A 288,358-nucleotide genomic window follows, 5' to 3' on the forward strand; every position below is an offset into this window, starting at 1 on the left:
GGAAGGGAGAAGGGAAGGGAAGGGGGAAGGGAAGGGAAGAGGGAAAGGAAGGAAAGGGAAGAGGGAAGGGAAGGGAAGGGAAGGGGAAGTTGCTAGCAGAAGAAAGGAAAAGAAGAAAAAAAAAGATTGTTGAGCTCCTTTGTTTTTTTCTTAGGGATCATGAGGATGAGAAGGAAAGAACCTTTATGGAACACCTGATATGCACTTTATCCATCACTAACTAATTTAATCAATTATTCACAAAATCTAATATTATCTACAACTCCTGGAAACTGATTTCTGTAATGTCCCATATTTATCAGAATGTCAGAGGCCGTAACTCATTTTCTGAATGTCCTAAAGCATGCAAGTGTCAATGAAGACTGAAATTGGCAGCCACACAAGGAGTCATAAGCTGAGGACTGCAAAAGCTTTCTATGGAATTGCATCCAGAAGGAAGAATAGAATTTCTGTGGGGAAAAAAAAGTGAAGCCTTTAATACTTGGGTCAAAGGAGTAGAGCATGTAGCCCAAAGTTAAGCCAAGAGTGTGCTTATTCATTTCACAGATTGAGAACTCAGGGGCCTCAAGAATATGGAAGATAAGCAAAATACATGTTAAATATGTCATACATATTTTTAAAGTTTGTTAATTTTTCTTGATGATGCCAAAACACAGAGCCTCTTCTTGTAGAAACATTGGGGAAAATATGAAGAAGAAAACAAAAATTAATCATAATCCCACATCACACCAACCTAATATTTTGCTGTATTTCCTGACACTTTTTCTCCAAATATAAGTGTGTATGTATGTGTGTATTTAAGACACACATTCTTTCATGTTATGATTTGTTGGAAATTGCACTGAGCCTTAAAATTATTGGTTACATTTATTTTCTTTTCTCTCTCTCTCTCTCTCTCTTTTTTTGTTAACTAATTTGGAGTCTTGACACATTTAATTTCTTTCTTTTTTTTTGAGACAAAGTCTCGTTCTGTTGCCTAGGCTTACCATCTTGGCTCACTGCAACCTGTGCCTCCCTGATTCTCCTGCCTCAGCCTCCCAAGTAGCTGGGATTACAGGCATGTGCCACCATGCCTGGCTAATTTTTGTATTTTTAGTAGAGACAGGGTTTAATCATGTTGGCCAGGTGGGTCTCAAACTCCTGACCCCATGCGATCTGCCCACCTCAGCCTCCCAAAGTGCTGAGATTACAGGCGTGAGCCACTGCACCCGGCTGACACATTTAATTTCATATTTGTTTTTTCCCTGAAAAGAAAAAAAAAAGGCATTTTAGAATTGTGGAACTACAATGTATGATTTTCTAAAAATTAAAGTTCATGTCATTTTATTCAGAGGAAAGGCAATGTGTTTATATTAGGATAAAATATTATAAACTGGAATGAGGTTATTTAGAAGTATTTTATGCAGAGGTAGGAACTATAAGAAAGAGAAAGAGTGGCAGTGAGTAAAAGGTGACTTTCAAGAAAAGTTAAAGACCTCATCAGATAACATTAGCTGTCCAGGTATACTTATATACTACAAAATACCCTAACATCAGAGTCAGCCCTTTAATGTGTATCCTGGATATAAATACACACTCAACCCAAAGTAAACATTCTAATGCATTCCTTCCAGGAATTCAGTAAAGAACAATATTCATGAACAAAACTATACTAACACAACTTAATAAAGTAAGCTGATAAGATTCTTCTTTTTCATGGTTCCACCATTACCCAATATGACAATCCTATTTTTCACCACAAAAGAAAGCCTACTTCTTTTTCCAGAGTATATCTTTAATTGATTTAAGTGCTTACCCATTCCAGGGCTGTGCTAAGTTCTAGTGATATAACTAAGTGTGGAGATAAGGTTCCTGTCTTCATGGAGCTGAGAGCCCTGTGTGGGAATCAGGGCAGTGAAAGATAGTGCAGAGAAGTAACAGACAATGATAGGAAGCACAGGGTGCTTTGGAGGCATAGAAGAGGGTTTTTAAAACCCAGATTTTGGAGACTGAAGGGATTTCCAGGGGTTATGATATCTAAGTGAATTCAAGGATGAAAAGGAGTTAGCCAGGTAAAGATGGGGTAACAGACTGTTTCAGGAGCAAGAGAGGGCATGGTGAGTTCCAAGAATAGAAAAGCTGGAGCATAGAAGGGGAGGGTGGCAAGAGAAGATGAGGAGGCAGGAGCCACATCCTGAAAGACCTTGCAAGCTATAAAGGAGTCTAGGCTTCTCCCTAAGGACAATGAAGAGCCATCCAAAGGTTTTGAGTGGGAGATACATGATTAGATTGCTGGCCACAATGTGGAGAAAAAATTAAAGGGAAATAGGACTAAAGAGAGAGAGGTTATCATGGGGGCTGTGAAGGTAGCCAGGAGTGAGCATATAATATCCCAGGTCAAATTAGTAGTAGCAAATGGAGAAAATTAAACACATTTGAGAGGTGATCATTTAAAATGCTACTCGCCATTTCTACCTCAGAAATTTTCCTAGCAAGGTGCCACAATCACCAATAGCAAGGAAAAGAAGATACATCTGGTTTAAGATCTTGTCCTCAAACAACATAGTAGATCACTTGGCTATTTTGGTCAACGATGTTAAAAAAAGATCCAAATTACATAGAAAATGAGAGGGATTAAGACCAACAGTCAGATCAATGGAAAAAGGCAAAGAGTTTTTGAAACTTTGATATTGACCCAAATAAAAATACAAGATTAATGTTTTTATTAATTATATAGCTAATGCTGAAAAAGTAATACATATAATATAAAATCCCAAACAGTATCAAGAGGTCTGAAATGAAAATTCTCCCTCATACCCCATAGAAATCTGTTCTTGCACTGCTATAAAGAAATACCTGAGCCTGGGTATTTTATAAAGAAAAGACATTTAATTGGCTCATGGTTCTGCAGGCTGTACGGAAAACATAGTGGCTTCTGATTCTGGAGAGGCCTCAGGAAGCTTCAAATCATGGCTGAAGGCAAAGGGGGTGAGAGGCACATCATATGTCTGGAGCAGAAGGAAGACAGATCAGGAAGGTGCTATACACTTTTAAACAACCAGATCTTGTGAGAACTCACTATCACAGGAACAGCACCAAGTGAATGGTGCTAAACCATTCATGAGAAAACTGTCCCCATGATCAAATCATCCCCCGCTAGGCCCTATCTCCAACACTGGGAATTACAACTGAATATGAGATTTGGGTGTGAACATAGAACCAAATCCTCCTGCAGTTTAGGTCTCCTTCCTAGAGGCAATTACTACCAATTTCTTGCATGTTCTTCTAAAGATATATCATGAATACAGAATTATATGTTAAAGCATAGTATCTTGATACTTTATATCCTACTTTGATACTTTCTTTACAAATATCAGTTTATAACTATTGTCATAAACAGTAAATTACCCAAAGACATGCAATATTTTAATACCATATCAATTCATTTTTCTAAATAATGTAATAATTCTTTTCCAGATAAGCAGATCTCATTTTAAATTTAAGTAAACATTTAAGAGCTTATAGGAGTACATGACCTAACGTGTTTTGTAAATACCACAAGCCTGGACGAGACTCACTCATCAACGGTTCTGCCGTTGTCTCAAGTTTCTGATTCATTCTTCTGCACATTTCTTGTTCTAGTCTAGTTAAACTGAGAACCTCTTACTATGCCCATTATTTTCTTTTATCAATCCCTGCTGTATGGTATAGAACAATTTTTTATTGTTTTCCTGAAAATCATGTCCATTCTGTTCCTCAAAGTATTTTAAAAACCGACCTCTTCCAAGAGATTGATCTTAAAACTCTCCAGCCTTTGGAGATAACTTGGGATGACTCAAGAATGTTATGAATTCCTTATCCTTGCTGTATCTTACTTCATTTTCTCCTCAAATCTGAAGCCAATCATCCCTTTGAATTTTTCAGTTTCAAAAGACAATACATTCTCTTCAGTGTGTAAACTGGTTTGAATTGAGTTGCAACATGACTAATACAGATACCTTCTTATGGTTAGGTTTTCCCTCCCACCAGACCCAAAATGCCCCGCTAAAGCTTCCACTCATTCACATTTCCTACTTATAAAATGAGATTAAAACTATCCCCTCTTCTGCAGAACAGCTATTCATATACAGAATATAGTTGTACCAACTACACATCATTGCCTTTTGTTGTCCAGGTTAAACTCCTCCAGTTTCACTAGCCTTTCCTTGTAAAACATAGTCTTTCTCAGTCTTTTGGCTAAGATCAAATGTGTACATATGATATGGTTTCTAGGTATTTCATTCTCTTGGCTGCCCTTAGTTTATCAATGTCTGTCTCAATAAAACTCCCATACACAAATAAAATGTTCCATCATAGAGTTAACTAAGACTTGCCAAATCTCTTGCCAGATTACTGGGGCGGCCCAAGTTTGATTCAGACAGAATTTGTGGGTTGGTCATGGGAGTGGACATTGCTGGCACAAAGCAATGACAGTTGGTGGCCATTTTCTGAGTGTGATAGTTAATTTTAGGTATCAATTTGACTGAATTAAGGAATAACTAGAAACTTGGTAAAGCATTATTTTGGGGTGTGTCTGTGAGGGAGTTTCCAGAGAAGATCAGCATGTGAGTCTGAGTGGAGGAGGTGAGGAACATCTGCCTTCAATGAGGGTGGGTACCACCGAATCAGCTGGGGCCCCTGAGAGCACTGAAATCAGAGAAAATGTGAATGCGTTGATGTACCTGTGAGAGCTGGGATACACTCTTCCTCCCTTGCCCTTGGACATCAGAAATCCAGGCTTCCCAGCCTTTGGACTCCAAAACTCACACAAGCACCACCTTCCCCCAGCCCCCCAAGTTCTCAGAACTTGGCTTTCCTTGTTCCGAGGCTTTCAGACTAGGACTGAGCCATACTAGCAGCCTCCCATGGTCTCCAGTTTGCAGACGGCTTGCGGGACTTCTTAGCTTCTATAATTGTGTGAGCCATTACCCTAATAAATCCCATATCATCCATTTATCTATCTATCTATCTATCTATCTATCTATCTATCTATCCATCCATCCATCCTGTTTCTTCAGTCTTTCTGGAGAACCCTGACTAACACACCAAGTTAAGGATAGGCCAGAAGTAAGGGAAAATCCAAAATGCCAAACAAGGGTAACACAGGGCAAGAATCAGACCTGAAACAAAGAATTGGTAATCAAGAATGATTAAAATTGGAAATCTTGGCCAGGTGTGGCAGCCCACACATGTAATCCCAGAACTTTGGGAGGCCGAGGCAGGCAGATCATATGAGGCCGGGAGTTTGAGACCAGCCTGGCCAACATAGCAAAACCCTGTCTCTACTAAAAATATAAACATTAGCCAGGCATGCCAATGGACATCTGTAAACCCAGTTACTCAGGGGAAGCATGAGAATCTCTTGAACCCGGAAGGCGGAGGTTACAGTGAGCTGAGATTGGGCACTGCACTCCAGCCTGGGTGACAGAGCCAAGACTCTATCTCAAAAAAAAAAAAAAGGCCGGGCACAGTGGCTCACGCCTATAATCCCAGCTCTTTGGGAGGCCAAGGTGGTCGGCTCATGAGGTCAGGAGCTCGAGACCAGCCTGACCAACATGGTGAAACCCCATCCCTATTACAAATACAAAAATTAGCTGGGTATAGTGGCACATGCCTGTAATCCCAGCTACTGGGGAGGCTGAGGCAGGAGAATTGCTTGAACCTGGGAGGCAGAGGTTGCAGTTAGCCGAGATTGTGCCACTGCACTCCAGCCTGGGTGACAGAGCACGAGTCTGTAAAAAAAAAAAAAAAAAAAAAAAAGGGCAAAGTCTTAATCTGTTCTTGGTCACTTTTCTGTATGAAGTGAAGCCTACACATTTCCGGTGATAGTAAAACACAGGAACACAAAGACAAGGAACTGAATATTTTTACAACATCCTGTCCAAGACATTGGTCAAGGAGATAAAAGTAAAAGGTGCTGAGCTGGGTTAAACAGGGCTTTTACTGCTTTAATATGTTGATTAATGTAGCTTCAGACAGAATTAGCTTTTTTAGTGGTGTGTCACACTGCGGACTCAGCTGACATTGTGGTCAACCAAAGCCATGTGGTCTCTTTTATATGAGCAGTGACCATTAACAATACACAATTCTGCACTTGTGCAACTTATTTTTGCTTCTTCAGGGCAGGAATTTACATTTACCCTATTAGCATTTCTTTTCTGAGTATTCCACCTCGTTTAGAAGTTAAGTGCTTTGGAGTTAGTCTGGGCTTGTAACTAAGTTCATTCATCTTTTGGCTGTCTCAGTATGGGCAAACTCCTTTTTAACACTATTTGCTTAAACAACATTTCTAAAGAATTAATCATATTGATTTTGCCCCAACAGTCATTTTTCCATCCATCAACTCATTTACTCATTCGTTCAACAAATACATGCCTTTTAAGTGCCAGGCACCGTGTTAGATATGCAGTAAATGCCTTCTCTGGGGTCTTCATTAAGTTCACGAATAAAATTGTTTTACAAACGGAATTCAAGGATCAACCCCTGGACACATCTCTTAACTCTAGCTTTTTCTCTAAGTGGGTAAATAGATAGAAATCTATTAATAAAAATGCAGAGGTTAGGCATGTCTGTAATCCCAGCACTTTAGGAGGCCGAGGCAGGTGGATCACCATAGGTAAGGAGTTCAAGACCAGCCTGGCCAACATGGTGAAACCCTGTCTCTAATAAAAATACAAAAATTAGCTGGGCATGGTGACAGTCGCCTGTAATAGCAGCTACTCAGGAGGCTGAGACATGAGAATCACTTGAACCCGGGAGTCGAAGGTTGCAGTGAGCCAAGATAGTGCCACTACACTCCAGCCTGGGCGACAAGAGTGAAACTCTGTCTCCAAAAAAAAAATGCAGAGAGTATGATGATAGCTGAAACTGATATGAACACAACTGAGTAGGCCGGGCATGGTGGCTCATGCCTGTAATCCCAGCACTTTGGGAGGCCGAGGTGGGCGAATCAGTGGAGGTCAGGAGTTTGAGACCAGCCTGGTCAATGTGGTGAAACCCTGTCTCTACTTAAAAATACGAAAATTAGCCGGGCATGGTGGCACATGCCTGTAATTCCAGCTACTCAGGAGAATGAGGGAGGCTGAGGCAGGAGAATCGCTTGAAACCGGGAGGCAGAGGTCGTACGTAGTGAGCCGAGATCATGCCACTGCACTCCAGCCTGGCGAGGGAGTGAGACTATGTCTCCAAATAAATAAAAATAAATAAATAAATAATTACAAGTGAATAAACTATGTTCCAGTCCACGGGCATGTCTGTATACTTTTTTCGTTAAATGTCTCACATTGGGCAAACAAAAGAGCTCTGGACCCAGTCAGTATGATTAATAGAATAACAGAAATACGATCAACATACATGTTCTCCTAATGAATGTACCTTTTTAGCCTATATTTTTTTCAGAAAATAACTATTTTTAATATCTAAAACTGAAAACAACCCAACAGTAGAGAAATTAATCATGGTATATGAACTCATTGGAATAACAGCTAGCCATGAAAAAGAACACATTACAATCACAACAATCTGGATAGATCTCACAAAACAATGTCAAGTGAAAGAAGACATAACAATATACATAGTAATTCCACTTATATAAAGTACAAAAACAGGCAAAAGTTTATGCTGTTAGAAGTTGGTCTAATGGGGAAGGGCGAGGTAGTGACTGGAAGGGGGAATGAGATTTAGCCTGTATTTTGTAGTAGTGGTGTTCAGCGTACCAATTCATAAACCATCCTGTTGTCATAACTTAAGACTTCCTCATAAAAATAAGACTTTTGTCCATAAAATACATACAAATACATAAAGGGGGCTAAAACACATTTTGCCTAAATGTGGCAGAAACACCATCAAATTTATATTTGTTAGAAATGATTACTTTTTTCTTCTTAAAATCCTTAATCATCACCTCTGTATCTGCTCAGGCCCAATATGCATTTTGAGAATGGTTGCATGACCCAAGTGTCTGGCAGCCTTTCTGCTAGACCAGCTGTCAATGACTGAAAAACAAGCAAGCTCTCAATTGCACAATGTGTATCAAGTCATGCAGTTCTATAAAAGGAATACTTGATTTGATCTTCAGCAGCCAGAGACGGGCAGCCGGAAGGTGATTATAACTACGTCCGGTATTTATATCAACCTCAATCATTCACTGTCTACCAACTGACTCTAATAAGATGCTCTCAACCCTATATTTAATTCCCATGAATTACTTGTTGATTATCCACACTGCAGATTATCTGTAATAAATTTTCTTTGTCCTGGGCCAGCTTCATCTTGTTCTCTCCTAGATCACTTTCCCTATTGTCCAGCTGGTGTGTGCCCAGCAACTAATTTTTATATTGGTGTAAATCAGTCGTTTTCAACTGGGAGAAATTTTGGCTCCAAAGGGGACATTTGTCAATGTCTGTAAACATGGTTGGTTGTCACAAATAGGGGGTGCTTTTGGCATCTATTGGTAGAAGCTAGGGATGCCAGTAACATCCTACAATGCACAAAACAGCCCCGACAGCAAAGACTTGTCCAGTCTAAAATGTCAATAGTATTGAAGTTGAGAAGCCCTCACCTAAGTAAAGATAAAATAGGGAAGCACTTTACAATTAACAAATACACTTCAAATTGAAGTATGAGTGATTTGGAGTTAACCTTTTGGATCCTCCATTTCATAGCTTCCCTTATGAACAAGGGTAATAGACATTGAATATACATTTATTATTTCCTGTACATGCCTTTCAGTGGTTATTCAAGTTCGTAGCTTTCAAATTAGGGTGGTAAACATGCCTTCTTTTCACATGGGAATTTTTTTAAGAGACAGGGTCACATTCAGCTTGGAGTGCAGTGGCACCATCATAGCTCACTGTAGCCTCGAACTCTTGGTCTCAAGAAATCCTCCTGCCTTGGCCTCCCAAAAGTGATGAGATTACAGGTATGAGCGGCCTTGCCTGGGTCCAACTGAGAAAGTCTGTCATTTGTACAATGGCTGGGGCACATTTATGGGCAGTAGAAATTCATGTAAAGAACTTCTTACAGGGGCTTAATAAGGAGTGTGGAAGATACTTTCAATGTCAAATATGTTAGACTCTATGAGGGTCAAGCCTGTAGGGGGTGGTTGTTGTTGGTTTTTTGGTTTTTTTTATTTGTGGTTTCTGCATGTTTATCCAATTTTTATATATTCTTTGTATGTCTCAAAGGGCCTATTTCATTATCCTCCTTTGATTCTGATTGAGTCACTTGCATGCTCGGACTTCAGTTCTGCATGAGTGGACAAATTCTTGGCATGAACTTTACTTTTTCATCCTCATACTAAAAGCATGGTTAATATTGATAATTTTAATTGTGTTTCATACTTCTTTCAGTAGTGAGTTTGCAAAGCTCCCAAATTTTCATTTGTGTCGACAGCTCTCAAAATAGCATTCTTTATTTTGAATGAATTCATTATTATATTTTATTGGGGGAAATTAAGTCAATGCAGTGCAAAGTTATAAGCAGGCTTCCTGTACACTGTTTCATTTGATTGCTCATCTGCACTTCAAACCCTAGGTAACTTACAGCATCCCAAATCTGAGCCTTCAGTATCCAAAGGGTCAGTACAATGGGCTCAAAGAAACATGCTCCTGTTAATTGCTCATCTAAGAGTGGGTCACATGTCTGGTTCAAAATTGAAATTCATAATAGCATTTAAGGGAGTAGATTTGTTATAGGGTCCTTGCAGTAACTCTAAGCCATGCCAGCAGATCCTAGTGGGTATAAATTCTACCAACCCTTGACCAGCACTCACTCCTAAGAACTTTGGAGTATGAGGAAGAAGTAAGGGGCAGGTCTTAGAACTAACATGCTGCCCTTCCAGTATACTAGCAAAGGATAAAATTTAAGCTTCCAAATTGGAAAAAGAATGTGTGAGCCAACTGTGTTTCTTAAACTCAGGACCAAACCTTGGTCCTCTCCCCAGACCCTGTAGACTGAATTGATGAATTTAGAAAGATGATTCCATGATTCTTTTCTACATCATTTCCAGAAAGTTGCTAACCTTGCTTCAGAAAAATGTGTTCAAAATGCATCTTAAATTGCACCTTCTTGCTGACTAACCAAAATAAATGTACCATAATGATCATGTTTAGCATGATGATAAATAAGAATAAAGTTAATAAGAATAATAATCATGTGAATGATTTCCATGAACATTGTTAATCAGTTTTTTAAATATAATGGAAACACAAAAGTTTAAAAGTAAACATGGTGGACATTTAAAGTAAACACATAGCTGGAAAGTTAGGAAATAATTTTTTATAACCATGGGGATGCTGTGTAACAAGTTTCTCTATGGCAACACTATATAGAGCTGGTGTCATTAAATTGCCATAACAAGGAGGTGAAGAGCAGTGATTTGATGTCAAATAGACCTTGAATCAAACCCTGGTTTTGCTACTTACTAGCTGAGTGGCCTTTGACAAATTACTTAAACTTTCTTAGCCTCAGTTTCTTCATATTCAAAATGGAGATAATAATAGTGTTTATCTCATGTACTTTGGGGACCATTAAATGATTTATTGTGTGTAAAATGTACACACATTTTATGTTGAAAAACTCAGTCCCTCTATGTGAAAAAATACATATACATGAAAAAATAAATGAGGCCAGCCACAGTAGCACACACTTATAATTCCAGCACTTTGGGAGGCTGAGGCAGGAGGATCACTTGAGCCCAAGAGTAGGAGAGCAGCCTGGGCAACATGGTGAAACTCCATCTCTAGAAAAAATACAAAAATCAGCCGGGCCTGGTGGGGCTGCCAGTAGTCCTAGCTACTTAGGAGGCTGAGGCGGGAGAATCACTTGAACTCAGGAGGCAGAGGTTGCAGTGAGCAGAGGTCACACCACTGTACTCCTTCCGGAGACACAGAGTGATAACTTGTCTCAAAAAAGAAAGAAAGGAAAGGAAGAAAGAAAGAGAAAGAGAGAGAGAGAAAGAAGAAAGAAAGAAAGAAAGAGAAAGATAGAAAGAAAAAAATATCAACTTCGTAGGCTTGTGGGGAAAAAGAAAAACTCAGCCGCTCAATAAATATTAATTTATATTTTTTAACTCTTATACACCAAGCAAGTAATAATGTTTTGAATACAAGTCTAAAGAATGTAAGTGAAGGATGGGAAGACCTTGGTCCATAAGAAATTTCATTTAATTCTAGGGATCATCTGTAGTAATATTTTGAACTCCTTTATGTATTTTTTAAATTGTGGTATAATATTGCTTAACACATATTGTTATTTTAACCATTTTTAATTGTACAATTCAGTGACATTAAGTACATTGACAAGGTTGGGAAACAATCAATCACTATGCATTTCTAAAACTTTTTCATCATCCCAAACAGAAACTATACCCATGAAACAATAATTCCACATTTGAGTGGTCCTTTTAAAATAATTATTTTATCTTTTTATGAAAAGGAAAGGAAACTTTCTTTTTAACATTATTTGAGTGTATTATCACATAGAAAATGACAAAATATAGATAAAAGCAAATGAAAATGAAATCATTTTAAATCTCACTCTCCACAAATAAGTAGCCTCAATATTTTGTGATATGTGGGAGCTAAGCTATGAGGATGCAAAAGCATAAGAATAATACAATGGACATTGGGGACTCGGGAAAGAGTGAGAGGAAGGCAAGGGATAAAAGACTGCAAACAGGGGATGTATATACTGCTTGGGTGATGGGTGCACAAAATTCTCAGAAATTGCCACTAAAAAACTTATTCATGTAACCAAACACCACCTGTTCCCACAAAACCTATGGAAATAAAATTAAATAAATAAAGTCTTGGGGGGAAAAAAGAATGAGATTGGAAGTGTAGAGTTGCAACCAGAGATATCACACTAAATTTATTAAGCCTTAGTCAACTCAATGAAAGCTTGTCAACCTCACAAACCTAAATTGATATGAAATACTGACTTGAATAAATTACCCCAGTGCCCTGGGGGAAAAAATGTGATATAGTTGTCACTAGTTTTCCTCTTGCAAACACCTACATATGTAAAACAAAATCCTATTACGAATTCTACTTTCTAATCATTAAAAAAAATCTTTTAACTAGATGAGCACATTTTAGTAGATGCAGTAGGTAAATAACTATGTGGAAGACAGGCAGAGAACTACTTCTCCATTTAAAAAAGACTTTGATGAGGAAGCAGTGAGGGGATAAAAGCAAAATGACTTGTTTTTGTGAAGACCACTTCTTTGGAAGACTAATTCTTCCTCAATCTACCACTGTCATGATCCTAAAAATTACGGTAGCAACCCAGCCTAAAGCCTAATTGTCATCCCTCATGGTGTTTCAAAATGAACATAAATGAATGAAAATCTTTAAAAAAATAACACCAAACAAAACTAAGAGAAATGACTCCCTAAAGGGAGGTTACAAGATAGTGGAAGAAGGAATAAAATGAGACTTCTCTGATATAAGATATGAAACATATAAGATAGATATGATAAGATATATCTTATTATATACTTATATGTAATATATAGATACAGATAGATATCTTATTATATACTTATATATAATATAGATATAATATATCTTATTATATAGTTTGGCCCTGTAAATTACATGAATGTTTTATATGTAAAATAAAATTTTATTTATTTATTTATTTATTTAGAGACAGGATCTAGCTCTGTTGTCTAGGCTGGAGTGCAATGGTGTAATCATGGCTTACTGCAGCCTCCACTTCCTGGGCTCAATTGAGCCTCCTATCTCAGCCTCCTGAGTAACTGGAACTACAGACACAAACCACCACTCCCGGCTAAATATTTTTTTGTATTTTTCGTAAAGTTGGAGTTTCATCATGGTGCCCAGGCTAGTGTTGAACTCCTGGCCTCAAGTAATCTGCCCACCTTGGCCTTCCAAAGTGTTGGGATTATAGATGTAAGCCACCATGCCTGGCCTATACGAATTTTTTTTTTTTTTTTTTTTGAGACAGAGTCTCACTCTGTTGCCAGGCGCCAAGCTGGAGTGCAGTGGCACAATCTCGGCTTACTGCAACCTCTGCCTCCTGGGTTCAAGCAATTCTCCTGCCTCAGCCTCCCGAGTAGCTGGGACTACAGGCGCATGCCACCATGCCCAGCTAATTTTTGTATTTTTAGTACAAATTGGGTTTCACCATGTTGGCCAGGATGGTCTCGATCTCTTGACCTCGTGATCCGCCCACCTCGGCCTCCCAAAGTGCTGGGATTACAGGCTTGAGCCACGGTGCCTGGCCTTATAAAATATTTTAAAAAATCAATTTGTAACAATTTAAAACAAGCTGAAACAAATGAACCTAACTTGAGATAAGGTGAAAGAATCAAAAAAATGAACTTAATTATCAAGTTGATAACACAAAAAGACAACTAAAAAGACACAAAGAAAATAATTATTTTAAAGGTATATCCTAGTGGAACATATTCTAAGAACAAATGGAGAAATAAATCATAAACTGTATTCTGTAGCATAATTGTTAGAGATAATATTGCCATTATTATTTTAAAACCATTTAAAATATGCTTAGGTGGCTGGGTACAGTAGCTCATATGGTAATCCCAGCACTTTGGGAGCCTGAGGCAGGAGGATCACTTGAGGCCAGGAGTACGAGACCAGCCTGGGCAACATGACAAGACCCCATCTCTACAAAAATTGTTTTAAAATTAGCTGGGGTGTGGTGCAGTGGCTCATGCCACACTTTGGGTGTCTACGGCAGGCAGATCATTTGAACTCAGGAGTTCGAGAATAGCCTCGGCAACATAGTGAAACCCCATCTCTACCAAAAAAAAAAAAAAAAAAAAAAAAATTAGCCTGGAGTGGTGGTGCATGCCTATAGTTTCCACCTACTTGGGAGGCTGAGGTGGGAGGATTGCTTGAGCCAGGGAGGCAGAGGTTGCAGTGAGCCATGATGGCATCACTACACTCCCGTCTGGATGACAGAGCAAGACACTGTCTTAAAAAAAAGAAAAAAATCTGCATTCTTTGGCACCTTCCTATAGTCCCAGCTACTCCAGAGGCTGAGGTGTGAGGACACCTTGAGCCCAGGAGTTGGAGACTACAGTAAGCTATGACTGAGCTACTGCATTCCAGCCTGAGCAACAGAGTAAGACCCTGTCTCTAAAAAGATATACATATGTGGCCAGGTGCAGTGGCTTACGCCTGTAATCCCAGCACTTTGGGAGGCCGAGGCAGGCAGATCACGAGGTCAAGAGATCGAGACCATCCTGGTCAACATGGTGAAACCCCGTCTCTACTAAAAATACAAAAAATTAGCTGGGCATGGTGGTGTGTGCCTGTTATCCCAGCTACTCGGGAGGCTGAGGCAGGAGAATTGCCTGAACCCAGGAGGCGGAGGTTGCAGTGAGCTGAGGTCGCAGTATTGCACTCCAGCCTGGGTGACAAGAGCGAAACTCCTTCTCAAAAAAAAATACAAAAATTAGCTGGGCGTGGTGGCATGCGACTGTGGTCCCAGCTACTCGGGAGGCTGAGGCGGAAGAATCACTTTACCCCAGGAGGCAAAGTTTGCAGTGAGCCGAGATTGCGCTACTGCACTCCAGCCTGGCGACAGGGCAAGACTCCGTCTCAAAAAATAAAAAAGATATACATATGTATATATACACATGTGTGTGCGTGCACACACACACATACTGTGAGTATTTAAGTAACTAAGTAAGCAAATATTAAATAATATTTATAAATAAATTTAAAACAAGCTGAAACAAATGAACCTAATGAAATAAGGTGAAAGAATTTAAAATTTATATTTAATTAAATAAGTATAGAAGTAAGCAAATAAGTAACTATGTTGATATTAGAAACAAAGACTTTAAGCTTTAGAGAAACAAGTGGAAAGGGGAAGAATGTAAATTTTAAAATCCTACAGGATTACACTGTTATGATGTTAAATTTGAACAAGAAATATGACTATAATAATTTTTTTCCTTTTCAAATATACTACTTCCTAGCACTATTGACTGAAAAGGCCTAGAAGCAGTATCAACTCAGTAGCAATGATGAAATACTTGATTCAGGCAACGATCATGGTTGGATGAAACCTTAGTTGAAAGGCTGATGGGAACTTTACCATAAGGGTCAGGCTGTCAGCACAAGCTTGATCAATCTTCACACAACTAGATGTGTGCCTCCTGGTGTGATGCACTATGAAGCACACAGCACTTACCAAGCATCCTTTAAAAAAGAAAAGGTATTGACTTGAATCTAATCCATTCTTTAGAGCCAACTTTCATTTACAAAATTAAAGCGGATAAAGGAGCAAGTTAAAGGATACCAGGAGAAAGCAAACATTCCTGATGCAACTTATTTGGTTTCTGCAACTTGTTGATGGCAGGGGCAAGACAGAAGGAGAAGTGATTGTTTTAGACTAAAAGAGGCTAAGAGTTATAAGCAAGTGCTATGTGTGAACATTGTTAGGGGCCTAATTCTACAACCATAAGAACACATTGTTTAGACAATCAGGAAATTTTATCATGCCTGGATATTAGACAGCAAAGAATTACTGCTAATTTTGTTAAGTGGGAAAATGACATATTGGTTATGTCAGAAAATGTCTATATTTTTTAGATTTTCATAATAGGGTGTCGTATAATAACATAACACAGTATCTTGGATTCAGTTTCAAATATTTCAGCAAAGAAAAAAGGGGAGACAGATGAAGAAAGTGTAGCAAACATTTTTAATAAGTGCTGAATCTGGGTAATGTGCATGAGAGCTCACTGGTCTCTCTACTCTAGGATGTATCTGAAATTTTTCAATATAAAAGTATTTTTTAACTAAAATTTAATATTTGTTCTAGTTTCTATTGCTGAATAACAGATTGCCCCACACTTATCTATTTAAACTGCAATATCATTTTATCTGGGTCAGAAATTTGGAAGGAACTTGGCTGGGCAGTTTTGGATTTTGGTTTCTCCTGGGATGACTGGAGCTGAACAGTTGGGAGGAGAGGAGGGTAGGGCAGCTGGGGGGCTGGCCAGGCAGCTCTCCCTTTTTTCTCTCTAAATTCCTGTATGTAGTCACAGGGCCTCTCCAACTGGTTTTTCCCTGTGGGCTAGTTTGGCCTTTCCCATACATGGCACCCTCATGGCAGTCAGAATGCTCACTTAGCAGCTGATGTCTTCAAGTATTCCAGTGAGCAAGGTGAAGGCTGCATTGCCTTTTATGCCTTCACCTGGGAAGTCACACAATATTCTTTTTTCTTCTGTACTCTATTGGTTGAAACAGAATAAAAAAAAACAGCCCCTTTTCAAGGAGAGAGTTCATAGATTGCACCTCTCTCAGTGAGAGTAGTGTCAAAAAATTTGTGGACAGATTTTTTAACTGCCAGCTATAGCATCCTTAAAAACCTCACAACAGTACCCAACTCAAAAGGCCACAAAAGCATGGACAGTCTACATATCATAGTCACTCACAAGTAGTGACTTTTCTGATTCCCAGGCCCATGGAACAACCAATTCCACTTAGAATTGCATATACCTTATAGATTTATCTAAAACATCATAACTTGGTATCTTTTAAATTACTTTATGACTTACCACATGTGAAATGCCCAGCCTAGTACTGGGTCCATAATAGACACTCTGTAAATATCGATGATAGCTGACATTTGTTCGAATTCCTCAGAAGTGTTTACTGATTGAGCACACTATTAATACATAGTGGTTTGCGTGATCTCACAATTCTCTGAAAGACTTGGCAAGAGTTACAGTTTGAAAGAAGAATGGACCTCTAGAAAATTAAAATTCAATATAAAATGTTGCAGTTGGCTGATATTTAGTGATAAGAGAGAGGCTAGGCCAGAAAAGTGCCATTTCTCTCTCTCTCTCTCTCTTTTTTTTTTTTTCTGAGATGGGGTCTCACTCTGTCACTCAAATTGGAGTGCAGTAGTGCGATCATGACTTACTGCAACCTTGAACTTCTGGGCTAAAGCAATCCTCCCACCTCAGACTCCAGAGTAACTGGGACTACAGGTGCATGCTGCCAGACCTGGCTAATTTTAAAAAAATTTTTGTAGAGATAGGATCTCTCTATGTTGACTATGCTGGTGTTGAACTCCTGGCCTCAAGCGATCCTTCTGGCTCAGCCTCTACTTTTGCTTTCTATCAGCTTTCTTCTTCCACTGACTGCCTTTTGAAAAACTTTCCTGAGCAGCAGAAAAAAAGGAGCATCTCCCTTATGTGAAATATGAATGTATCATGCCAAAGCCTTTTTAAAGAATACTAATGATGGTTAGAATCCAATCTGTTTAAAAATATTTCTGAAGATGAAGCAAAACATACACCAGATTTTTGAATCTAGAGTATTTCTTTGGCTTATAAGAAACCTCAGATTTTCTTTTAAGTGAGAAATGTCAAAAATGACTTTAAATTATGGTGTTAGATACAGTAATTCATTTTGTAATGTAAATTGGTGTGTAATCTCCCAAACTGACAGAAATGTTAGCTAATACCTATAGCTACTCAAAGAAAGAAAATCTAATATTAGCCGGGCGCGGTGGCTCACACCTGTAATCCCAGCAGTTTGGGAGGCCAAGGCAGGCGGATCACGAGGTCAAGAGATCGAGACCATCCTGGCCAACATGGTGAAACCCCGTCTCTACTAAAAATACAAAAAAATTAGCTGGGCGTGGTGGCGTGCGCCTATAGTCCCAGCTACTTGGGAGGCTGAGGCAGGAGAATTGCTTGAACCCGGGAGGTGGAGGTTGCAGTGAGTCGAGGTCACGCCACTGCACTCTAGCCTGGTGCCTGGTGACTGAGTGAGACTCTGTCTCAGAAAAAAAAAAAGAAAAAGAAAATCCAATACTATACTAAAGTAGAAGTTCCCTTAAAATTACAAGTCACATAAACAATGGGTAATTATGAATTATGAGTGTTTATTTATTAAAATACTCATCAATTGTAATTGATGCTACTATATTACCTAATAAAATTACAACATAGTGTTCCAACTCTTTGCTAATATACATTGCCAACAATTACATAAATTTCAGTGTTTTTACTTTTCCTATTTAGCAACTTTTATTTACCTCAGAATATTTGTGGAATTGTTATCTAGCTCCACCTATCTTGATCTAAGAAGCTTAAGAACTCTGTGTACTCAGTCAGTCAATTACGATGTATCAAAGGGCACAAAATTTCAGAGGTTCAAAGCCTGTTGACTGAATTCAATTGTGCTTTTTATATCACAGACACACACCAAAAAATCTCAAAAATTGCAAACAGATGACTCTAGAACTATGTGAGTTTCTTCATATTCGCTGCAAAATGACTTACTTTCTAAATTATGTTCTCTAAGAAAAATGTTTTTTTGTAGATGGAATTTTATTAAAATTAATAATAGGCCTAAAAAAAAGAGAAGTACTACATATACTTTCTTTATTACATTCTTTGTGGAATATGTTCTGGAAAAATAGAAGGCATTACAGAAATCATTTAACTGAGGAAAAAGATCTACTCTGCACAAAACTCCCATTGATGTTAGTGGGAGTTCTGTGAATGGAACAAATGTTGAACTTGACCTTGCAATGTTTAAACTGCAATCCTCCCTGCTCTTGGCAGAGCCTGGCTTCCCACTGAAAGGCGTTGTGGTCCGTGCAGGGATTACACAGCAGGTTAATAGTCTGTTTTTTTTGCTTCTTCTGGAGCAACAGATGAAATACATAACTTCTTTTAGGGCTACGACATACTTTTAAACACAAAAGACTTTAAATGAGGTGGGGTGAGAAAGTAAAAGGTAGAATCTGTGAATGGAAACTTCTGTTGTGAATGATTTTTAACCTATCTTCTCCACTAGTGCCTGAGAAGCATCAATGAGTCCTATTTACATTAAAGGAAAAGGGAAGAATACCAAGATCTTAGAGACCACTTAGTATATCAGTATTGAAAACCAACATTGAGTGAGCCATGTTCAGTCTGTTTTTGTTATATTCCATTACACATGTATAAAGAATGGTTACCAGCAAGATTCCAATACAATTGTTTTTTGGTAAAATAAGACGGTATGATTATAAATGAAGTTAAGAAAAAAACACACTTTTTTTTTTTTTTATAAAGACGGGGTTTCACCATGTTGTTCAGGCTGGTCTTGAACTCCCAACCTCAGGTGATCTGCCCGCCTTGGCCTCCAAAGTGCTTGGATTACAGGCGTGAGCCATCATGCCCAGCCAAAAATACACATTTTTACCACAAGGTAAGCTACTGCAGAACCAAACTGGAGTGGTGCATTTTTCACTCAATCTCACAACAAAAGATGTGACTCTGGTTATGGATCTAGCATAATCATGTATTGCTGCTACCCAAAAATGGGTATTATGTTCCGGAACAAAGGCCTTGAAATCACCTAGTCTATATAGTTATACTTAGGCACTTGAATAACAACCTAATCAGGGTCTTATTTTTAGTTGTTGGTATTCAGTAGAATTTTTTTGTCCTCCTGTATACTTTGTAAATCCTTCATTTTCTATGACATATACATATTGCTCTTACAGAGAGAAAATAATAAAAGAAAGGGATCAGCTTTTGTTTTAAAGGAGCAGAAGAGGAACATGAAAAAACAGGAAGTATTTCAAGTTGAAATTAAAACTTTTTGTTTGTATTTGACAGAAGATTGTGGATTATTTAAAAAAAAAAAAAAAACCCAAGTGAAAATGTTGGCTTGTACATGGTGAGGGAAATCTGCTGCAGGCATTAAAAGTAGTTACAGGTTTACATATAGTTCATGCTTGGTGTTTATGCTCTGGTCTCTCAGGTTGCTGGGTTCATATTCCAGCTCTGTAACTTCTTAGCTACATAGTCTTGTACAGGCAGGTTATCTATTAACCAGCATCCTAATTTATTATTCTGATAAGAATGTATTGAAGAGGAGGAGGGAATGGAAGGCTTGGGAAAAGTTTACAGAGGCCGGGCTGTGTTGCTTGTATTAGCTATAGAAGCTTGGGCTCTCAGGCATCAGATGCTTGCTTGCAGAGGTAGCTGAGGATGCTTGGGAGCCATGAGCTTCACGGTCCCAGGGCATTTTCAGAGTGGTCTTCTGTTTCATTAATTCTCCACCCAGGAGGCTCCCTGGTGCTGCAGGATTCCCTTTCCAGGGGAAATCAGACTCACTCAGAAACTGAATGGCTTCTATCAGTTTTTTTCTTTTTAACTAATTCAGAGCTTGTTACTGTTTTAGTATTTTTATATTACAGATTTAAAAGTTTTAACTCCATATGTCTTTTAATGTTAGTGCCATTCATTTTTAAATATTTATCTTAAATTTTTCTTATGTATACATTATACTGAAATCCATTTCATGTTTTGGCTTTTATGAACATGAAATGGATTTCAATATAATGAAATCTACTTTTTTCCTCTACTTGTTCTTTTTTGCATTTTTAATTCTCACTTACCTCTCTCATTTCTTGTTTTCTACAAACATTTCAATCTTTTAAAAAGATTTTATTTCAATTCCTAGTTTTAGGTCTGTTTTAGTCTTTTATTTTTTATTTCTATTTATTTATTTTTTGAGACAGAGTCTTGTTCTGTTGCCCGGGCTGGAGTGCAGTAGCACAACCTTTGCTCACTGCAATCTCCACCTCCCAGGTTCAAGCAATTCTCCTGTCTTAGCCTCCCAAGTAGCTGAGATCACGGGTGCTTGCCACCACGCCGGGCTAATTTTTGTAGTTTTTCTAGAGACAGGGTTTCACCATGTTGATTAGGCTGGTCGTGAACTGCTGACCTTCAGTGATCCACCTATCTCGGCCTCCCAAAGTGCTGGGATTACAGGCCTGAGCCACTGTGCCTGGCCCGTTTTAGTCTTTCAAAAATTTATGTTAAGCCTAGTTTTTTCCCTTCTTCTACCTGAGCCCACATCCATATTTTTTCTCTATTACTTGTCTTTGTAATAGCTGACAGACAGTAAATTCAAGAAAGTATGAAGAGTGGAGAAAGTCCATATTATAAACAGAGGCAGAAAGACTTTATTCCTCTCTCTCTCTCCCCGACTCCTGTAGCTATTCCTGCACTAGCTTCCTTAGATCCTTCCACAGGATTCTTTAGCCCAAATAGAACCTTAATCCATTTAGCCTGGGAGAATTTGAGAGTTAATTCCCTTTAGGGTCTTAAACCCATTACACAAACAGCGCTTTTCATTTGCTAGAACAATTTGCTGCCATCTCACACTGTTCAGCCCTTATTTAAGGAACCTATTATCTTAAAATCCATGTTTTTCAAATTATATAATTATTAGAATTTGGGCAAACTATGGCAAATATACACTCAGAAGCCTGGTGGTCTGCCTAGAGGAATATGCCCAAGGAGGGATTCACTGGGATATGCCCAGGTCTGACCCTTTTCAGATGGTGCTTCCTCAAAAAAGTTCCATGAAGTTCCCTATCGACATTCATGGAGAGTGGCACCAGAAAGACTCTTGTCTAGTTTCAGGAACCATGTTTAAACCGGCTTAGTTCCAACCCACGATCATCAGATCGGTTCACTTCCCTTTTTGTTCAGGTCATGGGAGCACCCTTTAATTATAGTCCAGTGGAGTTCTTTTTGCTTGAGAGGACTGAAAAACAATCACCGCCCCAAATACAATAATAACAGCCGAAGCTGGCTAGAGTTTCATTATCCTGGTTTTCAAATGGGGTTATTCCTTACCTAGGTTTTTAAAGCCACTACGTGTTTTCAAATGTTGACTAGCTCTTTATATGTCTTTTTTTGTAAACTTTTAAAATATCTTTTGTCAATAGTTTAATTGGATTGTCTAGTTGGAGTTTGTAAATAGTTCAACTAGATTGTTATTTTCTTCTGGACTTAGAAGAGCTCTTTGTATATGTGGATATTAAATTGTTTCTTATTTGTTTCTAATCATTTAACTTTGTTTGGTGTCTTTCGCCAACAGGAATTTTAAACATTTAAGTAGTTCTGTCAAACTTTTGTTTGGTAGCTTCTGGGTTGCTCCGTGTTTGGATTGCTATGTGGTAGCAATGTGGCATCGTTGAACATATACTGAGGTAAGAGAGAACTGAGTTCTAATCATGGTTTTGCCAGTAACCAGTAGAGTGACTTTGGGCAAGTCTTCTCTTCACACCTGTGTTCGCTCAGCTATAAAATGTAGTTGAAGCAGAAACAGGATGACCTCTGAGGTTCCTTCCTGCTTATTTATCCACTACTGAACATTCTCAGACTCTAGAGTTTTAAAAGCTTATTTTAAGTAGGCCAGTCATTCTCCCTGAAACAAACACTTCTTATTTACCTAGTGACATTTTTATAGGGCAAAATCTAGCTTGTGTCAGAATTATCAAAATTTCTGAATTTTTGGTATTTGGATGAATAATACATTTTTATATAAGATTTGATGCATTTATGCTTGTTTTCTCTTATGGGCTATAGCATAGACTTTATAGAGAATAGATATTGCATTTAATATGTAATCTAAAATATGTGTATTATGGAACTACTAAGTCAATGGACATTTAATATGGCTTATTATATTTTATTGATAATGAATTGTACTCCTTCTGATAGAAGAAAAAAAAGGGTAGCTTTTATTTGTGTACTGTTGACAGTGTGCTTTCACATTCATCATCTTGTTTGGTGCCCACAATAACCCTGTGAGATAGATTAGATAGGACTTATTCTATTTTATAAATCATGAAGCATTAAACAAAGAGATTAAATGATTTATCCAAAGTCACTAGCTAGTAAATGCTAATGTCAGTGCCCATACTTTTCTTAAAGATGATAATATTGATGAAAAAGAATTTATTGGTTAGGTGTCATTACTACAGAAGACAAAGTAGAAATATCAGTTATCTACAAGGTAGGGTGGTCAGATATAGGTAAATGAAATAAAATAAAAAGAATAAAAAGTATTTCTATTAGTAGCTTGGTATGCTACGTACCAGGAAATTTATACTATATACAGTTTTGTGTAAGAAAATAAAAAGCCTCAGAAGGAATTTCAAGAAGTAGAAAGAACCATCCATCTTAGAGAGAAACTAGAAGAACAAGAGAATTGAAAATAAATTAGAATTGAAAAACCATCTATCTTAGAGAACCATCCATCTGAGACTAAAACTAGACGAACAAGAGACTTGAAAGTAACTAAAAACTAAGGAAACTAGAGCCAGGTATGGTGGCTCACACCTGTAATCCCAGCACTTTGGTAAGCTGAGGTGGGAGAATCACTTGAGCCCAGGAGTTTGAGACTACACTGAGCTATGATCATGACACTACACTCCAGGCTGGGAAAAAAAAGCTAAGAAAATGAAAATAATAGATCTCAAGCTAGAGAAAAACAGAAGAGAGAGGAAATATTTAAAAATATGTTATAATTTAGGTTATATAATTTCCTTCAGCATTTTTGAAGGAAATTGACAGCATTTATAGTCACTTCCCAGAAAATAAATTTCATCCCAAGGGAATAAAATATGTGTGCCAAAGTATATTCAAAATTATTTTATAAAATTTGATGAAAAAAATATCATTTTCCAAATACTGATTAAATCAGATGTAGGTGAGATTTGTCTAGTAGTCTGCTTATGATACAGTAGTTTTTGAAAATACAGAGAGAATTTACTCTGGCTTTAAAATAGGAATAATGTGATGCTTAATTAATAAATAAAGTTTTTACGTAACATAGTTGGCATTTTTGAACAGGGCATTTAGCTTCTTAACTACACCTGGAATTATGTTTAATGACCATTTATTGGCTATTTTCCTGGTATTTTTGATGCTAAACGGTTTTCTAAAATAAAATACCATAGAAAAATTTAAATTTATTAAGTATGGGAATACGTGAGGAAAAGAGCAATTTCATTACCCAAAGAAAGATAATATTAAGTGAAAACCTGCACTGAAGTGCAATAAGCAGCCTAACAGAAGCCTAAGCAGAAGTCTAAATAAATGTCTTTTTTTGATTTAATACTGCTCTGATTTGGAAAGAGGTAGGCATGTTGTAATATGATAGAAATAGATTACGATTCATACCAGGGAGTATTGGAGAGAAGAAGTAGATCAGAAGAAGGAAACAAGGTTGAAAATTGTTTGATCATTTGCCACAGTTGATCCAGGACAGTCCTGGTTTTACATTTGTTGTCCTTTGTAATTCAGAAAGTAACTCAGAAAGCTGAGGTGGGATGATCACTGGAGCCCAGGAGTTCTAGGCCACAGTATGCTATGACTGTGTCTTGAAGAGCCACTGTAGTTTAGCTTGGGGCAACATAGTGAGATCCTTGTCTCTAAAAAAAGAGTGCACTACTAGTAATAGCTAATACTTTTGAGTCTGCCAAGCACGGTGATACTGCATTAAGTACTTCATGAGCATTGTCCCATTTAGTCCTCCTAATAATTGGTAAGGCCATATTATAATCCCCTTTCTAGAGAAGAGGAAGCTCAAGTTTATGTTTATAGATGCTCAGGAACTTGCCCAAGGTCACTCAAGTAGCCAAGTTTCTAATTCAAGCAGTCTTGTTTCAGAAGCCACACAAATAATCACAATGCATTATTTATTTCTCTCCCCCTATTTAAAAAATTCATAGGACATCTGAAAGAAATTCAACTTTGATAGTTTACAAAATATATAACATAGAAAAAAAGATTATTAAGCATTTACTAGAGGAAAAAACTATGAAAAGTTTTCCAAAAGCTTTTCACAAATAGAGGCAGACTTTCCATGCTATTCATAAAATATTACAGAAAATATGCCTGAAATGTCAAAACATGTTATGGGAGAGGTGATTCCATTCTTAAAGAATTACAGAATCTCTAATATTGGTTCTTGCACGTACTGCCTCTTTTGAGCCAAAGAACTTCTTTCCTGCAGACTTGACACCCTAACCTCCTGGCCTCTCTATCAAGGGACTAAGATGGAAGTGAAAATAGGGAAGTCAAGTTTCTATTAAAAGTACATATTACAGTGCATTTTGACTTAACTGATTCAATGCTTCTAGACTTCATTTGAATCTAACCCTATTCTAGCCTGAAGATGCACTTTTCCCAAACACTTCTCTACTAAAAACTGGTTTTAGGTAATTAGTTCTTTACTAGGGGTCTGGTAAAGGAGAAAAGAAGAATTATCATCCCAAACTTGTCCTTGACCTTTATTTTGTCTCCTCAGTGCTCCTGTGCAGATGCTTGGCCGGTATGGGGAAGTGACAGGGGTACCCTTTTTATAACAGTGGATAGGCTCCTCTCTTAGAGCGCTTCCCCCTGTTGTATACATTCCCTGGAATGGTTAAGGCCTTAAGGCTTTCCTTCTGATAAAGTGGCTTATCTCTAGCCAACAGTAATTCCTTTCCTGAGCCCAGCCACTGGGAAGGGGAATCCCCAAGAAAAGATTTTCTGCTCTTCACAGAGAATCATTCAGAGAATCACAACAGAGAACTTGAAGCTATACTATCAATAAACATTAGTTAACTTACCCTCTAAGGTGGTCTTGGAATTCAGTTAATTGTTGCAGAATCACAGGCAGCCTTGTTTAAGGTGGTGTTTTAGTTCTCCTTTTAATCATAACTGAAAAGTTAAGTCCATCTTAGTGTAACATCCTGCGGGAGGATTTTCAAAGGAAATGAATCTGTAAAGCATGGAATGAAAGTACCCTGTAGAATGAATGGAAGATTTGGCCGTATCTGTGTGTGCTGCTCATATGAAACAAAACTAAATAGTCAGTGATTAATCACAAAGATGAAACGTTGTTTGTGGCTGCTGAATATTCTGATCATATACCTGCCATTTCACCCTTCTGTATGAGCACAGATGCAGAATTCCAGAAAAAATACTTTGTAGATTATTAAAGAAATATTTGACAAAATAGTTAACTACAGTTGATCTTTGAACAACACAGGGTTGAAATGCATGGGTCAATGCAAACTTTTTTCAATAAATATATTGAACTTTTTTTGAAGATTTGCAACAATTTGAAAAAACTTGCAAACTGTGTAGCCTAGAAACACTGAAATTTTTTTAAAAGTTACATAAGTCATGAATGCATAAAATATGTGTAGACACTAATCTATTTTTATCATTTACTACCATAAAATATAAACAAACCTGTCATAAAAAGTTAAAATTTATCAAAATGTACGCACACACTTGCAGCCCAAACATGGCACCATTTGTAGTGGGGAGAAATGTAAACAAACGTAAAGATACAGTATTAAATCATAACTGCATAAAACTGTCATACACACTGTACTGCTATAATAATTTCGTAGCCACCTCTTGGTGCTATTGCAGTGAGCCTAAGTGTTGCCAGTATCTGCTTTAAGCTGTGTAATGCTAATCATCTCTGAGTGAGCAGATCATCTCTCCAGTAAATTGTGTATTACAGTAAAAAGTTATCTTTCATGGTTCTCACATATTTTCCATCGTGTTTAGTGCAATACTGCAAAACTTTAATAACACTACGGCACCCATATGAAGTGTCACTGTTAATGCTGGAAGTGTTCCCATGAAGCAAAGTCACAACATTACAAGAAAAAGTTGAATTGCTTGATACATACCATAGATTGAGGTCTGTAGCTGAGATTGCCTGCTATTTCAGACAGACAATTCATCTTGTAAATAGGCAATGTAAACTTACGGTATTGATACAGTACAGTACTGTGGTTTCTCTTATGATGCGCTTAATAACATTTCTTTCTCTACTTATTGTAAGAAGACAGTACATAATATATATAAGATACAAGCAATGTATTAATCAACTTTATGTTATTGGTTAGGCTTCTGGTCAGTAGTAGGCTTATTAGTAGTTGTTCAGTTTTGGGAAAGTAAAATGTTATATGCTCACGTGATTGGTTGGTGCCTCTAAATTCCATACTATTCAAGGGTCAACTGTATTGACAAGTGTATCTTGAATTCCATCCTCTTTTTTTTTTTTTTTTATAGAGGCAAGATCTCACCACGTTGTCCAGGCTGATCTTGAAACTCGGCTCAAGCAATCCTCCTGCCTCAGCCTCCAAAGTGCTGGGATTACAGGTGTGAGTCACCGCAAATGGCCAGATTCCATCCTCTTAAGGCCAATGTATTAGGGGGCTCATTCTTACAGTATGAGTAAGCAGGACTTATTTAACCATCAAAAGAGTCCTTTTATGGCCTATAATCCTTTACTCTCTATATATTGCTCCAAGGAATGAGACTACATTTCTTTCTCCTATCAACTCAGCCTCAGCATATGTTATCTCTATTTTTCCCTTCCAGCAAAAGCTGCTTTAGGGAAACAATCTGATGAATTAGGTATAAATGACTAATAAGGCTTAAAATATTACTTTTCCCAGGATTATGGTTTTGTGCTAGAGAAAAAAAACTACTTAAGGGATAAAATTCTAATGGCAGAATTTCAGGTGAGTTGGAGAAAAGGTTTTTGGTTACAGGGACTTTTCTAGCCTGGATGGTAGTCTGCCAGATTGGTCCTGAGTATGAGTTTAAATTTTAAAAAGGCTAGGACCAGGACAGGTCTTAGCCTAAAGCAGTGGCCTAATCACTTGTTTAGGTTTTCGGGGGCGAGGGTTTAGGTTTACTCGAATCTATGGCGTCACATTTAAAGGGGTCTCGAATCAACCTGAGATTAGAGGCAACTCTGGAATCACAGAATCCAGCTGGTTTTCCACTGGTATGGGAGTTAGTCCATCCTGGGATGCTTTAGGAGAATGACCCTTTCAGTTCAGAGCCGTGCCACTGAGTTCTAATCAGACCCAAGCCGGTTTTTGAAAACGGAGAAAGAAATCTTCCTAGCCATGATTACAAATAGCTTGTACTTTAGCTTTGTATGTAATGGTTAAGATTCATTTTCACATAAAATAGATATCCAGCTTGGTATTACTGGTATAGCTGCTTGCCATTTCCTAGCTTCCAGCTAATACTCTTACCTCTAATTAAGCACTGAATATATCTGAACACTTCAGTACTACCTGTAAATCTTCAACTTCTGCTATTCTAGCAGTTCTGCAAGTAGTTAAAAATGCTCCCAACCTGAATAAAATAACTTGAATATCTTCGGGGTTATTTCAAGTGTTTGCCTCTAATGTACAACTCATTTTGGTAAATAATTACTTAGTGGAATTTATGAAATTTCCTTTGCAAGCCAAAAAAAAAAAAAAAGTCTGTAAGGTATATAGCTCTTTATTCAAAAAATCGTCTGTAGGGGATATACTTCTTTATTGAAACTCGGTAATAAATAATTATCTCCGGAATACAGACAGAACTGAACCAGGGACTTCAGGGACTCAGAGGCTAATTATCATCACTGTTAAGTACAGCAGAGAATGGGGGTGGCGGATGGTTTGCTCCACATTACGCTCCTTCTCTGGGTAAAACAAGGCCGTCTTTTCTGTGAACATATTTAAAGCAAGAACTGCAAAAACTGTGCAATGTTATGGTTGAGGCTTTCTATTTGCCATATGTGTTGACAGAATGCTTAATAGTCTCTCCGCAATAAACGCAGACCCTGCCAGGCTGAAATATTAGGGCCGGCGCAATTCAACGACTGCACCACCACTGAACCGCTGGGGTTGGAAGCCTGCGTTGCATCGGAGCGTACCCAATGTTTCCTCTAACAAAGGCATGATCTTGAGGCCATTTCGCGGGCCATTTTCCCCCTCCCAGCGCCAGCTTTGTCTCCCCGCCGGTGTGAGGCTGCGACTTGGAGGCTGAGCTGCGCGGCTGGGGAACAAGCTCCAAGGGCGGGCGTGGGAAGCTGTGCCGCGCTGCCGCTGTGGTTTCCTGCGACCTGAGCGTGCCATTAGAGGAAGTTGGAGCGCTGCAGCTGCAAGAGATACCTGCTGCCTTCAAACTGGGGCTGGACTCCAGCAACCCCTGTGCGCCGATTACTGTCGTACAAAGAAACTCCCTCTGCCGGGGCGGGGGGAGGCCTGGGGGTTATCTGTCTCCCTGGCTGGGCGTGGAGCCGAGAGTAGACAGCAGGGTCGGCGTCGCCAGCGTTCCCCACCTTGGGGGACTCGCGAGCAGGGGCGTGCGGGGTCGAGGAGCCGGCGGGGAGCAGCGGGCAGGCCTCGGGAACCCGGGCCGGAGCGGGCCTCACGCCGCGCCTCGCACGCGAACCCGCGGCCGCCGGCGGCCCCTCCCACGATCCCCAGCCCCCGGCCCGCCGCCCCCAGCCGCCGACATCGGGCTGCACCGCCCCCGCGCGCTGACTGGCCCGCGCCAGCCTACAGCCAGGCTGTTGGCGGTTGGGGCGAAGCCGGCGGGAGGGCGCCCCGCCCCGCCCCCGCCGCGGAGTCGCGGCGCGCAGCCTCTTTCCCCCCTCACGGTCGGGGCGGTGGCGCTGTAGCCGCCGCGGCCTGTGAGGCAGTAACTCCCCTCCGCCCCTGCCCCATTCCTCCTCCTTTCTCTCCGCTCCCTCCCACCTCCCTCCCCTCGCAGTCTCTCGCTCGAGTGAATGTGGCGCGGCGGCACGGGACGCAGTCTCGGCCCCTGCCGCGGCCCCGCGAGCTCGTGAAGAGACGAAGCTGCCCCCTGCTCCCGTCCCCTGCGCGTCTCGGGGAGCCACCACCGCTGGGGAAGGAGAACGAGGAGGGCAGCGGAGGGACGGCGGCGGGAAAACGGGAGAGGGAGGAGAAGAGGGTTCGAGGACTAGTGGGGAAGGCAGGGAGGGACGGACGGAAGGACGGACGGCCCGACGAGGGGGCCGCCATTGAGCCTGCCAGGCTCTTCGGCTTAGGCTCCGGGTGGCGGCGGCGGCGGCGCGGACGAAGGGCGCGGCAAGCACTGTCGAGACAATAACCCTGCCGTCCGGCTCTGGGGGCGGCGGAGAGGAAGCGGTGGCGGCCTAGCGCGGCCGAGGCTCGCCGAGCGCCCGGGCAGTGTCCTTGTCCCCGCCGGCCGGGTGCCGCCGCCGGCCGGTGTGCGGGGCGCGTCAGTCGCCCGGAGCCCTAGGCTCCCGGCGGCTGTCCCCTCCCCTCCCCCTCTCCGGTGCGCGCGGAGCTGGTTTTCCGGGTTCCCCTGGACGGAGCTGGATCCTGCTTCTCGCCAAGGCAGGAAGTGAGTTTCGCACTGCAATTCCGGGCGGTGTCACGAGTGAAAAGTTTTTTTTTTTTTTTTTTCGGCGGAGATCCTAGTTGGGGCTGGGAAACTCCTGCAAAACTCGAGACCAGGAAGCCAGCCCGCACCCCAACCCCCACCAAAGCCACCTACTCTTCTTCTGCGGGAGGCCAGTCCACATCCGCTCTCACCCGAGAGAGAAATTCAGCTGGATCCAAAGTGACTAATGAAGGAAAGGAAATCATGTCAAGCGAAGCCTTGAAAAATCTGCCCTGAGACGCTGTCCCACCGAAAGGTAATTTTCACGAAAAGTGTCTCTGAGTCACAAAGTTCATGGGACTTTGTGACTCGGAAAAGAGATGAACTTTACTGTTTTTCACTTTTCTCCAAGTTGTCCTAAATCTTCCTTTTCTCATATAGAAGCGGATAATAATTGAGGGGCCAATTGGTCGAACTGCAGCCCCTCCCCCCACCCCCCATCTGGACTTTGGATTTTTTGGAAGAGGTGGTAAGAATGCAGTGGGACGAAAAGTTTTCAGCAATCCGAAGAACGAGTGTCTTTGTTCAGTTACAGGGGCCATAAGTTTTGGCTTTCTGGAACGTATAGAGTGTATGTTAAGTTGCTCAGTCTGGCACCTTCTGTTTGGGAAGAAAGTTTGGTCGCTGCTGCGAGTGATTTGCTGTTATTGAGATGGCTGCCGCGTTTGTTTATACTCCTACCGATTATATTGGCGCTTGCTTTAATCGAATATAGAAGTTTTTATTTTTTTTCCCAACCCTGATCAGTATATTTCGTTGAATTTTAGAAACAAAAAAAAACTTGCCATTCTTAGTTGATTTACAGAGTGGGTAATATATTTCTTTAGTTGTGTAGTAATGTGTTTTTTTCAGACGTTTAGCGCCGTATAACTTGTTTAATTAATTGAAAGCAATTATCGACTAGACTTTTCTTGTAACTGATCCATTAGGAAAAAAGGAATGAGGACTAAGCATAAAGAGAGAGGTATAATTAAACAACAATAACAACCTGTAAGACGTTTGATTTCTTAGGATTTCTGTACAGTTCAGAACAGACTGGGAAGGGAAGTAAAACGCTTAAAACGATTTTCAAGGGAATCGCAGTGATTGTGATAAAAAGCTGTGCTTTTTGAGTAGTATGGTGTTTACATTTTTGTGTTGGCCCCAATGTTTTTGGTCGGTTCTGCATAAGTAGTGATAGGTTCTGCCTGAATCTGTGGGGGCAGAATTCATGAAGCATGGCAGACATTCCACCAGTCAGAGCTATGAACACTTCTGAACCAATGGGTCGTCTTCATAGATCAAACTAGTTTTGATAGCAGCAAACCCAAACTTTTTTTCAGTGGTGGTGTAGTCTTTTTCTGTTTAGTTTTTTCCCCCAGTACTTTTGTGGTGCAAGGAGGTGAAATACAATACTGTGCTTTTGAATATATATGAAATAAATTTGGTATCCTGGTGGTAGGTATATCTTAAATATATATTGATGTTTAGATTGCCTATGCTATTAAATGTAATGACCGGAAACAGGAGGAGAGTGTTGATTTTCTTTAGTTCGAAGAGGAAAAATTAGATTTTAAAGATCAGGATAAAATTATTTCACAATTTGTTCTTTGCTACTTCAGCTTCATTAAGTACATTTCCAAAGGCAGTCTTTTATTTATTACTGTAGTTTTAACTCCCCCCCCCGCATGGTCTCAGGAGATTTTTTTTTTTTCATTGTTGGTAAGATTTGTGAACCATCAAGTAATTCCTGTTAAGTCAAACTAGCTTTATCAAAGAATTTAAAATGCGTAACTGATCTACTTTATGATTTTGGAACACATCATTAGGCTGCAAAAGAGGTTATTCTTGGGCATCTGAAAAAGCTCAACAAAATAAATGACACTGAACTTCAGTTTCCTTATATGGCTTATACTTGGCTTCAAAGCAGGGTAACCTTAATAGAGCAAGTCCTTTACAGAGAATTATCGCTTTATGAAGATGCTTGTTTGTTAGCAAATTTTGTATAAAAAAAGGATTGCAGCACTTGAAAATGACTATTTGAACCTCTATTTTTAGATTTAGTTCTTGATTTTTTTTTCCAGGAGAAGAGTAGTATGTTTCAGTGCAGGCAACACATTTTATAAAGTGAGGTGTTTACCTTTGTGTTTCTTTTTTTCTTCTCAATAAGGCATAAATTACATCGTAGTTTACTTGGAATTCTGTTAATCACTGAATTAACTTAAATTTTAGTTTTTATACTATTGTCAAGCTATAAATATTTTTGAAGTCTTGTTTAAACCGTGACAGATTTGAAAAGAGGTTAAAAGAACACAGTCAGTTAAAATATTTTTAAATGGCTTCAAAATTTGGATATTTTTAGTACTGTGTGGATTTTCTTAGATTAAATTGGGAAATAGAGAGTACTTCCAAAGTGTATATTGCACAAAATGGATGCTTAAAGGCTGTATTTATTCAAGGTAATTATGAATTTTCAGGACTTCAACTGATTCAAGTAGTACTAAGGTATGAAGTCTCCTTGCTGTTTGAGATCAAACTATTGTAAACTTTATGTATAAAAAGCTTACAGTGGTACAAACATGGAATACAAATTTTTATTGTATGCTGTTTCATAATGAAGTGGTAGCTATAGATACAATTTAACATATATCATTGGTAAATCTCTAAAATAGATTATTTTAGACATTGTTGGTGTTGAACTATTAGTAGTAAATAATACCTTCTAATAAATACACTTAAAAGTTTCAGAAAATAGGTGTATATTTCAAAATTACTTATTTGAAATAAGTGCTTATAGATAATATGATTTAGACTTTAAGCTGCTTTTGTTTTGGAAATAGATTATGGCAGTATTTACAGAGTATTTTGGATTATGCAGAATTTTAGTGATGTTGGGTAGCAATTTTTTTTTTCTGTAATTGCTGCTTATCCAGATTCTCTTTAAATACCTTACTTGGCTGCTTGCATTTTGACTCTTTGCCTTGCTCATTCATTTCTTTAATCTGTTACATGCTTGCTTGAGTTTTCTTTTTCTGGGAATACATTTCTATTCTAAACTTCTAAAGATGTCTTTGTCTTTTATTTTCTTTTCCTGTTTTTTTTTTTTTTTTTTTAAGATGGAGTCTTGCTCTGTTGCCCAGGCTGGAGTGCAGTGGCGGCGATCTTGACTCACCACAACCTTTGCCTCTCAGGTTCCAGCGATTCTCCTGCCTCAGCCTCCCAAATAGTTGGGATTACAGGCGCATGCCACTGTGCCTGTCTAATTTTTGTAAATATTTAGTAGAGACAGATTTTGCCTTGTTGGCCAGGCTGGTCTTGAACTCCTGACCTCAGGTGATCGGCCCGCCTTGGCCTCCCAAAGTGCTGAGATTGCAGGCATGAGCCACTGTGCTCTATTTTCTTTTCCAACAGCATATATTTTACCTATGTTTAGCTGTTTACAGTGGATTGATTATTCAGTTTTTGAATGTACACTATTTGCTGCTATAGAATATGTATACATGAATTATGCTCTATAATATCTGCTTTTGAGTTTTGTAAGGAAATAAGTTCAGCATTTTTGCTTTTCACTTTTGTTTTTTCCTCTGCATTGTTATTTTTCTTTCTGGGTACCCAGGTACCCAACTTGCTAACTTTTTTTTTTAAGTTGGAATCGCTCTCTTTTGCTCAGGCTGGAGTGGAGTGACACTATCTCAGCTCATTGCAACCTCTGCCTCCCGGGTTCAAGCCTTCTGAGTAGCTGGGATTATAGGCCTGTGCCACCAAACACGGCTAATTTTTGTATTTTTAGTAGAGACGGGGGTTTCACCCTGTTGGCCAGGGTGGTCTTGAACTCCTGACCTCAGGTGATCTGCCTGCCTCGGCTTTTCAAAGTGCTGGGATTATAAGTGTGAGCCACCATGCCCTGCCTACTGCTAACTCTTGAACCATGCTACTCCCATTTTTCAGATTCACCATTTAGCGTCTCTTCTTAGGTTTCCTAATTGTAAAATAGAAATAAAGCTGCTATTCAGCTTTCTCTTCTGATTTTCCTATTTTTATAGTTAGTTTCGTTGACCTAGCCTGTTTTCTCTGCATTTAGCTGGTTCTTAATTGCCATTTTTCTCTTTTCCAAACTCTGTTAGTCTGTGTTTATCACCTCAAAAAACTGTTTAAAACATGCAGTAGAAAAAAATTTATCTGATCTTATTTTATCAGCTCATATAATTCTGAATTTCCACTTTGCATTTCAACTCAATGTACATGCCAGTATTTTAATAAATTCATCAGTATATTGTTTTGTTTTATACTTTGTTTCTTTAGTGTTCTCAAAATTGACTGTTAAGATAATACCAGGCAGTTATTTATTCTTTTGTATTAAGACTTTATAACCCCCTCTACCTTCTTGTTTTTATACTCTTGGCCTCTTAAAACATACAGAACTTATTTCTCTGTTCCTTTTTCTCTGTATCTTCCTCTTCTGTCCTACCTTCCAATTTAAATGTCTTCTCTGTCACAGAATCCCTAAAATTTTGGAATTATCTTCCTTTGAGTTCATCTATCACTCTATTTTTTTCATTTCAAATTTTGACACCATTGAATGAAGACCTTGCCAGGTTTTTTTTTTGTTTTTTGTTTTTTTTTTTGAGATGGAGTTTCGCTGTTGTTACCCAGGCTGGAGTGCAATGGTGCGATCTCGGCTCACTGCAACCTTCGCCTCTTGGGTTCAAGCAATTCTCCTGCCTCAGCCTCCCCCGTAGCTGGGATTACAGGCATGCACCACCATACCCAGCTAATTTTTTTATATTTTTAGTAGAGACGGGGTTTCACCTTGTTGACCAGGATGGTCTCGATCTCTTGACCTCGTGATCCACCCACCTCGGCCTCCCAAAGTGCTGGGATTACAGGCGTGAGCCACCGCGCCCGGCCCCTTAACTTGACAGGTTTTAAGTGACAGTATGGAAGACAATAGAAAAGAAGAATATCTAAAAATTTACTTCATAAGTCTTTAATTATTGGAGATTATTTATTACAGCTTTAAAAACATATAGAATGTAGTAGAAAAACTAGAAAATAAAAAATGACATCTCCTTAATCAAAGCAGGTATAACAGAATCTGGGGACTTCACTTTTAGGGCTAATATTCAGAACCGCTTTACTTATATGCATAATGAGCTGATTTTGGTTCTTTGGTGTCCTAGAAAGGGTGAGAAAGGCATGTTTACAGCATTGTGAAGTTAGGACCTGTGGCATTACAGTGAAGCAATAGAAAAATAGAAAGATGACTGAATAACTTAGAAAATATTCTGTGACAACTTACTTTGAGGAGAAGTGCCTTGTACATGTCATTTGTCTGTAGGAGGATTCATTGTTTTAACGTGGCATAATTACAAGAAATAGTAGTAGCCGTAAGGCAATTGTTCTCAAACTTTTTGGTTTGGCTCAAAACAAATTAAAAAAATTTATTTAAAAATAACAAACGATTGCATGTTAATGTAACATTGTTTTAATAAAAATATAATTGTTTTCTAAAATACTTAGCAGAATGAGTGGCAGTGTTTATATTTTTGCAGGTCTTTTATGTTTGGCTTAATAGAGAAAGCTCAATTCTCATATCTGCTTCTTCATTCCATCTGTTGCAATATATTCTTTTGGTTAAAGTGTGTGAAGAAAATCCAGCCTTATGCAGTTATTTGTTTGGAAAAGGGAGGAATATTTTCATATTCTTTGTAGATAATCGTAGATACTTTTTGATAACAAAATTTGACAAGTAGTTGATACGTTGAAATTTGGTAACTAGTAACTTTTTAAAAGGTTTGTGGCAATGTTGAATGTAAGACCACGTCAGTGAATTTTTTATTTCTTGTTGTTACCTTGATACTCCATTGGTTTATCTTGTACTTTGGATAAATCTTTTACCCATTCATGATTTTGTAACATCATGCATTTGATCATTTGGAAAATATTGGTTCATTGAGTTACACATATTTTCCAAATGTTGACACGTTTCACTATACAGTAGCATACTGAAACAAAGTATCTTTATGAAAGATACTCTTAAGTGGCATTTAAAAATAAACCTGGGACCATGTGGTGATGCTAGTGTAGCTTGAAGAAGGCATTGCTTTTGTTCTTGTAAAGGCGTTAGCTGTTTTGTTGCTTTTGAAAATCAGTGTGAAATGTAAATATAATGGAAAAGGGAAAAATGACATCTCAGTATTATTATAAACACAGTTTTGACTTGGAAGATTCCTTGAAAGTATCTCAGGGACTCTCAGGGACTTGGACTCTCAGGACCTATTGACTGCACTTCGAGAACTTAGGTGGATGTTGGGGTTTATGGAACTTGCATTAATTCATTTTTTATTTCTTGTCTGTGTTGCATTCTGGGAGAGTCTTGAAGCTTAATCTTTTAGCCCACTTACTTGATCTTCATTTTCATTTGTTTTATTTTGTTACTTGTTTTTGGAATAGAGTTTCTAAGAATTCTAGTTTTTCATAGTTGATTTTTATTTATTTATTTTTTGAGATAAGATCTCACTGTGTTGTTTAGGCTGGAGTGCAGCAGCATGATCATGGCTCACTGCAGCCTTGAACTCCTGGGCTCAAGTTATCCTCTCACCTCAGTTTCCTGAGTAGCTGAGACTACAGGCATGCACCACCATGCCTGGCTAATGTTTACATTTTTTTGTAGAGATGGGTTCTTGCTTTGTTACTCAGGCTGGTGTTGAACTCCTAGCCTCAAGCAGTCCTCCCACCTTGGTCTCCCAAAGTGCTGGGAGCCACTGCACCTGGCCCAATTCTGTTTTTTTTTTTTAGCTTTATTTTTGTTCTACACGTAACCTTTAATCTCTGAGATGTTCTTTTAACATTGTCTTTTGTTTCTTCTACTAACACTACAGAACATTTGATCTTACTGTGCTTTTGGTATATCTGTCATGCTTTTTCTTTTTTCTGCAAATAATTGGATTTTCATGGTAGTCAGAGTTTTATATGATGACCTAGTCTCTACTGTATTGGTCATTTAAATGTGTGTTCCCAGCCCAATGAATCCTTCTTCTGGCTTTGGTGATTGCTTAGAAGAGGAAAGAGAGGACTATTTAATGAGTTTCTCTTTGAAGATATGTAGGTAGCTTGACTTTTTGGTACAGGTGTTTACTGTTCCTCAGGAAGCAGTCTTCTTTTTTCATAGTCACACTGTCCAAGTGTCACATCTCCCACAGTACATAGAGCTGTACTAGAGGCTTTAACCACACAGTGTTCTGTTATGGCTTGACTATCTGGCTGACTGCTCAGGACATACTTCTCTTAATCCTTCTTGCTAAGAAAACATCTTTTTTGGAGATCCCACTTTCTGCTTGTTTTGGGTATCTGTTTCCTCAAGTAAATTTTGTTTTATTATCATACCCTCTGACCCCAATCTACTTTGTATTCTCTATAAATTCCTTTCTGTTCTTACCTGTAAGTATACCCCTCTCAGGTTTTCAGCACTGCTATAGATATTTTTAAGTTAAATTTTAATTTTAGAAACAATGACCAACATATGGAAAAGTTTGAACCTTTTTGTTCCTGAACCATTTGACTAAGTTGCTAACATGATGCCCTGTTGTCACTCCTAAATATTTTAATGTTCATTTCCTACCAACAAGGATTTCGTCTTGCATGCAATGACATCATTACGATCAAAATCAAAAAGTTAATACGAATATACTACTAACATCTGAACCTCATTAATTGTCCCAAAATGTCTTTTACAGCAAACTGATCCAGTTTAGAATCATGTGTTACATTTTGTTGTCATCTCTTTATTCTTCTTCAATCTGGAGTAATTTCTTTCTCTTTTTTTTCCCAAGGCCTTGACACTTCTGAAGATCTAAAGATGACAGGCCTAGTTATTCTGTAGAACACTCCTCAATTTTCATTTGTGTGATATTTTTCATGAATAGATTTTTGATTTGATTTTTATGATTAGATCTTTGGCAGGGTTATCATAAAAGTGATGGTGCATTCTTCTCATTACATCTTATCAGGTGGCAGGCAATTTCAGTTTGTGCTATTACTGGTATTCTCTTTATGTGATGAAAGTTGTGGCTGCCAGACTTGCCCTTTTTCGAAGTATTCATTCCCTGTTTGTAATTAATATTTTGTGGTAGGTGCTTTGAAACTATGTAAATATTTTGTTTGTCATCATATTTTAAATTCACTTATTTACATCTGCCTAGGTTTATCTTCACAGGGATATAATCCATTATTATTTATTTTGGTGCTCAAATTGTTCTTGTTTGGCCAATAAGAACCCCATCTTCTTTTCTTTTTTTGTTTTTGATGTCTCTTCCTTTTTTGAGCGCTCCTTGTTTTTTAGCACAATTAGATATTCTAAATATATCTTCTACTTTTCCTCATTTTAGTGGAAAGTGGTACTTAGAAGCCAAGATCTGGGCACTTGTGTTCATTGTTGTTCTTAGAGTATTGTTACTTTCAGGCCCTCTTAATATATAGAGCTAGGAAATATTTTTATGTACATATACATGTTTACATCTATTTTTATTTCTATATCTATAAATATATACAGTGGTCCTGATTTATACTTCTTTGACTTTACCAGGAGTTTTATTGGGGTACTAAGTGCATCTTCAACCTATGATATTTTTGATTTAAATGGTGAGTTTATTCAGATGTAAATTCATTGTAAATTGAGGAGCATCTGCATATTTCAACAATGCAATTGTAATCCAGCGCCAAAACTTCACTCTAGGTTTTTTTTTTCCTTCCTTTCCATACTTGTAACTTATCTCTAACAGTGAGAACTAGTTCTGTTTCCATATGTTACATGTGTGAGTAAGTTAAGGTAAACATTTGTTCCAGCATTTTAAGCCAGAAGTTTCTGAAGTATTCCTACAGGGATAAAATTCCAAACTGTAAAAAGGCAAGTTTTAATACTCTGATAAAGTACATTTATGTGAAATATTTCATTCCTTAGTAATTCTTGAGGTGACTGTGAAAGGGGGATGGAAGAAATCCAGTACTTTTATTGTCTACATCGGACAAGTTATTTGTGGAGATAATTGCTCAATTTCAGTATGAGTGCAGTGATTTTGATACAGTTGTGTTTTTCTCTTTCTTTTTTTTTTCTTTGAGAAGGGTCTCACTCTGACACCCAGGGTGTAATGCAGTGGCATGATCATTGCTCACTGCAGCGTTGAGCTCCTTGCTCAAGCAATCCTCTCACCTCAGCCTCCCGAGTACCTGAGATTACAGGCATGGGCCACCACGCCCAGCTAATTTTTCTGTTTTTTTGTGGAGATAGAGGTCTCACTGTCTTGCTAGGATTGGTCTCTTAACTCCTGGGCTCAAGTGATCCTTCCACCTCGACCTCCCAAAGTATTGGAATTACAGGTGTGAGCCACTATGCCCAGCTGTGGTTTTCATATATTGAGGTTATATTGTTTGCATGATCATGAAGTTTTAAAGCGTCTAATAATGGTGTTGTTGGAGTCTCAAACCTTAGGTCACTCTAGACTCTTTGTGGGAGTGTGGAGGGGGGCCGGGTTGGGGGTGGGAAGGGGAGGATATGTTTGTATTAGGACTAGTGCAAGAAACTAGTGATCTAAAAATGAATCTCCTTCTTGCCAAGGCTATCACCCAACCTAGAATAAGTTGGTTTGACTTTCCCCTTCCGTATAGATTTTGGAAGTGATTTAAGAGGCATATCCCTTGAGACTAGAATAAATCTCTCAGTCTTCTAGGAAAAGATAAGGATCCTGGCGGCATCAAATGGATTCTTTGGGTGCCCTGTTAATCCCTGGGGACTTCAGAAGATTTATTGTCTTGATGCTGATTGCAGAATAGCAGGGACTGTATACAGTAGATGCTTTTTGATTTGTCGTGGATACCTGGTATCGACAGTGTCCTGTCTGCTCTTTCTTTTGAAAGCCATTCCCAAGCCAGGGTCCCTAGGAGTCATCTTCTTTATCTTCCTGATCTTAGTAATTGAAATTTCTGTCAATTCTGGCTTGTAAGTGTCTACAGAGTGAGATAATTTAGGGTACGATAGGAAGGCTGGATAAGGTGAAGGGCTTTTGATAGGCAAAGGGTGAAAATTACTGTAATCTTCTCCCCTTATAAAATTAATCTTGCTGTAAAAATTCAAATATAGAAATATATAACATAGAAAATGAAAATTCTCCACAATTCTGTCTCTCAGATATACTTCCACATGTATAGTTAAAATTGATGGCTTGAATAAAATTCTCTCTGAAGTGTGTGTATCAATTTGTACTTCCACCAATAGTATATAAAATTACCCGTGTGCATTTTTTACCAAAATGGATATTGATTATCTTATAATACTTGTGCACATCTGAGAGAGGCAATATAGTATAGTATATAGGAACATAGGTTTTAGAGTCAGATTGCCTGGATTTAAATCTATGACTTACTGATTATGACATTGAGAAATTAAATGTCAGTTCTTTTAGGTGTAGTAAATATACAGTATGCCCTTTGTGTTTTACATGGTTTTTATTGATTTGTTGCTTATCCTTAGCATTGGCTATGGTGTTTGCCATATAGATGCTTAAATTTTAACGTAATCTAAAATTCATGTCAGTCTTTTTATGTCTTTTGATTTTAATGTTATTCTTGGAAAGTATTTGCACCAAGATTATAAAAGTAATAACCTAGTTTCTTAAATTTTGGCTTAAGGAGTGAAAAAAATCATCTAGCTTTATGCTTCCCAAATTTCTAACTACTTATAGCACCATTTGTTGAATAATCTTTACCTCTAAAAGTCTACCTTTTTTAATAGTAAATCCTCAATATATTTATACTAAGTCAAGATTTTCTTTTTTTGTTGTTGTTGCATTTTTTGATACTATGCTATTCTGACCTCCCTCCCCTTTATAGTCTATTTAATACCTGGACGTGTTGCTTTATCACTCTACTTGTAAAGGAATTTTTCAGGTGGCCATGAATCATTTTTTATCAACTTCTAAAATAATTCTTGTTGGTATGTTGATTGAGAGGGTGTGAATTTGTAGATTAATTTAGAAGATAATTGATAACTTTACAGTAGCATATCTCTAGGAAGATAGATTTCTCACTTATTTGATGTTTGATGCCCTTCAGTGGCATTTATGGTTTTCATCTTGTCTTATCTGTGTTTCCTGTTGATATGCATATTTGTTATTTTTAAGAAACATGTATTTTTGTTAAATTTTTTTCTAAAAACATTTTGGAAGGAGAGCAAGCGCTTCTGTTATGAGGGTATTTCATCAATTGTATTATTATCCAGCTATTTAAATAAAGGAAGCAATTGCGTTTCATATTATCTATTCTAGTGATGACGTTTGAAAAATTGCTTATAGTATTTTAGTTGATATGCTTGTATTTTCTAGGTATATAGTGATAGATTCATTAAGAGTAATACTTTTTTTTTTTTGAGAAATGGTCTCTCTCTCTCATTCAGGCTAGAGTCAGTGGTGCCATCACAGCTCACTACAGCCTTGACCTGGACTGAAGTGACCTGTTTTCCCACCTTCTCTTTGGTGGATACCAGTTTGTTATAGATGATTATTTTTTAGTTTAGAAATAACTGGATACAGCTTAATTTACAAAAAAAAGTTTGCATCCATATTTGAGCCAAGAGTTTGCTCTGTCACCCAGGCTAAAGTAGTGGTACAGTCTTGGCTCACTGCAACCTCCTCTTCCTCCCATGCTCAAGCAATCCTCCCACTTCAGCCTCCCTAGTAGCTGGGACTATAGGCATGTGTCACTGTGCCTGGCTAATGTTTGTATTTTTAGTAGAGATAGGGTTTCACCATGTTTGCCAGGCTGATCTCGAACTCCTGGGCTTATCTGATCCACCTTGGCCTCCCAAAGTGTTGGGATTACAGGTGTGAGCCACCACACCCGGCCTCATTATGGTTTTGGTGTTAGCATTTCCTTGATAATTAGTGATGTTGAGTATCTTTATACGTACTTGTTGGCTATTTGTATATCTTTGGAGAAATGACTATTCAGGTTCTTTGATTGTTTTTGAATTGGGTTGTGTTTTAGTTGTTGAATTGTATTAGTTCTCTGTATATTCTCAATACCAGTCTGTTATTAGACACATGATTTGCAAATATTTTCTCACATTCTGTGGGTTGTCTTTTTACTCTCTTGATAGTCTTTTTTTTTTAATCAAAACAAACATCAAATTAAAAAAAAATCAGAAATCGTAAGAACAATGGAGCAGATGAACTCCTGAAAGAGTTCTGTATCTTGATCACATTTATTGGAATGGAGAAAAAATAAAAATACCTCTTAGGTTAGGAAGTTGTGAGTTATCTGCAAGTCTCCTCAGTTCAGGAGTGGAAGAATCCTTGAGTCATTTATTTCAAAATGTATGCAGATTTCTCTTGAATGTTTTACAATTAAAGAGGCCATTGTACAAAGTCTTTTATTTTTTATACAGGATAAATTCCTTGTTTCAGCCAGCTGTCAGTGGAAGGCAGCTAGTATAACACCATTTCCATGGACAAAGAATGTTGGAATATTCCATTTCATTGATTTATGTATCTCTTTATGTGTTTCTTCATCAGTTTCTACAATAGTCACAGTTTCTTCCAGCATCTCCCAATGTCATTTAAATGTTGATCACATGACTGCAGTCTGCTTTTAAGTTCTTGGTCATTTCTCATTTTCACATAAATTTGTTCATCCAGGATGAGCCTGATGGAGATCCAGGACCTCTTTTATGGTGTTGGTAATTTGTTTTGGGTCCACGTTGCCTGCCATATTTCAAACACAGCACCGTTTTCTTTCTCTCTCGAATAGTATCTTTGGATTTATAACTTAAAAACTGCTTAGCCATTCAACTTAAAACTTAAATATATAAACTATTTTATATAGTTTTCTAATTGTTCTTGGATATTTTGGTTGCCTCAGCTAATTTTCTATAAAGATAGTTAAAATTCTAATCTCTCTACTACCAGTTTATAAATATGTTTCACTTCAGATTTCTCATTGAAATTAAGTTTTTATTTTGAGATAACTATAGATTCACATACAGTTTTAACAACTACTACAGTGAGGTCTTGTGTATCTTTTATCCAGTTACCCCTAGTGGTAATATCTTGCAGAATTACAGTATAAATTTCACAACCATCATATTGGAATTTTGATAGTCAAGATACAGAATAGTTCCATCATCCCAAGGATCCCCCCCCTTTTTTTTCTTTTATTGTGAACACACCCACCTCCCTCCTATATTCCCTTTACCCCCTGCATTTTGTCTTTTCAAAAGTGTTATATAAATGGAATCAGGCTGGGCATGGTAGCTCATGCCTGTAATCCCAGCACTTTGGGAGGCTGAGACGGGCAGATCACTTGAGCTCAGGAGTTCAAGACCAGCCTGGGCAACATGGTAAAACCTTGTCTCTACAAAAATACAAAAATCACCTGGGTGTAGTGATGCATGCCTATAGTCTAAGCTACTCAGGAGGCTAAGGCGGGGGGATTGCCTGAACCCAGGAAGTCGAGGCTGCAGTGAGCTGAGATTATACCACTGTACTCTAGCCTGGGTGACAGAGCAAGACCCGGTCTCATGAATGCATGAATGAATGAATGAATGGAATCATATAGTATGTGACTTTTGGGATTGGCTTTTTACTTGAAAGATTTCAGAGTCATTGCTTATAGCTATAATTTGTTCATTTTTATTGAGTAGTACTCTGTGGTATGCATGTACTACCAATTTGTTGAATCATTTCATGTTGAAGGTCATCTGGGTTGTTGTCAATTTTTGGTTATTAGGAATAAAGCTGCTATGAATATTCATATAGAAGTTTTTCTGTGAACATTCCAGTTTTCATGTCACTGGGATAAAAGTATAAGATTATGATTGCTTTGTTGTATTGGATACAGACTGCTAGAGTGTTTTCCATAGTGGCTGGCTATTCCCACCAGCAGTGTTTGAGAGGTTTAGTTTTGCCACATCCTAGCCAGCAATTGATTACTTTTTTTTTTTTTTTTTACTATTTTAAAAACTATTCTTATAGATAAGGAGTACATCTCATTATGGTATTTCATGGTAGGTAGCTTTTTCCTAATGGCTAATATGTTGAACATCTTTTCCTGTGCTATTCAACATCTGTATGTTCTCTTCATAGCTTTTGCCCATTTTCTAACTGGATTTTTTTTTTAACTGTTGCATCTTTATATGGGTCCTTTGTTGGATATAGTTTGCAGGCATTTTCTCCCATTCCATACCTTGTCTTTTCATTCTTTTAACAGAATCTTTTGCAGAACAAAAGTTTTAAACTTTGATGAAATACCATTTATTATTCTTTTATGGATCGTGCGTCTGTTGTTAAGTCTAGGACTTTTTGGCTATTCTTGTATCCTGAGAAGTTTATCTGATGCATTTTTTTTTTAGTTTTGCATTCCTATTTGTGATCCATTTTTTTTTGATACAGGGTCTCTCTCTCTCTCTCACCCAGGTTGGAGTGCAGTGGCGACATCTCAGCTCACTGCAACCTCCACCTTCTGGGTTCAAGCAATTCTCCTGCCTCAGTCTCCTGAGTAGTTGGGATGACAGGCACATGCCACCACATCTGGGTAATTTTTGTATTTTCAGTAGAATCATTTAAAATAGGATCCCTTTGTGTTCAACTTCATTGATTATTATTTTTAACATTTCTCCTTACAGAAGAGATTTGAGGTGACTTTTAATAGGATGTAAATATATAGTTAATAGAAGTAGAAAATCAGACCCAAGGAAAAAAATGAAGAAATATATTACTTTTAAGTAATTTAACATAGTTGCTGTGATAAAACATCAAATTTAGCTAAGCTTCCTGGGAGCCAGAATTTTCATTACCCTAAATGAAGAAATATATCACAAATTCTCCAGAAGAGACAAATATTTTTCTTGCATTAAATCTTAAATAAGCTGGGTGTGGTGGCTCACACTTGTAATCCCAGCACTTTGGGAGGCTGAGGCAGGCGGATTACCTGAGGTCAGGAATTTGAGACCAGCCTGGCCAACATGGTGAAACTCTGTCTCTACTAAAAATACAAAAATTAGCCAGGTGTGGTGGCAGGCCGCCTGTAATTCCAGCTACTCAGGAGAATAAGGCAGGAGAATCACCTGGACCTGGGAGGTGAGGTTGCAGTGAGCAGTGATCATGCCATTGTACTCCAGCCTGGGCAACAAGAGCGAAACTCTGTCTCAAAAGCAACAACAACAACAACAAAATAATTTCTAACGTGTGCATTCTCTATATAAGAACTATTGAGTAATGAATGGACAGTTTTGTTGACAGCGATTTCACAGCACATATTCTATAGCTGTCAAGCTCTTTTTCCGGAGGTTTTTTTGTTTTGTTTTTATATATTGAGATAGGACATTGCTCTGTTGCCCAGGCTGGAATGCAGTTGGTTGATTACTGCAGCCTGGGTCTCCCAGGCTCAAATAATCTTCCCGCCTCAGCCTCCCAAGTAGCTGGGACTACAAGTGCAGGCCACAATGCCTGGCTAATTTTTTTTAAGTAGAGACAAGGTCTCGCTGCATTGCTTAGTCTGGTCTCGAACTCCTGAGCTCAAGTGATTCTCTTGCCTTAGCCTCCCAAAGAGCTGAGCTTAAAAGGTGTGAGCGACTACTTCCAGCTGATTTTTTTTTTTTTTAATAAAAAGAGAAAGGTAAAAGTATGAAACACTCAGGGAAGATAAATTATATGTGAGGGTAGGCTAATGTATTTTTGCAAGTGTAGATTTTTTGTTTCTAACTTCACCTAAAAATAACATAGACATAGCCATTTATAGAAACAACATTTCTTACACCCCTCTAAACATCATTATTCTAATTTGGATTTTTGATAGCTGAGTAACAGTTTCAGGACTTTACTTCCTAATGAAAGGATGACATACTGGAATTCTGTTTTGCTTCTTTTTTTTTTTTTGAGATAGAGTCTTGCTATGTCACTTAGGCTGGAGTACAGTGGTGCGATTTTGGCTCAGTGCGACCTCTGCCTCCCAGGTTCAAGTGATTCTTACGCCTCAGCCTCCCAAGTAGCTGTGATTACAGGGATGCGCCACCATACCCAGGTAACTTTTGCATTTTTAATGGAGACAGGGTTTTGCCATGTTGGCCGGGCTGGTCTTGAACTCCTGACCTCAGGTCCATCTACCTTGGCCTCCCAGAGTTCTAGGATTATAGGCATGAGCCACTGCACATGGCCATGTTTTGCTTTTTGATGCAAAATCAGTTGAGGAAATGGTATGTTTAGTATCATATTAAGAAAGTTGAGAAGTATTTATGTCTGTGTAGAAGTCCCTTTCTTCTCGACAAGGGCTACTTGCTATTATTATAAAATTTATAGTTTATTCAGGAGTCAGGCTTAGATCTACTCCTGGCACTTAATGCAAGTGTTTTGAAGACCTCTGAAAATACCAAAAAATATGACACAGATGATTTTTGCTTAGGAGATTTTCAGGCTTTATAATAGTTACCAGTCACATCTACGCTATAAAAAAAATCCTCAGTCACAGTCCCAGGAAATATTTAATTTCAGTCAGGGTAGTATCTCATTTTGTTTGACTGTACTAGCTAAAAAACAAGCAAAAAACCCCACTTTCTGGTAATTGAAGGAGGTGATTTGAAGTGAAGTGTTATTTGACACTACTAAATGGTTGGGGCGTGAGTGCTGCTGACACACATTACAATTTTTCTAGTTAATGTTCAGCTATTCCTTTTTCACAATAAGTTAAATACCTGGATTAGTAGTCCTTTAGAAAAACTTTATTTTGAAATAATTTTATATTTCTGGAAGAACTGCTCAATAGTCCAGAAGATTCTTATATATCAACATGTTATATAGACATGGTACATTTATCAAAACTAAGAAATTAACCTTGAAAAAATACTATTAATTGAACTACAGAGTTTAATTGAATTTCATCAAGTTTTCCACAGATGTCCTCTTGCTATTTTGAGATCCATTGTAAGAGACCATGTTGTATTTAGTTTCATGTCTTCCATTTTTATTTTTATTTTTTTTTTGAGACGGAGTCTTGTACTGTTGCCCAGGCTGTAGTGCAGCGGTGCAATCTCAGCTCACTGCAGTCTTTGCCTCCTGGGTTCAAGCAATTCTCCTGCCTCAGCCTCCCGAGTAGCTGGGACTACAGGTGTGCGCCTCCCATGCCCAGCTAAGTTTTTTGTATTTTTAGTAGAGACAGGGTTTCACCATGTTGGCCAGGAAGGTCTCGATCTCCTGACTTAGTGATCTGCCTGCCTCAGCCTCCCAAAGTGCTGGGATTATAGGCGTGAGCCACCATGCCCGGCCCATCTTTTATTTTTTTAATTTTCATTTTTGTGGAGACAGGATTTTGCTGTGTTTCTCAGGCTGCTCTCAAACTCCTGGCCTCAAATGATCCTTCTGCCTAGGTCTCCCTAGCTGTTGGGATTACAGGCGTGAGCCACTGTGCCCAGCTCAGTTTTCAGGTCTTCTTTAGTTTCCTGCAATCTGTGATGGTTTCTCAGTCTTTCTTTGTTTTTCATGACTTTGATTTTTGAAGAGTACTGGTTGGATATTTTGTAGAATGTTTTTAAGTTTGGGTTTTTGTGATGTTATTCAAGATTATACTAGATTGTGGATTTTTAAGAAGACTATCACACAAGGGAAGTGCTCTTCTTACCATATCAAGAAGAGTATATGATATTGGCGTTATTTATTACCGGTGATTTGAACTTTGATCACTTGGTTAAGATGGTGTCTGCCAGATTTCTCCACTGTAAAGTTACTATTTTTACCTTTCCATAATGCATTTGTTAGAAGCCCAGCTCACCCTTAGGGTGAGGGGAACTAAGCTCTACCTTCTTGAGAGAAAAGTACCAAATAATTTGCAGGGATGTTTAAACCACCACATAGATATTTTCAGGAGATACTTTCATACTATTTCTCCTTAAAGGTTTGACTAGTAATTTTAGCATTCAGATGTAATTTTTTTTCCTGTAGTATCTGTTGTCTTTTAAGGAGTATGTCATTGGCATATGAAAGAGAATATTGCTTAGTAAGAGGGCTTATATCTAGTTCATGTAAAAACTTAAGCCAGTAAAGAATAGTAAAAAGGGCCAATCAAATACAGTCACTTTATACTTTTGAAATTCATTTGATCTATAAGATGGTTCTGGATCCTGATTTTGCTGTGCCATTACATTAGAATGTGGATTTTGTGAAGATACTGATAACCAATCAAGTGTGTGCTGGACTGTAGCTGGAGTTTATATAGAGACCAAACGATGGTGACAGGCCAGTGGAAGCTCTCAGTTTAATCCCATTAGTGAATTTTTTCAAGTGAACATAAAATTGATATATTATGGGGATGCTAATTCTAAAGACTGCTGGCCTCATAAGTATTTTTCACATCTTTTTCCCTCTCCAGCAGTTTACTTGTTTAGTATTTAGACTACTTAGGCTATTTTGTGTCTCCCTCTTGCATTAGAAATAAGTTTCTTGAGGGCAGGAATTTTAGTTTTGTTCTCTACCTCACTACCTTGAGCAATATCTGGCACATAATAAGTGCTCAATAAATATTTGTTATGTGAATGAAAAAAAAATTAAGATAAAGAATTTCAGTTGAATGAAAAATCTAGTATGAAGTCTTGATATGTTGAGTTAAATTAACTTCTGTAACTCTGAAGTTAGAAATGGTGTGCATTTTTAGGTCCTCTGCAGAGACCTTTGCAATAATTCAGTCGGCTTAGTCACCGTAACTATCTTAAAGTATTATTTCCTAAATTTTTATAATTTTTGTAAACCTTTGACCTCAATTAAATGAAAAACAAAAATCAAGGAATACTACCTCAGTGTTGAATTTTTAAAATAATGGCACTTAAGTATCTCCATTCTTAAAACTATGTATAAAATCCTTGTTTTTAGACTGTATACAATTATAACAGCACAAGTTAATTGTATATAAACTATAACATTTAAATTTTCATTAATATCAAGTTCACATAAATGATGTTTTGCTGAAATTTAATTGGAGGTTATATCATGACTGATTCATTTGTGTTTGACACGTGTATGCTGTTTAGTGCCTTATGTTAATTTTCCTGTCTTTCTCTTGGAACTGTTGCAAATTTTGGACAGCGTGTCATCATGAATTTACTTTGCAAGTTTGAATCCGCATTTATAGATTTTCTACTTGGGTGATTTTCCCAGTAGGATTTAAATACAATTCAGACATTAGTACTGATGTTTTGTGGGATGACTCCCAGACAGATGGCTCTAAGTATAGTTGTACGGTATACCTGAAAAGTCAGAAAACACAGGATATTCTTATTTTTATATGTTATATTTTCACATAAAGAATCATTAGCTTATTTTTTTCCCCCAACCAGACCCCTTCACTGGTGCTGAATTTAAAGCAGTATATTCTATTAATCTAGGGGGAAAAAGCATAATAGATATGCTACAGAGAGTCCACAAAGTCTGGAATAACAGGTTAAATACTGTATTGTACTTTTAAATTTTTATTTATTTAGTTAGCTAGTTAGTTTTGAGATGGAGTCTGGCTCTGTTACCAGGCGGGAATGCAGTGGCGTGATCTCGTCTCATTGCAGTCTCTGCCTCCCGGGTTCAAGCGAGTCTCTTGCCTCAGCCTCATGAGTAGCTGGGACTGCAGACGCGTGCTACCTCCTGCAGCTAATTTTTGTATTTTTAGTAGAGACGGGATTTCACCATGTTGGCCAGGATGGTCTCGATCTCTTGACCTCCCAAAGTACTGGGACTACAGGTGTGACCCACTGTCCCAGCCTTTATTTTTATTTTTTAAAGAGGTGGGATCTCATTATGTTTTCCAGGCATGAGTTCAGTGGCTATTAATAGGCATGATCATGGTGCATTGCAGGTTCAAACCCTTGGCCCCAAGTGATCTTCCCACCTCAGCCTGCCAAGTGGCTGGGACTATCATGAGACTACAGGTGGGCGCCACTGCTCCTGGCTTGTGTATCTATTAAACTTTTATTTATTTATTTATTTTTTCCAGAATAAATGATTGGACTTACTGCTTTAAACTTAGAGATACCCTTTCCCTGAAAGGGTATATGGAAATAGAAGGAAAACATAAGCATATTATAGGAATATGTAGCTAGCATACTTGAAAATTTTTTGTTTCTTGACTTTACAGATACCTTTTATATTAATTTGTCTTAATTTGAAACTCATAGAATTTGTGGTTTACAGTTTAGTGAGTACTGTTAGCTTAAAGTATCTTATCCAAGGGCTGTATTTAGATTGAGGTGATTCAGAGAAATAAGCCTTTCAGACATGCTTGCCCTTTTGTGGGTCTAGGAACAGGAGTACAAATGGAGTCTCACATACCACACGTCTGATTTAAAAGTTATAAATCAAGCCAAAAAAAAAACTTGCCAAAAAAAAAAGTTTCATTCTCTGTTCTTCGTTAAGTGTACCATAATAAGAAATTGGGAGGCCAGGTTAGAATTTGGTATTTTCATACTCATTGGAGTTTCTCATGTCAGACTGTGGTAGTAGAGTTACCATCGGGCTTCTGGTCTACAACCCCTCTCTGCTTCTCCTTTCTCCACTACTTCGTTACCACAATTGAGAGTATTTGGGCAGACCTGTATAAACATGCCAAGCAACGTGTCCAACTCTGTTCACACTCTTTGCATACAGTTGCCCTGGTACCCTTCAAGCCTAAGGATACACACTCGAGTTGGTATAGTTTTCTTTCTGGAGGACTGATCTGGGGAAAGAGGCTTTAGAAGCTTGTTGAGGGCTGTTTGGGCAGATATTTTAGGTTCCTGCATGCCCTTAGAATGATGTAGCATTAGCGGAGGAAACATGTGCTTCAGTTAGACAAGTCCTCTTGGTGCAGTAGACTCCTTGCTTCATGGGGAGGGTTGTACAGCCAGAGTGATACCCCCTAACTCAGGGAATCTAGGGCTGGAGACACCGTTGTTTAGGTCTAAGGGATCTATGTTGCTACATTTCTCTTTGCTGAAAACTACAATGATCATCCAAATCACATTACTCTACCCTTGGGAAAATTCGACTAGGATTTATTATGCTTTTGAAAAATATATAATACAGACATTGTGGGGAGATTTAATTTCAATTATTTCCTACGTTTTTCGTGATAGTTCTACTTTTCTCAACCCACCCTAGTGAATTTTTTCTTTCCAGTTGTTTTGAAACTAGAAGCTTACTGATATTAAGACAGGAGTTACTTTGGAATAGTTTTTGGTTGTCAGTCCTTTGATATAAAGCAGAAGCAGCACATTCAAAAGCCAATATGTCTTATATTGCATATAAGCTAGGAATGTTTAGTCTGTGGGGGATTGTAGAACGTTAATTCGACATTCTTTTGTGCCTATACATGCAATTAGACCCCCAGCCCCACTCTCAGACATTATAGACCTAGATTCTTTTTCAAAATGTAAAGCTTACTGATTTCAGAATGTTGGTTTCCCTACGCTCTTTACTCCCCTACTCCCTACCCTTTTAAAACTGGTAACTGGAACACATTAACCGCAAGTTGGGTTTGGTTTGCTGACTGACATTCGGCTAATAATGATGCATGGAGGGAATCAGCTTGTCTTTGATTGAGACAGTATATTAAAAGTGCATCTAATCTCCCCTCTCTCTGCTCACCCCCAGATTGTTCTCAAGAGTAGTAAATTTTGAAAATAATCTGTGAGGGAGAGAAGGAAAAAAGAACTGAGCTGCAATTCCTATCATAGAGGTTGTGTCCTGTGCTTGAAAAACATGTAGGAATTGGTAAAAATTAGTCTTTTTAGTCTATGCATTGACTCTTGGGAAAGCATGTTGTACAAGAGATGAGAGTAACAGATGAGAGTATTATACTATATTAGAAAGTGAGGGAGCCCTTTGTTACATGTCAGACTTAATCTTGCCAGTCGAGTTTTAGTTACATATGAACCTGAGTACATCAAATTTGAGGATTCAGTTTAATGAAAATGATAAACATTGTAACATTTTAGTTTGATTTTTTCATAGTGCTGCAAATACTGCTTCATACTGTTTATTTTTTGTGTTAATTTGCTTTTATAAATATGTAACACTTATCTTGATGTATTACAAATGTGATTTGTGTATTTATTGAGATTGGCATGTCCCAAGAGACAAAAGTTTAAAAATTGAATGTGAAACAGTTTTAGCAGGAATATCTTTGCTCAAAGAATGAGTTTTTTCAGAACTGAAAAAAAAAATGCACTGTAGGCCAGGCACAGTGTTCGGCGCCTATAATCTCAGCACTTTGAGAGGCCAAGGCGGGTGGCTCACTTGAGGTCAGGAGTTTGAGAGCAGCCTGGCCAACATTGTGAAACTCCGTCTCTACTAAAAATACAAAAATCAGTTGGGCATGGTGGCGGGTGCCTGTAATCACAGCTACTCTGGAGGCTGAGGCAGGAGAATCACTTGAACCCAAAAGGAAGAGGTTGCACTGAGCCAAAATTGCCTCACTGCACTCCAGCCTGGGTAACAGAGCGAGATTCTGTCTCATAAAAACAAAGCAAAACAAGAAAAACAAAACCAAAAGTGCACTTTAGATTCTTAGGACAGTTATGTTAAAACTGTTTTAAAATGGTTCGGATTTTTTAAAAATGCCAACCATTTTTTTCTAAAGAAAATTGTGCTAGCAAATATGGGAACCAATGAGAATATTTAGGAATTTTTGTGTCTACGAAGTATGTGCTGAATTAGAAACATTGAATGTTTTGGCTTTTGGCATTGCTTCTCAGTTGCTCTAATCTGCTTCTTGAAGATGAAAAGAAAATCATCTCTGGGTGAGGGGTGGGGGCCGCAGGGCAGGTGCTGTGGTTCATGCCTATAATCCTAGCACTTTGGGAGGCCAAGGTGGGTGAATTACCTGAGGTCAGGAGTTCAAGACCAGCCTGGCCAATATGGTGAAACCCCATCTTTACTAAAAACAGAAAAATTAGCCAGGCGTGGTGGTGGGTACCTGTAATCACAGCCACTTGGGAGGCTGAGGCAAGAGAATTGCTTGAACCTGGGAGGCGGAGGTTGTAGTGAGCTGAGATTGTGCTACTGCATTTCAGCCTCGACGAGAGTGAGACTCCATCTAAAAAGAAAAAAAATCATCAGAATATGGATTAACATATATGTTTCTTTGAGAAAATTTTCTCATATCCCACATGATTTTTGGCTATAGGACAAGAGATAACTTCAGGTCAGTAAGTTGTTAGAATTCAGTGACAACTACAATGGTTTCTCCTTACACGAGGCTTTTTGCCTTCTGCAATTTCAGTTACCCATTGTCAACTACAGTCCAAAAATATTAAATGGAAAATTCCAGAAATAATTCATAAGTTTGAAATTGCATGCTGTTCTGAGTAGAGTGATGAAACCTTGTGCCATCTTGCTCCATCCAGGGCAAGATGTGAATTATCCCTTTGTCTAGCATATCTATATATGATACCTGCCCATTAGTCACTTAGTGGTAGCTGTCTCAGTTATTAGAACAACAATACATAGTGTAAATGGAGTTTGATACTATCTGTGGTTTCAGGCATATTGAGAGATCTGGAAATGTATTCACCTCTAATAAGAGGGGGACCACTGTATAGCAAGAAGAGTTCACATTTGTTCAATGTTTTGTGTTAGAATGTGGCTGTTGTTAGGTATTAGGAATGCTCTCTCTGGTAGAGTGTCTACTGCATTATTGAATCCTGTGGTAGTTGGAGATCAGAAATTGAAGACCCTTTGGGGTGTGTGTGTGTGTGTGTGTGTGTGCATGTGTGTGTGTATATGTGTGTGATGGTGGTAGTGGTGATGTTTTTTAAATGTCCATATAATATGCATGCATACATTTATTTATCTTTTCACTGAACTAGGTTGATTAGTAACCACATAGCATTCTTTAAGGTGATTTTTCTTTTTTCTTTGAAACGGGAGTCTTGCTCTGTCACCCACGCTGGAGTGCAGTTGCACGATCTTGGCTCACTGCAATTTTTGCCTCCTAGGCTCAAGCAATTCTCCCACCTCAGCCTGGGACTACAGGCATGCGCCACCATGCCGAGCTAATTTTTGTACTTTTTTTTGGGTACAGATTGTGTTTTGCCATGTTGCCCAGGCTGGTTTCAAACTCCTGGGCTCAAGTGATCCATCTGCCTCAGCTTTCCAAAGTGCCGGGATTACAGGCCTGAGCCACTGCCCATAGCAGGAAAAAGTTTCTTAAAAAGAAATTTTCAACCTTCAAAACAAAAAGTATATAAACTGAACACAAGCTGTGCATTTGGAAGAATCTGCTCTAGTCTGCTGATATTTTTTCACCCTGAAGCTCACAACACAGCTGGAGTTGGATTTCTGGTGAAGACTTTAATAATTCTACTTGGAAATGACATTGTCATGTCACCAGAGATCTTCATAGTACACCTAAAATGGAGATTTTGAAAAGTGCTGGGATTACAGGTGTGAGCCACCACCCCTGGCCTTCTTTAAGGTAATATGACAGTGCTGCTATTTGTGTTTGGTGGTAATATTACAAGCAGCTTAGAATGTAGTTGTTTGGATGAGTCAGAATATACTTAACCAATCACTACTAAGATATATTTATTTAGCACCCTCTGCCATTAATTTTTGCTTTTATAATTTAACCCTTTTTGTAAAACTTTGGTGCTTATGTCTAGGTGTACTTTTTATTACAGATGGCCTCCAATTTAGGATGGTTAGGATTTTTTGACTTTATGATGGTGTGAAGCAATACATTTTGAGTAGAAATCATACTTTGAGTACCAGTACAACTGTTCAATTTTTCACTTTCAATAGAGTATTCAGTAGAATACATGATATATTCAACACTTTCTTATAAAATAGGCTCTGTGTTGGGTGATTCTGCCCAGCTGCAGGCTAATGTAAGTGTTCTGAGCATGTTTAAAGTAGGCTAGAGTAAGCTATAATGTTTGGTAGGTTACATGTATTAAGTCATTTTTGACTTAAACCCATCATAAGTTGAAAATGTTTCATCAGGATATAAACCCCATCATAAGCCAAGGAGCATCTGTACTTTCTAAGGATAAAATTTTAAAAGCAGAGTTATTGCATATACACATTAACTTTATTTATACATGTTGTCAAATTGTCATCAAGGATGTTTATACTATTGTGTGCTTCCACTAAGAGTGTGATAATAGATGTGTCTATATCATGTTAGCTAACACGTGGTGTTACTAGTTTTTTAAAAAAATTTGCCAATCTGATGGAAATAATGATAATTTGATCTCTTAAAAATTCATCTAATCAGGTGAGCATCTTAAATATTCTGGCTGGTTTTATTTCGTTTTAGGAGTAATTGCCCTTTGTTCATTTTTCTATAAAGACTATCTTTTTCTTATTGATTTGGAAGAAGTCTTAATATTTAGATTCTTTTTTTTTTTTTTGAGACAGAGTCTTGCTCTGTCTCCAGGCGCCAAGCTGGAGTGCAGTGGCGCAATCTCAGCTCACTGCAACCTCCGCCTCCCGGATTCAAGCAATTCTCCTGCCTCAGCCTCCTGGGTAGCTTAGACTACAGGTGCACGCCACCATGCCCAGCTTATTTTTGTATTTTTAGTAGAGACAGGGTTTCACCATGTTAGCCAGAATGGTTTTGATCTCTTGACCTCATGATCTGCCCGCCTCGGCCTACCAAAGTGCTGGGATTACAGGCGTGAGCCACCGTGCCTGGCCTAGATTCTTTAATTTCATACTTTTAAAAACATCATTGATAGTGTCCTTTGTCATATGTTTTAGTAGTTTAATATATTTTGTGATTTCTAGCTTTGGTCATTTACAAAAAATGAAGTCAGGACTCATAGAATTTAATGTAAATATTGTTATTATTAAGAGCAGGAGTTTTTAATTTGGGGTTGGTCCGTGGACTTGTAAGTATTCTAAGAATGGACTTCATAGTTCTCAAATACAAATTGAACACCACATTGGAATTATACATAAATTTTAATTTTTCTGGTGACAGATTCAGTCAAATTCATCTGGTTCTCAAATCATATGACTCTTATGATTGTGTACCCCCTTTTATACAGCATATATATTTAAATGCCCCCTTTTTCTGTTTCAAGTGAAATTCATAGGTAGTATAATCTTCCAACCCACACAGAAGATTTAAAAAAAGAAAAAGCAACATAATTTTTTATTGACTGGAACAAAGAACATGTGACAGACAAAAATGTTAGAACACTTTGCCATGACCTCATTAGAAAATATTGTTAAGGCTTTGCATTGGAGTTACCTGGAACCTTCAAAAAATCTTGATACCTGTTTCTTTTAAAATTAAACATATAGCTACATCAGTTCCAATCCTAGGTATTTGCCAGAGAGAGGTGAAAACATGTCCCCAAGATGTGTAGGGAGATTTATAACAGTTTTAATAGTCCCCAAATTAAAACAACTCAGCTGTCTGTCAACAGAAAGAATAGATAAACAAATTGCAGTATATTCATACACTGGAATACTACTCTGCAGTCAAAAAGAATGAACTATGTTTTTCATGATGAAATGAATATGACTGAATCTCTGGAACATTGTGTTTAGTCAAAGAAGTCAGATACAGAAGAGTATATACTGAATGATTGATTATGTTTATATGAAGTTCAAAAATTAGGCTTTACCATTAGAAATATGAGGAGTGATTGCTTATGGAAAGTAGGGGCATTGACTGGATGTGGGGCAGGAGGGTACTTTCTGAGTAGTGGAAATGTCCTGTATCTTGATTGGGGTGTTTGTTACTCCAATAGAGTTGTACACCTAAGAACTCTGCATTTCACTATACGTAAACTTTACCTCAAAAACAATGAAACAAAGCAAAAATACTGATGACTATGTCCTACTTCTGGAGATTCTAATTTAGGGTGTTGGCCTGACATAGATGATTGTCATGTACAGCCAGAGTTAAGAATCACTGATTAGATGCTTGCCTTTGGGTGTATGCTTATCATGAATGCAATTGCTACTCATGCAGATTGGCAACCAAATTATAATTAAGAGAGGTATTGCTATCCTTGACAAGATTTTTTGAAGTGGAGAGACAACACTTGGGAAAATTTCAAACAAAACAAGGTTAATTTTCCCTTAATTTACAGTCTATTAAAATAGTGTGTAAAAAAACCCCACCCCAGGGCCGGGCGGGGTGGCTCACGCCTGTAATCCCAGCACTTTGGGAGGCCGAGGCGGGTGGATCACGAGGTCAAGAGATCAAGACCATCCTGGTCAACATGGTGAAACCCCGTCTCTACTAAAAATACAAAAAATTAGCTGGGCATAGTGGCGCGTGCCTGTAATCCCAGCTACTCAGGAGGCTGAGGCAGGAGAATTGCCTGAACCCAGGAGGCGGAGGTTGTGGTGAGCCGAGATCGTGCCATTGCACTCCAGCCTGGGTAACAAGAGCGAAACTCCGTCTCAAAAAAAAAACAAAAAACCCCACCCCTTTGTGTTTATATGTGTACAGAGTTAGGTTCTAGGCTCAGATAATTGTAAAATTTTTTTCAGCTTCATGGCTGGAGGATATTTAAAAGTTGTTACAGGATATTAACCATCACTGGCCTTTGGCAAATCCATTCATTGTGACAATGAAAATGTTCTCATGTATTTTCAAAGTCTCTTTTTGACAACTACTGACAGTCTTAATTTTCCCTAAACCTTGCTATCTGTATGTGTTTAATTTCCATTAAAAGGGAAAAGTTTTAAACATTTGATAAAAACCTTAAAACATTTTAATTTTAGGTCCACAGTTCCTTGTGTGCAATTCTGAAACTCAGAAATCCCTGAAAATTGAATTTTTCTCTTTTCTTGCTATCTTCACTTTGCTCCCAGTTAAAAGGGCTGCCTGAAGAGGGCATGTGGCCTTAGTTACGTACAAGCAAGTGTTCTGGCGCTATAGCCTGACCCCTGGGCATGAACTTTTTTCCCTGATTCATTTGGTTGATAAAATCTGACTTACGCTGAACTGTGATGTGAGGCTAATATTGGTATTTATTTATATCATTTCTCCATGAGAGGTAATATTTGTGAATTATACTTCACTGCAGCAGTATGTTCCAAAATGAAAAATTCTAAATTCTGAAGCACATCTACTGGCCTAAAGTGTTTGGATAAGAGATTGTAGAACGTTATTGCCGATGTAAATGTATTAATTGTGTTTATTAAGAGCAGGAGTTTTTAATTTGGAGGTTGATCCATGGACTTGTAAGTTAACATTAGCTAGCAGTTAACGTTAGTGAAGATGGTGTTTTTGAGGGGTTTGAGGGGTCTAATAAAGAGTATCTAGACTTATTTCCATTAGGAAATTCCACCTTTGTTTTATAATATTAAGTATGACTTGATGACAGTTTTCCTCAGTTCTTTGTTTCTTATTCTGTAGTCTATTTCTTTTGCATTTGAGGTAGAGAATGGGTGATGATGAATTTTAAGTATCTTTGGTGGGGAGGGTACTTTTTGGTTTTGAGAGCAGGTGGTCAATTTGACTGACATGATTCCTATGCTGGTATCATGGTAGCATACAGATGCGTCACTCATGAGATTTCCTTGGATGTCTTACATAGTACTATATCTTTTAGTGCTGCAGAAAGCTAATTGTCTGACATTTTAACAGAGAGTTGTTGTAAAACCAAGTAAGGTTTCTTATAAGTTGTATGTATTTTAATATCTGAAAGAAATGCCTGTTAGGGTAATTACTAAAGTGATTGACTATGTTACATGTTTTAAAGCTATGCGGATGGAAGAGCAGTTCTTACTTGTAAATGTATAATGTGTATTAAACATGATATCTTAATAAAGACAATCAAGAGTGAGTAATTTTACATTTGAATGCAAAAGTTCTATAGGTCAGTGATTTCCTTCCTGACCTGTGTTCCAAAATGTAAATAAAATGTGTTTGATTACAACATTTCTTGTTTTCTTCATTAATTGCCACTATGAACATTTTATTGGGAAATTGGAGAAATTGGCTGTTAAGCTACTAGAAAAATGTCAGAATCCATCCGTAAGGCTTCAGAGTTTAAAACACAGGTTTACAGGGTGTGTTGTGTGTAATTTGGATGTGGAATAACTAAAACCAAATATTAGGACTTATGTAATGTGAGAGAAGAAACAATGAATTTGTACACTATGATTCTGCTTAAACCTCCATAACTTTTTATAATGTAGTGTGTTAAATTATGGTATATTTATATTTAGACATTTCATAAATGAATGTTTCATATTGCTGCTTTTATATTTAATGCTGAGGAGTTGAGTATCTTAAATTATTTTCTCCCTGTTTTAGTAATTTTCATCAGGGCCCACAATTTTCTTCAAACATATGGTTCATCCTGAGAAAGGTTAGAAAGGTAAAGAAGTAACACTTGAACTGGCAATATTATTTTTCCATGACTGCAATATTCTCTGGGTAATTATGCATTTCTAACTGAAGCCTTTAAATCTTGATGTTTTTCATCAGTGAACAGTTTGGTTTGGTAGTACTAATTAGAGATGGTTTTAAAATTTAGAACTTCAAAATTAGGATTGTTTCATTTAGTCTAATGCTTCTGACTTGTAATTCTTACAGTGATTGTTCATAGGATATTAGCTTTTCCACTTAAAGGTTTTTGTTTTCCAGATGATCTGTCTGTCTTATGATTAATTTTTTAAAACCACAAAAAATACGTTTGTCTCATTTTAGTATCAAGTCACTATTCCATTATTCATACAAGTCCCATCATGTGATTTATTACTTTTTAAAAGATAAATTTTTGATAGAATGAATTAACTATTTTAGAATAGCTTTTTATTGCATAACGATAATTCTCATAGATCCATCCAAATACATTACTTTTTTATTCTTTTTGTTCTTTTCTAAAGTAGTTTCCTATATGCATTGGTTGTTATTATTTGGAAATTATTAACTGAATAATGTTAAATAGGCAACTTTGAGGTAGAATACAACCAAACAAATGGAATTCTCAAGTTATCATTCTGTCAACTATTTCTAGAGTTTAGTTTTGAGCTTTAAAAACTGTACATGAAATTCTTAGGGAAAATAAACGAGAATGTACTGTTACTCTACAAATGAGGATACCACTGCTAAAAGTTGTATTTGGTAGTGCAATTTTAATATAGACAAATTTTATCTTTTTATAAGTGATTTGGATTTTTGGTGTGACTGTTTTCTTTAAAGATGAAAGTCAGGTTCCATGAAACTCTAATATTAGATGGATTTAGGTGAAGGTTAATACCTCTGGTTGTTTGAGGCCTGAAATATAAATAAGCAGTAGTGAACCTCTTACTACATTTCCTTCAAAGCAGCTACTTCGTAATGTAATATATGTGTCATTAATTCTAGAAATCTGTTAAACATTGATTTTGTGTTGTATCAGAGGAAGGTACAGAAGAGGAATGGCACTGATTAGTGGTTTCAGGGCACAGTATTGGAATCACCTGGGGAGCTCATAACATGCACATGCCTGGACTGCATCCCAGGCCTTTTGAGATAGAGTCCTGCTGGTTGGAGGACAGGCAATGTAGTTTGGTAAAATTCTCAGATAATTCTGATATACTCATTTGCATAAAATTACTGAAATTAATTTTATACTGAAGGAATACATAGTTTATCAGAGGAAGGAAAACTATATACTTGCAACAACATGGACTATGTGTAATGATAGCAATAATAATGATAGCCAACATTTGTAGGGCACTTACCTTGTGCAAAAGCATTGATTTTCAGGTACTGTAGACATTTGCACTAATCTTACTTCTCTATAGCCCTTTCTCAATACAACAGCCAGAACAATGTTTTTTTTTTTGAAATGGAGCCTCACTCTGTCACCAGGCTAGAGTACAGTGGTGCTATCTCAGCTTACTGCAACCTCTGCCTCCTGGGTTCAAGCCATTCTGCCTCAGCCTCCCAAGTAGCTATGACCATAGACGTGCACCAGCACACCTGGCTAGTGTGTGTGTGTATATATTTTTTTATAATAGAGATGGGGTTTCACTATGTTGGCCAGGCTGGTCTGGAACTCCTGACCTCAAGTGATCCTCCCACCTTGGCCTACCAAAGTTCCGGGATTACAGGTCTGAGCCATCCTGCCCGGCCAGAGCAATCTTTTAAAAACTTAAGTTAGATATTAGTCTTCTTGTTTAAAACCCTCTAATAAATTCTCATTGTGATTAGAATAAAATGTAAATTCCTTATTATGATTTGTAAGGTGGGTACTTGGTCTGGTTGGGCTCTGTGATGTCATCTTACATGATTCTTCCTGTGTTCATTATGTGTTTATTCCCACCTCTAGACATTCATACCTTCTCTTTTGGCTGGATTGCTTTTCTCCAGATCTGTGACAGGCTATTCTTACCAGATTTTTTTTTTTTTTGAGATGGAATTTTACTCTGTTGCCCGAGCTGGAGTACAGTGGGCGATCTTGGCTCACTGCACCCTCCACCTCCTGGGTTTAGGTGATTCTCCTGCCTCAGCCTCTCGAGTAGCTGGAACTACAGGCATGTGCCACCATGCCTGGCTAATTTTTGTATTTTTTGTAGAGGTGGGTTTTACCGTGTTGGCCAGGCTAGTCTTGAACTTCTGAGTTCAAGTGATTTGCCCACTTCAGCCTCTGTAAGTGCTGGGATTACTGGTGTGAACCACCGCACCTGGCCCTATTCTTACCATATTTAACCATCAGTGAGATTGCTGTTGTTTACTCTGTCTGAAGTTGCTCTTCCTCTGATTCCTCTCCCCTTAATATGTTTTTGGTTTATGGCACATATCACAATCTGAATTTTCCTTATCATTTACCTTATCATTTACTATTGTTTTTTCCTTCTTGGAATGTAAGCTCATTAAGCCCAGACATCTTGTATATTATATTCACGCCTATATCCTCTTTGATAAATCTGTGGGATCAAATAGTGTCCCTTGAAGCATCATCATACACAAATAAAATGATGATTCAGTTAACCTCTACTATAACAAGGTATGTTAGGCTTTTTCTTTATGTTTTCTCATGTGAAAGTATGTTAGAGTTGAACATTTTCTGTAAAATTGTTTAATATACAGTCATTGCCCCATAATGACCTTTTGGTCAATAATAGACTGCGTCAACAATGGTGGTTTCGTAACATTATAATGGAGCTGAAAAATATCTAATCCCTAGTGATTTAGCTGCTATAATTTTATAGTTTATTACATGACTCATGGGTTTGTGTTGATGTTGGTGTAAACAAACTTTCTGCACTGCCAGTTACATAAAAATATAGTACAATTTTGTCCAGTACACAGTACTGGACAATGAAAATAAACTGTTAATGGTTTATCTATTTACTATATGATAACTTTTATTATTTTTGAGTGTGCTCCTACTTATAAAAAGATAAATAGGCCAGGCATGGTGGCTCACACCTGTAATCCCAGCACCTTGCAAGGCTGAGGCAGGTGGCAGATCACCTGAGGTTGGGAGTTTGAGATCAGCCTGACCAACATGGAAAAACCGCATCTCTACTAAAAATACAAAATTAGCCAGGCGTGGTAGTCCATGCCTGTAATCCTAACTACTCAGGAAGTTGAGGCAGGAGAATCGTTTGAATCCGGGAGGCAGAGGTTGCGGTGAGCCAAGATTGTGCCATTACACTCCAGCCTGGGCAAGAAGAGTGAAACTCTGTCTATTAAAAAAAAAAAAAAAAAGTAACTATAAATCATCCCATGACAGGTCCTTCAGGAAATATTCCAGAAGAAGGCATTATTATTATAGGAGATAACAGCTCCAGTTATGTTGTTGCCCCTGAAGACCTTCCAGTGGGACAGGATATGGAGGTGGAACACAGGGATAGTGTAATGATCCTGACCCTATGTAGGCCTAGGCTAATTTGTGTGTGTTTTCATTTTTAACAAAAAAGTTAAAAAATAATTTAAAAATAGGAAGAAAAAAAGCTTATAAAATAAGAATATAGGAGCTGGACATGATAGCGTATGCCTGGTAGTCCCAACTACTTAGGAGGCTGAGGTGGGAGGATCCCTTGAGCCAAGGGATACCATCTCTAAGAAAAAGAAAAAATATTCCGGTTAGTTGTACAGTGTGTTTGTGTTTTATACTGTGTTACTACAAAAGTTATAATTTTTCTTAAACGTTTATGAAGTTACAGTAGGCTAAGGTTTATTATTAAAGAAATTTTAAAAATAAATTTACTGTAGCCTAAGTGTTTATAAAGTCTGCAGTAGTGTACAGTAATGTCCTACACCTTCACATTCACTCACTCACTGACCCAGAGCAGTTTCCAGCCCTGCAAGCTCCATTTATTATAGTTATACTGGGTATTTTTAATCTTTTATACCATATTTTTGCTATATTTCTTCTATGTTTAGATATATTTAAATACACAAATACTTACCATTGTGTCACAGTTGCGTGCTGTATTCAGTACATCAGCATGTGGTATGTGTTCTTAGTCTAGTAGCAAATAGGCCACACCATATAGCCTAGATGTGTAGTAGGCTATACCATCTAGGTTTCGATAAATAGACTCTGTGATGTTTATACAATGATGAAATTGCCAAGCAGTGCATTTCTTAGAACATATCTTGTCAAGCAGTGTATGATTGTTTCTTCTAACAAAGATGTCAGACCTTATACCAGTTATCTGTTGTGAAATAAACCATCTCAAACTTAGTGATATTATAAACTAACAAGAGTCATCATTATTACCTATCATGGGTCTAGGGCTTGTCTTGGCTCAGCTAGTTGGTTCTTGCTCCAGTTTTTATGTGGTTGCAGTTAGATGATTGCTGGGAGCCATGTACCAGAGCACCTGTGTGTAGCTTCTCAGTAAGACTTGAGTTTCCTTATAGCAAGTGGCTGATTTCAGAGGGCAAGTGGATGAAAGGAAAAGGGCAAAAGCCTAAGTGGCAACTGTATTAGCTTTTTTATCCTAGCCTTGGATGTCACGTAGCATCACTTCTATTTTTTTTTTTTTTTTTTGGTTGTTGTTGTTTTTTTTGAGAAGGGGTCTCTCTCTGTTGCCCACGCTGGAGTCCGGTGGCATGATCTTGGCTCACTGCAGCCTCTGCCTCCTGGATTCAAGCAATTCTCTTGCCTCAGCCTCCCGAGTAGCTGGGATTACAGGTGTCTGCTACCACGCCAGGCTAATTTTTATATTTTTAGTAGAGACAGGGTTTCATCATGTTGGCTAGTGTGGTCTCAAACTCCTAACCTCGTGATTCGCCTGCTTTGGCCTCCCAAAGTGCTGGGATTTACAGGCGTGAGCCACCACTCCTGGCCTGTATTTTGTTTTTAAGAAGCATGTCACTAAGACCAGCTCTTATTCCAGTGACAGGGAAGAGGATTTCACCTCTTGAGGGGAGAAGTGTAAAATATTTTGTGGAAAATGTAATACTTACCACAGACCTCATTCTACAAAATAGTGGCCTCTTGTTAGGGATTACATTCTAAAGTCAGTGTAAATAGAAGATATCATGATGGGAGACCATTATACAGTTTCTGTCCAGCACAATGAGGATTTTTCTCTTGGTTCAAGAAAAAGCCACTGTTTCTTCCACTGAATATCAAATAAGATATATTTGGCTTGTATTCACTGCCTCTGATGGAAAATAAGTACTAGAGAAGCATTCAGCAAGGTGCGATTATCAGATTTTGAGAGGCTCTGTGGAAAAGAAAATTGACATCGCTGTCAAACTTATTTCAAGACCTACATTTACTGAGTAAAGAAGGAAGGTAGGTAGAATTACTTGCATTATTACTTTTATTTTTAAATTAATTTAGAGAAATTATATAGCTCAATTCATATAAATAAATACATGAACGATGCAACTACTTTCTTTTCCCAAATCTTTGTTTCAAATAAGAAGGGAAATAACATGATTGAGAGTTCTCTTCCCTTTTTATAGTAAAAATAATGCAATACAGTGTTTAAGGGCATATAAGTGAATGAGAGATAGTGTTGACTTTAAGCTGCTGTGATATATGTCAGTTTAAAAATGCTAATGTGTCACCTTCAAGAGGATAAAGCAAAAAGAAAAAAATGCTAATGTGAGAACAAGCGTGCCAGCAAGCCATGATCACCCCACACCTAATAAAACAGGTAAACAGGAAAACATAAAAAGTACCTGTGAGGATGAATAGTATATATAAAATATTTTCAAAGAAACAATTTACTCTTATGTATCTTCAGTAGAAAGGAAAAACTATTATTTATTCAACTTAGGTATAATTGTCATGTTTTCTGTTGCTTATTCAATTTCTTTTGGGAAAGATAACACAGGTAAAGCCGCTCAATATGGCTTTGTGTTGGGCAGTTATGTTTCTTAGAAGAGCTAACAAAAATGTAGCTTTTATGCCCCCCCCTTTTTTTTTTAAACACAGAGAATCTAGGATTGAAGAGGTAACGTGTTTAGGATTACAGAATGGGAAATGGTGGAATCTAGACTCAAATGTAAAGCAGTATTATTTCCAAAGCAAGCTTCTTTTGTGTTCAGCTGTATTGTTTCTTGAATTTTCAGTGATTTATTGGTAGGCTTTTTGTTATCTTCTATTGAAATTATATTGTCAAGTGTTGAAATATGCAGGTTTTAACTAGTTGAATTGACACAGCTTGATTTTGTGCCACTTTTAAACTCACCCCTCCTCCCCTAGGGAGCAAAAACAAATAAAAACCACATATAAACGGCTTTCTAGGAACAGTAGTTTCAGATACTGCTTCCTAAATTGTTCAGATATCTTAGCTTTTCAGTTCTGTTTGTTCCAAGGTGGTCATATATTGTTATTTTTCAATAATCAGATTTAGTCGTTTGACATTTTTGTTTAGGGAATTACTATTAATTTTTTTAGACTATTAAGCATGGTAAACTTCAGATGTTCCTCTTTTTAAAGACCTCGTTCTTGTATATTCAGTGGTTTCACTTTTGTTACCTTGACCCAATGATGTTGAATCAGCAAATGGAAGAAAATATGACATTTTAATTATTTGCATCAAATTACATAATCTGGTGATGTATGAAGACTAAACTGTTAAATTACATTATTAATGACTTTCGTTTATTAAACCAAGCAGTGAGAGAGATGGTATCCGGACATTCCCCTCATTTTATAAGTCGTATTATTGGCTAAATAGTATCGAGACTGTTTTTAGCTCTGCCTTGCTAACTGAGTGATCTGTCTACAACTTAAATTAGACTATGTCACTTCTTTGCTTTTAAGTCTTAGAAACTGCTGCTTACGAAAGTCTGTATTACTTAGCATGGTATTTAAAACTTTTAAGTTCTGGCTCCCTGCTGACTACTCTAATGTAATTCCTATGTATCTCAAAAGTCTATCCTACCTAACAAAGTTCGTCAGCCAGCAACACCAGTTACTTTTTTTCTGTATGTAGAGATATTCTACACTTTGGTTTATATTCTATTCTGCCCTATTAGACTGACTGTCCTTTACCACTAGACAATTTGGTCTCCTTTTTTCCTCAGATTTGTAACTTTCTATATTCTTTTTAAGATGTGCTCTTGCTCTTTTGCTCAGAGTTGAGTGCAATAGTGCAATCATAGCTCACTATGACCTTGAACTCTTGGGCTCAAGCTGTCCTCTTGTCTCAGCCTCCCAAGTAGCTGGGCTACAGACATATACCACCATTGCTAATTTTATTTTTATTTTTAGAGACAGGGAGTTGTTATGTTGCCCAGGCTGGTCTTGAACTCCTGGCCTCAACTCCTGCCTCAGCTGGGATTAGAGGTGTGAGCCACCAGGCTGGGTGACTATCATGTTTTACCTAAAATTAGAAACTGCTTGAGGCAAGGACCATTGCCTTATTTATCTTCGTATCTTCAATGCTCAGCACCTAGTAGCAACTCAGAAAATGTTTGTTATCTTTCTGACGTATTTGTCATGTTTATATTTGTTGTATTTAGCATCAGAAAGCCAAATGTTGTCACTCAACATTAATTTGGCTGATTCCATTTATTTTAGTCCAGAACTGCTACTTAAGAGTTTAGGTTTGACCTTTTTGTGCCCGTGAAATCTACTTGTTTTGATAATAGATCTGAATTGGTTGAAGTGTAATGAAAAAGGCAGTCAGGTGTCTAGAAGTGACTGTGACAATTGCAGATTTATCTTGTTAGTGTATGACTGTTTTTTTCAGTGTTTAAAGTCTGTGTCACATTAGGTTTTCAGGTTTAGATTTCCTAACTTTGAAACACAAATTTTCCTCTTTAGAATAATAGGCATTGAGCCCTTGAGCATGGGTAGAAAGATGGAGACAGAGTGATTTGCACAATAATTAAGGATTATATTTATATTTGAATTTTCACTTATTTGAACTTTCAGATTTCAGCTCAAAAGCCTTGGTATAAGTATATTATAAAACTCCTTGGATGAAAGTAACTGAAACCAGTAAAAATAAGGTAATAAGAATGTAATAGTGTCTTATGGACGCTCAAGGACTAGAATGCAGTTAGTCTCAGAAAAGATGTAGAACAAATAACTGGAAGGCCATCAGGAATCCAGAACCATCACTCTTTTATATTTTTTTCTGTTCAAATGATCATTCTGTTTCTGTGTCCATATGGTAGAAGATGGCAGCTCCATAGATTATAGCTTTAGATGTTACAGTTCCGCTAAATGCAGAGACAGAATTGCTGTCTTTCAGTCCCATAGAGGATCACCCCTGTTCTGAGGGCTGTTCTCCCGTTTGAAAGGGGTGGCCCTCTGTGGTACCAGGTAACACTGCTCTTCTAGATGGAGCACATTGGAAAGAGGAAGGGCACCTGACTCAACCCAGTCAATCATTTTCTCTTTCCCTAGGATATGTAAGTGGGACTGAAAGATAGCAAGTCTGTGCAGGTTGCTTATTGTACATGCTGCTTGGCAAGCTGTATACCTGTAAGGGCTGCAGTTTTAAAATTTGTGCAAAGGTGCTTTATGGATTTGTGGTAACTTTTTCTCAGAGGAAGGAGGAGTCATTGTGAATTGGGCTATTCCAAGGGCGTCTGCTATGTCATTCTTTTGGGTATTTATTGTCCATCTTAGTATAGCCAGACTCTTGGCATTGAAATATTAGGTGGTATTATAAAGCTTTACTTATAAGTGGTAATAAGTAACCTTTGAAAATCCTTCTGTAATATAATGCTGAGAGTGATCTAGCTTTCTTTGGAAGGTTTTTGATGTTCCTAATCATTCCCAGCCTAAACTAACCTCGAGGAAAATGAGAACTTCAACCTGACCTCTCATTGTTTTGCCAATTCCTACCATTTTTTCTGTTTCCTTTTGTTCTATTATTTCTGTTCCTTCTGTTCAGATTAGGGAAAATAATAAACTTATAAAGAAATTCACCTTAGTAAATTTAGGGCCCTGTCTCTTCCAGATTAATTTGCATTTTAATAGAGGATGTACAAAGAGGGACCAGAAGAAATAACTAATGGTGGAATTTTATGCACTGTGGCACTCACGTCTAGAATTCTCAAATCAGGTCATGCTTTTCAGCAGGTTCGGTTTCTAGGGCAGTAGACACACTGCATAAAAACATTTTATTTACAGTCAGTTTCATTTAAAATACCACTTAAAGAACCAAAGAAGTAATTAGTATATTGAATTGAGTAGGCGGAGTTGAGGAGTCAGTAAGTAGTAAGGCAAAGGGCCTCACCTGAACAAAGGATTTGATTCAGTAGTAAATTGTATAAAGGCAAATTGGGAATTACTAAGGAGGTTTGGGGATTAAGTAATGTATTTTAGGTTTTTAAATGGGAAAGGGAGATAGTAAAATAAATGATTTTAAGGAAAAAAATTAGGTGCTGACTAAATAGAATTAGGGAATCAGTTTGGAATCTGTTGTGCTAATACATAAAACTGGGCTGAGGCCAGGCTGAGTGACTCATGCCTATAATTCCAGCACTTTGGGAGGCTGAGGCTGGGGCATTGCTTCAGGCCAGGAGTTCAAGACCAGCCTGGGCAACATAGTGAAACTCTTCTCTACAAAATGAAAACTAAAACAATTAGCCAGATGTGGTGGTGCACACATGTAGTCCCAGCTACTTGAGAGGCTGAGGTGGGAGGATCGCTTTGAGCCTAGGAGATTGATTATGCCATTGCCCTCCTGCTTAGGTGACAGAGGAGTCAGTGCCTCAAAAAAAAAAAAAAAGACATTTTGGGAGGCCGAGGCAGGCGGATCACAAGGTCAAGAGATCGAGACCATCCTGCTCAACATGGTGAAACCCCGTCTCTACTAAAAATACAAAAAATTAGCTGGGCATGGTGGCGCGTGCCTGTAATCCCAGCTACTCAGGAGGCTGAGGCAGGAGAATTGCCTGAACCCGGGAGGCGGAGGTTGCGGTGAGCCGAGATCGCACCATTGCACTCCAGCCTGGGTAACAAGAGCAAAACTCCGTCTCAAAAAAAAAAAAAAAAAAAGACATAAAAGTGGCATTAACTGATGTCCTATAATTTTTCTCTTAAATATGTTTTAATTGATGTATAATTCACTTATAATTTACCCTTTTAAAGTATACAATTCAGTAGTTTTTAGTATTTTTTACACTTTGTATACCCATTATCACTATTTAATTCTGAAACATTTCATCAGGGCTTCAAAAAAAACCAAAAACCCATACTCATTGACACTCACTCCCCATTCTTGTCTGTCCCCAGATCATGGCAACCTCTAATCTACTTTGTTGATTTGACTATTCCTGACATTTGATAAAAATCAAATCATACAATATGTGGCCTTTTGTGTCTGATTTAACATAGCTAATGTTTCCAAAGTTCATCCATGTTGTATCACGTATCAGTACCTCATCCTTTTTGTAGCTGAATAATATTCCATTATAGGGATAGATGACATTTTGTTTATTCATTGGCTAATGGACATTAAAAAAAAGTTGTTTTTACTTTTTGGTCACTGAATAAGGCTGCCATGAACATTAGTTACAAATTTTTCTAAGAACATGTGTTTTCAATCCTTTTGGATACCTGGGAGTGAAATTGTATCATATGGTAATTGTGTTTCACTTTTTGGAGGAACTGCCAACCTATTTTTCAAAGTGACCATACCATTTTGCATTCCCATCAGCTGTTTTTGAAGTTCCAATTTCTCCACATCCTCCCAGTTTGTTGTTGCCTATCTTGATTATAGCCATCCTAGTGTGTGTAAAATGGCATATCATTGTAATTTTGACTTGTATTGCCCAAATGACTAATGATATTAGCAACTTTATGGGCTTTTTGTGGCATCTGTTTTATCTTTGGAGAAATGCCTATTCAGACCCTTTGCCCATTTTTAAGTTTTTGTTTTTGTTTTTTGTTTAGTTGTAAGAGTTCTTTATTCTGGCTAACAGTTCATTATCAAATACACGATTTATAGATATTTTCTCCCATTCTGTGGTTTGTCTTTTTACTTTATTGGTAGTGCTAATATTTTTTATTTTAATAGGAATATCTCTAGTGTTTGTTTTATTCTGGACACTGATGGTTAGTTTTTTAATGAGGAAATACACTGTTTCTAATATACTAAGAATTTTGTCAAGAACAGATGTTGACTTTTATTTAGATGCCCTTTTGGTATTCCCCCTTTTGTCTTATTGTATGATGATGTATTGTCAGTAGATTTTTCTCATGTATATTCACCTTGGCATTCCTAGAATCAATTCTCCTTAGTCATGTTTTACTATTACTGTTGCATTTGAGTTGCTTCTGTATAATTTAGGATTTTTTGAAATATTCTTTAAATGTAACATTTTTGTTCTTGAGTCTAAATGTTAAATTTAGATTTCACGTTAGATTTAACATTAAATTTAGATTTAAATGTTAAATTTAGATTCAAGAATACTTCAAAAAATCCTAACTTACATAGACGCAACTAAATGGTTGCTTCATACTAACTTTGAGAGGTGTTGGTATCAGAGTTATATTGAATGTGAAATCTTCCTTCTTTCTTGTGAACCCGGAACCTTGTGATCAAATTTCACCCCCCTGAAAGTTTGCAAGCACTGGGTTCATGTTGTCTTTTACAGAAGTAACTTTGGCAGATTTCACCCATGATTTCATCTATGATTTTCCGTTTCTTCAGAAAATTTTTATAATTTATATAAAGTCATTTAATGTAAAGCACATTGCTATTTGAGCTTAGTAATTTTTTATTTTTTAAAAATACTTTTTGTTGGTTTGTTTTTGAGGCAGGGCCTCGCCCAGTCACCCAGTCTGGAGTGCAGTGGCATAATCATAGCTTACTGTAGCCTGATAGCCTCAAAATCTTGGACTCATGTGATCCTCCTGAGCAGCTGGGACAATAGGCACATTGTCACCATGCCCAGCTAATTTTGTAATTTTTTTGTAGAGATGAGGTGTCAGTATGTTGTGCAGGCTGGTCTCTAACTCCTGGCCTCAAGTGATCCTCCCACCTCAGCCTCCCAAAATGCTGGGATTATAGATGTGACCCACTGCACCTGGCCTAAAAATACTTTTTATCTGTGTTGTTAAATTACCATTCTAATTACTACTCGTATGTTTTATTTCTTTCAATCTGCTGGGAAATTGTCTGTTCTTTATGTTTTTCTACTTCCACCAAAAACAGAACAGAATGATGGATTTAATCATCATTTTTACTGTTTTTCTTTTCTAAATAATTAATTCCTGCTTTTTTCTTTAAATCCCTTCATTGAATGGAGATACTAAATGGGCAGTTGGATGTACAAGTTTGAGGTTTAGGAGAGTGGTCCAGGCTTCAGTGTAGCAGGCATTTCTAGTGTCCTGCATCACGGTTCTCTTGGCTCACCTCTGATTTTTAACCCCTCCTGCAGGAAATAGTACCATGAAGCTTAGACTCATCTCAGGCTGAGCTTCCTGCTGCAAACACACTCTTCATTTTTTGGCCCCAGTGATTTCTTTTCTGTGGGAGACCAACAAGATTAGAAAGCAAGCATAGATTGGTAGTGAGGCAGAGGTAATGCCTATAGAGGCAGTGCTGCTCCTGTATCTTACTGAATAGATAAAAAGCTCACCTCTCATCCTATCTGGAGATAATTTTGGGATACCATCTGTATGCTTCTTGAGAGATTTAAGTAGATTGATCCCCTGTTGTCTTTAGGGATGAAACTGTATATTGGCTTTTCTTCCATTCCTGTCTTATTCTTCCTGCTCCCTTAGGTCTTTCTCTAGACAAACTGCTTTTACTCAGGTTCTTACCTCAGCCCTTGCTTTTGGGAGAACCCAAACTAAGACAGCAGTCATTAGAGTACTTAGTATTTAAAAGGTAGATAAGAGTTTAGGAATTGAAACAGGATGATCACCAAAGATGTGAGTATATATAGAAAAGAAAGCCAAGATCTGTCTTCTTTGTATCATTAGGAATGTGTTAAGAGGTTGGCATAAAAAGGAGCAACTAGCAAAGGAAACTGACGTTTGACCAGTGATGTAGGAACAAAACTAGGAGAATGTGTGGTGTCTTGGAAGTGAAATGAAGAAAACTTGTAAAGTAAGGGGAGGTGATGCTGCTAAGAAAGCAAAGGGGAGATGTGAATCTAGGTTGTCTGTTGAATTAATTAATTAATTAATTAATTAATTAATTTTGAGACAGAGTCTTGCTCTGTCGCCCAGGCTGGAGTGCAGTGGTGCGATCTTGGCTCACTGCAACCTTTGCCTCCTGGGTTCAAGTGATTCTGCTGCCTCAGCCTCTTGAGTAGCTGGGATTACAGGCACGTGCTACGATGCTCAGCTGATTTTTGTATTATTAGTAGACATAGAATTTCACCATGTTGGCCAGGCTGGTCTTAAACTCCTGACCTCAAGTGATCTGCCTGCCTCAGCCTCCCAAAGTGCTGGGATTACAGGCATGAGCCACCACACCCAGCCATGTTTTTTTATTTTATTGTTATTTTTTTATTTTTCACGATGGAGTCTCACTTTGACACCTAGGCTGTAGTGCAGTGGCGCAATCTCAGCTCACTGCAGCCTTTACCTCCCAGGTTCAAGTGATTCTCTTGCCTCAGTCTCCCGAATTGCTGGAATTACAGGTGCCCGCCACCAACGCCTGGCTAATTTTTACATTTTTAGTAGAAATGGGATTTCACCATGTTGGCCAGGCTAGTCTTGAACTCCTGGCCTCAAGTGATCTGCCCACCTCAGCCTCCCAAAGTGCTGGGATTACAGGTGTGAGCCACTGTGCATGGCCAGATTATATATTGAATTTAGACATTTTAAGAACAGTTGGCCAGGCGCAGTGGCTCACGCCTGTAATCCCAGTTCTTTGGGAGGCCAAAGAGGGTGGATCATGAGGTCAGGAGATCGAGACCATCCTGGCCAACACGGTGAAACCCCGTCTCTACTAAAAATACAAAAATTAGCTGCGCACGGTGACGCATGCCTGTAATCCCAGCTACTCGGGAGGCTGAGGCAGGAGAATTGCTTGAACCCAGGAGGCAGAGGTCTCAGTGAGCCAAGCCACTGCACTCCAGCCTGGTGATAGAGGGAGACTCTGTCTCAAAAAAAAAAAAAAAAAAAAAAGAACAGTTTTTCTTGAAATGGTGGGGACAAAAGTGTGATTGGAGTGGATTTAGGAACACTTGATAGAATAATTTAAGACAGTGCATATGGACAACTTGTTTGAGGAATTTTTCTGTAAAAGGCAGCAGAGTAATGGGTTGGTAGCTATAGAGAGAGATGTAATTTCAGGAGAGGTTCTTTTTAAGATGAGAGAAAAAATATAGCTGCTTGATATAACATATTACTGTGTGTGGTCAAAATCAGTTTAGAATATTTTAGACTGTTTCTCTTTATAAGGATAAACTTAATATTCCCCATCATAATTAGGGTTCTTTCTGGTTAGTTTGACTGTCTTTTTCTGTTTCCATTTAGGGCTCCCTAAGTCATGCATAATGAATTAATGGAGGAAAAGAAGTTGTTAAAAGTTGCTAGGAGAAACAAAGGTGATTGGGAGTTACTCTGACATAGACATAAGCATTAGGAAATGAAGATAAGTGATGGAATATATGTAGGTAAATTAATCCTGCTACAGGATTTCGTTTTATGGGGAAAGAGTTTAGAATCCAGTCAAGACTGTGGAAGAGTCTGGGCGCAGTGGCTCACACCTGTAATCCCAGCACTTTGGGAAGCTGAGGTGCTTGGATCACTTGAGGCCAGGAGTTTGAGACCATCCTGGCCAACATGGTGAAATGCCATCTCTACTAAAAATACAAGAATTAGCTGCATGCAGTGGCACACATTTGTAATCCCGAGATCATGCCACTGTACTCCAGCCTGGTTGACAGAATGAGACTGTCTCACACACACAAAAAGATTATATGAGAAAGCTATTTCTAGGTTTGAAACAATGCCATGATTTAATTTCCCTGTCATATTAAGCAACAGCATTGTGATTATACGTATTTGTGATCCATATTGTCACAAATGTCTTTTTGCACAGCTTTTATTGACCTATTTGTTGAAAATAGCCACGTCAACTCTATGCTAGGAACAGGTGAAATTTACCCACATACTTCCATTCTTTATTTTCTGCAGTTTCACCTTTTCCAAGTATTGTTATAAGTCACATTGAGCTGTTTTTTTTTTTCCCTCATTCTCTTCCACCTCTTCCTTCAGATTATAGAATGGTCTAATTAATTAGACCATTCTATAATGGTCTTTCAGAATTAATTCTTTCAGAATTAATTCTGTCTGAGATGTTTGCATTTGTAGTCATATTTCTAATTGTGGAATGAACAAGTTTTTCTGTTCAAAAAAATTTGAGGCCCTCTTTCCTAAATTATGTCAGTCCTCCTACACTGAGATGGAAGAGAATTCCACAGATTCTTCTTCTACCTTGACCTATACTTTTAAAAATAGGGCTAGCAAAAATTGGTTGACTCAAGGAAGCCTTAATGATCTGAATTTCAGAGATAACAAGAGTTCTGTATAGGTGAATATGGCAGTTTTCCTGCCTCGGGACACGTGCCTAGTGTCAGTATAGGCAGATAATATGGGAAGACATTGAAGGGATAGGATAAAGGCATTCAAGAATTAGGATCCTTGAATGACATTATGGGCTTTAGGGAAGATGTGGGACTCTTGACGGACTCTCAAAGGCAAAAATCAAATAATTAAGCATGATACTTTGACCTATCTTCTCCTTTTACATTTTGCCAAGAAGTCGAAGGAGAGGAGAGGATTGTAAAGCATAGAGAAATCATGTAATCCTGCAAATTCAAGGAGTGCTTGAAATTTGGGACCCTGTTGGACTTGAATCTGAAGGTAAACTGAACCAAAAGTATTTGGAACTGCAACCCAAGCTTCTATTACCTCAGATTTGACAAGGTTGAAAAGGTGGCTGTGGGTAGTGATAGGGGTTGTGGGTTGGGCTGATTGCATATGAATTCAGTGTGATTAAAGCTACTGCCAGTCCCAGCTCAAATGGACTCTACTAGAAATATGAATTATGAACCATTTATCCTGGGAGAAGTAGAAGGAACTTACACTCCCTGGGAAATAACACTTAAAACAATATTATAGTTGGACGTGGTGGTTTTTGTCTATAATTCTAGCACTTTGAGAGGTGGAAGCAGGAGAATTGCTTTATCCAGGAGTTCAAGACTAGCCTGGGGAGCATAGTGGGACTGTCTTCATACAAAATAAAAAAATTGCTTAGTGTGGTGGTACAAGCCTATAGTCCCAGCTATTTGGGAGACTGAGGTTGGGGATTGCTTAAGCCTGGGAGGTTGAGGCTGCAGTGAGCTGAGATTGTGCCACTGTACTCCAGCCTGGGTAACTGAGACCCTGTCTAAAAAAAAAAAAAAAAGAAAACCCAAAACCAAGTGAACCAAAAAATCATACTGAATTTTTGACTGTTACTTTATAGTGTCTAGAATATTATAAAAACCATGAAACATACAAAGACAGGGAAAAGGCTGAATGTATAGGCTTGTAGATGACCCAGTTATTGGAATGAGGAGACAAGAACATTAAGGCAATTGGCAGGATAATATGTGGGGGATTGAGTATTTCAGGAGAATAATGGAAATTTAAAAAACCAAATGCATATCCTGGAACTGAAAAATAGAGTATCTTAAATTAAAAAATTGATCAAATAGCCTTAACGGCACAGATCTATGATAAGAAACAAAGATGGAAGGAAATGGTAAATGTGTGAATAAATATGAAAGTTTAGTTTCCAGTTTTTAAATTTATATACATGACAGTGGATAGCACAAAGCAAACAATAACAACGTATTATAGAATTTGTAGTATGAGAGCACAAAAGATGGAAGTAAATATACACATACTCTTTTACAGTACTTAGATTATATATGAAGTAGTATAATATTTGAAAATGGGCTATGATGAATGAAGAATGCATATTGTAAATTCTAGAGCAACCAAAAAAAGTAGGATAGCTAAAAGTCTATAAAAGGAGATAAAGTGGAATTTTCGAAAGGAAAACTTTATTAGAAGGTAAGAAAAGGGGGACAAAGAACAAATAGAAAATAATGATGAGGCTGGGCACGATGGCTCACATCTGTCATCCCAGCGCTTTGGGAGGCCGAGGCAGGGGGATCACTTGAGGTCAGGAGTTCGAGACCAGCCTGGCCAACGTGGGAAAACCCTGTCTCTACCAAAAATACAAAACTTAGCCAGGCATGGTGTTGGGCGCCTGTAGTCTCAGCTACTCAGAAGGCTGAGGCAGGAGAATCACTTGAACCCAAGAGGTGGAGGTTGCAGTGAGCCGAGATTGTGCCACTGCACTCCAGCCTGGTGACAGAGCAAGACTCCATCTTAAAAAAAAAAAAGAAAAGACGGGGTATGGTGGCTCATGCCTGTAATCACACAACATCGGAGGCTGAGGCGGGCGGATTACTAGGTCAGGAGATTGAGACCATCCTGGCTAACATAGTGAAACCCTGTCTCTACTAAAATAACAAAAAATTAGCTGGGCATGGTGGCACATGCCTGTAATCCCAGCTACTTGAGAGGCTAAGGCAGGGGAATTGCTTGAATTTGGGAGGCAGAGGTTGCAGTGAGCTGAGATCACACCACTGCACTCCAGCCTTGCTACAAAGCAAGACTCTCTCTCAAAAAAAAAAAGGAAATTAATGTATAGTTTCAAGTTCTGTCATAGCAATAATTACATAAAATATGAAAGATCTAAGCCCATCATTAAAACATAGAAATTATCACATTTGATTTCTAAAAAGATCCAGTATTATGCTTTCTACAAATGGTTACTTGAAATGTAAAGACATTTGGTTAAAAGTAATAGATGGAAATATATATCATATTAACACTAATCAAAAGAAAGCTCCTATGGCTATAGTGACATCTGACAAAATATTAAAAGACAGGGATTACTAGCAGGAAAAAAAGCCCTTATAATGTTAAAAGGATCTATTCACCAAGAAGATATGACCCCTAAATATCGATTCACTTTGTAGTGGACCTCCAACATACATGAAATAAAAATAGACAAAAGAATAGACAAATTTACAACTATAGTTAAGAGATGCTTATACTTTTTGGTAACTTACAGAAAAAGCCATAAATTGGTTAGAATATAGAAGATTTGAACACAACTGTCAACCAATTTTATCTAATTGACATTTATAGATGTCACTCTCAAATCCCCTTCACTCCACACCCACCAGGCTGCGTGCTCAGCCAGACCTCCAACACTCTCAGTGCAGCCCATGATTGGAAACTCACCATCATCAGGGTCGGTTTAAGAGATGGTTGCAGAGGGAGCTGGGTCTGGACGTGGACTCGATTGCTCTGTGGGTATCAGTTCTGCTGACACTTTGACCCAAAATAGATAAAATGCTGAGCAAGCAGTGTACGCTGGAGCCTCAGTGAGTCCATCTGCACAGTGGGGAGCATGAAGAGATGGTTTTGGCCAATACTTCTGCTTGTTCAGTTCTTCAGCTCACAACAAGGATGCTAATCTGTGAAGGTGACATTGTAGTACTGGTTAATTATACTTTATTGCTCACTGAAAAATATATAGCCAGGTATATCTTGTGATCTCTTTAGGTAAATAGAAAGTGTTCTGTATTAAAAAAACAAAACATTTATAGTGATTTTACTTTTCAATTTTTATAGTAATTCTCAAACTGAGACTTTTGTCAAAATAATCTCCAGTAGAGGATGGGGAGAGCTAAATGATAGTGGCTATAGTATGGATGAAATAAGATTGACCATGCATTGATTATTATTGAAACTGTGTTGGAAAAAGGAATCACATGACATTTTGTTTAAGACAAAGACTTTTGAGTTTTATACTGTACCTAATTTACTAAATCGGAATTTCTAGGGAAAGGATAATAGTGTCTATATTTTTCAAAAATAATGAGTGAATATTAACTACAATTACAGCCAAGTTTTGTTTTATTTTCTTCCTTATGAGCAGCTTTTTAAGTTGATGGCAGGATTTACTAGGGCAGTCTATGAATGGTCGCCCAGATCCTACTTATGAAAATATGAGCTCTTCTTTTTCTCTACTAAATTATTTCTATCTGCCTACAAATCCACTGTTGTATCTCTTCATTCATATTTGGCGCTAGCAACTACTTTAGTTTTCTAATGTTTTATGTAGCAAAACTACCTGAGTTGTCTATTCTAGTTCTTCTGTTCTTTCTTGAATTTCCTCCAAAGAGTGTTTTGCCCCACCAGCTAGAGGTGATCTTGTCAAGATAACCAGTCACTTTTATATTCATACACAGTGGCCATTCTAAGTCCTTATTAACAGAGTTTGTAACTTCTTCCTCCTTAAAACAGTTTTTTTTCCACTTGGCTTTTAGAATAGCACACTTTTTTTTTTTATCAGGGGAGAGGTGTTTCTTTTGCTTCACTTGACTGCTTCTTTTCAGTGTCCTTTGCTGGTCCTCTCTCTTCTTTCTAACCCTTAATTTTATAATGTTCTGGGGCTCAACCATTGAACCTATTCTCTTTTTTGTCTGCCCTCATGCCCCTGATGATCTCATCTAATTTCATTGCTTTAAATATCATCTATAAGCAGATGACTTTCAAATTTATATCCTCAGCTTGGATCTCTTACCACATCTCTGAATGCGTATATCCAGCTGCTTACACAGTGTCCTACTCACATACTTTTCAAGCATTTCAAACTAAAGGTTTTGAATACAAGCATCTCTTTTTCTCTCTGCCCTGCTTCTACCATGGTCTTCTTCCATTTCAGTTTACTGGCAGCTCCGTTCTATCAGGCTGTCATATCTGGGAGTGTATAGAGTGACAGAAGATTTGGTGGCCAACTTTGCTTGCTGTACACACAGGTTTTTTTGTGGCATGCAGAATATGTAGAATTCTTAGAGAATGTTAAACAACTTAGTCCTATACCATTTGGCATAGCGGCAAAGGATTTGATGTATTTAGGGTAGTTCTGTAATTTTGAAACACATAAATGAGTATCACTTGGAGTTTTTAAGAAAAAGATTATTTATTATGCATACACTTTATTAAGACTATTGTTTCGTGTTTTAGGCTGTCTCACTTTGGAATGTGTTGGCTGCAAGTACAGAAAACAGCAATAGTTTAAGCAAATAAGGGAATTAGTTTTCCCACATACCTAGAAATCCAGAAGTAGGGAATAGTTAGCATTAATTCAGCTGCAGCAGTGTTATTTGAAACCCCAGCTTGTTTTGTCTTTTTCTTCTGTTAGTCTTATTTATTGGCTGATTATTAATCCTCATGCTTGTTGACTTACAGTAATAGGTTGGTTGTTGCAGCGTTAGACACTGTGTACAGATGCAAGGCTAGAAAAATGAGCGAGTGGTGGTGTTAGATATATTTGCTCCAATTTATCAGGAAAGCAAATGTTTTCCCAGGATTAATCCTCATTTCACCCCCAAAGCAGACTTCAGAATATAAGTCTTTGATATTCACTGTGTTATCCATTTCTTATTTATCCCTCCAGGCATGGAAAGCTCAAAAGTAGTAATTGAGCTGGGCCCCTTACTGCCCTGAATAATCCAGAGTCTTGAAAGGAAAGCTAGGTCACACCTGTAAACGCAGCACTTTGGGAGGCTGAGGTGGATGGGAGAATTATTGAGCTCAGGCATTTGAGACCAGCTTGGGCAACATGGTGAGACTCTGTCTCTAAAAAAAAAAGGTAGCTGAGTGTGGTTAGCTGGGTGCACGCTTATAGTCCCAGCCCCTCAGAAGGCTAAGGCAGGAGGATCGTTTGAGCCCAGGAGGTCGAGGCTGAAGTGAGCCATGATTTTGACACTGCATTCCAGCCTGGGCAACAGACCAAGACCCTGTCTCCCCCCCACACAAAAAAAAGGCATAGTGGCTCACACCTGTAATCCCAGCACTTTGGGAGGCCAAGGCAGGTAGATCACTTGAGCTCAGTTTGAGACCAGCCCAGCCAACATGACAAAACCCCGTCTCTACTAAAAATACAAAAAAAAACTAGCCAGGTGTTGTGGCGTACACCTGTAATCCCAGCTACTCAGGAGGCTGAGGCAGGAGAATCGCTTGAACCCAGGAAGCAGAGGTTGCGGTGAGCTGAGATTGCACTACTGCACTCCAGTCTGGGCAACAGAGTGATAAGTCTCAAAAAAATAAAAAAAAGTCTTAGAAGGGAAAATAAATTCCATAAGCATCATTAACAGTGCCTGTCACATAGAACTATGAAAAATTACCAAAATATAATTGGCCATTCAAGTTTATTTGCATGGAAAATTATTTATTTCTCAGTAAGTTCAAATTAATGGCATTTTAATGGTATGTGAAAGAGTGTTTATATAATGAGGGCTCTCAATAGTTTATAAATGTATGAAGACTATTCACTATAAAGATAGCCATTTGGCTGGGTGCAGTGGCTCACATTTGTAATCCCAGCACTTTGGGAGACTGAGGTGGGAGAATTGCTTAAGCGCAGGAGTTCGAGACCAGCATAGCCAACATAGTGAGACCCTGTCTCTACAAAAAGTTTTAAAATTAGCAGGGTAGGGTGGTGTTATAAGTAAAATTTTGATGCCATAAAAGAAACAGCACTCGGAAGGCTGAGTGTGGTGGCTCACGCCTGTAATCTTAACACTTTGGGAGGCCGAGTTGGGTGGATCGCCTGAGGTCGGGAGTTCAAGACCAGCCTGATCAACATGGAGAAACTGTCTATACTAAAAAATACAAAAAAAATGTAGCCAGGTGTGGTGGCACATGCCTATAATCCCAGCTACTTGGGAAGATGCTTGAACCTGGGAGGCGGAGGTTGTGGTGAGCCCAGATCGCACCATTGCACTCCAGCCTGGGCAACAAGAGTGAAACTCCATCTAAAAAAAAAAAAAAAAGAAATAGCACTTGAAGATAAATCCTCTTAGCAAGGCAGTTTACTTCTATAGAAGGGTGCGGCGTATGGATGGAGCAATGGTAGCCACACGCTTGGACAAGGAGGGAAAGGGTACTTATGCCTGATGGGGGGGGGGCGGGGGCTGCGGGGGTTGGGAGGTAGGGAGGTGGGGGAAGTGTTTTCCCCTACTGCTGTGTTGTTCCCATATTGGCTAGGGTTAGACCGCACAAGCTAGACTAATTCCAACTGGCTGTTCTAAAAAGAGCAGAGATCCAAGCTGGAGTGGCAGGGTGGGTGTGTTGGCGAAGGTTGGTTATGGACGAATCAGAGCAAGTAGCCAGGGGTGACCTAGGTCAAAGAAAGTGACTGGAGCAGATGACCGGGATGAGTCAGGATGGAGCCTCAGGCAAGGGGAACAGATGTGAACTACTGATTAGAACCAGTGGAGAAGGTTGTTTACTGGAATTACAAGGAAGTGAAACTTTAAAATAGAGAATTAAAGAATAAGAGAGCTGAACACACATACTAATTCTTTGAAGAGAAACTTGGGGTTCACTGTTATAGTGGTATGCACCTGTACTACTTAGGAGGCTACTTAGGAGGCTGAGGTGGGAGGATTGATTGAGTCTGGGAGTTTGAGGCTGCAGTGAGCCATGTTTGTGCCACTGGACTCCAGCCTAGGTGACAGAGTGAGAACCAGTCTCTTAAAAAAAAAAATGCTAATCATTTATTTAGAAACTAGTGAATTTGTGTCTGTGTGTGTTTTAAGAGGCTACTATTTTGGTTTGACTATTTGGTCTTAACTGTTTTCAGTTTACAAATTTAAATTTTTGAGAAGTTTAACTTTTTTATAAATTAGAAATTAAAAGATGTTTCTTAAAGTCATAAAGATCCATTTTTATTGTTAATTTTGGTTCTCTTTTTGCTTTCCATAGAATGTTGGCTCAATTAAGAAACATCAGGGAGATAAATTCAACCCAGTGGTAAGTAACTTTGATTTCTTTTGGTAGAAAGTTTTCAGCAGCCAGTTGCAGGGACACATGCCTGTAATCCCAGCACTTTGGGAGACCAGTGTGAGAGGATCACTTGAGTCCAGGAGTTCAAGACCAACCTGGGCAAAATGGTGAAATTCCCATCTCTGCAGAAATTACAAAAAGTAGCTGGGCATGGTGGATGGTGGCATAATGGTAGCCTTGGGAGGCTGAAGTGGGAAGATCCCTTGAGCCTGGAGGAGTCTCTTTCTGTCGCCCAGGCTGGAGTGCAGTGGTGAAATCTTGGCTCACTGCAACCTCCGCCTCCTGGGTTCAAGTGATTCTCCTGCCTCAGCCTCCCGAGTAGCTGGGACTACAGACACATGCCACCATGCCTGGCTAATTTTTTGTATTTTTAGTAGAGACGGTGTTTAACCATGTTAACCAGGATGGTCTCGATCTCCTGACCTTGTGATCCGTCCACCTTGGCCTCCCAAAGTGCTGGAATTACAGGTGTGAGTCACTGCACCCAGCCTCATGCCCTACATCTTTATATGTTATTTTTATATGTTTGGACCCCCTATTGTCCAGTGGCTATTAAGCATTTAAAATGTGTGACTGATAAGGAGTTTTTAATTTTATTTGATTTGGCTTTTAATATTAAGTTTAAATAGCCGAATGTGTCTAATAGCTACCATATTGGACATAGCAGATAGAATTCTTTCCCATTCTTAAGTGTCCTCCTAACTCAATATCAGTGTATTCTTAAAATGTCTAGAACAAGAAATTTTGTGTTCATTTTTGGAATTTTAAAAATGATCTTATAAGCACACAAGTAAAATCTAAATTCTCTTTTGGCAATTAAAATCTTATTAGGTGAACTGTTGATTCTTACTGGCAAAACATGCCTTAAAAACATAAATTGTTAGTAATAAACTTTTCTGAATGTTTATTTGTTGACAAAGATTTTAGATGGGAACATTTAATGTTTGACATCTTAGTTTCTTTTTGTAAATTCTGAAGGAGAAGCATGTAGTGAAGATTTACTGATACTTGAATTGTTTTAAGCAACTTCCTTCAAGTGTATATTATTACATATTGAGAAGCAGTATAGAAGAGCACAGACTCAGTTTCTTCATGGAAAAATGCAGATAACAGTACATATCTTAGAAAGTTGTGATGATGAAGTGAGAGTCTGCCTATAGTTTATCTAGAGAACTTTTCACAGTGCCTGGTATAGAGTGATTGAGTAAGTATAGTCAAAAAACTTTTTTTTTTTAGACAGAGTCTGGCTGTGTCGCCCAGGCTGGAGTGCAGTGGCACAATCTCAGTTCACTGCAACCTCTCCCTCCCAGGTTCAAGCAATTATCCTGCTCAGCCTCCCAAGTAGCTGAGATTACAGGCATGCACCACCACACCCAGCCAATTTCTTTGTATTTTTAGTAGAGTTGGGGTTTCACCATGTTGGCCAGGCTGGTTTTGAACTCTTGACCTCAAGTGATCCACCTGCCTCAGCCTCCCACAGTGTTAGGATAACAGGCATGAGCCACTGTGCCAGGCCTAGAATAGTCAAATTTTTAAAAAGATTGCAAGGGAAATACATATCTTACTCATTGTCACTTTTAAAATATCTTATAATATGAAGTAGAAGAGTTAGAAGCAGTGCCTTGCCAGATCCCTGTTAATAGCCTGAGGCAAAAGGAAAAATCACTAATATCAGATCCTGTCTTTATTTTAACATTGGATATTTTGTTTATACATGGATTCTTTTTCAGTAATCTGTATTTTTAAAGCATTATATTGAGATATTGTACTTATCTTGATTACTGAAGTTTTTGATACCTCCTTATATTTTGTGCCTGAGGCCTGACTGCTCTTAACCTAGTCTTGGTCCTGGTTAGAGGTAATCTAATACTCTAATAGCATCTTCTGTCAACAGCAAGAATGGATCGTTTTACATAGAAAGAACTGATAACACTAATTATCATTTTTATTTATTTCTAATATTGCTATAAATTTGCCAGTATATTTGTGTGAATTTTTTGGTTTAATTTTATCTTAGAGTATGCTGCACAATTCAGATTTTTAAAAGTCGATTTTTTTTTTTTTTGAGACGGAGTTTCGCTCTTGTAACCTAGGCTGGAGTGCAATGGCGCGATTTCGGCTCACCACAACCTCCGCCTCCTGGGTTCAGGCAATTCTCCTGCCTCAGCCTCCCGAGTAGCTGGGATTACAGGCACGCACCACCATGCCCAGCTAATTTTTTGTATTTTTAGTAGAGACGGGGTTTCACCATGTTGACCAGGATGGTCTCGATCTCTTGACCTCGTGATCCACCCGCCTCGGCCTCCCAAAGTGCTGGGATTACAGGCGTGAGCCACCGCACCCGGCCTAAAAGTCGATTTTTAAACTTATATTTCTTCAAGTGAATTGCTTTAATACTTGTGCAAATATAATCTTACTTTGCTAATATAATCTTAGCCTACTTGCTAATATAATCTTAGCCTACTTAGAATTAACCTATGTTCACTAATTCAAAATTGGCCTTTTCCCTCAATTAATTTGAAATCTTTATTTAAGCAAGTTTATGCACCAGTGTGTTACCATAAACACATTTGAGACATAGAAGTTCTTTAGAAAAACAATATGACCAATATTTAATTGAAACAAAATATACTTGGGGTAGGCGAGAATTTTCATGTGGAAACTTTGACTTTTCATAGGAAAGTTATAGGATGATTGATTCCTGATGGCTGGTTAGGAAGACCTGAAAATATCTTTACATTCCCACTTCCTACTCAAAACTGCACCTGATCAAGTCCTTAATGAAGACATGTAGAACTTTTAGAGCCAGAAATTAAGTAAAATTAAGTAAAAGTCTTGTCGTATTAAGAGTTTTTCTTATTGAGAGCTAAGAAGCAGGCGCAAAGCATGGTTTTTGAAGAAGCATATAAATGATCACTTCATGGATTGTTTTGTGAAGTACTAAAGAGCTTGAGTTTAATTTGAAATCCAGTAGCTGTGAATGTGGATATTAAAGCAATGTTAAATGGATTCCGTTGTGCTTGTATAGTGGCGGGATAAGTATTCACCTGTGACATATGAACTGTGATAGATTGGAATGATTTGTGAAAAACCATTGTGATATGTATGTTTAAAATTTCTTTTTATTTGAATATTACAGTGTCTAAAAATGACTACAAAACGAAGTTTGTTTGTGCGGTTGGTGCCATGTCGCTGTCTACGAGGGGAAGAGGAGACTGTCACTACTCTTGATTATTCTCATTGCAGCTTGGAACAAGTTCCCAAAGAGATTTTTAATTTTGAAAAAACCTTGGAGGAGCTCTATTTAGATGCTAATCAGATTGAAGAGCTTCCAAAGGTATGCTAATACTTCCTTTCAAGAATTACCTTTGGATATTTTTATACCTAGAAATAGGATATTCCTAATATTGCTATAAAGTTGCCAATATATTAGTGTGGTGTCTGAATTTTTTGGTTTAATTTTGTCTTAAAGTATGCCGCACAATTCAAATTTTTTAAAGTTGATTTTTAAATGTATTTCTTCAAGTTAATTGCTTTAGTACTTGCGCAAATAACTTAAAATCTTAAAATTCGTATTTAATCTTAGTTGTATCCATTAAGGTAAATAATGAGACTAAATAATTTCTGGAGTCAGTAGTTTTAACTAGACCAATAATTGAAATTAATGCTGTCTTTTTCTAGTTTTCATAAGACATTAATGTGCATTGTTATAATTGAGGATAATTGCCCTTTTAGTTACCATATTATAATTTTATCGTTAAATAGCTTTTTTGAATTCATACAGATAATGTTTCTCTCCATTTGCAATTTGTTTGGAACGATTCTAGAGGACTTAGATTTCTGAAGTCTAGTAACATAACAACTGTAAGGAGAAAGTTGGTTTGTTGCCCTAAAACACCTTCTCAAGTTACCACCTTGTTTATTTTTTAACTAAACTTTTTTCAGCGTACTTTTTCGTCTTAAATCCCAGTCTCTCATTATCCTATAACAATTTCCCCTCTCATTATCCTATACCAAGTAAATTGCTTTAATTGTTAAGATCTTTTGCCATTGAAACAGCAGTGTTTTTGAAACTATGGGTGGAGACCCATTGGTAGCTCAAATTAATTTAGTATGTGTGGGCAGCATTTTGGAAAAAAGGACTATAAATTTGGATTATGAGAATTAGGAACTATAGGACACTTAGGTAAGTTAGAATTTTCACATAAACAAGGAATAATTTGTTAGTGTCAGTATGTCCCATATGATTTAAGTGTGTCCCTATAATTGTGGGATATACTTGTACTAAAAAATTATTTGTTGTTTATCTGAAATTCAAATTTAATGGGTATCTTATATCTACTCTTACAACCTTAATTATAAAAAATAGGAAATAGAGTGTGTTAAATATAGCCATTGTTTCATGAAAATATTTTAGATATGTGTGTGTATACATACTGTGTGCAACAGGCTTTTTTCTGGTGGTCAGTAGTAAGCACATTTTGAAAGCCACTGCTATCCTAGGGGTTATCTTTTAGAGAAATTTTTATATGGCTTTGGATAAAAATTAAAGGTTGTCGGTCATATGTTTATGAACTAGAAACCTAGGTTGTGGTAGGGTAATTTACTGTTCTTCCTTATATGTTGTTTTTCAGCAGGCAATTTATCTTCCTTAGCCAGTTCTAGAGAATATGGAAGACCAAAATTGGTCTCCTTCTCTAATCACCACCAGTAGAGTCTTGGTTTAGGAGTTTTGTTGAAAAGGGAAAGTCTTGCTGTAACAGTGCAAATAACTGAATCATTTATGTCTTATCATTGCTAATACTTTAACATTTTTAGAAGAATACTCTTCTTAAATAAATAGGGCTTTCATTTCAGAATAAGGTTGCTTGAAAGCCAACTCCAGAGTTTATCACATTTAATAGCCACTTTTTTTGTTACTAACTCAACAGAGTATATAGCCATATACTTATTCTCACTAAGTGCATTTTACTTAAGGTAGAAGTATGAAGATATAAATTAATCTGAATGGTTCAGTTGTATTCATATCCATAATAGCATAATCAGAACAATGAGACATCTTTCCTGGTATTAGTGTAGATGTTATAACTCACTCAGTTTTAATATGGCTAATTTTATTTATGTGTATAAAAGTTAGTATATCAAATATTTAAGGATATATATATATATAATTGTCATTCTTTCTTCCCTTTTTTCAATAGCAACTTTTTAACTGTCAGTCTTTACACAAACTGAGTTTGCCAGACAATGATTTGACAACATTACCAGCATCCATTGCGAACCTTATTAATCTCAGGGAACTGGATGTCAGCAAGAATGGTAAGGCTTTTTTGCCCATAATTTTTTGTACTTGGGAACATGTTTCATTACTAAGATTTCTATTGCATTTTCCAAAAGTAAAAATGTAAAAATAAGTTAAATCTAATGTATTAATACTAAATTCATCTAAGAATACGTTTGTTTTATTTAAAGACATTTGCTCCACTTTAAAGGTTTTGCAACCTGATTTGTATCAAATACAGTAAAATTAAATGTTACGGCCTTGGCTTGGAATTCGTTTATGTACATATAAAATTCATGATAGCTTAAAGCATGTGGAGAGTAAATGTAAGGGCTTTTCATTTCCATTTTTAATTGTGGTCATCATGTTGCAGGATAGATCTCTTGTACTCACTTCTCCTGTCAAACTGAAATTTTATATCCTTTGAACAACATATTCCAATCCTGCATCCCTGCTTCCCCATCCCCAGCCCCTGGTAACCACCATGATACTCTGCCTCTGCAAAATTCCATTTGTAAGTGAGCTTATGTGGTATTTTTTTTTTCTGTCCCTAGCCTGTTTTACTTAACATAATATCCTCCAGGTTTCCCTATGTTATTGCAAATTAACAGAGTTTTCTTCTTTCTAAACGCTGAATAGTACTCCATCGTGTAACATATTTTCTTTATTCATTCATCCGTTAATGGACACTTAGGTTGATTTCTTATCTTGGCTATTGTGAATAGCACTAAAATTAACATGGGAGTGTAAATATTTCTTCAACATACTTATTTTATTCCCTTTGATACATATTCATTAATGGGATTGCTGGATCTTGTGGTAGTTCTCATTTTTTTGAGGAACCCCCAAACTGTTTTCCATAATGGCTATACTAATTTACACCCCCAGCAACAGTGTGCAAGCATTCTCTTTTCTCCACATTCTCATCAGCACTTATGTTTTGTCTTCTTTACTCATTTTAACAGATGTGAGGTCCTATCTCACTGTAGATTTAATTTGCATTTCCCTGGTGATTAATGATGTTGAACATTTTTCATATATCTGTTGGTCATTTGTGTCTTTTGTTGAGAACTACCTATTCAGGTCATTTGCCAATTTTTAAGTCAGGCTACTTGTTTTTTTGTTATTGAGATTTTTGAGTTCCTTATATTTTGAATACTAACCCCTTATCAGATGTATAGCTTGCAAACATTTTCTCCCACTCCATAGGCTGTTTCTTCTTCGGCTGTACAGGAGCTGTTTTGTGTGATGTGATCCCATTTGTCTGTTTTTGGTTTTTTTGCCCGTGTTTTTGGGGTCATATTAAAAAAAAAAAAAAACATTGTTCAAGCCATTGCCAAGCTTTAGAATGTCATGGAGCTTTTCTCCTATATTTTCTTCTAGTAGTTTTATAGTTTCAGCTGTTATAGTTAAGTCTTTATCTGTTTTGAGTTGATTTTTTATATGATGTAAGATAAGGGTTTACTTTCATTCTTCTGCATGTGGGTGTCCAGTTGTCCCAACACACTTTATTGAGGAGACTGTCCTTTACCCATTGTGTATTCCTGGCACCTTTGTCAAAAATTGACAAAATTCATGGATTTTTTTTGGGCTTTCTATTCTTTTCCATTGGTCTATGTCTGTATTCCTGTCCTTACTATGTTGCTTTGATTATGATTGCTTCATAGCATATTTTGAAGTCAGGTGTGATGCCTGCAATTTAGTTCTTTTTGTTCACCATTGCTTTGGGTATTCAGTCTTTTGTGGCTCCATATGAATTGTAGGATCTTTTTTTTCTTTTTCTATGAAAAATATCATTGGAATTTTGATAGAGATTGGGTTGAATCTGTAGACCACTTTGGGTAGTATGGATATTTTACAATATTGATTTTCAAGTCCATGAACAAAGGATATATTTCCATTTATTGTGCTGCTTCAATCTTTTTTCATCAAATGTTCTGTAGTTTCTAGTGTATATGTATTTTACCTCTTTTGTTAAATTTCTTTCTAAGTATTTTATTTTTTTGATAGCTATTATAAATGGGATTGTTTTCTTAATATCCTTTTCATATAGTTTGTTGTTAGTATATAAAAATGCTACCGATTTTTGTATGTTGATTTTGTATTTTGCAACTTTACTGAATTTATTCTAACAGTTTGTTTGTTGGAGTCTTTAGGGTTTTCTATATATAACATTCTGTTGTCTGCAAATAGGGACAATTCAGTTTCTCCTATTCAAATTTGGAATCCTTTTATTTCTTTCTCTGGGTAGGACTTAAGTACAACATTGAAAAGAAGTGGCAGGAATAGGCATCCTTGCCTTATCCCAGATCTTAGAGGAAAAGCTTTCAACTTTTTTTTTTTTTTAATGGAGACGGGGTTTCACCACGTTCGCCAGGATGGTCTCGATCTCTTGACTTCATGATTCGCCCACCTCGGCCTCCCAAAGTGCTGGGATTACAGGCGTGAGCCACAGCACCTGGCCAGCTTTCAACTTTTCATTGTTAAGTATGATGTGAGCTGTGGGTTTGTCACATATGGCCTTTATGGTGTTGAGGTGCTTTCCGTCTATACCTGATTTGTTGAGAGTTTATTATGAAAGGACGTAGAATTTTGTCAAATGCTTTCTCTGCATTCATTGAGAGATTTTTTTTCCTTCATTTTGTTAATGTGGTATATCACATTTATATATATGTTGAAATTATTAACAAGGCTAAGTAGTCTTCTTTAGTGTGTTTAATTTGATATTCATTGAGAAAAGTATGAGAGATATATTTTAAAATGTTAAGTCCTTAGAAGGAGAAAAATCAGCCCTTGAAATTTTAGAATGAGCATATCTTTCTTTTATAATTACAAAAGAGAATCACATGAGGATAAATTTTAAATGGTCTGACCAAATATAGGACTTTCAGTAAACACTAAATACTGTCATATTCAAATAATACTTCTCATAAGAATTGGGGAAAAAAACTTTATGAATAAGTCCCACCAAGTTAGTGCAGCAGTGCCAGCAAATATGTAGTAATCATATTCCACAGCCCTTAGCTCCAAAGTCATTCTTTGTCCTAGTGATGTGAGTATCCAGAAGTAATCCTCCCTAAATTTTAGGACTTACTATGAACCATTTTAGGGCTTATTAGAAGTCATCTTGTTTTCACAATTAACAGTTAACTTTGGCAAGTTAATTAACCAGGTGTCTGTCTACACACACACACACACACACACACACACACACACACACACACACACACAAGTTATGTTGGCTCATGCCTGCTATCTAAGCACTTTGGGAGGTTGAGGCAGGCAGATCAGTTGAGGTCAGCCATTCAAGACCAGCGTGGCAATGTGGTGAAACCCCATCTGTACTAAAAGAGAGTAGTTAATTTTTAATACAAAAATTAACCAGGTGTGGTGGCTCATGCCTGTAATCCCAGCTACTCGGGAGGCTGAGGCATGAGAATCACTTGAACCCCCGGAGGTGGAGGTTGCAGTGAGCCGATATTGCAACACTGCGCTCCAGCCTGGGTGACATAGCAAGACTCTGTCTCAAAATAAATAAATAAATAAATATATATATATATATATATAATCCACTTACTAAATTATTTTAGTTTCAGGTCGTTGAAATGTATGTTTTGTAGGATTCAGATCAAATTAACATTTCTGTTTTAAGGAATAAAATCTGTTTTAAGGATTTATGATTTACTTATATCCATCCTAGGTTAAGGTGAAGTTTTTAGTGGTTATTTGACTTTCAGTTCACAATAGCTAATAAATTTTAGCTTTAAAGGTAGTACTGTATTTTATTTTATCTTTTGCTATTGAGCTGTTTAACTTTAGGGCTATTTGTATTTTTAATAAATTTATTATTTAATTAGTATTTAGATTGGATTTATTCATAGTGATGTCTTGCTTTTTGTCTAGCTATCTTAAAAATTTTGGGCTGGGCACAGTGGCTGACACCTGTAATCCCAGCACTTTGGGAGGTCATAGTGGAAGGATCTCTTGAGCTCAAGAGTTTGAGACCACCCTGGGCAACATAGCAAGACCTTGTTTCTACTAAAAATCATAAACTTAGCTGGGCATGTGGCATGTGCCTGTGACTCCGACTACTTGAGCCTGTTGTGGGAGGACTGCTTGAGCCTGGGAAGTGAAGGCTGCAGTAAGCTGTGATCGTGCCATGGCACTCCAGCCTGGTAAATAGAGCAAGACCCTGTCTCCCCCCAAAAAAAAAAAACCCCAAATAAGAAACCTACGTAAAAGGTGAAAGAATACCCATGGCTTCACCAGTTTTAGCATTTTGTTACATTTGTCTTATTTCTCTTTTTCATGTACGTGAATTTAAATATGTTCAAGAAAAAGATATATGCATATAATTGCTTATATAAAATGTCTTTTTGGCTGGGTGCGGTGGCTCACGCCTGTATCCCAGCACTTTGGGAGGCTGAGGCAGGTGGATCACCTGAGGTCAGTAGTTCACAACCAGCCTGACCAACGTGGTGAAAACCCATCTTTATTAAAAATGCAAAAAATTAGCCGAGCATGGTGGCAGGCGCCTGTAATTTCACCTACTTGGGAGGCTGAGGCAGGAGAATTGCTTGAGCCTGGGGGGCGGAGGTGGCAGTGAGTCGAGATCACAACACTGCACTCCAGCCTGGGTGACAAGAGTGAGAATCCATCTCAAAAAAAAGAAACAAACAACTTTTTGCTAAGTTGTAGGCATCATGTCTTCACTCCTAAATGTAGGAATATGCATCCCCTAAGAACAGGGAAATCGCAATAACCACAACATCATTATCACTCTCGAGAAATTTAATATCACATTTTTCCTGTTGCGTAATCATGCCCTTTGAACTCTGTTGGCCCCTTCTCCATATCTCTCCTTTCAAGTTAAAGATCATGTAAAGCATTTAGTTGTGTTACTGGTCCCTTTAAATCAGGAACAGTTTGCTTATGTTCTTCATGACAGTTTCCATTTTTGAAGAGTTTAGATCAGTTGCCTTTTGATTTGTGTGACTTCTCCCTTCATGATTTTATTCAGGCTAAATGTCTGCCATTTCAAGCTTTTCCTTGAGGGCAGTGTGAAATTTGTGTTTCCATCCCTAGTACTTAATATAGTGCCTGGTGGTGCCTGATAAATTCCAAGGTAAATGAAATTGATTACCATCCTGTCTCTACCTATGTTGACAGATAAATTAATCCAGAGTATTATAGAATTGTAGAATTATCATTTTAGAAGTCATCATATCTACCTTTTCATCCTAAAGGAGTATCTCTACATATGTTAACAGATAAATCAATCCAAAGTATTAAAGAATTCTAGAATTATTTTCACTTTAGAAGTCATCACATCTCACTTTTCATCCTAAAGGAGTATCTTTCTGGTCTTTTTAAATGGGGGTTGTTAAGTCTAATATTCAAGTTTATCATAATATGCTAGATACAGTTTTCAGATTCATTAGCTGTTGTGTCCTGTTTAGAAGGAGTCAGGAAACTTGCAACATACTTTGTTATTCATCATATTATCAAGCTGTATTTCTTTAAAAGCATTTGCTTTTAGGATTTTTGCTTTAAGGCTGTCATAGTTTCTGATTTTTAGGTAGTTCTTTCAGTGTTTTTCAATTGGTAAGGTAGCATGGTTTAGGAATAAAAAGAAATGGCCTCTATTCTTTATTTATTGGTCTGGTTCTTACATTGGGGACTTAATCTAAATTTGTTAGTTCGTCTGTGTGACTTTTGTGTGTGTGTGTGTGTGTGTGTGTGTGTGTGTGTAAAATAGAAACTGACATTTATTTTTGTTTTAGCTTGAGACCAGTTGCATACTGAGAGATTTGTTAGAGGAAGATGTGGCTTGAAAAAGACAAATGTGAATAGAAAATACCAGCTAATGTCTCAGTAATTGAGGTTTAAGAGGAAGACACTGAGGGAATCTGCCTCTCCTACTTGCTCCCACAATTCCCAGGGCGGAATCTGGTGCCACAGAAATGGGCTCCTGCCCTTCAGGCAGAGAGGTGGTCCCAGGGCTTGTGGTCTGTGGAAGCCTGTCGACATAATGGCCGGAGTCCACCCCACAGACCACGTCCTTTTCCTAGTCCCTCTCATACAAGCGCCCATAGAGAGCTGCCATCACCAGGCCGGAGGACAGCCCACTCTTCCTCAGGAAATAGTGGTCATTCTCCCAGCCAAGCTGGTCAGGGACATCCAGAGTCATCCCTGAGGTCAGAAACAAAGGAAAGATATAGGAAGTACTGAAGTTCCCCCACAGGTGAAACTCAAAGATCCCTGTGGCCTCTGTGATCTCCTGTCCACAGGTGTCGAAGCCAAGACCCCCATACCTCACCAGGGCACACACTTGGATGTAGTAAGTGCCATGTACTGTGTGAAGCCCATCAAAGACCCCCAGGGCATACAGCTCTTTGGATAAGGTAGGCCTCTCGTAAAGTAAATAACAGCAGAGGCCATTTGAACAGACATGGAGATAGCCTTCCTTTCCCCAGATGGAGACCAGGGTGAAATTGTCATACATCATCTCAGAGTGAAATATGGGAAGAGCATTCCTGTTCCACTTGGTGGCTTCATTACAATGGACTTCCTGAGCATCCTTCTCACAGTATGGATGGCCTGACAAGATTTTTAAAAACTTACTATGAGATGGGTCCATTTCACCTGTTGCGTTCTCTGCATCAATGATACCCACTGGATTTTTGGCCACCTGGGCAATTATAAGGCGACCGTTGGGGTTTTCCATGTCATGGTACCAAAAGGACTTCAGAGGGGTGTGTATGCCACTCCCTGTCATCCCCAGAACTGGGTGGTGGACATTAGCTGCCAGAACGTTGACACCAAAGGCAACAGCAAAGGCTTTCTGAATCTCAGTAGCTGCCAAGAGTGGGAGCTGGTTCATCCAGGCAGTCGGGTGCACAACGTGCTTCACCTTGTAGTCTCTAAGGAGTCTGACAGCAGGGTTGAAGAACAATATATCAAAGCATGTGAAGACACCAAACCTGTCAGCAAAGAGGGTATCAAAGGTGGTGTGATCCACTTTAAGAGGAACATCAAATGCTGCCTCAAAGTAGAGGTTGTGTTTGCGGTAGCGGTCCACCAGGGTTCCATTATTGCTGAACACCACATCTGGGTTGAACTGGTATCTCCCATCATTTGGGCACCCTGGGTCGCTGATATGACAAGGCTGCTTTGTCCCAAGATTGGCCACCAAGAACATATCTCCCTTGATGGCCATACAACTCAGGCGCTGGAGCACCTCCGTGTCATTGAAATGGTGAGGCTCTAGGCATGGGTTCCACCTGACCACCTGGGGAGACGGCATGAAATCCAAAAATGGATAAATGGATGTTCTTGTGAAGTTTAATCCATGAATGCCATCTTCTGGAAACACTATAATCTGTACACCCTTTTGGGCTACAGTCATCACTTGCTGTTCATAGATGTCAAGGTTCTGGTTCATGAGCTCAAAGGCCTGCTGGCGGCTGGTGAGAACCAGAGGGTTGGGACTCAAGATGGATGGATGCTCGTACACGGCAGCCACGTAAGATTCAGCCTCGTGATGTTTGGCCATGCACTCCTCCCCGGTGTGATCTCCCAGGGCAACCATGTAACAGCCACAGAGGAAAAGAGCAAGCTTACTTCTGGCTCCAGACATAATACAGACCATAAATCTGCTCGGCATAGGCCGCAGTCTCCTGCTACTCCTGCCTCCCTCTGGCACTCCGGCCACGCAAATGGAGGAGCCGGGAAGAGAGTAAGGTTCTTTTTTTTTTTTTTTTTGGAAGAAAGAAAGAAAGTAAAAGAATGAAGAAGAGGAAGAAAAAGGAAGAGAAAGAGAGAGAGAGAGAGAGAAAATGGGAGTATTGCTTTCTGGCCCAGGCTAGAATGCAGTTTAGTAATGGGTATTGAAAACCTACCAATAATTATACTTAATGATGTAGACAGGAAGGAATAAGGGAAGAAAATAACAAACAAGCAGCCAACCAATATTTCATTTAAACCTATGAAATGCTATGCGATTACTGAGGAGTGATTTACTTCCAATTATGTAGTCACTTTTGGAATAGGTGTGAGGTGGTAATGTATGTTTTGTGTATTTGAAGTGGAGAGTTCTATAAATGTTTATTAAGTTTACTTATTCCGGGTCTGAGTTCAAGTCCTGGATGTCCTTGTTAATTTTCTGTCTCGTTGATCTATAGAATCGTTAGCTCTTCTTGTTACATTGATCCTTTTGCCATTATGTAATGTCCTTCTTTGCCTCTTTTGATCTTTGTTGCTTTAAAGTCTACTTTATCAGAGGCGAGAATTGCATCTCCTGCTTTTTGTTTATTTGTTTATTTTTACTCTCTGTTTGGTTGGTAAATCTTCCTCCTTCTCTTTGTTTTGAGTCTTTGTGTATCGTTGCATGTGAGATGGGTCTGGATGCAGCATACCGATGGGTTTTGGCTTTTTATCCAATTAGAATATATATAAGTTTAATACTGGCATTTGATGCTAGCTGGCTGTTTTGCCCATTAGTTGGTGTAAATTTTTTATTGTGTTAATGCTCTTTGCTTTTTGATATATTTTTGGAAAGGCTGAGATTGGTTGTTCCTTTATATGTATAGTGCTTCTTTCAGAAGCTCTTGTAAAGCAGGCCTGGTGGTGGTGAACTCTCTAAGTACTTGTTTGTTCACAAAGGATTTAATTTTTCCTTCGATTATAAAGCTTAGTTTGGCTGGATATGAAATTCTGGATTGAAAGTTCTTTTCTTTAAGGATGTTAAATATTGGTCCCCACTCTTTTCTGGCTTGTAGGGTTTCTGCTGAGAGATCTGCTATAAGTCTGATAGGTTTCCTTTTATGGGTAACCTGACCTTTCTCTCTGGCTGCCCTTAGTATTTTCTCCTTCATTTCAACCCTAATAAATCTGGCAATTATGTGTCTTGGGGTTGGTCTTCTTGAAGAATATCTTTGTGGTGTTCTCTGTATTACCTGGAGTTGAATATTACCCTGCCTTGCTAGGTTGGGAAAGTTTTCCTGAATGATATCCTGAAGAGTATTTTCCAACTTGGATTCATTCTCTTCGTCACATTCAGGTACACCTATCAAATGTAAATTAGGTCTTTTCACATAGTCCTATATTTCCTGGAGACTTTGCTCATTCCTATTTATCCTTTTTTCTCCAATTTTGTCTTCTCGTTTCATTTCACTGAGCTGGTCCTCGACATCTGATATCCTTTCTTCTGCTTGATCAATTTGACTGTTTAAACTTGTACATACTTCACGAAGTTCTCGTGTTGTGTTTTTCAGCTCCCATCAATTCACTTACAATCCTCTCTAAATTGTCTATTCTCGTTAACATTTCGTCAAACCTTTTTTCAAGGTTCTTAGTTTCTTTGCATTGGGTTGGAACAGGTTCTTTTAATTCACAGAAGTTTCTTATCACCCACCTTTTGAAACCTGCTTCTGTTATTGGAACACACTCGTTCTCCATTAAGCCTTGTTCCGTTACTGATGAGGAATTGCGATCCCCTGTAGAGGGAGAGGCATTCTGATTTTGAGTATTCTCTGCCTTTTTAGGCTGGTTTCTTCCCTTCATTATATATTTATCCCTCTGTCATCTTTGTAATTACCGACTTTCTAAGTAGGTCTCTGAGGAGACGTCCAACTTGTTGATTCCCAGCGCCGAAATCTGAGCAATCCACTGTGCTGGCCAAAACAGCGGTGTTAAGATTGATGGTGCTTTTCTGCCCGGAAATCTCTGGACTCTACACCAAGAATTGCTGCGCTAAGGCGCCAGCAAAACTGCCGCGCCGGCCACAAGAGTCGCTCTGGCGACCCGTGGGCCTCCTCCGCTGGGAATCTCTTGTTCCGTGAGCAACAAATATTCGTCTGAAAGTGTGGCGTCCTCTCGTTCTCTGCGCTTTCACTGGGAGCTACAAGCCCAAGCTGCTAGTGATCAGCCATCTTGGATCTCTCTCTCGAGAGTACGGTTCTGATTGGAGAACCTGCGTATTTACATTCCCACTTCTCCCGGGGAATGGACGAATTTAGCCTGCCTCTTCTTTCCCGTTGTTTAAGGCAGTTGGTTGCCCTCCTGTCCATCAGAGGTGTGGACCCACAGATAGCGTGACGCCGTCTTCGCATTTGCTTTGCTGGGTGACTCTGCTTGGTTGTGGGCTGCGAGAGTGCCTTGAACTTTTCGGTGGAAGATGCCGGACAGTAACTTTGCAGAGCGCAGCGAGGAGCAGATGTCTGGTGCTCTGTGTGACTGTTAAACACATGAAATGGATCAGTCTAGGAAGTACATAATTTTAAGAGTTTTAGTATTTGTATTAAGAAATTCAGTTTTTTCTTTTACAGTCTGTGATAAAACTGGAACGTTAATTCGTTCTGAGTCTTAATTTGCTCTTTTCTTTCTTTTACAAATTTTTAGTTTATGTCTTTATTTTATTTTACTTAAAGTTTGGGGGGATACATGTGCTGAACATGCAGGTTTATTACATAGGTATACATAGGCCATGGTGGTTTGCTGCACATATCAACCCATCATCTAGGTTTTAAGTTTCACATGCATTAGGTATTCGTCCTAATGCTTTCTCGCTCCTTTCCCCTCACTCCCTGTCAGGCCCCAGTGTGTGATTTTCCCCTCCCTGTGTCCATGTGTTCTCATTGTTCAACTCCCACTTAGAAGTGAGAACATGCGGTGTTTGGTTTTCTGTTCATGTGTTAGTTTGCTGAGGATGATGGTTTCCAGCTTCAACCATGTTCCTGCAAAGGACATGAACTCATTCTTTTTTATGGCTGTATAGTATTCCATGGTGTATATGTGCCACATTTTCTTTATCCAGTCTATCATTTATGGGCATTTGGGTTGGTTCCAAGTTTTTGCTATTGTAAATAGTGCTGCAGTAAACATACGTGTGCATGTACACTTTTTAAAGTTACGAAAAGTTCTCCAAGCTGTTATCCCAAGGCGTTGCAAATAGCACCCAGTATTAGAGAAATGATCTGTTGTTGCATTCAAATGGCTTTTATTGTAGAGAAGATTGAGATGACGATTAAGACAGTCTGTCAAAGTGGTTGATGGGGAAAGCTGGTAGGGAGGGGAGAGAAAATAAAAACTGTGTAAGCTATTAATTCTCTTATATGAACATACTGAATAAAATGCCAAAGATTACAAGACAGAGAAACCAGAAAAAGTAGCTCAGATCTTTCTGTCTAATATGGGAATACTAGCGAGGTTAACCAAAGTCTTTCTTTTTAGTTGAGTCAAAAAGCCCAGGAAGAGTGAATTGAAAGTTTGTGGTCAAAACACAAAGCAGTTCTTTGAACCTGAGAAAATCTGATGATTGGGGAGAAACTAGTGGAAAAGGCTTTTCACATTAAGCTAAAAGAAGTTCAATTGAGGCCGGGCGCAGTGGCTTATGCCTGTAATCCTAGCACTTTGGGAGACTCAGGTGGATGGATCACTAGGTAGGGAGTTTGAGACCAGACTGGCCAACATGGTGAAACCCCATCTCTACTAAAAAATACAAAAATTAGCTGGGTGTGGTAGCTCATGTCCGTAATCCCAGCTACTTGGGAGGCTGAGGTAGGAGAATTGCTTGAACTGGGACCCAGGAGGCGGAGGTTGCAGTGAGCGGAGATCATGCCACTGCACTCCAGCCTGGGCTACAGAGCGAGACTCCATCTCAAAAAAAAAAAAAAAAAAAAATACGAAGTTAAGTTGATTGAGAAGATATTACAGATTGATGGAGAAGTCATGGATTTTTACTCTTGTGTTTTAAATTTCTAAAATTACCATTTTGCTTTGTAGTTAATGATGTTTGAGCTTAGCTCTTTTAATAAATCACTTTATTTAAGATAATGAAAGAAGAAAAACCAGGTTTTACACTGTCCTAAAGCTTAATGTTTATACTGATGATTTCTGGCCACTGCCTAGTGTTTATATAAATGTAGACTGTTAACTAGAGTGTGCACTCATTTGTGCCCTATCATAGCATAGGCCTTATTACTCATTGTGTTATATCTGGTCTAAATCATAACATCTAGTATCCTCTGAAAGCTGTCGTCATTTGAGTTTGCAATTTGCGGTTAGTTTTGACCAGAACTCAGTGTTTTATTCTGTAGTATGGTAATCATTGCCTTTGGAGTGCAGGAGCAGTAAGGGACTCCTGTTGACTTAATTCAACAACTGGGGCAGTGGGATGTTGACACCTGGCAAAGACCGCCAGTTTAACAGTTTGGATTTACTACTTTTATAGTGAGCAAAAACTCATATTATTGGGATTCTTGAGGGTCACAGAAGATGTAAAAAAGAAAAAAGACATAGAGGATTTGGGTTTTTTGTGGTGATACTCGGAAAGTTTCAGATAGTAAAGGTTGCCATGGATGGGATGCCGTCAAGAAGTGGAGTAATTCTATGATCAGGTATCTTAATGTTATCTATGGAGAAGTTGCTTAGAGTACAACTAAAGCTGTAATCAGTAAACAATACATCAGTCACTTATTATCTAGGAAAAGGGTCTGTTTAGTATTTTTTGGCTTGGACAATAAGCGTGTTTTGTCTTTTTTCAGACATGATTATAAATTTGTTTTTGTCTTGATATGTCATCGTTACAGAATGGCGTGGTGTGATATTGATGTTCTGTGAAATAGTTTTGTTTAATAGGAAAATCTGAATGCCAGGGCTTGTTTGTAGTAAGACCAAGGACTAGCTGTTAGTGTCAGCCCAGGCCAGCTCCTAGGTGTCAGGAGGAGTTTTTCTTTCTCAGAAGTTAAGAGAGAGAGTTCTTCTGTAACTAAATGAGAGTGATTTGAAGAAGACAGCTCTATTTTATGATATCTAATCTAGTGCTTCATTTTACATTTGAATGGCAGTCTTTTTCTTTTCTTTTTTTTTTTTTTAAGAGGCAGCATGTCGCTCTTTTGCTCAGGCTGGAATACAGTGGCACGATCGTAGCTCACTGCATCCCAAACTCCTGGACCCGAGGGATCCTTCCACCTCAGCCTCCTGAGTAGCTGGGACTACAGCTGTGCACCACCATGCTTGGCTAATTATTTTTTAATTTTTTTTTTTAGAGATAGGGTTTTGCCCTGTTGCCCAGGCTGGTCTTGAATTCCTTGGCCTCAAGCAATACTCCTAATACTTCTGCCTTGACCTCCCAAAGTGGTGGGACTATAGGTGTGAGCCACCATGCCTGGCCAGCAGAATTTTCTTACTAAAAAAGTATATGTCAAAGAAGCAGCACTATTTATTGAAGTTGTGATACTGAGAAAAGAACAGATAGTTGACACTGTTAGAGAATTAAGAAGTAAATTGTGATGAAATTCAGTCATATGTATGTGTGTGTGTGTGAGAGAGAAAGACAGTTGAGACAGAATCTTGCTTCATCACCCAGGCTGGAGTACAATGGTATGATCTCAGCACACTGCAGTCTCCACCACTCGGTTCAAGTGATTCTTGTGCCTTAGCCTCCCACCTGTAACTGTGACTACAGGTGCGGGCCACCACATCTGGCTAATTTTTTTGTTTTTTTTTTTAGTATACATGGGTTTTTGCCATGTTGGCCAGGCCGTTCTCGAACTCCTGCCCTCATATGATCTGCCTGCCTCAGCCTCCCAAAGTGCTGGTATTACACATGAGAGCCACCATGCCCTGCCTGTGTATTTTATATATAAGGATAAAATGAGCCATCTTTAGAGAGTAGGTAACACAATTGTTGAGGGTAGGCCTTGAGCAAGAACTTGAAAAAGCCATGTGGATAACTAAGGTAAGGATGTACCAGAAGCTATTTTGTAAGGTGCAGGTGTCTATAGCATGTGTGAGGACTGTTGTTCCCAGGGTAACTAAAACATTTAGGGTAAGCAAGATGGGAGTGCAATAGGAATAGAAGCCAGGGAGATAGGAATTTGGAGAAGCAGCTAATGAAGGGCCTTGGAGGCACTTTGACATTTACTGTCAGTAAAATAGAGTTACTTGGAAAGTTTTGAATAGATCGTTCAGAGCATGATGTGATTTGTGTTTAAGTTTAATCTAGCTATATATATAGACAGGGTCTGTAGGCTTATGGGTGAAAAACAACCATTTCAAATGCTGTTTCAGTCATCTGAGGTGATAGTGATGGAAATAATGAGATGAGGACATTCCTTGGATATGATTGAAGGTGGAATTGACAGCAGTTCATGATGGATTGGATGTGGGATGTGAGAGAAGAGTCAAGGATGCCCTCAGTGATTTTGGTCTTGCCCTTGGAAGGACAGAGTTGCCATCAGCTGAGATGTGGAAATCTGTGAGAGTTATAATTTTTAATGGAACAAATCAGGAGCTCAGTTTTTTTTAGATCTAATTGTTCATAGGGATCTGGAGTTTAGTAAAGAGAAAAGCTGCGCTAGAGACACATATTTGGGAGTTGTCACCATATGGATATTTAAAGCTTGAGATTAGATGCATTTGCCAAGGACATGAAAATGAATCAAAAGAAGGCTAAAGAATGAACCCTTGTTGGACCCCAACATTTAACAGGTCTGGAACAAGAGAAGAAAGTACAAAAGCTACCAAGAAAGAACACTGCTGATGTACGTGGGAGAAGCTAGTCAAGTAGAAATGTTTGTTTTCCTTACTACCTTTTAGCCTTAGTATCTGAGTTACATAGCAGTTTCTAATACTAACACATTTGCTGAATACCTTTGAAGACAGGTAATTTCAGCTTGGGATAGGTCGAGTTTGAGGCACCTGAACAAAATATAATGGGCATTTGAAAATTCTCAGTAGCAGCTAAAGAAGAAGGTGGGAACTGGAGATAACAGATTTAGAACCTAGAAATGTATATGGTAGGAATTAAAGTCAGACTAAACACATTGCTAGCAATTTTCAAAAGTAGAAAACCAGTGTTTCAAAACTATTTGCTTAGGGCAAAATATTACTGTGTATCTGAAAAACAATAATTATTTAGCATTTATAATTTCACAGGCATTTGTGGAGTACTTTTTATTGATGACATGCTATGGAATAAAGTACTTTAAAATATAAAAATATGAAGTATTCATTTGTATTTGTGGGAGATGATGCAAGCATTAATTTCCATTAAATAATATTAAACTAATGAATATATTTTTATGTGAATTAAATACAGTATTTATAACTTAAAACTCTTGAAATTATTCTCCATATGGTATTTTAGATCAGTAGAACATATTATATGGTCTTAGGTCTTTTTCTCTTTAGATAGACTTTATCATATACTAAAAATACTACAACTCTAGAAATAATATCTTTACTTGGCTATTTCAAAAATACTTTATAGATTTTAATAAAAACCAATAAAGATGAGATATTTAGCAAAATTTTAAAATGAATTGGGATGCCAGTGAGAATAGTATAGAATATTTTCCTGCCCCACCCAAACGTGGAATGTTTCACTTTTTAAAAAGTATATATTAAGAATTATACACCACAACCGAATCCATTCCATGTATTCAAGGTTGAATCATTATTTGAAAATCAGTGTAATCCACCACATCAGTAAACATATAATTAACTCAGCAATTCCAGTCTTAGGTATTTACCCAAGGGAAATGCAAACATTTTCACAGAATGACTTTAAAAAAAACACAAAAATGTTCAGTGCGACTTTTTCATAGTAATTCAAAACTCCCTCTGCTTACCTCTGTAACTCTACAACTCTACATTGACCCCGGAGCACCACACATACTGTAGAATTCTAGCCCCACTGCTACCAGTTACCACTACATGCTCTCCGTAGTTTCATTTAAAAAATATTTATTCAGTTCAGCAAAGGGGTGCTCTTGTAATATATTAGGAGCACCATTTTAATGCATTCACAATGGAATGATCACTTAAAGACAATTGTTCGTCAAAGAACTAATAAAGACTTCACTCCTAAGGAAGTGTTCAATAACTGAAAGTATTTTGTATGTAAATGAATGAGAAAAGAAGATGGTAGGTAACTGAAATTCAGCAAACATTTATTGTACAAAGATGCAATGTACTAAATAGTTACATGTACTTAAAGTGGAGAATTGAGTCAATCTAAATAAAACCTACTAGTAATAATACAAAGAGTACATAAGTACTACAAAATAATTCATTGTATAAATGCCCTAAAATGTATAATCGAAGTTTTTGGAGAGTTAGATTTTGTTGAGTTTAGAAATCAGGATAGGTTTTCAGAAGATTCTTCTGGTTTTGCTGGGAGGAAGAGCATTCTAGGTAAAAAGAATGTCTTGTAGATCAGTGTTAATTTGCGGGCTTAGAATAGGATTGGCAAGTTTGTTTTACCAGTAAGAAAATTCCCATCTCCCGTCTACAAAAGAAACATCTCCCATATTCCTATTTTGTCATCTTTTTATTAAAAATGACTTTTTTCCACTTAAAAGGGGAAGAATGAATGATACAAATCTACTAAATTTTGAAAGAGATTAAATGAAAAATAAATTACCAAAATCAATGCAAAAAGTGGAAAACTGAAAAGACCAGGGAATGCAACATTAAATTGAAGTAGTAGTAGTTAAAAAAAAAAAAAAAAGTTCCAGTTAAAAATTCTATGTTTAACATTTTGAACAACTACCAAACTATTTTCCATAGTGCGTATATCAGTTTGCATTCTTTTTTTTTTTTTTTAATTGCATTTTAGGTTTTGGGGTACATGTGAAAAACATGCAAGGTTGTTGGCATAGGTGCATACGTGGCAGTGTGATTTGCTGCCTTCCTCCCCTTCACATATATCTGGCATTTCTCCACATGCTATCCCTGCCCAACTCCCCACCCCGCCGCTGTCCCCCCCCCAACAGACCCCTGTGTATAGTGCTCCCCTCCCTGTGTCCATGTGTTCTCCTTGTTCAACACCCGCCTATGAGTGAGAACATGTGGTGTTTGATTTTGTGTTCTTGTGTCAGTTTGCTGAGAATGATGGTTTCCAGGTTCATCCATGTCCCTACAAAGGACGTGAACTCCTCGTTTTTAATGGCTGCATAATATTCCATGGTGTATATGTGCCACATTTTTCCTGTCCAGTCTATCATCGATGGGCATTTGGGTTGGTTCCAGGTCTTTGCTATTGTAAACTGTGCTGCAATGAACATTCGTGTGCATGTGTCCTTATAGTAGAACGATTTATAATCCTTTGGATATATGCCCAGTAATGGGATTGCTGGGTCAAATGGAATTTCTATTTCTAGGTCCTTGAGGAATCACCACACTGTTTTCCACAGTGGTTGAACTAACACTCCCACCAACAGTGTAAAAGTGTTCGTATTTCTCCACATCCTCTCCAGCATCTGTTTTCTCCAGATTTTTTAATGATCGCCATTCTAACTGGCGTGAGATGTTATCTTAACAGCAATGTGTGTAGTTCCCACTTTCTCAACATCCTCACAAACACTTGTTACTTTCACATATTCCATTTATTTGTTAGGTCTTATGGATCCTTAGTCTTCCTTTAGTTACTTCCTCAGTCTTCCTTTGTCTTTTCTTTTTTTTTTTTTTTTTGACCTTGATAGATTTGAAAATTATTGGCCATTTAATTGAATTTTTACTTTATTTGGATTCGTTTGATGCTTGCTCATGATTAAATTCAGATTCTATGTTTTTGGCAAGTATATATCCAAAGTGATATGTTATTGTTTCCCAGTACATCTCAGATTAGTTTCCAAATGATGATGATGTTAACTGATAATGCCAACTTTGAAGCAATTTTTAAGGTTAAGGTGGTGCTTGTCAGAATTCTTTACTGTAAAGTGAATTTTTCCTTTTTAATTGCTAAGTGTTTTGTGGAAAGAATGTTTTTGAGTCTCTGTTAATACCCTGTTGATCATCATACTTTTACCCACTAGTTTCAGCATCCATTGATGAGTTTTGACTGAAACAGTTACTACTGTGTCATTTCCTATTTGGTGGTTTTGCGTCATTCATTTTTCATCACCTGACATTCTATATATGATACTGTGGTAGACTTAGTGATGAAATTGAAAGGGTCTGAAATGGTTCTCTAATGACAATTCTGTTAATCATATCATGTTAATGGAGCAATAGGCTTTACAAACACAGGCTATATAAAATTCATTTTTGGAATGTTTTAAATGTTATTAATTAGCATTCCTTTAGTCTAGAGTAGAACAGTGCTTCTTAAAGTTGATCTGTGGATCAGTGATCGTCCACAAATTATTTGTTACTTTATTTTGGCTGTCATAATTTCAGGGAATGAGTAAATGTTCAGAATCTTTCACTGCAGTTGGACATTATTATAGTCGTATAGTATTTTGTAAATGTATTGGTCCACAACAGATTGGAAAATTTAAAAACTATAATCCTTTACCTCATTTGTCTTGAAAAGCACTGATCTAGAATACACAAAAGCTGAAATATCTAATAGAGCTATTGAATATCATCCATCATTGTATTCAGAAATCACTGCATTTTAAAGCAGTTATCATATTTTGAGCATGACACTGGCTTATGTGAAGGGAAAAGGTTGAGAAAAGGGGAATATAAATATAGTTAGGAAAAATAGGATAGGTGCAGGAAAGAGAAAATAATTCATTATCTTAGGGATAGACAATGCTGCCTTCAGGCATATCCACTGGCATATCTGATGTAGATTGTCTTCCTCTTCCTGATGCAGCTTTATTTTCAACTTTGCTTACGAATATTAGGAACCAGCTCAATCAAGAGCCCAGCATTTAATAAAAACAATCCTTGGCCTGCGTGGTGGCTCTTAGTAATCTGAGCATTTTGGGAGGCTGAGGTGGGTAGATCACCTGAGGTCAGGGGTTTGAGACCAGTCTGACCAACATGGTGAAACCCCATCTCTACTAAAATACAAAAATTAGCTGGGTGTGATGGTGGGTGCCTGTAATTTCAGCTACTCAGGAGGCTGAGGCAGGAGAATCGCTTGAACCCAAGTGGCAGAGTTTGCAGTGTGCCTAGTTTGCGCCACTGCACTCCAGCCTGGGCAACAGAGCAAGACTCCCTCAAAGAAAAAAAAGTCCTTTTTTAAAGTGAGACAAACAGAAAGAACGTTAAATGTTATACAATTTATGGCCTTAACATCACATGGAGAAGGCACTAATTTTCAGAAGAGGTAATAGAAGGAAAGAAAGCTAAAAACCAATCAAAGTAATCAGCAGTTATAAAGAGGCAAATAAAAAAAAGAGGAAAGAAAAAGAAATAGTTGCGGAGGTCGTTGTTTAGTTCACAGTGGTGGTGTCGGTTCATCTAGTTCCTTGTTAATTGGTAAATTACTTTAGAATCTGGAAGGTGTATATTATTGTTACTGTTATTATTTAGGCCTTTGTAATAGATCTTTTAATTTGATCATTATTTGTTTTCTAGGAATACAGGAGTTTCCAGAAAATATAAAAAATTGTAAAGTTTTGACTGTTGTGGAGGCCAGTGTAAACCCTATTTCTAAGTAAGTTCTGAGGTGAATTATAAATTACTTTTGTGAATAAAACAATTATGAAACAGTAGTAGATATTATTGTACCTATTTTAACAAAAATTTTATCTCAATCTTAAGTCTGTATGAAATATCAATTTTAGAGTTAAAAAGGAATCTTTTAAGTAATCTTTCTAACCCCATATACTACTAACATGAAATTGTGATCCAAAAGAGATACTGAGAGTCTTTTGCTCCAAGTTTCACAGTTAAATGTCAGAAGTGAGATTAGAATCCTCATTGCCTCATTCTTTGTTATTTACCTGCTAGAAGAGTGTCTTTGCCTTCAAATCAGGTGTGTGGTGCCTTCAAACTTTTGAAAACAATAAAGGAAACCAAAAGTTTCTTCACAGTTTTAATAGAAGGCAGAACAACAAGAAACAAAAACAACAAAACAATAACAAAAAACAGAAAGACTATGCGATTTGTTGCAGTGTATCAGATTGTGAATGTCCTTTTGTGATGGTGATGAGTGTAAACAAAGTTTTCCTGGCACTAAGACTGTTAAATTTTGCGAAAATGGAATGGTGAAGCAAAAGATGGGTAGAAAGAAGCATACCAATCCAGAACAAACATGTAAAGATTATGTATAGTCTCATATGAAAATACTGCTCTAGCATCGAATTCCAGATCTGTACTCATTTCATAATCAACAAAAAATAGAAGTAAAGCTAATACATGTAGATTCTTACATGGCCCTAACATGTCACTTAGCTTTAAATGTTACTTGTTTTCATTTGCTTATTATGAAATTGTTTAATCTTTAAATTTAGGAGCCAAATGTTGAAATTGAAAATAATCTAAACCAGTGGTTCTTAACTGGGGGCTGTTGTGCCTCAGGAGACTTTTGGCAATTTCTGGAGACATTTTTTGGTTTTCATAATGGAGTGTATGTGTGCATGCATGCACACTATTGGCATCTAATTTGTAGAGGTCAGTGTTACAGCTAAACATTCTACAGTGCACAAGAGAGCTCATGAACAACAAAGAATTATTCAGCCCAAAATTTCTGTGCCAAGGTTTAGAAATTCTTATCTAGTCCTTTTAATTGAGAATATATAAGGTAGATTTCAAGAGTGCCTGCTGATTTCAGAGTTACATCCTAAATATATCTTTATGTATTGTGGCTCATTCATAGTTGACTGTTTTGTTCAGATTTTACATTATTAAAACAAATATTACCTCATTTTCTGTTTACAAAGTGATGAAGATACATTGAAACAAGTAAGTTATTATAGAAGGCAAATCTTTGAAGGGGCTCTCATAAGAGTAAAGAAGTGATTGTTATCTGTTGGAAAAATATCTTATGGGAGCCTTAGATTTTAATAAGAGACTGGATTTCTTATATGAACTTAATTTAAATTTTGATGTTTTATATAGGCTCCCTGATGGATTTTCTCAGCTGTTAAACCTAACCCAGTTGTACCTGAATGATGCTTTCCTTGAGTTCTTGCCAGCTAATTTTGGCAGGTAAATTATGGTTTCTTCTAAAACCTTTTATTATTAGCTCTTATAAAGTTTACAAAACTGTAAGCTGCTTTGGTAGTACTACTAATTACCGTTTCATAGGCTCTTTTTAAATTATTCCCAAGCATTGTGACTTTTATAGTTTCTTTGGTGACTTTGAATTAATTTTTCCAAGTAAACAATAATCAGTGAGAGTTTAAAAGAAAAAAAAAGAAAAACGTTTTTTAAGGTGGCCAAAACAGGAAGTTTCAATGAGAGTAATTTCTGTATGCTTGAGATACTGAATGTTACATTCTTAGCATTACATTCTAAAATGATTTAATAATTGGGTGATCTATCTTCCCCCATAGAATCAAAATTCTTGAGAAAAGGGAATCTGTTTCTGGGGGCGACCTCATTGTCTCCCTGCCACCCTCAAGTCTCTGTCAATTTTTTTAAACAGATGAATGTATAATGGATATGAAGTTATTACTGAATTTAAATTAACTACTAGAGAAAATGGTAGCCAACTAAATGTTAATTTTTTAGCCATTTTTATCTAAAAATCATTGATGTACTTGTCAGGTTCCTCTTCAGTATCTGGCATTTGCATCACTTAATCTGTTCATTTTCCCTCCAGTTTTAGTAGAACTTGCATCAATGAAGTGCCAGAGCATTTCTCCTCCTTCTTTTGTTTCTTTATTTCTTCTCAGAGCTGCACTTTAGAGTTGCATTATTGCTCTTGAATCTACCAAGAGTTAACAATTTTTGTGGGAATCTATCAAGAGTTAACAATTTTTGGTAAAAGGTATGAAATGTTGGAGGATTGATACTTTGGAATAATCACTTTATCACTTTGAATATGTGTGGAAGTGCTAACCCTTTTCCTCTGACCGTAATTCTGATGAGCAGAAATAGTCTTTTCTTCCTTTGTGTTTTATGTTGTATTCTGTAATTTTTAATATATTACTTTGCATATAGTAATTATACAATTACATTGCTTCCTTTAAAATATTAGAATATGACATTAATTTATTAAATTCATTGTCTTTGTCCTAGATACATGATTTGTTCTTTGTATTGCAGATTAACTAAACTCCAAATATTAGAACTTAGAGAAAACCAGTTAAAAATGTTGCCTAAGTAAGTAAAGGTGCTATTCTTTAAAAATTTAATTTATAATTTTTAATGCTTGTCTTTAAAAATGTAAATTTTTATTACCTAAAATGTGATGCAAGTCTTTAAAAATGTAAATTTTTATTACCTAAAATGTGATGCAAGTTATTTGTAAATCTTGTGTGATCATCAGTGTTTAATTAGTGGTGTTAAAATATTAAAATATATGCATCTGTTGTTGGTGTTTAATGTGGTACTGTATTGGTAACAATTTATAGCTGTCTGAAATGCAGTCTTAGGTGTGACATAAAAGTCAAAATAATTAAGTATGTGAAGCCCACCTCAGTCCTGAATAGAAATCCCAGGTTCATCTACTAGAGTTCATACACATATTGCTCATTAGAAAGATCCATTGGGTCTTCATGTGAAGCTTGATAATGATAGAACTTGATTGTCTGGCTTTCTGGTGTATTGTAAATTAGAAATGGGATGATTGGTTCCCTAATGGTAAGCTATCATCAATAAGATATGGCAATCCAAGAGCAAATAAAAAGATTTAACTATAAAAGAAAGAAATCTATAAACTCAAAAGGTACTGTAGTCTGTGGCCATTTATTGAACAAATATCTTAAAACACTATGCATTGCTATAGTATTACAGTTTAAGGGTTGGCAAATTACAGTCTATGATAAAATCTGGCTCACTGTCAATTTTTATAAATGAACATTTGATTGGAACATAGCCACATGCATTCATGTACATATTTTCTGTGACTGTTTTGCTCTACAGTGATAAAGTAGTTGTCACTACTGTATGCATCTGTTGTTGGTGTTAGAGTGGTTGTCACTACTCTATCACTGTAGACCCTAAAATTTTTTAGGTCTGCAGGACCTAAAATATTTACTGTCTGGCCCTTTACAGAAAAAATTTGCCAACTCACATTGAAATTACATTGTCAAGATTTGTTACCACCCAACCTGGGCAACAAAGCAAGACCCCCATCTCTATAGAAAATTAAAACATTAGTTGCAATGGCATCTACTATTGCCTATCTTTAGTCCCAGCTACTCGGGCGGCGGAGGAGGGAGGATCGCTTGACCCCAGGAATTTGCACTTGTAGTGTGCAACGATTGTGCCATTGCATTCCAGCATAAGAACAGAGTGAGACCCTATCTCAAAACAAAGAAACAAACAAACTTCTCACCTCTTCAGAAGGAAAACATCTCCAGTTACCCCAGGAGTTATTCTGTTTACTCAGCTTCTGTGACATATTTATGTCTGTTACAGTATTTGCTGGATAATGTTAATGTATCTGTTTTTATTGTATGTCACTCTCTTCTTCCCTGACCAGCATATAACATGCATGTATGTGCATGTATCTTCCCCTCAATTTCCCGTGATTATCTGTGAGGACAGAGACTGTATCTATTTTTTTATTCCAAAAGACAGTATGTTTAATTGAGTAATTGACTGCTGAATGCATAGATGAATGTTTATAGTGATGATGTGAGTATAAGTCAAATCATAATCCATATTAAAATTCAAAAAGATATGTATATATTACAGATTTGATACTTTCAGTGATAATTCCTTAGCTAAAAACGTGACTAGTTTCTAAGAAATTTGAATAACCAAGATGTAAATTGTTTACTGTAATAGCTAAGCCTACAATTACTTTGTGATATCATAGGCAATTAACTGATTTTAACACCTTTTAGAGATTCAAATTAGACTCTCAGTGAATCTCCAAGTATTCTTTTCTCCTTTTAAGATAATGGTTTTTAATTGAGGTTTTTAATATGTTTTTATTGAGGTAAAATATATGTGTAAAATTTGCTGTCTACCATTTTTAGGTGTACATACATTTATATTTATATTCTTTTCCCTTCATTTCTTCCTCCACTACCATTCTCAGGCTCTGGTAATCACCATTCTACTCTTTATCTTTATGAGATCTACTTTTTTTTTTTGAGACATAGTCTCACACTGTCGCCTAGGCTGGAGTACAGTGGAATGATCTCAGTTCACTGCATCCTCCGCTTCCCAAGTTCAAGCAGTTCTTGCTCCTTAGCCTCTGGAGTGGCTGGGACTACAGGCATGCACCACCATGTCTGGCTAATTTTTTATATTTTTAGTAGAGACAGGGTTTTGCTATGTTGGTCAGACTGGTCTCAAACTTCTGGCCTCAAATGACCTACCTGCCTCGACCTCCCAAAGTGCTGGGATTACAGGCCTGAGCCACTGCACCTGACCTGGGATCTACATTTTTTAGCTTACACGTATGAGTGAGTACATGCAATATTTGTCTCTCTATGCTTGGCTTATTTCATTTAATGTAATGGCCTCCTGATCAACCCATGTTACTGCAGGTAGCCTCTTTTATGGCTGAATAATATTCCATTCTGTATATGTATTTTCTTTATCCATTTATCTGTTGATGGTTAAATGGATTCCATATTTCAGCTGTTGTGAATGATGCCGCCATAGACATGGGAGTTCAGATAACCCTTCAATATACTGATTTCTTATCTTTTGTATATATACCCAGTAGTGGAACTGCTGGATTGTATGATAGTTTTATTTTCAGTTGTTTTTATTTTTTAAACTTCTATACTGTTCTCCATAGTGGCTCTACTAATTTACATTCCCACCAATTGTTCAGAGATTCCTTTTTGTTCACATCCTTGCCAGCATCTACTATTGCCTATCTTTTTGATATGCTATCTTATTGTAGTTTTCTCTGATTAGTGATGAACATTTTTTCATATACCTGTTTGCCATTTCTGTGTGTTCTTTTGAGAAATGTCTATTCAGATCTTTGGCGCATTTTATAATAGAATTTTTTTGCTATTGATTTGTTGAAGCTTCTTATATATTCTGATTATTAATCCCTTGTCAGATTGATATTTTGCAGATATTTCTCCCATTCTTTGGGTTGTTCATTTTGTTGATTGTTTCCATTGCTGGGCAGTTTTTTAGCTTGCCGTAATATCTCTTTTGTCTAATTTTGTTGCTTTGGTTGCCTGTGCTTTTGAGGTCTTACATAAAAAATCTTTGCCCAAACCAGTATTCTTGATATTGATATTGGGAATTAACATTCTCCAATGTTTTCTTCTGGTAGTTTCATAGTTTTAGGTTTTAGTTTTAAGTCTTTGATCCATTTTAATTAATTTGTATATATGGTGACAGATAGAGATCTAGTTTCATTTTTCTGCATATAGTTATCCAGTTTCCCAGCATCAGTTATTGAAGAAACTATCTTTTCCCCATTTTATCTTCTTGGCACCTTTTCTAGGATGAGTTGGCTGTAAATGAATGGATTTATTTCTGGACAAATGATCCATTGGTCTCTATGCCTGTGTACTGTGCTGTTTTGGTGACTGTGGATTTGTAGTACATTTTGAAGTCTAGTAGTGTGATGCCTTCAACTTTGTTCTTTTTGCTCAGTGTCACTTTGGTTATTTGGAGTCTTTTGTGGTTCTGTATACATTTTAGGATTTTAAAAATATTTCGAATGTCATTAGTGTTTGATAGGGATGACACTGAATCTGTATGTTGCTTTGGGTAATATTGTTTTAATTCTTAATAATCCATGAGCATGGAGTAGCTTTCCACTTTCTGTATCTTCTTTAATTTCTTTCATCAGTTTTAGTTTTCCTTATATAGATCTTTCACACCTTTAGATTGATTCTTAGGTATTTTATATTTTTTTGTAACTATTATAAATGAGAATGCTTTCTTGATTTCTTTTTCAGATTGTGTGCTGTTGGCATGTGTAAATCCTCCTGATTTTCATATGTTGATTTTGTATCCTGCAACTTTACTTAATTTATCAGTTCTAACAGTTTTTTTGATGGAGTCCTTAGATTTTTCTAGCTATAAGATCATGTTGGCTGGGTGTGTTGGCTCATGCCTGTAATTCCAGCACTTTGGGAGACCGAGGCGGGCGAATCACAAGGTCAGGAGTTCGAGACCAGACTGGCCAATATGGTGAAACCCTGTCTCTACTAAAAATACAAAAAAATTAGCTGGTGGTGGTGCATGCCTGTAATCCCAGCTACTTGGGAGACTGAGGCCTGAGGCAGGAGAATCGCTGGAGGCTGGGAGGTAGAGGTTGCAGCGAGCCAAGATCGCACCACTGCACTCCAATGTGGGTGACAGAACAAGGCTTCATCTCAAAAAAAAAAAAAAAAAAAAAAAGTTGCCTGTGAACAAGGCTAATTTTGGCTGCTTCTTTAACAATTTGGATGCTCTTTATTTCTTTCAGTTTCCTAATTGCTTTTGCCTGATTATAACTTTGGAGACCTCACAAACAAGAGGATACAGTTTTAAATATTACAAAGTCATGTGCATTTAGGTTATGTGACTATATCAAAGACTAGAGCCATGGAAAGAGCTGTTGTTTTAGATACATAGTTAAGTGAAATTTAATGCTGCCTAAAGAATACTGGAGGGCACAGTACCAAGTACACAAAAGATTACTTTGCCTTTGAGGAGAGGAGAAAGTAAAATGAGTTAAATACAAATGAATTTTAGAAACTGATGGGAGAAAATTTGAGGGATATTGTTTATGTTTTCTCCTTGAGATAGTCAGGTAGATCTTATTCTAGGATGCAGTTTTATTTCTGAGATTTCTAAGTGTATGAGTACAGCCAAAGTTGTCAGTATTGACTTTAAAGAGTTGAGGTGGAGACACTTCTTTGGCATGACAGTATATTTTCTTTTTTATTACATATCTGTGTCACTCACATTTTTCTAAAATTGTTTTAAAATTTAACTTTACCAGGTCATCATCTGTAATTGAATTTTTCCAGTGCACTACTTTTCATTTTTGTACCCTATTCTAAAAGTGTTATGCTTTATTTTTCACAAGTTACCTCCATTGATATGTGCTCAATAGTTGCATGTAAATTTTCTGTTACCTTGTCATTATAACAATATTGAAGCAAGAAGTGTAACGATCTGTTTTGTTATTTCAGTCTTCCCTTCCTCCTCACACTCCTCTTTACTTTTTGCAAATCTCTACCTGGTATAGTTATTTGAATATAAGAAATTACTAACATAGCATGTGATTTAATACATCTGGAGAAAGATCCTGGAAACACCTTTTGCTTGTTATGAAGGAAGCTAGAACTTAACAGGTTTTCTGGGCAAAGATGTGAGTAAGGAAGTAGAATTATAGTACCTAAGAATAGGCGCTTAGTAAGTCGCAGTGAAAGCAGTTTTATAAAAATTGGCATTATAAGATGAATTGAAGGGGTGATGACAGAATGGCATATTTAAAATGTAAAGGGAACATTCTCTTCTAATGTAGACCAATAACAGTGTCATTACAATGATGGTGTTTGTTATATTTTTTGACTAAAAAACTGGAGAAATGTTGCAACTTTTATTTTACTTATTACTAATTTTCGTTAAAATTCCAGAGAAGTTAGAAATAGTCTGTGTTGTTTGTGCCATAAATCAAAAGTACCTGTGGATTTTAAATGATGCTCATTTTCAAAGTGTTAACATATTAATGTAATATACTGATATTGTGATTATAACTATACTTTGCTCTCATTTTGTCATATTCTACAAAATCCATAATACAGAATTTCTTATCTGGGTAACTGGTATCATCTCAATGTATTAAATAATAGGGGTTATACAAAAATAGCAACTTAAGAGCATAAATGTTAGCTTGAATTAGTTTCAAAAGTACCTTTGTTAAAGGAGAGATTAAAAGATAAAAGTGCAACATAGTTTATTTCATTACAAAACTGGTTTCTATATCTTTCAAGTTTCTGTAGTTTCCCAGAAGTGTTGATGTTAAGTTGGAAGTTAAGAATGGTATATTATTGCTTTTATTTAAAATAAGTGTCAACTACTAATTTTGATTCATATAAAACTTTATTTTGAATTGTACTGGCTTTAATTTGAACATGTAGGGGGTAATATACCATGTACTGTTCTTAGCATTTTGAAAATTTTCAGAGTTACAGTTATCTTAAAGTCTTACAAATATATGAGCAGTTTTGAAAAAGGATTTTTGTAATTATGGTAGTAAGTACTATGCATCTGCCAAAATTTATTAGCTGACTTGTACTATATGAAAGTTTATTATGTGAAGAAGTGGAAACTCATTATTCATATTCTGGCCCGTGGGTTTAAATTTATTGCAGTTGCTTCTTAAAAATATAAATGGAAAGAGCGATGAAAAGACAAAATAAGATAATAGTGGATAATTCATTTTATCTGGAAATCTTTCAAAATTTTTTAGAAAATATATTTTTATGTCTGGGCATGGTGGCTCATGCCTGTAATCCCAGCACTTTGGGAGGCCGAGGCAGGTGGATTACCTGAGGTCAGGAGTTCGAAACCAGCCTGACCAACAGGGAAAAACCTGGTCTCTATTAAAAATACAAAAAAATTAGCCGGGTTTGGTGGCACATTCCCGTAATCCCAGCTACTTGAGAGGCTGAGGCAGAATCGCTTGAACCTGGGGGGTGGAGGTTGCAGTGAGCTGAGATTGCGCCATTGCACTCCAGCCTGGGCAACAAGAGCGAAACTCTGTCTCCAAAAAATATATATATATATATATATATATAAAATTTCATATATTATATATATGAAATATATACATTATTTTGTCAACATGAGAAAGCCCATAACTACATAGTCCATAAGAACGTTTTAAACTATGTTTTGAAAGCTTCCATGTAATTGATATTTTTGTAGTTAATTTTTTATTATTCCATTATGAATAGAACCATGAATAGACTGACCCAGCTGGAAAGACTGGATTTGGGAAGTAACGAATTCACGGAAGTGGTAAGTTCTCATCAGTCTCACTTTCCCTAAATTCTTATATTTGATCAAGAACAAAATGTGAAAATTAATATATTTCTCTTAAAAAATTAGATAAAGGTTTACTTTTTTTTTCTTTAGTTACAAGATATGAAAGTTCTTAGCCAGAAATTTCCAGACAGATAGAAAAATTAACCAGACAGATAAAATTCTGACCAAAAGTGATGATAAAATGTAAAATCAATGAGAGGTCCATGGAAGAGATACCTAAACAGTTTTTAGCATAGGAAGCAGAAAATTTGAGTGATTATAATGTGAGAAACATCAGTCTGGAATACAGCAGGTAAAAGTAGTTCTGAATCAGAGATAGCTCCATGGGGTATTGCTTTTGAATTTATTCAGTAATAAGATACTTCTCTATAATGTTACTTAATAGCAAAATCATTGAGTGAAACAACTGTTATTTTTGAAGTGGTAATGAGAACCTTTTTATTTGTGCTTTGTATACCAAGTGCACTATGAGGCTGAATCTAAAAGGAAAGGAGCAGTATGTAAGTAGTTTTTTGTCTTTAGTGAGTTTTCCAAGATTTTTTTTTTTTTGAAGCTAGTTTTTTTTTGAAGAGGAATTCGTCAAGCTGAGTATCATTATTATGAAACTTTTAATTAGTTTGCAAATTTGTTGTTTAAAATTGTGGTAGCTCACAAATGATGGTTTTAAGGATAGGAATTTCTCAGAACTGTTTGCTGTACTATTGCTCTATGGGTATTGTATTAATAGTATAAATTTCAGCTGAGACTTGAGGAGGAACATGGTGGTTTGGAGTAGTACCTCATTCTCTAAAATACATGCTGTGCTTCTGAAATTACTTATCTATTATGTCCTTTCTCAATATTTGTTCTATAATCTGTTTCTGTATTAACTATTTCAGAAATCTCATTTGTTCATTTTAAGAATCCAACAAGCTTTGAAAATCATCATTCGTTTTTGCACTGTTTTGGTCTTCCAACATTGTACACTTTTAAAAACTTACAATAGAATTATAACAATAATGCACAAAAGGAAATTTCTTTTAAGTTACATTTGGAATTCGTATCTATATTTATATGTTAACAGTAAATCTGATTGGCATTCCTTTTATGTAGGACTGTTAACTGTGGTCATTAGATATGATGGTACTCTGGGTCATCACATGATCATTGATTGCATGTGGGTTTGTGAGGTGATAGAAATAACTTTGAAGAGGGTAGCCTTGAAGGGACAATGCCCAGGAGCAAATTTTGCCAGGATATGAAGGTCTGCCACAACACTTGGATTAATTTTTATGTCCTCAACACCATCCTAAAAACAATTTTCTACCATGTAATTAGAAGTTTTTACTAGAAGTTTAAATTATAGTATATTTGTATCCTGTGGTTATGACTTTGTCTGTTTACCTTTCCCTGATTATGAACATTTAGGATGTATATTGTCTTTTATCTCCCTCTTGATGAATGTCACCAGGGAACATTTGTAATTTTTCTGTTTTCTAAAAGACTGTATCTTCTTATTGATAATGAATGAGTGTATGTTTTTATTGTATACTTTTAAGCAGTGGGTCCTATTTTTTATTTCTTTACTAATTATATAAATACTTGACCCTATTGTGTAATCCAAAGCTTAAATGATTTTTTTTTTTGTAATCTACTTCTATGGACTGTCTCTTTGATTTCTCCATTAATAATTTTACTATAGTGATTATAATGCAATGGAAAGGCTCACATCCTGGCTCTACTTTTTTATTTTTCTTCCCCCTACTCCTTTTATTTAATGATTTGAAACTAAAGGTTATTAGAAATTCCCAGGGCTGCTTTTGCCAGATAAAGACATTCATGTAAATTAATTGAATTACTGCTATCCTCTACCCCAATCCCAACAGCCTGAAGTACTTGAGCAACTAAGTGGATTGAAAGAGTTTTGGATGGATGCTAATAGACTGACTTTTATTCCAGGGGTATGTATATGAAATTTTAAATGGCATCACTTATTTCTGGCTCTCCTTTGCAGTTTTGTGCATTGCACCTTTTATAATTACTTTTAATTAATAAAAATAAATTTGATTATTCTTTATTAAACAGAAGCAAATTATATTTTTGCCATGAGCACATTCTTGATTATAATCTAAGAATTCTCGTAATAAACATTTGTAAATCTCCTTTTAATACTGTTGAGTGTGTCCTTTCCAGTGGTATCAATTGAACTTATCCCAATTTGGTTTTCCCAAGAAATTGGTAAACTAGTATATTTTCCATGAACTTTCTGTTTTAACAACTGACAAATTGTTTACTTCCATAAAGAACCACAAGAATCCCCATATATGTGGTCTCCATAGGAGGAAATGGACAGCTGAATTCCCAAAGTATATGTCCTTTGTCACTTCTGCTAGGCTACAGTTAGTAGGAGATCTTAGGTTTATTACTGAATACATTTCTAATGGCATTTAAAAAGCTGTCTGGGAGTCTTCTTTCTTGTATTAGCATTTAATTTTGAATTAAAACTTGGTATCAGATTTATTGCCTAAACTTTTTACAAATTACTAATGTTAAAGTCATTAGATTTATTTATTTATTTTTTACTTATAGTTTATTGGTAGTTTGAAACAGCTCACATATTTGGATGTTTCTAAAAATAATATTGAAATGGTTGAAGAAGGAATTTCAGCATGTGAAAACCTTCAAGACCTCCTATTATCAAGCAATTCACTTCAGCAGCTTCCTGAGACTATTGGTTTGTATTGCTTTCAAATTCATGTAATTTTTATTAAAGTAAATTCAAGGCTTCCACATAATCTCAAATTTCACTTGTTATGAGGTAGGTGTATTGCATTACCACAGGAACAGATTTTATTTGAATTTTTCCCTGCTGTGATCAGTTGTACAAGTTACTTCTTTGTTGACATTACTGTTTTTCATTTACTGTAAGAAAATCTCATTTTTATTACTAATATATTTAAATCTTTAAAATAAATTTATCCGAATTGGTTTAACTGTTAGCTTTTATTGTTATAGCTTTTATTTTGGTAAATTTTTTCAGTTCTATTTCATTATAGACACTCAGGTAAGAAAACAGATCAGTTGAAAAAATCATGAGAGATCTATAATTGAGTCTGTATTTGTGTAGTTGCTTATTCAGTTATATGTCAGTGAAATCGAATTATTTTGATGAAAGGACCCAAAACTTCAATCTTGACATCTTTTTGATATTTTAGTATAAAAACTAAAAATATTTTTACATATTTCTCAGTTAAATCACATGGTTGTTTTAGCTAAAACTACATTTTTACAAGTTTGTTACGATTCTCCTCTCATCAACACTTTTTAAACTTAAAAGATATTTTACTGTTTTGGTATTGAGTATATATGGAATAGTTTGTTATATACCTGTTATGAATTACCTTCATAGTACCATTAGATGGAGTATTGTTCTGTCGCCCAGGCTGGAGTGCAGTGGCTCCATCTCAGCTCACTGCAACCTCCGTCCCCCAGGTGCAAGCAATGCCCCTGCCTCAGCCTTCCGAGTAGCTGCAACTACAGGCGCGCATCACCACGCCCAGCCATTTCTTTAGTCTATTAATTCAAAAAGTTTATATTGTCCGTCTTTTCTGTGCCATGCTGTTGTTTTTAGGAGTAGAGCTACAGCAGTGAGCAATGAAGACTCAAAGTTCCTACTATCAGTAAAGCTTATGTTTTAGTCGGAGTTAATAAACAAATGTACACTATGTTAAATGGTGATGTGAATGAAGATTGAAAGTATAGGATGAGGGAATAGAATGTTGAGATTGGGAGTGGTATCTCTTTTAGATAAGTTTGTTAGGAAATTTCTTTCTAATTTTTTTCAGATGTAATATGTCTCACATTGACTGTTGGTGGACTTGCTTATATTTTAAGCTGAAAAATTGTATGTCGTTTCTTCTCTCAATAGGTTTGTTGAAGAATATAACGACTCTTAAAATAGATGAAAACCAGTTAATGTATCTACCAGACTCTATAGGAGGGTAAGTTTTTTGTGAATTATACACCCTTGAAGATTTTTCTTTCAGTTCACTATGTCATATATATTTTCAGATATTTGCATAAATGACCTAACTTTTTTTTTTTTTTTGAGACGGAGTCTCACTTTTATTGCTGGGCTTGGAGTGCAGTGGCTGTGATGCCAGGTCACTTGCAACTTCTGTTTTCTGGTTTCAGGCAGTTCTCCTGCCTCAGCCTCCTGTGTAGCTGGACTACAGGCATGCACCACCGCCTGGCTAATTTTTTGTAGTTTTAGTGGAGATGGGGTTTCACCATGTTGGCGAGGATGGTCTCAATCTCTTGACCTTGTGATCCACCCGCCTCGGACTCCCAAAGTGCTGGGATTACAGGCATGAGCCACTTTGCTCGGCCGATCTAAAGATTTTGAAAACATTTAAGTAATTAGTATACAGGTTGGGTATGTTTGTAATAGTCAGACCTACTTATTATTGGTGAAGTTTAGCTATGTGAAATGGTTTCACTAGATTTTCAAAGTCAAGTTCAAATGTTTATATGTTCTGAAATTTTGGATTGTATGTAGGAAACCTTTAAAAAATAATATGTATTTCCTTTTTAAATTAAAGGTTAATATCAGTAGAAGAACTGGATTGTAGTTTTAATGAAGTTGAAGCTTTGCCTTCATCTATTGGGCAGCTTACTAACTTAAGAACTTTTGCTGCTGATCATAATTACTTACAACAGTTGCCCCCCGAGGTAATGTATTTTAAATTAGTTTGGATTTTTGTCTTTTCATATTTTGTTGATTATTTTAGCTATCCATTGTGACTACATTTATTTCTTTCTAAAAAGAATTAAGTTATTATATAGTTTATTATATAATTTATTGTTATATAAACTATATACTATATAATTATATAGTTTATTATTTTCTGAAAAAGAGTTATGTAAGTTTAGAAGAGGTTCTTAAATGCTTTCCTATGTACATGAAAATTAATAATTAAAAAGGGAAAGTCTAATGATTTATTCTATAAATGTGGAGTATTTTTCATAACTTTCAAAAATGTTGTTTTTTATATGTTGATCAACCTGTAGGCCAAATTTTTTTATCTTCACTTTATATTTATCTTTCAGATTGGAAGCTGGAAAAATATAACTGTGCTGTTTCTCCATTCCAATAAACTTGAGACACTTCCAGAGGAAATGGGTGATATGCAAAAATTAAAAGTCATTAATTTAAGTGACAATAGGTTTGTAATACTATATTCATCAGTTGGTTTATAGGAGACATTGGTTAGATGAAATTAAGTTTCATATGATATGTGATAGAATAGCTAGCGCTTGTTTCTCTTTAAATATACATAGTAAGTCTTCAATGTTATTGATAGGCTCTTGGAAAGTGTGACTTTGAGTGAAACAACACATAATAAAACCCAATTTCTTTCGTTCATCAGTGTTATAAGAAAATGACATTATTTGAGGACCTGCCATACACAGTTTCGATAAAAGTTATGGTTTCCAAGAACCTAGCAATAATGTTAAATGAGTACTTGCTGTATATTTTTATTTTATTTTTTCTTTTAATAGAAAGAGTAGTCTAATTGTATCTGATTTTAATTTATCATACAGTGGTTGTTACTGTTCATTTTGAGTTAACTTAGCTAGACAGCCTTTATTCTCTCCTTATAGTTGCCTTTTATTCCTAAAGTCATGTCTTCATCTTAAAACTTTAGAATGTATCTAGTATGTTGCTAATATTTTCCTGGGCAGAAGTTTGGTTTCAACAAAGCCAAGGTGCAGAGCAAATTGATCATATATTAAGTTATTTTCTGAATAATATTTAGTTAGGTTAATTTAGAAGAGGTTCTTAAATGGCTTTCCTATGTACGTGAAAATTAATAATTAAAAAGGGAAAATCTAATTATTTCTTTTATAAATGTGGAGTATTTTTCATAACTTTTTTTCCAATATATAGAGCATTTTTCAGAAAACCATTAGATTGAGTTCCTGTTGTAAACTGGAACAATGTTTAAGTTAAAAACAGTCCATACTTTTTCCTGAGGTAAAGATATTAATAATGATTAAATAGCATTTGTAGAGTGTTTTTACTTTTTGCTTTTGTAGTGTCTTATGAAGTCTTCAAAACATCTCTATGAAATAGTATTATAGTATTCCCATTTTATGTAGGAGGGATTTAAGACTCAGATTTAAGGTGACTCACATAGCTTGTAAGGTAAAGCTTTAATTTAAACTCAATTTTCTGATGAGTTATGATATCCTAACCTCTGTTTTATTTAAAAGAACCACTGCTTTCTTAAGTCACTGTTTCACCCTTTAATTCCTACTCCCAAACTAGAGCAGTAGGTTGTGCAAATTACCTTGAAAGATAGGCATGGAAGACTAGTTAGGCATAAGATAGCAAGGCTGAAATAGATGACTCTCTGTTAAATAGGATATTTTCATTTAATATTCTAATGAGTATATTATAGTTGACCCTCTGTATTTGTGGGTTCTGCAACTGTGGATTCAAACAACTTCAGATCAAAAATACTTGGAAAAAAAATGTGTTGGTACTGAACGTGTACCAACTTTCGCGTTGTTATACCCTAAACAATACAGTATACCAGCTATTTACGTAGCATTTATATTCTAATAGGTATTATAAGTACCCTATAAATGATTTAAAATATACAGGGGTGGGGGGAGGTGTGCATAGGTTTTACGCAGATATTATACAATTTTATTTAAGCGATTTGAGCATCTGCAGATTTTGGTATCTGAGGGAGATCCTGGAACCAATCTCTCATGGATACTGAGGAACAACTGTACTTTGTTTTTACTCATTATCATCTTATGATAGTCTTCTAGATTATGTAGCTGCTGGCTCACAAATAGAGAATAGAGCAGTTTTTATAACAAACTATCACTAAGAGTGCTTCCTATAACAGTTTGTTCTCTCTAAATACAAATAAACCAAAGCAATTTTATGAGACATTCCTTAATGTGTCCTTCTTTTCTAAGGCAGGGACAGTTAACTTATTTTTTAACAGATTTTTAAGGTTATTATTTACCCATTTTCTTGCCAGGTGAATTGAGTCAATTGAAGAATTGTATTTTTTAAACTAATTCTTATAAAACTAGATATTTTGTCTTAGGTCCTATACAAAGATGTATATTGGACTGTTCTCTTTTTTTTCTCCTATTTTCATATGCAATTATATAGCATTTTTCAGAAAACCATTAGATTGAGCCCTCATTCATTTTAAATTTTCTCATTTTGAAGTTTAATTTTTGTTTGTATTTTTTCCTACAGATTAAAAAATTTGCCCTTTAGCTTTACAAAGCTACAGCAATTGACAGCTATGTGGCTCTCAGATAATCAGGTGGGCATTCTGATTTTATAAGTTAATGGAGTTCCTATTTGTGTTATATAATTTTGTACTCTTGATTTACATAGGGTCATTTAAGAGCAACTATACAGTGGTACACATGTAAATATGTATTTTATATAAGAAAATCTCTAAATATTTAGAAGCAGATACTTTTTATAAAATAGTTATATATTTATAAGTAATACATTCCATTCTATTTGCCTAAGTTCTCCTAAATCTATGAAAATATTGATTAGGAAGTCAGACTCAAACTCGCTGACTTTACTAGCATTATCTCATACACTTGTCATATTTTATAGTGAGAACACTTAAAAATCTACTCAGCAATTTGAAGACTGTAACATAGTGTTATTAACTATAGTCACCCTGTTGTACATTAGAGCTCTTGAACTTACTCCTCCTGTCTAACTAAAATTTTGTACCCCTTGACCAATATATCCTAGTCCATACTGTAGCCCACCCCTGCCAGCCCCAGAACCCACCATTTTACTCTGTTTCTATGAGTTTGTTTTTTAGATTGCACATATAAGTGAAAACATGTGACATTTATTTTCTTGTTCTTGCTAATTTCACTTAACATAATGTCCTCTAGGTTCATCCATGTTGTTGCAAGTGACAGGATTTCCTTCTTTTTTAAGGCTGAATAGTATTCCATTGTGATTGTATATGTATGGGTGTATACACACTACATTTTCTTTATCTATTCATCCATTGATGGACAGTTAGGGTGATTCCATGCCTTGCTATTGTGAATTCTACTACAGTGAACATGGGAATGCAGACATCTCTTCAACATACTGATTTTATTTCCTTTGGATATATATCTAGTAGTGAGATTACTGGATCATATGATAGTTCCATTTTTAATATTTTGAGGAACCTCCATACTATTTCCATAATGGCTGTACTAATTTACATTCCCACCAACAGTAAGGGTTCCTTGTAAATTTTTTTAACAAAATATAATATACAATTTGCTAATCTTTTTAATTAAAAAATTAATACTTATTATTTGATGTTGAGCAGTACTTTATAATAATTTATTTAAAGCTCTGTTTTCCCAGTGTTGAATACATTGGTTTCATATGATACTCATGAATTTCACAGCCAAATTTTTTTTTGAAACTGTATTACATCATAATTCTGGATTAAACAGCCCTAAGGTATTTATAAAGTAAAGAAATCCATGAGAATTCTTCATATTTTTTAACTGGGGACCTCATTCCCCCTTCCTCTCCCCCTTCCCCTTCCCCTTCCCTTCCGCTTTCCTGGTCTCACTTTGTTGCCCAGGCTGGAGTGCAGTCTTGCAATCTTGGCTCACTGCAACCTCTACCTCCTGGGTTCAAGTGATTCTCCTGCCTCAGCCTCCCTAGTAGCTGGGACTACAGGTGTGTGCCACCATGCCCGGCTAATTTTTGTATTTTTAGTAGAGATGAAGTTTTGCCATGTTGGCCAGACTGGTCTCGACCTCCTAACCTTAGGTGATCCACCCACCTTGGTCTCCCAGAAGTGCTGGGATTACAGGATGAGCCACTACACCTGGCCTTGGGGACCCCTTTCTTATTTAATCCTTACTAATATCCCAAAAGCCTTAAATTTATGTTAATCCATGGTTATGAATAAGATTGAATTAGTTACCCACTTTGCAAATTTAGAGAAAATATTAAAATGATGAACATTTGCCTTTATTAGAGCTTTTTAAAGAGGCAGTTGCTGTATCTATTATATGTGGAACTGATTTATCTTAATTGAATAGCATATATTTAAACTTGATTTGAAATTTTGCAACTAGATTCAGAAAACATTTGCTGGACCCCATCTTATTCATGTACTAACCTCACAATGAATGAGATGTATCTTCTGATCTTGAAGAACTCTTAGACTAATTCTAATTCTGCTAGTACAGTAGCACTTTTTTATTTTTGAGGCAGGGTCTTACTCTGTCATCTGGACTGGAGTGCAGTGGTGTAATTAAGACTCACTGGAATCTTGAACTCCTGGCCTCAAGCAATCATCCCAACTCAGCCTCCCAAGTAGCTGAGACCACAGGCACATGTCACCACACCCAGCTAGATTTTTTTTTTTTTATGTTTTTTGTAGAGACAGGGTCTCATGATATTGCCCAGGCTGGTCTTGAACTCCTGGTCTCAAGCCACCCCCCCCCCCCCACTTCAGCCTCCCACAGTGCTAGGATTATAGGTGTTCACCACCACGCCTAGCCTGCAGTAGCACTTTTGTGGATAAATCAATGCCAGGAAATCATACCAGATGGTTTAATTAAATTAACCAAGTATCTGCTACACTTTCTTCATATTTACAGTATTCTCATTCTGTTCACAATCTCCACTTGGTTTAAAACAAACACTGTTTGGTTCTTCAGAGTTTGACAGAATATTGAGTAAAACATATCAGATATACCTAGAAAATTTCCCTTACTGTATGAAGCAGTAATTTTGCTGTGAAAGAATGACATGTAGAGGAGAAGGTGTACAGAGGTTTGATTGTGAATTAGGAAAATAAATTATTCTACTATTTAACATTTATGAAAGTAAATTGCTCTGCTTTGTAGAACAGTATATGCAGTAATATAATTTTCATGAGTTGCTGAAGGCATGAGCAGAACAATTATTTATTAATTTATTCCCTCATCCATTTTGTGATTCTCAAGAACTCTTTATTGAACAGCTGCTTCGTGTCAGGCAGTTTAAGGTGGGAAGAACAGTATTTAGAAAGTAACTTAATACAATGTGGTTAAAAGACTTAATAGGACTATGGCTGGGCATGGTGGCTCATGCCTGTAATCCTAGCACTTTGGGAGGCCGAGGCGGGCAGATCACGAGGTCAAGAGATTGAGACCATCCTGGCCAGCATGGTAAAACCCCGTCTCTACTAAAAAAATACAAAAATTAGCTGGGCACGGTGATGCGCACCTGTAGTCCCAGTTACTCGGGAGGCTGAGGCAGGAGAATTGCTTGAACCCGGGAGGCGGAGGTTGCAGTGAGCCGAGATCGCGCCACTGTACTCCAGCCTGGCGCCTGGCGACAGAGGAAGACTCTGTCTCAAAAAAAAAAAAAAAAGACAATAGGACTAAGCTTTAAGATCCAAGATGAGGAAGATAACCAACGGATGTAAAGGCAGATTTATCAGAGGAGGAAATGCCTGCAATGCCTGAATTCTCTCTCAAAAGAGGAATGGGAGTAGACCTGGTGGTTCATACCTCTAATCCCAGAGCTTTGAGAGGCTGAGGTGGGAGGATCTTTTGAGGTCAGGAGTTTGATCCCAACCTGGGCAACATAACAAGATCCTGTCTCTGCAAAAGAATTAAAAAATTAGCCAGGTTGGGTAGCACATGCTTGTAGTCCAAGCTACTCAGGAGGCTGAGGCTGGAGAATCCTTTGGGCCCCGGTGTTCAAGTTTACAGTGAGCTATGACCATGCCACTGTACTCCAGCATGGGCAACAGAGCAAGATCCTATCTCTTAAGATAGAGTTTTTTTTTTTTTTTTTTTAATAAAAAAGAGGAATAAGGGTTTTGGTCTGTTTTTTTCCTTCCTTAAGATGGGGTTTTCCTGTGTTACCCATTCTGATCTCGACCTTCCAGGCTCAAGTGATCTTCCCACCCCAGCCCCTTGAGTAGCTGGGGTTATAGGCCTGAACCACCGTGATCAGGTAGGCATAGGATTTAAACAACAACAAAAAGAGAACAGTGTTCTGCTTTGGAAAAATATTGTGAGCATACACATTTAGGTGCAAAGCAGCCTTGTATATTCCTCGAGCAGGTTATTTTGACTAGAGTATAACAATGAGAAGGAAAAGGTAGAAAACGAGGCTACAAAGTCTGATAGAGATCAGTTGGTGGAAGGAGGATCTTGTATGCCATGCAAAGGAAGTTGTATTATATCTCAAGGATGGCAAATAAGATTTTTTAAAATCTTGTACTCTTATCAGTTATGGGTGGCTTCCTGAAAAATTGTGTTGCAGATTCTGACTCGTAATCAAATTCAAGCTAGTGGAAAATTGCTGTGATTTGGGTGGCTGTGTAATTTATTGTGCATAATAGGATACTTTTGGGGAGGGAAACGGGCTCCATTGATAATTGCATGAGAACAACATGTGTAAATTGTGCCTGTCTCAGGCAAAATGAACATTCAATCATTCTAGTCATAATCAATTATTCACATCTGCCATGAATGTAAGAGGAAGAAGTGATTTTTGTGATACATATAAGATAATATGGGAACCAGTGTAACATTGAACAGGCAAATAGTTTCATTTCATTGATATTTTAGAAAGGTCTTTTTGGCTGCATGGTGGAAGATGGATTCATCAGGGGTTAGAGCCAAGCATGAAAGCAGGGGAGACTGAATTGGAGAATATTGCTATACTCTAGGCAACAGAACATGTTGCTTTGAACTAAAGTGATGATAACAGGGCCAGGGAAAGAGCAGGTATTTTTGAGGAATATTGAAAAAGTTGCATCAGTAGAACATGTGAAGGATGCATGTATGTGAGAAAAGAGTAAAAGCAAAGATGAGTGTCAGAGATTTGACTTCAGTGACTAGGTGGATAATGCTGCCACACCAAGAAAAGGAACCACAAATGAAAGAAATATGTTTATGGGAAGATGTTAAGTTCTAATTAAACATGTTGAATTAGAAGTACCTTGGAATATCCAAGTAGCCGTGTATAGAACACGCTGGTGACTGTGAACCTCCTGACTTCATTTTCTTCTATATGGTTTCTGTGCTCTTGGTTTCTCTATTTTTAAATTTCTAACCTTGAGAAATTTCTCAAAATTGCTCCTGAAGACTTCATTTTCTTTTTTCAGTACTATTATAGGTTTATTCTTTGTGCTTATTTGTAAAAACATATTCACTTCATTTTAAAAGATTTGTGGCACAAGAAGAAATACACATTTTTGTTTAGCCCGTGATTTTAATTAACTTTTTTAAGGGAATGGTTTCATAGCTTTTGTTGTTTCTCAAAAGGAATTATATAATTTTTTAAATGTTAGCGATGGTGAATCCCGAGGATTCATTTAAATGGCAGTAGATTAAGAGGTGTAAAGAGAGTAGCCATAGAAGTAGGAAGAGTACTGGATAATGATGGTCTCAAGAGTGAAGAAACTGGCCTGAAGGAAGAAGTTGTTAATGGAATAAATGCTGTTGAGAAGTCAATCTGAAAAATATTCATTTTATTTGGCAACTTATACTTGCCAATTTAAATTGACTAGCTAAAGTAATTATAGAGGTATATGTCAAAACCCAGGTTGAAGGAGTTTAAGGAATAAATTGATGATAAAATGGAATGTTGATTATTCTTTAAGAAGGTTGGATGAGAAGGAAATGAAATGGAACATAAAGAAATTGATAGCAGGAAAAGCTCAGGGATCCTTTAATACTGGAGAGCATGTTTATAGGTTGTTGGAAGGAAGCTGTGTGATAAGTAAGATTAAGAATATGAGGAATATGAGGGCTGGGTGCGGTGACTCACACCTGTAATCCAGCACTATGGGAGGCCAAGGCGGGTGGATCACCTGAGGTCCGCAGTTCAAGACCAGCCTGACCAATATGGAGAAACCCCATCTCTACTAAAAATACAAAAATTAGCCGGGCATGGTGGCATGCACCTGTAGTCCCAGATACTTAGGAGGCTGAGACAGGAGAATTGCTGGAACCCAGAATCCTGAGGTGGCAGTGAGCCAAGATCACACCACTGCAGTCCAGCCTGGATGACAGAGCGAGACTCTGTTTCAACAGCAGCAACAAAGAATATGAGAAGCAGTTGGATAATCGGTGGAAATTGATGGAAAAGCTGTGACAGGAATTCTTAACCTGTTGGAGGGAGCTTGGGTCTGAAGTTTGTGAAAGGGAGAACAAATAGTATACATTTGATACTCTTAGAATATAGCATTTTCTATACTCATAGCTGTTTTTCTTTTCTTTTCTTTTCTTTTCTTTTCTTTTTTTTTTTTTTTAAGGTAGAGTCTCACTCTGTCGCCCAGGCTGGAGTGCAGTGGTGCCATATTGGATTTTCACATAACATGTAGAGCCCAGATGAAGTATTATTAGTACACAAATATGAGTACAAATTAATAATCACTGCACAAGTTTGTAGTGATACTAATTTGCTCAGCTGTATAATACAGAGAAACCACATAATTGGAAGGATTCTGGGCTGTAGTTTTGCCAAGCCAGGTGCAAGAAAAGAATAATGCAGCAAGGAGGTCTTGGTTTATGGCAAGAAAGTGGTTTAATAAGATATAGTGTGGTACAAAAGGGGAATCAAAGACAGGAGCAAATGGTGGGAAGAATGTCAAAAGGTCAAAGGAATAGTAGTCTTGGTGAGGGTGATCAGCAAGTACTGTGAGAGCAGTAGAGTGGGAGGGCTGCATGTTATCTGGGTTACCATACTCTGCTGGTTATCCTTTTGCCTGACTGCTCCTCAGTCTCCTTCTCAGACATATTTCTTCTGCCTTTGCCTTATGTGATTTTTTGCTCCTCATGGTATCCTAGGCTCTGCTTTAATTTCTTCCTACTTTCTCCTGAAATTGCTATCTGTATCCTCATTATTCCTAGCAGTGTCTTCAGCCCAGTTCTTGTGCAGAACCTCACATTCATATAGCTCAATTCCTACTTAACATTGCCACCTAAATGTCTCAAATCTAATGAGCCCAAAATTGAGTATACCATCTTCTGCCCCACATGTATTTCTCTCACATTCCCCAGTTACTTTAGCTTGGTAAATAATACTTGATGGAGGCAGAGACCTTGAAATGCAATCCTTAACTACTGTTTTTTCCTGTACTTCATAGACAAGCACTATTGAATCTTAAACATCCTCAGGTATTTGTATATTCTGTTTTATCCCTGCTGCTACTTCTCTTAAATACTGTTCACCATAATCTTTCACTTAGACCTAGCCACTAGTCCAAATTGAGATTTGGTGTGAATGTAAGATATACACTGGTATCTGTAACCTTAGAATGAACAGAGAACATATATGATCATATTCATATTTTTTTATTGCATGTTAAAATGATATTTTGAATATGTAAAGTTAAATGCATTATCAAAATTTCATCTTTTTTGCCATTTAAAAATATGTGGCTACTGAAAAATTATAAGTAATCAGGCGGGGCGTGGTGGCTCACACCTGTAATCCTAGCACTTTGGGAAACCAAGGCAGGAGGCTTGCTTGAGGCCAGGAGTTTGAGACCTGCTTGGGTAATGTAACAAGGCATTGTAATTTGAGTGATACTTTAATCTGATCCCAGCTCTAACCTACTTAAAACCTTTTCATTGTTTCTTTTTTCTTTATATCATATGCCTGAAGAGCCTCTTCATTCTGTGGCTTCATCTCTACCCCATACACCTTCATTCTCATTTCTTCAAATCAGTTCTTTCTTGGGGCATTCTCCCTTCTCTTTCTTACCTGGCTTCTTACCTTAGACTTTTTCTCACCGTAGACTTTCTTCCAGGAATGCTTTGCTAATCATTCAATATTGTGGTAAGTTAATTTCTCCTCCTAATGTTCTCTTAGCACTCTTTACCCTGTCTACCCTGTAATTACAATTGCAATTGCTTATTTTGTTACCTGTATTCTTCCTCTCATATACTCTCATAAACTCTACAAAGTCAATATGTACACAGGGCCTTTCTTAGTGCTTTGCAATATAAAAGGCTCTTAGTAAATATTCGTTGAGTGAGTGATTTTTATATTTCAGACAAGAATATTTACAGGTGATATTTTAGAAATTATGGCAAAGGAATAGAATATCTGAAATGAAATAGGATTAGAAATTGCTGAAATTAGATGTTCAGGGAACTGAGAGGCCAGATATACTGTTCTCAATTCCTTTTTCTGTCTTTGTGCCGCATAAATAACAAGTGACTAGTTTTCTTATTATACCTTTGTTGACATGTAATTCACACACCATACAATGAACCCTTTTTAAAGGATACAATTCAGTGGTTTTTAGTATAGTCACAGAGTTGTGCAACAATTGTAACAGTTTTAGAAGATTTTCAGGGCAATGAGCTTTTAAAAGCCTCCCAGATAATTTTTATACACTCATCTAAGGGAACTTTTTTTTTTCTGACACATTCTTTCATCTACTAAGAAGTCAAAGGTATGGAGATGTCATCTATGTTTTCTAACATGACTTTGGAAAGATTTGGTGTAAAAGAGCCAGGAATAGATGAATACCACCAGGAGGCTAGTGGATAATATTAAAGGAGATTGACTGTGGAAGGTACTGGTTATATTCCTCAAAGGAACAGGAGTTTAAATTTGAGGATGGGGCAGAATGATGTCACAGCATTGTAAGTGCTACTCTCACCTCCTGACGGGGTGGATGAGGTAGGAGAGAATAAAACACCTATATTTGAGGCTTAAGGGAAGCACTGTCTTTGGGAAGGGAATAGAGCTACCGTTTCCATTATCAGAGGAAGTCAAGGAAAACGTCAGGAATTTGAAATGTAGGGCAGTTTTTGTTTGTTGAGGAACAGAGGGGAATGTTTGAATGGGAGTAAGATTACAGGATGGAATTAAGTAGATGGAAGGTTTTCACAAAAGTCAGTGCAAAGATTTAAGTAATAGGGTGGCATGTGAGAGGAGAATTGGGTAGTTCTCTGCCTGTCTGGAGTCAGCCAAGGCTTTTATTGGTAGGATTTAGGTGAATACCAAAAGGAAATAGTTATATTAAAAAATAGGTGCATAACATTTGCTAAGTAGTTAGGGAAAGAAATCCTAAGAAAAAAGAAGGTCTATACTTTGGGAGGCCAAGGTGGGCGGATCAGGAGGTGAGGAGTTCGAGACCAGCCTGGCCAACATAGTGAAACCCTGTCTCTACTAAAAATACAAAAATTAGCCAGGCATGGTGACATGCACCTGTAGTCCCAGCTACTCAGGAGACTGAGGCAGGAGAATCACCTGAACCTGGGAGGCAGAGGTTGTGGTGAGCCAAGATCGTGCCACTGCACTCCAGCCTGGGCAACAGAACAAGACTCCATCTCAAAAAAGAAAAAAGAAGGTCCAAATTTCCTGTAGGCTCTACCACTGAGTAACTTACTGGTATCACTACTGTAGACAGGAGACACAAGAGGAAGAAAGAGAAGCAGTTTATGGTTTTCATCATTCTCTTTTCAGCTGCTGGCTAGAATAGACATTTAGATAACCAGGCTAACCCTGCCAAATAATTTTTTCCAAAAGCATCTTAGTGATGGGGAATACTAGATAGGGCAAACAATGGAAAGGCTTCTTTTACAGCTTAATTAAATACATCACTACGATAATAAGTAATTATTGGACAATGAATAAATTTGTTATATGAAATCTTTTAAAACGTGATATTTCAATAATAATTGCTGTATGGTATGAACTTTTTTTATACTAAAAACTAAATTTTATTTTTTGAATTTTAATAAGGTTTCAAATCAATACCTAAAGTGTTATTGTGTGTAGTTAAATTTGTTTGTAACCTGCACATTGATACTTTATAGAAAAAGTGATGTGTACTTAGGCAGAGGAATTGCTGAATATGTGTTTGCTTTAGGGTTAATGAAAATTAAATATTTATTTTCTTTCTCTAGTCCAAACCCCTGATACCTCTTCAAAAAGAAACTGATTCAGAGACCCAGAAAATGGTGCTTACTAACTACATGTTCCCTCAACAGCCAAGGACTGAGGATGGTAGGAATTTCAGAATCTGTTTATTTTTTAAAAACAAATACTAATTTAAAAGGTGTGAAGTGAATTTTAAGTCTCAAAGACTTTTACTAGTTTAATGGGACTTTAGAGAATTGATCAAAAAAGTTTATTTCAAAGTAATGGAAAAATAGGGCACTATTTCAGGGGTATAGACAGTTGAATTTAGAGGTATAAGTGTAGCATATGCTTCCTTAAATGATTCCTTTAAATTAAATCACAGTGTTAAAATTGATAACTTAAAAACATTTAGCTAAATGCTAGGAATACATAAGTATTATGTGATTAGAATTCTTAAAGCAGGAAATATTTTCTTCACTTGTGAACTTAATACTACACTTGGATCCACACACTGAATCAGGATAATCTGTAGAACTCTGAGTAGAAATGCTGTTCCTAAATTATTTTCTTTATTTTGCCTGATAAAGTGGAATATACTTTTTTCTACTGGGCATAGATGTTTTTTATAGATTATGATGACCTTTTAGACTAAGGAACAAATAGTTTCTAATATATGTTGTACTGTGTGTGTGTGTGTGTGTGTGTGTGTGTTTATTGTGTTATAGTTAAAGTAACTAGTTTTTATATATCTTCTTTCTGACAGTGAAAATTTCTGTGATTTGAAATTATTTATAAATTAATTCTTAGCACATGGAAACACTGAAGAAAAAATGTAAATCAATTATCAGTCTTAATTTATAAACAATACCATGGGCAAGTCAAATAAGTTTTTGAACTTCAGTTTGCTTATCTTGAAATGATGATAATAGTTCCTTTGGAGCACAGCCACATTCATTCACTGCAAAATACTCTGGTCCCAAGCATTTCAGATAAGGGATACTTATGCTACTATTCTGTCCTTTTATGTAAAAAGAACAATTATCTGAGTATATTGCATAGCTGACTATAACATTATTTAGAGGATGCCTACCTTTACTTCCTATTTTCCAGAAATCATCTTCAGAGACAAAGAAAGTAGGAAATTGAGATCTAAGTTAGGGAATAAGACAAAAAAACTTAGCTATTGATGCATTCAAGTATTTGCTGTAATGCCCCACATGGTACTGCTTACTTTTCTAACAGAAAAGTTTGAAATACAGTATCAACATAAGCAGAGTTTGCACCTCTAATTTTAACTTCTTAATTTCTAATTCATGAAATTATTGTTCACATAAAACAGTAATCATATTGACAGCTTAATATTAAGTATACTATATTTTGTTATGGAAACATACTTTTGTATTTTATCATACTGCTAAATTTGGAGGTTATGGGTGAATTTAAATACATGGAAGAGAGGTTATTTGTAAACCTATTCTCAAAACTTTAACTATAGAACCTCCCGTATATGAAGCTTTTTACATTTGATATCTCACAAATCCTCTTATTTGATTAGGAAGCTGAATAGGTTTTGGTACATCTAAATAAAAGGCATTAGGTATACCCAAGAAATAATAACTTATCAAAGCAAATCTTTTATTTCTTCTAGCAGAGAACAAGAAATAGTTATCCTATAGAAGGTAAAGAGTTTTCTAATAGTTTAGAACTAGTTCTGAAATACAAGTTAGATGTGTTTTTATTCCATTTCAGTATTTTAAAGCTAAACCTGCTATAGCAATGTAAGAATAATAGCCAACTTGAGTCAGACACAGTGCTAAGCACTTTAGATATCCGTAACTTCTCATCTTTACAATAATCCTTCAAGATAGATGCTACTGTGATTGTTTTGTCTCTCACAAAGCTTAAAATATTTATCTGACCCTTTATAGAAAATGTTTACTCATTCTGCCTCTAAACTGTCTTGAATCATAGGTATATTCATGCCTTGATCTCTTCTCATACTGTTTTCTACTTTAATGATTGAAATCTACCTTGCCACCTTTTTCTATTCTATCATTGTAATTTATTCCCTTCCTGTTTAATTTAAAAAGAGATCACAATTCAGATAAAACATTTAGTTTTGATAAGAAGAATAGAAGTAGCAAAATCTTGCCACTACTAAGTTTTGATTTTGAGATTTGTTTTAGAATGGAAGAATTTCTAATAGAAAACTTTGAAATACAGTATCAATTATGATATTCTGGGTCCTCTTAGAGTTCATGTGTCACTTAAAGTATTTCATGGATACTATAAGCAGAGCACTAAACAAGGTGAATGAATTTTCTTTCAACTATAAGAAAGGGTTTTTTGTTTATCCCAATGCCTCTAAGAAATAGATGAATCAAAAAATATTATCTTACTGGGTTTGAGTTTTATAACAGTTTGAAAGAAGTAGACACTGTTCACACTTATTTTTCATCCCACCTTTGTGACAGGTATTGTGCTAGAGCTAAGTAAAGACAAATATTCTTACTTTCAAGATTCTACTAAAGGTGGGAAGATTAAAAAAACAAGAAGGAAAAGAAAGATTCTAAAGGTAGATAGTGATGAATAAATGTGCAAGAGTAGGGATGAGATCTTGGGCCTAGATAGAGGAATCAGTCTTAATCAGAGAGAAAGGGAAGTATGTTTTCATATAACAATACATTCATATCTAAGAAAGCAGGATATTAGTGGAAATATGAGTCTGAGGGTTTTTATTGCATTTCTTTTACAGTGAAGTGAAAGAAATTTGCCTCTGGAAGTTGGGGTAAGGGCATTTCAGGGAAGTGGTAGTGATTAATTTATCATAAAATCTAAACTTAATAGAGAAGGAATTAAAACCTAGAGTGATTTTACAAGGAGCAAAAGAAAGGTAGTTAAGGAACTGAAAGTTTACCAGCAACAATAAGGAATTGAGTGATTTGGAAGAACAGGTGTAATGGTCAAACAAGTGGAAAAGTTTTATGGAAGCCAAGGTCCTGAGTATGACTATGGTTGTGAATCATTTGACCGATGTGCATATGGACATTGGGATTGAGGACATCAAGGAATTACAAAGTTAGGGTCTTGGGGTGGCACGTTTATCATCCCACATTGTCATCATTCAGGAGATTAGCATGTGTAGCCAAATACTAGACTCCTCAGTCTATACCTGGGTAATCAGTTTGAATAGCCTCTAGAATGGCTATAAAGTGATATTACCTGATGTCCTGAATCTTCAAAGATGTGAGATTTATACTAAAGAGTAGAAAGTTATAAGTGACCAGAAGTTGACATGAATGAGAGGCATGGTAAAAGTTACTTACTTTAGGGTTCTGAATAAATTCTGGTGTAAAATTGCTTTAGACATAAACTAACAGTCATTGGAATCTCTGGGCCAAGCTGGTGATTGAAATTACTACCTGAAATAAGTGAGAGAGTAGAGGGAATTACATGAATTCAAAAATAGACTTTGTTGGAAACTGCTGAGCTGTCCTTGCCTTTCCAATGATACCACAAAAATATGTCAATAGGAATTTGAATCACATTCCACATTTGTTTTGAAAATAAATACACTACTTCATTGAGTACATGTTAAGCAATTATAAGGAAAAAAAAATCTTGGAGTAATGAAAACAAAAGGCTAAATTAAAAAATTTCATTCCCTTTGCTAAGATTTGGTTTTTGTGGCATCCTTAGTATAGATATGAAATTTTAAAGTTAAGCCCTAAACAAAGGCTTAATAAAAATGATAACTAGAAGTTTTTGTATTTTGTTATTTTTGCAGAAATAATTCAAATTGACCATATTTGGATACTCCAGGAGTTTCTAGGGTTTTTTAAAGCTTATTGTGGTTACTTGAAATCTCTGTTTTGAGTAGGGGATATTAATTTTCTTTTAATGGGCAAAAAAGTTGTGATTTTATTTTATATTGTATGACTTCTATGGAGTGATATATAATAGTTGAATGAATTAATTTTTAAGCCTTATGTATTTTTTTAGTTGCCTAACAATAACAAAAAACTGAGAGTTGTTAAATCTTTACTTTTAATATTACAGGTTGAATATCTCTTATCCAAAATGCTTGAGACCAGAAATGTTTCAGGTTTTGAGTTTTTTTGGATTTGGGAATATTTGCAGAATTCATATTAGTTGAGTATCCCTAATCCCAAAACCCCAAATTCAAAGCAAAATTCAGACCTTTTAGAATGCTGACACAATGCTCAAAGGAAGTGCTTATTAGAGTTTTTTACATTTTTATTTTTGATTTAGGGATGTTCACCTTATATATCTGATAGAATATATAAGTGTTGAGTTTACCTTAAAATTTCCATTTTCTTTACATTTTGATATAGAAAATATATTGTAAGAACTTTACTTAGTATATAATCCACATAATGTTTAATGCAATGATGAAATTGCATTTCAACCATAGCACCTTTTAGGGCACTGCACAAAACCATATGTCTATGGTGTTTTAATGGGTAGATTCCCTTCAGGAACGCTTCTGGTAAGAAAACAAGATGAATCAGCTTCAGGGAAGAAAGGATATGTGGTTGACACTGTAAAAAAATCTTACATTAACATTATAAAAAATCACAGCCTACTCATTAGGATTTTGAATTTCTTGCATTGACTGCTCTTAACTAAGGAACATAACTCATACAGAAATTATGAGCAAGTGATAGATTTCCACAATTACAGTAAAATATAGAGGTTTTTGTTTGTTCCTTACTTTTCTCTAGTTATGTTTATATCAGATAATGAAAGTTTTAACCCTTCGTTGTGGGAGGAACAGAGGAAACAGCGGGCTCAAGTTGCATTTGAATGTGATGAAGACAAAGATGAAAGGGAGGCACCTCCCAGGGTGAGTCTGTTTTTTATTCTTTCAAATTTGAAACAAGTCTGCTGATATTTAAGTTGGTACTATATATACTATGATGTTTGGGGATATAAAAAACTATTGGATTTATTCCTTGTCCTCAAGGCACTTGAAGTGTTATTGCTTTCAAATATTTCACACATCAAAGAATTTGGGAAAAATATAAAACTATGTGATTTAAAGCTAAATTTCATAGTATATATAAATATAAGAGGAAAACATTATTATAGGCTAGAGAAATTAACCAAGACTTTATTTCAAATTAGTGCCCCTTATGTTTAACTTCAGTTTTGTTGACTCCCCCTCCATCATATTTGTAATGATTATTTTCTCCCCTTGCCCTTTCTTTAGTGAATTACTTACATAAATCCTAGAGATAAAGAACTCTTTGTTATGAACATTTTGTTTCTTTATGGAATTGAAAACATGTCAGAGTGATATGAATAGTAAATACATATTTTTAAGTTGCTTAACAAATGTAATTATTTGCCCCTTATACAAACCAGCTGAATCTCAGAAAACGACAGGTTAACCTTGGAAGAATATGGCTCTTGGCATGTGAGACATAAATATATGAATCTCTCAATTTTATCTGTGCATAGATTAATATCTAGCTGAAAAATATGTATCTGTTTCAAAGCTAAGTGACACAATTTTTGGCAATATTCATACTATATATCTCTAAATGGAAATATTTGAGTCTGATGAAACTTTTAAAACATTAAAATTTACTGTGAAGTCTTATTATTTTGTTATAAAACCATATTTTTATCAAGCCTAAAATGGCCTCAAAGCCTAACATTTGTCTTCACAGTTACCCCTATGAGCTTGATGTCTAATGTAATTTAGATGGATTATAGATTAAATTTTGTTTGAGATTGACACTAGAAATATTCGTACTTCATATTTCACTTATTTTGTTTCTCTAGGAGGGAAATTTAAAAAGATATCCAACACCATACCCAGATGAGCTTAAGAATATGGTCAAAACTGTTCAAACCATTGTACATAGATTAAAAGATGAAGAGACCAGTGAAGACTCCGGAAAAGATGTGAAACCATATGAAGATCAACAAGATATAAATAAAGATGGAGATGTGAAGGTTAGAAAATTTAAACATTAACTAAAGTTTATTTCAAGTTATTTTAAAATGACAGTTGATATAGTGACCCTTTTCATTACTCTAAATGTGGAGTCGTGCACCACAGAGTGATATTTCAGTTGACACACTCACATACATGTGATGGTGGTCCCATAAGAGTATAAGGGGCTGGGCGCAATTGCTCACGCCTGTAATCCCAGCACTTTGGGAGACCGAGGTGGGCAGATCACTTGAGGTCAGGAGTTTGAGACCAGCCTGGCCAACATGGTGAAACCCCATCTCGACTAGAGAATATAAGGGAGATGGCTGGCCATGCTGACTTACAACTGTAATCTCAGCACTTTGGGAGGCCGATGTGGGACTGTCAGTTATACCCAGGAGTTTGAGACCAGCCTGGGGAACATGACGAGACTGTTTCTACAAAAAGGTAAAAAAAAAAAATTAGCTGAGCTTGGTGGTGTGTGCCTCTTGTCCTAGCTACCTGGGAGGCTTAGGCAGGAGAGTCACTGGAGGCCAGGAGTTCAAGACCAGGCTGGGCAACATAGCAGGACAACCTATCTCTACAAAAAATTTAAACATTTGGCTAGGCGCGGTGGCTCACGCCTATAATCCCAGCACTTTGGGAGGCCGAGGAGGGTGGATCATGAGGTTGAGAGATCGAGACCATCCTGGTTAACATGGTGAACCCCATCTCTACTAAAAATACAAAAATTAGCTGGGCATGGTGGCGCAGCCTGTAGTCCCAGCTACTCGGGAGGCTGAGGCAGGAGAATTGCTTGAACCCAGGAGGTGGAGGTTGCGGTGAGCTGATATTGTGCCATTGCACTCCAGCCTGGGTAACAAGAGCGAAACTCCATCTTAAAAAAAAAAATTAGCTGGGCATGGGCTTGTAGTCCTAGCTTCTTGGAAGACTTGAGGTGGGAGGCTCCCTTGACCTAGGAGTTCAAGACTGCAGTGACCTATGATCATGTCACACCGCTCCAGCATGGGTGACAGAGTGAGACCCTGTTTCAAAAAAAGAAGAAAAATATAATGGAGCTGAAAAAATCCTATAGTCTAATGACATCATAACACAACGTTTCTATATTCAGATACGTTTGCATACATAAATAACTTTTTATTATGTTAGAATTGCCTGCAGTGTTTGGTATAGTAACATGTTATACAGGTTTGTAGCCTAGAGGCCATAGGCTATATCATGTAGGCTATATATGTAGTAAGCTATAACGTGGGTTTATGTAAGTAAACTCCATATTCACAGAATGAAAAAAATTACCCAACAAATTTCTCAGAACATGTCACTGTTAAGTGCCACATGACTGCACTTACAAATTTATGATTTGTTCTCAGCTACCTGAACTGGGAAACTATAATAAGCGGTGAACTCTCTGATTACTGTCATGACCACTCTCTGGCTATAGAGTGTCCAGTTGGCAGGGTAATGTCAGCGTAGCCTTTAGAAAAATTTTCTGAACAAAGAAGATAATGAATGTCAGAAAAATCATTATTATGAATTTTTTCCCCCTGGTAATATTTGTCCATTTTATCCCATTCTCTTTTTAAATGTAATTGCAATAATAGACATTTGGCATTTCTTTGGGATATTTCAGAAACATTCACAAATCCCTGAATGGTATATACCTTTAGGACTTTGCCACACACACACATACTGTATCACAGAAACTAAAGTTTTACCATGTCATTAGAGTTACTACACAGTCCACAATGAGCAGAAAACAACTTTAACCATCTGGAGTTAAGTGTGCTGAGCTAAGTAACTCAGTTGTCCACACTTAGAAGCCTTGCAGCTTCTAAAAGGAAAGTAACCTTGGCTGAGTTTTACATTTTAATGTGGCTCATGGATCTTTGGGGACCCTGTGCTCCCAAAATGAGCATTTTATCTGTTAGTGCCGCAGGTTTCTATGTTTAAAGTTTTCTTGTTGGAGATTTGTCCGGAATTGGAAGTTGGCAAATTGCTTACAAATTTTTATCTGAACTTTAAAAATATAAAAATTAAAGAATATGAACTCTTTATCTTTTACTTAGACCTCAGAAAGTACAACTACAGTAAAAAGCAAAGTTGATGAAAGAGACAAGTGTACGATAGGGAACTCTATACAGAAGATCAGTGAACCTGAAGCTGAGATTAGTCCTGGGAGTTTACCAGTGACTATAAATATGAAAGCCTCTGAGAACTTGAAGCATATTGTTAACCATGATGATGTTTTTGAGGTATGATATTATAATTATTCTGGAGTAATCATAAGAACTTTCAATTTATATTTTATTGTTGTTAAAATCCTGATATTGATTATAGAAAATATGTTAATGCATTCATCATTGAGAAATTTTATTTCTACAAAAATATCACTCATTTATCACTTTAAACTTACAATTATTATGCCCTTTGTATTCAGATGTTTATGCAAATTATATATGGATAGTCTAGTTTACTGTAAAATACATAATTGCTTTTATTTCTGTAACTTGAAAAGACTAATATCCAATTATTTGACTTACATATGCATTTATCATTGAATGTGAAGGGTTTTTTGGTTGAATGAGACTTTTTTCGATGTGGAATTTCTCTAGTGGATCAATAAAAGCACGAACTTTTTTTAAAAAACAGCTTTATCGAAATATAACTCACGTACCATACAAATTACTCATTTAAAGTATTCAATTCAGTGTCTTTCAGTATATTTAGTAAATTGTGCAGCCATTACTACAATCACTTTTACAACATGTTTCTCACCCCAGAAAGAAATCCTGTACTCCTTAACTGTTAACTCCTCATTCTTTATCCCTTTCATCCTTAGGCAACCAAAAATCTACTTTATATGACTCTATAAATTTGCCTGTTCTTGACATTTCATTTAAGTGGAATCATACAATATGTGGTCTTATGTGCCTGGTTTGTTTCACTTAGCATAATGTGTTCAAGTTTATCTGTGTTATAGCTTATATCAATATTGTGTCCATTTTTATGACCAAATAATATTACATTGTATGTATCCATACTTTGTTTATGCATTCTTCAATTAATACACATTTGCATTACTTCCACTTTTTGGCTATAATGAGTAAGGCTGCAATGAATATATATGTACAGGTTTTTGTGTGGATGTATATTTTCATAAATGAAAAATGATTGCACCATTTTATATTCCTTTCATATACTGCTGGTGGTAATGTAAAATGGTGAAGCTGTAACTTTTTAATATGAATATCTGAAGTGGTTCTGATTTATATCTGTGTTGTTCACTGTAGTATATACTAGCTCCAATTGGCTATTTAAGTTAATACATTTTTATCCCTAAAAATTCAAAATGCATTCAAAACACACCAACTATAACTGTTCCTGGTTATCCTGTGAGTTGTCATTTACAACAGGAATAATTTTTTTTTTAAATGATGGTTAATGTCACTCAGTACACTATGGTATGCACTGAAGCTAATGTAACATAAGCTGTGAAAAAATTATTAGGTTTATCACAGTGAACTTATGCCACATTTAGTGTAATTTCTATGTGTAAGGCACTGTGTTTGAAGGTATAGTGACAGAATGAGTAAGTGAATGTAGGGATTTAAATGAATGCAAATAAATATAATTAAGGATAAACTGTGCTGAGTGTGTAAGAAAAGTACTAAGTGTTACAGAAATTTAGAAGATTTATGGCTGCTTTAAGGAGAAGGGGGCGTTTGAACCGTGTTTTGAAAGATTTTAATTCACAGATACAGGAGAATGGAATGAAATGGAGATGGAATGATGAGAGCCAAAGAATGGCATGTGGAACATATGGAAAATAGCGTTTTATCTTACTGAATAAGTCAGAGGCAATATTATGAAATAAGATCAGTAGAGTAGATTGGGCCCTGATTACGAAGGCTCTTGAAAGCCAAGCTAAGAAGTTTGGACTTAATGTTCTGTAGGCATCACGTGAATATCTCAGTATAAAGAAGGCAATAGAGAAAACAATATCCTAATGCTTGATTAGGATAATGATGCCATTAACAGGATAGAGGTGCCAAGAGTACAAACAGGCTTGGAAGGACTGGTTGTGTTTTATTACCATATCTTGAAAAGATTTAATATGTGTTTGTAATATTTGTTATCCCTTTAAAGTCTTATGACTTAATATTTATTTGAAGAAACAAAAATTTAATTTTTAATCCCCTTCCCTCCCCTTTTGACTAGGAATCTGAAGAACTTTCTTCTGATGAAGAGATGAAAATGGCAGAGATGCGACCACCATTAATTGAAACTTCTATTAACCAGCCAAAAGTCGTAGCACTTAGTAATAACAAAAAAGGTTAGATGTTGAAGGAGAGTACTAAGAAGAGAAATTGCCTGAATAAATTTATAATTTTTTTGGAATAAATTTCATTTAATATTATGTTATTTGAAACATTTTAGAAACAAATTTTTAGTGAAATTGGCTTTTTGAAAAGTTGTTTCCTTCCCTCACATTTTTAGAGAAAGGCTTTGATAGTCTTTTCTTTTCCCTCATGCATATTTACTTATAAAGGCATGGATTTCACAGACAGATAAGCCTAGATTGTAACTTCATTTCTGCCACTTACCTGCTGTGTGATCCTTGAGTTACTCAATTTCATCCATGTGTACATATCTGATTTGACATACAATGAGGCTAATGAAGGAGTTTGCATCAAATGGGCTAGATAATGTATCTTTCAGCACAGTACCTGATGTAGGTGCTCGTTATTTTCATTCTGTTGCAAAACAATTTTTTTACACTCTGTCCAACCTCTGACAGCCATTTTTCATATAAGAGAATCTCAGACTCTTAGAGATGAAATGGATCTTGAAGAATATTTGTCCATTCCTTCACCCCTCCCCTCTAGCACCTGAGTATCTTTATATCATCTTCCTCAAATGTTTAGCCTTTTGTGTTTATGACATCAGTGATACTTATTATCAAGGTGGTGCTTAGATAGCTCGGGTTCATAATACTTGTAGTAATGATACCTAGAATTGGTTGAGCACTAATTGCTTAGGTACTATGCTGAATATTTTACGTGTTATTATCTAATTGTCACAGTAGCCCCCATGATAAGGAAGAGGAAAAGGAGTGTATCTAAGAAAGAACTTAAGTATCTATATTAATGATATTTTAAAAGTTAAGAACCCAAAACCTGAATACCTTGAGATCAATACAGAGTCCCATTTGCTACTGTTAACTGTAAATACAATCCAAACTACTTGATCTGTGCTCCTAAGATCTCAGAACATCAAAGATATCCTTAATTCATATAATCTTCTATGGATATATCTGTGTACACTGTTTCCATGATTTGGCTAGAATTGAGTTAGTTAAAAACAACCTTTTTAGCACTACTTTGAAAAAATACTACTTTTTATACTACCTGTCTATTACAGAATATGAACACTTGTCTATTTCTGTTCATATAATTGCTATACACACAACCACCTCACATATTGAGAGTTTACCATTCATAACAAGTCTATGAAATGTTTTAAAAACATTAAGAAATGAAAGAGCTTGATTTGAAAATCCCTTGATTGTTTGGTGATTGTGTGTTTATGGATTAACGGCTTATTATCAGAGTAGATGGCAAAAAATTCCTTATATATAAAATAATTTCTTGCCCAGATAAGTTTACAAAGGTTATAATCTATGTTTTTATTATCAGTTTTTAATATTGTAAATGAATGAAAAGTATACTTACTGAAATTAACTGACCTTAGAAAACAGTACATAATATCACCTTGTCAGTAACTAAATCGAATTCTTAGTAACTCCAACATTGGTTACTTTTAAAAAATAATATCGCCATTTAAAAATTCTTTAATCTTTGTATTAGGACTGACTTTTCAGGGTGCCTCTGATTATCTTATCAATATAATTTATTACCTCATATAGAACCAGGACAGTATAATTGCCATTTGTCATCACTGAAAAGCATTTCACAAAATTCTTGGCTAATTTATCATTGATCTTAAATTTGTTTTGTTTCAGATGATACAAAGGAAACAGATTCTTTATCCGATGAAGTTACACACAATAGCAATCAGAATAATAGCAATTGTTCTTCTCCATCTCGGATGTCTGATTCAGTTTCTCTTAATACTGATAGTAGTCAAGACACCTCACTCTGCTCTCCAGTGAAACAAACTCATATTGATATGAATTCCAAAATCAGGTATGTGAGCATCTTTTATGATTTTTCATTTGTACAATAAATAGAAGTGGTAAGGCAGGTAACAAATACATAAACATAAAGGATTTCATAAATAAATATTATAGAAGTGGTTCCAGTAATATGTTTTCTTTCCCCATTTTTATTGCTGATTTTCTATTTAGTTTTTATATATTTCCATTCTAAATTAGATTTTTAAATGGGAAGGATAGACTAGATTCTCAGTCTCTTGATTAAAAAATTGAATATTTATATAATTTTTAGATATGGCAACATAAACAGCATAGTTGAGGTAATTTGAAAGGAGTATTTTTATAGTTAGAAATGCAGAATCATTTTGGAGGGCTGTCATTAGAAGGTTCAAATACTCAGCCGGGCGCGGTGGCTCACGCCTATAATCCCAGCACTTTGGGAGGCCGAGGCGGGTGGATCACGAGGTCAAGAGATCGAGACCATCCTGGTCAACATGGTGAAACCCCATCTTTACTAAATATACAAAAATTAGCTGGGCATGGTGGTGCCTGTAGTCCCAGCTACTCAGGAGGCTGAGGCAGGAGAATTGCTTAAACCCAGGAGGCGGAGGTTGCAGTGAGCCGAGATCACGCCATTGCACTCCAGCCTGGGTAACAAGAGCAAAACTCCATCTCAGAAAGAAAAAAAAAAAAGAAGGTTCAAATAGTCTTGACTGGTGTTGTATATTTGACTTAGGCTTAATTTTGTAGGACACACTCACTGAGAGAGAGATAAATGTTAATTTGTGTAGCCTGGAATTTAGCTGAAGTCTAAAACACGTTTTATTGTTTAGGCTCTTGAGAAAGTTGGTTGTCTGTAATGTTGGCTATGGGTTTGAAAAGAAAAAAAAAAGAAGAAATTTGGTTATCAGAGTAAGGCCCTGCCATTCTACCATAGTGTTATCCTATCAGCTAAACTCTGCTTGTTAGAAAGATGGGAGTTGGCTGGGCTGAACGTAGTGGCTCAAACCTGTAATCCCAGCACTTTGGGAGACCGAAACAGGAGGATGGCTTGAGCCCAGGAGTTTGAGACCAGCCTGGGCAACATGGTGAAACCCTGTCTCTACCAAAAAAAATACAAAAGTTAGCCATGTGTTGTGGCACATGCCTGTAGAACCAGTTACCTGGGAGGCTGAGGTGGGAGGTGGAAGTTGCCGTGAGCCCTGATCATATCACCACACTCCAGCCTGGGTGACAGAATTAGACCTTGTCTCAAAAAAAAAAAAAATTGGGGATTGGCTTGATGTGGTGGAACACCTGTAATCCCAGCACTTTGGGAGGCTAAGGTGGGTAGATTGCTTGAGTTCAGGAGTTCAAGACCAGCTTAGGCAAATGGTGAAACTATGAATCTATAAAAAAATTAACCAGATATGTTGGCATGTGCCTGTAGTCCCAGCTACTCAGGAAGCCGAGGTGGGAGGATAATTTGGGCCTGGGATGTTTAGGCTGCAGCGAGCCATGATCAGGCCACTGCACTCCAGCCTGGGTGACAGAATGAGACCCTGTCTCAAAAAAAAGATTGGCGTTACTACTAAACCAAAAGTTTGATGTATGGAAAATTTTAACAATTATTTATAGTTGTTCTTAAACTTGTTCTTAAATTTCAGACATATTTAAGTAAAATTTGTTTATTAATGTGTGTTTTTGGAAAAGGGAGATGAATTTTATGCCCAAAAATGCGTTCAGGTATTGTAAAGTTATAATCACAATCAGTCATTTTTTTTCTATCCTTTAATTTGAGGCTATGAGCTACTGTTTAAAATACTAATTTTTATAACCTCCTAGATATTATATTAATTTGTTGAATAATAAAATTTGATTTATTTATTGTTGGGAAAGTGGTATGGTATTTTCTAAATTCTGCTTTTAATATAATGAAATAAAGCCTAAACAAGAAGTACAGCAACATCTTTTTGTGCTGTATTTCTAGTAATGAAAGTTATCTTTTTTGTAATGGGAAAACCAGTATTAGGGAATTTTTGTGGAAACATAACTTGAATATGTATACAAGAGGACACAAATATGTTCAATACCACCAGGTAAAAGTAAAATATTTTCTATAATTTTGGAATGACATATTTAAAAGTATTTGCCAAATACAGCTAGCTACTTAGAAGAGTATTAGACTTCATTTATCTTTTTATGCCTTTTACATATTTTATGTAAAACTTTGGACAATTATTCGCTTCTTTGCTTTGTACAATTTTCTTACCTATATATTTGAATGTGATAACAACTATGTACTTAGTTAACTATGGTTAATTTGGTTAATAATGTAAAGCTTCAAAATTAACTGTAAAATTGTCCTATGCTCATGACTCCACTATTCATGTTACTAGTTTTCTCTCCATATATCTGCCCTCCATCAAGCATTTCGTTTTTTGCACATTCAAGAAAAGATATAGCAAAGACTAATAATTCCACTTTTGTTCATAGTTAAGTCCTTTAAATTATTTTGTGACAGACTGAGTGTATTGATGAAAATTAATTTTGGTATTATCTATGAATTCTAATTGTATTACTTGTCTCCAACTGAATATAAAGCTATATTAACTATTAAGATAATATTTTTAAATTACATGATATAAATGCCTTTTATCAACTTGTCTACCTATACAATTTAACTATTAATGTTCCCTGTTACTAAGAAAACTTTGCTTTATTATGTTTTTCATAAAATTATCTTTATTTTAGGCAAGAAGATGAAAATTTTAACAGCCTTTTACAAAATGGAGATATTTTAAACAATTCAACAGAGGAAAAGTTCAAACCTCATGATAAAAAAGATTTTAACTTACCTGAATATGATTTGAATATTGAAGAGCAATTAGTTCTAATTGAGAAAAGTGTTGATTCAACAGCCACAGCTGATGACACTCATAAATTAGATCACATCAATATGAATCTTAATAAGCTTATAACTAATGATACATTTCAACCAGAGATGATGGAAAGATCAAAAACACAGGATATCATGCTTGGAACAGACTTTTTAAGCATTAATTCTAAAGAGGAAACTCAGCACTTGGAAAATGGAAATAAGTATCCTAATCTGGAATCCGTAAATAAGGTAAATGGACACTCTGAGGAAACTTCACAGTCTCCTAATAGGACTGAACCACATGACACTGATTGTTCTGTTGACTTAGGTATTTCCAAAAGCACTGAAGATCTCTCCCCTCAGAAAAGTGGTCCAGTTGGATCTGTTGTGAAATCTCATAGCATAACTAATATGGAAATTGGAGGGCTAAAAATCTATGACATTCTTAGTGATAATGGACCTCAGCAGCCAAATGCAACAGTTAAAATCACATCTGCCGCCGATGGAAAAAATATAGTCAGGAGCAAGTCTGCCACATTGTTGTATGATCAACCATTGCAGGTATTTACCGGTTCTTCTTCATCTTCTGATTTAATATCAGGAACAAAAGCAATTTTCAAGTTTGATTCAAATCATAATCCCGAAGAGCCAAATATAATAAGAGGCCCCACAATTGGCCCACCATCTACACCTCAAATATATGGTCCTCCACAGTATAATATCCAATACAGTAGCAGTGCTACAGTCAAAGACACTTTGTGGCACTCCAAACAAAATCCCCAAATAGATCATGCCAGTTTTCCGCCTCAGCGCCTTCCTAGATCAGAGAGCACAGAAAATCAAAGTTATGCTAAACATTCTGCCAATATGAATTTCTCTAATCATAACAATGTGCGAGCTAATACTGCATACCATTTACATCAGAGACTTGGCTCAGCAAGACATGGGGAAATGTGGGCCATCTCACCAAATGACCGACTTATTCCTGCAGTAACTCGAAGTACAATTCAGCGACAAAGTAGTGTGTCCTCCACAGCCTCTGTAAATCTTGGCGATCCAGGTCCTACAAGGCGGGCCCAGATTCCTGAAGGAGATTATTTATCATACAGAGAGTTCCACTCAGTGGGAAGAACTCCTCCATTGATGCCAGGATCACAGAGACCTCTTTCTGCACGAACATACAGCATTGATGGTCCGAATGCATCAAGGCCTCAGAGTGCTCGACCCTCTGTTAATGAAATACCAGAGAGAACTATGTCAGTTAGTGATTTCAATTATTCACGGACTAGTCCTTCAAAAAGACCAAATGCAAGGGTTGGTTCTGAGCATTCTTTATTAGATCCTCCAGGAAAAAGTAAAGTTCCTCATGATTGGAGAGAACAGGTACTTCGACATATTGAGGCCAAAAAGTTAGAAAAGGTAATTGAACATGAATTTTTCACTCTTTTCTTTATGAACTTAATTATTTTCCTTAAAAGTAATTGGCATTCTTTGTTTTCTAAACAAGATGAAGCAAGGTACTTATCTCTTTATATTCTAGGTTTTTTTTTTTTCTGGTACTGGGAATAGAGTTCCGAATTTAAACTCAGCCAGGACAATTGGGATAATAATGTGTGTTTCTATCCTCTCCTTTACGCCCCACTGTTTCTAACAGAAATGTATTTATTTTATACGCTTATATGTGTATCTCTTTTAGATTGTGCACACATACTAAATATACATTTGCCTCTGTTTAGCATTGACCTTTTTTATTAATAATTGTTGATTATTTAAATATTATAGGAAAATAGTTTATAGTTAACAGAATAACAAAAAATGTATTGCAAATGTAATTATTTCATTTAATATTTTTTTCCCCAGTCCACAGTATATGAACTAACATTGTCACTGACACAGATGGCTTCTGGCATGGCGTTTATTCTTAACTTTTCTGAATTTCTACATTTCTGACCTACTTAAATTCAGTTAAGTGTTTCTGTGGCTCTAGAGTGGCTTAGCAATAGTTGGTTAAATAACTAATGCTCCTGTTCAGTTTATAATTTTATGTGTAGGTACTCATCTGTTGAAAGGAGTTAAAAATGTAAATACAAACACACACAGACACACACACATTTATAAATATATATATCCTTGTAAAACGAATGTGAATGCCATAGTCATGTGGCCCGAGTGTACAAGGCATGATCTTTCTTTACGATTTAACTTTATATTTACTCACTAGATTTTACCCAAGCATTATCTTTCTTTACTTATTAAATATAAAATGTGTTCTTCTTCTTTTTTTTTTTTTTTCTTAAAGACAGAGTCTCGCTCTGTTGCCCAGGCTGGACAGAGGCGTGATCTTGGCTCACAACAACCTCTGCCTCCCAGGTTCAAGCGATTCTCCTGCCTCAGCCTCCCAAATAGCTGGGTCTACAGGTGTACGTCACCACATCTGGCTATTTTTGTATTTCTAGTAGAGAGAGGATTTCAGTCTGTTGGCCAGGCTGGTCTCGAACTCCGTACCTCGTGATCCGCCTGCCTCAGCCTCCCAGAGTGCTGGGATTACAGGCATGAGCAACCATGCCTGGCCTAACATGTGTTCTGCAACTTCAATTAGCCATTTAAAAAAATGTCTTAAGTAAAATTTTCAGAAATAAATGCCTAAAATATATGATTTGTATTTCATATAAGTTAGCATGAAGTGTCAGCCTATAATTGTTCTTTTTAGTGCAGTCCTCACAACTTTAAATAAACTTTAAATTGGTAAACATCCATAAGCATTAGGCTACTTCATTCTCATCTATCCATTTTATTTCAGCTAGTAATTCTGTACACACTGTTGAGGCTATCTGAACTTGTGTGCTTTTTCTAAAGCACTTGGAAATTTCTTAAGCAGGTGTGTTTTATAAATAAATTTCTGGTGATGGTGTGAAACTAGATTTTAGAGGCTGTAGTCAAAGAGATTGAGTTATGATGCCATTTAATGATCTAGATAAAAATGAAATTTGAACTGTTACCAGTGGAGTTAAGACAAATGAGTTCAAGAGAGAGTTCTGAAATAGACTTTACAAGAATTTACAACAAGAATTTACTTCTGATTGAATATTCCTATAATCAGAAAGGAAAAGGGATAAAGCTTGAGATTATTGTGCCTTGAATGACTGGTTGTTGGGAATGTCTTTAGCTGTTACTGGGCATAGAGAGAGGAGTAGGAGATTTGGAAGAAGGGATGAGTTCGGTTTTTATGTTCTGTGTAGTTTACATCTTATATGGCTGTTCTCCTACTTCTTTCATGTCTGACAGAGATATACCTGGGTAAATAAGAAGCAAGTAGTAACTATCTCATTGTTCAGTGTGCCACTCAGCTTTTTTTTAATTGCCTAAAATATTTACGTATTTTGAAATTCGTGGTACACTTTCTTGAAGAGTATGTGGCAATAGTTTCTCAGTTGTGTCCACTGGTAATTTAGAGGTGTGAATTAGTTGATTGAAACTAAAGAGAAACCTTGTGAGAAAAGAAACAGGTCAAACTGTGCCTGAACACAAATCTGCAGCTGATAACTCCCATTTCCAAGGATATCACACTTTGAAATTATGAGGGGTGCTTCTCTCATCATATGCGTGCCCAGACTCCCACCTTCCAGACTACTAGTTGACTACGCTATAGTGTATTCTAGATCATCTGTTGGGAAGCACTTCTAGCAAATACCAAAGTATATATCCTGCCGTTACTGTAGCTCTACTATATTCCTTCTAGGGTATTTTATTCTCCATGTCTTTCTTAAATGTATGCTATGTGTGCCTCTCAGTTCTTAAAAAGTATTCATATGTGAGACTGCTTTTACTTAACGTATGTGAAAGTTTTATTTTAAATGGATTCATATGTTTTATAAACCACATTTTTAAAAGAATTTAAATTTTTAAAGAATTTTTTACTTTTTAAATTTTTTTCAAAAAAGCACTTAGAGAGACATTGTAGTCTAACATTTCAGAATCCTAGCTCTGCTGCTCAGTTAGCTACTTGGACAAGTAACTTTGACTTTCCTTATGTTGGTTACTTCATGTGTATATTAGGTGCAATGAAAGAAGCTACTAGGATTGTTTAAAAACTAAATGGGTTAATACATGCAAAGCACTTAGAATGGTACCTGGCATATATAACTAATTGCTAAATAAGTGTTTATGGCTATTATCTTCATCCTCATCATCACCATCTTTTAAATATAAAAAAAAATTATCAGCTGATTAAATTTGTTTTAAACAATCAAATCCTTTATTGTGCAGTAGGTTATTTTATGACAGTAAAATAATTGTGTTTTTCTTAAAATTTTAAATATAGTTCCTAATTTTAAAATATAAACAGACTTCTTATGTCAAAGATTAGGGTCTTTTTAGAAAGTGAAGATAGTCTCTGTATGTTTAGATTGTAAAAATTTGTTTTAAATACCTATTTATCAAGGATGATGATCTTGAATAATATTTCTTTTATATATATTTATCTGTCAAAACAATACCAATAAAGTGTCAATAGAGACATTCGTATTTATACATACATACACACACACAATAACAAAAATAGAAATTTCAAAAGAAATTTCATACTTCATGATTTCATTATCAGTCATTATCTCTTGTTCAGAAAGTTATTTCATAATTTAGGAAATAACTGTGGTTCAAAAGATGAAATTTTAATTATATGCGATGAGATTTGGGGACTTTTTGATAAATTTCTGAAATGTTTTCATTTTGAAAGATAAAATGGTATGACAAATGCAAGAGTAGTCACAGAAGATGGGCTTATTCAAGAAACAGTGCTTTTTGAAAAACAAAATTTTGATAAATAGGATTAAGATTAATAGGTAAAGATAAAAGTTATATCAAGAAGGAGTTCTGAGAGCAGAGAGAGGCAAAAAGTTCTACCTGGTTGAATTAGGGATTTATTTTGAGAACATTTGATTGTAATAAAGTTTGGGCCACATTATGGATATTAGAAAGTCATAACATGTAAAGTTCAGTCTAGTCTTAGTATTTACAAAGTGCCAGAACTAGTGCCAGAACTATCACTGTAAAATTACCTTGCTATACCAATGTTTTTCAATTCACATGAGTCCTGTGTGGTATTTTTATTATCTCATTTTACCATAAGCAAAGTAATTTTCCCAGGATGATGTGTGTTATGTAGTGGAGAGGAAACAACTTTAAAGCCTATCAGAAGAATTTCAAGTTGACACAATAAACAATAGAAAGCCACTATTATTTCTTGAGCAGACAGAGTATTTTAGGATCTCTTTGGGAAAAGGGTTCAGGATGAATTGATAAGAAGTAGTTTAGGTAACAGTTTCAATAATAAAACAGCCAAATAACGGATACTTAAGCTAGGGTTTCAGCTCTAGTGGTGTTGAGTCTGAAAAACACTTGGGTTAAAAGTATTTAGTTTTAGGGAATTGAATAAGAAAAAATATTCAAGAGGTAGCCAAGGTTTCTGATTTGGGATATTTGGTCATCAACCTTATTTATTTTATTTTATTTATTTTTTAATAGAGACAGGGTCTTGCTATGTTGCCCAGGCTAGTCTCAAACTCCTGGCCTCAAGCAGTCTTCTCGCCTCAGCCTCCCAAAGTTCTGGGATTACAGATGTGAGCTACCATGCCCTGCCAAATGTTTTTTTAAAAAGATCCGGTAGTTAGGGAAATGAAGTCTTAAAAGCATTGTGGTATAGTATAAAAGTTTGGCAAAAAATTAACTTAGTTGGTTTTGAAGATACTGAATTTGATGTGATGATCGTGTGTGCAAGTAACATGGAACACAATCTGATACTACAGTTAGTGATGCAAATTTGAGATACAAACCATGTGATGAGTGAATTTTTCTAGGCAGTAATTATGTGGGATAAGAAAAAAGTGTGTTGTTAAGAGATACTGGAAAGATATATTGTTTTAGGTTAGATAATGTTAAATTGCTAAGATTGCTAGACATGCTTATTATCCCAAAGAACAGTCCATTCCAATTCAGTGATACGTACATACTTAAGATTTCGGTATCTTTCCCCATCCTGCCTATCATTAACTGCTAGAAATTTATTATTTTAAGGCAGGATGGTTTGAATAACTAACTTGTACCTAGATTTTACCTTTGTTCTTCCTTTAACCTAGGTCAGTGGTTTTCAAACTTTACTATATGGGGTCTATAAATAAAACTGTATATTCTAAGTGGTTTCAGAGATTTTCAAAGATTCATTTTGACCTGTGTGTCTGTGTGTGTGTATTTTACTTTGTATGTGAACCAGCATCATTTATTTATTATCCCATTTTGCAATAAGGAAATTTAGGCACAGAATAATTAAGTAATTTTCCCAGGATGATATATATGCTATGTGAAGGAGAGGGAACAGCTCTAAAAGCTGGTCGGAAAAATTTCAAGTTGACCAAATAAAGTGAAGCCACTGTTACTTCCTGCGTAGATATAGTACTTTAGGTTATATAATGTTAGATATGGTTCGTTTGAGTTGTCTGAGAGTGGTTTAACATGATTCTACCCTATTCACCTAAAAATAATTTTATTCAACAAAAATAATCCTTAATGAAGCATAATTTGAGTAATTTGCCAGTGAAAATTAGCTCTTTGTGTAAGTCTGTTGTGGGGGGATACTTTCTTTTCATATGTTCAAAAAATTCTAGTATCATGTAATGTGGTTCTGAAAATTGTCCCTGTTTTATTTATAGAAGCTACTTTGTACTACATTCATGCTCTTAGGCATTAGATATAGTCAAAATGTATGGGCATTATAAGCATATTGTAAGTGCTACATACATATATTTACTAATTAACTAGTTTAATAGCAGCAGGATTTAGACTCCAAACTTCAAAGCATTGGTTCAAAGTGGTAGAAGATGATGGAGAATCTCTATTCACTCCTTTACACCCACCATCTTAATTCTGATGGCTAAGTAGACAATTACAGATTTTCCCTGGGGACTTTAACAATGCCTGCCCTACCTCATGAGATAAGTCCCCAAATTAAAAGCTACTTTGCTCAGCTGAGAGTAATAATAATCTGTTGAAGCTTAAGTAGTTTTTAGACCTTTTAATAGTCACCCCTCTTACCTCCCACTGCCAAACAAACAAACAAAACAAAAAAAAGCAAAACTGTATCTGGAACTCAAAAATAGAAAGTAGCTGTCACCTTGAAAATCTCAAAATTAATTTAATTCAACTAATAAGCAAAATTTGAGAAGGAATAAGAACTTTTTATTTCAAAGTTGAATGGTTACTATCAGCATTTACTAATATTCTTTATGAGAACTCAGATAATATGATTAACACAACATGGTAAGTGTTACATTCACTTTTTATTATGCAACTATCAGTATGTAATGAACAACGTTGCTCAGGACATTATGCCTAGCATTTAATTGAGCTCTGCACAATGTGTTATGACAGGGAGCAGTTTTATGTGGATGTCTGTGCACAAACCTGAATTTAAAACCAGACCTCTTTTGAGCTTCAGCCTTATTTGTCAGTGAAATATTTATAGTAAGCTCATATGTTTGGAGATGACAGAGAAAGCTTTTCTGCAAATATGTATATCATTAAAAGGATTAATCAGGCCACTTGAGTCAATAACACATTAAAGCTCTCTGGATAACAAATATGTGTGTCTGTTATGTATGTATGCATGAATGATTTTCTTTTTTATTCCAATCAAATGTTTATGAAACCTCCAAATTGCCTCTACTAAATCATTATCTTTGTTGAAGTGATTTGGGAAAATGCAGATCTGGGCTATAAGTTCAGCTTTTTATTTAGTCATTACTTAATATTCACAGAATAACTGGAAAGATATGTGGTAATTTTATAGATCCTTTCCTTTCTGGAATCCTGTAATGTTTCTTGGTATTAGATGTCAACTTCAAAATTTTGAGAAGGAATATATTTGCTAAGAGTAATACAGAAATGCTTGTTACGATATTTCTGTATTTCTTAATAACAAGTCATGCCCAAAATGTGGTTTCTCCAGTTTGACCATTAAGCCCTCAGTACTCAGGGACATGACTAAAAGCACTCACATGAAAGAACAGCAGTTCAGGAAACTGGGAATAAACAAGTGGAACAGTGGGAATCAGGCAGTGCATTTCAGGCAGTTCTGGGATTAGCAATTAGGTATTCATATGAACTCAGTTTGTGAGAGGATTCCATCAATGGCTCTTCAAATTTAAGCAGCCAAGGCCACCAACTCCTAAAATACAAGATCTTTAATACCAGTTTATTTGAATGGGGAAAATTTGCTTCTCATTTTCTTCTTCTTGTAATTGTAGAGCAGCAGGAGCATTTTAAAAGTTACATCCACCAGCCTGGGCAGTGTGGTGAGATCTTGTCTCCATGAAAAATAAAATTATCCAGGCATGGTGGTGCACACCCATGGTTCCAGCTACTCAGGAGGCTGAGGCAGGAGGATGGCTTGAGCCCAGAAATTTGAGGCCAGCTTGGGCAGCATAGCAAGACGCTTGTCTCTTTAAAAAATAAAATAAAAGAGGGTGTATCCTAAATTTGTGTATGTTAAAACTATTTTCTATTGTAAGATATTTTTCTAAATATGGAAGATAATTTTTAGAAATTGAAATGTGGTCAGGCACAGTGGCTCACACCTATAATCCTAGCAATTTAGGAGACTGAGGCAAAAGGATTGCTTAAAGGCAGGAGTTTGAGACCACCCTGGACAAGTGTGGTGACACCTCGTCTCTACAAAAATAATGATAATTAGCCAGGTGTGGTGATGAGGACCTATAGTCCTGCCTACTCGGGAGGCTGAGGCAAGATCATTTGATCCCAGGAGTTTGAGGCTGCAGTGAGCCAGGAGCATGCTGTTGTACTCCAGACTGGGAGTCTACCTCTTAAAAAAGAAATTGAAATGGTATTTTTACAAATACATTTTGTGCTGTGGTATGTATATTTAAATGCTCAGTTTAATATGTTAGAATTTTCATCAAGTGAAATAGAATCTCTAAAAATTCATTTGACTTAGAATTACTGGTTGTTGGTAAAATTTATCTTTAGATAGAGAAATTAGTTTATGTTCTGTGTATGACTTTAGATACACATACACTGCATATGGTGTCAATTCCTATTTTTTTTGGCATATGTAAGATGTGTTAGGAGTAAAGGAAATAGCATTCTAAAAGCAGTTATATGTCTGTACTTTCTTCCTTTGCTTAAACATGTGAATGGTTCTATTTACACGTAATTTGTGTATATGTGTATGTTGTCATGTAAATACATGGTAAATGGTTCCAATTTCTTTCAGTGGCTCTGAAAATTTAGTGTTGCATGATACTTCTCTGGTTTTGGGGTTACTTGTGAATAAGTCTACGTATATAACATGTCTTGTGGATTTTGCATGCTACACTAATCTCTGTTAACTCTGTCCCTCTTTATTCAGAGCATGCTGTCAAGGTCCTTTAATTCCAATTTTACTGCTGTAAGCAGTTTTCACTATGGCAGCTCTAGGGATCTGCATGGCAGCCAGGGCAGTCTTGCCTTGAGTGTTGCAGACGGAAGAGGTTCTGGTGGGCACATTTTTCGAGTGAGTACCTATGTTAGACCAATACTTTTAGCTTGTAGAAGAGAAAACCCAAAATTTTAAGTGTTTTAATGTTTCCGGGAAACACTTCTAAGTGTTTTAATGTTTCTGGGTTAGAGTAGAAACCTTGATTTCCTCTGAGTTCTTCCATGGCTTCGTTCTAAATCATTCTTCAAAGCTGATATAGTCATTATCTCTTGAGTTTCTTTGGTCATAAAATAATGATATAGTTAGCTCTTGTTTATGCAAAAAGCAGTGAACAATAGGAATAACTGAGAAATTTTTTTTTTTTTTTTTTTTTTTTTTTTTTTTTGAGACGGAGTTTCGCTCTTGATACCCAGGCTGGAGTGCAATGGCGCGATCTCAGTTCACCACAACCTCCGCCTCCTGGGTTCAGGCAATTCTCCTGCCTCAGCCTCCTGAGTAGCTGGGATTACAGGCACGCGCCACCATGCCCAGCTAATTTTTTTGTATTAGTAGAGACGGGGTTTCACCATGTTGACCAGGATGGTCTCGATCTCTTGACCTCGTGATCCACCCGCCTCGGCCTCCCAAAGTGCTGGGATTACAGGCTTGAGCCACCGCGCCCGGCCGAGAAATTTTTAAAAACTATTGTTTGTAGTATTTTTCCTTTTAATATTAAAATTTTCTATTCCTAACTAAAGATTTTAAGGCTATGCTATACAGAGAGCTGTTAATAGGGAGGAAAAATTTTAATTCTAGCGATTGAGAATTGACTGAGAAAAAGCACTACCCTGAACTAAGGTTAATCATAATTCACTGAGCATGATTAACTGTGAAGCTGTAGAAATTGTAATAAGTATCAATGAAAAGACAAAACGCCAGTCCTTTCTTACTCACTTTTTACCATATTTCCTTAGTAGTGAAGAAGAAAGATTTATTATTTTAACCAAAATTAAGTGTGGGGATGATAAAAAGGCAGAGAAAGAGAAAGAACAACTCTGGCATGGCCCTGTTTTAACATTTTTTTCCCATAACAACTTGAAGTGGTAGCATGGTCTCTAAAATATTTTCTTCTACCCCTCTCCTTCAATCATGAAAAGACCTTTTTCTCTGTAATAACCCTATTTTGTCCCTTCCTTATAGTTTCCATCTGAATTCTTTGCTTACTTCTGGGTCCTTCACTTCTACCTGAGCTATGGTACCTCCCATTTTAATATATCCCTGGCTTTGCTCTGTGGTGTTCTGGACTAGGACCAATCTCCTGGATTATCTTTGCTCTGGCTGTACATGACCTAGACCCTGTCCTTTGTCACTTGCCACCATGTGATTCCTATGCTATTAGAGTGGCAGCAGTCATGTTGAAATCTCCCAGTTTATTTTATGTTATTTGTTTATTTAGAGATGGAGTTTCGTTCTTGTTGCCCAGGCTGGAGTGCAGTGGCACGATCACCACTCTCTGCAACGTCCACTTCCCGAGTTCAAGCGATTCTCCTTCCTCATCCTCCCGAGTAATTGGGATTACTGGCACCTGCCACCACACCTGGATAATTTTTGTATTTTTAGTAGAGTTGGGGTTTCACCACCATTGGCCAGGCTGGTCTCAAACTCCTGACCTCAGATGATCTGCCTGCCTCAGCTTCGCAAAGTGCTGGGATTAAAGGCGTGAGCCACTGTGCCCAGCCAGGAACCACCCAATTTAAAATATGTGAGAGAAGGGTGATAATTATCAGTCCCTCATTCCAGGAGTCCATGGGGGTAAAGATCGGTGGCTTTTATTAACTCAAGGGTAATCTTTGCCATTTATCTCACCTGGAATAATTGTATTTTCCAGATACTTTTATAGTAACATTTGTGCGTGTTTTTTTGTTTTTTTTTGTTTTTTAATTCAGAGCCTTTTGAGTTCATTGAATTTTACTTTTTCCTTCATGGTATGCTTGTTCTTTAAAAAAGTAGATAAACATACATTCACACTTGAGTTTAAATTTCAAGCTAGAGCTAAATTCATTATTATGTATTCTAAAAGCACATCTCAAAAAGGGAGAAGGAAAATAAAGTATCCATTGCATAAATACACAAAATTAGATCAAACCACATTAAAAATTCTAAGCCATGGTTTGAACTAACTGCATATGATAGATCTGTTGCAGATATAATTTCTATGATTAAATTAGAAATCCTTTATATGTATGCTGTAATATAACAAAGTAGATTTTAGATTAGTTTTTCAATATAATGTAGTTTGCATTTCTTTGTTGCTAGCTGTAAATTGTTTTGAAAGTAACAGTAGTGCTATTTATCACAATCTGTTTTGTTTTCTAAAATACATCTGGGATGTTTAGAACTAAAATTGAAGTGAAAAACATATGTGTCTTGCTTCCTGGCGTATTTATAATAAGAAATGTTCAGAGGCTCTGTGCAGTGGCACACACCTGTAATCCCAGCACTTTGGGAGGCCAAGGCAAGGAGGATCACTTGAGCCCAGGAATGTGAGATCAGCCTGGGCAATGTTGGGAGACACCCTGTCTGTGACCCCTCCAAAAAATGAGAAAATTAGCCAGGCATGGTAACACCACACCTATGATCCCAGCTACTCAGGAGACTGAGGTGGAAGGATTGCTTGAATCCAGGAGGTCAGGGCTGCAGTGAGCCGTGATCACACCACTGCACTGCAGCCTGGGTGACAGAGTGAGACTCTGTTTCCAAAAAAAGAAAGAAAGATTGATTCAGGGAAAGTGAGATTGAGTCTGTTTTTCCCCTAGTTTGGTAAAGTATAATACAAGGATATTATTTGGCCTATAAAGATATTAATCAGTTAATTGGTTTTAATAGCATTTCTCCAAATCAGTACTTTGGAACTATTGAACTAATATCAGTGTGGCAGAATTAAGCTAAAGCAAATTTTATATTAATTTCACACCCTAATCTTATCCCAATAAAGCAAATTTTATAAGACTGTAAGTGTATTGGTTCTGCTCATCATTAGAATTTAGGGGGGAAAAATATCCCATGTTTTACTGTTCTGTTAGAAGAACAGCAGTTAAATTTTTTTTTTTTTTTGCCAAAAATCTTTTTATAATGCTCAACACAAGTGTGTTTTAGTTGGTCTTAACATTCAAGACTCTAAACTTTGATTAATTAATAACTACATTTATTGCTCAAAGGTGGCAAAAGCTAGGTTTTACTGTAAATAAAACCCTAAAAGGAAAAAAGAGCAAGCAGAAGAATTTGTTTTCTACATGTGTGTATTGTACATAAATAGATTAACAATATATTTTCATATAAGCTTTTCATACATACAAAAACAAACATCTTGCTGTGTACCTTTGGAAGAAGTGAAAGATACTAATTGATGGCAGTGATGATTGCAATGTTTGATTTGGGTTTTCATCTTTGCACTATTTGGCAATATTTTGTCCTAATCTTCTCTCAAGTGTCATCATTTTGGTTTCATATCTTAAAGAACATTATTTGTTTACTTTTTATTTCCTGCTCATTTGAAGCATCCCCAGACATCCAGTCCAACAGATCCTTGTCAAGATGGTATATTCATTTCAGGACAGCAGAACTACTCATCAGCCACAGTTAGTCACAAAGATGTTCCTCCAGACAGCTTGATGAAAGTAGGTGCTCAGAGAAAAAAATTTAGTGTCTGTGAGCTTTCTATATTTTGCAACTTTTGGAGTAGAAATATGTGCTTTAGCTGAAAGTACTTTTTTGAGGGCTTTCCTCCCTTGATTAGTAAGGATTTTTAAAATATCAGAAATACAAAATAGAATTTGACCCTGTCAACTTTATTTCCCAGTTTATTCCATAATTTTTCCATGCTGGAGAATTATTTTATTTTTGCATTGAAATTTCTATTATATTGTACCACCTATTTATTTGATCATTTGAATCAAGGCCTTTTTGGTATTCCTGATAGTAAAACTATTTGGAGAATTGAAGATGAAGTTGTGTTAAATTCTTCATTCTAAGATCTTTTATTATTACTTAAGTCAAATGTAATTGCTTCAAATATACTTAGAAATCATCTTGAAAGACTTTTGTATATGGTAGAATAGATGGTGGTTGTGTTGTATGGCCAGTGCCAGAGAGAGAATTTTTTACTATGCTTCCTCAACTATTCTTTCTTATTTTCCTGATTCCATGCCTCTAGTATAACCAGATATAATTAGGAAGCATAGTTATCTATTACATAAAACTTTTCTGTTGCTCTTCAGAATAGCCACCTGATCATCTAATATATAAGTTCATAAGGTTCTATTATTTTACCCTTTTATCTTTTAATTGAGCTTTGTCATCCAGTTTTTTTTTTAAATTACATTTTAAAATACATTTAGTGGTTTAGGGTTACTGAGTTTAATACTTTTAAATTTCCTGAGCCATCTGCTAATTGTAGCTTAATATATTCCATGTGTATGTTTAAGAATGACGTAGGCAATACCAAATATCTGGTGTCACAGAGTCTTAAGGCCAGTAGTAATTATTACCTGGATTTTTCCCAGGAGAAAGATACTGAATTTGCATGCAGGAATAAATGGTGTAAACATAGACAAAATCATGGGCTATTTGCAGAATTGTGTGTAAGTAATAAAGCAACAGCACAACCAGTTAATTACTCATGGGCAAACGAGATGCATTAAATCTACAGTGATCAAGTAATAAACAGGTTTTTTTCCCCCAAAATGTAGGGCTGATATAGCACTTCATTTTTCTTCTCTCTAACCAATATAAGATTTATCATAGAGTAATATCCTTCTGTCCTATCACAAAATAAGCATTTGTGTTCCCAGACTTCAGAATTTAAGTTCTCAACAATAACACAGGTTAACAGTGAAATAGAATGCCTTGTTTAAAAAGTACAAATCTTCACCAAAGCTAAGCTACTTTGTATCTTTCAGCAAGGTTCACCAAGAAAAGCATGCAGTTCTGAAACTGTTGCCATATCTTTCTCCAAACTTTTCTACTTTTGGGTAATTTAGGGAAATGAACCTCAACTGTTTCCCTCATAGTTTTCCCATAATTTCCTTGTCGATGAGATTTTCTTTTTCTTAATAACCAACAAGAAAATTATATATTTTTTTCTACACAAAAATCTTTTTATATGCAAATATTTGTAGTATGACTGTAACCTCTTTTTTTTTGTTTGTTTGTTTGGAGATTGAGTCTCACTCTGTCACCCAGGCTAGAGTGCAGTGGCATGCTCACAGCTCACTGCAGCCTCAAACTATTGGGCTCAAGCAATCCTCCTACTTGAGCCTCCCAAGTAGCTGGGACTACCGGTCTGTACCACCATGCCTAGCTAATTTTTTTTTTTTAAGAGATGAGGTCTTGCTGTTTTGCCCAGGTTGATCTTGAACTCCTGGCCTGAAGCAATCCTCCTGTGTAGGCCTCCCAAAGTGCTGGGATTATAGGCATGAACTACTGCACCCCACCTCTTAATTTTAAAGATAGATTCCTCATGGTACCGAAATAAGCTATTCGCCACATTTCTACAAAGCTGATTTTAAGTCAGGTTTATTTTCTAAAAAAACGGGAGACATTAAAACAAAGATAGTTCTTTAACAACAACAAACCAATAATTTCAAGTTTTTTGTTTTTTGCTTTGTGAAGAATAGGGTAGAATGTCAACATTTAATTTTCGTGGCTATTAGTCTATGGAATTATTTAGAGATTGTAAAAGTTTCTAACATACACACAAGAAATAAGTCAGTTTTCTACTACATAGATAGCTGAATTGACTTGTTAATTTTGGAAAGGAGGGAATAAAAGTAGAAAAGTATATTCAAATTTGCAAAGAATTTTACCACAAAATTAGTTTCTTTCTAAAGAAAAACATCAGCAAATGTACCTTTTGTGTATGTGTGTTTGATTTAGTATGAGAAAAGATACACATCTCATAGATTGGCTTAAATTTTAAAATTTTGACATACTATGTGCCATTTTAACATATGGTTACTGTAAGATCTAAGAAAATACAAATATTGCTCACAGAAAAGAAGTAATTTAAAATGTAGATATGATGTACTTCCGTTTGAAAGCTTAAAAAGTGAATTTAACAACAAGCACTCAGGAAACTTTAGAATTAAGATATTAATAGCTTATTTCTTTTAAGGTTTAAAATTATAGAAAAATAGTAAGTGGCATGGTATTCTTTGACTTCTTAGAATGTGAAAACTCTAGTGCTTTTGTGATGCTCCAAGAAGAAATCCAAATATTTGAAATAAGACATTATTATTGGTCATTTTAAGATACTTCATGTTTTTCTTAGATGCCTTTGAGTAATGGACAGATGGGCCAGCCTCTCAGGCCTCAGGCAAATTATAGTCAAATACATCATCCCCCTCAGGCATCTGTGGCAAGGCATCCCTCTAGAGAACAACTAATTGATTACTTGATGCTGAAAGTGGCCCACCAGCCTCCATATACACAGCCCCATTGTTCTCCTAGACAAGGTCATGAACTGGCAAAACAAGAGGTAAGAATAATCAAGACTATTTGAAATATGGGACTAAGCTTTTTATGTATTTTTATAGGTTACTTAATTATTAGCAATAAATCCATATAGAATTTTAACATAGTTATTACCGTTTTGTTTAAAGTTTTACTTTTATGTTACATTTATAAGGTGTTAAACTTGGTAATTTTTATTTGACTTTGTGATCATATAGGATTTAGTATTTTGGGCCTGATTTTTTTAGTACAGTTGCTTTTCCACAACTGGTTGATACTCCAGTAGTCAGACATTTCTTACGAATATATAGGAGACCATTAAGCTGAACTCGTTCTGTGACACTTAAAATCTTAATTCCTTAGATTTTGAAATTTGACTACAGACTTCAAACTACTTTGAGTATTTAATATTAAAAGTAATTAAAAAGCGAGCCACACATTCATATGTCTTGATAGTTATTAATAACATGATCAATAATATTAGAAAGGTAGAGATCAAATGGTTTATTCATTTTGGTTGTCTCTGGTGAAAGGGAATGTTTCATTCTTGCATCTTTTTTTATAGCGTGGTTATAAAAACTATCAATTGTTCATATTTTAAAATCCCAGCTCCTTTGAAGCCTTTAAACAGATTCAATAAATGAAGAGTTGATATCACAAAACCACCAATGGATCTTTTAGATATCTTATGAAACAAGCCAGTAAACAGAGATACTGTGTAATTTAGATGTCCCACAAGTGTAAACTGATATATATGTTTTGTTTTTATGTACTATGTCATTAAAAATCTCTGATGTCTAAAAAGTAAAACGGTCAATATTAATTGATTCCTTATCCTCATAGACAAGCAATAAAATTAGGAGCTACCTATGCAACAATCTTGCATGTTCTTCACATGTACGCCAAAACCTAAAATGCAATAAAAAAAAAAAAAATAAGTAAAAATTAGGAGCTATGCTTTATATAATCCCAGCTCTGCCTTTAACTCACTAACTCATTAACATAATATTCTATGTTGTATTTCACTTCATCTGACCAAATGTTTATTTTTGATGAATTCTTATTTATGTTTGTGTGGACATAATCCATCAATATTTAAATATGGATGTTGTTGCATTATAACTTTTTCTGAAATAGTAATGGTTTCCTTTATTTTCATATTAATTCAGATTCGAGTGAGGGTTGAAAAAGATCCAGAACTTGGATTTAGCATATCAGGTGGTGTCGGGGGTAGAGGAAATCCATTCAGACCTGATGATGATGTAAGTTTTCTTTGTATATTCTCAAAACATCTATAAAGTTTTATTTACTAATTCAATATTTCTTATATGTAAGTGAAAATCTAATAGATGTTTATGTAAGTCTAGGTAAACATCACCTTGATTCCCCTTGTTATTGCTTAGCTTTCTGTTTTGTAATTTGGTAAGTTCAAGTTAATTGAAGAAAAGCAATTTAACCAAAAACTTTGAATGTTTATGATATTATCAAGTGATTTTTAATTTTCTTAATGCTTTTTCATGCATCTATTGAAGTAATTTTATTACTTTAACAAATATCACTAAAGGCAGAATTACTAGGGGTAAAAATAACTAGTTTGTCACAGTATTATTCAGAGAAGTCGGAGAAAACTCGTACCATGATTCAAATATTTGCATGATGTGGTGGAAAAATTGCTCCTTGTTACTCTGTTATTTATACATACTGTTTTTAGTTAAATAATTATTATTTTTTGTTATTAAAGGGTATATTTGTAACAAGGGTACAAGCTGAAGGACCAGCATCAAAATTACTGCAGCCAGGTGATAAAATTATTCAGGTAATTAAAATAAATATTTATTTATTTATTTTTTGTTTTATAACACTATTGTTTTCAGAGTTTAAAATGTATTCACTTTAAAAATTGTGATTAAAAGTGTGATACATCATAGAATTTTGTTTAAGTTCATGAATGCTAATTTTTACTAATTTGAGGGGGATTAGAGTACCACTTCTTGGATGTGGGCTGTTATCTTTTCAGAAATGGAGAAGAAAAATCTTAAATCTGAGAAACTCTTCTTATTTTTCTCTGTCCCCTCCTTTTCTTTGTTCTTTCAGCTACTCATTTTACCTAAACACTTGTAGTCTTAGGAGGAAGACAAGCCTAGGACACAAGTGTAGCTCTCATTTTCTACTCTTACGGTCACTGTTCTTAGTTGAGAACTAAAAACTAACCCTCAAACAAAACAAAACAGAAAAACCAGACAGATATTTAAGTCTAGTAGCTGCAGATTCTGAAAGCCAGACTGAGTTTAAATTCTGGTTCCAACACTTTTTTGAAAATAAAATTAATTTTAAAAAAATTTTTTTAATAATTTAAAGCTTAGAGAAAAGCCACAATAATTTGCTACATTGTCTTTAGCATTTATTCTCCTTTCTTCTCCTTTTCTCCCTCCTTATCTCTATACACACACACACACACACACACACACACACACTCTCTCTCTCACACACACACACACACTTATACAGTTATACACATTTATTTTTGTGAACCATTTGGGAATCTGTGGTTTTAGTTTTGTAACTGAACAAATTACTTTCTCCATGCCTGGGCTTTCTCTTCTGTAAAATAAGATGGTGAAAGAATCTTTTTTGAGCGTTATGAGAATCAAAGGATCTAATTCATGTTACACACTTAGAATTGTGTGTTTGATACACAGTAGAACCTCAGTAAATACTAACCTTAATTGTGAGAAATACGGTGGATTTGATGTGATGGCTCAAGACAATGGGAAGACTAGGCCTTGCCCTCTGCTACCCCACAGTTTGGTCACCTCAGATGCACATTAACATTATGTAACACCATGTCTGACATTATTTCTTACATAAGTGATTCCTAACATTGGGCTGCTACATAAGAATTCTCTGAAAAATTGGACAAAATACACATTTCTAGACTCCATCTTCAGAGACTATTCCTTGGTTTGGGTAGGGCCTGTGAATCTGTACGTTATTTTAAGTTGTCAGAGTGATTCTTATTTTCTTCCAGGTTTGTGAATTACTTGGCAGAAATGCAAATAAATTACTAGAAAATGTTTTTCCTAAAAGCATTTTTCCTCTTTCTTCTAGGCTAATGGCTACAGTTTTATAAATATTGAACATGGACAAGCAGTGTCCTTGCTAAAAACTTTCCAGAATACAGTTGAACTCATCATTGTACGAGAAGTTTCCTCATAAGCACTGTGGACAAAAAAAAAAGGGGGGGAAGACAGCAAGATTTTTGGAAGATACTTGCAGGGGAAATTAATATTTTGACTATTTTTATATATAAAGAAGAACTCAAAAAATTATGTTCAAATTTGTACATTAATGAAGTAATGGAACTTGTGGTTAGAGGGAAAAAACCACTGTACAGAATATAAAGAAGACTGTTGAATTCATACCATATAAAACTTGTTAGGTTTTTAAACATAGCAATCAAGGTTACAAAAACAAACCTGTGTTGTTTTTGTATAGATTGTAGGTTTATTTTTGGATTTCATACGTGACTGAACTGTGTGCAAGGCAATAGTTAGCCTTGATTTTAGCCCAGAGACAGATGGCAGAGCTATCTATCTCATAGCTTTTATGCCCTTATTTTTATTCAACTGGTATTAATGTTTTTCTCCTGAAACTACTTTTTTTGATGTGGGCAAGATATTTGAAGTGTTGGCTTTTGCTATGTGCATATTGAATTGAAGAGTGAGTAGGTGAAGTTGGTGCTGGTGAGTTCACTTTCCAAGGCCAGATTAAAACAGTTATTTTCTATAAAAATCCGGAAGCAAAGATTGGGGATGAGGGGAGCTATGTGGTAGTATGTTTTTATTAAGAGAACAATGCAATAAAATGTGTAATGTCTTTTTTAAAAAGCAAAAAAGACAATAATTGCATTTTATGAGCTCTACAGGATCTGTTCTTGTCATAGCCATTGACTATACATTTGCTACTGGTGATTCAGTTTTTAATTTTTTAGTCACAGGAAAATTTTAACTCTACTGTAGATGCATGTCCATGCATTTTCTGTGTTATGGAAATCCCCTGATTTTTTTTTTTTTTTTGCAAATGGTGGTACTTGCAATCTGTTTTATAATTAGTGCTCCATTTAAATCTAATTTATAATTTTTATTTTAAGCAGCAAATGAAACAAAAATGGCCAGTTTTAAGACTGTGTTGCCTGTAACACAAAATGTAAGAAAGTTTAGTAGGAAAGCTTCTTTTTTCTGTTCGGCCTTGCATTGCCTTGGTAAAGTAAAAAAGGAAACAGTACGCATGGAGCTAGGAAACCAAAGTAAGTTTGTGAAACTGGCACAGTGATAGAGAATTGCTGTGGAGAGTTGTAGAGCAAAGGGATGGGTCCTTGAGGCCTACCAGTGTGTAAAGGTGTTCAAATAAAGGGCTGTTTTTACAGGTAACATTAAATGTGAACTCAACACTTCAGAGTCTTTAAAGGGTTTCTACGTGTATCAGTGTAATAGTGTTTTACCACCAACTGCCTTTGTTCCTAGTTACTGTAACAAATATTTGATTATAATAGAGGTTTATTAATTTTGTTATCCAGACCATTAATTTTATTTGTTTTTGTTTTGTGTAATCAATAAAATTTGAGTAACATGCAATGGTAAGGATTAATGCATGGTTATTTGGACCAGAAAAAAGTGCCATAGAAGACCAATAACTGTTTAGTTGAGGCTAGTCTGGAACCTTTCATTAGAGCAGTATTTGGTTATTGCACTTCATTTTATTTACTAAAATGCAATTTGGGAATTTTTAATCTGTTATGCTTTATCAACCTTGATTTTAATTAAGACTTTTATAAGACTAGCTTAAAACACCAACCCACATTATTTTTGCAAAAGCGAGTTGGACTCATGTTCCACTCTTGCTAGTCAGAGTGAATAGGCAGCACTTTTAAAAATATGTGAACTCAAATATTGCACTTCTTACAAGATGTTATCAATTGGTTATTGTACTGTATAGTTTTAATAATTTTGATTGAAACCCTTTAACAACTCTTTGTAAATTTTAACTCGTTTTAGTTGATTTTCAGTACTATTTACATAGGAATTGATTTTTATGGATATAGTAGAAGAAATGTGCTGTATTTTGATAAAATTCACTTATTGTATGTGTGTTGTAATCTCTAAAAAAAAAAAAAGAATGACAGCTTCTTTAAGACAAGTCTCGGTGTTCCCTTTATTCTTAGTTTGCTTTTAAATATTAATTTTTGCATTCTAAAATATTTAACATTCCTTTTATTTCATATTTTCATAGTCATATTCTACTTTTAATCAGAAATACATTTAATAAGTATAATTGTGAAGTTTTCAAATACTTTACCTTGAACACATACATAGATTATAATTTTGGAAAAGGAATTAAGCCTCTCAGAACAATGGACTTCAGTTCCATTAACCTTAACTTCATTGTCTGCACATTACATTGAAGTATTCTAAGTGCAACAGATGTTATATCACTGGTATTTTGTCCTACTGTAGTTAATTAAAATTTTATAATATTCTTGCAACACAAAGTTGAGTAAGAAACTTTACCAAGAGAAGTAGTATAGCCAAGTTTTCTTTGAAACTATTGGAAAATTAAAATTAAATGACAGGACTTTTAATTAGAAGTTTGTTGTAATTTTCAAAATTTGAATAAAAGAATAATTAAGTTTTTTGAGGAAGTGAAGAAGACATTTTTAGTTTATATATTGTTGAGGAAAATTGTAGTTAAGGCCTATACCCATAACTAACTTTATTTTAATGAGTATTATGTAGCAGTTCCTCAAAACCACAACTATCTTTTAGTGGTTAAAATTTCTTACTCTAGCCAGTGAAAAATTTTAGCAGTAAAAATGATATGATCCATGTATGTAGTATACAATTGTTGACATAATCTAAAGTTTTATGCTGATTAAGGAATCATTAGTTCATCTAAATAAGTGAAATTCTAAAATTCCCTACATATTTATTTTGTAAATATTCTTCTGACTTCTTTGGACTGGATGTGAAGATGTACATATACTTAATACTTTTAAACACAAAACTTGCCATAAGCAGAACTAAGCTTTTAATTTGCTGTACTTTAAAAATCCCTATTAGCAGCTATGTAACATTTTATCAACCAACATTTATTCAGCATTCCAAATTTTTGTATATATCTAGATGAAACAACACATAGAGGACAGATAACAAACTAATGATGCTTTAAACTGTGGTTTATTTACAAAATTCAGGGCTAGAGAAATTCTCATGAAAAATACACAATTTTTTTGAGCATTAAAATCATGTATATCTGGGTGTGGAAAAAGTGTAGTTTATCTCAAGTTATTATTCTAAAGGAAACTATTAAAATGGGAAATGTTTCTCGGAGACTGACAAGTGAAATCTATTTGGAAGGTCTTTTTTTTCACTGAGTCTGTTACATTCTTATGTAGCCTTTTAATATTCAGTGAATTGATTTCTTATAAAATAGACATTGATATAATTGTGATTCATCAAGAGCTTTAATTGTTGAACAAGTGAACAAGATGCCTCTTTAAAAAAAATAATCTAGACAGGCAGCCAACTCAGACCTTCAGGTATGCATTTGTTTCTAAATAAGAACCTTTAGAAAAAGTGACAAAATTCTTCTATCTAAAGCTGCTAATTCTTTGTTTTTCTATACCAATTAGATAATATATTTTATTTAAAAATATATTCACAACCACAAGAACTGTAAGATAAGGAATAAACATCGTAAAATATTTGCCAAGAAAAATATGGAGAAAATTATAAAACTTTATTAAGAGGACTGCTAATTCTATACAGAATTCATAAGTCCAGAGAACAGTAAGTAGTCATTTAATTTTGGAAAATTCTTAAGAGAATGCTATCTTCTACAGTCTCTTCAGGAAGCAGTTTTTCAAGGTTAGAATTTGTGGTCAGCTATAATGTACAGTCCTAATATCCAACCACCTGAAAATCTCATGCTAAGCTGAGAAAGCCTGTGTCAGAGAAAACACCTAAATTTGTTGTTGTTGTTGTTGTTGTTTTTTAAAGAGAACAACCTGGGTTTTATTGTAGAGAACAATCAAAATACTCCTGAACTTTTCTATAGAATCTTTAGGAAAGAGACAGACACAAAGAATCCTGTTACAACTTTCCTTTCTAATGTAACAACCAGGGACAATGGTGATCTGCCTGGAGTCTGCCCATTTAGCTTAATCGGCCCACAATTTCATTTCAGGATAAAATCTGAGAAACTTGCATCACTGGGAAAGGAAGACATCTAAGCTGTAAAAATATGCTTTTCCCCTCAAGGGATCCAATAAAGCTTATTTTTAATGAAAACAAGCCTATAAATATTGGTTTTCCTTAAATCTAATCAAATTAAACTTTTTTGTGTTCCTCCAACATAGAACGAGAAGGATCTTTTTTCAGATGCTCTTCTTTCAAACTTTTCCTTGTCAGAAAACTAAAGGAAAACTAATTGTTAAAAAATGAAAGCATGAGCAGAGAGCATGGATTTTAGGATTGATGATTTTAAGTTTGGTCATCTTCATGAAAGGAAGAACCTAATACTCAGAACTAATGTTGGTCCAGAATGCATACTTAACATCTCATATTTGGATCATCCTTCACTGCAGCATCCCTCAAAGGAACATTCATTCTCCCAAGAACAGGAAGAATTGTTTGCAGACTTAACTGTCAGAAATATCAAGGTAGCAAAAATGGAGCATGCTTTAATCTCCTCATCCTGTCCACATACCTATAAAGGATGGAAAAGATTATTAATACTCCGATAGGCAAAGGTGTTATGTAATAGTCTTACCAGTTTTGTAAAACAAGAAGGGAGTACACTGAATCCATAATTTTAGAGAAATTCTTTGAAGGGCTAGAACCAGAGAATTCTACCATGAAAGGCAGATTTTGCTTCAGATGAAAGATATAAAGGACCAAGAACGGTGGTGATACTGCATTATAAGGAATTGGTTTAGTGTAACCACCTTTTATATGCCAGGCTGTGTGCAGAAAGGACTTCTGGTTCAAAGCAGGAGTAATTAGTGTGGGTACTAGATTAAGAAAGAAAGAAAACCAGTATAGCCCTTTTGAGCTAGCATGGTCTGACCATTGGCATGTTCTTCCTTTTGTCCACCATTAGTGCAGATAGTTTGCAATAAGCAAGTAACAGGCTCACAGTAAGGTGAAAACAACAAAAGTAATTGAAACTATGAAAAGGAACACCACGAGAGTTACCAAACAGAAGCACCGGTATCTAAAGAAATCAATTTGTAAAATGATACCTTCTAAGGGATAAAGAAGGATATTAAGTTTAGAAAACAAGCTATGTGAAAGGATTTAGATGTCTTTATAATGTAAAATAGAATGGTCAAACAGCTGGGCTGGAGAGTGGAAAGATACCTAAAGGGCAAATTAAAAAGATTTAGGTTTAGATTCCAAAGTAATGCAAATGAACTAAGACATAACGTGAAATGAGATATGGAAGAGAAGTTCTCATGTTCCAACAGGAGTCTTCAAAGGAAACAAGGGAGAAAAATAAAATTTCCTAGAGCTGAAGCACAACACACGTTTTCAGACTGAATGAGGCCATTTAGTACCAAGCAAAACTATAAACATACACTTCTAGATACATCTTCATGTTTAGAGTAGGTGTAAAGAACATCCTTGGCTAGGAGTGGTGGCTCACACCTATAATCCTAGCATTTTGGGAGCCTGAAGTGGGCTGATTGCTTGAGTCCAGGAGTTCGAGACCAGCCAGGGCAACAGAATGAAACCCCGTCTCTAGAAAAAGTCAGGTGTGGTGGTGTGCACCTGTATTCACAGCTACTCTGAGGCTAAGGTGGGAGGATCACTTGGGCCCAGGAGATGGAGGTTGCAGTGAGCTGAGATTGTGCCACTGCAATTCAGCCTAGGCGACAAAGTGAGGCTGTGCCTCAAAAACATCTTAAAAATAAAAAGAACATCTTAAAAGTTTCCAAAATGTAGAGGAAATGTTTACAAAGTGAATAGGATTAGTTTGACATTGGAACTGTCACCAGCAATTTGGATACAAGAAGACTCAAGTTATTCAAGTTGGAGGGCAAAATAATGACATTTTCAGGAATTCAGGGACTCAGAATTTACCTCTGTAAGAAGTACTAGGGCATACTCCAACGAAATGGAAAATCTTAAAAGTAGATTTGGGATCCAAGAAATAATATTAACCAAAACCACATGTAGTGGAGCAGAAATAAGTGTAACTAGTCGTGATAGTAAAATAAGAATGGAAGTAAAATACCAAATGATTTCTATAAGTGAGACAAGAATCCGACTTAAAAAAGTTTTTATTTTTATAGAGAATCACTATATTGCCCAGGTTGGTCTCGAAGTCCTAGCCTCAAGCAGTTCTCTTACTTTACTCCCAAAGTGCTGGGATTACAGGTGTGAGCCACTGTACCAGCCAAATAAATGGCTTTTTCTAAAAGAAACAACAGATTGGCTAATTTTAAGCGCTTATAGAAAAATCTAAGTTGGAATTCTTGGGTGAATAATACCTACAGAAAGAATAGTGTTATGTATGTTCATATAAATAAATACAGTTTGACTCCACTGCATCTTATCTATTTTTCTAGTGATGAACACCTGTGATGCTGCCAATTTCTCTACTTCCCCGCTGCTGTAGACAGTGCAGTGGTGAGTATCCTAATTCACGTCATGTTATGGACCTGTGCGAAAATTTCTCTAGTATATATTTGCTAGAGAAAATACAATTGGTAAGTCACAGGACTATTTAATTTTAGTAAATTCTGCTAAATTACTTTCTAAAAAATCTGTAATAGTTTATATTCTCAGTAGCTAGACGTGAAGATTCTCAGTTCTTCACATATTTTCAAATGATATGTGACTTTCTAACTTTGGCATGTTTGGTGGATATAACATTGTATTTTGGTATTAGTTTAGATTCCATTTTTCTGATTCCTGAGGTGTTTGACAACTATCCAGCTATTAAGGTTTAAATTCTGTAAATTTCCTATTCTTTTTGCCCATTTGTATTTTTTTTCTCATTTTTCTGTAAAGACTAATTGGTAGCAGTTTTTTTTGTCTATTTTCTTTTTTTCTTTTTGAGACAGAGTCTCACTCTGTCACCCAGGCTGGAGTAGTGGTACGACCTTGGATCACTGTAACCTCTACCTCCTAGGTTCAAGCAATTCTCCTGCCTCAACCTCCCAAGTAGCTAGGCTTACAGGCACTCACCACCACTCCCAACTAATTTTTGTATTTTTAGTAGAGACGGGGTTTCACCATGTTGTCCAGGCTGGTCTTGAAATCCTGACCTCAGGTGATCCACCCACCTTGGCCTCCCAAAGTGCTGGGATTACACGGCATGAGCCGTGCCTAGCCAGTTTTTTGTCTATTTCAGTTATTGCATGCGTCATTTGAAACATTCAAAATATCTTCTCCCAGCCCATAGCCTGTTTCTCTTTGTTTATGGTATCTTGTTTGTTTGTTTACAAAAAAGATTAACATGGATAAGGACAAATCCATCATTTATACGTCATCATTATTAAGGTTTTCTTCATTCCTGAAGAAAGGTTTTCTTACATATTTACTTCTATTAATTACTTAGATTTACTTAACAATTAGATATTTTCATCTTGAGTCTACCACTGAATATGGTGTAAGGTAGTGATCCAGCTCCAAGTTTTCTCTGCTCAGGGTTACTTTTTCCTATTAATCCTATGCAAACTTTATTGTATATCAATACAGTTGCATGCCTGTGTACACACAGGACTCACTGAGCTCCCTATTATGTTCTTTGGTCGGCTTTTCTGTCTATGCCTCTGCATCATATTTTCTTTTTCAGCAAAGTTTTATAATGACCACTTATCATCTACATTTTTTATTAACATTTTTCTGTATTTGCTTTATTGTAGCATGTTATTTTTATAACTAAAACTTTGCATCTATCTTAATATCTTATTAGCAGTGAACCTCAATCTTCAGTGTATATCAGAGTCAATTAGAGGGCTTGTGGGGCCTCACCCACATGGCTTTTAATTAAGTAAGTTTGAGTTAGAACCCAAGTTATCAGCTAGAAACCCAGTTTCTAGCAAGTTATCAGGTAATGCTGATGCTTATGGTTTGAGAACAGAGAATCACCGTCTTATAGGAGAAGTCTTCCTTTTTTGCTCCTGCTTCTTCCATATACATTTAAGAGTAAGTTTTTTGGCATTGATTTTCTGGCCATGATGGATTTACCATAACTCCTGAAATGAATAAAAACAGACAAAATATTTGAAACAATGATTTTCAAAATACTGGACATCAAGCAATGAAGGACAGTGGTCCCTGAAGGATGGAGAAAAAAAGAGGTGAGCACTATGATTACCCTCAGATTACTACCTTGATAGAATTTCCAGGCCATGGATCAAGAAGGGAGAACCCTGTAGAGCCTGACACACTTTCTATGTTGAGGAAGTGGAGCTAAGAGTTTACAGAAACCAACCAAGGTACAGTTGACAAGGTAGAATAATGGAGAGGACAAGGCTGCACACAGAGAACTCCAAAGAACTGCATAGGGTTGTCTTTGTGAATTCACCCAAGTACTGCAGCACATGTGTGTGAGGAGAATGCCCAAGGCTGGGGAAAGAACTACCTGAAAGGATTAGAGGTAACAGTAACCTGCACTTGCAGTTAACAGTCCTTACACAAAATGGGTAATACCTATTCCTATCAGCAAGACTGGAAAACTTCATGATTCACAAGCATAGGTTAGGGTATACAAAAGGATCTTGCATCAGTGGTGGGTAATAATTAACCCTAGATTAATATCTGCTTCAGTCCCACCTAATACATCTTAAAAGCAAGACCTGGAAGGATTACACTGTTTCCAAGTAATGTGACTGTAAACCAGAATGAATCTCAAGAATATTTATAGGCATTCAGTAATATCTGGCACCCACAACATAAAATTCACAACATCTGCCATCCAACAAAAAAGTACCAAACATGCAAAGAAACAGAAAAATGTGACCCATAATGAGGTAAATAAAACTGACCTCAAAGCTGACACACATGTTAGAATTCAGATAATGGCATTAATATGGTTATGACTATATTCTACATAATCATAAAGTTAAGAGACATTAAAGATTTTTAAATGCAAATTGAATTTTTAGAAATGAAAACTACACTTGTAGAAGTGAATCGCACACTAGAAATGAGTGAGGTATATAACACAGTGAGTACAGTGCAGAACAAAATATTACTAAATTTGAAGACAAAATAATAGGAACTCCAAAATGAAGCTTAGAGATTTTAGAGAGTTTTTAAAAATGAACAATAACTATAAATTATGGGTCAATTTCACTAATACATGTGTAATTAGAGTTTTTGAAGGGGAGAAGAGGGGCCAGAAAGAAAAAAATAATAACTGAATATTTTCCAAATTTGATAAAAATTAAAAACCCATAGGCCCAAGAAACTCAACAACAAACTCTGAACACAAGAAACATGTAGGAAACTATACCAGGGAGCATTATAATCAAATTACTCAAAACCAATGATAAGGTGAAAACCTTAAAAGCAGCCAGAGGAAAAAAGACATGGGCAGAAAAATAAAGACAAAGGTAATGGCAGATTTTTTGCCTGAAAGAATGCAAGTGAGAAGACAATAGAATAACACCTTTAAACTAATTAAAGAAGAAAATTTTCAACCTAGAATTCTATATGTACCAAACAGTATCTTTGAAAAAATAAAGAGAAAAAAAGCTTTTATGACATAAAAACTTACACCATTCAAGCTCACACTATAAGAAATATTATAGGCCGGGCACGGTGGCTCACGCCTGTAATCCCAGCACTTTGGGAGGCCGAGGCGGGTGGATCACGAGGTCAAGAGATCGAGACCATCCTGGTCAACATGGTGAAACCCCGTCTCTACTAAACATACAAAAAAAAAAATTAGACGAGCATGGTGGCGCGCGCCTGTAATCCCAGCTACTCGGGAGGCTGAGGCAGGAGAATTGCCTGAACCCAGGAGGCGGAGGTCGTGGTGAGCTGAGATCTCGCCATTGCACTCCAGCCTGGGTAACAAGAGCGAAACTCTGTCTCAAAAAAAAAAAAAGAAATATCATAGGAAGTACTTTAGGCAGAAAGAAAATTATACTAAATTGAAATCTGAATTCACACAGAGGAATGAAGAACACCAGAATTGGTAATACATGGGTATTTTTAAAAATTTTTATTATTTAAATGTCTTCAATATTTTACAAAAGTAATATCAGATTTCTTGCCTGAAAGAATACAAGTGAGAAGACAATAGAATAACACCTTTAATCTAATGAAAGAAAAAATTGTCAACCTAGAATTCTATATGTACCAAAGAGTTTCTTTGAAAAAGAGAAAAAAAAACTTTTTATGACTTTTATCAACATCAAGCTCACATTATAAGAAATATCAAAGGAAGTGCTTTAGGCAGAAAGAAAATAATACTAGATTGAAATCTGGATTTATACAAAGGAAAGAAGAGCAGTGGAATTGGTAGTTACATGGGTAAATATTTTTTAAATGTTTCATTATTTAAATATCTTCAAATCTTACCTGTTTGAACAAAAGTAACAATCGATGTATGGTGGGATCTGTAACATATATAAATGTAAAATGACAACAATAACACAAAGGTTAGGAGGGGAGAGATGTAAGTATATTATAAGGTTCCTGCATGTGAAGTAGTATATCACTCAAAGGTAAACCATGGTAAGTTAAACATGCATACTGTATACCGTAGAAAAACACTAAAATAACAAAATACAAAGAGTTATAGCTAATAATGTAACAAAGGAGATAAAATGAAATAATAAAAATAATCCAAAAGAAGGCATATAAAGGAAAAAGTGAAGACAGGGACAATAGGGACAAAGGGATAACATATAGCAAGAAGGTAGATTTAAGCTTAACCATACCAAAAGTTGTATTAGATGTAAATGGTCTAAATATTTCAATTAAAAGGCAGTGGTATCAGACTTTTAACAAAGCAAGAGGCCAGGTGCAGTGGCTCATGCCTGTAATACCAGCTCTGTGGGAGGCCAAGGCAGGTGAATCACTTGAAGCTCAGAGTTTGAGACCAGCCTGGCCAACAGGGAAAAACCTCATCTCTACTAAAAATACAAAAATTAGCCAGGTGTGGTAGTGCACAGCTATAATCCTGGCTACTTAGGAGGGTGAGGCATGAGAATCGCTTGAACCTGGGAGGCAGTAAGCCAAAACTGTGTCACTGAACTCCAGCCTGAGCAACAGAGTAAGACTCTGTCTACGAAAAAAAAAAGCTAATTGAATCTAGCTCGAAGCCCCCCTTATTATAAATTTTAGTGTACTTGACTTTGATATATAGAATGAGACATAGGTTGATATTCATTTTTTGGTTCCAGTACTGTTTATTGAAAACATTGTTCTTTCCCTGTTGAATTGTCATAGTGTTTTGTCAAATAAATTGACCATATATGTACAGGCACATATATGAATTATTTTTGCTGTTTCATAGGCACTGTACATGCCTATCTTTATGCCAGTACCACACTGTCCTGATTATTGATATTTACAGTAAGTCTTGAAATTATGCAGAGTAATTCTTCTCAAATTTTCCTATTTTTTTCAAAATTGTTTTGGTGATTCCAAGTCCTTGGCATTTCTGAATAAATTTTAGAATGAATTTATTAATTAAAACACAAAAGGCTTACTTGGATTTTAGTTGGATTACATTGAATCTGTAGATCAATTTGGGGAGTATTACCTTCCTAATGATACTGGTTTTCCAATCCATGAGCATGATATTACTTAAGGTCTTCTTTCATTTCTCTCAGTAATATTTTGCAGATTTTGGTGTACAGATCTCATACATTTTAATAAATGTGTCCCTAAGTAGTTCATATTTTGATGCTATTACAAATGATATGGTTTCTTAAATTTTAATTTCTGATTGTTCATTGCTAACTGTAGAAATACAATTGATTTTATATGCAGATGCATCTTGACTTACAATGGGGGTTACATCTCAACAGACCCATCATAAGTGGAAAATGCCTTCGTATACCTAACTTTCTGAACATAGCTTAGCCTAGCCTACCTTAAATGTACTCAGAATGCTTACATTAGCCTACAATTGGGTAAAATTATCTAACACAAAGCCTATTTTGTAGTGTTAAATATTTCATGTAGTTTATTTAATACTCTTAGGTACAGTTTTTACTGAATATGTATTACTTTCATACCATTGTAAAGTCAGAAAATCATTAAGTGGAACCATCAAGTTGGAGACTCTGTATTGACCTTGTATCTTGCAGCTTAACTAAATGTACCAGTTCTAGTTTTTACATAGACTATCATATTTCTGCCATTTTTCATCCAATTATATATGCCTTTATGTTTCTTGCCTTACTGCATTGTCTGGACTATTTAGGCCAGTGTTGAATAGAAGTTATGAGAACATACTTGCCTTTTTTCTGATTATTTTTTTTTTGAGACAGAGTGTCACTCTTGTTGACCAGGCTGGAGTGCAATGGCACGATCTCAGCTTACCACAACCTCTGCCTCCTGGGTTCAAGAGATTCTCCTGCCTCAGCCTCCCGAGTTGCTGGGATTACAGGCATGTGCCTGGGATTACAGGCATCTTCGTTAATTTGTTAATATGTTAAATTCCACTGATTAATTTTCGAAGGATAATCTTGCATTATTGGGTTAATCCCTATAAGGTAATGGTATTGCCCATTTAATATGTTGCTAGATTTATTTTGATAATACTTTGGTAAAGAATTTTGTGTTTATGTTCATGGAAGTTATTGTTGGAAGATGACTCTATGAGTGTCTTTTTCTGCACATCTTATGAGGTGAGGCATTGGTTATCTTTGAGATGAACCATCTTTTCCAAAATCTTTGTATAGTGAACATTCTTTTAAGATAGAGATAGTGTCTTTCTCTGAAGCAGAGGGCAGGTTTGTTTACCATTTAATATAATAAAGATAATGTTTTGCTATGGGGCAAAAGTTAGCTTGGTTTAGTTGTAGCCCATTATACAAGTTTCAGATTTCCTAAACTCTGAGTTCTTCAGCTTTGATGCAAATTCATTGCATATGCACCGTCAACCTGGGCTGCTCTGTGTCACTCCCATGGGTCCTGGGTTGGGGAAGAGGAACCAACATATATATGAAACACATGATACTTGTTATACTGTCAATAATACAATCTTTTGTCTCTGACTAAAGAGTCTCGTGTCTTTTACTAGCATTCATGAAATTATGGCAGTCTAAACTATTGGTTTGCAAATGAGGTAAACTCTCAGACCCTTCACAGTTTTTGACAGTTTTTGGTGATAAAAATGGGATGCTGACAGCGACCTGACTTTCTGGAAAAGAAAGGAAAGGGTTCCAGTGGTACAGGTAAGAGGAAATGAGAAAATTTTCTAGCACATGATCTTGCCCTGTTGGTTGGAAGAAGGTAGTAGAAGGATCCCCTATCTTCTTACCTGTTACTGTTTAGAGGCTAAGCAGCAAAGGTAGGATTGAAACAAGTCACCTGAATGGTGACTTAATGGTTGCTTGCTTTCTTCCAGGCAGGCTTTCATTGTATAGAAAATATCCTGTTGGTTGGAAAGTCAGATGCCTTGGTCTCAATGGCCCTGAAGGCAGAATTATAGCACCTCCATCAGAAGGAATGGGCTGATAAACCCTGAAAAAATTCAGGAGCCTGCCTGCTAAGTGTTTTGGGACTATATGGCACATTAACAATGCTCAGTCTTCCTGAAGTGAAGGAAGAGCTGTTCTCTCTTTAGCATCCCACCACAGAAAACAACTCTAGCACCTTAATAGTCTCTGGAGTCTAATATTAGAGACAGTATGTGCGTCGCTTGAGCATTACACTTTGTCCTTTATATAGACTATCCCGCAAACCAGTACATTTTGGTTTTGGTGAGACCCAAACCAAAATACTGCATTGTAAGTGGTTCTGTGATTGCTGTAAGCCATCTGTGGCAACCTCTCTAGTTAAAGACCCCCAAATCCTAATGACTTTTTTGAACAGTAAGTCTCAGTGACTGAAGATTTTGCCAGTTGGAGTTTCTTGCCATGGGAGGCTGCCCCTGAGATTTTGAACTTGTCATCTCCTGTTTGCAGGAAACACCTCTTTTGAAAAGCAGCGATTAACTTGCTGCTGGGGAATGACTGACCTATGGAAGGCTTGTGACTCTTTTGCCTGTATCAAGTCATTCCTATTTAGGGACTCAGTGACGTAACAAGGTAGGAAGGTTCCAACATGCTCATTTGTCAAGTAGTAATGGTATATTTCAGATGTACTTCTCACCCCCGTTTTCACAATGGTCATTCAGTCATTCTGTGGGGTGAATGGATATCATCCATTTGAAGGCTTACAAAAACAGGATAAATTGGATTGAGTACCCTTAGGCAGCTCTTCCAAAATAAGGAGTAGACTTACTTACCTCAACTAATCTGGGACTGTTTAATTGCATAAGCCAGCCAGGAAGCCACATTGGAGGCATTGTTAATCTGTGTCCCTCAACTGATATAAGTGGCACTTGGACCATTAACTTGCCTTCTTCTTGAAAACAATGTGACTTGTACTTTAGGGGTGGTAATGAAAGACTTCTAAATGTTTATGGAAACATCACCAGTAGATCATGTATCCCTCAAGTGATTGCAATTATCTCTTCAAAGTGAGAATATTGGATATTCAAGAGAACTTCCTGATGGGATGACTGACTCATTACATATGTGCAGCAGATGTAGGCAGTTATCCCCAATTAGAGTTATTCAATTAGAAAAGGTAATATTTCTTCTGGAATTTAGCTGACATTTTCAATGACATCATCTTGAGCCTGGAGATTCAGGTCAGCTTCAGCTCAACGGCCAGGGTTATTATGGGTGATAGAATTGTCCTAGACTTCCACTGCCAGAGCAGTGTGGGCAATTGCTTAACATAGCTTGCGCTACCTGTATTAATGTTTCAAGACAAGTGAAAAGGTCAACAGAATCTTAAGAGGAAAACCACCTGGCTTTCAAAGGTAAATCCTAACCGTTTATGGGATTTGTTTAGCTGGTTGGGTCTAGGACCTTAGGGGGCAGGGTTGAGTTTACTATTATGTATTATGTCATCCTACTGTTGGGAATCTTCATTATCTTTTTTATCAAGTGTTATTTTTAAGATATCTGCTAAGAATCCGATTTAGATTCTCTGTTCCTTTATATGTAACAGACATTTCTGTAAGCTTTTATTTACATTTACATTATTTATTTACATTTCATGTAATTAAAAATTAATTACTTTATATTATTTATGTATATTTCATGTAATTAAAAATTTTTATTCGATTGAATTCAGTCTTTCTATAATTTGACTAGGAATCGGGATTTTCTTTTTTATCTTGAGCTTTTAAAAATCTGTGCATTTTCGATCTGAACTCCTTTTTTTTTGTAAACTGGGCCACCCTTTGTTGCCCAGAGAGTGTAGTGGCATGAACATGGCTCACTGCAGCCTCTACTTCCTGGGCTCCAGTGATCCTCCATCCTCAGCTTCCCAAGTAACTGAGACTACAGGTGCACACCACCATGCCCAGAGAATTTTTTTTTTTTTTTAGAGAGATGGTCTCACCATGTTGCTGAGCCTGGTGTTTAACTCCTGGCCATCCTCCTGTCTTAGCCTCCCCACGTGCTGGGATTACAGGTGTGAGCCACTGCACCTGGCCCTGATTTCTCATTTTTAATTTTTGAAAATTCTGTCATTTTTCTTCCAATACTTCATATTTTTCAAATAAGTCTAAGTATCAGTAATCACAAAAACTGAGAAAGGTTTAATTCATCTCTTAGCTTGGATCTTTAAATACCCAAATATATCTTGTTCATAAGTGATGCATGTTTAAAGTGGCACAAGAAGATTGAAAATTAAAAGATGTCAAAAGATATACCTATAAATGTTGAATAAAAAAGTTATATATTAATGTTAGTCGTAGACCAAATAGAATTCAAATATGAAGCTTTAAAAAAATACAGAGTTCTTACTGATATAAGGCTTTATACAGTAATAGCGTATAACTAGAGAACCACTTTTTTTTGTTTTTTTTTTTTTGAGTTGAAGTTTTGCTCTGTCCTGCCCAGGCTGGAATACAGTGGTGGGATCTCGGCTCACTGCAGCCTGCGCCTCCCGGGTTCAAGTGATTCTCCTCTCTCAACCTCCAGAGTAGCTGAGATTACAGGCGCCTACCACCACACCTGGCTAATTTTATAATTTTAGTAGAGACGGGGTTTCACCATGTTGGACAGGCTGGTCTCATACTCCTGACCTCAGGTGATCCACCCGCCTTGGCCTCCCAAAGTTCTGGGATTGCAAGTGTGAGCCACCTCGCCTGGCTGAGAACCACTTTAGATTTAGTGGCCAGAGAATGTTTCTGACAGGAGGTGACATTTAAGTTGGGATCTAAGTTACAAGAAAGAATCAGTCTTGTAAGTATCAAGGGAAAGAGCATTCCAAACTGAAGAAAGAGTTAGTACAAAGGCCAGAAGCAAGTACAAGGGAAAGGAAGCAATTTGAGATTGGAGACATAAGGAGAGGCCAATCAGACAGGGATTTGTGATTCAAAGAAAATAATTAATAGACTTTATGTATAGTGCAAAAGGATTATAGTTCGACTTTTATAAATCTGTATGTGGAAATTCTTATGCAACAGCCCAGTATAGCCAAAGCTATAACATGTAGATGTCTATAAACAATAGAGATTGTTTTGCAGCATTGTTTATAATGGTGAAGCTGAATCAATCAATAATTGATTATATGAACTTACATTACACAAACACTATGAAAAGGATGACAATGATATTAAAGTTTTAAAAAACTTGGGAAGAGAGGAAAATAAAGACATTTGGAAGGACACGTTGTTAATATTTCTTAGGAAATATTTGAGGGGGAAAGGTGTGATGGGACACTTTCAGATTGCTCTTTATATCTCTGTATTATTTAGATTTTAAAGTAAATATTTATCACAGTCATGGAGCTAGTAATATTTAATCAAAGTCTTAGAATTACAAAAAATAATGTATTATTAAAATGTTCATTTTTTGGCTGGGCATGGTTGTTCACACTTGTAATTCTAACACTTTAGGAAGCCAAGGTGGGAGGATCACTTGAGCACAAGACTTTGAGACCAGCCTGGGCAAAATAGTGAGTCCTCATCTCTACAAAAAAAAAAGAAAATTTAATTTTTTTTAGTTTCCTTGGGCCTCAAATTCTTTTATTCTGTAAGTATAAAAATCCTGTAACTTTTTAGCATGTAGTTATAAAAATTGTATAATTGGTCATCATATAATTATAAAAATCTTATAGTTCCTTTTGTAAGAAATAACAAAAATAGAAGAATAATTTGACAAATTTGTTATCATAGTAAGAGACTTTAATATGCTTCTCTCGGAAATAGACCTGTCAAAGAGATACAGTGTAAGCATTTCAATAGCACAGTTTACAAGTTTGATCCTTAAAAGCACCAAATACATGTGTATGTATATCTATCGAGAGAAAAGGAGGTGGATATTATACTCAATGAAAATGACGAACATTAATTGATTTCAAATATGGAATATTTACCACAAAAAATTACCCTGTAGTAGAACACAAAAGAACTTTCAATTTAGAAAGTGTATACGACATGCAGTAAAATTAGAAATAGGCAAGAAAAAAATGACAAAAAGAATCCATCTATCTAGACATTCTCAAACACCTTTGTAAATAGCTCTTTGCAATATAATACAGTAGTTACGTTTATAAGTTCTGAAATCATACACTTTCTGAATTCAAATAATAGTTTTTAGCTCAGTAGTCTAGAATAAGTCATGATTTCCTCATCTTTAATGTAGGGATAGTAATAGAATCTGCCTCATAAAATTTCTTTGAGGATTAAATTAAATAATGCATGCCTAAGGTTTTGGCCTGATTTCTGACTCAATAACTATTAGTTCCTGTTGTTGTTGTTGTTGTTGTTGTTGTGGAAATAAAAATTTAATTAGAAAAAAATTTTAGACTAGGTGCAGTGGCTCACACCTGTAATCTCAGCACTTAAGGAGGCCAAGGTGGGCAGATTGCCTGAGGTCAGGAGTTCGAGACCAGCCTGGCTAATATGGTGAAACACTGTCTCTACTAAAAATATAAAAATTAGCTGGGCATGATGGTGTATGCCTGTAGTCACAGTTACTTGGGAGGCTGAGGCAGGAGACTCACTGGAACCCAGGAGGCAGAGGTTGCAGTGAGCCGAGATCGAGCCATTGCACTCCAGCCTTCATGACAGACAAGACTCCATCTCAAAAAAAAAATTTTTTTTAATAACTTATACTGAGAATGCTTTAAATCAAAACCCGTGTAAAAAGAGACCCAAAGGAAAATTAGTAGCTTTAGATGAATTTCTAGGAAAATAATATATATTAGAAACAAAATATAATTTTAACTTGTTAAGTTTTATAAAGATTAAATCACTAAGTAAGTACAATGAAGGGATTATTAAAGGTAAAATCAGAAATTATTAAAACAGGAAAAAATCCAGTAAAATTAGTCAATGATAAAGAATAAAAATTGGTTTCTAATAGACCACAAAGTAAGCAAACTTATAGCAACCATGATCAAGTGAAGTAGATGGGGGAAGGAGAAGAAAAAATATGTTTGAAATGACAAATAGCACCAAACTGTGTACTATGTAGCTCTTTATAGTACTATATTTGAAACAAACAGCATAATTTCTAAACAATACTAATTACCAAAACTACCTAAGAAAGAATAAGAAATTCTAAGAGACCATAAGAGAAAATGGAGTCAGATATTTAGCCTTTAAAAAAAAGACACCAGGTCCAGTTGATTTAATGGGTGAGTTTACTGAAATTTCAAAATTTAATAATTCTAAGAAACAGACTATTCCCAAATTATATAAATAATCTCAAATCCCAAAACTTATAAAAGAATGGAAGACTGCTTGGCTCATTTTGCCTAGCTAAAATAACACTGGTTCTCAAATTTAACTATAACAGAAAAGAAAATGATAACTCAGTCTCAGTCGTATACATACATGAAATACCCTAAATAAGATGACAAATCGAATGCAATAGTGTCATAGGCAGAATCATGACCACCCCCTAAAGATGTGCATGTCCTAATCCTTTGAAACTGAATATGTTAGGTTACACACCCAAGAGGAATTAAGGTTGCAGATAGAATTAAGGTTGCTAATCAGATGACTTTAAGATAATGGAGATTTTCATGGACTGTTGGGATAAGCCCAGTGTAATAAAAAGGGTCATTAATAAGTGGAAGAAGGAGGCATAAGAGAGAACCAAAGAGATGTTGGTGTGAGAAGGATTTGACTTGACTTGTAAAAGAATGGGCCATGAGTCAAAGAATATGTGTGGCCTCTAGAAGCTGGAAAAGGCAAGGAAATGGATTAGCCTATAAAGCCTCCAGAAGAAATGCAACCCTGCTGGTACTATAATTTTAACCCAGTGAGACCTGTACTAGACTTTTGATCAAGGTAAGATACTAAACTTATGGTGTTTTAAGCCATTAAATTTTGTGGTAATTTGTTACCAGCAGCAATAGAAAACTAATATAGATTATGATACCAGTAGTGGAGGGTTTAGCCAGCTACTTAGTGACAGGTTGATTGTAATGTACTACTTCCATTGTGGAGTGCATCACTTTATTCTTGCTGGAATAAACTCTCTGGATATGGATTTATTTCCCCTATGCACAATGCTTCTACCAAAACTACTATATGTGAACTTACAGAATGCCTTGTCCACTTTCACGATACTCCATACAGCATTGCTTTTGATCAAGGAAGTAAATTCACAGCAGATGAATTGCAACAATGGTCCCAGGCTCATGGAATTCATTGGTGTTAGCATATTCTCCATCATGCAGAAGTAGAAAGAGAAAAAGGGGGCAGAGAACTCATTTGAAGAAATAAAGGCCAAAACCTACCTACATCTGAGGAAAGGAATAGATCTACAAATTCAGGGAGCTTAGAGAACTCCAACTAATCCCACCCTGGTAGCGGAAGACAAAGGACATATAATATTGGGTGTTCTAGGGCCCCACCCACCACCAGTTCCTCTCCACACTGCTACAGCTGATGCTTTCTGAAAAACGCCACCTCCTGGCAGGAGGCCAACCAGCACAAAAGTAGAGCATTAAACCACCAAAACTAAGAACCCTCATGGAGTTCATTGCACCCTCTGCCACCTCCACTGGAACAGGCACTGCTTTCCACAGCAGAGAGATCCATAGATGGTTCACATCACAGGACTCTGTGCAGACAACCCCCAGTACTAGCCTGGAGCCGGGTAAACTCACTGGGTGGCTAAACCCAGAGAGAGACCACAATCACCACAGTTTGGATCACAGAAAGCCATATCCACAGGAAAAGGGGCAGAGTACTACATCAAGGGAACACCCTATAGGACAAGGAAACCTGAACAATAGCCTTCAGCCTTAGACCTTCCGTCTGACAGAGCCTACCCAGATGAGAAGGAACCAGAAAACCAGCCCTGGTAATATGACAAAACAGTGCTCATCAGTAACCCCCCAAAATCACACTAGTTCACTGGCAATTGATCCAAGCCAAGAAGAAATACTTGATTTACCTGAAAAAGAATTAAAGGGGTTAGTTATTAAGCTAATCAGGGAGAGACCAGAGAAAGGCAAAGCCCAATAAGGAAATCCAAAAAATGATACAAGAAGCAAAGGGAGAAATATTCAATAAAATAGATAGGTTAAAGAAAAAACAATAAAACATTGAGGAAGCTTTGGACACACTTTTAGAAATGTGAAATGCTCTGGAAAGTCCTAGCAATAGACTTGAGCAAGTAGAAAGAAATTCAGAGCTTGAAGACAAGGTCTTTGAATTAACCCAATCCAACAAAGACAAAAAATAAGAAAATATAAACAAAACCTCCAAGTAGTGTGGGATTATTTTAATCCAAGAAGTCTGGGATTATGTTAAGAATAATTGGTGTTCCTGAGGAAGAAGACAATACTAAAAGCTTGGAAAACATATTTAGGGGGATAATCGAGGAAAACTTCCCCGGGTTTGCTAGAGACCTAGACATAAAAATACAAGAAGCACAAAGAATACCTGGGAAATTTATTACAAAAAGATCTTTGCCTAGGCACATCGTCATCAGGTTATCCAAAGTTAAACCAAAGGAAAGAATCTTAAGAGCTGTGAGACAGAAACACCAGGTAACCAATAAAGGAAAACCTATTGGATTAACAGCAGATTTGTCACTAGAAACCCTACAACCTAGAAGGGATTGGACCTATCTTCAGCCTCCTCAAACGAAACAATTATCAGTCAAGAATTTTGTATCCGGTGAAACTAAGCATCATATATGAAGGAAAGATAGAGTCATTTTCAGACAAATGCTGAGAGAATTAACCATTACCAAGCCACTACAAGGACTGCTAAAAGGATCTCTAAATCTTGAAGCAAATCTTGGAAATACATTAAAATAGAATCCCCTTAAAGCATAAATCACACAGGACCTATAAAACAAAAATACAAGTTAAAAAACAAAACCAAACCAAAGTAAAGTGCATGATGAATGCAACACTGCCTCATATTTCAATACTAACATGGAATGTAAATGGTCTAAATGCTGCCCTTAAAAGATACAGAACCACAGAATGGATAATAATTCACCAACTAACTATCTGCTGTCTTCAGGAGACTCACCTAACACATAAGGACTCACATAAACTTAAAGGGGTGGAAAAGGCATTTTGTGCAAATGGATACCAAAAGCAAGGAGAGTTGGCTATTCTTATATCAGACACAACAAACTTTAAAACAACAGCCCTTAAAAGAGACAAAGAGGGATATTATATAATGGTAAAAGGCCTTATCCAACAGGAAAATATCACAATCTTAAACATATATGCACCTAACACTGGAGCTTCCAAATTTATAAAACAATTACTAATACACCTAAGAAATGAGATAGACAGCAACACCATAACAGTGGGGGACTTCAGTACTCCACTAACAGCACTAGAGAGACAAGACAGAAAGTCAGCAAAGAAACTGGATTTAAACTATACCCTTGAACAAATGGACTTAACATATATATACAGAACATTTCATCCAACAACCACAGAATATACCTTCTATTCAACAGCACATGGAATTTTCTCCAAGAGAGATCATAGATAGGCCAAAAAATGAGCCTTAATAAATTTTTAAAAATTGAAATTATATCAAGCACTCTCTCAGATCACAGTGGAATAAAACTGGAAATCAGCTCCAAAAGGAACCTTGAAAACCATGCAATACGTGGAAATTAAATAACCTGCTCCTGAATGAGCACTGGCTCAAAAACAGAATCAAGATGAAAATTTAAAAATTCTTTGAACTGAATGACAATAGTGACACAACCTATCAAAATCTCTGGGGTACAGCTAAGGTGGTGCTAAGAGGAAAATTCATAGCCCTAAATACCTATATCAGAAAGTCTGAAAGAGCACAGACAATCTAAGGTCACACCTCAAGTAACTAGAGAAACAAGAACAAACCAAACCCAAACCCAGCAGAAGAAAGGAAGTAACCAAGATCAGAGCAGAACTAAATGAAATTGAAACAAACAAAAAATACAAAAGATAAATGAAAGTAAAAGCTGCTTCTTTGAAAAGATAAAGTTGATAGACCATTAGCAAGATTAATACAGAAAAGAAGAGAGAAAATCCAAATAACTTCACTGAGGAACAAAACAGGAGATATTAGAACTTACACCACTGAAATACAAAAGATCATTCAAGGCTACTATGAACACCTTTATGCACATAAACTAGAAAACCTAGAAGAGATGGATAAATTCCTGGAAAAATACAACCCTCCTAGGTTAAATCAGGAAGATTTAGATACCCTGAACAGACCAATAACAAGCAGTGAGACTGAAATGGCAATTTAAAAATTACCAACAAAAAAAAAAAGTCCAGGACCAGATAGATTCATAGCAGAATTCTACCAGACATTCAGAGAATTAGTACCAATCCTTTTGACACTATTTCACAATATAGACAAAGAAGGAACCCTCCATAATTCATTCTATGAAACCATTATTACCCTAGTACCAAAACCAGGAGAGGACACAACCAAAAAAGAAAACTACAGACCGATATCACTGATGAACATAGATGCTAAAATTCTTAACAAAACACTAGCTAACTGAATCCAACAACATACCAAAAAGATAATTCACTGTGATCAAGTAGGTTTCATACCAGGGATGCAGGGATGGTTTAACATACACAAATCCGTCAATGTGATATACCACATAAACAGAATTAAAAACGAAAATTACATGATCATCTCAATAGATGCAGAAAAAGCATTTGACAGAATCCAGCATCCCTTTATGATTAAAACCCTCAGCAAAAATGGCATACAAGGGACATAGCTTAATGTAATAAAAGCCATCTATGACAAAGCCATAGCCAACATAATGCTGAATGGGGAAAAGTTGAAAACATTCCCTCTGAGAATGGGAACAAGATAAGGATGCCCACCCTCACCACCCCTCTTCAACATAGTACTAGAAGTCCTAGCCAGAGCAATCAGACAAGAGAAAGAAATAAAGAGCATCTAAATTGGTAAAGAAGAAGTCAAACTGTCCCTGTTTGCTGACGATATGATCGTTTACCGTGAAAACCTGAAGGACTCCCCCAGAAAGCTCCTAGAACTGATAAAATAATTCAGCAAAGTTTCCAGATACAAGATTAATGTACACAAATCGGTAGCTCTTCTATACACCAACAGCGACCAAGTGAAGAATCAAATCAAAAACTCAACCCCTTTTACAATAGCTGCAAAAAAATATAAAATACTTAGCAATATACCTGACAAAGGAGTTGAAAGAGCTCTACAAGGAAAACTACAAAACACTGCTGAACAAAATTATAAATGACACAAACAAATGGAAACACATCTCATGCTCATGGATGGGTAGAATCAATATTGTGAAAATGACCATACTGCCAAAAAACAATCTACAAATTCAATGCAATTTCTATCAAAATACCACCATCATTCTTCAGAGTTAGAAAAAACAATTTTAAATTCATATGGAACCAAAAAGCCCACAAAGCCAAAGCAAGACTAAGCAAAAATAACAAATCTGGAGGCATCACACTACCTGATTTCAAACTATACTATACTATAAGGCCACAGTCGCCAAAACAGAATGGTACTGGTATAAAAATAGGCACATAGATCAATGGAAGAGAATAGAGAACCCAGAAATAAATCCAAATACTTATAGCCAACTGATCTCGACAAAGCAAACAAAAACATAAAGTGGGGAAAGGACATCCTTTTCAACTAATGGTACTGGGATAATTGGCAAGCCACATGTAGAATGAAACCGGATTCTCATCTCTCACTTTATACAAAAATCAACTCAAGATGGATTAAGGACTTAAATCTAAGACCTGAAACTATAAAAATTCTAGAAGATAACATTGTTAAAACTCTTCTAGATATTGACTTAGACAAGGATTTCATGAACAAAAACCCAAAGGCAAATGCAACAAAAACAAAGATAAATGGCTGGGATCTAATTAAACTAACGAGCTTTTGCACAGCAAAAGGACTGGTCAGCAGAGTAAACTGACAACCCACAGAGTGAGATAAAATCTTCACAATTTATACATCTGACAAAGGACTAATAACCAGAATCTACAGTAAACTCAAACAAATCATTATTGAAAAAACAATCACGAGTGGTCGTTTATCTCCGTCCGCCTTCTCTTCCACCTAAGTGCGTGTCGCCACCCGATGGAAGATTCCATGGACATGGACATGAGCCCCCTGAGGCCCCAGAACTATCTTTTCGGTTGTGAACTAAAGGCCGACAAAGATTATCACTTTAAGGTGGATAATGATGAAAATGAGCACCAGTTATCTTTAAGAACGGTCAGTTTAGGAGCTGGTGCAAAGGATGAGTTGCACATTGTTGAAGCAGAGGCAATGAATTACGAAGGCAGTCCAATTAAAGTAACACTGGCAACTTTGAAAATGTCTGTACAGCCAACGGTTTCCCTTGGGGGCTTTGAAATAACACCACCAGTGGTCTTACGATTGAAGTGTGGTTCAGGGCCAGTGCATATCAGTGGACAGCACTTAGTAGCTGTGGAGGAAGATGCAGAGTCAGAAGATGAGGAGGAGGAGGATGTGAAACTCTTAATGTCTGGAAAGCGGTCTGCCCCTGGAGGTGGTAGCAAGGTTCCACAGAAAAAAGTAAAACTTGCTACTGATGAAGATGATGATGAAGATGATGATGATGATGATGATGAAGATGATGATGATGATGATTTCGATGATGAGGAAACTGAAGAAAAAGTGCCAGTGAAGAAATCTATACGCGATACTCCAGCCAAAAATGCACAAAAGTCAAATCAGAATGGAAAAGACTCAAAACCATCAACACCCAGATCAAAAGGACAAGAATCCTTCAAAAAACAGGAAAAAACTCCTAAAACACCAAAAGGACCTAGTTCTGTAGAAGACATTAAAGCAAAAATGCAAGCAAGTATAGAAAAAGGTGGTTCTCTTCCCAAAGTGGAAGCCAAGTTCGTCAATTATGTGAAGAATTGCTTCCGGATGACTGACCAGGAGGCTATTCAAGATCTCTGGCAGTGGAGGAAGTCTCTTTAAGAAAATAGTTTAAACAATTTGTTAAAAATTTTCCGTCTTATTTCATTTCTGTAACAGTTGATATCTGGCTGTCCTTTTTATAATGCAGAGTGAGAATTTTCCCTACCGTGTTTGATAAATGTTGTCCAGATACCATTGCCAAGAATGTGTTGTCCAAAATGCCTGTAGTTTTTAAAGATGGAACTCCACCCTTTGCTTGGTTTTAAGTAGGTATGGAATGTTATGATAGGACATAGTAGTGGTGGTCAGACATGGAAATGGTGGGGAGACAAAAATATACATGTGAAATAAAACTCAGTATTTTAATAAAGTAAAAAAAAAAAAAAAAAAAAAAAAAAGAAAAAACAATCACATACAAAAGTGGATGAAGGACATGAATAGACAATTCTCAAAAGAAGATATACAAATGGCCAGCAAACATATAAAAAAAATACTCAAAATCACTAATGATCAGGGAAATGCAAATCAAAACTGCAACGCAATACTACATTACTCCTCCTGCAAGGATGGCCATAATAAAAAAATTAAAACAGTAGATGTTGGTGTAGATGCAGTCATCAGGGAACACTTACACACTGCTGGTGGGAATGTAAACTAGTAGAACCACTATGGAAAACAGTGTGGTGATTCCTTAAAGAACTAAAGTAGAATTACCATTTCATTCAGCAATCCCACTCCTGGGTATCTACCCAGAGGAAAATAAGTCATTATTTGAAAAAGAAGCTTGCACACACATGTTTTTAGCAGCACAATTCACAACTGCAAAATAGTGGAACCAACCCAAATGCCCATCGGTCAACGAGTGGATAAAGAAATGGTGAGATAGATAGAGAGAGAAAGAGAGAGAGAGAGAGAGAGAGAGATGGGACACTACTCAGCTGTAAAAAGCAATGAATTAACAGTATTTGCAATGACCTGGGTGAGATTGGAGACTATTATTCTAAGTGAAGTAATTCAGGAATGGAAAACCAAACATCGTATGTTCTCACTGATATGTGAGAGCTAAGCTGTGAGGATGTAAAGGCATAAGAATGATACAATGGAGTTTAGGGACTTGCGGGGAAGAGTGGTAGGGGGTGAGGGATAAAAGACAACATATATGGGGCAGTGTATACTGCTGAGGTGATGGGTGCACCCAAATCCCACAGATCACCACTAAGGAACTTACTCATGTAACCAAATACCACCTGTATCCCCATAACTTGTGGAAAATAAAATAATTTTTTAAAAAATTGAGGGAGAAATAGACAACACAATAATAGCAGGAAGCTTCAATATCCCACTTTTAGTTATGTGTAGAACAGTCAGAAGATCAATAAAGAAACAGAGGATTTGAACACTATATACCAACTGAAGCTAGCAGAGATATACAGAACACCCCACCAAATAACAGCACAGTATACATTCTTCTCAAGAGCAAGAATATTCTTCATGATAGACCAAATTCTAGCCTATAAAAAAAGTCTTAACAAATTTAGGAATGAAATCATAAAATATATTTTCTGATCACAATGGAATGACACTAAAAATCAACAGCAGAAGGAAAACAGGAAAATTCACAAATATGTGGAAATTAATGGGTCAAAGTAATGAGATGCAGCAAAATCAGAATTAGAAACTTATAGCAGTAAATGCTTGCATTAAAAAACAAGACTGGCTGGGTGTGGTGGCTCATGCCTGCAATCCCAGAACCTTGGGAGGCCAAGGCAGGTGGATCACTTGAGGTCAAGAGTTCGAGACCAGCCTGGACAACATGGCAAAACCCTATCTCTACTAAAAATACAAAAATTAGCCAAACATGGTGACCACCTGTAGTCCCAGCTACTCAAAAAAAAAAAAAAAAAAAAAAGGAAGAGAAGGAAAGAAAGAAAGAAAACAGATCTCAAATCAGCAACGTCATCTTACATCTTAAGGAACTAGAAAAAGAAGAATAAACTAAACCCAATGTTAGCAGAAAGAAAGAAATAATAAAGAATAGAACAGAGATGTGAAATAGAGAACAGAAAATAAAATGAATTGGGTTGATTATTTTTAAAAGATCAACAAAATTGACAAACTCTTAGCTAAACTAAGAAAAAAGACTCAAATAGCTGAAATTGGTAGTGAAAGAGATTATTACAACTGATATCACAGAAACAAAAAGGATTATGACTATTATGAAAGAATTATATGCCAACAAATGACATAATATAGAAGAAATTGATAAATTCCTAGAAATTAACAACATCGTAAGACTGAATCCATGAAGAAATAAAAATATGAGCAGATTTATAAGTAGTAAGGAGATTAAATTAGTAATAAAAAATTTACTAACAAAGGAGAGCCACGGATCACTTGGTTTCACTGGAGAATTCCACCAAACATTTAAGGAAGAATTAATACCAGTCTCCCTCAAGCTCTTCCAAAGAATTGAAGAGTAAGAAGTACTTCCAAACACAGTCCATTAGACCAACGTTACCCTACTACCAAAACCAGGCAAAACAAAGAAAACACACACTAATATCCTTGGTGCAAAAATCCTAAACAAATACTAACAAGCCAAATTCAACAGCACATTAAAAGGAGTATACACTATGAACAAGTGGTATCTATATCTGGAATTCAAGGATGGTTCAACATGTAAAAATAAATCAATATAATATACCACATTAATGATATTAAAAACAAAACCCATATGATTTTGTAATTAGTGCAGAAAAAGCATTTGACAAATCTAACATCCTTTCATGATGAAAACACCCAATAACTAAGAATGAAGGAAACTACCTTAATATAATAAAAGCCATATATGAGAAGCCCATAGCTAACATCATACTCAACAGTAAAAGACTGAAAATTTTTCCTCTAAGATCAGGAACAAGGCAAGAGTAACCACTCTTGCCACTACTATTCAGAAGTTCTAGCCAAAGCAATTAAACAAAAAGAAAGAAAAAAAAAAAAGCATCCAACTTGGAAAAGAAGAAGTAAAATTATCTCTGTTAACAGATGACATGATCTCAGATATAGAATACCCTAATGATTACACAGACATGCGCGCGCGCGCACACACACACACACTGTTGCCACTAATAAACATTTTAGCAAAGTTGCACTTTACAAAATCAACACACAAAAGTCAGCTGCATTTCTATCCACTAGCAATGAACAGTCTGAAAAGGTAATTAAGAAAACAATACTATATATTATAGCATCAAAAACAAGAAAATACTTAGAAAGAAACTTGGCCAATGTGGTGAAAGACTTAAGCACAGAACATTGCCCTTTAAAAAAAGAGGGAAAAAAGATACAAATGGGAAGACATCTGGGCTCATGGATTGGAAGACTTAATATTAAATTTTCACACTGCCCAAGGGATCTACAGCTTCAATACAATCCCTGTCAAAATCTCAGTGACATTTATTACAGAAATAGAACAAATCATCCTAATTTTTTTATGCAATCTTAAGGGACCTTAAATAACCAAAACAATCTTAAAGAAGAAAAACAAAATTGCAGGACTCACACCTCCTGATTTCAAAACTTAAGTACAAAGCAAGAATAAATAAGATGTGGGGTTGCTGAAGGTAAGTATAGACCAATAAAGATAAATATATAGACCAACAGAACAGAATAGAGAGCCCAGAAATAAACCCTTCCATATTTGGCCAAATGATTTTTTATAAGCATGCCAATGCTACGCAATGGAAAAAGGACATTGTCTTCAACAAATGGTGTTGGGAAAACTGAATATCCACATGCAAAAGAATGAAGTTGCACATTTCCTTACACCATATACAAAGTTAACTCAAAATGAATTAAAGACCTAAACTCTAATACTCCTAGAAAAAAACCTAGGGGAAAAGCTTCAAGACATTGGATTTGGCAATGATTTCTTGGATATGACACCAAAAGCCCAGGCAACAAGATCAACAATAGACAAAAATGGCTGTTCATAGTGACTCACTATGTAATCCAAGCAACGTGGAAAGCTGAGGCTGGAGCATCATTTGAGCTCAGGAGTTTGAGACCAACTTATCAGCCTAGGGAAAATGGCAAGACCCCATCTCAAAAAAAAAAAAAAAAAAGAATTACATCAACTTAAAAACTTCTGTGAGTCCAAGGGAATAATCAATAAAATAGGCAGCTTATGGGATGTGAGAAAATAATTGCAAATCATATCTCTAATAAGGGATTAATATACAGACTACAGAAGGAACTTCTATAACTCAACAACATTATGATAAATAACCAAGTAGGCCAGGTGCAGTGGCTTACACCTGTAATCCCAGCACTTTGTGAGGCCAAGGCAGGAGGATTGCTGGAGGCCTCAAGACCAGCCTGGGCAACATAGAAAGACCCCCATCTCTACAAAAAAAAACATTTTTTTAAGTAGCAGGGCATGGCCATGTATGTCTATATTTCCAACTGCTTCAGAGGCTGAGGTGGGAGGATTGCTTGAGCCCAGGCATTCAAAGCTGCAGTGAGCTATGATAATACCATTGCACACCAGCCTGTGTGACAGAACGAGACCTTGACTCTTCAAAAAAGAAACAAAGCAAATAACCCAATTAAAAATAGACAAAGAACTTGAATAGACATTTCTCCAATGAATATATACAAGTAAAAATAAACACATGAAAAGATGCTCAACATCAATCACTGGGGAAATGCCAATCTAAACCATAATAAGGCACCACCCCATACCCATCTCAATGGCCACTCTCAAAAGAACAGAAAATAACAAGTGTTGGGAAGGATGCAGAGAAGCTGGGACCCTGATGTACTGTTGGTAGGAATATAAAAATTACCATATGATCCAGCAATCCCACTTCTTAATATATATCTAAAAGAATTCAAAGCAGGATCTCTAAGAAATAATTGCACATCCATATTCATCACAGCATTATTCAGAAAAGCTAAGAGATGGAAGCAACCCAAATATATCCATGGACAGATAAATGAATAAATGAAATGTGGTATGTACATACAATGGAATATTATGCAGCCTTAAAATATAAGGAAATCCTGGAACATGTTACAACATGGATGAACCTTGAAGACATCATGCTAAGCGAAATAAGACAGTCACAAAAGGATAAATACTGTATGATTCCAGTCATTTTAACTATCTAAAGTAGTCAAAATAATAGAAACAAAGAAAAGTGTTACCAAGGCCCGGGGGTGGGGGTGGGGGGATGGAAGGGGAATTAGTTTTTAGTGGATGTGGAGTTTCGGTGTTGCAAGATGAAAAAGTTCTAAAGATTTGTGGCACAACAACAATGTGAATGTACTTAGCACTAGTAAACTGTACACTTAAAAATGGTTAAGACAATAAACTTAATGTTACATGTTTTTTACCACAATTTTTTTCAAAAAAAGAAAGTCAAACCCAAAGGCAGAACCTTACATTTATTACCATTGAGTTTCACTTTGTAAGCTGGAGTTTATCATTCCTGTCTATTGATGTCTTTCTAAATTCTTATTCTACAAGTTGAGGAAGTTGCTATTGTAACTTTTTGCAATCCATAAATATGATATATATGCCTTCTATTTTTCATCTAGGTCACTAGAAAGTGCATTGAGTGTTGTCTTTTATCACTCTTACATTCCAAAGGGATAAAGATACTCATAGGCCCTTCATTTTAACAAGAGCCTTCCGGTAGATCTGATCTCTTTATGTCTATGATGTAGATCCTGTTTGGATGGGAGGCTCAAGTAGGATTTAGTTACCTTTCAGAGGAAATCCTAGGTTGACATTACTCTCAATGCCCCCTCCTGACACCCACATACCCATCACTGCAGAGAAAGTTGACTTCTGTCTCCAGCTACTCCTTCTGTATTCTTTTTCATTTAGGGTCCTTGTGAGCAGACATAGACTACCTAATTGTCTCCTCCTGAATGAACTGTCTTGGATTCCAGATCTACCCTTTAGCTAGTACTGATGGTGTGAACTTAGGCAAGTTCTTGAATATTTCTGTGCCTCATTTCCCCATATGTGAAGTAGGGATAGTAATAGTACCTGGTCGATAGGATACTGGATGATAGTAATCATCCAACAAGTTACAAAAAAAAAAAAAAAAAGAAAAATTCCCCTTTCATGAAACATTTTTGCAGCTAGTACCAGTGAGGAAAGAATAATAAAATGGAGAAGCTGCAGAAGCTAAAGAGAGAGAGAGAAAGAGCACACATAAGACAGAAAGAATGAGTGAGTCCAGGCCTTCTCTGAAAGAAAGACTTGAAATAAAAGAGATGTTCTCCTGTTGACCTTAAAGAAGAAAATAACCATCTTATGAACCACTTGTGGAGAGGGACAGTCTCTAGGAGCTGAGGGCCTTAGTTGTACAACCGCAAGGAATTGAATTCTGCAAACAACCTGAATGAGCTTGGAAGAGGACCTCGAATCCCAGATGAGAATGTGGCCCAGCCAGTATCTTGACTGCTGCAGGTGGGACCTTGAGCAGAGGTACCAGCCAAGCTATGTCTGGACTTTTGACCCACAGAAACTGTGAGATAATACGTGTGTGTTGTTTTAAGAGGCTCAATTTGTAGTTATAGTAATAGAAAATGAATACGACTAGCTGTGGTTCAGTATCTACTTCCATTCTTCGTGACTCCTCCAAACTACCAAACAGGGCTAGTGCAGAGCCTAACTAAAAGCCTGAAACCCTGACCTTGGCTTCATGCCTAGAACCACATTTCTAAAGACCCTCCTCCAGATCCTGCTTTACTCCCTCAGATTAGACACCCTTAACTAACATAGACTCCGATGGGAGTTGATAGGTTTGGTAGCTAGAAGAGCACCCCCTTCCATTCCATCAGTCCTAATAGCATCCAGAATGCCATCTGGAAAGGGTGTGTTACAAGGAGGACCATTGCTGTCATGCAGAGTTTTATTCTGAGGATAATAGTGGGTGGCAGAAATGATTTGAATTATGGAAAGATTGATCTGCTCTATGTAAATCAATTGGTGTGGCAGTGGCTGGAGTCCAAAGGTTGGAGTTACTGACAGTTAGAATACTGCTGTTAACAGCCCAGTGTAAAAATGATATTGGCTCCAGCTAAGGTACTAGTAGTGGGAGTTGAGAGAAGGGGATCTCTTCCTAGTTAGGGCATACCTATGAAGTGTCAGGGAAATAAGATTTAGATAGTGTTGAAGATAGATAGTGTTGACTCTTCTTGATGGAAGAGTCTTTTATATCCACTCTGATGTAGTGAGTATATAATAGGTAGTCAGCACTGTGAAAAGGACTGTTTGTTCTGCAATGGGCTTTTTTTTCTTTAAGATGGAGTCTCACTCTGTTGCCCAGGCTGGAGTGCAGTGGTGCAATCTCAGCACACTGCAACCTCTGCCTACGGGGTTCAAGCAATTCTCCTGCCTCAGACTCCTAAGTAGCTGGGACTACAGGCATGTACCACCACACCTAATTTTTGTGTTTTTAGTACAAACGTGGTTTCAACATGCTGGCCAGGCTGGTCTTGAACTCCTGACTTCAGGTGATCCACCTGCCTTGGACTCCCAAAGTGCTGGGATTTCAGGCATGAGCCACCATGCCTAGCTTGCAATGGAATTTTACATGCCATCTTCCTACTCCCTACTCCATACACACACACAGAGAGAAAAGAGGTCATGATGTCAGATATATAAGGGAAGTTTGTATAGGGTCCTTTAGGCCATTGTAAGGACAACTTTGGCTTTTGCTCTGAAAGAGAGAGTATAAAAAGTGATAAAGACCCTGAAGAGAGGTGCAGGAGGAAGAGCTATGGGCATTCATAGGAAGCCTCATGCTGACTTGCAGCATAACCAACTTTGAAAACAGAAGATGTGGTATGTATATATTAAAGTACTCAACACTGGAGTTCAGTAGATACTTGTGAATCAATGAATAAATTATGTGTGTGTGTGTTCAGATTGTGATATACTCTCACACAAAACAACAGCATTGTATGTTAGCAATATTTCTAGGGATGAACGTACATTCACTGGAAAACTAACAATTTAGTTTTAGGATTCACTGTCAAAAGCGAATCCTAAATTGGCCGCTTGGCCCCATAGAAGGTTATAGAGGGGCTGTTCTTGGCTTTAAGACAAAGTAGTTAAGATGTCTTCTGACTGGCAAATCCTGGACAGCACTTCTTTAATTGACTGAGGTATTATCAGCACTGTATGCCAGACCATTAGCCAGTTCCTGCTGCCAGCCGTCACACTTGCCTAATGTTTGCCAAAAATCCCATCTGCTGTCTATCCTCAGTTTCTTCACAAGTCAATGGCATGTTCATTATCTTTAGGAAAAAAGGCAAAAAATGTCTACTTTAATTATCCTATTTATGGTTTTTAAATGAATTGGATTTAACTGGTAAAGTTTTTCAAGTATTATTAATATTTATTGATATACCAGGCAACTATATACATATGTTAGGGTATAGAACATCAGCTTTTTTACCTAAATATTTTTGGAAACGTTCCTGTTAATGTGCTGAGAAAAGATATACAGTTGTACATAATCTTTTTATTTTAAAGGAAGCCTACCAATAAGCCAAAAGTTTTTATTTATCAAGCATTTATTACAAAATATATTGGTAAAATATATATATAGGCAAGATATGTGTTATAAAATAAATTGGTAAAAGCCAATTTGTGTTGAAATGTTTAAAAAGAGGGAAGAATTCCTCTGAGTTGCTATAATAAGAAAAATCAAATGTTCATTTATTTGTAATTAATAGTCTCTGGGCATCTTTTATTTTGATCAGTAACAAAAATTTACTAAATTTTCCCATCACCCTGAAATTCTAGAAATAGAAGCTTTCTGTAACAGTAAAAGATAGTTTAGATATTTAATTCTAAACTGTTTTTAAAAGTCTGTATTTTCTAGTTTGTTTTAAATTCTGGTAAATAAAAAAGAGATATACATTAGAATACTGATTTTTGAATTCATTGTCATCAGAAAAAAATAAGATTCTTGGTGTTACTGAGTCTTAGAAAGCCATTTTGATGTTTGTGGTGTTACTATATATAAAAGCAAAGAACTGATAGCAATGCAAACAGGCAATAATATGAAAATGGTTAATTAAAGGAACCCAGTACAGTACTTTGTCTGTTGAATACGTTGTAAAAGTGATAACTAGGAAGGTAGGAAGGCAACATTAAAAAATGCTTATGATAAACATAAGGTAAAAGGAAAAGGCAATTTATAAAAATATATATACTGTGATTCCAGCCACAGAAAAATTAGGTGAAGACTGGAGTAACAGGTTATGGAAAGTTCTTCCCTTATTATCAAAACCTTTTGTAACTGTTGTCTTTCTAGATTTTAAGGGAAAGAAGTGACCTTGGGTCAGCCATTTTCAAATATAATAGCAAATATTTGGCCACAAACAACTAGCGGGGAAGTTTGAAAGCAGGAATTGTGTATAATTCAAAACCAAATATGATTTTTGAAGTAGTTATTTTGAAAAGGATTGAAATATTTCCATAAATATGCCTTCGAATTTACTGTGCATGAGATAGTTATTTCTTATACTAAATGATTTCATGTATCCAACATTCTTTACATGTTTAGTCTGTAAGTTAATCAATAGATCCATTCTGAAATTCAACTTGGTCATCTTGGATGCTTGCATAAATACCTTCTGTGACACATAAGGTGACCTTTGGTTTCTCATGGTCTAATTGTAAGCCTGAGGGGATTTTGCGATAAGTCGTTGGAAAGTTGTTTTTCCCTTGACTTCCACTAGATTTTAGGCCCTGTCTGAACCGATTGTAGGAAAAATGTTGCTAAGGCAGTTTCTAAACTAAAAGAAATGTAATTTTTTTTTGAAGGAAAATTTGCATTGTTTTAATTATTTTTATTTACAGAAAACTCAGCAGTGTACATTTAACCCAATTTTGTGGCAAGTTCTTTAGCCTTTGCCTTTTCGAGCTTGGCGATGCGAGCCACAGACTTGGGACCCAGGACGTTGCCTCCCCAGTGACGGCAGATCTCATCATATCTGTCATTGTAATTGGTGCGGATAGCTTCCACCAGCTTAGTCAAAGCACCTTTGTCTTCCGAGTTAATGGGTGTGAAGGCGACAGTGGTGCAGGTCTTCCTGTGGACTAGACGTCCCAGTCTTGCCTTCCCCTTGATAATGCAGTAAGGTACTCCCATTTTATGACACAGAGCAGGCAAGAAGATAACCAGCTCAATAGGATCCATGTCGTGTGCAATCACCACCAGCTGAGCTTTCTTGTTTTCCACTAAGGTGTTGACAGTGTTAACTCCTGCTCGAAGGAAAGGTGGTCTCTTAATGTGGATGTCCCCTTTGCCAGCCACTTTCTTCTCGGCCCGGGCCAACAGCCTCTGCTTCTTCTCTTGCTTTGTCTCTGGTCTATACTTCTGGGCCAGCTTAAGCAGCTGAGTACCTGTTTGGCGGTCCAGGGCCTGGGTGAACTGGTTAATTGCAGGGGGCACTTTCAGACGCTTATAGAGGATGGCTCTCTGACGCTGCAACCCGATATAGCGGGGCCATTTGACAAAGCGGGTGAGATCTCTTTTGGGCTGGATGTCCTGTCCAATGCCAAAATTTTTAGGCCTTTTCTCAAATGGAGGATTCACCACTTTCTTGGCCTCCTGCTTCTTCAGGACAGCAGGGGCCGGAGCCACCTTCTTCCTCTTGGCCTTCTTTCCTTTCGGCATCTTGGGCGGCGGAAAGAGAGCAGAAATGTAATTTAGTTTGATTTAATTGTGCTTCCCACAGCTTAATACTAACCTGTTTGATTCTCAGAAGATTCAGATTAGGAACCTGTGTGTTAGATGGGAACATGGCCTTACTCTGTATCTGACACAGTGATCAGCATGTGTACATATAGCCATAAACTTCACGAGTGTCTAGGGTATTTGGAGTCTATTTTCATTTTTAAGTGTTTATTTGATAATCCAATAATGAGGGAGACAGGGAGAGTCGCTTCCTGATGTGTCATTGCTAAGACATTTTCTGAGCTTTTCTAACTTTTGTAGGTGATTTCTCAAATGTAACAAACTTTCCCTAGCAAAATACTTTTAAACAAATACAGTTAAGTAGTAAATGGGGAGTTCCTTAATATCAAAGAGTTAACTTTGTTTTTTGTTTCTTGCCAATACAAAATGTGATATCTACTTATATGAAAGGATGAAGTAATAATGTTAATATTATTAAATGTCTTTGATGGTCTCCTCAAATGTTTACTATTTAGACTAGCACCATCCAGTAGGACTTATTGAAATGATGGACATGTTCAATGCAGTAATGCAGTAGCTAATAGCTGCATGTGGCTATCGAACATTGAAATATGGCTGATGCAACTGAGGAACTGAATTTTTAGTTACATTTCATGTTAATTAGCTTAAATTTAAATAGCCTCACGTGGTAACTATATTGGAAGATAAAGATCTAGACGTGCAAGATTTTATTTGTGTTGAAGTACAGAAGGATTCTCTCAAATGTTGAGCCTGATTAAACAAATTCCCTGTACTCTTCTCTTCTTTTTTGAAACAAATGCTTGGGAGTTAGCTTGCTTTCTTCTATATTTAAATTGGCCTATAACCAAATCTACAAATATTTGTTCATCATTAATTATGTGCTGTGCAGTCTGCAGGATGCTAGGGATATAAAAATAAGCAAACAGGTCCCTTCCCACAAGCAATTTACACCCTAATAGGGAAGGAAGGTGAGTAAGTAAATAAATGCAGTGGAGGTGGGACAGGGCCCAGTGTGGCCACAAAGGAAGGGATCATCAGTGATTTCTGGAAGATCTCAGAGGGTGCCATGAACCATGAAAAATGAGCAGGCATTTCTTTTTATTTTTTCCTTTCCTAACCACTGGACAACCAGGGAGAGCAGGCGTCAGTAGGTGAACAAATGAAGGAAGACATTGTTGTGGTTTGTAATATGTCCCCTCTACATTCATATTTGAAGTCCTAACCTCTAGTAACTCAAAATGGGTACCATATTTGGAAATAGGGTCATTGTAGATATACTTAGTCAAGGTGAGGTCATACTGGAGTTAGGTTGGTCTCATCTAATGTGACTGGTGTCCTTATAAAAAGAGAAACTTTGGATACACACACACAGAGAGCGAGAGAGAGAGAACACCATTTGAAGACTGGAAGATCTTGTGGATCCTGTCACAAGCCAAAGAACTACCAGAACCTGGGAGTGAGGACTGGAACAGATCCTTTCTTTGTGCCTTCAGAGGGAGCATGGCCCTGCTAATACCTTGATCTCAGACTTGTAGCCTCCAGAACTGTGAGATCATAAATTTCTGTTGTTTAAGCTGCTTAGCTTGTGGCATTTTATTACAGCAGCCATAGAAAACTAATGTAGCAACCAGATTAAGGAAACAGTTTTGTAAAAACAAGGCAAATATGGAACTTACTGAAGTTCTGTTTTGTGATTACCTAACCCAGGAATTTTAGAAGGAAAAAAGAAAGCAAGCATTAGCCTGGATGCGAAATTTCTTTTTTTTTTTTCCTTCCTTCCCCTTCCTTCCTTCCTTCCTTCCTTCCTTTTTTTTTTTTTTTTTTTTTTTGACAGAGTCTTGCTCTGTTGCTCAGGCTTGAGTGCAGCGCTGCAATCTCAGCTCAGCGCAACCTCTGCCTCCTGGGTTCAAGGAATTTTCCTGCCTCAGCCTTTCGAGTAGCTAGGATTTCAGGCATGTGCCACCATGCTGGACTAATTTTTGTATTTTTAGTAGGGATGGGGTTTCACCACATTGGCCAGGCTGGTCTTGAACTCCTGACCTCAGGTGATCCACCCACCTCGGCCTCCCAAAGTGCTGGGATTGTAGGCGTGAGCCACTGCACCTGGAGAAAATTTCTTTATAAATATTTTTCTACTCTTAAAAGCTAAGGCTATAATAATGTTTGGGGGTAAAATTACATTTCTGTCAAAAATGTATTATGAATCAAAACATAAATGTTTCCTGGCGGCCAGGCGTAGTGGCTCACACCTGTAATCCCAGCACTTTGGGAGTCTAAGGCAGGCAGATCATGAGGTCAGGAGTTTGAGACCAGCCTGACCAACATGGTAAAACCCTGTCTCTACTAAAAATACAAAAATTAGCTGGGCGGGTGGCACACACCTGTAATCCCAGCTACTCAGGAGGCTGAGGCAGGAGAATCATTTGAACCAGGGAGGCAGAGGTTGCACTGAGCCGAGATCGTACCACTGCACTCTAGCCTGGGTGACAGAGTAAGATTCCATCTCAAAAATATATATATAGTTTCCTGGTAATCATAAGCCAGTTAGAAAAAAGTTTTTGTTTATTAACCTTGTCTCCCTACATAAAGTATTTAAATAAATGAGTAATAAGACCCCTCATTTCTGTACATGTTATATGAGGAAATATATGTATGAGAGATACTACTCTTATTTCTCATCAACTTTGGGAAAGAGGGTTCATGAGCAGAAGCTGGGGTAGGAGTCACACACTGGGTGGCTGCAGCTGGAACTGTGTTCATCTTGGTAGGCTTGTGCCCTGAGATCCAACCTCATTCCTCCAGTTATTGCTGAGATGGGAGAGATTAGGCCGAGTGGCCAAGTTGGAGCCCAGAAGGCACCAATAACATTGTAGCTCCTGAAAGCCATATCCCTTGCAAAAGAAGAATTGGCAGACCCCACCTAGCCTTCTAGCCCAGATTCAGGAGTGAAAGAATAGGGGACTGGGTGTTTGGTGCCATCAATCTTTTCCTTTGTGTCCATGCAGCAGTAACTGCCAAGTGTTAATCAACTCATAGGAATGAGGTAGGGACAATGAACTGTGGATGGCATTTATTCATTTATGTAGTTTAAAAGTCATTCTGCAACTAATGTGAATAATGGTACGGCACCTTGGAGGAACTAAATGCAGCCTAACAAGGCTAGAGCATAGCAAGCATGGCAGGTGAGGGTTTGAGGGGTGCATATAACTGAAGAGGCTGACAAGGGCAAAAGAGAAGCAGGCTTGATATAGAGATCATGAATAATAATGGCTCACCTTTGGACATTTTGAGTTGGAACATCTTATGAGACATTCAAGGGGAGGTGACCAGGAGGCAGTTAGATATACTTAGGGCAGGGGTCTGGATTGAAGATACTGATTGGAAGATCTCAGTATAAATGTCAAAATTAAAGACACATAAGGGCAGATGAAATGAAAAGAGTGCCAACATTAGGTAGGTAAGAGAGGAAGATAGTCCCCCCACATCTCCCCAACAAAAAAAAAAAAAAAAGGAAGAAGAAGAAAACTGAAATACAAGAATTATGTAAGAGTGGTTTCTCTGACTTCATGAGAGGAGAAAATTTCAAAAAAATGACTAATCACAGTATTAAATCCTGTAGTATGGCTGTGTCTGATAATATTTGAAAAAGAGCTATCAGAGTGGGAAATTGTGAGCTCCTTTTGTGATATGGTGAGAGCTGAAGTTCAACGGTAATGAGTGGGAAGTAGATGGGGTCCAGTTCTGGAAAGATTGCAAACTAAGTCCAAGTTGAAAACCTCCTGCTACAAGCACGTAGACATTCTATATAAAAAACTTTAAAATGATAAGTACATAGTCAACCTCACAAAAAAGCAATAGTAATCAACAGGTGCCAGAAACAAAAGAATGAACAGAAAACCAGTAAGAAAATGAGGCATGTTCAGTATTTGAGTAGATAATGGCTGAGAGTTTTCAAAACTAGACTCCAATGTCCAGATTAAGGAAACCAACAAATTCCAGGGAGGATAGGTAAAAAGAAATCTACAGCTAAACACATTATAGTGAAACTGCAGAAAACTGAAAATGGAGATAAAATCTTAAAATCAGCTAGGAACAAGTTACCTTCATAGGAGCTGCAGTTATACAGCTGATTTGTCAACCAAAACAATGAAAGCTATGACAGTTGAACAAAAGTTTCCGTGAGCTGTAAGAAAATTATCGTCAATACAGGATCATATGGTCAATAGAAATAGCTTGAAGAAAGATTTTTGATCAAAAATTTAGAAAACTCACTACCAGGAGACCCAAAATTTAAAAAATTCTAAAAATGATTTTTTCAAACAGAAAGAAAATGATCCCAAATGAATATCCAAGATCAAGAAAGGAATGAGGAACACAAATCTTCCAGAAATGAAGACAGAAAAGGAATCTGGTATGGGTGCAGACACCATGGCTTTCCGTGGTGGTGAATGATTGTAGGATCCTGAGAGTGACAAGTGGGGGATTCCAACAACCTCATGAGGCCGGAGATGTGGCCCCAGCCATTGGGATTTGAGGGAACTAGAACCATGCCCTGGTAGAGAGCCTGGTGCTTCAAAATGCTTGTCTTCCTGAACTAGAAAAACTTGGCCCACAGGACCAGAGAAACCTTATGAGAAGAAATATTTCTGTCTTGGGTATTAAGTGGAATAAAAAAATCACATAAGGCGGGGCACGATGGCTCACATCTGTAATCCCAGCACTTTGGGAGGCCGAGGAGGGTGGATCACCTGAGGGCAGGAGTTTGCGACCAGCCTGACCAGCATAGTGAAACCCTGTCTCTACCAAAAATACAAAAATTAGCCCGGCCTCGTGGTGCACACCTGCAGTACTAGCTACTTGGGAGGCTAAGGTAGGAGAATCACTTGAACCCAGGAGGCAGAGGTTGCAGTGAGCCAAGATCATGACACTGCACTTCAGCCTGGGTGACAGAGCAAGACTCCATCTCAAAAAAAAAAAATCACATGAATGATTACTTCAGATGGAGTAAGCTGTTTACAGACTGTCTGTATCTCAGATTACAACTAAAAACTGAACAAAATACAAAAAGCATCTGAGGTCGGGGTCTGGGTTGAAGATACTGATTGGAAGATCTCAGTATAAATGTCAAAATTAAAGACAGATAAGGGCAGGTAAAATGAAGAGTGCTGACATTAGGTAGGTAAGAGAGGGAACTAACAACCCCCTCAAAAAAAAGAAAGGAAGACGAAGAAAAGTCAGATACATGAAGAAACTCTGGAAAGTTAGCAACAGCAGGCAGTACAAGAGGGTCATCAAAAGTTGGAGTCGCCTGTACAGAAGTAAGTCCCACATTTCCTGCCCGCTGACTCTACCTTCCAGCTTTAACCTGAGGGCAGATATGATGGGAAACAAGCATAAGCGCAAGAACTCTGAGGGAAACTCTGTTATTCTGTCCAGAGAAAGGAAAATAGGGCCCCTGCAAGCTGGAGAGAGTGTGTGGCAATTGCTGTTTTTTTTTTCCTATTCTCTCAGTTTTATGTCAAGGGTGGTCCCAGTCACAGAGCTGCACTGAGGTGGTGGAGGTGCAGGTGCTTAAAACTCTCAGAGAAAACCCATCTTTATGACCAGAGAAACTGGAAAACCTGGGAAAGGGGATCCTGAGTCCAAAAAGTATGAAGGAAATCTTCACTGTTTTTTCTCTCTCACTGCTTTGCTCTAAGGGTGGCTCTAGTCATGTGAATCTGCGTGGCAGTGTAGACAGCTACAACTCCAGGAGAAGCCCATCTTTTTAGCCAGAGGACCAGAAAAATGGGGCTCTGGGGACTGGAGAGTGTGAGGGAAACGTGGAGAGGAGAGAGCTGGAGAAGGGGACCCTTTAATTCTGTGGCTGTGAAATTACAAGTCTCAGGCTCCACTCTTGAGTTATGCATAAGCAAGGCAGATGCAAAGCGGGATAGCAAAGGCTTTAAAACCTGAACTGTGATTTAAAAACAGCAGCAGCCACAACAAAAGAACACCTAGTCCCAGCCTAAGTCCTGAGAGGGACAAGCATGGGACAAGTCCAATGCATCAGAGCAAAGGCTTTGAAAACTGAATTCAGTGGATCCACAACTCATAGAAAATGAGACAGAACTTGCAGTCTATACTTCACACACACACACACACACACACACACACACACACACTCTCTCTCTCTCTCTCTCTCTATTGCTCTCTCTCTCTCTTTGTGTGTGTCTCCAGAGATTTTTTTAACACTTTGATAAATCACAACATAATGTTTAAAATACCCAGGATGTAATCTAAAATTATTTGACATATAAAGAACCAGATAAATGTCCCCAATTCTTAAGGAAAAATTCAGCAATATATAAAAAGGATTATACAAAATGGCCAAGTGAGAGTTATGTCAGAAATGCAAAACTATCTCAGCATTTGAAAATCAATCAATGTAAGCAGAGTGCAGTGGCTCACGTCTGTAATCCTAGCATTTTGGGAGACCAGAGCAGGAGGATCGCTTGAGGTTAGGAGTTCAAGACCAGCCTGGGCGACACAGTGAGATCCCTCTACAGAAAAAATAAAAATTAGCTGGACATGGTGGTATTTGTCTGTAGTCCTAGCTACTTGCGAGGCTGAGATAGGAGGGTTACTGGAGCCCAGGAGGTTGAGGCTGCAGTGAATCATGATTGCACCATTGTACTCCAACCTGGGTGACAGAGCAAGAGCCCACCTCTAAAAACTTAGAAAAGAAAATCAATGTAAGAGAAATGAAAACTTGCGTTCACACAAAACCCTGCGTGCAAATGTTTATAGTGGCTTTACTCATAATCAACAGTGTAGGAAACAACTCAAATAGTCTACAACGATTGGATAAACAAACTGGTACATGCATACAATGGAATACTACTCAGAAATAAAAATAAACTTAATTTTTTTTTTCACTTTTTTGAAACAGAGTCTCACTCCATCACCCAGGCTGGAGTACAGTGGCACAATCTCAGCTCACTGCAACCTCCGCCTCACTGGTTCAAGCAATTCTTGTGCTTCAGCCTCCTGAGTGCTGGAATTACAGGGGTGTGCCACGATGCCCGGCTAATTTTTATATTTTTAGTAGAGATAGGGTTTCACCATGTTGACCAGGCTGGTCTGGAGCCCCTGACCTCAAGTGATCACCCGTCTCAGCCTCTCAAAGTGCTGGGATTACAGGCATGAGCCACTGCACCCAGCCACAAAAGAGACTCTTGTTGCACACAATAATTTGTGAATCTCGAAAGCATTATACCAGATTTTAAAAGCCAGTCTCAAATGCTACCTACTGGATGATTTTATTTGTATGATATACCAGAGAAGGTGAAACTATAGGGATGGACCACAGATTAATGCATGCCAAGAACTAGGGAGTGGGGACATTTTGATTACAAAGGGGCAGCATGGGAGGATTTTTTGGGTCATGGAACTGGTTTGGTTTGCACGTTGGTTGGGGTGGGGTTACATGGTTCCATTTTCTCCGTTTGTCAAAACTCATAGATCTGTATACCAAAAAGTGATTTTCATCTTATGTAAAATAAAAATAAATTACAATTTTAGGAAAGTCACAAGTTGAGTGCTGGATAGGGAAGTGAGTGGAGATATAGCTGAAACAAGAATAGCAACACGCAGATAATAGTCGAAGCTGGGTAATGAGGACATGGAGAATACTTACACTATTCTGTTTACTTTGTAGAGGTGTGGAATTTTCCACTATAAAATTTTTTTAAAGAACATCTATAAAAGACATCTAACATCATACTTAATCATGAGAAATTGGATACCTTTCTGCTAAGATCAAAAAGGTAAAAGGCCAGGGGTGGTGTCTCACACCTATAATCACAGCACTTTGGGAGGCCGAAGTGGATGGATCACTTGAGGTCTGGAGTTCCAGACCAGTCTGGCCAACATGGTAAAACCTTTTCACTACTAAAAATACAAAAAACTAGCCGGGCGTGGTGGTACGCACCTGTAATCTCAGCTACTAGGGAGGCTGAGGTAGGAGAATCGCTTGAACCCAGGAGGTGGAGCTTGCAGTAAGCCAAGATCGTGCCACTGCACAGCAGCCTGGGTGACAGAGCGAGATTTTGTCTCAAAAAAAAAAAAGAACGAGGCAAAGATGTTCCTCCTTCTCACCATTGTTATTCAGTGTCATTCTAGAAGTCATACTAATGCAATAATACAAGAAAAAGAACAGGTACACAGATTGGAAAGGAAGAAAGCAAGAATCTATGTCTTTGTTCATAGATTACATGATTGTCTATATGGAAAATCCCAATGAATCAACAGAAAACCTTCTGATACTAATAAGTGATTATGTAATAGCAAAGTTGCAGGATACAAAGTTAACACACAAAAGTCACTAGAAAATCTTGACTTACAACAAATAGAGATTGAATCAGTAATCAAAAAATGTGCAAGAAAAACAGCCTAGGACCAGATAGCTTCACTGATGAATGCTATCAAATGATTAAAGAAGAGTTAACACAAATCTTTCTCAAACTCTTCCAAAAATAGAGGAGAATGGAACAGTTAGAAAAGAAAACTATAGACCAATACCGTTATAAATATAGATGCAAAAATCCTAAACAAAATATTAGCAAATTGAGTCCAGCATGATAAAAAAATTTGACACCATGACCCAGCGACATTTACCCCAGGAATACAAAGGTGAATCTCAAAAGCATTATACCAAATTTAAAATGCCAGTCTCAAAATGCTACATACTGGATGATTTCATTTATATGGTATTCCGGAGAAGGCGAAGCTACGAGATGGAAAACAGATTAATGCATGCCAACATACAAAAAGTAATCAATGGAATACACTGTATTAATAGAATAAAGGAAAAGATCCACATGATTACCTCAATTGATCCAGAAAAAAGCATTTGACAAACAAAGGAAGCGTCTGTCTTCCCTCCCTGAGCTTGCCTTAGGACACCTCCATTACTGCTTTATAGTTGTACTGCCCCATCTGGCACTGTCTGTGTAACAGGTCATGCCCAGCTGCTGCAGCCAGGCTCTTAGTATCAGGAATGAGATTCCATCAGGACTCAACTCCCTGCCTCATCTGGTCAGTGAAGAAAATGATTGTTTCACCTAGGCAGGATTTTGACCCAGAGGCACTCAGTTATAATCTGACAGATGGCAGCTTCACTCCATTGGCTCCTCAGCCATGCACACACACCAAATGTTTGAGCCTAGAGTACTGAGCAGGATTACCATGGCAACAACACAGTATCAGACCATCTCATGATTGTTCAAATTAACTGAAGGTCTCTACTTGAATAATTGATCTCACCCCTATTCCCTTCTTGGGCCACAAGTGCCAGTAGCCCCATATTTATTCTAGACATAAAGGTTTTTTCATTCTGGCATTCAGCCTGATGGTTGGCTCATGGCTTTTTCACAGTAGTGAAACTTACAGAGTGAAACTTTCTGTAAGTAAACAACTCCAAGTTGACTTTCTAAGCTCGGCAATGACCCATGAAGAAACAGGCCTACTTACATAGCACATGAGGAAAATCACAATAGTCATTAGTCTTTCATTCATATATACAAATGGACAACAAAGAATCACAAGATATATGCCAGCACCCTGAAAGAAAAGAGAACAATGAAAGGAAAATAAATTAACAATTCTAAGTTATATCTGAAAGATTTTGAAGATTGTGCATCTATAAAAGAATGATATGCTATACTAAAAAGAACAGAAAACAAAAAAGCACATTAAGATGTCTAAAATATGGTTGCTGAAATTAAATATCCAAAGGAGACCTCTATCTGGGTTAATGCAATAGATTAGGTCCCTGGTCTAACTTTCACAATGAAAAAAATTCTGGGCCAGGCATGGTGGCCCATGCCTGTAATACCAACAGTTAGGGAGGCTGAGTGGGGAGGATCACTTGCGTTCAGGAGCTAACCAGCCTGGGGAACATATTGAGACATTGTCTCTACAAAAAAATTAAAAATAGCTTGGTATGGTGGCATGTGCCTGTAATCCCAGCTATTCAGGATGAGGCTGAGGTGGGAGGATCGCTTGGGCCCAGGAGGCTGAAGCTATAGTGAATAATGATTGCACCACTATACTCCAGCCTGGGCAATAGAACAAGACTCTGTCTCCAAAAAAAATTCTGCAGGCACGGTGGTTCATGCCTGTAATCCTAGCACTTTAGGAGGCCAAGACGAGTGGATCACTTGAGGTCAGGAGTTTGAGACCAGCCTGACCAATAGGTGAAACCCCATCTCTACTAAAAATACAAAAATTAACTGGGTGTGGTGGTGGGCGCCTGTAGTTCCAGCTACTTGGGAGGCTGAGGCAGGAGAATTGCTTGAACCCAGAAGGTGGAGGTTGCAGTGAGCCAAGATCATGCCACTGAACTCCAGCCTGGGCAACAGAATGATACTCTGCCTCAAAAAAATCAACAAAAATTTTAAGAAAATTCTAAGTGCATCTATGAATTGGTAAAGAATGACTCAGCTCTCAGGCCAAAACCAAAGTGAGGATGGACACTCAGGGAAGTAAACTGTATGGGCACAAATCTACAGATTCAGAAAACAAATGAAATGTAAGCAAGAAAAATAACATAATAATTATGAAACTTTAGAACACAAAAATAAAAGGGAAGATATTAAAGACAGCCAGAAAAAAACTCACAACAGGTTATCATTTAAGCAAGTAATAAACAGACTGACAGCTGACTTTTAGCAGCAAAAATGGAAGCCAAAAAAAACCAGAATGAAAGGAATTGTATACTTCAGGGAAGTATTTTAAAGAACGGGTCTGCCAGCTACAATTTCTTCAGCTTTTATTTCTATAAAAATGCCTCATTTTACTTTCATTTTATAATCATATTTTTATAGAATTTGAGATTCCAGTTTGCCATTTGTTCTTCTTTCAATACTATAATTTCACCCTATTCTCTCTGATTTGCATTAATTTTGATGAGAAATCAGACATTATTCTTATGTGTTCCCCTGTGTGTAAGATGTCTTGTCTCTGCTTTTACTTTTTTAATCTTTCTTTTTCAGTAATTTGACTACAATGTGAGTAGCTATCATTTCATTTTGTTTTTTTTTTTAAGTTCTTGGATCGGATAAGATTTATTATGGTAAAAAGAGAGACGGCAAAATATTAGAAATGAAAAATGGAACATCATTAGATATAAACGACTTTGGGCCAAGCGCAGTGGCTCACACCTATAATCACAACACTGGGAGGCCAAGGCGGGTGGATCACCTGAGGTCAGGAGTTCAAGACCAGCCTGGGACCAACATGGCAAAACGCTGTCTCCACTAAAAATAACAAAAATTAGCTCGGCATGGTAGTGGGCGCTTGTAATCCCAACAACTCAGGAGGCTGAGGCAGGAGAATCACTTGAACCCAGGAGGCGGAAGTGGCAGTGAGCCGAGATTGAGCCATTGCACTCCAGCCTGGGGAACAAGAGCTGAACTCCGTCCCAAAAATAAATAAATAAATAAATAAATAAGTAAACAACTTCATGCCAACAAACTTAGAACTGTTTGTGAACAAAACAATTCACTAAACAAGCATACTAACAAATGTAGCTACCTATGATAAATCTACATAACAAGGGCAGGTCAGTAGTCCTTGGAAAATACTTCTTGACACAAACCTCTGAATATTCTGGGAAAACTCCCAGTGCTTTTGCCTTTTTTTTTTTTTTTTCAGTAAATTCATTTAGAAACTCAAATTTTGGATGCCAAATACAGAACAAGTGTAAGATTAACTTAAAATTTATGGTAAACACACCTGAGCTCGGGAGTTCAAGACCAGCCCAACCAACATGGAGAAACCCCCGTCTCTAGCTGGGCATGGTGGTGCATGCCTGTAATCCCAGCTACTTGGGAGGCTGAAGCAGGAGAATTGCTTGAACTCAGGAGGCGGAAGTTGCTGTGAGCCGAGATTGCGCCATTGCACTCCAGCCTGGGCAACAAGAGCGAAATTCCATCTCAAAAAAAAAGGTAAACAGAATATAACATATTTTAACATTAATTGTTTATTTTCTATTTGAAGATTGAGGGCAAACCCAGTGCTTCAGATTTTCAAAGGTATTTGGGTCAACAAATTCTCCACTAAAGAATCTCATTAGGTGCCAAGTAAACTTGTGGCTTGTAATTTCCAGTATAATTGTGAACAAGACTGATTTTATATATTTGAGGCGTATAATAATTCTATTTCATTGTTATTGCTTCTTGCTCTGAATTCAGCCTTAACCAATACAAAGATCATGACATCTGCTTTTCTTTAGCCAACCGTTACTATTTTTAGACATTCAGTGTCACTTTATGTTCAGTATATAGTTAATATATGTTATTTTCAGCAGAAAGGAATTCAGTATAGGGAACGTGGGGCTTACAAATCTCTGTAAGGGCTGGAGAATCAGGCTGTACGTTGCCCCTCCCTGGAATGATTCTCAAAACAATGTAACGAAACTACTTGGGGAAGTGCTGTCTCTAAAGCAAGGTAATGAGCTGTTGAATCTGAAAGCTGCCCCTGCAGCTCTTGGCTCTAGAAATTCACTACCTTATCTGTATTCCAGGCATTGGAATCGCCACAAAACCCATCACCTCCAGGAACAAACTATAATACCATAGCTACAATCCAGGGACCAGGAATCTGCTGCCAGAATGTTTACGGAGCCATGCTATACCTGCTCCGTCTATACTGATAAAAATGAATACCCTCTGTCCCTCTTCTCAACACATTTGGAGCATAGTCCTTGAGATCTTTTACATAGGTACACAAACAAATGATGGGCAGGCAGCAGTGGCTCACACCTGTAATCCCAGCACTTTGGGAGGCTGAGGCAGGAGGATTGCTTGAGATAAGTTCAACAGTGGTCTGAGCAATATAGCACGACCCTGTCTCAAAAAAGAAAGAAGGAAGGAAGGAAGGAAGGAAACAGAAGAAAATAGAGAGGGAAGCGAAGGGAAGGGAAGGGGGGAGGGGAGGGTAGAAGGAAAACAAACAACTCCATGCCTCCATACCATGCTTGCTAATAGAATCAGCAGAGAGATACAGAAACATGGCCACATTCACATGTCCACCTTCCAAATTTGACTCTTATAAAATTAAAGAATTAACCATGTGATCCTGAAATTCTAGGCATTTACCCAAGAAAAATAAAAACTTTTCCATCTAAGACTTTCTTTTTGCCCATGAGTGTTCTCAAACGTTGCTTGTTGGATATGACATGGTACAACCAATTGGAAAATTCTTTGGCAGTTTCTTCCAAAGTTAGGTACATATCTATCCTATAACACAACAAAATACATCAATCTCAAAAGCACAATATGATTAAGCATAAAAGAGCATGACTTCCTTTATATGAATAGCTAGAACAGGCCAAACTAATCTGTGGTGATAGAGGTAAAAATAATGGTTACCTTTGGGAGTTATTAAGCAGAAGAGACATGAGGTAGCTTTTTGGGATGCTGAATATATTTTATATCTTGTTCTGAGAGGTTATAAGAATTCACAGCAGGGTGCAGTGGCTCATGCCTGTAATCCCAGCACTTTGGGAGGCCGAGGTGGGTGGATAATCTGAGGTCAGGAGTTTGACACCAGCCTGGCCAACATGGTGAAACCTCGTCTCTACTAAATATACAAAAATTAGCTGGCTGTAGTGGCAAGCACTTGTAATCCCAGCTACCTGGGAGGCTGAGGCAGGAGAATCACTTGAACATAGGAGGTAGAGATTGCAGTGACCCGAGATCATGCCTCTGTACTCCAGCCTGGGTGACAAGAGTGAAACTCTTTCTCACAAAAAAAAAAAAAGAAAAGAATTCACATAATTGAGGCTGGGTGCAGTGGCTCACACCTGTAATCTCAGAACTTTGGGAGGCTGAGATGGCTGGATCACCTGAGGTCAGGAGTTCAAGACCAGCCTGGCCAACATGGTGAAACCCCATCTCTACTAAAATATATATATATAAATAAGCCAGGCATGGTGGCACATGCCTGTAATCCCAACTACTCGGGAGGCTGAGGGAGGAGAATTGCTGGAACCTAGGAGGTGGAGGTTGCAGTGAGTCGAGATCACGCCACTACACTCCAACCTGGGCAACAGAGTGAGACTCCATCTCAAAGAAAAAAAAAAAAAAAGGAATTCACATAATTGAGAAGAAAAAGACTAAAAATCAATTAAGGCATCCATCCAAAGAAATTAGAAAAGGAATGTCAAATTCAACCCAAAAAAGAGAAAGGAAATTTAAGACAGAGAAGCAGCAAATAAAAAAAAGTTTGAAAAACTGATAAAATTTATAACGTTCTTTATGAGATTGATTATGGGAAAAAGAAGTTACAATATTAGAAATGGAAAAGGACGGTGGCTCAAGCCTGTAATCCCAGCACTTTGGGAGGCCGAGGCGGGTGGATCACGAGGTCAAGAGATCGAGACCATCCTGGTCAACATGGTGAAACCCCGTCTCTACTAATACAAAAAATTAGCTGGGCGCGGTGGCGCGTGCCTGTAATCCCAGCTACTCAGGAGGCTGAGGCAGGAGAATTGCCTGAACCCAGGAGGCGGAGATTGCGGTGAGCCGAGATCGCGCCATTGCGCTCCAGCCTGGGTATCAAGAGCGAAACTCCGTCTCAAAAAAAAAAAAAAAAAAGAAATGGAAAAGGAGACACCATTGTAGATCTTTTAAACATTAAAAATATCTTAAAGAGACATTAAGAACAACTCTATGCCAACAAATTTGCAAAGCTTGATAAATGTTCAAATTCCTGAAACACATACACATATACAACTTAGCAATACTGGCCCAAGAAGAAGTAAAAATATAAAATCTGAATACGTCTATAACTATTAAGTTATTAAATATACCTAAAAGCCTTTCCTCTTCTTTCCCTCACCCACTCCCCACCCCCCAAAAAAACTTCAGATGCTTTTTAGTGAACTCTAAAAGCCTATAGAGAGAAAAATCTGGTCATCAATAATGCTGTGAATGCTGATAACAGACTAATCCTTAGCAACACTGATACTGGAAAATAAGGGAGCAATGATTCCAAAATCATTTTGAATAATTTCTGTACCACTGAGGCAATCCATCAAGCGCAAGTCAAGCTGTCAAATAAAGAACATTTTTGGATATATAAGAACCTAGGAACTTCAGTGAAACAAATTCTTTTAGGACGTTACCTAGGGATATACTCTAGCAAAATGAGGGAGAAAGCCAAGAAAGACAACAGAGAAAAGATGGGCGGTAAGGACAAAACCCAGTTTGGGAGACTGGCACATATTTTTTAAAATATATATACAGCATATATGTAAACTGTTTAATATATATACACACATACACAAAAGACTAAATATACATACAACAAAATGTTAAGTCTTCTGAGTGGTAAGATACTAGGTGAATTATTTAGTGCTTCTATATATTTTTTAAAATATCAAAGATGTATTACTTTATTTTTTATTTTTTTCAGAGACAGGATCTCACTGTGTTGCCCAGGCTGGTCTCAAACTCCCAGCTCAAGCAATTCTCTCTCCTTGGCCTCAGAAAGTACTGGGATTACAGGTATGAGCCACTGTGCCTGGTCTAAAGATATATTACTTTTGTAATCAAATTTTATAAATGTTTTCTTTTCTTTTTTCTTTCTTTTTTTTTTTTTTTTTGAGACAGAGCCTCACTCTGTTGCTCAGGCTAGATCATGGCTCTCTACAGCTTCATACTCCTGGGCTCAAGCAATCCTCCCACCTCAGCCTCTCAAACAGCTGGGATCACAGGCACTTGCTACCACACCCAGCTTTTTTTTTTTTTTTTTTGGTGGACACAGGGTTCCACTGTTGCCTAGGTTGGTCTCCTACTCCTGGGCTCAAGTGATCCTCCCCTTTGGCATCTGAAAGTGCTACTATTACAGGTGTGAGCCACCATGCCTGGCCTATAAATGTTACTTTTAGAGAAAAAACATCACTGCTGTTTTTCTAGTCCCCATCTCAATTCCTTATATAAAAACTCTTAGTTAATTCAGTGCTAAAAATAATTAGCTCTTAATTAAACTCAGGTCTAAAAACCTCACAGTGAACTTCTGTTTCTAGAGTGATTAACTTGGTTTCCTTTGCTTCAGACAAATACATTGTTGCCTCTAGAGGTAGAGGAACTTAAGTTTGATTTGTGAAATAGTTTGGCTTCACTTAGGGTACAAACGGAAAAGTTCACATGAAATTTACTTTGCAAATTTTTAAAATTCAAAACTTTTCTAATTCAAGATCTAGTTACTCAGGTATATCTCAGATTAGCTTTCATTAAGACTTCTATTTCATAGATTTCACATGAGGATTAAATAAGGTTGAACTGTTGAAAGTTCACTGAAAAGCATTATTCCCATCTAAGTTATTACTGAGGGGGCAATGTGGAAAAGTGAGAAGGGTTTTGGAGTCAAACAGATTGGAGTCATCACTCAATGGCTAGGTGACCTTGGACAAGCTTGTTAGCCTCTGGAATTTAATTCACTGGAATGTTACCATGAAGGCAGGGGCTGTTTTGCCTGCTGTTGTGTCCCCAGCACTGAGAATGGTGCCTGACATACTCTATGCTCAACAAATGTTTATTGAGTAGAACTCTCTGTGCTTTAGTTCCTTCATTTGTAAATCACAGAAAATTTGACATGTAATGAGAGTAATTTGTGTTATTTAAATCCACAATTCAGCTTTCTAGAACTTTGGTCATATAGCAGGGTCCTCCTTAGGACTCTCATATAAATGACAGGTATTTATCATGAAACTATTCCCAGAGGTGAATAAATGCCCCTTTAAAGTTCCTTTTTAAGTTGTCCATAATGTCCCTTTTAAAGTCCCCTGGCAGGGACTTCTGGCCATGGTGAAGTAAAGAGGTTAGCAAATGCTCTCCTAATAAACAACTGGATGAAACTGTTAGAACCAGACATTTAAGCGCTCTGGAAAATTGACTAAAGGTGGACAAATGAGAAGTGCTTATTTATAAAACACTGTTAAACCTCAGGTACAAGCATTGGGAGTCTGTGGTTCTTGCCTGGGGGTGACCGCATTCCCATCCCAGTCCATGCTCCAATGGCATGAAGGTTCCAGCAGGGTGGGACTGGCTGTGGAGCCTGGCAGCTTCACTGCCAAAGGAGGTTGATTTCTTTTGGCACAAAGGGCAGAAAATACCACCCAATAGTGTACTTAATAAAAGTAGCAAACTTGATAGGAAATGAAAGGGACAAGTCCACATTTCTACAAATCTTAGTTTTTGGTTCTGGTTGGGATGAGTGGAAGACCCACTGACTAGCAAGAAATACAACAGGGATATATTCTGGCAATAAGAGAACCAAGAGAGACCGGACAAGCTCTCCACACCACACGTCTCTGGCTGACTGTAGACTGCATGCATGTGCAAGGAGACCAGGCAGGGCCTAGAAAGAAGTAAGACCTAGGACAGACTTCAAAACTGCCTGAATTTGAATGTACTAGTAAACTCACATATGAACCCATTGCCAGGGGTTGGAAACCCTATTGGCTTTAGGAATTTTGGTACATCCTCAGACTGATCAGTGGCTGACTGCCAGGTGATGCAGAGGGACAACACCTAGGAAGCACATTAAAATAAAGGAGAATTTTTTTTTAAACCTAGTAGGGACATTAATGGCCACACACCACAGGGGAGACAGGTTCAGTTATCTGTCTACTGTGTCTTGGCTCCCAATTCACCCTTGAATGTCAGCTCTGTGAAAATGAATCTGAGTACTTTAAATACTTTTTCTTTGCCAGATGACACAATGTCAAAATCTGTCAGTAGAGGGTGCGGGAGAATCATTGCATCAGGAAGGGATTTTCCTTCCTGGTTGTGGTGTCTTTCACTGGGCAGCTCCGGTAGAACACATGGTTTCACCAGAACACAGCCCCTGTAGTGTACACGCTTGCCTCTCACCATGCTTCTGCAGAATGGGCAGCTTCTCTAGTGCTAGGATACTGCACGGCATGTCATACAAAGTTATAAAAGTCTTGAGCAACATTGTCAACCTGAGGGACATTTGAAGAACACTACACCCAATGGCATAATACACATTCTTTTCAAGTGCACACAAAACAGTCTTTAGAATAGAACATATGCTAGGCTGTAAAACAAGTCTCAATGAATTTAAAAGAACTGAAATTATACATAGTATGCTTTCTAACCAGCACAAATTGTAAATCAATAACAAAAAGAAATTTGGATCTGTATCATAGGCTTCTGGTGAGACATCTACTTCTAAGAAATTTTGCCCAAAATGGTGAGAAATAAGTATTTCTCACAGTGTTAGAGGAAAATATATATATTAAGTGACAATATCAGAAAACAAAAAGTCTCAATAATGTAAGTTTCTACCTTAAACTAGAAAAAAAGAGCAAATTAAATCCAAACCAAGCAGAACTAAAGAAATAATAGAGTCAGGCTGGGCACAGTGGCTCATGCCTGTAATCCCAGCACTTCGGGAGGCTGAAGCAGGTGGATCACCTGAGATCAGGAGTTCAAGACCAGCCTGGCCAACACTGTGTCTACCAAAAACACAAAAATTAGCCAGGTGTGGTGGCGCGTACCTGTAATCCCACGACTCGGGAGGCTGAGGTAGGAGAATTGCAAAGGTTGCAGTGAGCTGAGATCGTGCCACTGCACTCCAGCCTGGGCAATAGAGCAAAACTCTGTCTCAAAAATAAATTAATTAATAAAATCAGAGTTAAAATCAATAAAATAGAAACCAAAAACATAAAGAAAATTAGTGACGTTAGAAGTTACTTATTTGAAAAGATCAACAAATTAGATAAATCTTTAGCTAGATCAACAAAGAAAAAAGTCGGCACAAATTGCCAATATTGAGATTGAAAGAAGCTTTGGGAGGCCATGGTGGGAAGATCATTGAAGCCAGGAGTTCATGACCAGCTTGGGAAGCATAGTGAGACCCTGTTTCTATAAACAATTTAAAAAATTAGCTGGGCATGGTGGAACATGCCTGTAGTCCCAGCTACTCAGGAGGCGGAGGTGGGAAGATGTCTTGAGCCCAGGAGTTCAAGGCTGCAGTGAGCTCTGATCATGCCACTGTTCTTCAGCCTGGGTAACAGCAAGACCCTGTCTCAAAAATATAAAAAAGAATGGAAAGAGGGAACATCATTACTGACATTACAGAAATTGAAATAATAATAATGTATTTTAACTCTTTTTTGCCAACAAAGTATAGATTACATATAAATTAGGTATTTGCAACATATAAAGATTACATATCATAATCACATGGACTTTATCCTGGAAATATCACATAATCAGGTTAGTAGATGCAGAAAAAGCATTTGAAAAATCCAGCATTAATTTATGATGAAAACTCTCAATAATCAAGGAATATAAGGGCATTTCCTTACCTCTTACCTATTAAACGGTGTCTTAGAAACAACAACAACAGCGAAAATAGAGCTAGCTTCATACTTGATGGTGAATCACTGATTGTTTTCCCCAAGGATCGGAAACAAGGATGTCTGTTCTTATCGCTTCTATTCAACATTGTACTAAAGGTTCTAGTCAATGCAATGAGAAAAGAAAAAGGCCTACAAATTAGAAGGAAAGAAAGAAAACTGTTCCTGTTGATAGACCATGTGATCCTATATGTAGAAAATCCAAAAGAATCAACAAAAACCTACCAGAACTAGTTTAGCAAGGTCTCAGGACAAAAAGAGTAGGGTACTGCTATAAAAATACCCAAACATTCCCAGCACTTTGGGAGGCCAAGGCGGGTGGATCACAAGGTCAAGAGATTGAGACCATCCTGGCCAACATGGTGAAAACCAGTATCTACTAAAAATACAAAAAATAGCCCGGCATGGTGGCACGTGCCTGTGGTCCCAACTACTTGGGAGGCTGAGGCGGAAGAATCGCTTGAACCCAGGAGGCGGAGGTTGCAGTGAACCGAGATTGTGCCATTGCACCCCAGCCTGGTGATAGAGCAAGACTCCGTCTCAAAAAAAAAAAAAAAAAACCCAAACATGTGGAAGCGACTTTGTAACTGGGTAACAGGCAGAGGTTGGAGCAATTTGGAGGGCTCAGAAGACAGGAAGATGTAGGAAAGTTTGGAATTTCCTAGAGACTTGTTGAATGGTTTTGACCAAAATGCTGATAGTGATGTGAACAATGAAGTCTAGGCTGAGGTGATCTCAGATGAAGATGAGGAAGTTATTGGAAACTGAAGCAAAGGTCACTCTTGCTATACTTTAGCAAAGAGACTGGCAGCATTTTGGTCAAAACCATTCAACAAGTCTCTAGGAAGTTCCAAACTTTTCCATACCTTCCTATTTTCTGCTGAGGCCTCCTAACTATTCCAGCCTCTGCCTGTTACCCAGTTTCAAAGTTGCTTCCACAGTTTTGGGTATCTTTATAGCAGTACTCCCCTCTCAGTGGTACCAATTTACTGTATTAGTTCATTCTCACACTGCTATAAAGAACTGCCTGAGATTGGGTTATTGATTTTTTAAAAAAAGGGTAATTGACTCAGTTCTGCATGATTAGGGAGGCCTCAGGAGACTTACAACCATGTTGGAAGGGGAAGTAGGCACCTTCACAAGGTGGCAGGTTAGAGTGTGTGCAAGAACAAGGAAGTGCCACACTTTAAAACCATCAGCTATTGTGAGAACTCACTATCATGAGAACAGCATGTGGGAAACCACCTCCATGATCCAATTATCTCCCACTTGGTCCCTCCTCTGACACGTGGGGATTACAATTCAAGATGGGATTTGGGTGGGGACACGAAGCCAAACCATATCGAAGATCAATATACAAAAGTAATTGTAGGTTTCTATGTACTAACAAACAGTCTAAAAATAAAATTAAAAACAATTCCTTTCCCAATAGCATCAAAAAGAATACTTTTGGAATAAATTTAACAAAGAAGTGCAAAACCAGTAGAACACAATGCTGAAAGAAGACTTAACTAAACAGACATTCCGTGTTCACAGACAGGAAGCCTCAGTATTGTCAAATGACAGTTCTTCCTAAATTGACCTATGGATTCAATGCAATCCCTATCACAATCTTGGCAGGGTTTCTTAAGAAATGGATAAGCAGATGTAGAAAGTGAAAAGAACCTAGAATAGCTAAAACAATTGAAAAGTAGAAAAAATCTGCATGGCTTATACTACCCAATTTTAAAACTAATAAAACCACAGTAAAACAGTGCATCAAAGAGTGTCCAGAAATAAATCTTTCAGCTTATGGTCGATTGAATTTTGACAAAGGTGCCAAATAACTTAATGGGGGGAATGTATAGTCTTTTCAATGAATGGTGCTAGAACAATTTGATACTATAAGAAGGGAAAAAAAATAGACCCATACACAAAATATAATTAAGGAGAGATCAAAGACTAAATATAAGACCTAAAACGATACAATTTCTGGAAGAAAACACAGGATAAAATCTTTGTGACTGGCCAGGTGTGGTGGCTCACGCTTGTAATTTCAGCACTTTGGGAGGCTGAGGTGGGCGGATCACAAGGTCAGGAAATTGAGACCATCCCCGTTAACAAGGTGAAACCCTGTCTCTACTAAAAAATTAAAAAAATTAGCCAGGTGTGGTGGCACACGCCTGTAGTCCCAGCTACTCAGGAGGCTGAGGCAGGAGAATTGCTTGAACCCTGGAGGCGGAAGTTGCAGTGAGCCGAGATTGCACCACTGCACTCCAGCCTGGGCGACAGAGGGAGACTCCGCCTCAAAAGAAAAAATCTTTGTGACCTTGGATTAAGCAAATATTGGTTAGTTGTGACACGAAAAACATAATACACAAAAGAAAACACTGATAATTTGAACTTCATCAAAACAAAAACCTTTTACTCTTTAAAAGACATCATTTAAAAAATGAAAATACAAGTTACAGATTGGGCAGAAATATTTTCAAGTCATATGTCTAATAACAGATTTGCAACTAGAATTATAAAGAACTCTTAAAACTGTATAATAAAAGATTGATGTCTCAATTCGAAAATGACAAAACATTTGAATATTTGAATAGACATTTCATCTGATAAGATGTATGAATGGCCAATAAGTACATGAAAAGTTGCTGAACATTATTAGCCATCAGGGAAATGCAAATGAAATGAGATACTATTACATACCTACTAGGATGGCTATAATCAAAAAGGATGATAATACTAAGTGTTGTTAAGGATGTGGAGCAAGTATAATGCTCACACATCACTTGTGAGAATGTAAAATGGTACAGGCTCTTCCAAAAACAGTTTGGCAGTTTCTTAAAAAGTTCTAGGCCAGGGATAGTGGCATGTGTCTGTGGTCCCAGCTACTAGGGAGGCTAGGATGCGAGGACCACTTGCTCCTGGGAGGTCAAGGCTGCAGTAAGCCATGATCGAGCCACTGCACTCTAGCCTGGGTGACAGAGGGAGACCCTGTCTCAAAAAAAAAAAAAAGTTAAACTTACCATATGACTCAGCAATTCCCCTCATAAATATCCACCCAAGAGAACTGAGACTTGTATGTGAATGTTTGCAATGGTATAATTCATATAGCTCAAAACTGGAAACAATCCAAATGTCCATTAACTAATGAATAAAAAGCAACTTGTTGAATATTCAACAATGGATTGCTATTCAGCAACAAAACTTAATAAACCACTGATACATGCTCCAACATGAATGAACCTGAAAAACATGCTCAATGGTAGAAGCCAGACACTAAAGACTATAATATTGTATAATTCCATTTACATATACTTCCCAGCAGAGGCAAATGTATAGATAGAGACAAAAAGCAGATCTGTGCTTGCAGAAGCTGGGTGTTACTGGAGCTGATTTACCTTATCAACAGCACACTTGAGGTGGTCTATGAATGTCTGCTGCCAAGATTCTTAGAGCTTCCCTGGTCACCTCCCTTCCTAAGATTTGTGCAATTTTCCCTGTAAATCTGTTAGATATCTTAGTCTTGTTATATATTTTGTTTTCTTTTATGTAGTCAAAGTCTGTTAAGGTTTCTAAACATGCCTTAGTCACATCCCAAATCAAGATTTGGTTGTGCAACTATTTCTTCCACCCCATGAAATACCCTTGCCATCATTATGTATATATTTTTTCTCTTTAAGTCAGAGTCATTTCTTTTATTAATAAGAAGTAATGCCAATGATAAGCTTCCACAGCTAGCCCACTAGAGACATCATGAATTGAGAGTTCTAGATCCCTAAAGGCAAAGGTCACATGGTTTAGCACAAGAGAAGATGAAGAGTTTCTCTGCATTTCTGGAAAAGTACTAGTCCAAAACACACTACACATGTGCATGCACACACACACATGCACACTTATGTATCACAGTTCTCACTCTTTCTGATTCTTTCTAGTATAACTATTAGCTTTCTTTTAAAGAATATAATCAGCAGTCCTCTTTCAAAGATAAGACTACTTACAGATCTTTCCTTAACTGAAATTACTCCTAAATTATTCCCTACTATCAAAATTTCCTTTTGGATTCCATAGATTCCATAGAGTAGATTCATAGCAGATCCCACCCATTCAAAAGCAAAACAAGACTAACAGTCATCAAAACCTCTTCTTGTAAGTACATTCCACATTTACCTTACATACCTTCCCAGCTCTAGCATTCTCTTCCTGTCCCTTTACTCCCCAGAACTGCTTTCTCCAAAGTCACCTCCTGCTTCTCAGTCTATTAAGTACCTAATATCTGTAATGTATATCTTTCTCTTTTTTTTTCCTATTACTTTATTTACTGGGGTTTAGTTTCTGGAATTTTTGGTTGCTGGTTGGCTGTTATGGACCTGAACCTTCCCGTGAGGAGCTCTTTATTTTTTTTTCCCCACAGAAACTTTGCCGTTGCTGGTCCTATTAGGTCGTTTTTGAAGGTGTTGGGTTCAGCATGCAGATGACATCAAGAGGCCTGAAGATAATGAAATAGCTGAAAATTGGAGCCATGAGAATGATTACAGAGTTTGGAAGCAGAAAACGGCATGGAGGTTGGAATTTTTATTTTTTTATTATTTATTAATTTATTTTTAATTTTTTAAAATTTTCTTTATTTTTTTTTTTGATACACCCTCCACCGGAGGTTGGAATTTTAAAGTGTATCTCAGAAGTCCATGGTAGAACAGTCACATTGGCCAGAGTGGCAGGGCTGGGATAGGCCCAGGGTTGGTAAGTTTCCCTGAGAGATTTATAGAGTATGCCATTGCCTCTTCTTCACACATGTTCATGTCGCTTTTGTCTCAGAAGTCACAGTGTCTCTACCAATGGGCATATTTTTCCCCTGATCTTGTCATCTTTGCAGAATTTGACAGTTTCACTATTCTTTCCTCCCCGTTTCTCACTTTTTCCATATTAAAACATTTTCTTCCGGGCCAGGCATGGTGACTTATGCCTGGAATTTCAACACTTTGGGAGGCTGAGGTAGGAGGTTCACTTGAGCCCAAGAGTTTGAAACCAGCATGGGCAGCGTAGTGAGATCTCATCTCTATAACAGCAACAACAACAACCCCCCCCAAACCAAAAACTTTTTCTTTCCTTAAATTTTGTGACTATTCTCCCTCTCGGTTTTCCTTGTGGATTAATTTTTTTTTTTTTTTTTTGGCCGTTTGTTGTGTTTGTCTGTTTAATGTTCTTCACAGCACTTTTCCTGCTACAAATGTTCCTGGTGTGTCTGTATCTCCTCTCAATCTTAAGTCAAGTGCTCTATCTTATTTCTAGACATTTTTCCTAAGTTTCATTTCAGAATGTTGTCCATAATGCATCTCAGTATTTTCTGCTCTTTCCTCCCAACGCTGCTCTTCCTTCATATTTTTGGACCTAAAATTATAGCACTTTACTTAATCCTCCAAGACATAAATCTAAACTCCTCTTTCTGCTTCATTATCAATAGTAGATTAAGTTCATTAAGTATACTGCTTTTACCACTTTCTAAACCAGTAGTTCTCAACATGGGGTTTGCAGATCACAAGGAGGAGTTCACCTAGGAACTTGTTAGAAATTTAAAATTTCAGGCACCACTTCAGACTTACTGAACTCAAAACTCTGGAGATGGGGCCAGCAATCTGTTGTAACCTGCCCACGGGCTGATTCTGATGCACGCTAAAGTCTGAGAACTGTTCAAAACTAGTTGTTAATCTGAGAGATCTATGGTTAGGCTTCAGGAGGACAAAAAGCATCAGTAATGGTAGCTAAAACTGAGTGAATGTCCATAAATATTTTTCTGAGTGGACAGCTTTTATTCCTTTTCTCATCAAATGAGTTCGATGGTTCTCAAATTTGAGGCTGTTCCTTGCTTTCCATTACTACCACCTCTTCTTACCTTTGTTCAGGACCTCATTATAGCTTTTTCAGATTATTACAATAACCTACCCAGTTTCTTTGCCTCTAGTCTGTACCCTTTCCAATGCATCTCCAGGTTGCAGTGACAGTCATCACTTTTTTTCCCCTTTCCCTCCCTCCTTTCTTTTTTGAGACTGGGTCTTACTCTGACATTGAGGCTGGAGTGCAGTGGCACAATCACAACCCATTTTTACTGTAGCCTCAACCCCCAGGCTCAAGCAGTCCTCTCACTTCAGCCCAGCAATAATAGACTTTGAATCTTCTGGAAATACATGGGAAAAATCTGATCTCATAAAGATAAGGAGTTAGAAAAGGGAAAACTATTTTATAGCCTTTCTAGATAGTTCTAGATATTCTCTGATACTGTACTAAACTTACATGTGGTAGTTTCTTAGCCTGCATTACAACGTGGACTGATCTGAAACCACACCAGTTAAGCACTGAAATCCATCAGCCTTCCCAGTAGCTGGAACTACAGGCAAGCACCACCACGCCTGGCTAATTTTTCGTTGTTATTGTTTGTTTGGTAGAGATGGGTTCTCTCCATGTTGCCTAGGCTGGTCTCAAACTCCTGGGCTCAAGTAATCCTTCTGCCCTAGTCTTCCAAAGTCCTGGGATTACAGGGATATGCCACTGCCCACGGCCAGTCATTTTAGAACATGAATCTGATTGTGGTCACTCTTCAGCTCCAAGGTCTTCAGTGGCTCCCAGCTTATGATAAAGTAACCTCTACCATGACAAATAATACGCTTATTTTTGCATGGGTATTAATGCAAAAATAAAGGCTTATTCCTTTGCATGTATCTCTAGTCATTCTCAGCCCAGCAACATTAGACTTTGAATCTTCTGGACCTCACTTGAGCTCTCTTTTAACTCCCTGCCTTTGTATATCCTATCTGCTCAGTCTGGAATGCTCTGTACTGCTCCTCTTTCCCTCCTTGCCTGGCTAATTCCTGTTTGTTCAATGTTTAGCTCAAGCAATACTTCTTCTGGGAAGTCTTCCATTAGAACTAAGTTTAAGAGGCCCTCCTGTGTGCTCTGAATTCCCCTATGCTTATCCCTATGGTAATAATAGTTCTCAAACATTTTGGTCTTAGGATCCCTTTACACTTTTTTTTTTTTGAGACAGAGTCCCACTCTGTCACCAGGCTGGAATGCAGTGGCCCGATCTCAGCTCACTGTAACCTCCACCTCCCGGGTTCAAGCAATTCTTCTGCCTCAGCCTCCTGAGTAGCTGGGATTAAAGGCAAGCGCCACCATGCTCAGCTAATTTTTGTATTTTTAGTAGAGACGGGGTTTCACCATGTTGGCCAGAATGGTCTTGATCTCTTGACCTTGTGATCCACCCGCCTCAGCCTCCCAAAGCGCTGGGATTACAGGTGTGAGACACTGCGCCCAGCCCCTTTACACTGACTTTAAAATGGTTTTATTTCTATCTATATTAGAAATTAAACCTGAAAAATTTGATATTTTGAAATTCATTTAACAATAATTATAAGCCCATTATGTTAACATAAATGATGCATTTTTTCCCTTAGAAACTGAGACTGAAGGCAAAACTGATGCATTTTTATGATAAAATATTTTCCCAAAAAATTGATGAGAAGAGTGGCATTATTTTACATTTTTAAAACCTCTTTAATGTCTGGCTTAATAGAAGACAGCTGGATAATCCTATCTATGTATTCTTTCTTTTTTTGTTTTTAACTTTTATTTTAGGTCCGGGGTACACGTGGTTTGTTACATAGGTAAATTTGTGTCATGGGGGTTTGTTGTACAGATTATCATCATCCAGGTATTAAGCCCAGTACTCAATAATTTTTTCTGCTCTTCTCCCTCCTCCCACCCTCCACCCTCAAGTAGACCCCAGTGTCTGCTGTTTCCTTCTTTGTGATCATGAGTTTTCTGTGTATTCAATCTGTTGTGATATGTTTTGGTTGAAATACTTGGGGGAAATCTGATCTCATAAAGGTAAGGAGTTGGAAAAAGGAAAACTATATTATAGCCTTCCCAGATAGTTCTAGATGTTATTCTTTGATGCTGTACCAAACTTACATGTGGTAGTTTCTTAGCCTGCCTTGTTATGTAGACTGAATCTGAAACCTCATCAATTAAGCACTGAAATCCATCAGTCTATTTTGCACATGCAAGAAACTTTTTGCCTTTGTAATGACACCCATTGGCCATTTAAAAATAGGTGTCTACTAAGTTGTAGAGATCACAAAAATGTTGACATATTTCATTATATATGCCAAAAATAAATTGTTAATATCATGTTTCTTTTACTAAAAAAGTCTTTAAGTACTGGAAAGCTGTCAAGCTCAAGTTGGTGGATACAAGTGTAACAAAATTTTGTATTTTTCAGTGAAAATTCAAACAATTACACTAGTGCTTTTTCCAGAGACAACCATTTCACTTGGGCATGTAGTGGCAGTAGTTTCCATTCTTTCACACATATGCTTTAAAAGACGTGTATGCCAGGGTGGATTTGAAAAAATTAATATAATTTTTAGTCCTTTGCGAAGGACATTTTAAAAGTGAAACTAGCATATTTTAAAACCTTAAATGTTGTATGATGTGAGTGGAGGTGAAGAATACAAAATGCAACTACCAGTACAGACTGGCGCTACTGCCTTGATTGCTGCTAAGGTGTCAGCAGTTTAATCTTACACCACCAGTGCAAATGTCAACAAAGTGAAAAAGGTCAACAAACTCAATATTATTATGAAAATCATTTTGACCTTGCCAACCTACTGAAAAGGTCTGGGTACCCTTAGGGATCTAAGGAGGGGATTTTGGGAGCAGCTGTCCTGGCCTATTGTTACTTGCCTCTCATTAGGTTGCAAGTTCCATGTGGACCGTTTGTAACTGTCTGTTATGTGCCCTTGCCTAATAGTGCCTGGGACATAGCACTCAAAAAACATCAATACCTGTGGAACGAGGGAATAAATACAGGTTATAAATGACTGCACAGCCTTTATCTTGCTGCCTCTTTTCTTAATTCAATCGGAACCTACACATTTTGTAAAATTGTGTTTTTTCATACTTAGGACGCCTGCCAATTTTTAAAAATAGTTGGAGTTGGGGTGGTGCCTGTATGTGATAAACATGCCCTATAGTTTGGTCAAGTGTTTTTCTGTGTTGCCCAAGAGTTATTCCTCCTTTACAGCCCCGCACCAGAAAGCCAGGCCGCTTGGTCTGACAGTCCGAGACAGGAAGGAACCGGGTAGACAGAAGCACAAGACTCTCATCGACTTTGGGGGAAAACAAAAACACCGATAAAAATCTAGGCGGAGAAAAGAGCAGCAGCAATAGCCCCAGGGACCCGGGAACCCGCGGCCGGAGCCGCGCGAGACCGGCCGGGTTGCCAGGGCGACGCTTCCGGCTGGCGCGCGCAGCCCTGGGAGCAGGGGAGTTGTGAAATGGGCGGCTAGACCTGCCCGGCGCTGTGAATTCGCCAGCGGGAGCGCGCTCGCGCCCGCGCGTTCTCAGCTTTCCCGGCTCCGTCGCTGACGCGTCGTAGACGTTGGGGAGCGGGAAGGCAGCGGCAGCGGGATCGGGATGAACACCGGCGCCGGCTTCGGTTTGGGCTTAGGCTTCGGCCTCACCCCCACGTCGGTAATTCAGGTGACGAATCTGTCCTCGGCGGTGACCAGCGAGCAGATGCGGACGCTCTTTTCCTTCCTAGGAGAAATCGAGGAGCTGCGGCTCTACCCCCCGGAGTAAGTGCTGGAGCTCGGCTGGGGGAGGGGCGCGGGCGCCATAGAGACCTCGGGAGCTGAGGCGTGGGGGAGAGCGCGGACGCGGGCGCGCGGTGCTTGTCACGTGATCGCCCGGGCTTACCTTGGTGCCCATATTTGATTAGGGCACCGGGACTCCGCCGTCCTGCTTGCCTTGTTAGTCGGATTTGTGGGGTTAACTACTGCACGGAGCCCTTACCGAGGATTTAGAGTGGTGCCCTTTCCTTTCCTATGGGACTTGTGGTCGCTGCCGGGTTTTCAAATTCGTGCCCACTCCGTCTTATTTTACCCCTGAACTTAAGATGGCCGCAGGTGGGCCCGGAACAGCCCTCATGGCAAACGCCTCACAACGTTTTTTCACTCTTGAAAATCGCGGAGACCGCGCCTGAGCCACTGTCCAGTTTTTAAGGCCTTGGTGTCAGGCCGTTTTGCTGATGAGAAAGCCTGCTGCTGATGACAAGATGGAACTGGGGCTGTATTTGTTCTCCAGGACGGTCGCACAAACTTAGCATTTTGGTTTATCTAACCGAGGCCATCCATGTTCCCAAAGATCATGTCTGTTCGCCCTTTTGGCAACAGATTAAATTTTCCTCCTGAAAGGTCACACTGCCCCAAACCTTTCAGAAAAAGTGTGAGTCGGTGTAGGATTATTCCTTGCCGTGTGCTTTTATTGAAGTCCTGATCTTGGCTGGCATTCACAGCTCGCAGCCACTTCCCAGATAGTGTGTTTTGGAATGGTAAAATTTCCCTCGTACGATATTATCTATTCACAAAACTCGCAAGGGTTTTGCAGGTTATTCACATTCTTGCACCGGTAAACCTTTTTTTTTTTTTTTTTAAATAGTAGATCTTACAGTATTAAGATCTTCCGTTTTTTGTTCATTATTTCAAAATCCTTTGAGAGAAAGGGTAGTTGTTGCCCAAGATTTATTTCTTTTTAAAAAAATTTTGGTTTATTTCGTAGCGATGCATTTAGACTTAGTTTTCTGTCTGTAAGTTATAGCAGTGCTATAACATATAAAAGTTGTGTGTGAATATTTAAAATTTACTTTTTAAGTTTTTCTTGTCTGCTTTTTGTTTTGGAATATTTCGTGCATACAGGAAAGTTGAAAGAGTAAAACATTGAACACCCATGTTCCCTTCACGAGCATTTGTCTATTTTTGGCTACAGTTGATTATTAACATTTCCCCAGTTATTCTAATAATGTTTTTTTGTCGTCTTTTGATCTAGTATATACTTAGACTTCCTTGAATACTCCAAGTAATGCATATATTAATAGCTATCTTTTAATCTAGAACACTATCCTGTCACCTTTTAAATATTTTAGTCTTTCGTGACATTAACATTTTGTTTTGTAGTTCATTTTGTCTTGTAGAATGACCCATAATCTGAGTTTATGTAGATGAGATACAGAAATAAATGCATATATATATTTCTATGTATCTTTATATCTTCATGACGAGATTCGGGTATACATTTTTGATGAGAATACTGCGTAAGTGCACACACATACATTTTGATTGATTAACCATGGCATTATATTTTATTATTTTAACTTTTGGAAATGCTTTCAGCCATCTCAATTTAAGTTCTCAGAACATTTCTTAATAATTGAGAAGTATTTGGGAGAGTGCCGTATCCTGCAAGCATTGGAATCAGTAAAATACTTTGTACATGAACCTTTGTAAATCTTGCTTTCAAGGCTGTGGTAATAAGGTATCTCATAGGTAGAAGAAATATATTACAGATTTTTTTTTTTTTTTTTTTTTTTTTTTGAGACGGAGTCTTGCTCTGTCACCCAGGCTGGAGTGCAGTGGCGCTATCTCGGCTCACTGCAGCCTCTGCTTCCCGGGTTCAAGCGATCTCCGGCCTCAGCCTCCTAAGTAGTTGGGATTACAGGTGCGCACCACTACGCCTAGCTAATTTTTTTTTTTTGAGACGGAGTCTTGCTCTGTCGCCAGGCTGGAGTGCAATGGCACAATTTTGGCTCACTGCAACCTCCGCCTCCTGAGTTCAAGCAGTTCTTCCGCCTCAGCCTCCGGAGTAGCTGGGACCACAGGCGCATGCCACCACGCCCGGCTAATTTTTGTATTTTAAGTAGAGACAGGGTTTCACCATGTTGGCCAGGATGGCCTCTATCTCTTGACCTCGTGATCCGTCCGCCTCGGCCTCCCAAAGTGCTGGGATTACAGGCATGAGCCACCGCGCCCGGCCCACCCAGCTAATTTTTGTATTTTTAGTAAGAGACAGGGTTTCGCTATGTTGACCAGGCTGGTCTCGAACGCGTGACGTCGTGATCTGCCCGCCTCGGCCTCCCAGAGTGCTGTGCTGGGATTACAGGCGTGAATCACCGCACCCAGCCCCAGAATGTTCATTACCAACATAATATCATTTATTGGTTGAAACTTGGGTTTGGGTGACAACATCTGGCCAGTTATTAACTAAAATAATGGGGTACCTTTTTGAAATCAGGTGTTATTACTTGGAGTTTAAAAGTCAGAGAGAATAAAGGGTACTTAAACATATGGAAGATTAAGATGGAGTGTGTCACAAACTAACACATTAAGCAAAATTGTTGCATAGATTCAACATATATAAGCTAGGCAAAATCCTTAGTTTTTCCCTCAGTGCAATACTAGGTCCCTCATTCTTGTTTTGCAGCAATATTGACATGCTTTATTCACAAGTTTTCTGCTTCATGATGAAGTTGTCGTTGCCTGGTCCTTAAATTAAAAGATGTGTTTGCAAATTTGGGCCGAAATGGATAAAAATGCAATAGTGGTAGTTGTATTGAAAATATATTGTTTTGCAGTGTCACATGAATTATTTTATGACATCTTTAGAAGCTGAGTAGAAAGTTAATCGTTTTAAAACTGGAAATATATTTCTTCAATAGAATGTGAAAGTGGTTTCTCATTAAAATTTTATGATTGAGCCAGGTGTAGTGGTATACACCTATAGTCCCAGCTACTCAGGAGGCAGAGGTGGGAGAATAGCTTGAGCCCAGAAGTTTGATTGCAACCTAAGTAACATAGTGAGACCCCATCTCTTAAAAAAAAATGACTTCCATTGCTAATAGGAAAATTCAGATTTTAAATTTAATTCTTTTGGCATGATGAAGTGGTTTTCGTCTTTATTTTTTAAACATTAAGAATTTTTTAAGGTTAAGGAATTCTTGTGAACATTCTCTGTAAGCATTAAGAATTCTTATTTGTGACCGGGCGCGGTGGCTCACGCCTGTAATCCCAGCACTTTGGGAGGCCGAGGCGGGTGGATCACGAGGTCAAGAGATCGAGACCATCCTGGTCAACATGGTGAAACCCCGTCTCTACTAAACATACAAAAAATTAGCTGGGCATAGTGGCGCGTGCCTGTAATCCCAGCTACTCGGGAGGCTGAGGCAGGAGAATTGCCTGAACCCAGGAGGCAGAGGTTGCGGTGAGCCGAGATCGCGCCATTGCACTCCAGCCTGGGTAACAAGAACGAAACTCTGTCTCAAAAAAAAAAAAAAAAAAATTCTTATTTGTAATTTGTCATCCTTTTTTTGTGCTGCCAGTTGATAAATATGTAGAATTACTGTTAACTTTTTGTACAATAAATCAATCTCATAGCTTGCAAAAACATTCTTACACAAGTAAGAAATCCTTGTTGTTTTTTCAGTAAATTTTTCATTGAGGTTTAATATACCTACAGAAAAATGCACAGATCATAAGCGCAGGTTGGTGAATCTTTACAAAGTAAACATACCTCTGTAACCAGCACACAGATCAGGATTATCTGCACCCTATAAGCTCCCCGTGTCCCCCTAGTAACTAAACCCTGAAATTGGTAAGGCTATCCTGATTTGTCACACTAGACATTTTTCCTGTGTTGAGTTTTTTGGTTTGCTGATTTCCTTCATGGTCTTCAAAAGTTCTAAGAAAGAATGGAAAAATGTGTCAACTACTTATTTAAGTTTATTTAGTTAAAAATTAGCATAACCACTATAGCCATTTTACAGAAAATAGAGAAAAGGAAACAGCACTTGTGATCTCACCTGTCAAAGCTTCTCTCCATTTCTATGTATTTCTCTGCAGTCATTTTCACATGCATTTATTGTAATAGCGTAATCAAAGGAATCACACACTGTGATTTTAAACTTTTTTCACTTAATTTGTCATAAGCATTTTCTATATTGCTGTTTTATTTATAGTAATATTTAAAGATTAGTAATTTCTGAGTGTATTGTGTTTTTGAAATTCTATTGGATATTTTGATTGCTTTTCTTTGTATTACAAATTAGTGGATTTTAGCTAGAAACATTGGGAGGTGTGTATTTTTGATTGTTATCAATGATTGGAGGGCCTGTTGGCCTTTATTGAGTAAACGTTAACGAGTCCTAAGAAAGTCTTAAACAGGAGGAATTGCGCTAGCCATAGGGTCACTGAAGCCTAGTGGAGAAACCCTGTTATATTATTAACAGTGGAGAAACTCTGTTATATTATAAGCTCTGTGCATTATTATGCACCAGGTAATATTTTTGTACATGATACTGTATGCTTTGCTCATATTTTGGCTTTCATCTTTTTTGATAGGTCCTCTAAAGGATGTATATTAATGTACTAATAAAATATTGGACACATTATTACCTCATTGGTTTTTAAAAATATTGTATAATTCTATCATTATGTTTAATAAAAGACAACATAACCAGTTAGGGCCCATAAATTTAATTGATGCTCAGAAAGTTGGTTCTTTGGTTTCCGCATTTACTACCCAGTGAGAAGTTTTAATTTTTTTAAAATTGATTTTTGTACTTTAAAAAACCAAAACTTAAGTCAACAAATGAGGTCAAACTAAAATCTGCTAAATTTGGGTACTGCTTTCTTTTTTTAAATTTATTTTTTAAATTTTATTTATTTAGTAGAGATGGGCATTCACCGTGTTGCATAGGCTGGACTCAAACTCCTGGGCTTAAGTTGTCTGTCTGCTTTGACCTCCCAAAGTGCTGGGATGACAGATGTGAGCCACTGTACCAGCCTGCCAGTTTCTGTAGGTGCATACGTTAAGACCAAATGGAATATGTCATCACCTTTTATCTTTTCCCCGCCAAGATCTTGCTCTGTTGCCCAGGCTGGTCTTAGACTCCTGGGTGCAAACAAGTACACATTTGTTTGCTGAGCTATCTATGTTGGCTTGCCACTCTAATAATTTTAGTTTATAATGGTCAAAATACAATAGTGTTACCTCTCTTCAAAATTTCAAATATTTGCATTTGTATAAAGTAAATGTAAGTTGATCTTTATTTTAAGGAAGGTAATTGGAAATGCAGATTAAGAAAATTGGCCAGGCGCAGTGGCTCACACCTTTAATCCCAGCAGTCTGGGAGGCCAAGGCGGGTGGATCATGAGGTCATGAGTTCAAGACCAGTCTGGCCAACATAGTGAAACTGTCTCTATTAAAAATCCAAAAAATTAGCTGGGCGTGGTGGTGTACACCTGTAATCCCAGCTACTTGGGAGGCTGAGGCAGGAGAATTGCGTGAACACAGGAGGCAGAGGTTGCAGTGAGTCGAGATCGTGACGTCGCGCTCCAGCTTGGGTGACAGTGTGAGGCCCTGTGTCAAAAAAGAAAAGAAAAGAAATTGCTTAAATCAGTGGAGTGGCCATACCTAGTATCCATACTTCCATGATAATGCTTTTCAGAACAGACCAACATTTTTTTAACCAGTTCCCAGGCTTCTGAAATCTTGGTGGCATGTCTTCACATGTGGTTGTGTGACAAACCAGAATCAGAATTCCTATTCCTGTGGATGTTTTAAATTTGAAATGAAGTAGATTTCAGCTAGTGGTATTTGGAAATACGGTTTTAGTTTTCAGTGGTGCTTACTTAGGTTTACATTCTTTCACAAATGCATCTGTCAATTTTGGAAATGTTGCTTCAGCGTATTTGTCAGGCTCTTGAAGATTTCAGAGGCAAAAGAGTTATTCCTGTTGCAATTGCTAGGGCTTTAGTAGGTTATTATAATCACAGATTGTTTTTGGTTACCATGACAAAAACAGTGTTACCCAGTGTAGCTCAAGAAGAGATATTAATATTAAAAAGAAAGATTTCACTACATTCAAAAATAAAGATGGTAGTACAGCCAGGCCTCATGGGAACTAGGACTGGGAACCGGAAGGATATCAGCAATCGAGGTGACTATCTGCTTCTTTCTCTCCAGTATTTACTATCAGTTCAGTTTGTTTCTGTCTACTTTCTTTGCATATCTATTCTGTAGTCATTATCTGGCTTACAGCTAACTGTAAGTCATCTTCCAGTCCAAGAGAGAGAACCTGACTGATTGTTCTAGCCCATTTGGTTAAGCCTGACTTCCCAAATTATAGGTTGCTAGTCAGCTAGGGAAATGGGCCCTTGGGACTGGTGACTAATCAGTTGTGGCTAGGGAAGCTTATGGGATCTGTTGAGGGTTTCACATGCGATAAGGCCTGTGCTGAAGCAATATAGAATGTCTTGGTAGCACATGTAGGAGGGTGTACCTAACACTGTGGTATCTTAAGATGGTTTACCAGAAGACTTGGAAATTTGAGCCTTGAAGAAAAGTGGAATTAGCATTCAAAATGGGAGTTAGAGAGGACATCATAACCAAATGGAACAGCATATGTGAAGACCCAGATGTTTGTGATGTGTTGTGGGAACCACAGGTAAAATTTTTGGGTACGTTTACGTGATGAGGCAAGAACAGAATAGTACTTTAAAGGAAATTTAATATGTAGAGTGATACATGAGATTTAGCATTAAGAAAGATCATTGTGGAAGCTTTGGTGGAAGACCATTAATAACGATTTCAGGTTGGGTGCTGTCTGACTTGTTAAGAGCTGTTTAGTAATCCACATGAGAAATGATGAGGGCCTGAATTAAGGCATTGATATGAGAATGATGAAAAAATTAATGTGGCAAATACTTAGAAGATACTCTAAGCAGGATTTATTGACCAATTGGATGAGGGGGACAGAAAGGTCAAGGATAATTTATCAGTGACAATAAGTCAGAGTTTTGGAAACAACTTCAAATCTTTGTAGTTTGACAGGTTTTTTTTTTCTTTCTTGAGACACAGTCTCACTCTGTTGCCCAGGCTGGAGTTCAGTGGTGTGATCTCTGCTCACTGTAACCTCTGCCTCCCAGTTTCAAGTGATTCTTGTGCCTCAGCCTCCCAAGTAGCTGGGATTACAGGCGTGTGCCACCATACCTGGCTGATTTTTGTATTTTTAGTAGAGATGGGGTTTCACTATGTTGGCCAGGCTTGTCTCGAACTCCTGATGTCAGGTGATCCGCCTGCCTCTACCTCACATAGTTCTGGGATTACAGGCATGAGCCACCGTGGCTGGCTGATGGAATAGTATGTTTTAGACTAAATTCCTGGGGGTGGGAACTTTACTCATTGTGGTTATTGACTCTGGAATGAAGCTGATGAGTTAGCCAACCATCTTTTGAATGTTGCCAGTCATTGTAGCAGAGGAAAAGAGCCAAACAGTGGTCCTTAAAGCTTCTTTAGAATAGTGACACATGTCAGTTCTGCTCATATTTAATTGACCAAAGCAGGTTACATGGCCACACCTAACTTAAAGGAACAGAAAAATGGAATTTCATTGTGTACCCAGAAAGAGCTTTGGAAGTAGTTGGTGGGCAACACTTAGGACGGTCACACTAGTGACTCCTAGTTTTCAGACTTGGGTAATATGATGGTATCTTTTACTGAGATATGGAATGTAGGAGACAGAGGGCAAGCCTGGTAAGTAAGGAGGATGATGAAATGTGTTTTGGACTTATTTAGTGACTATCAAGGTATAATATTCCAGCAGACACTTGGATCTGGGAGTCTAGCGTTCACAAGAGGCCTTAATTGGCGATTTGGTCATGTAAAGGTGGTGAGTTAAGTCTGGGTGTGCATATGTTTACCTCAGTGTCAGTATACAAAGTGGTTTGACTTAGGTGTTGGGTTGGGTAAGGAAGGATTTTTGGTGAGGGCTGGTGTGAATCCTGAATGGGATGGCCTTAGGCAAGAGCGAGTTGGATGCTAACAGGCGTTTTTTTTTTCCAAGTTTAATTAGGCTTACTAGTTGTGTTAATAATGTAAGTAGTTTCAAGTTCTAAATGCAAGTACATTTTAACACAGTGTTTGGTTAACAGCATAAATATATACATTTAACCATTATTAATGTGATTATTCTACATTATTTAAAGATGGATTTTGTTCCTGAACGTGAAGAATTACAGAGAAATCTGGATTTTTTAATTTTAAAAACAAGTGTTTGTGGAATTGCTAATTTAATAATAGTACATCAAAATGGTTTAAAGATTCTTGATTAGTTCAGTGATTACAGTTGAAGTTTAGAATTAGATGACTAGCCATTTACTAGTTCCGAAATTGTAATCAATTTTCTTTCCTGTTTTGTGAATGAAAGTACGTTACTATTAAGTCATATATTTTTCAAGTAATCGCTGTTTTTTTAGTGCGAAAAATCTTAAATGTTTTAAATAGATTTTAACAAAAAATCTGTTATAGATTACGTATATACTTAGTTTGGATCTTTTTTTTCCTGCTAAAGACAATTAGAGATTTTAATGAAAAGTAATTAAGGATAGGCTGACAAAATGATTGTCCATGAAGATAGTATATTTTCGAATCTAACTGGATGTATTCATGTTAGGAAAAATTCCTTTCATTTGTGTTATGTCTGGTTCATTTTTACTACAGCCCTGCCTGGATTGAACTGAATCAAGTAGGACCAGTTGAGTCTATGCTGTTGTGCCTATAAAACATATAAGATTCTGTTTGTAAAACTTTTTGTCTGGAAAATCATATCACTATCTATCTTGAAGCATTCTGGTGTATGCAAAAGACGTTAATTTAAATTCCATATTACCTGATTGTTTCTAAGACTGTTGTGAAGTTTTTTTAGTGATGTAAACGCTTGGGAATCACATTTAGGAAGAATTGGAATGATGATAAAATTTGAAATCTTGAGGCTTGGGAATAACATTTAGGAAGAGTTGGAATGACGATAAAATTTGAAATCTTGAGGATTGGAGCTTTTATAAATGGATTTTTGCCTACATTTGATACACTTTTTGAACATTTTTGGGTTAAATTAGCTTTTTTTTTTTTTTTTTGAGACGAGTTTCGCTCTTGTTACCCAGGCTGGAGTGCAATGGCGCGATCTCGGCTCACCGCAACCTCTGCCTCCTGGGTTCAGGCAATTCTCCTGCCTCAGCCTCCTGAGTAGCTGGGATTACAGGCACGTGCCACTGTGCCCAGCTAATTTTTTGTATTTTTAGTAGAGACGGGGTTTCACCATGTTGACCAGGATGGTCTCGATCTCTTGACCTCGTGATCCACCCGCCTCGGCCTCCCAAAGTGCTGGGATTACAGGCGTGAGCCACCGCGCCCGGCAGCTTTTTTTTTTTTTTTTTTTTAACATTTCACTTGGATTAAGGATCGATTGAGTTCCAAGTTTGACAAGTAAGGCAGTAGGTCTGCGTAGATTGCCTTCTGTCTTGGCAGACAAATCACCATTAATTAAGTTTCACTATTTTATGTGTTAATGATTCTTAACAACAAAAAATTTTTAAGTCTTAATTTTGTAAGATTATGTAAAGATGAAGAAAGAAATTTTAAGTGAAAATGATAAGACCAAGCAAATGTTTATTAGTCCAATTGTTTTTCTTTTTATCTTGCAGCAACGCACCTCTTGCTTTTTCCTCCAAAGTATGTTATGTTAAGTTTCGTGATCCATCAAGTGTTGGCGTGGCCCAGCATCTAACTAACACGGTTTTTATTGACAGAGCTCTGATAGTTGTTCCTTGTGCAGAAGGTTGGTATCTGACTTTTTTTTCCTGTTATTTTAATTTCTGTCCTGTCTGTTATTGCCTTTAGCTTTCCTAGAAATTGGCAAGTAGACAATACTCTGGTGTATGTGTGAAAGTAAGAATGAAATTTGGAGAAGGTAAACATTTTTACCTAGTAGTAATATTAAATTGGTTAATTTATGAGTTACATACATTTGAGACTTTACAACTTAACATTCATAAATTGGCTTCTGGTTTGCTTTGGCTTTCTGTAGTCAATTTGCAGATTGTAGAGAAAGCTTTCTGAAATTAAAAAAAAGTTGATAATGGGAAATTATTTTAAATGCATAAAAAAGCATTTACCTTGTGTGTTCAGTATTAATACTGTTACAAATGAAAACAGTGTACACATTTTGGCAAATTGGGATTAAGTGGTATTTATAAGAAAAATATTTGTAATTTATACTTTTAAGTATACTCTTAAGGTAATTTACCTTAATTGTTATTATGAGATCATTATTTTATATTCAGTGTAATTGTTTGCTATGCAACTGGAATTTTTTTTTTCTTTTATTGGCCTCAAAAAGGGGCAAGAGGGGTACGAGAAAAAAGAGGAAAGCAATTTTCCAAAGCCTCCATCAAGGAGGTAGTTGTTGAAAATTGGAATGAAGGCCTTATAGTATCCATTAAATTTTATGACTTAACTGCTTTAAGAACTAATTATTACTAATATTTTTTAGTAACTTCTATTTACAGAGCCACTCACGTATAATAGACTGTGCTGAATTTTGACACTTCTGGTGTGTAATTAACTTTTTATTTAGAGCACTGACTAGCATATGTACAGGAGTTTAGAACTGGGTTATTATAAATTAAAATGTCTTTAAGTAGATTTTCTTGGGTGGATTATTGTAACTGAACTGTTTTAAACATAAAAGTTTATGGGAAACAATTTGATGGGCTTTCATATGTAATTTTTAAAACCTCTTTTAGTGGTCAGGCTAACATTAAAATAACAATATATAATAAGCAGTTTGCAGCACTTTTGAGGTTTTATGTTTATTTCAGAATGCCTGCTCTGGGATGTCAAAAACATTACAGTCTAATACAGTGAGTACTAAGCTGGTATTTTTGAAGTCCCAGAATAGGAAATTCTCAATATTTTTCAGATAAATTTGGAAGTGTCTTTCCCATGCTTGGGGGTTAGAGTGGGTAGGAAAGATAAAAATGGATTAAAGTTAATTATTGGCTAAATATATCCTTATCTGCTGATCTGTAAGGCTGCAGTGAGCCCCAAATTGGTAAGGTGGGAAAGGAGCTGGTTAATGGTTTCGTTCTACATACTTTGTAGTGAAATTTCATACTGAGAAACTGCATGGGGGAAAAAAAAATCAGGTAAAGGTTGATTAAACTAGAATATTAATTATATCAGAAAATTAATACCACCAGTAACACAGGATCTTTTATTATGTTATTAGCATGTTACTGAATTGGAAGGAAGAATTTTATCAGTTTTGCTTGATTGGGACCTGCTATATTCCCATAGAATCTTTCATATATCTGAGAAGTCCTACTGTGGTTTGTTATAAATGTTCAAGATTATGGGCATGTAGCTGTCCCTTTTATTGTTTATTTTACTTGATAGAGATGAATAAATGCACATTCAGATATACCTGTTTAATATTTTTAATATTACAACTTGGACAGTTTTACTGTTTTTGAACATGAAAAGTTAAGCATACTTTTATTGGAGTTTAGTTATAAGTAAGTAAAGATTTTAAAACACTAACCTACAATTGGTATTGGTAAAACATTCAGATACACATTTTTCATTAGTTGTATTAAATACAGCAGAGATGAATTTATGGAACCTGGAGAATTTCACAGTGAGCTGTTAAAAGTCGGATTATACACTACAAGCAGAGAAATAGTGCATTATTGTACTAAAAAAGATAGCAGAGTGAGTGTGAAATAACCAAAGAAAAGTATTCCAGTGGAGTAAGTTCTGTAAGAGGAAGATATGCTATGTTGCTGTAAGCAAGCAGTGTTCTGTTGACCTCACTGGCTACATCCTTTCCTTGATGTTGAACAAACAGCATCATCACATAAGTGAGAAATACCATAGAAAAAAATTTAAGTTTTTTCAGTTTCTTCGAATTGCTGTTTTTTAGTACAGACAGTAATGTGAGAATATCCTGAGCTGTAAAAGTAACATTTGATGTGTAACAATTTCATGCATATTAAGCATTAGCCTTTGTTAATAAAACATGCCATTTCAAAATAAAATATGCTTTCATTATACTTGTCCAGATATGACCTCTTTTTGTTGTTGCGTGCATTTCAGATTTCTTTTTATAAATGTTAACACGTAGAAAAAGATAAGGTCAAACATAACAAGGGTGTCAGCCTAATCATCAGTCATAACTTTATGTCCACATTTTCTGGTAGATGGATTTTGACTATTAATTTGGTTTTGTATGTTTTCTCTATGTGATATTTGTGCATTATTAGATGACTAGACTGGCCAAGGCAGACCTGTTACACTTGCCTGAGTTAGGCATTGTTTGCCATGCCACTAAACCTGCCGTCAAGTGAAACCTTCATTGGGGAAATGAGATCGGAGTCTGAACCGCAGAAGATGGACGCCCTGTCTCTGTTTTTTATTGTTTTACTTTAATTTCATTTCTTTTTCTTTATTTTGTCCCTTTTTTTGTTTTTGTTTTTGTTTTTGTTTTGTTAAATCTCTTTCACTTTAACTTGTGAGCTGGTTTTCCAGTTCTTTGTAAATGGTATTTCATTAAGGGTTCATAACGTGTTGCAAATTATATTGGGAGATGATTAGCAGAGTTCAACCTTAAGATAAAGCAAATTTTCTTGTAGTAAATTAGGATACAGTGTTGTGAAGCTCAGTGTGAGTCCTAATTCCTGTGTATGGACTGATAAGGTACATTTTGTTCTTTAAACATTAAAAACACTGCTAAGTATCTCAGGAACACTTTCTGATCTCAGCACAACATTTTTCTAGTTTTTTTTTTTTCCCCTAGTCTACATCTCTCATAAAAACTGATAGCTCCTAATTTTTGTCCTTCCCCCTGCAATTTTATGCATACAAAATCATCAAGGAAAATAAGTAAATATAACAATCTGGGAGTAGAGAAGAACCTTTTATTTTTGTGATGGTTATTTATTATATAACTTATTTCCTTGACTTAACGAAGACTGTATTGCCTATGTGGGGAATGGATATTTGAGAAACTTACTTATTTGCATGTGTGTTTTTGTTAGCGTGAATTTTTTTGTTGAATATTCTTTGGAAGTTACTAGCTTCTAAATGGATTCTGAGATTAGGACTAATACTTCAATACTGTGAGAGATGTTTTCCTCAGTGACTTTGAGGAGTATAGTTTGGGAAAAATGGTAAATGCTTATTTGTTTTATACTTTTATAAACTCTGTTATTTGGAGGGTAAATTTGGTAGAATTCTATATTGGAAATTAAGTGATGGAGCTTTAAAGTACTTTCACCATTACCATTAGGTAATTAGAATAAGTATATAGAATAATTAGAATGGTAATTAACAGTTAATTTGTTTAAAAATGTGCTTACAGTGGAGTTATACATTTATAGTAGTTTATTACTCTTGTGAAAGGCAGTGAGAGAGTCTGACAACCTATTGATACTTTAAGCCAAAAGTGAAAGATTTCATAATACTAAGTAATCAACTTTTGACTGGTATTGAATATTCTTTTTGTTTGTGTAGCCTTTCTACCCTGTCTTCAATGGGAAGTTTTGCTTATTAATGGACAAGTAATATTAAATTTGGAGCATTACTAGATTAGAACTGTTAGTTTTTTTAGGTGCATATATTAAGGTAGTGAAGATGGAGTTTATCTCAAAACCTCGCCAACAATGTTCAGGTTTTACAAACCTTTTAAGATAATTTATAACAGAAAATTTATAACAAAAAACAGGTGGAATCAATATAAGTAGTATAATATATATGTTATATATAAATACATGTGTTAATACCAATAACTAATACATATAAAACAGATTGTTATTTGACGTTTTCAATAAGGCCTGCTTGCCTTTTGTTTATGCATGTTAAGAAATCTGTTCTCCAGAATTTATATTGAAATAATAAAATAACTTTGGTTTTGAAATTAGTAAAGTAATATAAACTTAGATGCTGTAAAGTTAGAAAAGTAGTAGGCATTTGCTAAAACTAATTAAAATGTAATTTTTATTTGCTTCCTAATAAATAAGGCATAGCCATTATTTAAATCAAGTTTTCAATTCCGAATTGAGTTCCATCCATGTTTAGAGATATATCCAGATACTATTGTTTAGGGATTTACTTTACACATCTAGTTGTTCATATAAATTTTTACAACTGAAAACAGGCATGGTGCTTGTGGAAGTTTACTGCATATGCTATATTTCAGTTTAGCATGATTTTGTGCATTGTCTTTTAAAACACTTTTGGAGAATTAATAATGGAAATGCTTCACCAGCTAGCACATGAGTATTCTAAATATATCCACATGTAGTCAACTATTTAAGATATATATATTTTTTTTGCCTAAGAAGATAAGGAAAAATAACGTGAAAGTTGCAGTCCTTATCAGAAGTAATTGATTAGAATTCAGCAATGAATATGACAAATCGTACTTATTTCAGAGTAAGTTTTTCATTTTTTTAGGTTGTAGGGTTTTTTTTTCCTTCTTAGTGTTATTAGATTATTTTAGTGCTACTCTTGTTATTAGGCAGTTAAAATGTTTATAAGCAAGCTTTAAAGCATTCACCTCCCCCTTTAGATAAGTATACATAAATTGGTTCTAAAAGTTAGTACTTTAAGAAGTTTTCTGAAAAAGGGAACTTTTTTTTCCCCTAAAAAATTTTTTAGCAGTTTCCCAAGGCATATTTTTTGGAACCAAATTCCTCATTAGGCATCGCTGATGTTGGTGAGATGCCTTATTAGCTGTATGGATGTAGGCTTCCTTTTACATTAAAGTTGATTACGTGAAGTAAGTTTTTGTTTTCTATTTGAAATTAAATGGAATCTATTGGAGGGTTATCAGAATTTGTTTGCATCACAAATAGGTAGTGTCAGTAACAGAATAGGGACACTCATTAAGAAACAAATTTCAATTCGCACATATTTGTTTTTTCTTTTTTTTTTTTTGACTAATTTGGTTATTTGCCATTTCTGGGGATTAAACTTTAAAAAATGTTCTTCTTTTCTGTATCTGATGTTCTGTGTGCTATTAGTGATGCAGCCAACACGAACGGTTGTCATGTGTAACACAACTTTCGATCACCGCGAAAACACCGTCCTGGGAAAGCGTCCATGCTTGATATCGTTTGGTTCATGAACATTAAGTTTCCAGTACAGGTGACCCATAGCTCAAAGTGTTAAATAATTGTCTACATTATTCAATTTTTAAAATAATGTTCCATTAATGAGATTGTTAATATTTGAAGTTTTGCTCACTTTTATTTTTCCTAGTAGAGCAGGATAAAAGGAAAGACTTAAGTTCTTATTTATTTCTTTATATGGATCTGATAGATAGATTCATTTATTATTATTATTTTTTAACTGCAAGGGTAATTGTAAAATCGTAGTGTAAAGTTTGTGTGGTGTTTCTGCTTTCTGTAATGTTTGGAACTTGCCTCTGCAGGTAAAATCCCAGAGGAATCCAAAGCCCTCTCTTTATTGGCTCCTGCTCCAACCATGACAAGTCTGATGCCTGGTGCAGGATTACTTCCAATACCAACCCCAAATCCTTTGACTACCGTAAGTACTATAAGCCCTCTTAAGAAAGAGGTGAACATTAAACTGTGACCAGTTGAATAGAGAGCTTGGAAAATTATTTGCATTTGGATTTTTTTTTTTAATGGAGAGGATTTGAAATCATTACTTAAAGTTTTTTCCACTTTATCATTGACTTCAACTGCGTTTTGGATTTACTCCTGAAGTAGGGATTCATTTAAATTTGAGAACTCTATTATTCATTAGAAAATCAGTTATTAGCCGGGTGCGGTGGCTCACGCCTGTAATCCCAGCACTTTGGGAGGCGGAGGCGGGTGGATCACGAGGTCAAGAGATCGAGACAATCCTGGTCAACATGGTGAAACCCCGTCTCTACTAAAAATACAAAAAATTAGCTGGGCATGGTGGTGCGTGCCTGTAATCCCAGCTATTCAGGAGGCTGAGGCAGGAGAATTGCCTGAACCCAGGAGGCGGAGGTTGCAGTGAGCCGAGATCGCGCCATTGCACTCCAGCCTGGGTAACGAGCGAAACTCCATCTCAAAAAAAAAAAAGAAAAAGAAAATCAGTTATTAAAACTCAGTATTTTAGATAACGTGGAGGATCTAGGTAACTATTTCTCAGTTAATGAGGCCTAAATCTCTTTAAAATACATGGAATGATCCACAACTTTGGTAATGGGAAAAAGTATCTCAGAGAAGCCTTTGTCTGATACTGAGAAAATATAACAAGGTGAAAACATGGCAAAAATGTTTTTCTGTTAGCTATGCAGAATTAAGTCATAACTTATTAATGCCTCCTTTGTGATGTCCAAGTGGGATTAAAAAGAAGATATTACTATTACTGGCTCCTGGTTTTTGTTTAAAAAATTCTGACCATATTTATTTTAAAAGAAGTGCCATTTTTCTTCAAAAACTAACCTAAAACAAAATATAACGCTTGCCTAAATTGGAAGTTGAATCCAGCTTAATGATGGGGATAGGGAGTGAACTAATAAATGAGCTATGTGTTTATGGTTAATTTATCTAGATTGTAAAAGTGGTTTCTGAAACTATGAAGTGCAAAATTACAGATTTGTAGTTTTACATTACATTGCTATGCTAAAGACCTGCATTCTTATTTTTTGGGGGAAGTGTATTTTAATTGAACTTAGGTGTAAAGGAACAGAATGGTAGTCAGTATGGTTGAAGTATAGTGAGGATCATGAGTGTTTGAGATTGGAGGGGATAGATAGGACACAGATTGTGGTAGGGCTTTTTAGACCATGTAAAGCGGTTTGAATTTTATTCTTAAGGTAATTAGAAACCATTGATGGGTTTTAAGCAGGGATATGACATGATTTGACATGTTTTAGAAAGATCAGATTGGCTGCTGTGATGATAAGTGGTGTTGATTTCATAAACTTGTGTTTTCACCTTTAGGAAGTGCTATTATTTAACAGTTGTTAAATATTAGTAGTTCCATACTGTATTTGTATATATAGTCAGTCATTAATGGTCATTATGTTCTCTAATAGCATAAGTGGAAATGAAGAGTGTCTTTTTTTTTCTTGAAAGCTCTTGAATTCTGTATTTGTGAATTCACTTAGTAGGTAAAAATTTTTTTTAAATCCCCAAATCAACAGTTGCAGTGCTTTTGTGGTCATTTGTGGACATACACAGTGATGAAAAATTTGAGTCCGTCTATATGCATGTTCGCATAGGAGGTCAAAGTCTTCTTGTTTTGGCACTCAGACTGTAAACAAGCATGCAGTCTGTTTAGGGCTATGTTTTTTGAATTGTTGTGCTTTTTGTTGGTGATTTTGCTGTTAATGTTGGCCCACAACTATAGTGCTAAAGTGCTGTGTAGTGTTCCTAAGTGCAGGAAGATTGTGAAGTACCTCATGGTGAAAATATTAAATACGTGTATTAGATAAGCTTCATTTAGATCTGAGTTACAGTGCTGCTGGCTGTGAGTTCAGTGTTAATGAATTGACGATATATAACAGCTAAGGTGTCTTTAAACAGAAGCACATATAAAATAAGGTTAAACATTTTATTAGTTAGTGTAAGTGTGACCAGAGGCTCGTAGTAGGAATTTCACCCTGTATTTTTCCTGGGAATAATTGTTCAATATTCAGTAATTCATTGTTTGTGGAAACTTTATAGAACATAGCTACCTCAAATAATGAGAAACTGCCTGTTTTTAGGGTCAAGTTTAAAAATGGCTAAAATATTCAGACAAGAAATATATTTCAAATTACATTTAAAACGAATGTGACCTTATTTTAATAAGTCAGACATACACTTAAAGTTTGGAGTCCCTAGTCTCCTTTCATTCTGGTTGAGTTAGTTCATTCTTTTCCAGATTAGAGAATGGTTATTTTGGATACTAATAGAAAATATGTGTTTTGTGTTTTTTTAATCTTCTCTCAATAGCTTGGTGTTTCACTTAGCAGTTTGGGAGCTATACCAGCAGCAGCACTAGACCCCAACATTGCAACACTTGGAGAGATACCACAGCCACCACTTATGGGAAATGTGGATCCTTCCAAAATAGATGAAATTAGGAGAACGGTTTATGTTGGAAATTTGAATTCCCAGGTAACTAATTTAAGAAGAAACAAAGCAGTAGCCCTTATTCTTTTTCTCTTCTTAAAAATCCTATCAGTGGATACAGTAATATTTACCTGATTTTTAAAAATGAATATATTTTATCGAAGTGTCACTTTGTTTCCTTAGACAACGACAGCTGATCAACTACTTGAATTTTTTAAACAAGTTGGAGAAGTGAAGTTTGTGCGGATGGCAGGTGATGAGACTCAGCCAACTCGGTTTGCTTTTGTGGAATTTGCAGACCAAAATTCTGTACCAAGGGCCCTTGCTTTTAATGGAGTTATGTTTGGAGACAGACCACTGAAGTAAGAAATCCTAAACAAAGAAATTTTAATGATTTTGAAAAAATTTAAAGTATTTTTGATGTAATTAAGGCTTTTTTTTTTCTTTTTAATAGTAATTGGCAATTTGTGGAAAGGAAGACTTTGTGTTAAGTATAAATGAAATACCTGCGATACTTACCATTTTAGTCTTTAAATTCCTTTATTTAGAGACATTTATTTTCTCATTTTCTGTTTTCTAGGGTCTAATTCAATGTTCACATTATTTATATACCCTGCATAACGGTTGTAGGTCTTTTTCCTAATAAGTCGGGTTGGTTTTATATTATGACTCTAGAGTAATTGAGCAACTTAACATGTGGGTTTAATTATAGTACTTCCAGTAATAACTGGTAAATTCAAAATACACAGAAGGAAATTATAAGTGCCTAGAAATGTTTTAAACCAGACATTTTGACTTTTAAGGTTTGATTATATCCTTGTTGGTAAAATGTTGATACAGCCTTCGAGATACTCCAGATCAGAAATTCTATTTTCATGCAGATTATTGAGGCAAATAAAGTTTTGCTTGAATTTCATAAATTGCTTTAGTTACACAATTTGATAGGATTTTTCTGTTAAAGGATAAGTAACTATTTTTAGTGGATACTTGTCTTCCAAGTGTGGAAGAGAGAAAGCAAGGCACATAACATCCATTCATGTGCATCAGAGAAGTCACTCTTACCTGTAGAGGAAGAGTTTTATCAGATGCCTTGCACATTCAAAGCTGTTTCTGACTCAGCTATGGTTCAAGGTTGGTTAAAAAGGTGTACATAATATAATAATATACACATAGCTTTCCTTTCATTCTTCTAGAGTGTACAGGATATCAATAAGATCTTTTGATCTGAAAATAGAAATGATTCATTTTCATATTGGTATCAACATTTTAATCTATTTTAATTTTAAGCTATGGAAAAGCACTTATCTAGTCTGTTTGAATTAAGTTAGCTAGGGTTCAATTTTTCTTTTTTCCCTGCTTTTGGTTGTATTAGCAAGGAATGATAGGAAATGGGGATGAGAGATTAATCATGGTTTTGAGGTTGCTTTTAGTTGTTCTGTATTTAGCTATATCATTCTTAATGTGCTTCTGAGGTGTCCTCAAATTTATAAATATGTGTATCATTTAAACATTTGTTTCATGTTTTATAAAATGTGGTGTGTATTTGTGATATGCTAATATTTTTGATTTAGAATAAATCACTCCAACAATGCAATAGTAAAACCCCCTGAGATGACACCTCAGGCTGCAGCTAAGGAGTTAGAAGAAGTAATGAAGCGAGTACGAGAAGCTCAGTCATTTATCTCAGCAGCTATTGAACCAGGTAAGGCCATAATGTTGTTACATAGGTCATAGTTTAAAGACCATAGAATCTTAGAACTGGAAGGAATTTTAGAAATCATTTTGTTCAGTCACTTCATTTTATAAACAAGAAGACTGAAACTCAAGAAATAGTAAGTAGCATACTCATGTGAAAAAACAACATAGCACAAATCTTTTCCTGTGATACTGAATTGAGACACTTTAGTCTGAGCTAATCAGCTCTGTATTTTCATAGCAAAATCAGTGCTCAAAAGTTATTTACTGAAAGCAAAAATGTTATCGTAAGGCTAAAAACAGTAAATATATGTAAAATGTTATGATACAGCAGGTTTACTTTTCCTCAAAATTTTACTTTTAAAAATAGAAAAGAGAGCCCATGATTTAGAAAAAAATACAGATACTGTGTTTTAGCAAGGTAAAAAGGAGTACCTATTCAAACTTTTGTGTTGCTAATGAAAATAATTTTAAAACCCATTCTAAAAACATCTAGGTGGTTTACATTTGAGCAGATTTTCTAAATCAACACAGAATTTAAGCTTCAATTCTAGCAGAGTAAATGGAGAAAGGACTTAAAATCACTGTCACAGGAATTACAGACATGTTATAATCGTACGTTACGGCAGCAACAAAATATTACGAACAGCTGTTTATAATCATCTGGTTTATATGTACTGCTGCAGGGTGGCTGCACTCAACGAGTTTATGCAATGACTTTCTTGGATGTTTCTGAAGGAGGAGGATGTACAGAGAGTAGGCCCCTTGCACTATATGTGGTACATTCCACTTGTGCCTGATTATTAACTGGGATCTTTAATTGTTCTGAGCTTACACTGCAAAGTGGTTTTTTCCTCCCAGAGTCTGGAAAGAGCAATGAAAGAAAAGGCGGTCGATCTCGTTCCCATACTCGCTCAAAATCCAGGTCTAGCTCAAAATCCCATTCTAGAAGGAAAAGATCACAATCAAAACACAGGTGAGAATTTCTGCTGTTATGTTTAAATTTTATTTTAGTTTTGTATTTAAAATATTAAAAATTCTTGAGTTTTTGTCAAAATATCAGAATTTAGAAATTTCAGTAGTGTACACCTGAAGTGTGATTACCATTAAATATTGTTCTAATTGTAATACTGTAGTTGAGAATGAAATTTTGTCTAATGATATTTAATTTTTAAATGTGACTTATCTTTATTTTTAGAAGTTAGTTTTGTGTCCAAAGATACTCTGTTTCAGATTTTTCTAAGAGTAAACTAGTCCTTATATAGAAGTGACAAAAGTTGTTTTCATTCTTCATATTGAGAAAAGAGAACATATTTCTGTAAGTTGCAGCTTTTTTGTTTTCTTTTTCCAGTCCACTCCAGGTCTGGGGAGCACCATCCCAGATCTTAGTTTCAAGCACTTCCCTATTTTCAGTACCGTGTATCCAGTGGAACATTTTGAGTCCTTGGTATTACTGGTGATAAGAGCCTCCTCTGCCCACTTTTGGACCTGAAACCCAGGAGTAACTTGCAGTTTCGGCTTCAGTTGTAGTACTTTGCTTAAGCTGTGTTTGTCTTATTTTTGATCATAGCTTTATCCTTTCGACTTTCTTTATCAGTCATTTCTTTGTCTTTGGTATAAAGGGGACCTCAAAATGCAAACTTGGCAATACCATCTTAATTGGAAGTACCCTGAAGATCGTTACTAAAGTTACAAATTTTGTTGTCTTTTTTAAGGTATAGAGGGGGCTGTTGTTGAATGTGAAAGGATGTATAGTGGATCCTAATTGCATGTTGGATGTGTACATATGTATCTCTTGAGAGAGCAGGGAGGGAAGAGTATTTGTGCATATTGTTAGGGATTTTAAAGAAGGAGAAAAGGATTTGGGGGAGGGAAAAAAGGAACCAGTTTGTTGTATATTGTTTCACCAGCAGGCTTAGTTTACTTTGTTTCTTTTTTTTTGTTGTTGTTGTTGTTGTTGATCAAGGAGATTCAAAGAAGAATGAGGAAAATAGTATGTTCTTTCTTGGATTCTGTATCTGGTGTATATTTGTCTATTCTTACTTTGCAAAAATCTCCTTTGGAATATGGTTTTACTGCCTTTATTCAAGGTCTTACCACTTTTCAGAACCAAGTGAAGGAGGTTGTTGCATGTATAAGAAATAAGGCAGTGCAGCAGAAGCCAGTATCAGGAAAGGAAGGTGGAACAGAAGTTGCAGCGGTACTAGACTATGGATATTTCCATATATTGACAGGATGTGGTGAGGGTAAAGGAGATCAAGGAAAAATAAAATTAGGCTGAAGAGTAATGTTACAATTTCCTTTCTGAGGAAGACCAATGATCTGAATCTCATATTGTGTTGATTGTAAGAGAGAGCTAATGTCCAAGACTGGAGCAAGCCAAAACTTGATGATTAATAACATTGTTGTTTCTTTGATGATCTATGTGAAGTTTTATGTGCTTTTTGAAATTATAGCAAATAATTTTGCTGTCTACTTTAAGGTTTTTGTTTTAAGTATATTCAGATATTTCTTACCTCCAAGGGTTAGTGGGGGAGGAGTTACACAGTCTAAATTGAAATTTGTTGATTAGCATTCTTATTTATGAGAGTATTTTTGTGTAGCTCTGTCTAAACAAATGTACCCAAAATGTCCACATAGCATTAGAAATTGTGTGCATTTGTTTTTGTTTTTTTTGAGATGTAGTCTCAGTCTGTTGCCCAGGCTGGAGTGCTGTGGCATGATCTCAGCTCACTGCAGCCTCCACCTCCAGGCTCAAGTGATCCTCCTACCTCAGCTTCCCAAGTAGCTGAGACCACAGATGTGTACCACCACGCCTGGCTAACTTTGTATTTTTTGTAGAGACTGGGTTTCATCATGCTGCCCAGGTTGGTCTCGAAGTCCTTAGCTCAAGTGATCCTCCTGCCTTGGCCTCCCAAAGTGCTGGGATTACAGGCATGGTATATATGTTCTTAACTGGCATGTATGCATACATACATATTTTTGTCAGCATATTCTGGTTTTGTGCATGCATGTGGAAGCATGTAGCCTTAAGTTCATAAACAAATACAAAAGAGGATGACTTCTCTTTAAATGAGAAAAAAAAATTCCTTACCTAAAAACATTTAACTTAAAGATTCTGACCTGGAAGGATCTGCTATCCCTCAGAAATCAGGGAGGGGCTGATAAGCCTTTCTTGACTTTTCTTCCTGTGCTAGTGGGAGTTGATGCCCCTGGGTCTCGTCCTGACCTATTAGACTTAGCAGGAGTGTGGGTTGCAGGAACCCTTTAACTTAAAGGGCCACCTTCTACTTTTTCACTGTTTTCACATGCTTCTAGAGTCATTTTTCCTGCCTCCCAGCCCTTCCCCACAACCTTTCCCTGTTCTTTCCTTTTTATGGTAAGAGAGAGGAAGGGGTTTCTTGTCACTGTGACCTTGTCTAGGATTTGGGAAGTATGTTTCCATTTTGTCCAAGTTTTGATGCCTGTTTTATTTATTGAGACATAGAAAAGATGGATAGTACTATAATTGTTATAATTTCAAATAACCTTTATAGATTAGCACAGAACTATAAGACATTTTATAATGTTTTAATGGAAAACAACTGATTTACAAATGAACTTTGAGGCAACATAATGGTAAGTTGCTGTTTATTTACAGTTTAATTTAAAAATATGATTTTGTGTTCAGAATAATACAATTTCTCATTAAAAATGAGAGCTATTAATGATAAATCTTTAGTTAGATTAGATCTGCTCTTGACTACTTTTAGCGTTCTTGTTTTTTTTTTTTTTTTTGATTGAGACAGTCTTGCTCTGTTGCCAGGTTGGAGTGCAGTAGTGCAATCTTGGCTGACTGCAACCTTCGCCTCCTGGGTTCAAGCAATGCTCCTGCCTCAGTCTCCTGAATAGCTGGGACTACAGGCGCGTGCCACCATGCCTGTTTAATTTTTGTACTTTTAGTAGAGACGGGGTTTCACCACGTTGGCCAGGATGGTCTTGATCTCTTGACCTTGTGATCCGCCCGCCTCAGCCTTCCAAAGTGCTGGGATTACAGGCATGAGCCACCACACCTGACCTACTTTTAGCATTCTTAATCAGAAAAATACTAGTGGGTAAGATTGACATGAAAATATTAATGTCACAGTTAAAATGTAATTACTCTTAGGCACTGTCTTTTGCTCAGCTACAGGGTAAGGTTGGAAGCCAAGTGATCAGTGCTTTTTATTATTAACATATTTGTGAGAGCTATTATTTTTTTAAATAAGTTTTTTGTTTAAAGTTGGAAAACATTGCTTTGAGAAAAGCAGATTATATTTTTAGCAAGGACAAGTTAAAATAGAAATCTTACAGTAAGACTTTTTATTAAGTATATAGAAGCAAAGGCACTTTAAAAGATTACCCTTTATGGGGATCTGTAAATGGACTAATAGTGTTCTCAGTTTTGCAGTTTTGCCTTAACATCTACTCCTTAACCTTCATGTCTCTTAAATTACTAGTGATAAAGATTTTCAGCAAGCTATGAATTAACTTCTGGTATTAAAAACGTGGTATGTGATTTCTTATCTGGGGTCTTTGGAAAAAAATAATGTGGTATGTTGAACCAAATGAGGCTAAAAAAATTTATGGTATGAAGACAATTGTATATTATTATTACTATTATTATTACTTTTTGAGATGGAGTCTTACTCTCGTCAGGCTGGAGTGCAGTGGTGCGATCTCATCTCACCGCAACCTCGGCCTCTCAGGCGATTCTCCTGTCTCAGCTTCCTGAGTAGCTGGGATTACAGGCGCATGCCACCAGGCTCAGCTAATTTTTGTATTTTTAGTAGAGATGGGTTTCACCGTGTTGGCCAGGATTGTCTCTATCTCTTGACTTCGTGATCTGCCCACCTTGGCCTCCCAAAGTGCTGGGATTATTGATGTGAGCCACCATGCCTGGCCAATTGTATATTATTTTTAAAGACAAATAGTAGATGACTAGTTTAAATGGAAATTAACTATTGGAATTTTGATTTGTAATGTTAGTTAATGTTCTAATCAGCATTTTGACTAACTGAAAAATGTGTTTAAAAACAAAAATCCAAGATTTTTGTTATTATTGTCTGGAGATTTTCCTGGTTTCAAAGCATACCACATGCATGGTCTTTTTCTTTTTTTCTTTTTTTTGAGGAGGAGTCTCACTCTGTTTCCCAGGCTGGAGTGCAGTGGCACGATCTCGACCCACTGTAGCCTCTACCCCCCGGGTTCGAGTGATTGTCCCACCTCAGCCTCCCTATTAAGTGAGACTACAGGTGCATACCACCATGCCCAGCTGATTTTTATGTTTTTAGTAGAAATGGGGTTTCACCATGTTGTCAAGGCTGATCGACCTCAAGTGATCCGCCTGCCTTGGCCTCCCAAAGTGCTGGGATTACAGGCATGAGCCACTGTGCCTGCCTCAACTATATGTATTTCTTTTACTGATATTTTCTCTAACTTAATTTATTAAAACATGACTATCAAGATGAGTTTTAACTGTATAAAGCATACTTATGGAAGTTCATTCAGCTTCCTTGGAATACATACATAAGGATATAATTTAAAGTTTACATATATGTTAACTTTTAATGGTGATAACATTGAGAGTTAAGAGTTTTAAACATTTACTCTGTGCTAGAGAATACTGCACAGTTTTACATATATCATCAGTTTTAATCCTCATGGCAGCCCTAAGAGATATAGGTATGATTCCTACTCCACTTTATAGAGGAAGAAACTCAGGCTTGGAGAGGTTAACTGACTAGCCAGAGTTCTCACAGGTAGTGTGTGACGTTCAGAGCCAGATTGTCAGACTCCAAAGCTGTTGAGTCTAATCACTTTGCTATTTTAAGTTGTGTGCATCTATTTTGTTACATTTTAATAAGTAGTTCCTAGGATACCTCATTATGAAAAAAATCACATTCTCAAAAAATTCTTTCAGTGAGAAAGGGGGCCTAGTCAAAATTGGAATAACAGTTACTTTTCCTGCAACTAAACATTTCCTGCAGTTAAAGGTTTCTTTTCATACAGGTTGAGACTCTCAAATTTAAAAATCTGAAATGCAAAAGGCTTCAAAATCCAAAACTTTTTGAACGCTTTCATGATGCTCAAAGGAAATGCTTGCTTGGAGCGTTTTGGATTTTTCAGTTGTGTGTTTGGGATGCTCAACCGATTGGGGGTGTGTGTGTGTGTGTGTGTGTGTGTGTGTGTGTAATGCAAATATTCCAAAATCTCCCAAAATGTGAAATTCAAAACACTTCTGGTTCTGAGCATTTCAGGTAAGGATACTCAACTGTTAGCTATGATTATAGTTACCGCTGTGAAATCAAGGCATTGCAAATCCGATATTTGATTATATCTAGTTTTAACTTACAAGTAATGATTTTTATTTCCTGTCACACTAGCGCTATCATTAGTACTGTGCTCCTTATACATTCTTCTTGTTTGTTACGACAAACAGTACACATTCACAGGAACTATTGAACCATGTAGCCACTACTCCCTGTCATGATGTGTTATGACCAGATTATGTGCAAGTCAACAGGGAAAAATCTTCTATACTAATTTGAGGCATAAAATGACTAGCAAAAGAAAGCCACATCCGAAAATATACGAATAACTGTTAAATTCTTTGTTTCTATCTCTGTTCTAGACAAGGAAATATCCTGTAAAGTTTCCAGTAGACGTATTTTAGATTTTGTAACTAAAGTATTAGTTAAGAGAAAATTTTAAAATATTGTTAGATACTGTTAGGACAGATTTTAAAGTTTCTTGTTTGAAAGATCGTTAATTCTTAAAGGTTGAAATTCTAAGAATAAGTTTTGCTATTCTAACAATTTGTTTTTCTTTAGGAGTAGATCCCATAATAGATCACGTTCAAGACAGAAAGACAGACGTAGATCTAAGAGCCCACATAAAAAACGCTCTAAATCAAGGGAGAGACGGAAGTCAAGGAGTCGTTCACGTTCACGGTGAGTTTTAAATAAATGAAAAATAATTTTCTTTTTCCTCAGAGTCCTATTAGTGCTAAGGGATAATATTTTAATTGGCTTCATTTGTTAAAAATCTGTTGTGGTTTAGGTTTTTAATGAGAGAAATTAAACTTTTTGTCTTACTGTTTTAGTAATCTAGGATTAATATTGATTGCCATTGATTTGAATCTGATGTCTGTGTGACTCATGAGGTTTCCAGACTACTCAATTCAGCTTGTGTAATATAATAGCCTTGTTAGCAGCTTCTTGTACACCTGAGCTATATAAAAATTTATATGTAAATGTTTGTAGCTACTATAAATTGTTTTGTGTTGGTAATTGTTGGAGAGGTCTTTTTGTAGGAGGTAGAATTATTTTAGTCACAAATTTATGTATTTTTGTTTTTAAAGGGACAAGAGAAAAGACACTCGAGAAAAGATCAAGGAAAAGGAAAGAGTGAAAGAGAAAGACAGAGAAAAGGAGAGGGAAAAGGAGAGAGAGAGGGAAAAGGAACGTGAAAAAGAAAAGGAACGGGCTAAAAACAAAGATAAAGACCGGGACAAAGAACGGGAAAAGGACCGGGAAAAAGACAAGGAAAAGGACAGAGAGAAAGAACGGGAAAAAGAGCATGAAAAAGATCGAGACAAAGAGAAGGAAAAGGAACAGGACAAAGAAAAGGAACGAGAAAAAGACAGATCCAAAGAGATAGATGAAAAAAGAAAGAAGGATAAAAAATCCAGAACACCACCCAGGAGTTATAATGCATCGCGAAGATCTCGTAGTTCCAGCAGGTTTGATAATGCTTAATTTTTACCAAGGGGTTTGCTGATGACAATTGGAAACAAATTTTTACGGAGGGAGAAAAGTTACTCTATGCAAATGGAACCTGTAAAGTAATGTAAGAACATTTTTTTCTGATTTCAGAGTAGACATTTCTCTAGCAGAGGGAGTGCCACTTGAATCTGTGTGGAGAAACAGATGATGTGGCCCACATTATTTGAAAAGTTTTAGCTATTCTTTGTAACAACTATTTTAATAGAATATTAGTAATTGTTATTTTCTTAGAGGGTGGGATGGCAGGGAAAGATGCTTTTTTAAAAAACACATTAGGGGCTGGGCGCTGTGGCTCATGCCTGTAATCCCAGCACTTTGGGAGGCCGAGGCAGGCAGATCATGAGGTCAAGAGATTGAGACCATCCTGAGGCCAACATGGTGAAACCCCATCTCTACTAAAAAATACAAAAATTAGCTGGGTGTGGTGGCACGCGCCTGTGGTCCCAACTACTTGGGTTCCTGAGGCAGGAACATTGCTTGAACCCAGGAGGCGGAGGTTGCAGTGAGCCGAGCTTGTGCCACTGCACTCCAGCCTGGCTCCTGGTAACAGAGCAAGACTCTGTCTCCAAAAAAAAAACCCACATTACGAATTTGCCTCTTAGGCTTTTTCTAGCCTTTTTTGAATGGTGTGATAAATTTTAATATGCAAAATGATTTCTGAAGTTGCAGTGTTAGTCCTCTTTGTCACCTAAGTTAATTTTTACCTTTATTTTGTTAAGTGCATAACATTTAAATTTTGGTTCTGTTTTATTTGGTCGGTTTTAAGGGTTAGATTTTTTTCCTTGAAACTTATTTCAGTTTATTATAGGTATACTACCACCAGGTGGCAGCAGGTTGCCATAGTACCAGCTGTAAAATGAGAACAACCTTGAGATTTCAGATTATCTAAACCCACATCCTTACTTAAGATGATACCATGACTATAAAAGGAAACTTCTAACTTGTATTACACTATCTTAAAAATATTAAATACATAAGCAAATTTTAAAGGTATTTTTAAGATTTTTTTAATAGAAAATAATTTGAGTTAAAGGAATATATGTTTCCCATTTTTAAAGTAGTTTATTCCTAATACTAGCCTTTGACTAGGTAATAAGAGATAATCGTAGACACTTATTGTGCACTTTACTATATGCCAGACATGATGTCAGCAGACTTTTTCTTGTGTCACCTTCTTTAATCTTCACAACAGGCCTGGGAGAAGATTATTATCACTGTTTTAAAACATGAGGAAGCTGATGCTTTGTATCAGAAGTATATAGTAGCCCTTTTCCTTTATTTTAGAGATTAAGTTTGAGAATTCTCTCACTACTACTTGCTACTTACTTTTAAAAACTACCTCAGAAGCATAAAATTGAAAGCAATAGTACATTTTGTTAAAACAATGCTTAAAATAAGCAGATCGCAGCTGGATTTCAGCACATTGAACCACAAATTGAAGAATTAATGTAACCTCCTTTGCTGTGGGTATCAGTTTGAGCCTTGTAACTGCACCTTTACTGCAAAGCGACTTCTATTGATTCTGTGTCACACATGTCTTTGTGTTTCTGTGATTGTTTGTTTACCTTTCACAGCACCAAATACTGTTTTAATTCCTTTTTGATAACTTGAATTTACTTTTTCTGATGACATGGAAATGTTTAATTTTTTTCTTGGGCCATTTTAAGTTGTTTGGTGTAGAGGAAAGTTCACATGTTCACATTAATTCCTAAATATTTATGTTTTTTTTTTTGAGATGGAATCTTGCTCTGTTGCCCAGGCTGGAGTGCGATGTGATTTTGGCTCACTGCAACCTCTGCCTCCTAGGTGCAAGTGATTCTCATACCTCAGCCTCCTGAGTAGCTGGGATTACAGGTGTACACCACTATGCTTGGCTAAGTTTTGTATTTTTAGTGGAGGTGGAGTTTCACCATGTTGGCCAGGCTGATCTTGAACTACTGGGCTTAAGTGATCTGCCCCTCCTTGGCTTCCCAAAGTGCCAGAATTGCAGGCGTGAGTCACTGCACCTAGTTCAAATATATTCTTCAGTAATATCTGAGGCCTCGAGAATAAAAGATAACTGGCATTAGTTCGTGAAGGCTCAGCAATTTGGAATGTTTCATGCTTTCAGAAGAGCTTAGTAGAGAGTTAAAATTTCTTTCTTTTTTTTTTTTTTAAACTTTTTTTGAGAGTCTCACTTCATCACCCAAGCTGGAATGCAGTGGTGCGATCTTGGCTCACTGCCGCCTCCACCTGGATTCAAGCAATTCTCCTGCCTCAGCCGTCTGAGTAGCTGGGATTACAGGCATGTGCCACCACACCCAGCTAATTTTTGTATTTTTGGTAGAGACGGGGTTTCATCATGTTGGCCAGGCTGGTCTCGAACTCCTGACCTCAGCCTCCCAAAGTACTGGAATGATGGACTTGAGCCCTCGCGTCTGGCCAGGAGTTATAATTTCTTGTCTTTTAGCATTTTTCTACCTTTCAGATGTTCTGGTTGTTGACTAAACAGAAAATATTTTAACTGTTCAAAAAATAGTTTAGTTAATATTTTTATTTCTAACATTGTCTCCTAATTTATATTTTTAAAGAAAGTGATACTAAAAAAATTTTAATGCTTAAAAGTTACTGTCAATAAAGGTGACACCAAGAAAGGGAAGGAGAAAATATTTATTGAGTACCTACTGTGTGTTAGACTCTGTGCTTTGTACATTATAGATTTTATCCTAAATCCTCAACAACCTCATAAGACTTGAATTATTATTATTTTGTTTTTGAGATGGAGTCTCACACTGTCGCCCAGGCTGTGGTGCAGTGGCGCGATCTTGGCTCATTGTGTTCTGTACCTCTTGGGTTTAAGCAATTCTCCTGCCTCAGCCTCCCGAGTAGCTGGGACTACGGGCGTGCGCCTCCATGCCCTGCTAATTTTTTTGTATTTTTAATAGAGATTGGGATTTCACCATATTGGCCAGGATGGTCTTGATCTCCTGACCTCGTGATCCACCCCCCTCGGCCTCCCAAAGTGCTGGCATTACAGGCATGAGCCACTGCGCCCGGCCAAGACTTGAATTATTAATTGTCTTCATTTTTCAGGTGAAAAAAAATGGATCAGGTTAAGTAATATGACCTTAGTTATGTATCTGGGTAAGGTGTATAACTCAAATTTAAGTCTAAATCTGACTAACTCTAGTTGTTCACATAATTTCTTTCTCAAGTAATTGTCTAGATTGCTGCTGTCTATGGCGACTTTGTTCTCATTATTATCAGCTAGTAGGTATTAGACATCTACTTATACATAGTGCTTTCTGAACAAATAAGTAAAAGAATTAGTCTGATTAAGGCAGAACCACTTTGTATAATCTTAAAGTCTGGAATACACTAACATTTGCATGTTATGAAGAAAGTATTTTTGGTTCTTAGGCTGAGCTGTTAAGAGAATGGCATTGATTTAATGAAATAATGTATCTAATTTCCACATTACTTAGGAAATAGAATTTTGGAATGCCTTGGGAATAAAAGTGGGTAATGGGGGCCGGTCTTGGTGGCTCACGCCTGTAATCCCAGCACTTTGGGAGACCGCGGCGGGTGGATCACCTAAGGTCGGGAGTTCGAGACCAGCCTGACCAACATGGAGAAACCCCGTCTCTACTAAAAATACAAAGTTAACTGGGCGTGGTGGTGCATGCTTGTAATCCCAGGTGCTGAGGAGGCTGAGGGAGGAGAATCGCATGAACCTGGGAGGTGGAGATTGCCGTGAGCCAAGATCTCACCTTTGCACTCCAGTCTTGGTAACAAGAGCCAAACACTATCTCAAAAAAAAAAAAAAAAGTGGGTAATGGAGGAGAGAGTCTTAGGTAGAGGTAGAATTAACTTGTGTTCTCAAAGTTCTTGAGCTTTGTATTTTAACATCTGTTATACATGCTGTTGGGGTCCGTGAGATTGGCACGTCTGCCGGGGGTCTCTTGACCAGCAAGAGGGTCCTAATACCTGGAAGAGAGAGTGCACGGAAGAAAAGAGAGATAGAGAAAAATGGATCTGGAGATCTGAAATGAGCTATGCTCAGATCAGCGATTTATTCTTTTTTTTTTTTTTTTTTTTTTTTTTTTTTGAGACAGAGTTTCGCTCTTGTTACCCAGGCTGGAGTGCAATGGCGCGATCTCGGCTCACCGCAACCTCCGCCTCCTGGGTTCAAGCAATTCTCCTGCCTCAGCCTCCCGAGTAGCTGGGACTACAGGCGTGCGCCACCATGCCCAGCTAATTTTTGTATTTTTTAGTAGAGACGGGGTTTCACCTTATTGACCAGGATGGTCTCGATCTCTTGACCTCATGATCCACCTGCCTCGGCCTCCCAAAGTGCTGGGATTATAGGTGTGAGCCACTGCGCCCGGCCAGCGATTTATTCTTTGTGCACAGATGCTTATATATGTTTTTTCATACAGTGACTGACGTAGGTCCCAATACAAAAGTTTTATCAGGAGGGAACAGAAAATTACAAAGTAAGCATGGGAGAGGGTAGCATACAGGTTTATCTAAAGATTGCTGAACCCAAAACAAACAGAAGATTCTAATCCTATTAAGATTCTTATCCTGTTATCAATGACTACAGTTACAGTAAATAACATCAAGGCAAGCAATAATTTGAGGGGTAGCATTTTTTAAGTAACATGTGAGCAAACACGGGATTTAGTGAATGCAGGTAAACAGAGTCATAAAACCAGCCCAGAACGGGAACTTCAAGAGACAGTAGTCTCGTAAATAGTCACGCAGGCCTCACCCAGACATGCCATTAGCTCAGTGGATCAAGAATAGGCTTCTGCAAACTCAGGCCTCTATCACTTCCTTCTTTTTTCCTCAGCTCGACTGCCCTCAGTTGGGGGAGAATATGTCCGGGCTCTAACTCCGTAATGGCGGAGACACGGAGGGATCTCTACGCTGATGGAGTGATCCCCATACATGCCATGTGAATACTTTTTATTTTAAAAATGAAAAACTTGGACAAAATATTTTATTAATCTTTTAGAATCAGTTTCCTGAGAGGGTAAGGATAACATGAATTCCAGAGGATTTTGTTTTTCAGCTGTGTGGTCACTGATGATCAGAACTCCTTATGAGATAGATCATTGGATGTATCCTCACACCATCTCTCCTAAACTACAGACCTAAATTACAGACCTAACGAAGTTCATTGTTTCTAAGCTGAAGTAGTTTAGAATATATATCATTTGCTAGTCTGCTAAGCAAAATGGTTTTTAATAATAAAAATGTAATCTTTGTAATTATTCTGGTCATATTTACATCCCAGATTTTAACTATTTTGCTTAAATTTACTGCAACTTGTGCACTAAATTTTTAAATTAATAGAACAACATTAATGAAATAAGAGGTTGGAGGGCAAAACAATTTCTAAAATGATAGTAATGTAAATGCTTTTTAAATAGACATTGTAAATAACTGGGTATAGAAAGTTCACATTTTACAGGCCAGTTTATGTTTCAGTTCTTGAAAAGGGCCTGTTACTTTGTTATAATCCACAGCAGGGCAGCAAGGAGCTAGATACAGGACAGAAGATTTGATAAGCAAAACATGTTTTAGCTGCTGAGAAAGAACATACTTGAGAGAAGCAAAAACACCATTAATATTTTTTTCTACTGAAGAAATTGTTGTTCAAATAAACCAGATGAAAAGGAGGAGTTCCTCTACCCTTCCTAATATGAAATCTTAGATGATGTTTTCATCATCTCAGTAAAATATATGGTTCTTAATTTGACCCACTCTGAAGTTACGTGATTGAATATGTTCATAAAGGATATAAGTTTAAACTGGCCTCTAAAGAATACTGTTCATATGATAGTATCAAGGACTCTTTTGCTTTTTATATATTTGAATTGCCCTTTATTTCAATTACTGTTTTTAAAAATGATGTATTTTTGGCTTTCAGGGAAAGGCGTAGGAGGAGGAGCAGGAGTTCTTCCAGATCGCCAAGAACATCAAAAACCATAAAAAGGAAATCTTCTAGATCTCCATCCCCTAGGAGGTAGGTTGGAAGCTTGTGCTAAAACTAAACAGAAAGCAAGAAATATTTAAAAAATTTTTAAATTCGTCTCTTTATTTTTTAAACTTTATGTTTTAAATTAATAATACATTTGCATCATTCAGAAATTAAAGATAAAATGTCATATATCAGGAAGTCTTAATTTCCACTTATGTGCCCATCTACACTGTCCCCATAAGTAATGACTTCCTTAGTTTTTTTTGTATATGCTTCCAGTTTCATATATAGATACAATATGAGAATGTATCATTTTTTTCTAATATAAAAAGCAACACAAAATACACACTGTTGTGCACTTGCTTTCGTCATTTAACTACCAGGAAGACTTTTTGTCACTTAACTTACCAGGTCAGAGAGAGCTTCTTCAATTCCTTTTTATAATTGCATAGACTTCCATTGTATGGCAGTACCTTGGTTATTAAAGTAGGCTATAGTAGAATGGGTTTTTTGAATTTTCCTACCATAAATTATATAATGCTGTAATGAATAGCTTTGGACTTAAGTCATTTTTAGTGTGCATGTGTGTAGGAAAAAATCTGAAAAAATGGCATTGTTAGGTTAAATGATAAGCATGTTTGTAATTTTTGAGAGTTATTTCCAAATTATCCTCCATAAGGGTTGGCAGCAGTTTGCACTCTTAAACAATTAGGAATAAAGTGACGACTTCATACATTTGAAAGCCACATGTGAATTGTCTGTATACTCTGTTCATTTTTCTGTTGGACCTTTTTGTTTCCTTTTCTATTTCCAAGGACTCTTTTATATTAGGGAGTTTATTGTTTAGTGATATGATTATAAATATTCTCAGTTTGCTGTTTCTTTTAAAAAATTGTTCGTGAGACTTGATTTTACAAAGATTTTTCTTTTTTCTTTTTTTTTTTTTGAGACGGAGTCTTGCTCTGTCGCCAGGCTGGAGTGCAATGGCGCAATCTTGGCTCACTGCAACCTCTGCCTCCTGGGTTCAAGCGATTCTTCCACCTCAGCCTGCGGAATAGCTGGGACCACAGGCGCTTGCCACCACGCCTGGCTAATTTTTTTTGTATTTTTAGTAGAGATGGGGTTTCACTATGTTGGCCAGGATGGTCTCCATCTCTTGACCTCGTGATCTGCTTGCCTCGGCCTCCCAAAGTGCTGGGATTACAGGCATGAGCTACCATGCCTGGCCAAAGATTTTTCATTTTTAAAATAACTTTCTTTTATGACTTCTTATGTGAGTCAAAAATGATAAAAAGCTTTTCCTATTCCAAGATTATAATAGAACTTTCCTATTCTTGTACTTTTGTAGTTTTATATTTTGCATTTAAATCTTTGGTTAAAGTCTTATGTACAATGTGGCATATGGTTTCAGGTTTATTTTACAAATGCATCCCTGTTGTTACAATACCTGTTTGTTAAAAACTCAGTTTTTGTGACATTAATTTGATATGTTGCCTTTGTCATGTGCTATATTTTTCTGTGTTTGTTTGTTTTGGATGGATTGATTGGACTGGCCAGTCGTGTGCCAGTGTCCCACACTTGTAATTATTGAGATTATACAGCATTTTTTAAGTATTTGGCGAGGCCTGTTCTCTGTATCCGTCATTGCTTTTTTGAGGATGGTCAGCTTTCCTTTCATGGTTATTTTTCCATTTGAACATGAGTTCGTTGTCTGTGTTCCAGAAATAAAACCCATTGATGATTTGTATTACAATTGCATTAGATTTATAAATTAACTTAGGGAAAAGTGATAAACAGGTTTATTAATAAATCAAGATTTATGATGACAAGTCTTTTCTGTCCAGGAATGTGGTGTATCTGATGAGATTAGGAATGTTCAGGGTGGTATGGCTGTAGACAAACAGTGTGGTACATCTCATTGAGGTCATCCTTAGTGTTTTCAGGAATGTTTCAGTGTTTGTTTCGTATAGGTTTTATGCATTTCCTAATTCCTAGGAATTTTTGTTGCTGTTGGAAATGAGGTCTTTTTTTTCATTATGTTTAATTGTTGGAAATGAGGTCTTTTTTTCATTATGTTTAATTGGAGGTTAGGTTTGTACATAGGAAAGTTATTGATTTCTATATATTTTTTTAATCCACTGCCTTACTAATTGGTTATAGTTTTTTTAGGTGATTTTCTAGCAGAGGGGTCTTTTGGTTATTTGCTTACAGGTTTTTGTTTTTCGTGAGAATGATGGAAGGCTTAGGATACTGTAGATGAAGGCCATATTTGTATTTTTGAAACAAATACTTTATCCAGGAAAGTAAAAACTCTTCTCTTATGAACTAAAATTAGACAAAAAGATACATTCAGAAAATGTCACTCCTGTTTCCATTCCTTCTACCTTGTTCCGATTCACCCTGTGTAATTGTCCAGTCATTTGATTTGTCTTTCCTGTTTCTCTTTGCAAAATGAGGCAGATACATATGCATTTGGTTTTATTTTGTCCTTATTTCAGTACATAAATAAATCTTGAATATTTGGAAACTATTAAATGGGCAATACCAAATAGTGTTTTATGAGAACATATGGTGGCTTTTGCCAAAATAACTTGTGTATCCTTAAGAAACTAATTGGGCTAAGGGTGGAGTAGGTCAGGTTGTAGGACTCATTTATGTTACTTTGCAAACCAGCTTGTTGTTAATGCTTATTAACAATGTATTATTTTAGATATCCAGTGTTAGAAAAGGATATTTTGTCAAGAATATAATAGATCTTCGATTTCTTAGGATTTAACTGACATATCAATATTCTTGACAGCAGAAATAAGAAGGATAAAAAGAGAGAAAAAGAAAGGGACCACATCAGTGAAAGAAGAGAGAGAGAACGTTCAACGTCTATAAGAAAGAGTTCTAATGACAGAGATGGGAAGGAGAAGTTGGAGAAGAGCAGTACTTCTCTTAAAGTAAGCAGCAGTCATTCAGTGTCTGGCACTGGAGATTGTTCTTTATTGCATACAAATGGTTTTAGACTGAAAGCTCTTTGGGGAACAGTGTCTTGTACATTGTTAGCATTTAAAAATATTTAATTGGTCATTTAAAATAAATGTTGAAGAGATAGGAGCCAGTTAAAACTATAACAATTGCATTCCTTATTTTAGAGAATCATAACATGGCATGCAATAAGAAAAATTTAAGGAACCAACAGTAACAAATGTATTTGATGCTAGGATTTCTGCCTGATGCCATTTTCCTCAATTTATGTTTCAGTAAATTTGAAAAGACTTTCTGTTACTGGTTTTATAACACATAGTTAATATTAGGTTTGTTGTGTTAGAATACCTAATGGAAAACCAAACTCTACCAAGTTAGCTTTTTTGTCACTTGGATGAATAAGTAGTTGTGTGAATTATGTTAGGATAAATATTTTAAGTAGTTGTGAATTATGTTAAATTACTACACTGGTAAAGTATATTTGTATTTGGAAATTACGAATTTTGGAGCATCTATCTTATAGATTTATGTACTGTCATACTGATAGAGGTTTATCATCATCATTAATAACATTGATAACATTTATTAAGCATTTACTATGTGCCAGGCACTGTTTGTTCTCATTTAATTCTCTTTTAAATTGAGGATAGAAATTGGAATGTTCTTGAACAGTCTTTTCCAGGAGGGATATGACTTCCTTTTCTACATTTCCTTATTTTTGCTGCATCGGTTTCCAGATTGAAAATCTATCCTGGTATTCTTGGAAATTATTTCACTCTTTCAACAGATCTGTCCCACTTTTTCAAGTCTGTCAGCAACATTTATTGAGCACTTGCTTAAAATTTCTGTTCACCGGCCGGGTGCGGTGGCTCAAGCCTATAATCCCAGCACTTTGGGAGGCTGAGGCGGGTGGATCACGAGGTCAAGAGATCAAGACCATCCTGGTCAACATGGTGAAACCCCGTCTCTACTAATAGAAAAAATTAGCTGGGCACGGTGGCGCGTGCCTGTAATCCCAGCTACTCAGGAGGCTGAGGCAGGAGAATTGCCTGAACCCAGGAGGCGGAGGTTGCGGTGAGCCGAGATTGCGCCATTGCACTCCAGCCTGGGTAACAAGAGTGAAACTCCGTCTCAAAAAAAAAAAAAAAGAAAAAAAATTTCTGTTCACCTATTCTAATTTAATTTCCATGGATTGTCCATCTTTCATGAGAATACAAAGGGCAGATTGATGGTGTTTGCATATTCCTTTTATGTGAAAACATAATGGGAGAAAAGAATACCCAGTTTTTTAATTCACAAAAGATAAAATTTCGCATTTTTGTCATAAAGTAGGCAGTTCTTGAGGAAACTATTAAATGCATACCTTAATTACTCATTGTAGGAGAAGGAGCACAATAAAGAACCAGATTCAAATGTGAGCAAAGAAGTAGATGACAAGGATGCACCAAGGACTGAAGAAAACAAAGTACAGCACAATGGGAATTGTCAGCTGAATGAAGAAAACCTCTCTACCAAAACAGAAGCAGTATAGGACCGACAAGTGTACCTCTGCACTCAATGCTGGAATCAAATCCAAAGCTTTTAATTCTCTCAACAAGATGTAAACAGGAAAGAAATCTAGTTGAGCGTAAGGATAGGATCTAACAGCTTTTCCAGTTGTTAGATGACTTTGTGACCATCTTGTTATTGAGTAAGAAAATAAAGCATGGACATCATGAAAATAACAGATGTTACCCAAACTCATCTTCTAAAATCTGTGCATTTCCATGGTGGCCAACACACTTGTTGTGTGGTTTGTTAGTGTTTGCCAAGAACCATTGCAAATATTTTGAACATCAAAGATCCAAGTTTGTACCATCCCTAAAGACTGGAGATAAGCATTGGAGGCTCTTTAAAAAAAAAAAATGCTAGTTACTGAATTTTGTATTGTTTTACTCATTTTTTAATTTCAGTATACACAGTTTGAAGATGTGCTTGAAATTGGTGCAAATATATACACACCCTTGTAAGTGCAAAGTATGTAAGAAGTTTTAACATTTACTTCACAGGACTTACAGTGATTGTGTTAAATTCTCACTATTGTGTTTTCTTTTGCTCACTGTTTAGGACAATTTTTTGTTAAAATAGCTTTGCAGATTAAAATTACTTAAATAAGTGGATTAAAAAACTGACAATGCATGCTACTGTTCTCTTTCAAAAGGAAGAGCAACTATGTTGAATACTAATAATGATGAATTAGTATTCAGTGTTTAGAATCATTGGGTCTACCCGCAAAGTGAGCATTTCTTTCTAAATTTTCTTGACATTTCCAAGCTTATTATGAATAATATTGCAGTGTGTCTTGTCAGCTGTAGGTGGCAAAGGTGCCCTTATAAAAAGGAAACTGGCTTTTGAAAATGGGCTATGGGAGCACAAGCTGAAGCTTTAGTGCCTTCTACAATGTGGTATACTGTTTTCTAGAATTTTATATGTGCTAGTCATTCTCAATTCATATGGAATCCAGATGGATATTTCATTCATACCCATAGAGAATTGTGTAAGTGAATGTCAGAAGAGCTTCTTATTTCACCTAATATGAGAAGGAAGTCCTGTTTTCAAGAATGACTTCAGTGTCATGCAGCTTTGGGACCATCAGTTTTATACTGTAATAATTGAAAATGAAACATTTTCTTATTTTCCTTAAATCAAAGAAAACTCTTTAGTTGTCTACATTGGATGGCCTTATTACCTCTCAATCATCTTTTCATAAATGATGTGCAGAAATTGTACTTAAAAGAAGGACTTAGGAGTATTTGGGAGGTTATTTGTTTTATGTTTAAGGATATATGTGTACTTGAGTTTAAGATAAAGGTCATCCATCATTTTTAGGCTCACTTTTTTACAGAAAGTATGCACATAGTAAAGTGACAACACTGCTTATGTTTTTCCCCAGTGCTTATAACTTGTGGTTTCTGAACTCCTCATTGTTGTATTTCCAAAAAAGTAATACCTTTTAATTAGTTATTAAAAAATTAAGTATAATTATTTTAATGCAACCTAATACAATCAGATTACTCAGTTGCCTTACCTCATGGGAAGAGTTACTTTTTTAGATCTAAAAAACTGAGTAGCATGTTAGTTACTTGGTTTCAATTTGCGTTTTCTTTTAATGTTAATAAGATTGAAACTAGTATTTGGTGGAGAATGGAAAGCATTGCCCTTATTGCAAGTAATGAAGCCTGATTCGATTATGAAGCTGCTTAATCACTCTTCATGTGTTCAGAATTACTGTTTTTTTTTTGTTTGTTTTTCCTTTTTGTCACTGTGTACATTAAAATTTTGGAAGATGCTTTACTATGTAAAGTATAGATGGTCATTTTAATCATTCAACCACATACGGTTGGCTGGTAAACAGCTTATTCTGATAAAAGAATGCTTGGGTGCATATGGAAAGATTGTGAAAGAGTGTGTCTTGCATCAACAGCTGTCTTATTTATGATATATAAGTAGAAATAGAGCAAATGTTGGAATCTGTTATTTTTAGTACCATTTCTCTAATAAAGCTAAGTATTTTAGAGGAAAATATTGGTTTATGCATTTCAAAAAAGCATTTTAGTTTTATCCTGCTCTCGTTTTAGTTGGCATAGAGATGGTTGTGACATGGAGAGTGCGTGTTTGTGTGGTGTCTATAAAACAAGTCATTTAAAGTATGTGTGTTTTCTTGTACTCTGGACTCTCTTACATGTTTTTTATGTTGGTAATTAACATTTAATTTGGTTGCTGCTGCTATTTTCCTTGCTGATATTTATTCAGCTTTAAAGTAATCTTACTATAATCTTGAAACACTGATTTGTAAAAGCTAAGAGTGAGTAGAAATACAAGAGATCTGGAGAAAAGGAAATCAGATTGTTATTGGGGTTTGACATTTTCTTACATGGGCTTATGGAAACAAGGCATTCTAGGGTCTAGAGGTGTGTGTGTGTGTGTGTGTCCGTCCATGTGTCCATGTGTGTGCATGTGCATATGTGTGTGAGACATACTTTCTCTGTTCCCTTATAAGAGCTCATATGTTTTCATTTGTTTATTCTTTCAGGGTATTTTTTTTCTTTAAGACTTCTTTTTTTTTTTTATTAATCCCAGGTAGTTGTTGTCAAGTAAACTTGAGGTAAGGCCAAGAAGACAGCTATTTCATACTTGATACTTTCTGTAATTATCTTTTTTAGCTTGATTACACAGAGTACACTCTGTTCCTTAAGTTGTAGTTGCTATTTATCATTGTAGACAAATTCTGTTGGTACTCTATTTCTTGCTTTTCAGCAATGCACACTGAACTAGTAACATAAGATGGTGCATTAGTTCGTAAGCTAGTGCATCAGTTTTGTGTTAAAATTTTAAATCCTGAAGTTCTGCAGTTATCGTTTTATTTTCTATCTAATCTAATTAGCTTATAATTGCAAACACTAGTCAGCTTGTGATCTTCCCTGTGTTTCAAGTTCTTTTCTTCAAGAGGTTAAATACCTGCTATGTTGATCTTCGGCAGTGCCAGAGGCTTAAATTTTGACATGCTCAATTAAAAATAAACACTGGCATTTATAATGAAAAGGTTTTTTTGGGGAGGAGGGGTCAAGAGAATTTATTTTGTGATAGTAATAATTTTTAAGACCTTCAGTAATTCCTATGTATATGTTGCTATCTTTATTTTAAAACTTAGAACCCTGATCCAACTCCCCTCTCAAGTGAAAGATATACTATGTAAATTCAAGAATTATAATGTAGAGTAATAGGCCTCTAAGTTTTTTTTTCAATCTATTAGAAATAAAGAGCATGATTTAATTATTGTTGAATTAGCAATTAAAATGAATCCCTTTGGAGGGATGCCACTGAATAACTTAAAATTTCAGTGAATCATTTCATATGTTTTCATTGGAAGACAGTATCTGATTTTAACTGGGTGTGTTACAATGTAGAGCCATTCCCACAAAGTAAATGTGCAATGCAGTGCACATGTGTTTCTTGTGTTTAAATATTTTTTATTTTCACTACATATATATTATTTTCTCATGTTTATTTACTAATGTAATTTTCACTTAAAATTAGATTTGTTTATTTTCAAATTTTAAAAGCTAGTGCTCTTAAAAGAGCTAAATTATATTTCTGGAAGCAGGAGTTTAGTATAAATGTAATAAAATTTTAAAATAAAATTGACTTCCCTACTTAATCTTGGGTTTGTGGGTGAGTTTGTATTTAGTACACTTTTATTGGTAGTTTTGCCTGAAGAGTAATACAATATTATTATTACTTTTCTTTTGAGACAGCGTCTCACTCTTGTCACCTAGGCTGGAGTGCAGTGACTTGATCACAACTCATTGCAATCTTGACCTTTTCTGGCATGGATGGTCCTCTCACTTCAGCCTCTCCTGTAGCTGGGACCACAGATGTGTGCCACCATGCCCAGCTAATTAAAAAAAATTTTTTGTAGAGACAGGGTCTTGCCATGTTGCCTAGACTGGTCTCAAAAGATTGTTGCCCCTGGGCTCAAACAATCCACCTGCCTCAGCCTTCCAAAGTGCTGAGATTACAGGCGTGAGCCACTGCACCTGGCAATGCATTATTTTAAAAATAAAAGCTAAAGCCATTTATGACTTTGGTTATATTCAGTCTAGCTCTCTTCCATTCTAAGGTCCTTTTATAGTTTCTAGCAATTAGTTTGTTACAATTAGTTTATATCAGATATAGCATTTCTTAATACAATGTTTATAAAAGGTTTTAAGTCTGTTACCTGATTTTTAAATTTATATCTGGTTAACATTTTAATTTTGAAAATTGCCAACTTTTGGGAGATTTCACATATTTTACCTCTAAATTTTATTTTTCCAGGATTGGTATGGAGTGGGAGTTCCATTCTTGGTTTATTTTTATTTGCTAGACAGATACTTTCTTAACCATATATGTAAGTTAAATTCATAAAAATACTGAAAGAAGAGGTTGATTTCCACCATTTTGAGGGTACTGGTAGGTAACACACTGTTGGGGAATAAAGAATTCCTGATTTTTACGGTAGATTCAAGTATGAAATTTGAGTATACTGTGTAGCTGTGTAGATCAACTTAATGCTTAAATTACCTCCTTAATATTGATTAGATTAATAGAACAGTGTTAGATTATCAAGGGAAGAGTTTGAAATGTAAACATAAACATGCTGCATAGGTGGTGTTTATTTGTGAGTAGGACTAGTTTTAAATGGTACTAGTAAAGATTTATCAAACGATGCTGCTATTATGTTGCTATATTTTTAATAAAATAAAAACCTTAAAATCTTGCCACTGTTGAGTAGTAATTTCAACTATTTCTGGAACAGTTATCTGTGTATGTACACCTTAATTATATAACTGAAAGGTGTTAGTAGGCTTTTCCAGGGTTCAAGATTACTACCAAAAAATGGAAGGTTTTGTAGTAATCTTTGTGTCTTGTGGCAGTAACTCTAGTCAAGGCTTTTTATATTAAACATTTTGCAGTATCCAAGTAAGTGATAGCTGCTCTCTAAATCTCCCTTGCCCCCAGCTCCCACAAACTCAGCTTCTTACTAGGATATTTTGTACAATGAAAACTGTCACTTTGTCTTTCAACAGCAGGTAGAATGCCTTCTCCCATTTATAAGAGGGGAAACTCCATTTGGTGAATAAGCTGTGTGCTCAGGGTGGTCATTTAGGTAAGACAGCCTATGAGCCTATTAGTGTTAGATAAATTTAGAATCCTGCATGACCTGATGGCTTAGCTGGCCTAGAGATGTTGAGGCTCTGTATATTGATTTATCTTTATAGGCCAGCTGTCTTAGCTGCCTTCTGTGGCTAAAGGCCACGAGCCATTTTGATTTTTTCCTTTGTATTTTCTTTTCTTTAGAGACAGAATCTTACTCTGTCACCCAGGCTGGAATGCAGTGGCGCTATCTCGGCTCACTACAATCTCTGCCTTCCAGGCTCAAGTGATTCTTGTTCCTCAGCCTCCCGATAGCTGGAACTACAGGCACCCGCCACGATACCCAGCTAATTTTTGTATTTTTAGTAGAGATGGGTTTTCACCATGTTGGCCAGGCTAGTCTCGAAATTCTGGCCTCAAGTGAGCTGCCTGCCTTGGCCTCCCAAAGTGCTGGGATTAGAGGTGTGAGCCACCATGCCCAGGTGCCATTTTAGTTTTTGGGTATGTTAAACTGGATGTGTAGGGGCGGGAGACCAGAGGCCTTTAAAGTGCACCCCTTGCTGGTAGTGGGTTTGGGTTTGTGTGTGTGGCCTTTTCCACAGGACTTTTTTGCGCAGTGCCAGGTTGGAGTAGGAGCTGCTTTGCACAGCAGACTTGTACCAAGTCATAATTAAGGAGTATCATTATAGTAATTTATTTTTTATAATCATTTTCTTACTGGAAAGAACATCCTAAGATTCGCAGAAAAGTATCTCTTTTAAATAAAAAAGTATGCTATTGTAATAGCCACAATTGATGAGAGGTAGTAAATGGAATCAGTTATATTGGCATGACCTTCAGTACCATGTTTCCCTCTCTCCTGAGCTTCAGTCTTACCTTTTCAACTATGTGACACTAAGAACTCACTGAATATTAGCTATTACAATACTTATACTGGGTATCTTACTGGCACCCTGAACTCATCTCATTCCAAACAAAACACTGAATTTCCAATCCCAAGTGTATGCCTTTACTGTTTATTGTCTTTCACCAGCACTACCATTTTTCTAATTCCACATTGCCACCATTATAGGCCTACTTCATCTTTTTTGTTTGTTTTGCTTTTTTGTTTTTATTTTTTTGAGATGGAGTCTCGCTCTGTCTTCCAGCAGGCTGGAGTGCAGTGGTGTGATCTCGGCTCACTGCAACCTCTGCCTCGTGGGTTCAAGCGATTCTCCTGCCTCAGCCTCCTGAGTAACTGGGATTACAGGTGCGCACCACAACGCCTGGCTAATGAGACGAGGTTTTGCATGTTGACCAGGCTGGTCTTGAACTCTTGACCTCTGGTGATTCCACCTGTCTTGGCCTCATACTGGGATTACAGGTGTGTGCCACCGCACCCGGCTGCATTCTTCATCTTCTTGCACTTTGCAGAGACTGTATTTTTACAAATTGAAAGTTTGTGACAACCCTGCATCTGGCAAGTCTATGGGCAACATTTTTCCAATAGTGTGTGCTGACTTGGTATCTGTCATGTTTTGGTGATTCTTGCAGTGTTTCCAACTTTTTCTTACAGTGATCTGTGATCATTGATCTTTGATCTTACTATTGTAATTAATTTGAGACTCCACAAAATGTCCCCATATAAGATAGCAAAATAATTGAGAAACGTTTGTATTCTGAGTGCTTCACTGACAGTTCTGTCTCCCCCTCCTCAGGCTTCCTATTCCCTGAGACAGCAATATCGAAATTAAGCCAATTAATAACCCTATAATGGCCTCTAAGTTTTCAAGGGAAAGGACAAAATTTCATGTCTCTCACTTGGAATCAAAAGCTAGAAATGATGAAGCTTACTGAGGAAAAAATGTTGAAACCCCAGACAGGCTGAAAGTGAGGCCTCTTGCACAATGCAGTTAGCCAGGCGTGAAAGGCAACTTACGAATTCAAGGAAATAGAGGGAAGTTAAAAGTACTACTTTGGTGAACACAATGATAAGAAAGCAAAACAGTCTTATTGCTGTTTTTGGTGGTCTGGATAGAAGATCAAACCAGCCACAATATTCGTTTACGCCAAAGCCTGATTAGAGCAAAGCCTCAACTCTTCAATTCTGTGAAGTCTCAGAGGTGAGGAAGCTGCCGAAGAAAAGTAGGAAGCTAGCAGAAGTTAGTTCATGAGGTTAAAGGAAAGAAGCTATCTCTAACAAAAGTGCAAGGTGAAGCAGCAAGTGCTGATGTAAGAAGCTGCAGCAAGTTATCTAGAAGTAGATGTTCTTTTTTTGTTGTTTTTGAGACGGAGTCTCGCTCTGTTGCCCAGACTTGAGTGCAGTGGCGTGATCGCAGCTCACTGCAACCTCTGCCTCCAGTGTTCAAGCGATTCTCCTGCTTCAGCCTTCTGAATAGCCAGGATTACAGTGTGTGCCACCATGCCTGGCTAGCTAATTTTCGTACTTTTAGTAGAGACGGGTTTCACCATGTTGGTTAGGCTGGTCTTGAACTCCTGACTTGGTGGGGTCCGCCTGCTTTGTCCTCCCAAAGTGTTGGGATTACAAGCGTGAGCCACCACGTCTGGCTAAAAGTAGATTTTCTAGAAGCCAAGGTCATTGATGAAGGTGGCTACGTGAAACAACAGATTTTTGATGTAGATGAAACAACCTTATATTGAAAGAAGATGCAACCTGGGACATTCATAGCTAGAGAGAAGTTAATGCCTGGCTTCAGAGCTTCAAAGGACAAGCTGACTCTTGTTAGGAGCTAGTGCAGCTGGTAATTTTAAGCTGAAGCCAATGCTAATTTAGAGTCCTTAAGAATTGTGCTGAATCTATTCTGCCTGTGCTTTATAGATGGAACAACAAGGCCTAGATAACACACCTGTTTACAACATGGTTTACTATTTTAAACCCAGTTTTGAGACCTATTGCTAAAAAAAAAAATTTCTTTCAAAATACTGCTGTTCCTTGAAAAATCACCTAGTCACCCAAGAGTGCTGTGCTTTCGTGCCTGTACACACAATATTCATTCCGTAGCCCATGGATCAAGCAGTAATTTTGACTTTCTAGTCTTATTATTTAAGAAATACATTTCATAAGGCTATAGCTGTCATGGATTGTGATTCCTCTGATGGATCTGGGCAAAGTACATTGGAAACTTTCTAGAAAAGAGTCACCATTCCAGATGCCATTAACATTTGTGGTTCATGAGAGAACAAAATATCAACATGAGGCCAGGTAGGGTAGCTCACGCCTGTAATCCCAGAACATTGGGAGGTTGAAGTGGGTGTTATCAGTTGAGGCCAGGAATTTGAGACCAGCCTGGCCAATATGGCGAAACTCCATCTCTACTAAAAATACAAAAATTAGCCAGACATGGTGGGTGCATGCCTGTAATCCCAGCTACTCAGGAGGCTGAGGCACGAGAATTGCTTGAGTCTGGGAGGCGGAGGTTACAGTGAGCTGTGATCACACCATTGCACTCCAGCCTGCGCAACAGAGGGACACTGTCTCAAAAGAAAATACATATATAAAAAATCAACATGAACAGGAGCTTGGAAGAAGTTGCTTCCAACCCTCATGGATGGCTTTGGGGGCTTAAGACTTCAGTGAAGGACTTCACTGCAGATGTAGAAATAGCATGAGGACTAGAATTAGAAGTGGAGCCTGAAGATGTGACTGAATTGCTGCAATCTCATGATAAAACTTGAAGAGATGAGAAGTTGCTTCTTATGGATAAGCAAAGAAAGTGGCTCCTTGAGATGTAATCTACTCCTGGTAAAGATGCCATGAATGTTGTTGAGATGACCACAAAGGATTTAGAATATTACTAAAACTTAATTGATAAAGCAGTGGCACGGTTTGAAAGGATTGACTCCAATTTAAAAAATACTACATGGGTAAAATGCTGTCAGATAGCATCACATGCTGCAGAGAAATCTGTGAAAGGAAGAGTCAGTCACTGCGGCAAACTTTATTATTTTAAGAAATTGCTACAGCTACCTCAGCCTTCACCAATAACTACCCTGATTTATTAGCAGCTATCAACATCAGGGCAAGACCCTCTACCAGCAAAAAGATAATGACCCGCTGAAAGCTTAGACAATCGCTAGCATTTTTTTAAGCAGTATTTTAAATTAAGGCATGTACACTGTTTTTTAGATATAGTGGTATTGTACACTTCAATAGGCCATAGTTATAAAGCATAACTTTTATATGCACTGAGAAATGAAAGAATTTATGACTTGCTTTATTATGATACTCACTTTATTATGGTGGCCTGGAATTGAACCCCTAATATCTCTGAGATATGCCTGTAACTTCTGTCTTGTCCCCACCCTGAGTCACGTCTGCTAAGTCCTCCAAACCAAATTCTGCATTTCCTCTGTAATACCTTTTTTTTTTTTTAAGATGGAGTCTCACTCTGTCACCCAGCCTGAGGTGCAGTAGCGTGAACAAGTGATTCTCCTGCCTCAGCCTCCTGAGTAGCTGGGATTACAGGTGCATGCCACCACGCCTGGTTAATTTTTATATTTTTAGTAGAGACAGGGTTTCACCATGTTGGTGATCACTGACCTCAAGTGATCCACCTGCCTCGGCCTCCCAAAGTGCTGGGATTACAGGTGTGATCCACTGTGCCCGGCCCTCCTCTGCAATATCTTAAGTATGCCCTTGTATGATTTTAGTTACATAAAATAGAATCACTCTAGCAGAAAAGTAACTGTAGTATTAGAATTGTCATTTTCCTTTTAGTCTGTTTCTGTAGCCTCCTAATTGGTCTTTCAACCCCAGACCTTTTTCAAATTCATTTCAACATATGCGGCTAATTGATTAAATGTATTTAAATTGGTCTGAGTTTTCTTGTAATGTCTTTCTGGTTTTGGTATAAGGGTCATGCTAGCCTAATAGAATGAGTTGGAAAGTAATTATCTCCTCTTGACTTTTCTGAAGGAATTTGTGTCAAATTGTTAGGTAGAATTTCTCAGTAAAGCCAACCTGAGCCTGGAATAGCCTTTTACACTACAAATTCAAGGTTAAAAGTGGATTTAGAGTTATTCGTGCTATTTATTCTTGGGTTTATTTGGTTTGTTTTGTTTGTTTTAGAGTTGGGGTCTCACTATATGGCCCAGGCTAGCCTCAAACTCCTGACCTCAAGAGAACCTCCTCTTTCAGCCTTCTGAGTAGCTGGGACTACGTACACACATGCCCATGCTTGGCCTTTGTTTATTCTTAAATGAGCATTGATGTTGTGTATCTTTAATGAAATTTGTCTGTTTTATCTAAGTTGTCAACTTTATTGCCATGAAGTTATTCATACTTCCTTATTACCTTTTAATATATGTAAGATCTATACTGATGTCTTTTCTTACTCATAATATTGTTAACTTGTGTCTTCCTCTCTTTTAATTCTGATACATCTAGCTAGAGTTTTATCAATGTCTTTTCTCAAATAATCAGATTTCATTGTCATCAATTTTTCTTTTTTAGTTCACTGATTTCTGCTCTTTATTATTTATTTTCTTTTGCTTCTTTCGGATTTAGTTTGCCCTCTTTTTCTAGTTTTAAGTGTGAACTGGAGTCATTGACTTCAGACCTTTCTTTTCTAATATAGGCATTTAGTGCTATGTATTTCCTTCAAAGCGCTGGTTTAGCTGTATTCTAACAAATTTTGCTATGTTGTATTTTCATTTTCATGAGTTCAAAATGCTTCATAATTTTCCCTTAGTTTTTGTCTTCGATCCATGTGTTATTGAAAAGTGTGTTAATTAGTTTCCAAATATCTGGGAATTTTCAAAGATCTTTCTATAACTGATTTCTTATTTCATCATGGTTAGGACACATAGTTTGTATGATTTAATTCCTTTGAAATTGTCTGAGAGGCCGGGCATGCTGGCTCACTAATCCCAGCACTTTAGGAGGCTGAGGCAGGTGGATCTCCTGAGGTCAGGAGTTTGAGACCAGGCTGACCAACATGGGGAAAACCTGTCTCTACTAAAAATACAAAATTAGCCAGGCATGGTGGCACATGGATGTAATCCCAGCTACTGGGAGGCTGAAGCAGAAGAGTCGCCTGGGAGGCGGAGGTTGTGGTGAGCCAAGATCGCACCATTGCACTCCAGCCTGGGCAACAAGAGTGAAACTCCATCTCAAGAAAAAGAAAAGAAAAGAAAAGAAATTGTCTGAGACATATTTTATGGTCCACAAATAATCCACTTTGGTGTTTTGCATGCACTTGAAAAGAATATGTGTTGCTTTCATTGAGTGAGTAATCTATAATGCCAATTAGGTCATGTTGGTTGATAGTGGCATTTAAGTCTTCTATATACTTAGCAATTTTCAGTCTGCTTTTTCTATCAATTTGAAGTCTTGAAATTTCCCACTAAATGGTGGATTGTTTATTTCTTTTAGTTCTGTTTCTTTTTAATTTTTAATATTTGTGGGTTCATTGTAGGTATATATATATATTTATGGGGTATATGAGATATTTTGATACAGGCATACAATGTGTGATAATCACATCAGAGTAAATGAGTAAATGGGGTATCTATCACCTCAAGCATTTGTCCTTTGTGTTACAAACAATCCAGATACGCTCTTTTACTTATTTAAAAATGTACAATTAAATTATTTATAGTGACTGTTGTGCTATCAAATACTAGATCTTATTAATTCTTTCTGGGTTTTTTCTTTTTTTTATGTTCGTTAACCATCCCCACACTTCCCCTCTACCCACCTGATTTCCCTTCCCAGCCTCTGGTAACCAATCCTTCTACTTTCTATCTCTATAAGTTTAATTACATTTATTTTTAGCTCCCACAAACAAGTAAGAACATGTGAAGCTTGTCTTTCTTTCTTTTTTCTGAGATGGAGTCTCACTGTGTCACCCAGGTTGAAGTGCACTGGTGCACTCTTGGTTCACTGCAACCTCTGCCTCCTGGGTTGAAGCAATTCTCCTGCCTCAGTGTCCCGAGTATCTGGGGATTACAGGCACTGCCACCATGCCCAGCTAATTTTTGTATTTTTAGTAGAGATGGTGTTTCACCATGTTGGCCAGGCTGGTCTCGAACTCCTGGCCTTAGGTGATCCGCCTGCCTCAGCTTCCCAAAGTGTTAGGTTTACAGGCATGAGCCACCATGCCTGACCTGAAGCTTGTCTTTGTATTCCTGACTTATTTCACTTAACATAATGACCTCTAGTTCCTTCTATGTTGTTACAAATGACAGGATCTCATTTTTTTTTATGGCTGAATAGTACTCTATTATGTATATGAACCACATTTTCTTTATCCATTCATCTCTTGATGGACACTTAGATTGTTTCCAAATCTTGGCTATTGTGAATAATGCTGCAATAGACATGGGAATGCAGATATCTCTTTGATATATTGATTTCTTTTCTTTTGGGTTCATACTTAGCAGTGGGATTGCTAGATCACGTGGTAGCTCTATTTGTAGTTGTTTTTTTGTTTTTTTTTTTTTAAGATGGAGTCTTGCTCTGTCACCCAGGCTGGAGTGCAGTGGCATCATCTTGGCTCACTGAAACCTCCTCCCCACAGGTTCAATTGATTCTCCTGCCTCAGCCTGCTGAGTAACTGGGGCTACAGGCAAGTGCTACCATGCCCGACTAATTTTTGTATCTTTGGTAGAGACAGGGTTTTGCCATGTTGGCCAGGCTGGTTTCAAGCTCCTGACTTCAGGTGATCCACTGCCTCGGCCTCCCAAAGTACTGAGATTAAAGGTGTGAGCCATTATTTTTAGCTTTCTGAGGAACCTCCACACTGTTCTCCATAGTGTGGAGAACAGTATATGAGGGTTCCCTCTCCCACCAGCAGTGTATGAGGGTTCCCTTTTCTCCACATCCTCGCCAGCATTTGTAACTGCCTGTCTTTTGGATAAAAGCACATTTTAACGGGGGTGAGATAATATCTCATTGTAGCTTTGATTTGCATTTTTCTGATGATCAATGATGAGTTCTTTCTTTCCTTCTTTCCTTCCTTTTCTTTTTCTTTCTCTCTCTTTGGCTTTCTTTCTTTTCTCTTTCTCTCTTTCTTTCCTTTCCTTCTTCCTTCCTTTCTTCCTTCCTTTCTTTCTTCCTTTTCTTTATCACTGTTCTGTAGATCATGGTTAAACAAAGCTTGCCTGAGTTCTCTGCTTAAGGTCCCACAAGGCTGAAGTCAAGATGTTAGACAAGGTAAGCTCTCACCTGGGGAATCTAGGGATGAATCTCGTTTCATGCCCATCCAGGTTTGGGACAGATTTCAATTCCCATGTCCTTCCCAGTTGTCAGCTGAGAACTGTTTTCAGCTTCTAAAGGTTACTCACATTCTTCTCACATGCTGCTCTTCAATTTTTGAGCCAACAGGTTACATCAGACTCTTCTCGTGCTTAGAATTTCTCTGACTTCCTTTTCTGCCACCAGCCAGAGCAAATTCTCTTTTAATAGGGTCATGTGATTAAATTGGTCTCAGCTGGATAATCTCTTCTTTGATTAACCCAAAGTCAACTGATTTAGTAACATTAATTAAATCTAAAAATTTCCCTTTTTGCCATGTAACATAACATAATCATGAGAATGGCAACTCACATACTCATAATTCAAAGAGAGGAGACTATACAAAGGCAAGGGTCACTGGGGGGTCATTCTTAGGATTCTGCCTACCACAAGTGAGGAAGTGGGAGGACTCAGGTGACTTTGAGATTTATGGTTAAGGTATGGGGTGGATGGTAGGGGACACTCACTGAGGTAGGGAAATCCAGGGCAAGAAGTAGGGTCATTCATTCATTCTTTGACAGGATCTTGCTCTATCACCGAGGCAGAAGTGCAGTGGCATGATCCTAGCTCACTACAGTTTCTAATTCCGGGGCTCAAGTAATCCTTTTGCTTCCAAGTAGGTGAGGCTACAAGCGTGTCCCACCACACCTGGCTATGGCGTGTAGATGTATTGACCTTGGGGTATCTTGCTACATCTAAGTAGAGACTCCAGAGGTAGTGGTAGATATAGACCTGAAGCTCAGGAGAGAGGTCTGGGCTAGAGATACAGATTTCAGAGTAATCTTCAAACAATGATCATTGAAATTAGGTAAGTAGATGAGCTTACTGATGAGCTCACCAAGGGTGCCTGTGGGAAACTGTCCGAGGAAAAGGCCCTGTAGACATTTGCATTAAATGGATGGGTAGGAATAGAAGCCTGGAAATTGTTAGAGAGAACCATGAACAACTAGATGAAGATGCATCCAGAGAACGCTAAAAGGCAAATGTGGGCAGCTGTGTCAAATGTAACAGACAGAGCATGTTTCAAGTAAAGATTTAGCCATAGTAAATCAACCAAATCCAGATGATTTCAATAGTCCTTATTGGTGGGGAACAGAAAGCAAAATGTTGAGCACCTTTTCATAAACCCGTTTGTCATTTGTATATCTTCTTTTGAGAAATGTCTATTCTGATCTTCTGCCCATTTTTAAATTGGATTATTAGATTTCTTTTTCCTATAAAGTTGTTTGAGCTCCTTGTATATTCTGGTTATTAATCCCTCGTCAGATGGATAGTTTGCAGATATCTTCTACCATTCTGTGGGTAGTCTCTTCACTTTGTCGATTGTTTCCTTTTTAACTTGATAACATTACTCCATCTTTGCTTTGGTTGCCTGTGCTTGTGGGGTATTACTCAAGAAATCGTTGCTCAGTCCAATGTCCTGGAGAGGTTCTTTAATGTTTTCTTTTAGTAGTTTCATGGTTTGAGATTTTTAGATTCAAGTTTTAATTTGTTTTGATTTTTGAATATGGTGAAAGGTAGGGGTCTAGTTTTATTCTTTTGCATATGGATGTCCAATTTTCCTATCACATTTATTGAAGGGCCTATTCTTTCCCCAATGTATGTTTTAGGTCCCACAAGGCTGAAGTCAAGATGTCAGACAATGTAGGCTCTTATCTGGAGGCTCTGGGGATTAATCCATTTCCATGCTACATTGAAAAATGAATTCACTGTAGGTGTATAGATTTGTTTCTGGGTTCTCTATTCTGTTCCATCAGTCTATGTGTCTGTTTTTATGCTAGTACCATGCTATTTTGGTTACTATAGGTCTGTAGTATAATTTGAAGTTAGGTAATATGATTCCACCAGTTTTGTTCTTTTTGCAGCTTCTGCTGCCCTATGGCATCCGCCTTGGCCCAACCTGTGGCCCTGAGCGCTGAGCAGGTGAAGGTGGTCCTGGCAGAGGTGATCCAGGCCGCTCAGGATAATGCAGTGCACATAGACGAGCCTTGGGATAACACATGCAACAACATGGGTAAGATGCTGCAATTCGTGGCCACGCAGATTCTGTGTCTTTTGATTGTTTTTTCCAGATTCCGTATAAACTTTAGTATTTCTGTTTCTGTGAAGATTGTCCTTGGTATTTTGATAGAGATTGCATTAAATCTGTAGCTTGCTTTGGGCAGCATGAACATTTTGACATTATGGATTCTTCCAATCTGTGAACATGGGATATCTTTTCATCTTTTTGTGTATCTTCAATTTCTTTGATCAATGTTCTATAGCTTTCACTGTAGAGATCTTTCATTTCTTTGGTTAATTCTTATGTATTTTATTTCATTTCTAAATATTATAAATGTAATTTCTTATTTTTTTTTCAGATTTTTCACTGTTGGCATATAGAAATGCTACTGATTTTTGAATGTTGATTTTTGTATTCTGCAACTTCACTGAATTTGTCTCAATTTTAATAGTTTTTCAGTAGAGTCTAAGTTTTTCCAAACATAAGGTCATATTATTTACAAAGAAGGATAATTGGACTTCTTTTTGAATTTAGATGCCCTTTATTTCTTTCCTTTGTATACTTGCTCTCGCTAGGACTTCCAGTATTACGTTGAATGCCAATGGTGAAAGTGGACATCCTTGTCAAGTTCCAGATTGTAAAGAAAAGGCTTTCAGTTTTCCCCCATTCAGTATGGTACTAGTTGTGGGTCTGTTGCACATGGCTTTTACTATGTTGAGAAATGTTCTTTCTATATCTAGTGTTTTGAATTTTCTTTTAATCATAAAAGGATGTTGAATTTTATCAAATGTGTCTTCAGCATCAATTGAAATGATTGTAGGGTTTTTGTCTTCATTCTGTTGATACAATGTATTACGTTGATTTGGATACATCAAACCATTCTTGTATCCCTAGGATAAATCCCACTTGGTCATGATGAATGATCTTTTTAATGGGTTGCTGAATTTTATTTGCTAGTATTTTTTATCAGTGTTTGTCAGGACATTGGCCTGTGGTTTCTTTCTTTATCTGTCTTTGTCTGGTTTTGGTAGCAAGGTAATACTGGTCTCATAGAATTAATTTGGAAGTATTCCCTCCTTCTTTATTTTTTGGAACGGTTTGAGTAGGATTGGTGTTAGTTCTTTAAATGTTTGGTAAAATTCAGCAGTGAAACAATTGGGTCCCAGGCTATTCATTGCTGGGAGACTTTTTATTATGTCTTCAATCACATTATTTGTTATTGGTCTGTTTGGGGTTTAGATTTCTTCATGGTTCAATCTTGGTAGGCTGTATGTGTCTAGGAATATATCCATTTTTTCTAGGTTTTCCCATTTATTGGCATATTGTTGCGTATAGTAGCCTCTAATGATCCTTTGAATTTCTGTGGTATCAGTTATAATATCTCCTTTTTTTGTGTCTAATTTTATTTATTTGTATATTCTCTCATTTTTTCTTAGTCTGGCTAAAGATTTGTCCATTTCATTTATCTTTTCAAAAAACCAACTTTTTGTTTCACTAATATTTTGTACTATTTTGTTTCAATTTAATTTATATCTGCTGTGATTTTTATTGTTTCTTTTCTTCTACAACTTTGGGTTTAGTTTGCTTTAGGTTTTTTAGTACTTTAAGATTGTTAGTTGATTTATTTGAAGTTTTTCTACTTTCTTAATGTACACACTTATAGGTATAAACTTCCTTCTTAGTACTGCTTTTGCTGTATCCCATAGGTTTTAATATGTTGTGTTTCATTTGTTTCAATAAATTTTTCAATTTCCTTCTTAATATCTTCATTGACTCACTGGTCATTGAGGAGCATATTTGTTTGTTTGTTTGTTTTTTATTTTTTTATTTTTTTGAGACAGAGTCTTGCTCTGTTGCCCAGGCTGGAGTGCAGTGGCTTGAGCTTGGCTCACCACAACCTCCACCTCCCAGGTTCAAGTGATTCTCCTGCCTCAGCCTCCCAAGTAGCTGTGACTACAGGCACATGCCACCATGTCTGGCTAATTTTTGTATTTTTAGTAGAGATGGGTTTCACTGTCTTAGTTAGGATGGTCTTGATCTCCTGACCTTGTGA

At 36.9% G+C, this 288,358-nt stretch overlaps 5 protein-coding genes across 12 annotated transcripts; 3 read left to right on the plus strand and 2 right to left on the minus strand.

Moving 5' to 3' along the window:
- Positions 1-29,989: 29,989 nt before the first annotated feature.
- On the plus strand, positions 29,990-182,684 carry ERBIN (erbb2 interacting protein). 5 transcript variants are annotated; one of them, XM_012462252.3, is made up of 27 exons: positions 29,990-30,320; positions 82,248-82,295; positions 85,468-85,665; positions 87,530-87,647; positions 106,930-107,008; positions 108,415-108,504; positions 109,567-109,623; positions 116,346-116,409; positions 118,302-118,376; positions 119,005-119,149; positions 120,344-120,416; positions 121,017-121,146; positions 121,525-121,640; positions 123,704-123,773; positions 133,375-133,474; positions 138,076-138,197; positions 139,142-139,315; positions 141,362-141,547; positions 143,514-143,628; positions 145,318-145,501; positions 148,204-149,749; positions 157,749-157,892; positions 161,354-161,473; positions 164,125-164,331; positions 165,476-165,568; positions 166,048-166,122; positions 167,415-182,684. In XM_012462252.3, the coding sequence occupies exons 3-27, from the start codon at positions 85,477-85,479 to the stop codon at positions 167,520-167,522; spliced, it is 4,380 nt and encodes a 1,459-aa protein (XP_012317675.2). In that variant the 5' UTR covers positions 29,990-30,320; positions 82,248-82,295; positions 85,468-85,476; the 3' UTR covers positions 167,523-182,684. The 5 variants fall into 5 exon arrangements, with proteins under 5 accessions (XP_012317675.2, XP_012317676.2, XP_012317677.2 ...); XM_012462253.2 differs by lacking the exon at positions 161,354-161,473; XM_012462254.3 differs by lacking the exon at positions 157,749-157,892.
- Positions 93,350-95,308, minus strand: LOC105723809 (biotinidase-like). Its single transcript, XM_064375779.1, has one exon. The coding sequence runs from the start codon at positions 95,273-95,275 to the stop codon at positions 93,677-93,679; it is 1,599 nt and encodes a 532-aa protein (XP_064231849.1). The 5' UTR covers positions 95,276-95,308; the 3' UTR covers positions 93,350-93,676.
- Positions 182,685-192,089: 9,405 nt separating the features above from the next.
- On the plus strand, positions 192,090-193,394 carry LOC135274872 (nucleophosmin). The gene has a single exon (XM_064376018.1). The coding sequence runs from the start codon at positions 192,168-192,170 to the stop codon at positions 193,044-193,046; it is 879 nt and encodes a 292-aa protein (XP_064232088.1). The 5' UTR covers positions 192,090-192,167; the 3' UTR covers positions 193,047-193,394.
- Positions 193,395-202,840: 9,446 nt separating this feature from the next.
- On the minus strand, positions 202,841-212,681 carry LOC105723952 (large ribosomal subunit protein eL8-like). Its single transcript, XM_012462251.2, has 2 exons — positions 212,610-212,681; positions 202,841-203,698 (listed from the first exon to the last, which is right to left on the minus strand). The coding sequence occupies exons 1-2, from the start codon at positions 212,631-212,633 to the stop codon at positions 202,898-202,900; spliced, it is 825 nt and encodes a 274-aa protein (XP_012317674.2). The 5' UTR covers positions 212,634-212,681; the 3' UTR covers positions 202,841-202,897.
- Positions 212,682-232,559: 19,878 nt separating this feature from the next.
- Positions 232,560-275,690, plus strand: SREK1 (splicing regulatory glutamic acid and lysine rich protein 1). 4 transcript variants are annotated; one of them, XM_012462246.2, is made up of 12 exons: positions 232,560-232,798; positions 242,537-242,670; positions 248,326-248,441; positions 250,832-250,996; positions 251,135-251,313; positions 252,523-252,653; positions 253,508-253,622; positions 259,498-259,617; positions 260,028-260,408; positions 266,369-266,464; positions 269,220-269,364; positions 270,774-275,690. In XM_012462246.2, exons 1-12 carry the CDS (start codon positions 232,638-232,640, stop codon positions 270,921-270,923), a joined length of 1,893 nt encoding a protein of 630 aa, XP_012317669.1. In that variant the 5' UTR covers positions 232,560-232,637; the 3' UTR covers positions 270,924-275,690. The 4 variants fall into 4 exon arrangements, with proteins under 4 accessions (XP_012317669.1, XP_012317670.1, XP_012317671.1 ...); XM_012462247.3 differs by having other exon boundaries at positions 269,223-269,364; XM_012462248.3 differs by lacking the exons at positions 232,560-232,798; positions 242,537-242,670 and adding an exon at positions 242,777-248,039.
- Positions 275,691-288,358: the final 12,668 nt, after the last annotated feature.

Source organism: Aotus nancymaae, unplaced genomic scaffold, assembly GCF_030222135.1.
Source record: "Aotus nancymaae isolate 86718 unplaced genomic scaffold, 86718_ANA_hifiasm-v0.15.2.pri h1tg000014l, whole genome shotgun sequence".
Classification (NCBI taxonomy): Eukaryota; Metazoa; Chordata; class Mammalia; order Primates; family Aotidae; genus Aotus; species Aotus nancymaae.

Coding starts and splice junctions, on each gene's coding strand:
- LOC135274872 (XM_064376018.1), top strand. CDS start 192,168: ATGGAAGATTCCATGGACATGGACATGAGCCCCCTGAGGCCCCAGAAC.
- LOC105723952 (XM_012462251.2), bottom strand. CDS start 212,633: ATGCTTTTTTCTGGATCAATTGAG. Junction 203,699..212,609: donor TTTTTTCTGGATCAATTGAG/GTAATCATGTGG, acceptor CCGCCGCCCAAG/ATGCCGAAAGGAAAGAAGGC.
- ERBIN (XM_012462252.3), top strand. CDS start 85,477: ATGACTACAAAACGAAGTTTGTTTGTGCGGTTGGTGCCATGTCGCTGT. Junction 85,666..87,529: donor AGATTGAAGAGCTTCCAAAG/GTATGCTAATAC, acceptor TTTTTTCAATAG/CAACTTTTTAACTGTCAGTC. Junction 164,332..165,475: donor ATGAACTGGCAAAACAAGAG/GTAAGAATAATC, acceptor ATATTAATTCAG/ATTCGAGTGAGGGTTGAAAA.
- LOC105723809 (XM_064375779.1), bottom strand. CDS start 95,275: ATGCCGAGCAGATTTATGGTCTGTATTATGTCTGGAGCCAGAAGTAAG.
- SREK1 (XM_012462246.2), top strand. CDS start 232,638: ATGAACACCGGCGCCGGCTTCGGTTTGGGCTTAGGCTTCGGCCTCACC. Junction 232,799..242,536: donor CTGCGGCTCTACCCCCCGGA/GTAAGTGCTGGA, acceptor TTTATCTTGCAG/CAACGCACCTCTTGCTTTTT. Junction 269,365..270,773: donor AGAGCAGTACTTCTCTTAAA/GTAAGCAGCAGT, acceptor TACTCATTGTAG/GAGAAGGAGCACAATAAAGA.